Source organism: Papio anubis, chromosome 8 (assembly GCF_008728515.1).
Source record: "Papio anubis isolate 15944 chromosome 8, Panubis1.0, whole genome shotgun sequence".
Taxonomy (NCBI): domain Eukaryota; kingdom Metazoa; phylum Chordata; class Mammalia; order Primates; family Cercopithecidae; genus Papio; species Papio anubis.
Window position 1 is genome coordinate 124,814,468 of NC_044983.1, and position 284,093 is coordinate 125,098,560.

General features: G+C 40.0%; 1 long non-coding RNA gene and 1 pseudogene across 5 annotated transcripts; one reads left to right on the forward strand and one right to left on the reverse strand.

Annotated features, from left to right (window-relative positions):
- Nucleotides 1-36,721: 36,721 nt before the first annotated feature.
- Nucleotides 36,722-214,431, reverse strand: LOC103887133. 5 transcript variants are annotated; one of them, XR_002524015.2, is made up of 7 exons: nt 213,877-214,431; nt 210,092-210,213; nt 203,485-203,702; nt 113,691-113,827; nt 77,558-77,676; nt 37,319-39,865; nt 36,722-37,050 (listed from the first exon to the last, which is right to left on the reverse strand). It is a non-coding gene; the product is annotated as an uncharacterized LOC103887133 (long non-coding RNA). The 5 variants fall into 5 exon arrangements; XR_002524013.2 differs by having other exon boundaries at nt 213,733-214,430; XR_001905895.3 differs by having other exon boundaries at nt 36,723-37,050; nt 37,319-37,364; nt 213,733-214,403.
- Nucleotides 214,432-242,953: 28,522 nt separating this feature from the next.
- On the forward strand, nt 242,954-261,804 carry LOC101004003 (annotated as a pseudogene).
- The last annotated feature ends 22,289 nt before the right edge of the window (nt 261,805-284,093 follow it).

The window sequence follows — 284,093 nt, forward strand, 5'->3', positions numbered from 1 at the left end:
AAAGCCCAAATGTACTCTGTTTAAAATTCTGCCACTCACCAGGGGTGACCCTGAGCAGATTCCCTGGCAGCAGAAGGATGCTAGCTCCATGGGGGGCGGGGGGGGCAGTCATGTGCTGAGGGAGCCACATATGTTGACAAATACAACCAATAGCAAACATAAAGCAGAATTTAAAAAGCTGTCCCTACTCACCCCACAAACACAGACGCACACTTACTTGCACACACAACCAGCCAGCCACTCACATGTCTGAATTTCTACTGCATAACTACTCTGGGAAACCATCATTAAACCAGAGCTTTGAGTAGGTGCTGCTGAGCAGAAAACGACCTGCACGCTCTGTTCCTATCACTGTAAACATCTTGTCCTCTCTCTGCCTGTAACACACTGGACCGTGGACTATGTACTTTATTTCTCTGAGCCTGCTTCCTTGTCTGTGAATTGGGGGCTATGATATCTACTGTGTAATGTTGTTCTAAAGATGAAATCAAATATGTCTGAAGCAGTGCTCAACCTAGGTATGGCACATAGCATGGGCTCTAAATGTATGCAGCCTTAATCTCTCCTTTCCTCAGGTACAGATGGCACGGCAGGAGCACTAATAACTCATACCTCATTCAACCTCCTTCCTTGCTCACACCACATTTCAGCTCCATTCAGAAGCTTACTAATTATGGCAGAGAGACTGCTCTTGAATGTCTCTGTCTCCACTGTGCACGGAATCTCTGCTTCCTTCTACCCCTTGCAGGTGCCCTCACCCAGTCTGCTGGATGTGCAATCACCAGGGAGGGCTCACCACTGCACATGCTGTCTGCACCCCAGGCGAGAGTGGTGGTGTCCTCAGGGAGGGGGCTGCTTCTGAATGCTCCTGAAGCTGCCGGCATTCAAGGCACCAGAGAAAAGTTGCATTGCATGCACTAGTGGATCGCCAGGCCAAAAAATGCCTTTACCCTGCTCTGCTCACATTTCCTACCATTTATCAGGTGAAAGCTTCAGGCAGGTTACTTCATGTCTCCTACTTTTCCTAATTAAAATAGGGGTGAGAAAAAAATCCACTTCACTAAGCTGCAATGAGGAATAAAATGGGAAAATGTGTACAAATGCACATAGATGGTACCCATCTGGAACATACATGGTGCTCAATCTCTATCAACACTCCTTGCCACCATTACCTTCTTTTCCAAGAATGAACACGCAGGACATAAAGCAAAGATATTTGTGTACCTTCGTCTCAGAGCAATCCCTTCAGCTTCTTCCTGGTTGCTTGCTATGAAACGAATAATATCTCCCTCCCCCAAATTCATATGTTGAAGCTCTAACCCTCCATGTGATGGTATTTGGAGGCGGGACCTTTATGAGGTGATTAGGTCATGGGGTTGGAACACTCAAGAATGGGATTAGTACACTAGTAAGATGATACATATGAAAGATGATCTGTTTCTCAACCATCTGAGGCTATGGCAAGAATGTGGCCAAGTATAGACCAAGAAGAGGACTCTGACTATGCTGGCATGCTAATCTTGGACTTCCCAGCCTCCAGAACTGTGAGAAATAAATGGGTTTCTGTGAGAAAGCCATCAGCCTGTGGTATTCTGTTACAGCAGCCCAGGCAGACTTAACACAGTGCTTTTTCACGAGACTCAATATTGGGGCAGGGACTGATTCCTGCAGTGGACACCAAGCCATCTTCTCACACCAGGCCTCCCACAATTATCTAGGGTATGTGTGACACACACACACGTACACACACTATCTTCCTCTTTCTAGTCTACAAAAAGAACAAAGAAAAACAAGAGTCTAAAATAAACAAAACAAAGCAAACATTGTGCTGTTTCTTTTCTGTTTGCACATTAGGCATGCCCAGAGTTTCTGATTCTTAGTCCGGCTCAAGAATGCCTGTTGCAAAATGAGCCTTCTTCCCACTCCCTATGACTAAAACCATCAAGCCAGATCCAGGCTGTTTATCTGTGGTTCTCTGAGGTCATTATACATTAAAGTAAAGCTGGATCCCACTATATACCAGGCCAGATGACTCACATAATCAGACCTTCGTTCAACTGGGAATTCTGCAGACTGTTAACACCCATCCTTCACATTGGATTCTTGTAAACCTAGTACATGGGTTGCTGTTACTTGTTAAAGATGAGAAAATGTTGATGACTAGAAATAGTAGCACTAGTTACAAACACAGGCCCCAAAGCCCATGGTCTTAACTCTTAGAAAGAAGAGAGGAGTCTAAGGAGAAAATTTAGAGAATTTTTATACTTAGGTGGGAAAATAACTACATCTTCATTTCATTCACCTCTAACTGAAATTTAGCATTTCTTCAAAGTTTGAATGTAAGCAAAAAACCAAGGTACTATTAACAGTAACTGTATCATTGATGGAAATCACAGGTATTTTTATATCACATGACAGTGATTACAAACACCACAAAATAATGTCATTTAAACTTATTGCCACTTCAAAATTATAATAATTACTAAACTTGTTGCTAGTCTTGTTTGATTCATTAATAACGATGTCCACATATTACTGTAACATGAATTCTTTTTAAAATATTTTGGACCAGGCACAGTGGTCTGTAATCCCAGCACTTTGGGAGGCCAAGGTGGGTGGATCACTTGAGGCCAGGATTTTGAGACCAGCCTGGACAACATGGCAAAACCTCGTCTCTACAAAAAATACAAAAATTTGCTGGGTGTGGTGGCAGGGGCCTGTAATCCCAGCTACTTGGAAGGTTGAGGCAGAAAAATCACTTGAACCTGGGAATCAGAGGTTTCAGTGAGCCAAGACGACCCCACTGCACTTCAGCCTGGGTGACAAAGTGAGACTTCCCTCCTGTACCTCAAAAAAAACATATAGATAGATAGATAGATAGATAGATAGATAGATAGACAGATACCTATGCTAAAATATAATTGGTTTATGTTGAATTTCATAATGTATATGTGTTATGATACATATTATATTAAATATCATTTCACATTTATTATAATAGGTATTATTTGATATTAGATATGATTTGATTTTTAGATAATATATATTATTTGATAAGAATATTATTCTTAAAAAAGGACCCATGGGCTTCATTTGACTACCAAAAAGGTCCAGAGAACAAAAGTGGGTCAGAATGCAAGAAAGGCATTGGAGAAAAGCACAGAAAAGTTGGATGAAGTTGGGTGAGGTGTTTGTTTGTATGTAGGTAGCAGCAACGAATGGCAGGTTTCTATGGGTTAGTATTAACGGTCTTCAAATTCTTGGATAGATCCTGATATTAAGATAATACAAAATATATCCCTTCCCTATGCTCCCTTGCCCTCACCTCCCTTCACCTCCCTTTCTCTTCTCTTCCCTTCCCTTCCCTTGGGTCCAAGCTTAGATGGAGTGGGCTACCCAGCACCTAGTCAGCAATCTGCAGCTGCTGTTTAGAATTCTAAATAAAACATTTACAAAACTCATCCTTCAGCTTAGCCCATTTTAGCCTCCAGGTGAAAAGTAGGCTTCCCTCCTACTGTTCCCTCCTATATCTGTGACCCCACCCCCATGCTTTATAATTGTCTAGTCCTCTAAAGTCATTGGTATCTTAACTGAGGTCTTCAAGTACCTTAAAGTAGGGGTCAAAAACTCAAACTTCCTCATGGACTAAGCAGATTATGTTAATGAGTGAACATTAAACCAGTTGACTTGGGATCCTTCTGGTATACTGCAATACCTTCTGGGGTCACCAAATCCTTGCTACATTCTCCCATTTTTTCCAGACACTGAGTCTGTGTATTGCTATACTGCAATAATAGCAAGTGTTTGAAACACAATCTTCAATAAAAACAGAATTCAGAGGCAAGATGGCGAATGGAACAGCTCAGTCTCCAACTCCAGCCAGCGTGAAGACCCGGTGATTTGCATTTTCAACTGAAATTACTGGGTTCATCTCACTGGGGAGTGCGGACTGATCGGTGCTGGTCAGCCTGCAGCCAGCCAGGCTGGGCAGGCGAGGCATCGCCTCACCTGGGAAGGCGCAGGGGAAGGAGATCCCTTTTTCCTAGCCAGGGGAACTGAGACACACAGCACCCACGGAAAATCCGGGTAGCTCCCACCCCAATGTGCACTTTAGCAAACAGGCACACCAGGAGATCATATCCACACACCTGGCGGGAGGGTCCCCGCATACAGGCCTCCCTCATTGCTAGCACAGCAGTCTGTGATCACCATAGGAGCAGCAGTGAGGCTGGGAGGAAGGCATGCAGCCATTGCAGGCTTGGTAGGTAAACAAAGCTGCTGGGAAGCACACAACTAGGTGGAGCTGCAGCAGCTCAAGAAACTACCCTGTCTCTGTGGAGCTCACCTCTGGGGACAGAGCACAGCTACTGGCAACAACAACAGCAACAAAGCAGCAGAAAACTCTGCAGGCTATGGCAGGCTCTGTCTGACAGCTTTGAAGAGAGCAGTGGATCTCCCAACAGGAGGTTGAGGTCTAGAGAGGGACAGACTCCCTGCTCAGAGTGGGTCCCTGACCCCTGGTAGCCTAACTGGAGACATCCCCACTAGAGAACTTGATCCCTGACACCCCAACACCTCACAGGGTGGAGTGCACCCTGAGAGGAAGCTTCAAAGCAAGAATCGGGGCCGGTACCGCTGTTCACCAATGTTCTTCTGCAGCCTCTTGCTGATGCCAAACAGGGTCTGGAGTGGACCTCAAGCAATCTCCAACAGACCTACAGCTGAGGGTCCTGGCTGTTAGAAGGAAAACTATCAAACAGGAAGGCACCTACACAGAAGCGTAAATGCGTCACCATCAAAGAGACAAAGGAAGATAAAACCACAAAGATGGGAAAAGCAGGGCAGAAAGCTGGAAATTCAAAATAAGAGCACATCTCCCGGGCGAGGGCGCAGCTCATGTAACAGCAGTTCTGGATGGAGAATGACTTTGTGAGATGAGAGAAGAGGCTTCAGTCCATCAAACTTCTCAGAGCTAAAAGAATTACATTGCCAAGCATAAAGAAACTAAAAATCTTGAAAGAAAAAAAATGGAAGAATTGATAGCTAAGAGTAATTAATGCAGAGGAAGGTCATAAAGCGAGAATGAAAGATGAAAACATAACCACGAGAAATCGTGACCAATGCAGCTTCAATTGCGACTTCGATCAACTGGAAGAAAAATTATCGCGATTGAGGATCAAATGAATGAAAAGAAAACAAAAGAAAAAAGAAAAAAGAAATAAGAACAAAACAGAAAAGTATGGATTATGTAAAAGACAAATCTCGTCTGATTAGGGTGCCACAGTGAGGAGAAAATGGAACAGAAGTTGGAAAACATCTTCAGGATATCATCAGGAGAACTTCCACAACCTAGTAGGGCGAATGGCATTCAAATCCAGGAAATGAAGAAGCGCCACAAAGGTACTCTCGAGAAGAACAACTCAAGACACATAATTGCCAAGATTCACAAAGTTGAAATGAAGAGGAAAAATCTTAAGGAGCAGCCAGAGAAAGGTCGGGTTACCCACAAAGGGAAGCCCATCAGACTCACAGCAGATCTCGGCAGAAACTCTACAAACCAGAAGAGAGTGGGGGAGCCAATATTCAACATTCTTAAAAGAATTTTAAGCCAGAATTTCATATCCAGCAAACTAAGTTTCATAAGTGAAGGAGAAATAAAATCCTTTACAGATAAGCAAATGCTTAGAGATTTTGTCTACTAGGCCTGCCTTACAAGAGACCCTGAAGGAAGCACTCAACATGGAAAGGAACAACGGTACCAGCCATTGCAAAACATGCCATGACCATCGAGGCTAGGAAAACTGCATGCTTCGCGAGAAAAATAACCAGTTAATATATCATAATGGCAGGATCAAGTTCACACATAACAATCTTAACCTTAAATGTAGAAATGGACTAAATGCTCCAATGAAAAGACACAGACTGGCAAACTGGATAAAAGAGTCCAAGACCATCAGTCTGCTGTTGGGAAGACCTGAAGAGAGACATACATGAAGCTCAAAATAAAAGGGATGGAGGAAGATTTACAAGCAAATGGGAACAAAAAACACAGGGGTTGCAATACTAGTCTCTGATAAAACAGACTTTAAACCATCAAAGATCAAAGAGAGACAAAGAAGGCCATTACATAATGGTCAAGGGATCAATTCAACAGGAAAAGAGCTAACTATCCTAAATATATATGCACCCAATACAGGAGCACCAGATTCACCAAAAGCAAGTCCTTAGAGACTTACAAAGAGACTTAGACTCCCATACAATAATAATGGAGACTTCAACTACCTCACCTGTCAGCATTAGACAGATCAGCGAGACAGAAAGTTAACAAGGATGTCCAGGAATTGAACGCTCAGCTCTGCAACAAGCAGACCTAATAGACATCTAAACTCTCCACCCCAAATCAACAGAATATACATTCTTCTCAGCACCACATCATACTTACTCAAAATTGACCATATAATTGGAAGTAAGCACTCCTCAGCAAATGTACAAGAACAGAAATTATAACAAACTGTCTCTCAGACCACGGGTACGTCAGCTGAGAACTCAGGACTAAGAAACTCAATCAAAACAGCTCAACTACATGAAGCGAACAACCTGCTCCTGAATGACTACTGGGTACATAACTTGAAATGAAGGCAGAAATAAAGATGTTCTTTGAAACCAATGAGAACAAAAGATATAGCATACAGAATCTAGGACACATTTAAAAGCAGTGTGCAGAGGGAAATTTAGCACTAAATGCCCACAAGAGAAAGCAGGAAAGATCAAAAATTGACACTCTAACGCCATGAATTAAAAGAACTAGAGAAGCAAGAGCAAACACATTCAGCTAGCAGAGCAAAGTAACTAAGATCAGAACAGAACTGAAGGGGTGAGACACAAAAACCCTCAAAAAGTCAATGAATCCAGGAGTTGGTTTTAAGAAAAAGATCTTCAAAATTGACAGACCACTATAAGACAATAAAAGAAGAAAGAGAAGAATCAAAAATCAATATGAGTAAAATGATAAGGGAATCACCACACAAGAAATACAATCAGAGGAGAAATGCTATAAACACGCAGATAAACTGGAAAACCACAGAAGAATGGATGAATTTCTGGACATACACTCTTCAAGACTAAAACCGGGGAAGAAGTTGAATCCCTGAATAGACAATAGTAGGCTCTGAAATTGAGGCAATACCAACAAAGTCAGGGCCAGATGGATTCTGGCTGGGTCTGGAGGTATAAGGGTACCATTCCTTCTGAAGCGGCTTCAATCAATAGAAAAGTCACCCTAACTTTCATTTTATGGGAGCCAACATCATCCTGATACAAAGCCTGGCAGAGACACAACAAAAAAGAGAATTTTTAGACCAATATCCCTGATGAACATCGATGCAAAAATCCTCAATAAAATACTGGCAAACCCAGTTCAACAACACATCAAAAGCTTATCCACCATGGTCATTGACTGTCCTAGGATGCAAGGCTGTAGTTCAACATTAAGCAAATCAATAAACATAATCCAGCATATAAACAGAACCAAAGACAAGAACCACATGATTATCTCAATAGATGCAGAAAGGCTTTTGACAAAATTCAACAGCCCTTCATGCTAAAAAGCGCTCAATAAATTGGTATTGATGGAGCGATACCTCAAAATAAGAGCTATTTATGACAAACCCAGCCAATATCGGCATACTGAATGGGCCAAAACTGGAAAAATTCCTTTGAAAACTGGCACAAGACAGGGATGCCCTCTCTCACCACTCCTATTCAACATAGTGTTGGAAGTTCTGGCTAGGGCAATTAAGATGAGAAAATCAGGGGTATTCAGTTAGGAAAAAGAAGAAGTCAAATTGTCACATTTTGCAGATGACATGATTGTATATTTAGAAAACCCCATTGTCTCAGCCACAAAATCTCCTTAAGCTGATAAGCAACTGTAAAGTTTCAGGATACAAAATTAATGTGCAAAATCACAAGCATTCTTATACACCAATAACAGACAACACAGACCAAATCATGAATGAACTTCCATTCTGAATTGCTTCAAAGAATCAAATACCTAGGAATCCAACTTACAAGGGATGGGACCTCTTCAAAGGAGAACTACAAACCACTGCTCAGTGAAATAAAAGAGGACACAAACAAATGGAAGAAACATATAATGCTCATGGATAGGAAGAATCCATGCTCGTGAAAATGGCATACTGCCAAGAGTAATTTATAGATTCAATGCATCCCCATCAAGCTACAATGACTTTCTTCACGAGTGGAAAAAACTGCTTTAAAGGACATATGGAACCAAAAGAGCCAGCATCTCCAAAGACAATCCTAAGTCAAAGAACAAAGCTGGAGCATCCGCACTGACTGGAAAACTATACTACAAGGCTGCAGCAAAACTGTATGGTACTAGTACCAAAACAGAGATATGAACCCAATGGGAGACAGAACAGAGTCCTCAGAAATAATACCACACATCTGCAGCCATCTGATCTTTGACAAACAAGAAATGGGAAAAGTAAACCCTATTTAATAAATAGTGCTGCAGAAGGAAAATTGGCTGTAGCCATCAGTAGAAAGCTGAAACTGGATCCTTACTTCTCCATATCACGAAAATGAATTCAAAGATGGATTAGAGACTTAAATGTTAGACCTATTACCATAAAAATCCTAGAGGAAAACCTGAGTAGTACCATTCAGGACATGAGGCATGGGCAAAGACTTCATGTCTAAAAACACAAAAGCTGTGACAGCAAAAATAGAATTGACAAATGGGATCTAATTAGGCTAAGAGCTTCTGCACAGCAAAAGAAACTACCATCCAAGTGAACAGGCAACCTACAGAATGGGAGAAAATTTTTTGCAATCTACTCATCGACAAAGGGCCTAATATCCAGAACTTCGCAAAGAGCTCCAACAAATTTTAAGGAAAAAACAAACAACCCATCAAAAAAGTGGGCAAAAGGATATGAACAGACATTTTAAAAGGGACATTCATACAGCCAACAGACATATGAAAAAAATGCTCACATCATCCACTGGCCATCAGAAATGCAAGTCAAAACCACAATGAGATGCCATCTCCCCACACCAGTTAGAATGGCGATCGTCAAAAGTCGGGAAACAACAGGTGCTGGAAGGATGTGGAGAAATAAGCCTTTTTACACTCATTGGTGGGATTGTAAATAGTTCAACCATTATATGGAGAGGAAGAACAAGTATGGCGATTCCTCAAGGATCTAGAACTAGATGTACCATATGACCCAACCATCCCATTACTGAGGGATTATACCAAAGTTATAAATTATGCTGCTATAAAGAGACACACCGCATGTTTTATTGCAGCACTATTCCCCTAATAGCAAGGCAGGTCAGCAAATGTCCATCAGTGACAAGATTGGATTAAAGAAAATGTGGCACATATACACCATGGAATACTATGCAGCCATAAAAGGATGAGTTTCTGCGTCCTTTGTAGGGACATGGATGCAGCGACTTCATACATACATCATTCTTAGCAAACTATCAGAAGAACAAGAAAACCAAACACACATGTTCTCCTCATAGGTGGGAACTGAACAGAGATCACTTGGACTCAGGAAGGGAACATCACACACGGGGGCCTATCATGGGAGGAGGGGGAGGGATTGCATTGTTAGGAGTTATACCTGATGTAAATAGCCGAGTTGATGGGTGCAGCAGATAACATGGCACAAGTATACATATCATAACAAACCTGCATGTTATGCACATGTACCCTACAACTTAAAAGTATAATAATAATAAATAAATTTAAAAAAAAACAAATTCCAAATATTATGTGATATATATTCAATTTTTTTTTTTTTTTTGAGGCTAGAGTCTCGGCTCATCGCCCAGGCTGGAGTGCAGCGGCGCATCTCTGCTTACTGCAAGCTCCGCCTCTGGGTTCATGCCATTCTCCTGCCTCAGCCTCCCCAGTAGCTGGGACTCCAAAGCCACGCCACCACAACTGGATTTTGCATTTTTAGTAGAGACAGGGGTTTCACTGTATTGTAGGATGGTCTTGATCTCTGACCTTGCTTGTGATCCACCCGCCTCAGTCTCCCAAAGTGCTGGGATTACCTGCATGAGCCACCGTGCCCAGCCGATATATTCCAATTTTTAAATGCTATGAGTCAAATTTAGCCAGTAGCTCAGCTAATAACCTCTGGCTTAATAATTCTAATATAATAAGGAAATTTCTAACACCAAGGGAGGATTGTTTTGATGGTGGCCTCCCCAGGACCTTCTTGGGTACCTCAGAACAGCATTTGACAAGGTTTTTCACATACATGATTATGTTTGCCCCTAAAGAGCTGGGGCAGGCATTAGGGACACCATTCTACACGTTAGAAACTGAGACTCAGAGAGGTTGCCTGACAAGCCCAACATCACACAGCTAGACTGGAACTGAGCTGTGCTATATTTCATTCACAGATGGCCTCACACTGCAGTGCTTTGCCTTAAACACTCCTGGGCAGTCAGTTAAGAGCCAGCCCTGGTTTAAGCTGGCTACCCCTGGCCTCCAACTCTCTCTCTGGGATACATTTAAATAGCTTTAAAACAGAAGCTTGGAAACATATCATTTTGGTATCTGGTCCAACTGCTCTGACTACCTCTAGTATTTTATGTTCTAATCAACTGACTTCATGTTTTTTAAATCCTCATATACATACTGGCGTGCAGTGATCTGACGGGCATCATGGAACAACTTTGATTTTTCCATTTGCTCCAGGATTTTAACAGGTTGATCACATCAGCAGTAAGCTGTGGATCCCTCCCCCTTCTCCTCCTTCACAGAAATATTACCACGACTTGCTAGTTCTTCTGGAAATAGCCACTTGCCATAGCGATAAATCTTAGGTTCACTATATAACCCCTGATGCATTTCACATTTTCCCACCAAATTCCACTGTCCAAATTTGGAGTCCCAACTTGACCACAAGCAGATACAATTTCACTTTGTGGGATTTTCCCAGCTTTTCCTTGCATTAGGATTGCAAAGCTTGTAACACCAGCTGTGTCTGAGCCAGCCCTCCAAAAAAGGCAATTGTGTTCCCTGATGGAATCGCTGCACATGAGAGCTGCTGCCAGCTCTGCTCCTTGAGCGGCCTTTTCAGGATTCTGGGGCTGCTTCCAGCCCCTCCTCCCCACTCACCCGTTAATGATGTGGACTCCTCAAACAGCCCATGGTCCTTTAAAAGGCGTAGGAAAAGAAAGGGAAAAATAATGCAGACTCTTTCTCTCTCACTCCCTGGGACTCCATTTTTCTTTTCTTCATCACCAATATTCTCATCAATCTTTGATTTATTTCATCAATACACATTTATAAATTACCAACCTTGTCCTTGGCACTTATGTTAGGGGTTGGGGAAAATAAGCTTAAACAAGGCAGGTGCTATTTCTATGAGGACTCATAAAACAACAGGGAACCAGAAATGGGATGATGATGATGATGATGATAATACCAGTCCACAGTCCCTTATCCAAAATCTTTGAGGCCAGAGAAGTTTTAGAGTTCAGACATTCTCAGACCTTGGAGACATGACATGATATATATACATTGTATGTTTCACAGAATCTCATTATCAAATTTAACTTATATAAGACAAGTAGCCTCATGTCACCTCAGGTCAGATTTTGCCCCCAAAATTCATTTTGACATCCAACTTTCTATTTTGGATTTTGGATTGGAACTGCAGAGATGGGATTTGGACCCTGAATGGTTTTCATTTATTGAGTGTCTACTATATTCCAGGCAATTGACATGTCTTAGCCCCTTTTATCCTCCAAAAAGCCCTTCAAAATAAACTATTATTTTGACTGTTACTAAACACCCTATCTGCTAAACTTTTTATCACACAGACTACCTTTCATGAGCATCACTAACATTGCAGCAGGATATTGTTCTCTCTATTTTAAGGAAAGGAAGCAGAGGTTCATGGAGGTTAAGGAACTCTCAGAAGGTTGTGGAGAATGTGAGTGGTAGGCTGGGAGCTGCGTCTGCTGGTGCTACCGGAAGCTCTACTGTTTCCATGATGTAAAACAGCTGCCTTTCTTGGGAGCCACTTTGATTCCAGTGAACGCCCTTCCTACCCTTTCCGCTTTTGGTTCCAAAGCCCTCCCTAGTTTCCGTGAGAGGTTCTACAACATGAAGATAAGTCCCACCTCACAGATTTGTTCCACGTAACGTACCCCTACTGATGGTCATTGAGTTCTCTCTTTAATTGCAAAATAATTTCAGAATCAGACTTTTCTGGGGTTGAATCTTATTCCTGACCCTGACATGAGCTTGGAAAAGTCACTTTACCTTTCTGAGAGTGTTTTCCCATACTTGAAATTGGGGGGAAAGATAAAGTCCATAATCACTGGCATTATTACGGGGATAAAATAAGCTAATTTGTGTAAAATGTTTAATGTGATGCCTGGAAAAGCATACGTGCTTGATAAAGAGTAGCTATTACTGGGGCAAGTGTTATGACTTGTTATCATTGTTATTGAAAACTTATTGCTTAAGCACAATCTGGCCTAAGTAGGAAACTAAGTGAATGCGATGCAGTAGCCTATTATGTTGTCACTACCTGGCAAGCCCAGTCTTTTCTGAAGAAAGCTGATCATATGATCCACAACACCGAACAAAACCCAGTGCCCCAAGAATAGGAACTTGACCCATAAACTGTCACCTAAGGTGGCTTCTGGCTTCTGAGTTCTCTTGGCACAAAGTGCTTGCCCACAAAAAATAATAGTTGTTTACTGAGTCTATATAAAAGTCTTCTTATTTGTTTCTTTTCTTTTTTCAACTTTTATTTTAGACTCAGGGGACATGTTTACAGTTTTGCCATCTGAGTATATTGCATGCTGAGGTTTGGGGTATGAATAATCCCATCACCCAGGTACTGGGCATTGTACCCAATGGTTAGTTTTTCAATCCTTGTCCCCCACCCTCTTGCCTCTAGTAGTCCCCACTGTCTACTGTTGCCATCTCTATGTCCATGAGCATGCAATGTTTTACTCCCACTTATAAGTAAGGACATACGGTATTTTGTTTTCTGTTTCTCCATTAACTCGCTTAGGAGAATGGCCTCCAGTTGCACCCATGTGACTGTAAAGGACATGATTTTGTTGTTTTTTATGGCTGCATAGTATTTCATGGTATACTATGTACCATGAAATATGTACCACATTTTCAAGAAACTCTTTTTAAAGGGGGATTGGATGTGAAATACATAAAAGACCAGAAAGATCAGTTGGCCACAAGAGGGTAGAGAATAGACATAAGGGGAGGAGGAGGAGGAGGAGGAGGAGGAGGAAGAGGAAGAGGAAGAAAAAGAAGAAGAAGAAGGAGGAGGAGGAGGAGGAGGAAGGGGAGGGGAAGGGGGAAGAAGAAGAAGAATAAAGGGGAAGGGGTAAGCAGGAAGGGAAGGGGGAAGTGGGAAGGAGGAAGAGGGAAGGGGGAAGGGGGAAGAGAAAAGGGAGAAGGGAGAAAGGGAGCATTTATAGAAGCATGGGCAATAGTTGCAGAAAGAGAAAGAACTCCGGTCAGATCATCAAAATACCAGAGCAGAGAATTGAACTCCAAAGTCTGTGCTTTTGATCTCTACAATAAGGGCCACAGATCCTCATGCCTCTGGGGTCAGTAGAGTAATAGAGATGAGAGGTGGGTGCCTGAGGAAGCCTATGTCAAAGTGGAGCGTGCACACCCTTTCAAAAGGGGGCGGCCACTAGTTTATTTTGATAAATGGTACTCTGTGGGAACATGAGCCAAATTTATCAGGTCTTCTGACTTTTCAAGAGAAGACAGGAATTCAGATATTCATGGGAAAAGTCCAGTGTTTTAATGTTTAAAACTAATTTGGTCTTTTTTAATCACTGTGCAGGCAAAAATACACACACACACACACACACACACACATCATTTTTGGGTTAGATTTAGTCTACAGACCTTCAGTTTGAGAATACTGCCTTATACTATCAGCTGTAAGACAAGAGAGATGTTTGGTGCAATGTCCAAACTCCCCTCTCTAACATATGGAAATAAGAAAGGATAAGATGTGCTATCAGCCCAATGAGAAAATGTCTCAGAGTTCCAGTTGAAGGCAATTTCTGAGAGAAGAATCCAAAGGAGATGTTTCAGCAAATAGCCCGAGCCATTTCATAAATCCAAAAGGAGAGCAGATGTGTGTTTCTGGTCAAGATACAGAAATAGAGACTAGATTTACCTTCCCCTTGAAACAACTAAAAAGCCAGCATTTAAAACACATGAAACATTTTTTGAGACATTTAACCTAAGTCTCACCTCATTCATTTACTTTCTCTTACAGATCACTGTCCGATGCAGAAAAGTGATCGTTAAGAGAAGGTAAATGAATGAGGTGAGCCCTCTGACTGCCCCAGCTGACAGCACAGAGAGTTTCCAGGCCACAGCACAGGGAGAGGAACCCCCATGGAGCTGGGTGGTCCCACTGAGTTGAGGTGATGGATCTGAGAATGCAGGAAACCACAATGGCTGAAGTTTGAAGACCAGAGCAGTACTGCAGAGAGAGCCATCTAACAGAGAACACCAGAGATTCTACAGAGTCCTCCTTGAGTCTTCAGCTGAGCACTGATCAGCACACGGTGCAGAGAGACTTTATGAGACGAGGGTGGGGGAAGCACCAACAAGGATTAGAGAAAACATCCCCTGCCACGACACTGGCACCAGGAATAATTCTTTTTTCCAGTAACCTAAGTGGAAAACTCATACTTCATGGAGTATTGGGTAAAATGTTCAGAATAGTTTTGCTAAGTAATGAAAAATAGATAAAATGACATTCTATCTTGCCTTTAAAAAGTTTAAAAGCAAAACTCAAAAGTATCAGACAATTTATTGACAATTGTATACCACTGTGAAACCATCACCACAATCAAGATAACGGGCAAAACCATCAACCCAAAAGGTTCCTCCCACCTTCCTCCCCTCCTTCCCATTTTTGGACTCTCCTCCTGCCCTTCCCCTTTCCCCAGGAAAACAATGATCTGGTTTATCCTCACTATATAAAATAGTTTGCATTTTTCAGAACTTTGTTGAAAGGGAATTAAACAGTATGTGCTCTTTTGTTATCTGCTTCTTTCACTCAGCCTGGTGATTTTCAGATTTATCTATGCTGTTGCCCGTGCCCATTGTTCATCCCCCTTTATTGTTCTCTAGTACTGCAGAGAGTGAGAGTATTCCCATGGCTTAGCAGATTTGCCCTCTGAGTGCGTGGGTGTGTAAGGACAGCAGTGACTCTCCAAAGGAAAGGAGCATTCTACTTCCTCAAAGCTGAAAGTCAGAGAGCATGATGTGCAGAAAGCCAGGAGGGCACAAGAGGAGTACAAAGCAGTCGTGGCTATCCAGAAACAAATGCCAAAGGCTGAAGCGGCCTTCCAAGGACTGGGATGGAAGAATTTGGAACAAATGTTTACCACTGTGTGTAGGGGTTGATCAAGAAGCAAGAATAAGGAAATTTGTTTTTGACCTTTGGGAAATGAAAATTAGAGTTTATTGTTTGGAACACTCCAGGTAAATAATAGTTACTCAATCTCTGACCCAGTTGCAAGAAAATTTCACCTGCTGTCTCTGACTGTATTTTATATATATATGTAATAGATTACATATGTATATATTGTACGTTATTATATGTTATTATATATATTTATGTATAACATAATAAATGTATATATCATATATGTAGTATATATACATATAGTATGTATATGTTTATCATATTATATATGTATATATACATATATGGATATACATGTATGTGCACATATACATATGTATTATATGTAATACTATACATATTATATGCATAATATAGTATACATTATATGTGTATTCTATATTGTATGTATTTAATGCTAAATGTAATATATCATATTATGTTATATAATATATTGATACTATATATCAATATATAGTGTATAAATATATACCACATATTATATATACTATATAGTACTATATATATAACATAACTGGAGAATTGGTTAAGAATGATTCTGAGTTTGCACAGAGATTGACAGGACAGTATTTTAGCAGTGGCTGTCATAGGCAGGAGATAAGAGAATGAACACCACAGGTGTTCCATTGTTGCCATTCCTGCTCAAAGGTTTCTCCAGTTGGAGACCCGAATTCATTATTTCATTTCAGAAAAAGACCTCTCTTTGATCCTCCTTTTTTTTTTTTTTCAGACGGAGTCTCGCACTGTCACCCAGGCTGGAGTACGGTGGCTCAATCTTGGCTCACTACAAGCTCCCCCTCCCGCGTTCACGCCATTCTCCTGCCTCGGCCTCCCGAGTAGCTGGGACTACGGCGCCCACCACCACGCCCAGCTAATTTTTTGTAATTTTTAGTACAGACGGGGTTTCACCATGTGAGCCAGGATGGTCTTGGTCTCCTGACCTCAGGATCCGCCCGCCTCGGCCTCCCAAATTGGATACTCTTCTCCTTAATCCCTCTCTCATTCCAGGAGACACAGAGCTTCCTCTAACAATAAGGCAACTGGATGTGGAGCTTCTCAGTATGACTGGAGCTTCCTTCATGCCATTTCATCTAATTGGGCCTCAGTTTCCTCATCTACTCCATAGACCCATGTTAAAATAGATGATCTAAACTTAATAGTAAAATAAGTAATTACATTATAATAAATAAACACAATTATTTTTGTCCAATATGATGTTTCCCTATTGCAGACTTCTTATGGGCTTTTTAAAAATCAGAAATTTAATCAATTCACACTTCAGATTGACCAGTTACTTTCCTTGTTCACTTACTCCTCATCTGTATGCATTCCATTCTCTACAGGGTGATTAAGCATTTTGCAAGGATAAGAAAAACTGTTTTTGACCTTTGGGGAACTAAATTTAGAGTTTATTGTTTGGAACACTCCAGGTAAATAATAGTTTATACAGTAATAAATTGTGTAATTGCATTTAATCTGTGCCTAGAGGCCAGGAAGCACTGCGAATCAGTACATTCCAAATAAGGCTCTCTGATTCTGGGAGGCAGTGGGAACCAGCCCCAGTAAGGACATCTGTTGATGCAGCACATATTTCTCCAGTGCGAAACCATGCAGAGGCCTCGGGTTTGGTCCAGTTTCAATCATTGCAATTCAAGCGATGAGGAGGTCTATGACAAATTATTAGAGGTAGGAAACACTGGTCCTAGGACAGAAAATCAAACGATTCTGAACTGTAACCAAAAGCAGACTAAGGGCTAGCTTTGGAAATGTGTTTCCAAGCCCAGGCAACAGAATGGGTTGAAAAAAAGCCATAGAGCAAGAGGAATGAGGTAATTCATTGAGGTTTTAGTCTGCAACCTGCAGTCACAGGTGTGACTTGAATAATGCGTTCCTCCTTTCTTGGCTGGAGGTAGGAAAATATAGTGATTGAGATATGTGTACCAGAGTCAGATTGCCTGGGTTTGAATCCAAGCTCTGGCACATCCTCTTCCTGACCCTGAGCTCTCTAACCCTTAGCTTCTTTGTCTGTAATATGGGACCAGTCAGACACCTTCCTCATAGGACTGTGTGAAATTAATGAAGAGATAACCAGGAAGCACCATGTTGGCAATAATAATAATGCTCCATTTACACCAGGAATGAGGTCTTCAGCATAAATGTGGTGTTCAGACAACTGCAATGTCATCTTTTCTCTTAGCAATATTTTTTTGTTTTTATGAAAACATTGTAAAACATACCATAAACTTTCCCACATACTAAAACAGGGTATAAGAAAAGAACATAATGTTTGGAGTAAGAAAATATGGGCTTTGGTCTGGCTTTGCCACTTCATAGCTGGGGGACCCTGAGGTATGGGTGTCTCTGAGCAGCAGTTTGCAGCCATTTGAAATGATGCTTGCACGTCATGGAGCTGACAGAGGAGATATAGGTGATAAATGCTTTGCACACTCATTTGCCAAAAAAAAAAAAACCCCACTGTTTGTTTTCCTCGATCATTTAAGACCATTGTTATGAACATGGATTGGTATATTACAGCATGATTATGTTTTTACCTCATGGAAGAAAATATAAAAAAGCACCATGTGTTCACATCATGAGACTACCATCCTCTCGGGACACCAGGCGTCCATAGCAACTGACACAGTACTGTTCCTATCTCACTGCCTGGGAAATATTGTGAAACAGATAAAATAATCATGTTTTCTTAAAATAGTGCCTTTAGCTTTTCTTTTAAAAGAAATTATGTGCTGAGTATCAAAAATACAAGTCATACTGACCTACATATAAAGAAGTTAGTTTTAAAAAAAAAAAATCACCCAGCATCACATCACCTAAAAATAAGCATTGCCAGCCTTTGGTGAAGATCAATTCAGTTACCACTCTATTATACATAGAAACAGAAAGGATAGTTCACAGACACACAAATACATTGATAGAAAGTATTAAACACAACAATGGGGTTATAAGTGTTATTTCCAATAAAAATATTATATTTAAGTTCATTTAAATGTAATATAGTAAAAAAGAAACTAAGGAAAAATTGAAATAAACTGCTAAATGGAATGTTTCTTACCAGAAAGATTTGTTAATTTGTGACAGATACCTCTAAAGTTCAAGAAATAAAAGATTACAAAGTATATTGTAAGAAGTAATTTAAAGTCCAACATTCAACATTTTGTTGTACCCTTGGTTTCACAGAGGATCAGCATAATTACTTAGTTTCTCACCTCTCCTTTCCCTTCCTCCCACATTTATTAGCTATATTACTATTTTTAATTTGTCAGTGTTTAGAGAATTTGCGTTTTACTCTAAAATGATGATTATAACTATATACCATTTAAACTGTATTTTTAAATGTATACAATCAATATCTATTGAACATCTATTATGTGCCAGGTGCTATTTAACATGTTGAGTATACAGTGGTGAATAAAACAGAGCAAATAAAACAGAGTCCCTGCTCTCATGGAACTTATGGTGAGAAACAAGCAATAAAAAATAATATTCTGTCTATACACATACACGTACACATAAAATATGTCAGGCAATGATGGATCCTATCAATAAAAATAAAGCAGATGAAGAAGGAAGAGAGAAGAGTATTTGAGTGGGGAATATTTACACAGGGTGGTCCAGTGATCTTAAAACTTTCTAGGAAATAAGAAAAGTATAAGAGCCAGGCTTTTTACAGTGGCTTCTTTCCTCCTAGGGCCTTTAGTTTGGTTGGGTTTTTATCAAGAAACAAACACTTGAATGAATTTTTTTAAGTACTCATTGATGCTGTATTCCAAAAGTTCCCAAACGCCAGAGATGTCTCCCTTTTGCCTTATTACTTAGAAAGCAAATTGGCAGATTATAAACTTCTTGGCTCAAGATCTTCTCCTTAGAACTTTATTGACTTTACTCCACTGTCTTCTGGCATTGACTGTTGCCGTAGCAACATCTCAGAAGAAAGCAGACTAGAAGTCCAAGTGCCTGGAGATGCGGAAATGGGTAAATAACTATAACACTATCCCTGATGAGAGGGAGTGAATGTGAAACTAGGGCAGTAGAAAGGGGAACAGGGAAAGGGTCAGAAGTGTTGTGAGATGTGAGATCACTTAACTTCTCTGTGTGTGTTTTTGTTTTGTTTTGTTTTGTTTTTGTCAGCATGATGTAGGATGAGCATGTAGAACTGGATCCCAGCTTTGGAATCTAAGAAATCTATGTTCCAACCCAATATCTGTCCCAATATCTGCAGTAATACCTTAAGATGGTCCCTTTGCCTCTCCGATCCTCAGTTCATATATCTATAAAATGGGAATAAGAATTACTTTGGAAAGGTCTATAAGCATTAGAAGCGATATAAGTGAAGTTTTTGAGTTACTGCCAAGTGCCAATCAAGTTATTTATGCTACATAACAAAAGCTATGATTTCTATTGTGCCAACCTTGGGTACATATCTGTTAAGGGCCAAATAATGAATATAAACATAATAAGAGAGATAAAAATACATGTATGTATATGTTAGAAAAATATGCATACAAGATAAAATGTACATACAAAAGAATGGCACCAGAATACTTAGACTCCTGAAAAATGCTGCATTCAATTTTGATATAATGTTTATAGATGATGTGTGTGTGTGTGTGTGTGTGTGTGTCAGAGCCCTTCTCTGTAAATGTCAACTTAACCCACACTTGAGTTCAAGGAACTTAAATATTATTTGCTTTTACTACTTATGAAAAACTACTTGCAAAACAGTAACATCAGCCAGGTTCAGTGGCTTATGACTGTAATCCCAGCACTTTGGGAGGCCAAGGTGGGTGGATCACCTGAGGTCAGGAGTTCGAGACCAGCCTGGCCAACATGGCAAAACTCCATCTCTACTAAAATTACAAAAATTAGCCAGATGTGGTGGCACATGCCTGTAATCCCAGCTACTCGGGAAGCTGAGGCAGAAGAATTATTTGAACCCAGTAGGCGGAGGTTACAGTGAGCCGAGGTCATGCCACTGCACTCCAGCCTGGGTGACGGAACGAGACTCCATCTCAAAAAACAAACAAACAACAACAACAATAAAAAACCCAGTAACCATCAAAGTGCAGATTTCTTCTTCAGATCTAACATTCATGTAGTTGGTCAAAGCGAAGGGATTGACTAAACTGGTGAAAACTGACTAAACAGTTAACCAACCTGTTGATTCATCAAAATCTGGCCCTATCATCCCCAGAACCATCCCTTCTCCTATCACAGCTGGTATAGATGTCTCTTCCTGGACTATTTTTGTCTTATCTTTCCTATACTAATAAACCAAGTATCAACTCTGAACAAGCAGGGAAACTGGGAAGAATCTGATAAGTTTATATCAAACTGACAAATTCTTTGGTCCCAGCATCTACCTCTATTTTCATTTCCTCTGTCTTTCAAACTTTATTTCATTTTATTTTATATTATTTATTTTTCTATCAGAAGATTCTGGGCTCCTCAAAGTATACATGAGTCTTCTGTGGTGTCAGAATGGTATAGCTGCGGAAAAGTACCCCTAATAGAAATATAACACTTCTTACCTGGTTCATACCAATCTAGGTTTCCTGGAAACTTCAGCCCTGCAACATTAACCATGTTGAATCACCAGTTAACAGATTGATAGCAACTATTACATCAGGAAAATCCTCAGCTTTCAGGGCACCTGGATCTTCAAGTTTAGGGCAACAGCAACACACAGCTAGAAATCTGATAGGCCACACACTTTGAGTGAATGGGATCCGAGTGAGAGAGACTGATGTGGGGTTCCCAGAGCAGGAAAACAGACAAATACTTTTGAACTGGAAGAATCCTGAGTAATCATCTAGGCTAAGAGGTGAACCTCAAACTTCAGAATACATCAGAATCACTTGGAAGCTGTCTTAAACACAAGTTGCTGAGCCCCACCTCAGAGTTTCTGAACCAATGGATCTGAAAAGGGGCATGAGATTTTGCATTTATAATGAGTTCATAAGGTGATCCTGATGCTACTGGCTGGGGGAACATACTTTGAGAACAACTGTATTAGAGCAGTGGTTCTCAATCTTTGCTGCATATTAGAATCACCTACACAGATTTTTTTAAATGCCAATGCCCAAGTCAATTAAATCAGAATTTCTATGGGTGGAACCTAGTATTCAATAATATTTAAAGTTTCCCAGATGACTCCAATGTACAGCCAATTTTGACAATCTAATTTCCAGTTGAGGAAACAAAGACTACCTTGTTTGCCAGGACAATATCTAAATCTTGAGTCTTCTGTCTCCCACTGAGGACTGTTTCTGCGTCATGTAGAACACTGACTCAGAAAGAATGAATGTACATAGTAGACTGGATTAGGTAACGGTTTTAACAAGAAACCCCTATTACTATGCCCATTATAAGCATTAAAATATATGTCTAGTTATCCATTGCTGCATAACAAATTATTTGAAGTCTTAGTGGCTTAAAACAACAGTTATTGTCTCAATTTCTGTGGATCAAAAGTCACGCCCAGGCTTCAGTCATCTCAAGGATTGACTGGAGGAGGCTCCACTTCCAAGCTCATTCTCATGGCTGTTAGCAACAACATCAGTTCCTAATCATGTGGGCCTCTCCTTAGGGCAGCTCACACCATGACACCTGGCTTCCTGCAGGAGGAGCCTGTGAGCAAGATAAAGAGGGGATCAAGCAAGATGGAAACCAGAGTCTTCCCATAACCTCATCTTAGAAGTGATACACAATGAGATACCATCTCACAAAAGTTAGAATGGAGATTATTAAAAGTCAGGAAACAACAGATGCTGGAGAGGATGCGGAGAAATAGGAATGCTTTTACACTGTTGGGGGGAGTGTGAATTAGTTCAACCAGTGTGGAAGAGAGTGTGGCAATTCCTCAAGGATCTAGAACCAGAAATACCATTTGACCCACCAATCCCATTACTGGGTATATACCCAAAAGATTATAAATCATTCCACTATAAAGACACATGCACATGTGTGTTTATTGCAGCACTATTTACAATAGCAAAGACTTGGAACCACCCCAAATGTCCATCAATGATAGACTGGAAAAAGAAAATGTGGTACACATACACCATGGAATACGATGCAGTCATAAAAAAGAATGAGTTCATGTCTTTTGCAGGGACATGGTTGAAGCTGGAAGCCATCATTCTCAGCAAACACACACAGGAATAGAAAACCAAACACCACATGTTCTCACTCATAAGTAGGAGTTGAACAACAAAAGTACATGGACACAGGGAGGGAAACATCATACACCAGCACCTGTCAGGAGGTCAGGGGAAAGGGGAGGGATAGCATTAGGACGAATACCTAATACCTGCGAGAATTAAAACCTAGATGATGGGTTGATAGGTGCAGCAAACCACCATGGCACATGTATACCTATGTAACAAACCTGCACGTTCTGCACATGTATCCCAGAACTTAAAGTAAAATTAAAAAAAAAAAAAGAAGTGACATCTAATTTCTTTTGTTCACACTCAAGGGGAGAGGACTATACAAGGGCATGAAAAACAAATGGCACAAATAATTGGGGGACAATCTTAGTGGCTATCTACCACGATACAACTGCAGAAATTTAAAATAAATAAAACACTAATAATATACCACAATATTCTCAGCATACAGAATATAAGAATATTAAAGGCAATTTGAGGCTTCTGAGACATGAGTTCTCCCTTGGATGTCTGTGGGAGGGGAGGACAAAGGGCAACCAGAAAGGAAAAAGGGAGAGAGCAATGCAAAAAAAGTAAACAAGGAAAACAGTTTTTCCTCCAAATTTCCCAGGACTATAAAGGAAAAGAACTTCTGAAAATTATGAAAGTCAGGGGAGTTAGAACATGAAGCTTTATGGGAAATGAAAGAAACTAGTATAATATCTGATAAACTATGCTATCCATATTAAAGTCATTGGGAAAAATACGTAAGTATTTTATTTCATCCAGGTATCTAGGATGGCTAAATGAATGGAATAAATATAAATTAAATCTTAAATCTTGATGAAATTCTATTCTACCTCAGGATTTAAATAATAGGCTACACAGAAACAAAGACACCATTTTCATACAAGTAAATAACTCAGTAGGTCTGTGGCAAACTCAAAACTACAACTTGAGTCTCCTGGCTCAACACTTTCCTAACTCCACTCATAACCCAATAATGCACATTCAACTCCTTAGTAGATCACCAACACTTCAGACTATGGACTGTCCCTGTTTTAACCAAATCTCATGATAGCACAGCCACTTGCAAAGATGGGAAGCAAATAGTGAGTGTGCTCATGCTGAAGGTGACTTTTTTATGCCCAGGTTGTCTATATGGGCAAATGGGAGGATTACAATAGATTTTTTAAAAAGCAGTAGAATATGCCCAGGTCAATTCTATTTTGTTTCTGTACTGAATAAACATTAACTAATAGATATGTGCCAAGCACTGCACTGGGTAAAGAGGTTGCAAGGCCAGAAAGGATGCACCACCCACTCTTGAGGAGCTCTGAGGCCAACAAAGGAGACAGAGAGGTAACTCGGTAATTACTGTACAATGGAAATAGTAATTACAGTACAATGGAGAGGTAAGTCAGTAATTACAGTATACTGCCTCACTGGGAACATGGATTTGAGGAATTGAAGTCAGATTGGGTTTAGAATTTAAAATGAAGTGATATTTACTTAGATAAAAATAGAGAAAGCCTTCAATAGAAGTGATTTTATGCATAAAAGAATGAAGACTTAAGGCTGGGGATGTTGGCTGACACCTGTAATCCCAGCACTTTGGGAGGCAGAGAGGGAGGGTCACTTGAAGCCAGGAATTCGAGACCAGCCTGGGCAACCAAATGAGACCCCATCTCTAAAAAAAAAAAAAAAAAAAAAACCCAAGAATGAAGACTTAAAAGAGCATTATGCATTATGCTCTTAAAAGAGCATTTCACATAATGAAATACAAAAGAAATTCACTGTGAATACAAAAGAAATTCACTGTGGCTAGACTGATTTATGGAAGAAAGGACCAAAAGCTAAGAGCAAAAAGGACTGTACTAGTTTCCTATTGCTGCTATAACAAATTACCTCAAACTTAGAATCTTAAAAATATAAAAACTCACTCTCTAACAGTTCTGGAAACCAGAAGTCCAAAATGAGTCTTACAGGGCTAAAATCAAGGTGTGAGTAGAGCTGGTTTCTCCTGGAGGATCCAGGATAGAGTCCACTTCTTGTTTCTTCTGGCTTCTAAGGATGCTGGTGTTCCTTGGCACCATCACTCCAATCCCTGCTTTCTGTCATCACATTGCCTTCTCTTTTTCTACAGTCAAATCTCCCTCTGACTCCCTATTATATGGACACTTGTTATTGCATTTAGGGCCCACCTGTATAATCTAAGATCCTCTCTCCGTCTCAAGATCCTAACTTAATCACACTCTCATAGCTTTTTCTGCCATATAACATTCAAAGGTTCCAAGGGTTCAGTGTAGATCTCTTTGGGGGTTATTTTTCCACTTACCGTGAGACCTCTATGAGTTACAATAAGAATTTTCGCTTTAAAATACATGGAAAGCCATGATAAAGTCTTTAGCAAGAAAGTGATGAAGCAGATTAGGGGAAGCTCATCCCAGCAATCCCTTTGTAGAAGATGAATCAAGGGGCTGGGAAGGGAGGTGAGCAGCCAAGTTGTTACTAATTCGAGTAAAAAGTGATGAGGACTTTAAGTAAGGAAAGGAAGTAGAGAGGAGGAATTAATAAGATAGATTTCACATCTAAATCAGGAAGACCTGAAGACTTATAAGCTAGGGAATGAAGGGAAGGAGACATCTGAGAAGACTCAGATTTCTAATTCAAGTAACTGGTTAATATTAATGGTATTCACATTGATTTGATATACAAGAGGTTACAAAGTTTGTGGCTTAGTTATTGGAGTATTGGAGGAGACAAGGGAGCTGAGGATGAGGAGTTCACTCATGAACCAGTTGGGTTTTAGATGTCTAGAAAATATCTCATGAAGATAACCAGCTATCTAGTAGGAAGTTGATGATGTAATTCTGAAGTTTAGCAAGGAGGTCTGTCTAGAGAACTTGATTCAAATATGTCAGCATATAAACTAGTATTGAAGCCACATAAAAGTATATAAGTAATATGACCATTGATATACATACATATATGTATATATATGGAATAAGAAGAAAGAGTTATAAATGAAGACCTGTGAGATGCCAATGTGCAAAGGTGAAGGAGCCCACAAGGGGTTCTTGGAAAAAGAGACCGATATTGGAACAGGAAATTTAAAAGAGAATGGGCTTCAGATGATGAGGAAAAGGAAGGATCCAAGGAAGGATTTGTTACTGTGAGGAAAACGTACTGCTTGGGAATTCATGTAGCAGAGGAGGATCTAATTTCCCTGAAGATCTTCTGCAAACTAATGGGGAAAATATTAACAACCTAATAGACACATACAAAAAAGATACATATATTTAACAGAAAAAAATACAAATGGCAGTTAAACATACGAAAAAAAAGTTTCATCTGTCTCATAAAATAAAGGAAAATTAAAAGTACCCTGAGATGTAATGTCTGCCTGTCAAATGAGCAAAATTAAAAATTTTGCTAACACTGTATTAGCAACAGTGAGAAGCAATAGGTACTCCTAAATTGCTGGTTGGTTGCATTATAAACTGGACAATGTCCTTGAAATGTTTCTTAAATATCTATTAAAATTACTGATGTATATAATCTTTCATCAAGTGTATAGTGGTAAGTTAATGAATGTTTACTTCTGTTTTTAAGAAGCCAGGAAGATATATGTGAAACTGTATATGCACATAGGTGCATATATTTATAAGTATGTGTGTTTGCTCATGCATATAAAAACTACTGATGAAACTGATAGAACTGGGATATCTCCAGGAATGAAAAACAAATGAGGACAAGGATCGTAAAAAGAATTTTTCATTGTCTTCCCTTGTAGCACTTTTGAGCATTTAACTATGTGAATTTATTACCTATTCATAAGTTAATTAATTTAATTAATTAATTAAGCAAATATATTTCCACATGATACAGAAAGTTAAAGACAAAAAAGAATCAAATGTTTGGGGATCAATACTAATGTCACATGTTCTTATAAAGACTGGTTCAGTGATATGGTAGAAATAGAAGCCAAATTATAGTTGGTAAATCCACAGACAGAAAGTTAAAAAAGAAAAAGAAGATGACCTTAAGTGTGGGCTGATTTGTCAAGAAATTGGCTAAGAGAGGAAAATAAGAACATAAATAGTCTTGAGAAGGTAAATTTTGGGGTTGTCTGTTGGCTTGTTAATTTTTTAATATGTGCACCTTGCTATTTGGAAGGAAAAGAGAGTCATAAAATACAAACCAAAAAAAGTGGTATTTGACACAAAGTATGAGATTTCTAAGGAAGTAGGAGGGCTTAAGATCAGGTATATATTTTCATGGAATACTTGAATCTGAAGGAGTTACATCACATGCACTGAGATAGGAAAGATGAGAAGAGAATATAGACATACACAAAGAGATGAATATATGACTGTCAGAAAATTAAACTGCTGAAAATCTCACCTTTGGCCTTCATTTCTTGTCAGTTGAGTGTGCAATCAGCTGCTGAGAATAATAACAGTGGTGGTAAGTCTGAGGTTTGAACAAAGAAGTGAAAATTTTAAATAGCTGCTAAAGGAATGAAAGATGGTACTAACCGTGGAGAAATGCAGAAGAATTGGCCTATGGCCCCAAGGCCAGATGAGACCCCAAATGTGAAATGATACCAAATATCCATGGTAGCTCAGTATATTCATCCATTTTCAAACTGCTATAAAGAGTACCTGAGACTGGGTAACAGAAAAAGGTTTAACTGACTCAGTTCCACATGGCTGGGGATGCCTCAGAAACTTACAACCATGGCAGAAGGGGAAGCAGGCATCTTCTTCATAATGTGGCAGGAGAGAAAAGAATGAAGGAGAAACTTCTAAACACATATAAAGCCATAAGATCTCATGAGAACTCACTCAGTATCACAAGAACAGCACGGGGGAAACTGTCCCCATGATCCAATCACCTCCCTTACTCCACACATAGGGATTACAGGTCCCTCCCTCAACACATGGGGATTACAACACGAGATTAGATTTGGATGGCAATGCAGAGCCAAACCATATGACATGATTTCCCTATCAGAATTCAACTGTCTAGATATTGAAATGAGACACTGAGAGGTTAAATTGGTACAGGGTAGGGCTTTACAATAAAGACAAGGGAGCAATGAAAGGCTATTTATGAAAACATTAGTGAAATGGTGGGTCACAATAACTCTATTGAGCTAAGCTGGATAGCAAGGAATGTGAAGCACATAGCAGGGTGATAACTAAAAAACAATAGAAGATCCAAGAACTTGGAGGTTTAAAGGATAGGTAGAGGGCAAGGGAGAGAGGAGATAAAACTAAAAGTAAAGGATGGAAAGTGGGATGTGGAGTTCCAGATTTAAGGAGACTTTGGCCATGACAATGACCAAGAGAGAACATGGACAAGGTAAAGATCCCTGGAGATTAGTAAGTCAAAACACTACCTCATGCTTCCTTTATCCTGGGCTCCATGCTTATAACCACTGGGTCTTCAGAAGCAGAGTGTGCCACTAACAGGAAGACTTCATGGAAACAGCTCACTTCAAATGTTCCACAAAAGTACAGGTAATGGTGAAATGAAGAGTATTCATCTAATAGATTGTATAATATATGATCTTTCAAGACCATAATATGTCAGCCCTTTCAACTTGTAAAATTTACTACAGAGAAACTGCTTCCCCTGGGAATGTGTCCAGGGATGGTGATGCATTTTACCCTGGTCTGACCCTCTGCAATTGTCTATATTTGGATATTTGGTTACTGCTGAAATTCACTGGTTTCACATTAATACTAACTTAGAAAATGTTTGTCATATTTCTAAATGTTGAAGACCTTATAAGTGTAAATGTCTACAGAAGAGGAGAGAGCACTACAAAATAATTTTGCATTAGGCCATTGTATTTGTCAAAGACTTCTAAGTGTTGTTTATGAAATGTGGAAGAAGCTCTGCAACTTTGACAGAAAAGAAGTCCTCCACATTCTCTGGATGGAACTATGACATCTGTCAGACCTCTGGAAGTCAAGATATCAGAAATTTGGGGTGACTCATTCATCCACTAAAAAAAATGTATTACCTGCTTTCATGGTGCTATTAATGAATTGGGTGATTTTAGACAAGTCATTTAAACTCATTGAGCCAAGGGATGTTTGTCTGTAAGGTAAGCCTATAAAACCTGACTTACTGATATTACTGAAAATAAAAGGATAATAAAACTATAAAACAGTCATTCCCCTCCAAAGAAGCCTAAATCCTTGAGTCTAGAAGTTGAACCTCATCATAGTAATTTCTTTTCCTTGCCTTATGCATGCTGCCACACAATACATAAATCATGCCTCCACCCTATGGAAATATACACAGGAATTTAGTCCATTAATTAATCATCATCATGTCTTTGTCCTCTCTTATCAATTTCTCCCTCTTCATCCACTAGTCTCTGTCAGCTTGCTCTCAGGCCACCTAGCCAAGCATGATTAAGGTAAAAGTACTTTAACCAATGCATTGAAGAAACGGGATGCATTGTTTGCCATCTCTTTCCACTGCCTCATCAAATCATCTCTGGCCCACAACTATAATGGAATCTAGGGGATATCCCCCCCAAATTTTATCATCACTCTTAAATAATAAAAATATTTTAGGGAGGTATGGAGGAGGCTTGGTAGAGATTCAGAACTTTCACCACTGTCCAGCAGTAATGAGAAACTTCCCCTCTTCGACTGTCAATAGAGGCCACATGGAAATCCGGACTTCTATCTCTACCTGGAAGTTATGAGGTGGCTAGAGCAGTATAAAAGGAATCCAGATGTTATAAATGCTCATGTCTCCCCATAAATTCGTATGTTGAAACCTTAACCTCTAATGTAATGATATTACGAGATGGGTCTTTGAGAGGTAATTAGGGCTAGATGAAACCATGAGGGTAGATTCCTTATGAATGGAATTAGTGTCCTTATAAAAGTACTGAAAGGGCTTTCTTCTTCAACTGCCAAGTAAGGACCCAGCAAGAAGATGGCCATCAATGAGCCAGGAGATGGGCCTTCACCATACACCAAATGTGCCAGAGCCTTTATCTAGGGCTTCCCAGCCTTCAGAACTATGAGAAATAAATTTTTACAGTATCTTTGTTGTAGCAGTCCAAGCTAAAATACCAGCTAAAACAGAAGCTTTAAATAATACTAAAGACTCATAATATAACTGCCAAATATGCCCAGGTTTTAAACAAAAATCACTTATCACACCAAAAACCAGGAAGATTTCAAGCTGAATAAAAGAAAAACATAGTCAATAGATGCAAACACCAAGATTACAGAGAGGTTCAATTATCTGACAAAGCTTTTAGAGCAGATCATCATTAAAAAATGGTTCAAGTAGAAATTAAAAACATGCTTAAATAGTGAAAAATATAAATATTAAGCAAACAAATAGAAGATATAAAGAAGAACCAAGTGGAAATTCTAGAACTAAAAAATATAATAACTGAAATAAAAAATACAATAAATGGAATCGATGAAATAATAGTGTGTACAGAAGAAAAAACCAGTAAACTTAAACACAAAACAACAGAAATTACCTAATCTGAATAATAGACAAAATATATAATGTGTATTTTTTTAAAAAGATCAGAACCTGGAGGACCTGTATGGCTATAACAAAAGATTTAACATTCACGTCATTAGAGTTCTGAAAGAAAAGGAAAAAGAGGGCGTGTCCAAAAAAGTTCAAAGAAATAATGACCTCATACCAAATTTGTTAAAATGCATAAATCTACAGATTCAAGAAAATAAGTGAATTGCAAACAAAATAAACACAGAAAAATACATGCCAAGAGCCATCACAGTAAAGCTTCTGAAAGTATAAAACAGAGAAAAATAATGAAATCAGGGTGATAAGGATGACATCTTACCCATGGGGGAGAATTTGAATGACAGTGTATTTCTTATCAGAAACTATGGAAATCAGAAGGAAATGTAACAATATTTGTCAAGTGAAATAAAATAATTGTTAAACCACATCATATATCTAAGGAAAATACACTTCAAAAGTGAAGGGGAACTCAAGACATTCTGATGTAGAAAAACTGAGAATTTGTCAGCAACAGACATGTCATAAAAGAATAGCTAAAGAAAGTTCTCTAAACAGAAAGAAAATAATTAAACAATCAATCTTAGAACATCAAGAAAGAGGCTGGGCACAGTGGCTCACACCTGTAATCCCAGCACTTTGGGAGGCTGAGATAGATGGATCCCGAGGTCAGGAGTTTGAGACCAGCCTAGCCAACATGGTGAGACTCTGTCTCTACTAAAAATACAAAAATTAGCCAGGTGTGGGGGTGCATACCTGTAGTCCCAACTGCTATGGAGGCTGAGGGAGGAGAATCACTTGAACCTGGGAGGCAGAAGTTATAGTGAGTCAAAATCACACCACTGCCCTCCAGCCTGGGCAACAGAGTGAGACCCCGTCTCAAAAATATTTTCCTTTTTTAAGAAAGAAAAAAGAACACAGTAGGCAAAAATATGGGTAAATACAATGGACTGTCACTTCACTCTGGAGTTCTCTAAAGTTATGCTATGTAGTAGAAGCAAAAATTATAAAGCTCTCTGATATAGGTCTCAATATATGTGGAAGAAATGTTTATAATATAATATACCTAGAGTAACCACTTAAAAAGCTACATAGGCCATGCGTGGTGGCTCACACCTGTAATCCCAGCATTTTGGGAGGATGAGGTGGGCAGATCATGAGGTCAGGAGTTCCAGACCAGCCTGGACAACATGATATAACCCCGTCTCTACTAAAAATAGAAAAATTAGCAGGGTGTTGTCGTGGGTGCCTGTAATCCCAGCTACTCAGGAGGCTGAGGCAGGAGAATCATTTGAACTCAAGAGGCAGAGGTTGCAGTGAGCCGAGATCATGCCATTGCACTCCAGCCTGGGTGACAAGGCGAGACCCTGTCTCAAAACAACAACAACAACAACAACAACAAAATAAAGCTATATAAACACTCAAAAATACTATACATCAAAATAGAATTCTAAAAAGTATTTAAGTAACTATAGAAAAGCAAGAAGCAAGGATAAACTTGAAAAACTGATGTAAAAAAACAGAAAAAAAATTCCAGTAATAAGCACTACAATATAAATGATTACAAAATGTAAATTATAGGCCAGCTGTGGTGGCTCACATCTGCAATCCCACCACTTTGGGAGGCTGAGGTGGATATACAACCTGAGATCAGGAGTTTGAGACCAGCCTGGCTAACATAGTGAAACCTCGTCTCTACTAAAAATACAAAATTAGCCTGGCATGGTGGCAGGCACCTGTATTCCCAGCTACTTGGGAGGCTGAGGCAAGAGAATCACTTGAACCTGGGAAGGTGAGATTGCAGTGACTCAAGTTCAGGCTGTTGCACTCCAGCCTGGGCAGCAAGAGTGAAACTTTGTCTCTAAATAAATAAATAAATAAATGAATGTAAATTACATTAAATACATCAATTCAAAGAGATTGGCAGAGTGGGTTAAAAACATAACTCATTTATATGCTGTTTACAAGAAACTCACTTCAGATATAAATACTAAAAGAATAAAAAAATCTACAAACTAAGCAAAAAAAAGACTTAAGTGACTATATCAATATTGGATAAAGTAGATAAACTTTAGAGCAAAGCAAATTATCGTAGACACAGAGGGACATTATATGATGAAAAGGTCAATTCAGCAAGAAGACATAGCAATCCTAAAGTATATGGACAACAGAACCACAAATTATGTGAAGTCAAAGCTAATAAAATTGAAAAGAAATAATTGTAAAAATATAGTTGAATAATTTAATACCTCTCTCTCAACAATTGATACAATCCGACAGAAAATTATCAAAGTATAGTAGATTCAAAAACACAATCAAATGACAGAATCTAATTGACCTTTACAGAACACTCCACCCAACTGAAGCATAATAAGCAATATTTTTCAGTTGCCATAGAACACATACCAAAATAGATCACATCCTGGGCCATAAAACAAATTGAGAAGAATTGAGATCATACAGAATGTATTCTCCAGCCACAATGGAATACAACAGAAATCAATAACAGAAGGTAACCAGAAAATACCCAAGGAACAAAATGGAGGTAATGTTTCTACACATTACTAAAACTGGTAAAGTGATGGTATCAGCAGACTGTGATAAATTATAGAAAAAGATAGATAGATGATAGATAGATAATGGATGGACAGATAGATAAACATACAGATAAACAATATACTTCTAAATAAGCCATGAGTCAAAAAGGAAATCTAAGGGAAAATTTAAAAATTCATTAACCTGAATAAAAATTAAAATACTACATACCAAAACTTGTTGTAGACAGATAAAGCAATGCTGAGAAAAAAATATATAGCATTAAGTGCATACATTTAAAAAGAAAAGCCATATGTAACAGACCCACAGCTAATATCATACTGAATGGGGAAAAACTGAAAGACTTTCCTCTGAAATCTGGAATATGACAAGGATGTCTATTATCACCACTGTGATTTAAAACAATACTAAAAGTCCTAGTCAGAACAAAAAGACAAGAGGAAGAAATAAAGGACATTCAAACTGAAAAGAAGTAAGTCAAATTATCCTTCTTTGCAGATGATATGATCTTATGTTTGAAAAAAATCTAAAGACGCCACAAAAATACTATTAGAACTGATAAACAAATCCAATAAAGTTTCAGGTCACAAAATCAATGTACAAAAATTAGTAGCATTTTTATATGCCAACAGCAATCTGAAAAAAAATCAAGATGGTAATCCCATTTACAAGAGCTACAAATAAAATTAAATACCTAGGGATTAACTTAACCAAGGAAATGAAAGATCTCTCTAACAGAGATTATAAAACATATATGTAAGAAATTGAAGAGGGCACAAAAATTTGAAAGATATTCTATGTTCATGGATTGGAATAATCAATATTGTTAAAATGTCTATACTACCCAAAGCAATCTAAAGACAATGCAATCTCTATTGAAATACCAAGGATATTCTTCACAGAAATAGAAACAACAGTTCTAAGATTTATATGGAAACACAAAAGATCCAGAATAACCAAAGCTTTTCTAAGCAAAAAGAACAAAACTAGAAGAATCACATTACCTGACTTCAAATTATACTACAGAGCTATAGTAAACAAAACAGCATAGTACTTGCATAAAAACAGACAAATAGATCAGTGGAACAGAATAGATAACCCAAAAATAAATCCATACATCTACAGAGTACTCATTTTTAAACAAAGTTTCCAAGAGCATACACTGGGGAAAAGATAATCTCTTCAATAAACGGTGCTGGGAAAACCAGATATCCATATGCAGAAGAAAGAAACTAAAACCCTGTCTTTCACCATATACAAAAATCAAATCAAAATGGATAAAAACTTCAATCTAAGATCTCAAACTATGAAAATGCTAAAAGAAAACATTGGGGAAACTATCCAGGACACTGGAATTGGCAAAGACTTTTTGAGTAATACCCCACAGATACAGGCAATAAAGGAAAGATGGGCAAATGGGATTACATCAAGTTAAAAAGCCTCTGCACAGCAAAGAAAACAATAGAAAAGCAAAAAGACAACATACGGAATAGGAGAAAATACTGGCAAACTACTCATCTGACAAGGGATTAATAACCAGAATATACAAGGAGTTCAAACAACTGTATAGGAAAAAAACTAATAATCTGATTTTTAAAATGGACTGAAGATCTGTATAGACATTTCTGAAAAGAAGACATACAAATGGCAAATAGATATATGAAAAGGTCCACAAAATCATTGATCATTAGAGAAATACAAATCAAAACTACAATGAGATATCATCTTACCCCAGTTAAATTGGCTTTTATATTAAAGACAGGCAATAACAAATGCTGGCAAGGATGTAGAGAAAAGGGAACCCTCGTATACTGTGGGTGGGAATGTGAATTACCACAAACACTATGGAGAACAATTTGGAAGGTCCTGAAAAAACTAAAAATAGAGCTACCATAAGATACAGCAATCCCACTCCTAGGTATATACCCAAAATAAAGAAAGTCGGTATATCAAAGAGAGATCTACACTTCATCTTTATTGCATCACTATTTACAATAGCCAAGATTTGGAAGCAACCTAAGTGTCTGTCGGCAGACAAACGGATAAAGAAAATGTGGTGCACATACACAATGGAATACTATTCAGCTACTAAAAAAAGAATGAGATCTTGTCATTTGCAACAATATGGATGGAAGTGGAGGTTATTATGTTAAACAAAATAAGCCAGGCACAGAAAGACAAATATCACAGGTTCTCACTTATCCGTGGGAGCTAAAAATCAAAACAATTGTGCTCATGGAGATAAGAGAGTAGAGGAATGGTTACCAGAGGCTGGGAAGGGTAGTTGTGGGAGAGAAGGGGTAAAGTCAGGATGGTTAAGAAGTACAAAAATATAGTTAGAAAGAATGAACAAGACCTAATATTTCCTAGCATAACAGGGTGACTATAGAAAAAAAAATCCTCCATTTAAAATAATTAAAAGACCGAAAACTATTGAAAAAAATTTTAGTAAGTGAAAGAGCATAACTGAATTGTTAAAACACAAAGGATAAATGCTTGAGGGGATGGATACCCCATTTACCCTGATGTGATTATCATGCATTGTGTGCCTGTATTAAAATATCTCATGTAACACATAAATATATACATCCACTTTGTACCCACAAGATTTAAAATTTAAAATTTAAGAAATAGAAAGAATAAAAGTCTTAAATTAATGGCTAAGCGCCCATCTCAATAACTTAGGAAAAGAGGAACAATATAAATGCAAAGCAAGAAGGAAAGAAATAACAGTAAAAACAGAAACCAATTATACTGAAGGCATAAAACCAATAGGGAAAATTAATGAAACAAAGAGCTGCTTTTTTAAAAAAGATATATAAAGTGACAAAACGTTGGCAAAATTGACAAAAAAAAAAAAAAGAAGATACAAATTACCAATATCCAGAATAAAACAGAAATATTACAATGAGCTTTGCAGGCTTCAAAAGGATAAGAGAGTACTAAGAACATTTCTTCACATTTAAGTTTAAAAGCTTGGATGAAGTGGACCAGTTAGTTAAAAAACACAAAATACCACGAATCACTCAATATTAAATAGATTAGTTGAAAGGCCCTATAACTATTAAGGAAATTAAATTTGTAATTTAAAAACTGAAACTTCTTCCATATGTTCAGAAATTGTTAGGAATATTAATAGAATATTAATAGAAAGAATTAGCTCACTGATCTACAACATAAAGCCTGATACAGAGCTAACATTCAGTCCCTGTCATAATACACAAATATATACATGAATAACAAGTTTAATATTGATCTTATAGAAATATTAGGCAAGTCACTTGTTCAATTCTCATGTATTTTAGGCAATATAGAATTCTACCCAATGAAGACCTGAGAAAGTGTCAGCATTCACTTGGTACTGGGCATTTGTAAAATGCTAAAAGTATATTCATTTATCATTCATTTATTCATTCAGTTTTTTTTTTGTTTTTTTTTTTTTTTTTTTGAGATGGAGTCTCATTTTATCGCCCAGGCTAGAGTGCAGTGGTGCGATCTCCACTCACTGCAAGCTCCACCTCCCAGGTTCACGCCATTCTCCTGCCTCAGTCTCCCGAGTAGCTGGGACTACAGGTGCCCATCACTACTCCCGGCTAATTTCTTGTACTTTTTAGTAGAGATGGGGTTTCCACCGTGTTAGCTAGGATGGTCTCGATCTCCTGACCTTGTGATCCACCCGCCTCGGCCTCCCAGAGTGCTGGGATTACAGGCATGAGCCACTGCACCCGGCCGTTTGTTTTGATTTTTGGGGTTTTTTTTTGAGATGGAATTTCACTCTTGTTGCCCAGGCGGAATGCAATGGCGTGATGTCAGCTCACCGCAAATTTTACCTCCCGGGTTCAAGCAATTCTCCTGCCTCAGCCTCCTGAGTAGCTGGGATTACAGGCATGTGCCACCATGCCTGGCTAATTTTGTATTTTTAGTAGAGATAGGGTTTCTCCATGTTGGTCAGCCTAGCCTTGAACTCCCGACCTCAGGTGATCGCCGGCCTCCCAAAGTGCTGGGATTACAGGTGTGAGCCACCACGCCTGGCCTCATTCAGTATATTTTATATGTCAAGCATCATGCTAAATTCTAAGGAGGTAAATATAATGTTATCCTCGACCTCAAGAAACTAACAGTCTATTAAACAAAATTTAATATGGACCCATTTGGCCAAAAGTCAGAAAAACTGAGCTCCAAGCCCTGACCTTGACTCTCTGTAGCTTTCTTCTTAACCCAGTAGAACTCTTCTTCCCCAAGAGTATCTTGACTCACTGACCTTGTCACCATCCCACCAACATAGCCTGAAATTCAGAAGAAATCAGACAGGTAAAGAACACTGAATTTATCCAAAAAGTGTATTTTCAGATTACTCTTAGAGCCATAATGTGAATGCCAAAGAACAAGACTCATGGATGAGCAAGGCACAAAATACATAATTTAAACCACATTTCTCATGGATTCTGAGACACTTCACCTGCCCTTTATGATAGTACATAAATGTGCTAATCAATAGAAAAGGTTATGTAGACAATGTCCAGTTTCAAGACAAATACAGATAAACGTTACTACCTATATGCATATGAAAATCTTGAATATTTTATTCCTTCTCTTCATCCTGAGAAAAGAGGAAGAGAGAGGGAGAGAAAAAAGAAAGAGAGAAAGAACAAGACAAATCATTATTTAATAGATACAGCAGATTTTTTCACTTTTTCCCTCCTTAGCAGATTTGTTTTTCCTATCGTTGCAAGCTTAGCAATTGCTCTTGGGAGACACAATGGCATTTCTCAGCAAATCCTGCACTTTGGATTTGGCTTCATCTGTGTCTAATGAGTCTTCATCTAATTCAGATCATCATGGATCAGTACACTCACATCATTTATTCAATCCATTTTAAAAACAACCTCACTAACACCTCACACTTAGAATGCTTCGTTAATTTATTGTAACCAGGACATCTGAAAACAAACACTGTTTGATGTTTTAGTCTCATCTTAAAATGCTTAAACGCTGATTTTATAATTTTATATAATTTTGAAAACACTCAAAAGAAGAAAAAAGTAAAAGCAACCACGAAGTCTCACACCAGAAAATATTCGGCTATGTTTTCTGTGTAAATCATTCTAATCTTGCACACATATACATATATGTGTGTGTGTGTGTGTGTATATATATATATATTTTTGTTTTGATTCTTAGCTTTTTTGCATGGTGATAATATTCCATATTCTATATCTGTCCCTATATTTTAATATTCTATATCTGTCTCTTTCTTGCCTATTATTACAACTGAGCATTTTCCAAATTATTGATAAATTACTTCTTATTTTTAAGGACTTCATAGGTTTATATCAACTGAGTATTCTATGGTTTATAGCCATTCACTGGGTATCGTTTCCACATTCCAACTATTGTAAATAAGCTGTGATTACATCTTTGCTCATAAACTATTCCTCTGTATGCCCCTTTCAGAGTGTACAACCAAGTTAGTTACATGTCTAGTTACATGTCTGCTACTTGTCTATTCACTCTGCACTATGAATCTGGAGGACAGGGATTGTGTTTTCCACCTCTGATCCTCCAGTACTCAGCACAGAGCCTTTGCTTATAGTAAGGAAGCAACAAAAGCTTGTGAGGACAAAATCGCTGATCACTTAGGCACCTATACAGTACCCTACAGAAACTGAGAATTACCAAAAAAAAAAAATAGTGTTCATGCTAAGGACTTAGAGCAAAACAATTATCAAAAAAAAATAGTGTTCATGCTAAGGACTTAGAGCAAAGCATACCAGTGGTTATTAGGGAGCCCAAGGATGCCAGATTACTGACGGCAGTCTTCTCAGCAGTAGATGAACTGACCCAGAAAAACACCTGCTCACCTGCCGTTGGCAATGTGTTGGTGCCTATTTCCAAGTAACTGGCCTATTATAGGAATTCCTTTTCTGAGTACAGCTTCGTCAGGTAGAGTTGAGGTTCTTATTGCTATCTCTGACTCAAGTTCCTTTGAACCAACAAACAGGACTTGCTAAAATACCCACAAGTCTCCTGGGTTTATGTATGGCTCTGGAGATTTGTTTACATACCTGTCTTTTTGCCTCCCTGTTCCATTTCCTACCCCTCATTGTGAACTCTCTGAAGGAGAAATCAAATCTTACCTATCTTGCTTTACCTAGTCCCTAGCATTTAGAATAGAACACATGGAATTCAAATTTGAACTCAGCCTATATGATTCTGAACCCTGGGATCTTTTATTTATTCAACAAATATTTATTGAGAGTCTGCTATGTACATGGTTATACGCCACCTGCTAGAGACAGAGAGGTCAACACAGAAGGGGCAACTGGGTGATAGCCACCACAGTCCTCCAGGTACGTAAACAAAATCCTGGCTGAATCTAGCCCAACGATAATGTTGAAACAAAATTGAACTTAGACTTCCTTTAACTGGAAAATTAGAGTGTCTGAATCTTCAACAAAATGTCTAGAATAAACGGTTCAGTTATCGGATATCTTTAAAGGGCCTGAATAATTTGGTGGCAGTGAGAACACAAGTCCTACTCCTTTGTCTTACCTGGAGCATTTTGAGTTACAACTTCCATTGACCAGAAATTAGTAGTTACGATGCTGACCTACTCTGAGGACCCTGGAAAGATTAAGCTATAGTCACTGATTGCTGTGATTAATTGGAGATGGTGCTCTCAGGTTTACACTGTTTTCCTTCAGGCTGGCTTCCTGTGCAAATCAGTCATATTTGAATAAATGGCTCATATTCTCTTTAACACAGAGAATCCCCGGAAACATGGAAAAGGGTCAATTTCTGACCTAGGAAGGGGAAAATTCTCAAAGCGAAAGACAATACTCAGGATCAGGTTGGGTTTAATCAGCCATGTTGAGAGAAACAAAAATGATTAAAGCTATCCACTCCTTAGGGCACTAGTTCTTTCAGGAGACATCCCTTGCCTCTTCATCTACCCAACTCTTCAATGTTTCTGCTTGTCCTAGTTTCTCAGCGTCTTTTTCATCGAAGAGCCTGCATCCAGGGGCTCTCAAAGTCTCTGTTCCAACCCAGGCTTTGTCATATATGTGTTATATTACTTCGACTGAGCCTCAGTTTCGGCATCTAAAAAACAGAGATTAAAATGCCAATTTATTAGCTTCCTAGGGTCTCTTTAACCAAGAACCGCAAACTGAGTGGCTTAAATAACAAAAATTTATTATCTCACAGTTCTAGAGGCTAGAAGTTCAAGATCAAGGTATTAGACAGTGTCTTATTCTGTCACCTGAGCTGGAGTACAGTGGCGTGATCATAGCTCACTGCAGCCTCCAACTTCTGGGCTCAAGCAATCCTCCTTCCTCAGTCTCTTGAGTAGCTGAGATTATACACACATGCCATCCTGCCCAGCTAATTGTTTGTATTCTTTCTGGAGGTGTGGCCTCACTGTGTTGCCCAGGCTGGTCATTAACTCCTAGCCTCAAGTGATCCTTCCACTTCTGCCTTCCAGTGCACTGGGATTACAGGCATGAGCCACCATGCCCAGCCAAGGATTGGTTCTTTGTAAGCACAGTGGGGAATAATCTCCTCCAGGCCTTCTCCTAGCTTCTAGTAGCCTCAGGCATCCTTTGGCTTATAGGTGGTGTTAGTCTTGTGTCTTCATACTGCCCTCCGTCTGTGCATGTCTGTCTCCAGACTTCCCTTTTTATAAGGAGACAATCACATTGGATTGAAGACCACCTTAATGACATCATTTTAACTTGATGGTTTCTACAGAGACCCTATTTCCAAATGAAGTCACATTCTACAGTACTGGGAGGTTAGGGCTTCAACATAATGTTTGAGATGACAAGATTCATCCCATAATAGCCAACTTCATAGCATCTTTATAACAATTAAATGTTCTGAAGTGTGAAAAATGGCAAGTGCCTAGTAGGTGCTCAAAAAAACCTACACGCTTACACCCTTTCCTTCATTTTCCTTTCAGCTTTGCTTTTTAGCCTTACATGAAACATTTTTTTCTCTTGATACCCTAAAATAAGCTTTTCTCCCAAAACACATTTTTTGTTCACTGCTTTCTTCAATCTAGCCTTTGCAAGAATACTAGGATCTAACCGAACATAGTGCTGTGTGCTTACTAGGTGCTCAGTAAACATTTTATAGGGAAAAGTTTCACTTTTTATTTAACTACCATGATACTTAGGTTTCTCAAGAATATATTTTCAGTGGAATGAGTGAGAATGTAATAGTATAATGTTAAATATGAATTAATTAAAAGCACATTTAGCTTTGAATCTGTGTATTGGATATATAAAGCGCTATGGTGTTTAGGTGCACAAAATGTTAAAAGTCACATTCATTTCATTATTTTGAGAGAATAAAATGAGATCATGTCTGTAGAGAGTTTGACACTAGTAGGCACTCAGTAAACAGGATTTATATTCATTGTTTTTGTTGCGAAGTCATGGACACTGCCCTCTAGGAGCTCTCTGTCAAATGAGATAGTGTAACCAGAATAGCCAACCTGCTTCAAAGATAAATAGCCTCTCCCTTTGTTTTCTTCAATATCTAAACATATGCTTATTTGAGAATTCCAGGGGCTAATCTTGAAATGACCTAGGCATGAAGTTCAGATCACAGAATCTTTCCTTCCCAGAAAAATTGTTGGGCAGTAGTTAACTTATAACCTGAGAACAGTCAAGATGGTGCCAGCCAGACTTCCAGATGGTCCATTACCCAAGAAAGCCATCAGAATCAGACATGCAGACCTGCACCCTGCACCACTCTTGCACATAGTTTCCATGCCACCTTCTCCCTTAAAATCACTTTGACTACCCTGAACATTTGCAGTGGTCTTTGAGACATTAGACATTAGTTCACCATCTCCTCAGGTTGTCAGCTGGATATATTCAAATAAACCTGTTTTTCCTTCCACCAACTCTTGTCTCTTGAATCTAACTTTCAAGCAGTGAACAGCAGAACCTGAGTTTACAATAGTAAAAGCTACCACAGAAACACTGAGGAAGGAGGAATGCCTCTAGGCCTGGGAACATTTCTAGGAGTCAAAGACTTTATCAGCTCAACCTGCAGAGGAAGGGAAGCTCAAGACAGTCAGTAATAGCATGTACAAAGCCAGAAAGACGGGGGCAAACACTACATGTTCTGAAACTTATCTGTCAACTCACCTCTGCTGGAGCATGAAGTACCTATTTCACGTATGTGGACAATCAGTTGGAGAGTTCAGCAGGACTGATCAGTCATGGAAGTCTACATGTAAGACTTGTATAAGGGGTCAGGAGTTTGTCCCAAAAATGATGGGGAAATCACCAAAGATTTATAAGTATGAACTAGCTACATTTATCCATTCACTCAATAATTCATTCATGTAACAAACACTGCTATTTGTATACTAAGTTTTGTGCTAGTTTTTGGGTCATAAAAGATGAAAAAGACATAGACCCTATCCTGGTTAGGTTTGGAATTGCATTTATAATATGGACTTTTCTGTTATTCCAAGTGGAATATTCCTAATTCCCTAGGCTTTGGATTTTTTCCTTTGTAACATGGCAATATTAGACAAAATTGCTAAGGGTCATGCCTGGGAAAGTTTTACAAATTCCAGAGAATAAAGGTAGAGTTTGCTTTACACTGCAGGCTTTATAATACAGTGCTTAGAAGTAAGGGCTGTAAAGTTAGACAGACTGTGGTTCAAAGTCAAGCTTCATTGCTAATCATTTACCACTAATTATATTTCACCAAATTACTTAACTTTTCTAAACTTCAGTAACCTCATCTACAAAGCAAGACTGTCAATACACAACTTGAGGGGATGTTATAAGCATTCAATACGAAAATAATGTGAGCCACTTAGAGAAAAGCCTAGCACATATAAATACTCAATGCATAAATGGCAGACATAGAACTCATATAAATGTTCACTCATGTATATACTATATATATATTCTATATATGTAAATCCTATACGTGTACCATTTATATACATATATAGGGATATATCGTATGTGTGTATATATGCTACATACATATAGTTCATCACATATGTATATGAACATTCAGATATATTAACCAGTATTTGGGTTAGATTATTGTGTTAGTTCATTTTCACACTGCTGATAAAGACATACCCGAGACTGGAAAGAAAAAGAGATTTAATGGACTTATAGTTCCACATGGCAAGGGAGGCCTCAAAATCATGGTGGAAGGTGAAAAGCACTTCTTACATGGCAGCAGCAAGAGAGAGAAGTGAAAGCAGAAACCCCTTATATATCTTGTGAGACTTATTCACTACCACAAGAACATGGGGGAAACTGCCCCCATGATTCAATTACCTCCCACTGGGCCCCTCCCACAACACATGGGAATTATGGGAGTACAATTCAAGATGAGATTTGGGTGGGGACACAGAGCCAAAACATTATCAATTATTAATGTTTATTTTTTAAAAAGCAATGCTTATATTGGTAATTACATCTTCTAGTACTTCTGATATGCACCAAGAAACCAAAATCACCTTCAGAAAGTATAACTTGTTTTCCTCAAAGGGTATCTTTGTCCTGTCTGGCTATATATAAAGAAATGGCTTGTAATAATTTATAAGTGTCTGATTACTCAACAAACACATTGCAAATATTCCACAGTTGGGAACTGGATTTGCTCAACGTATGCTTAAATTAATATTTTAACATAATTTAATGTAAACGGTAATCTAATAAATATGAATCCAAGCCCAACATTAACTAATATATGCAACTTGACTTGCTGAAAAGAAGAAATGGCTTGTGATTGCTTAGTACATACGAAATATTTATGTATCATGCTACCTGGAGAAATTAAAGTATTCTGTGCTTCTGGCCTGTCCCTTCAACTAAAGATGTACTAATAACATTGTATATGTTGAAGAGACTAGAGAAGAGATATGTCAAATAATCTATCTTGTACTCCCTGCCACTTGGTCACAAATGCCCCCCACCAACCTAGCCAATATGAGCCCTAACTTCAAATCACATCAGCAACCACTCTTTGATGTTTGCTCCAGACACTAGGTCGTCTTGTTGCAGGAAATCAGAATAGCCAGGGCTTTCTTATGATCTTAACATACCAAGCAGAAAACAAAGAGGACTCTTGTACGTACTGATAATGAAGTAGGCTTTACTATACAGCATGATTTCATGCATATTTATTACTTGAATGGGTTTGCCTATAGCAAAAACTTATTAGACAATGATTACACTTTTGGGCAAGGCACTATACCAAAAATGTGAGATATAAATGATTCAATAATGAAGTCAAACTGGCATCATGTGCCTGTAACGTGCAAGGCAATGAAAATACAGGCTGGGAAGTTGCTTCTGCAATGCAGCCTTAATTCATGAGTGTAAATGATGCGATCTGAAGACCTAAAATTCAACAGAAGGTGGAAATGTGCTACAAACATAATTGGAGATTAAAACTTAGTCCAGTGTTGACTTAGGAACCACAGAAGCAACCCCTGACTCATGCCCCCGATTGGCAAGAGATCCTGCAATAGGAGAATTCCTTCAATAGGAGAATTCCTTCAATTGGAGGAACACATTATTGATATTTGGCTCATCACTGGGTTTTTTACTTCGCTGAATGGGGTGAGAGATGACTTGCAAAAAAATAAAAATAAAAGTGATGGTTTTATTTACTGGTTATAAAGGAAAGGAAAAGCACAGTCACTAAGGAAAAAACTGGGAAAAAAAGAATTCTCAGGTAGATATTTTGACAAGATTTTGCCGCATGTCGTGATGAAATCAAAAAAAATCTTCAGTAAATCTTACCTTACTTCATGATCCTTCTTTTTGTAAACATTAGTGCTAACAACTGATATATATCCAGTCCTCCTCTTTTTTTCAGGTGAAGAAAGTCCAAATATTTTATCTCAGAATATATTTATTTGGTATATTTTGAAATAGTTGCCACAGAGCCAGCAGACTGCAGTGGCCCCACAAAGCTGTCTTTTGTGGGGGCAATTTACATCTGTAGAGAATCATCACCAATACAGCCAGGGCTTTCTTTTCCAGGCTTTTTCCTGATCTGAGAAATATTAACTGAGAGTCTGGCACCTTTAAAGTTCTGAAAACGAACATTTACCATCTATTCTCTCTGAGAGCTGCTACCTGTAAGGTTCATCTACATAACAAGACCCCCTTTCTAGCCAAGCCTCTTTCTCTCTCCCAAAACCCTTCCTGCCCCTAAAACCTGTTATTGCCCATGCTCTGAGACCACAATCTTTCTATAACTTCAAGATGGCATGTAAGTTTCTGTACCTTCTTGGGAGTTTGGGTCTTCATTCTAAAGGCTCTCATGAATTGATGTTAAATAAATTTGTATGCGTTTTCTCCTATTAATCAATATGCCTCATGTCAGTGATTGTTCAGTGAGCTTTTAGAGGGCCTTGGCCCCCAAACAGGCATATTGAGGACTAAATTTGCTGACCTCTTTGTGGTTGGCTAAGACCATGTATTAGTTTCCTAGGGCTGCTGTACCACAAACTGGGTGTCTTAAAACAACAGACATGTTTGGTCTCCCAGTTCTGGGGGCTATATATAATTAAGGTGCCTGCAGGCTGTGTTCCCTCTGGAACATTTGGGGGAGAATGCTTTCTTGCCTCTTCCTAGCTTCTGGTATTTGAATGGCATTGGAATGCCTGTGACTGGTACTGGAATGCAAGGAATCCTTGGCTTGCAGCTGCAGCTCTGCAATCTGTTCCTCTATCATCATATGGCATTCTTTCCTCATGTGTCTGTGCTTGGGTTTTCTCCTCTTCTTATAAGAGCCCCATTCATATTGGAGTAGGGCCTACTCATCTTAACTTGATTACACCTGCAAAGACCCTACCTCCATATAAGATCAAATTTATAGGTACTAGGGGTTAGAAAAGCCACATATCATTTAGGTAAACACAATTCAACTCATAACAAACCACATATATGGTTCTGGCCAATAAATGTGAGCAGAAGTAACATGCGTCTTTTCCGGGCTATAGCACTCGAATACTGGTAGAAGACCTGATGCGGTGTTCTCTATGCTTGTTTTCTTCCAACATTCCCAGTGGTGACTATTTTGTCAGCATGGGTTGTGTAGTGAAAACAGCATGGAGCTAATTTCTAGTAGACATACAGTATGAGTAAATCATATATCTCTACTGTCTTAAGTCATTGCAATTTGGAGGTTGTTACTATGGCATAATTTGGCCTATCCTGACTGATATACTTCTAGTGTAGGAGTCTTGGCTTGAGGAGGAAATGAAGTGATAGCAAAACCTGCCCAGAGAAGACTGGAGACATTCAGGTTAATCTAATTAAAAGGCACTAAAATTTGAACAGGGGAAATGCAAGCAGAAGAATCCCTGGGGAAATTTCAAGTTAAAGACCTGAGCGGAATTAGTAAAACAGCCAGTTCACTGTGAGATTCAGTTTCTGTTTTGTTTTGTTTTTAACAAAAATAAGACCCTTGCATTGAGTTTATACAGTGAGTTGAGCTCATTTAATCCTCACAATAACCCCATGAAGCAAGCACTTTTTATAGATACTGATATAGGAGTTAAGAAGGAATTACTTAGGCAGATAGCAAGGGCATGGGAATCCTCCATAAGGCTTTTCTTTTTAACGAGAAGCAGCCCCAAATCATTTTCTAACAAAGAGCAATCTGCAAGCTGGGAGCTCGCATGGGTGAATGCCAGCAGGAACTAAGGACTAGACATTTTCAAAATGGTGGATCCATCTTCCCTTCTCTGCCAGCCATGTGTATTAGAAGGAGCAGACAAGATGGCACTAATCAACTGGAAAGCCATTTGCCTGATAATATTAGGGTAGGGAGACTAGCCTTTTTCACATGCTATGTAAACATCATACCTAATGGAACCAATCTATGAGCCCTGTGTAAATCAAACACTCAAACTGGACTATAAAACTCGGTGCATTCACCACCAGCCAATCTTCTGTTCGGAGACCCCTTCCTCTTTCGAGGAAGCTGTTTCTCTTTCTCTTCTCTTCTACCTATTAAACCTCTGCTTCTAAACCCCTTGTGTGTGTCCATGTTCTAAATTTTCCTGGCACATGACAACGAACCCCAGGTTTATATCCCAGACAACTTAGCTACTTCAATACAACTCTTCCAACCTTGATCCTGATAGACAGAGTTTCTGCATCCTAGGAATTTATCAAGAGCAGACATATGGTCAGGTAATTCAAACAGTAGAAAGAGTGTGAAAGAACTAAGAAAGGGACAAAAAGGACCACAGGATAGTAGAGAAAAAGGAGACTAATCTCAGCAGGAATGGCGGTGGGAAATCTGGTATATCATCCAAAAAGGACAAGATGTGCACAGAAGCTTTAAGCATAGATAGGATTTTTACAAATGGTGAAGAAATGGTGCCAAAGGAATTCAGGGAGGAAGAATTGACATAGCAAAAAAAAAAAAAAATATGATAGTGAGAAAACACAGGCAATATATCAGCATCAAAGAATATCTAGGTATTTTTAGTTATTATTATAAAGCTTTCATCACACATCGAATCACATTAGAGACGCTTTATTGGAAGAAGAGAGACTAGTTTGGTTCTGTGAGAGTTTAGATACACTTGGGGAGGGGCAGAGCAAAATGGCACAATAGAAGGCTCCACTGATTGTTCCCCCAACAAGGACACCAATTTAACAACTATCAAACATAATAAAAGGCATGGAAGAGGTAGGAAAAACAATCTTAAATCACCAGTGCCACTCCTCTCCCATCCCCTGGCAGCAGCAGCAGCATGGTGCAAAAAGCATTTCACTGTTCTGGGGAGAGAGAATGAGCACAGAAATCGTGAGGTGTTGAACTCGGTACTGACCTATTACAGTAGAAAACAAAACAAAACCAAAATCAGTTGATACTCGCCTACAGAGGGAGCAGTTAAGCCAGCCCCAGCCAGAGGTGAATCATCTATCTCAGTGGTCTATACTTGAGTTCCTGCAAGCCTCACCATCATGGGATAAAGTACTCTGGGACTCTACATAAAATTGAAAGGCAGTCTAGGCCTCAAGGACTGTAACTCCTAGGTGACTCCTGGTGCTGAACTGGGCTGAGAGTCAGTAGACTAGGAGGTCACACACCTTACTGAAACACTAGCTGAGACAGAAAAGGAAGTGTTGGCATTACCCCTCCCCTAAACCCAGGCAGCACAGTTCATGGCTCCCAAAGACAGCCCTTCCCTCTACTTGAAGAGAAGAGAGAGAAGAGTAGGGAGGACTTTGTCTTGCATCTTGGATATGAGCTCAGCCACAGGACGTACCAGTCAGAGTCATGAGGCCTCCTTTCCAAGCCTTAGCTCCCAGATGACAGTTCTAGACACATCCTTGGCCATAAAGGAACCCACTGTCTTCAACGGAAGGACCTAGTCCTGGAAGGATTCATCACCTACTAACTGAAGACCCCTTAGTCCCTGAATAACCAGAAGCAGTGGCACCCAGGTACCATGTCAAAGGCCTTAATTGAGATACTGAGATTTGCTGGCTTCAGGTATCAGCTGGTTACAGGGAAGAAGAGCACCACGTAGGCTCTTGTTTCCTCAATACCAGGACTTGGCTCTTGAGTGGCATTTCTGGACCTGCCCTGGACCAGGGTCCACTGCCTTTATGGGTGAGTCCCAAGCCAGGCAGCATTCACCACAAGCTGACTGAAGAGCACAGGGCCTTAAGGGAACATCAGCAATAGTCTGGCAGTACTGTTCATGGGTCTGTGGTGGTGGTGACCACAGGTGAAAGTCCTCTGCTTTTGGAAAGGGAGAGAAAAGTAGGAAGAAAAGTGACTTGTGCTTTGAGTGCCAGCTCAGCTTCAGTAAAATAGAATAACAGGTAGGCGTCTAAGGTTTTGACTCTCATCCCTTGGTCCTGGATGGTACCTCTGGAACTGTCTGGCTTCTGGGAGAATTCACCACATTAAATGAAAGGACACAGGCCTTTCATTAACCACTTAGTTATGCATCTTAAAGAATTAGAAAAGCAAGAGCAAAGCACACCGAAAATCAGCTTTGCCGCCAGCTGACTGTAAAGCCCCAGGGTTTAACAAACACAGACAGTAGCCAGGGAGTGGGTACAACAGGGGTGAAATCGAAATCTGTACTGGCATCCAGCACCGTCCTAGTGGTAGTAGCCACAGGGGTGCTTGTGTCACTAAACACCCAAGACCTACTGGCTCATAAAAGAGAGAGAGAGAGACTCCACTTATCTGGGAGGAAGTAAGGAAGGATAATAAGAGTCTCTGCCTGGTAATACAGAGAATTCTTCCAGATTGTGTTTAAGACCATCAAGGTGGTACATCCGTGAGTCTGCAAGAACCACCGTGTTTCTGAGGTTGGGATGCCTACTAAAAGAGAAACAGCTTAGATCACTACTCCCAAGTTCACTGGAAAATCTGGAAAGCCTTCCCAAGAAGGACAGGTACAGACAAGGGTTGGGGTGCCTGCTAAAAGAGATACAACTTAGATCACAGCACCCAAGTCCACTGGAAAATTTGGGACAGGTACAAACAAGTCCAGATTGAGAAGACTACAATACATACCTAACTCTTCAATACCCGACACAAAGAACACCAACAAGCATCAAGACCACCCAGGAAAACACAACCTCATCAAATGAACTTTAAATAAGGCACCAGGCACCAGTCCCGGAGAAACAGAGATATGTGACCTTTCAGACAGAGAATTCAACATAGTTATTTGTTTCTCTGAACTCAAAAGAAATTCAAGATTACACAGAGAAGGAAATCAGAATTATATTGGCTAAATTTAACGAAGAGATTTAAATAAGTTTCAAAAAACAAAGAGAAATTCTGGAGCTGAAAAATGCAATTGGTACATAAGCAGAATACATATCAAAAAATAATGAATAAATTTTAAAAATACATTTTAAACATGTTTGTAAATGCAGTTGGCATAATGAAGAATGCCACAGCATCTCTTAATACCAGAATTGATCAGGCAGAAGAAAGAATCAGTGAGTTCGAAGACAGCCTATTTGAAAATACACAGAGAAGACTAAAAATAAAAAAGAGTTAGGCATGTCTACAAGATTTAGAAAATAGCCACAAAAGGGCAAATCTAAGAGCTACGGGCCTTAAAGAAGAGGTAGAGAAAGAGATAGGCATAGAAAATTTATTCAAAGAAATGACAGAGAACTTCTCAAACCTACAGAAAGATATCAATATCCAAGTACAAGAAGGTTACAGAACACCAAGCAGATTTAACAAAGAAGACTACCTTAAGACATTTAATAATCAAACAGCCAAACATCAAGGTAAAAAAGGATTCTAAAAGCAGCAAGAGAAAAGAAACAAATATACAATGGAGCTCATCCAATATATCTGGTAGCAAATTTTTCTGTGGAAATCTTGCAGGCCAGGAAAAAGTGGTACGACACATTTAAAGTACTGAGAGGAAAAAAAACTTTTACTCTAGAATAGTATATCCCAGGAAAATATTCTTCAAACATGAAGGAGGAATGGATTTTCCCAGACAAACAAAAGCTGAGGGACTTCCCAGACAACCAACACCAGACTTACCTTACAAGAAATGCTAAAGGGAGCCCTTCAACCATAAAGAAAAGAATTTTAATGAGCAATGACAAATCATTTGAAGGTACAAAAGTCATTGGTAATAGTAAGCACACAGAAAAACCTAGATTATTATAACACTATAACTGTGGTCTTAAGTAGAAACACTAAATGATGAACCAATCAAAAACAGTAACTACAACAATTTATCAAAACAGAGTAAAATAAGATATAAATAGAACAACAAAAAGTTAAAAAGTATGGGAACAAAGTTAAAGCATAGAATCTTGATTAGTTTTATTTTTGCTTGTTTATCCAAACAGTGTTAAGTTGTCATTAGTTTAAAATAATGGGTTATAAGATAGCATTTGCAAACCTCATGATAACCTCAAATTTAAAAATATACAATGGACATGCCAAAAATAAAAAGCAAGAAACTAAACCATGTCACAAGGGAAAATCACCTTCACTAAAAGGAAGACAGGAAGAAAGAAAAGAAGGAAAGGAATGTCACAACGCAACCAGAAAACAAATAACAAAATGGCAGGAGTAGGTTCTTACTTATCAATAACAACATTAAATGTAAATGGACTAAATTATTTCAAAAGATACAGAGTGGCTGAATGGGTTGATAAAACAAGACCCAATTATCTGTTGCCTACAAGAAACACACTTCACTTACAAAAGATACATGTAGACTGAAAGTAAAGTAATGTAAAAAGATATGCCATGCCAATGGAAACCAAAAAATACCAGGAGTTGCTATACTTATATTAGACAAAATAGACTTCAAGACAAAAATTCTAAGAAAAGACAAAAAAAAAGTTACTATATAATGATAAACGGGCCAATTCAGCAAGATGATATAAAAATTGTAAACATATGGACACCCAATAATGAAGCAATCAGATATATAAAGCAAATATTATTAGAGAGGAATATGCCCAAGTATAACAACAGCTGGAGACTTCAACAACCTACTTTCAGCATTGGACAGATCTTCCAGACAGAAAATAAACAAAGAAAAATTGGACTTCATCTGCACTACAGACCAAATAGAACTAATAGATATTTACAGAACATTGGATCATTCTCAAGGATAGATGACATGTTATATTGCAAAACATCTTTAAACATTCAAAACATTTAAACAATATCAACCATATTCTCTGACTGCAATGGAATAAAACTACAAATCAAGAACAAGAGAAATCTTGGAAACTATACAAATACACAGAAGTTAAACAATATGCTTCTAAATGACCAGTAGGTCAATGAAGAAATTAAGAAGGAAATTTAAAAAATTCTTGAAACAAATTGTAATGGAAACACATTATAACAAAACCTATGGGATACAGCAAAAGCAGTACTAAGAGGGAAGTTTATAGCTGTAAGTACCTACATTTAAAAAGACTTTAAATAACTTAATTATGCATCTTAAAGACTTAGAAAAGCAAGAGCAGAGCAAACCCAAAAGTAGTAGAAGAAAATAAATAATAAAAATCAGAGAAGAAATAAATGAAATTGAAATAAAGAAAACAATACAAAGGATCAATGAAAAAAAAAAGCCTTTTGAAAACATAAACAAAATTGACAAATAGCTAGGCTAACTAAGAAAATAAGAGAAAAAAATCTAAATAAGTAAAATCAGGAATGAAAAAGGAGACATTACAACTAATACCACAAAAATTCACAGGATCATTACTGATTACTATGAGAAACCTTATGCCAATAAATGTGAAGATGTAGAAGAAATGAAATATAACCTACCAAGATTGAACCAGGAAGAAATCCAAAACCTGAACAGGCTAATAATAAGCAACAAGATTGAAGCTATAATAAAAAGTCTCCCAGTAAAAAAAACCCAGAACCCAACTTCACTGCTGAATTCCACCATTTAAAGAAGAAGTAATAGCAATTCTACTCAAACTCTTTCAAAAGATAGAAGACGAGGAAGTACATTCAAACTCATTCAATAAGACTAGTATTACCCCAATACCAAAAGGAGACAAAGAACACCAAAAAAATAAATAAAACTACAGGCAAATATTTCTGATGAATAGTTATGCAATAATCCTCAACAAAATACTTGCAAACTGAATTCAACAATACATGTAAAAGATCATTCATCACAAATGACCAAGTGAGATTTATCCCTAGGATGCAAGGGTGGTTCAATATGCACAAATCAACCAATGTGATATACTATAACAACAGAATGAAGGACAAAAACCATATGAACATTTCAATTGATGCAGAAAAGACATTTGATAATATTTAACATCCTTTCATAGTAAAAACACTCAAATATACCTCAACATAATAAAAACCATATATGACAAACCCACAGCTAGTATCATACTAAATGGAAAAAATCTGAAAGCCTTTCTTTTAATATCTGGAACATGACAAGGATGCCCACATTCACCACTGTTAATCAACATAGTATGGGAAGTCCTAGCTAGTGCAATCAGACAAGAGAAAGAAATAGAGGACATCCAAATTGGAAAGGAAGAAGTCAAATTATCCTTGTTTGCAGATGATATGACCTTATATTTGGAATATCCTAAAAAACTGTAGCAAAAACCTATTAGAAATCATAAATTAGAAAAGTTGCAAGATACAAAATCAATACACAAAAATCAATAACATTTTCATATGCCAACAGTGAATACTCTGAGAAAGAAATAAAAAAGTAATCCCATTTACAAAAACCACAAAAAATTAAATACCTAAAAATTAACTAAAGTGGTAAAAGATCTGTATAATGAAGATTATAAAATGTTGATGAAAGAAATCAAAGAAGAGACCAAAAAATGAAAAGCTATTCCATGTTTATGCATTGGAAGAATCAATATTGTTGAAAATATCCATACTACTCAAAGTCATCTACAGATTCAATGCAATCCCTATCAAAATACCAAAGACATTCCTCACATCAATTAAGAAAAGCAATCCTAAAATTCATGTGGAATCATGAAAGTCCCTGAATAGCCCAGGCTATCTTAAAGAACGAAACCAGAGGAATCACATTACTTGACTTCAAATTGTACTACAGAGTTATAGTAATCAAAACAGCATAGTACTGGCATAAAAACAGACACACAGACCAATGAAACAGAATAGAGAATCAAAAACTAAATCCACACAGCTATGGTGAACTCATTTTTAACAAAGAGGCCAAGAACATACACTGGGGAAAAGACATTCTCTTTAGGAAATGGTGCTGGGTAAAGTGGATATCCATATGCAGAAGAATGAAAGTAAACCCTTACCTATTGCCATATGTAAAAATCAAATAAAAATGCAATAAAGATTTAAATCTAAGACCTCAAAATATTAAACGACTACAGGAAAACTTCGAGGAAATGCTCCAGGACCTTGGAGTTGGCAAAGACTTCTTGAGTAGCACCCAACAAGCACAGGCAACCAAAGAAAATATGGACAAATTGAATCATATCAAGTTAAAAAGCTTCTGCATAGCAAAGGAAACAATCAAAAAACTGAAAAGACAATCAACAGAATGGGAGAAAATATTTGCAAACTATCCATCTGACAACAGATGAATACCCAGAATATATAAGGAGCTTTAACAACCCTATAGGAAAAAAATGTAATATTCCATTTTTAAAATGGGCAAAAGATTTGAATAGATATTTCTCAAAAGAAGACATACAAATGGCAAACAGTCATATAAAAAGGTACTCAACATTATTGATTGTCAGAGAAATACAAATCAAAACTACAATGAGATATCATCTTACGCCAGTTAAAATGTCTTCTATCCAAAAGACAGGCAATAAAAAATGCCAGTGAGGATGTGAGCAAAGGGAACCCTCATATACTATTAGTGGGAATGTAAATTAGTACAACCACCATGGAAAACCGTTTCAAGCTTCCTTAAAAAACTTGAAATACAGTTACCATATGATCCAGCATTCTCACTTCTGGGTTTATATCCAAAAGAAAGAACATCAACATATCAAAGAGATATCTGCATTCTCACAGTTGTTGCAATACTGTCCACAATATCCAAAATTTGGAAGCAACCTAAGTGTCCATCAACAGATACATGGACAAAGAAAAATGTTCTACTTATATACAATGGAGTACTATTCAGCCACAAAAAAAATGAGATCCTATCATTTGTACAAACATGGATAGAACCAGGGCTCATTATGCTAAGTGAAATAAACCAGAGGGAAACAGAAAGACAAATATCACATGTTCTCACTTATCTATAGGAGTTAAAATTTAAAACTACTGAACTCATGGAGATAGAGAGTAGAAGAATGGTTACCAGAGGCTAAGAAGAGTAAGTTTGGGGATGGGGGGAAGTGGGGATGTTTAGTATGCACACACAAAAAAAGAAAGAATGAATAAGACCTGGTATTTGATAGCACACCAGGGTTACTATAGTCACTAATAATTTAATTGTACATTTTTAAATAACTAAGAGAATAGTTGGATTGTTTTAACATAAAGGATAAATGCTTGACGCAATGGATACCCTATTTTATCCAATGTATCAAAACATCTAATGTACCCCATAAATATATATACCTACTATACGCTCACAAAAAATAAATTTAAAACATTTAAAAAATATTAAAACAAAAATTTTTTGAATGTGCATTTGATGTAGATTTATGAGAGACAGACTGAGATGTATAATAGCATTAGAATTTATCATGAATGCATGGAGGAATTTTGAGAGAGGGGTGACCCTATAAAGTCAGGACATTAGAAAATCTGTAAAGTATAACAGTAGTTAACCAGTATAGTGTGGACTCTGACTACATGAATTTGAATAGTGACTGGGGTAGGCAGCCTCTGTGATAGTCCCAGTGAGCCCCACCCTTTTAGAATTTATGCCTTTGTCCTCTCTTTCCGTCAAATAGAATGCAGCTAAGATGATAGGATGTCACTAGTGAGATTAGGTTACAAAAAGATTATGGTTTCTATCTTAGGTGTTATCTCTCTTTCTTTTTCTCTCTCTCACCTCTACTCCTCATGTGTGCACCTGCACGTCATAGTTTCTATTGCTCCTACCATCTTTTGCTCACTCTCTCTCAGATTACTAGCCCTGGGAAAAACTACTTGTAATCTCATGAGACTACACTGTAGAGACAGCCACATGTTCAGGAGCCAAGGTCCACTAAAAACCACATGAGAAAGCTTAGAATTGAATTCCCCAACTCCCACAGTCTAGCTTCCAGATGAAACTGCAGCGCAGCACAATAACTTCACTGCAACTGATGAAAGACCTTGAACCAAAAGCACCAGCCAAGCTGTGCCCAGATTCTTCACCCACACATATAGTGTGATTATTAATGTTTGCTGTTTTAAGCTGCTAGATTTGGGGGTAATCTGTCATGTAGCCATGTATAAGTAATATATCTGCTATTCCATATTAGCCAGGTGGCCTTGGTCAAATTATTTAACTTTCTGGGCTTCAGTTTTGTCGTCTGTAAAATAAGTCCTTAAAAATATCTAACTCATAAGATTACCATGAATTATAAATGAGAAAATACATATAAACTATTAGAATAGTGCAGAGAACACATAAGTCTTCACTAAATATTAGCTATTGCCTTTATGATAAGTATTATAACAGACATAGCATATGGTAGATAAGGTGACAACTAAGATAGGAGCTTACTTGGGAACTGAAGAGTTGCACATGTAAAAGAATACCTAACTCAAAATGAATTAATAAATAAAGTAAATTGTCAAGTTAACAAAACTGAGGTCCAGATAGGGAACTTAAGGACAATTATTAAGGCCTCTAAATCCTTTTCCCTGCAATTTTCCAGACTCCTCCCTCTCTTGTCTTTCAGCTTGATCCTTAGACTGGCTTCCAACATACAGTCAAGCAAACTACAGTAATCTTAGTCTTCATGCACTCATAACACAAATCCAACAGAGCTTCTCTTCGCCCAGGGAATCCAGTGTTTCACAGTGAGTGGGCCAACTTAGGTTGTAAAACTATACATGGACCTATCAATTTGACCATAAGAAAGTACATCATTCCTTGGATTAAATGTGTTTCTTGCAATCCATCACAATGTGAAGATGTTAAGGATATGGTATTATATCCCATGAGGTATCACTGTTGGAAATGTGAGTGTGGCCAGTCTCATTATAACACATGGTTACTGCTAATGGAGGAAAAATAGAATGGGTTACTATGGAGGAAATAATAATGTCACACACAAGAAGGTATTTCAGTAGTCCAACTATGAGCTCAGATGACTTGCACTAGGGAAATCAGTAGCAACGGGGGCAAAATAATCAATATGGCTAAGTGTCAGAGTTGAGAAGGAAGGTTTTAGAAACACAATAGAATTTGGTACCCAAATGAATGGGGTAGCTGAGGGAGAAAAGAGATTTGAAGAATTCTAAGACCAGGAAAATGACAAGGAATTACACTTATGGAGCTAAAAGTCTCAGAAGGACATGCAGATTAAAATAAAGAGTAATGCCACCAAGATGGAAAAATAGGAGTTCTCTGGCTGGACACTGTGGTTCATGCCTGTAATCCCAGCACTTTGGGATGCCTAGATGGGCAAATCACTTGAGGTCAGGAGTTCAAGACCGTCCTGGCCAACATGGTGAAACTTCGTCTCTGCTAAAAATACAAAAATTAGCTGAGCATGGTGGCAGGCGCCTGTAATCCCAGCTACCTGGGAGGCTGAGGCAAGGGAATTGCTTAAACTCAGGAGGTAGAGGTTGCAGTGAGCCAAGATTGTGCAACGGCACTCCAGCCTGGGTGACAGAGCAAGACTCCATCTCAAAAAAATAAACAAATAAATAAATAAAATAAGAGTTATCTGGCTTCATTCCCCCACACAGAAGTTCAACTAACAACTATCCATGGGCAAAAATACCACCATGAATATCTCAGAAATTGGGACTAAGGTTGAGATATCCTCTTCGACCACAGAACCAAGAAAATCCATGATTGGACAGTAAGAGAAACAGTCCTCCTTGACCATGCTGCCCCTCCCCTAAGGTGTCACAGCACCACACAGAGAATTCCTTCCAAACCATGGTTTCTATAGGAGGAAAAGTGAGTTAGAAGTAGGCATTCAGCTTCCTCACCATTTTGGGACCCTTCTGGGACCTTTCTCAGGAGGCTCACTCCTGAAATGTTTCATGGGAAACATTGGGAGTACTGGCAGGGCTAGATCACCTGAGATCAGTTAGAAACAAAAAGCATGGGTGGCACTCACAGTACCCAGTGTACAAGTCTTGGTGGTTGCTCTGCATTCCAGCCAATGAAAGTGCCACACCAGAAAAGCTAGCGAACAGCATCACCCTGCAAGAAACATAGTCCATGGGTCTCCCAGGCACAAATCCTCAGCCAGCTTTCTCATACAGCCTAGGTGCTCTCTTTAAGTCTTCCCCAGATTGAAAGACAACTGCAAGTCAGCAATTACCTGTGGAGATAACATCAGGCCCTGCCCAACTGTGGTGGCAAAGAGGTGATCCAATTAAATTTCAGTATTCACATTAAGTATTCCCCAAATCAGGAGGCAACTTCAGGGCAGCAATTACTCATGGGAGGAGCCCAACTCTAACAGTGGAGAAGTGATCCAACTAAGCTTTTTCCCTGTTAAAATAAATAAAAAGGCAAAGCGTAATAATAGATTTTCTAGTACCTAAAACCACAATCTTGAGCAATTTCGAGCCTCCTGTATTTTCACTTCCTTTGGAAAGCACTTTCTCTTCTACTTGTTTTGTTTCCTTCTGAATTTTGATCCTGTTTTGATCCCAACTACTGTCTCCATTTGACAGAGAAGGATAACCCTAGTATAGAGAAGAAATAGGACTTTATAGAAGATGTGCAAGAGTTCTGTTCTTCAACCCACTTCTAAATGGAGAAGAGATTCCTGTGCATGTTGATAGAAGTCTTTTATTTTATCTATTATTCACCCCTAATCTAGAGGAGGATTTGAAAAACTAGTGGCCTGTGAGTACTTTCCATATGACAATGACGTATAATGCAAAGTGGAAGGCATTTCTAGGTGGGACTCAGGGGGTCTGAATTGTCTCACAAAATTGTCTTCTGAAATAGACATGAATATATTCACATGTGACAAAAATGGAAACTGATGTTCAGCGATGTAAAATCACTTCCCACGTTTAAGACGGTAGTAACTGTTGGAATTATCTTCCTAATTCTGGTCTTTCTGATTTCAACGTCGACATTCTCCTGTTAAACCTTGCAGCATGGGAATAACATACATGGCTATTCACTCCTTCATTCTCTTAATCCATCTGATACTGACACAAAAAGTTTTACCAACCTCAGGTACAATTATGACTGCTTGATCCCCCCACCTTGCCAGATTACCAAAAAGTCATTTCTTTTGAGATTCTAATTTTCCACTAAATTGCACTAAAACACAAAGTGTACACTGTCAAAAAGTGTCATTCTTTCAAAATTACATTAGAGCAGGCAGAGTACTAACTTCCAACCTGCAGCTACTGGCATGACTTATCATTCTAGGTTGTTGTAATGGAATACAGGTCATCATGGCAATATTGTCTCATTAGTCAAGCTCCTTGCTCAGAGCACTACTATTCTTCAAAAGGGAATAATCTCACAACATAAGCCAAAAGAATTCCAGGCTGAGACTGGTGTTCAGTTTCACCATCACATTAAGCTACTGTTCCCCGGAGTACAGCACTGTGTTGAGGTGGCTGGAAATGGAAGCAATTCTGACAGCACTCAAAGTAGGAGGCAACCAGTCCACCTCCAAGGAAATCTAGATCCAGCCTATCAGCCTAGACTCTCTCATACCGAAGAATAATTTTATTTAAAGGTCTCATTGCCTTTGTCTGCACCTGGGTCATCAGTCATTCCACCCAGCTTCACTCTGATAATTCTCTCTTAATTACAATCTCAGGAGAAAAGACAGTTTGTTGTCCCTTCTCTTTTAAAAAACCGCAAGATCCTCATGTAAATGTATTCACCTCTTCTGCAGAGATTAACATTGCATACCATTGATCTAGAGAGTGACACTCTTAATGAAGTTATAAAAGTTTGCTATACACTATCTCAACACAATGGCTATTTTACTCTTGCTATATATTTGCATAATTAAGTGGCCCACTCAAATTACTCACAAGAAAGTCAGCTACTTTTGATTAAGATTTTAAAACAAACAAAAACCAACACTTTACTTTGATCAATAAACATTTAAATGATACCTATGGAACTTTACTTAGTATCAGACATTGAATACAATGACCTGGTCTTGGCTTTCAGATCTCACAGAGTATTAAGTGGGTGAATAACTAGATCTCAGTGTAAGAAAACATAGTAAATGCTAGAAGAGAATAGTATGTGAAATTCTATAGGATCACCCAAGAGAAAACAATTCATTTTATATTGGGAAAGGAGGGTAGGGGCAGTGGACAGAGAAGAGGCAACACTTAAACCAAGAGTTGAACATTTCACCAAGTGTAGAAATCAGGACAAATATCTATTTTTTGCAAGGGCACGATAAGTTCAAGTCCAATTGTAATGATCTTTTGGATATATCAATTTGGCTAGCCTACATTCCTCCATTATTAAGTAAAACACTAATCTATGTGTTGCTGTGAAAGCATTTTGTAGATGTGATTAAAAACTGTAAGCAGTTGCCTTTAAGTAAGGAGATGATTTTAGATAATCTGGGTGGGCATAATTCAATTGGTTGAATGAAAATCAGTGTTCCGGCTTCCTTAAGAGAAAGAAAAATTCCACCTATGGACAGAAGCTTCAGACTACGTCCAAAAGTTCCAGTCTTTCTTTTCTGATGACTTGCCCTACGGATTTCGGACTTGCCTAGCCAGTCCCTACAATCACATGATCTAATTCATTGCAAAAAATCTTTTAATATTTATGTCCTACTGGTTCTGCTTCTCTGGTTGACCTGATTGGTTTACTGATACAAATTCTGTTACCTAGAAGTAGGATGCTGGTATAACAAATACTTAGAAATGCCTTTGGAATTGGACAATGGGCAGAAGCTGGAAAAATTTTGAGGAGCACGACAGAAAAAGCCTAGATTGCCTTGAAGGGACTATTAGTAGAAATATGCACATTAAAGACTCTTCTAGTGATGGCTCAGAGGGAAATGAAGACCATTGTAGGAAGGCAATGTCTCAAGAGGTCAGGAAACTAAATATACAAGTGAATAAGCCATTGCAAAATAGAGCAGAGTTTTGTCAATGCTAAGATATTGAGGAATCCAAAAGTTGAAGGTCAAAACCTGCTTGGAGGAAAGCCCAAGTGAACACCCAGGCTCTGAGTTAGTACCTCTGGAGGGCTACACCCAGGAGTGGGGGCAAATACAAGTTCAGATATAGCCATGCAAACATTGCAACCCAGCCTTGAATAAACTCCATTCTTGATTATGATGATTTGTTCCTGCCTTAGATGCCTATTAGAGAAAAGGATAAACCCTCTATGAAGGAAAAGAGCATCTCCTAGAGCCTCTACAATTTTTAACATACAATGTCAGGTCTTCAATATAAAAAGAAGCATAACAAAAACCAAGATGAACAGAAAAAGATATTGAAATAGATCTACAAATGACTGGTCTTCAATATAGCAAGTACCTATAATAGACTATCACAAACTTGGAGACTTAAAACAATATTCATTCATTATCTCAGTTTCTGAAGTTTTGAAGTCCATGCACAGTATACTGGGTCCTTTGTTCAGGATTTCACAAGGCTGAAAGCAGTGAGGCTGCTTTCTTACTTAGCTTAGGGTCCTCTTCCAAACTCATTCAGGTTGTTGGAAGAATTCAGTTCCTTGCGGTTGTTGATATAAGGGCCCCACTTTCTTCCTGACTTTACTAATCATGTGGTCCTCTCACAAGTTGGAAGCTTACTTCTTCAAAGCCAGAGGGAGAACTTTTCTTCAGTCTGCTCTGAAGGAGTCTTATCAGAAGAGTGACAAGCTCATACATCTCTGTTACATAATCTAGTCTAATCAGAGTGTGAGTGCTACCAGTAAATTTCATAAGATAGCACTCTGATAGGATCATACATGGAACATGTACACTAAGTGGGAAGTGTGAGAAACATCTTGGGGGCCATTTTATAATTCTTCCTACTATATGACTCAAATATTGGTTTTATCTGTAACCAATATGTAAAATCAAATATATAGCAAATGGGTAATTTCACCAAAGAAATTGAATAAATTAAAAATGTGAATAGAAATATTAGAACTAAAACATGCAGTAAGTTAAATTTAAAACTTGATAGGTGGATTTAACAGAAAATTAGATGTAGCAAAAGAAAGGATTAGTCAAATGGAGTATAGATCAGTAGAAAATATACTAACTCAAACAAGAAGAGCAAAAAATACGGAAAATATAGAAAGAGGGTAAGATAGACATATATATATATATATATATTTTTTTTTACTAATGTACATGTAATTGAAGTCCTAGAAGAAGATTAAAAAGAGAATAAGGCATAAAGAATATTTGAAGAGAAAAAATATATCAAGCAACCCAAGTGAGATAAATTCAAAGGAAACTACAGATAAACATATCGTGGTCAAATGTCTGAAATCCAAAAAGAATAAAATTAAAACAGACAGAAAAAAATACATTAACTTCAAAAGAGAAATAAGACTTAAGGCTGATTTCTTAATAGAAATAATAGGAGCCAGAGAATAATGAAAGAATGTCTTTAAAGGGCTGAGAAAAATAACAATAAACACAAATGTAGACCTTCAAAGTGAAGATAAGTACAGATTTCTGGACAAGAAAAAATTGAGGCAATTCATATCCAACAGATCTATGTATACACAAAAATAACAAGAGAAATTTTCAGACAGAAGGAAAATTATCCCAGATAGAAACCCAGAAATAGAGGCAGAAATGAAGAATAATAGAAATGGTAAATATGTTGGTAACTTAATAGAAACACAAAAAATTAAAGTTTTATAGATTTAAAGTATATGGAAAATTATAATGAATATTTTATTTTATTTATTTATTTATTTATTTTGAGACAGAGTTTTGCTCTTGTTGCCCAGGCTGGAATACAGTGGCACGACCTCAGCTCACTGCAACCTCCGCTCCCTGGGGTTCAAGTGATTCTCCTGCCTCAGCCTCCCAAGTAGCTGGGATGACAGGCACCTGCCACCACACCCTGCTAATTTTTTTGTATTTTTAGTAGAGACAGGGTTTCGCCATGTTGCCAGGCTGGTCTCAAACTCCTGACCTCAGGTGATCCACCTGCCTCAGCCTCCCAAAGTGTTGGGATTACAGTGTGAGCCACCGCGCCCGAACTTATAATGAATATTTTAAAAAGCAAAAGAGGGTAAATGAATTTTAAGTGTTTAAAGATCTAGCATTGTTGGAGAAATGGCAGAAATATTAATTGTGTTAAATTTAATAAATTTGGAATTATCTTGTAATGTTCAGGATAACCACTTGAAGTATAAGAATATAAAGCTAAAATTCTAATTAAGAAGAGAAATGGAATTTAGAAATATTTGCATATTTTTAAATGAAGCAAGAAAGAAGATAAATATTAAAAAGTGAGTCAAACAGAAAATACATATGTTTTAAAAGCACAAATTTATCAGGAATTATATTTAATGCTAATACACTAAATACTCCAATTAAAAGACACACATTGTCAGATTAGAAAAAACCTATATGCTGCTTACATGTTATATACCTTAAATACAAGGACACAGAAAGGTTAAAACTAAAAGGATTTAAAAAGATAAACTACGCAAAAACTCAACAAAAGAGATGTAGTATAACCATACCAATATCATCCAATATGGACTTTAACATAAGCAGCATTACTAGAGATAAGAGGCATATTTCATGATAAAGAGTCAATTCGTCAGATGTAATAATTCTAAATTTGCATGTACCTAATAACATCAAATGTATAAAGCAAAACTTTCCAGGAACAAGACAAAGAGAAATATAATTACAATAGGAAATGAACATGGCATAGAAAGCCCCTCTGATCTGAGGCCAGTCACTAACTCCCCTACTTCTCTATTTCCTGGTAGAATTCTAGAATTCATTTTTTCCCCACCTACACATTTAGGTTTTTGGCTTTCCTTTGCTTTTATTATGCCACTACCCCATTCCTTCCATCTCCTTCAATTGATCACTGAATACCCTTATCCTACATAATCTCCAAGGCCCAGCACAAAAATCACGTTCTTGGCAGGGCACATGGTTCACGCCTATAATCCTGGAACTCTGGGAGGCCAAGGCAGGCAGATCACTTGAGGTCAGGAGTTGGAGACCAGCCTAGCCAACAGAGTGAAAAGCCATCTCTACCAAAACTACAAAAATTAGCAGGGTGTGGTAGTACACATCTATAATCCCAGCTGCTTGAGAGGCTGAGGCAGGAGAATTGTTTGAACCTGGGAGGCGGAGTTTGCAGTGAGCAGAGATCACGACACTGCACTCCAGCCTGGGTGACAGAGTGAGACTCCGTCTCAAAAAAAATAAAAATAAATAAATTACCTTTTCCATTAAGCTTTCCCACATTTCCCTTTTTGGGAGTATGGAATTTCTCCCACCTCAAAATTCAGAAATCTGTTCACATTTCTTGGCATTTTCTACCTTGCATTCCAATTATTTTTGCAAATGTATTAATTTCTTCTTTTATTAAGGCGGGGCTTCCATGGGCTTCCATTTTGCATGGATTATACCTGACAGAAGTGAATCCAAACCATAATGGGAGTTCACTAAATATCTGTTAAATAAATGAATGCTGAATCTTCCCAGAACCTTTCTCCCAAAAGTGCCAGCCAACCCTAAACTGTGTGTGTGAGAGAGAGAATTAGAAATTAGAATTAGATATCTGGCTTTGGAGAAAACGAGCCCCAGATCAGAGCAGAGTTTCCCAAGCCAGAAAACTTCTCTAACTTTTCTAGTCGACCATGTCATGCTAAACGGGCTCCCTGGAAGCTGTGACAGAATTTCACTGACACATAAAAGCCTGTCTTGCCAACTGCTTGAGGCACTGGTCATCCGCTCAAGCAACAGCAGACCTCACTGGCCAGAGTCAACCACTCTGTCTTATATCATATTCAAATAATTCATTACAGCTATCATATTGCTATTTACCTCACCCTTTATTTTCTTCTGCCTGAGCAAAACAGTAAGAAGAGGGAAAAGTAACTGAGATCTCAGAATTACATGAGCATGTCTTGGCCACCCAGCTCTGCCAAAATAACTGCTTGACTTGGATTGGATGCCTCAAAGTCATTTTTATAACGGAAATAATAACACTACTTATTTTGTAGGTTGTTATGAGAATTAAATGGGAAAATCCATATGAGGCCACCCAATAATGCCTGTTTTAAAAGATTAGCTTCTTCCCTTCTCCACCTTCCCACCTCTTAAGAGACCAGCAGATCATTTCCCTTATTCAGTCAGAATAAGCTTTGGCGGGAGACAGGAGATGACAAATTCACATCCACCATCTCCCTGGATAAGAAAAGAGATTCATGCTGGCTGGCTGGCATTTCCAGAGCCTTGCAGCCATTCCGAGGATTCCATGTGCACTGGATAAAACTGGATTTCCAATAAAGTATTTCATGCCTGGGCATCGCCCTGCCAGAAGCACTGACTCTTGCCCAAAATTAAGCTGAGTTTGCCATCTAGAGGACATCAGCAGACAGGCAGGGCCCGATACAGCAATGACTCACTGGGCACCCGGAACAGAGATGAAGCTTCATTCCTTCACTGACAAACGTTAGTTGAGGATCTGCTATAAACCAGGCACTGTAGGAACAGGGCATGACGCAGCTTCTGTCCTCAGTGAGCTCACAATCTAGTGGAGAGTTCACACTAAATTGATTTCATTGTCCAAAATGAGACCTGGTTTCTGAAAGGAGGAAGTGTTCCTCCTCTAACAGTGCAAAATGAATTTGGTCACTGATAAATCAGACAGCCAGTAAGTAGAATAGCTGAGTTGTGTCTTGGCCCTCAGGGATTGGGTTCCAATTTTCTAGACACTCAAGCTGAGTTGGATATTAGAGGACCCACCTCTTCATTTTGCAGGCAAAGAGAGGTAAAGTGAGCCGATCAGGGCCACGCAGCTAGAAAGTAGCACAGCCACTCTTGCAATGTCCATGTTTCTTCCAAGGGACTGAATTATGCCTGAAGCAGCCAGACACCAGAGCAGAGTGGACAGAGACAGGTGTGCACAGAGCTTTCTCAACTGAGTGTTCGTCAAGGGCAGGTTTGCAGAAGTCAGGAGTTTTTATATCTTGTTGAGGCCCTCACTTGCCAGCGATGGAATAAATGAGGAACTTTGGCCTCTGGCCTAGATTCACATAGTTCTTCTCACCCTATAAATCCGATTCATTTAAAGAAAGTCCCTCTGACATTCATGGGTGTTCCTTCAGTTGCCAGGAATGTCTGTGTATTTGGAATTGCGCTTATAGTCTAAGAATCTCTTAGATTTTGAAAGGTGGCAATGTGGCTACACGTAATTCAGGACATTTAAACTGGAAGGGAAATCTCTTTTCCAGAAGCAGGAATGTACTTCAGGATACTAAACATTGCACCAACATTATATGCTTTTCAGACCTCATTATTGCACTGGTGGCCAGTTTTGGCTTATCCACATAGTCATTAAGCAAGCATGCATTCTGTGCTTCCTATGTGCCAGGCACTGTACTAAACAAAGCACTGAGGATACAGTGATGAACAAGACAGTTATTTCCACTGCCTTCATGGAGCTTACAAGTCATTACCCAGATAATTACATCAAGTTATGATGAGTCCATACAAAAGAAAACAGAAGGCTCCTCTGAGTAAATGCCAAAGACTACTTAACTGCAGAATGAAACTGGATATGTAATAAGCTTTTCTACTCACTCCCTGTTTGTCCAGATTATCCTGTACATATTTTCTTAACTTTCTCCTCAACATCTTTTGGGGGTTTTGTTTGTTTACTTGTTTGTTTGTTTGTTTTGATTTTTCTTACAGTTGATAGTGTATTTATTGCCCACAAGATTCTCAGCTTCTTGAGGTCGGGGAAAAATTCTTATTTATTCCAAGATCTTCCATGTCTACTAAATAATAGGTGCTGATAGTATTATTTTAATAAATAAGTGAATTAAATTGATTTTATCAGTCTGTCAATTTCAAATATGACTGATAAAACCACATTTATAAAGTCTTTATATGTGATGCATGAGACTGAGATATAGTCAATGACAATAGGTGAAATTTTTAAAGTTATGTTTCTATCTAAGTGTATCATTGCAAGTCATCCACCATTTATTACCCACCCAATCTGTCAGATATGATGCCGGATGCTGTCTAGAACAGGAGATGAGCACTTGCATACATAAACATAAAATGTTCAAGGGTTTTCAGAGGGGAGCACACCTGACACTAGCAGGAATGATCAATGTTACGGAAATACAAATAACTGCTAATCACTGCTGAAGTCCAAACAAACCTAAAATCTAACCATAATAATTGGAAATAGCTGCCTCCATGAAGTGCTGTGTCCCAGGAGTGAGGTGCAGGTTGTGAATATGTCCAAAGATTGTGTCACAAGTGAACAGAAACTTGCCAGAGTACACTCAGTGTCTACACACATAAATATGAAACATTGAGTAATCACTGATGGTACTCTCCAGCTTGGTTTTAAATGAAGCCAGTTTTAGATAAAGAGCCAAAATATCTCTTCTCGCTGCATCATATCCTTCAGACCCCATCCACCTGGAGCACTTTTACTCATTATTTAAGTCTTTGGTCAAGTCAAACTTTGACTCTCACAGCTCTCCACAACCCTTGAAAAGTTAGCCCCCAAAGGATAGTGTACATACTTCTAGTCCTAAGTTTTCAACAGCAAAGACTGGTTAGTACCCAAAAAAAGCTATGATTTCATGAGCCTCTACTATGTGCTGAGCTAGGCACTTTCTCAGAATGATCTCTTTTATTTAGCATAAAACACTACATGGTAAGTGCTATTAACTTCAGTGTATACATTTTTTTTTTAAATGATGTTGAGAGAGGTGAGGTCACTAACAAGAACCCAGCTAATTAACAGTAGAACTAGAATATTCATCCAGGCCCATCTCCTCCAAATCCCACTTTCTTCCCTCTTAGGAATGTTTCTCAAAATATTAAATATGAAATATAGATACTGTTTTCTCTACTTTGCTAATTTTTATGCTTTATCTTTCATTGATGGCAAGTGGTACTGCTTTTCAAATTATGGTGGGTATGTGAAGTTTCCTATTTAAAGAGATTAAAATTACTTTTTGGATGAGAGTTTTAAAGAAATCTGTTATGTAAGTAATAGCACAATTGATGTGTGGCTATATCAAAAGCCACGCATGTGGCACATCACTGACTGATGTCTGGGAAACACTGCTTTGCCTGGTAAGTGCTTCTCCACTTCCTTCATTTCTCACGTTATTTCTTGATCTCGTTACCTTTATGCCAGAGCCTCTCACCTCTGGGTGCACATAGAATTATGCAAGAATACTGATGTCCAAGTCCCCTTCTCAGCCAATTAATTAAGAATTTCTGGTAGTGGGCCGGGCGTGGTGGCTCACACCTGTAATCCCAGCACTTTGGGAGGCCGAGGCGGGTGGATCACAAGGTCAGGAGATCAAGACCATCCTGGCTAACACAGTGAAACCCCATCTCTACTAAAAATACAAAAAATTAGCCAGGCATGGTGGTGGGCACCTGTAGTCTCAGCTACTCAGGAGGCTGAGGCAGGAGAATGGCCTGAACCCGGGAGGCAGAGCTTGCAGTGAGCCAAGATTGAGCCACTGCACTCCAGCCTGGGTGACAGAGCAAGACTCCGTCTAAAAAAAAAAAAAAAGAATTTCTGGGAGTAAGACCTAAACACTGCTATTTTTTCAAAGTTCCCCAAATAATTCTAGTAGCAGTCAGAGTTAAGAACTACTGCTACAAACTATGAACCCCTTTGGGTATGCCCAGTGCACAGCACACTGCCTGACACATAGTAGGAGATCAACAATGTTTGTTAAATAAGAAATGATGTTATCCTGGATTCTACCAAGTCTAGGGTTCTTTAATGAATCACTGGGGCCCATATTTCAGATCCTATCTCTCCAATATGTTCAGGAGTATGTGATGTGAGGCCTCTGTATAGGCAATCAGTCAGTTACAGGGTGAGACTATATTGCGACCAAGCCAACATTTCATTAAATAATTCCCAATTCCTCATTTCCATCAGGGTGTTGACTTTGCTCCTACTCTGTTTGCAGAAGGATTTGAGGTCATTTAACCCATCCATAAGCAGGAGGCAGCCATGCCGTGAGCAACCCTGTACCTAGAGGTGGTCTCAGCAGAGCTACTTCCTCATTGCGTGCCTGGTACCCTTGAACTCCTCAGAGCTACCTACTTGTGAACTTAAGCAAAACAGATAAGGCCTAGCTCCCAGCTAAGGATCTATGAGGTAGAGGGGGAAAAAATGATGGACTTTAGGAACAAACAGATCCAACATTAAATTTCATATCCATCACCTTAGATAAATCACTTCCCCTCTGTGAGCACCCACTTCCTCATGTTTAAAAAAAAATTATTAATTAGGTTTTACAGTATTGTTAAGGATTAGAGATACTGAATGGAAGCTTCCCACAAGTGTTTAGCACATGGCAGGTGCTCCACAGAGGTATATACGGCTTTTCCATGGTTGAAGGAAGGAATGAATGAGGAGATATATAAAGCTGTACAAGCTAAATATAAAGCTATTACAAATACAAGAGTTCATACATTTCCCTCTTTTCCTTCTTTTCAAAGTCCTCTGTTTTAAGAAAACATAGCACTTTTACCACACTTGACCAGTTCCTTTAGCTGTTCTTCCTTCCCCAAAGAAAGATTAACTCAACAAGAAGATTCTTCAAGGCTTAGAAATGTATGTCACTTTATTGACATAGCTTTAGGTAACAAATAGACTTTTACAATAATTCTATTATTGTACTTTAGTTGAAAAGGACACAAATGTTGAAAATTAAAGAGACTTTGTTTTGTTTGTGTTTGAAACACAAAGCCTGAGGAAGAGCTAATTTGTGTGGTAAAATCTAGGGTTTAAAATATTTCCCAAAGGACAAACGAAAATAACTCCTTGGACCCTTATTTTACTAAGAGCAAAACACATCTCCAACAGAGAAGCATTGCTTCCAAATCTTTCAAACAGCCAGACTTAAATCTCAGGACTGTGTTTTCATTATCTACATACAAGGGAAATCCTCCCTCCTGCTTATCGAGCAAATTCTCCTTGAGTTCCTGCTAGGTGCAATGCACCATTTCAACCAAACTTTTTTTTGAGATGGAGTTTCGCTCATCGCCCAGGCTGGAGTGCAATGGCGCGATCTTGGCTCACTGCAACCTCTGCCTCCTGGGTTCAAGTGATTCTCCTGCCTCACCTCCCGAGTAGCTGGGACTACAGGTCCGCGCCATCTTGCCTAGCTAATTTTTGTACTTTTAGTAGAGATGGGGTTTCACCATGTTGAGCAGGCTGGTCTTGAGCTCCTGACCTCAGGTGACCCACCCGCCTCGGCCTCCCAAAGTGCTGGGATTATAGGTATGAGCCACGGCGCCCAGCCCAACAATATTTTTTAATACTCACCATGCAAATGCAACTATTTTAAATGTCTTATCTTTTAATCCTCTTTCTTTTATCTTATGGCAAACTATTTGCATCAAGTTATAGCATTATTATCATCATCATGACTACCATCACCACTATCATAATTACCAGTTACTATGTAAACTCTGCTAAAGTGTTTTACAGACATCATATTAGCTCCAATCCTTTCAACAGCCTTAAGACATACACGTCCTTAATACCTAGTTTATAGAGTAAGAAGCCAAAGCTTAGAGAAAAATACTTTGATTAAGGTCACATAGCAAATAAGTGATGAAGGTGGGACTAGAAATTATGCCTATTTTTGCCTAAAACCAAAGTCTGTGCTTAGCCCAGGTGAACTCAGAGACCATAGAAGTCACTGCTGAGATGAAGTTTGTCATGGTGCATAGAGTGTCAGAGCAATGACAAATAAAGGGATTTAGTGGCAGATTTTTATTTGGATATTCAACTCATTGCTTTGGCCTGTTTCAGCATTAACAGGTCTTTCCACAAAGGTCCTTTTCTTTTCCTGTCTTGAAAACACAATTTATAGGGAATTATCATGGTAGGATCCTTAAAGATCATCTAATCCAATCCCTCCTCATGCCAAGACAAGGAAGTAAGGTCTAGAGATCGTAGTTGCTTTGCTTAGGATCACACAGCAAGTCATCAATACAGCTCTGACCAGGGGTCTGGACTCCTGACTCCCATTTCAGTGTTCTTTCTGATATGTTTCCTTCTGTATAAACAATGCTATTTTCATCTTACATCTGATGTTTAGAGTTGTCTTAGCTGGTCTGATTATAATAAATTATGTGAAATAAAACATTTAACAAATTATGTGATTGGCCCTAGATAAACTCAAATGGAGAAAGAAGAGGAGAGGAAAAGACACTTCTAGCTAAGAAAATATCAAAAACAATGACAGAGTCATGAAAGAAATCTAGCTTAGTGTGTTCAAAAAAGGGAATTCATCTGGTATAACTTGAACAGACACAGCAAGGGGAGTAAAGAGAGTGAATAAATTATTCTTCCCCTGAAGCCCATTCTAGGACCCCGGAAATACAAAAGTGACCATAACATGGTCCCAGTCTTCAGAAAACTTATAGACTAAGGGCTTATATCAAAAAAGAAGTAGGTATTTACAATACTATATAAGTGCTGTGATAGATGTAAGTCCAAGTTGCTACAGAAGCACAGAGTAGGAGCTTACAATCCAGATTTAGTGGGGGGTTCCTGGAAGAAGTGGCACTAAGCAAAGTCCTAAGGGGATGAGTAAGGCTGGTAGAGGACAAGGTCAATGAACCATCCATGAAAAAAAAAAGAATCACCTTAAAGGCATAATGGCTTGTCTTCAGCACAGCCCAGAGTTCAATATGGCAGGTCATAGAGTGAAGAAGACATTGTGAAAAGCCGGTGTAGAGAAAAGGCAAAGACCAGGATGCACTGGACCTTATACATTGTGCTTGTTATTTGTGATATTATCCTAAGGACAAAGGGGACCATTGAGAATATTTAAGCAACTGGTTGACATGATTAAATGCATTCTTTAGACAGATCATTATGACTGCTGACTGGTGGATGGAATGAAAGAGGGCAAGACTGTAAGCAGAGAGACTGGTCAGCTAGCCACAGCAATATTCTAGACAAGGAATAGCAAGGGAATGAGCTATAAGCTTAGGAGAAGTAGGGTGCAATTAAGCAATACGAATAAAGCGAAATCTTCATGTCTTAGAGATTGATTAGATGTTGAGAAGGAGGAGTCAGGAATAACTCCCAACTTTCCAAAGGGGGTCATTGGAGACATAAAGGGATGTTTAGCAAGATAAGGTATGTCTCACTGCCTAACATATGTCCCTGAAAACATGAAGGCCTGAAGTTCAGAACAGTGTTTTTGTTGACACTATGTGAACAACTTCTAAAAGGAAAATGTTTTTGAAATTTCCACTGCACAAGATATCTGAGCCTAATGGAAAGACTCAATTGAATAGATAGAATAGGTTGTAATGCCAGTCATTTTAGAGAGTGAAGGGAATAGATCTAGCCAAGTTTATATCTTGTCATATGATTTGGCTTTCATGACCTAAATACAAATCAAGATGTACTAGATTCAAACGTCATTTAATCTTGCCCAACTATGTAAAGAGAAGAGATTGTGAAAGCAAAACATTCACAATATTTCAGCAGGAATCATTAGATATCTTGGACACTTTACACAAAACACAATCCTAATGAGTGAATCATGAATTAGTAGACCCTGAGAGCGAGGACTTCTCCTACCCCGATGTCAAGACAATTTAAACTTCATGCAGAACGTGTCTGGCTACAAGAGTTCCAGCTTTTGCCAAACCTCATAGAATGAATTGGAACCATTTTACAGACCTCTACATTCTCATTGGGCTCCCCACCCTGAGCTCCGGCCCCTCTAATGCTGTGTTTCTGTGGGGATGATAGCTCTTGGGGCCTCGGGTTTTATTCAGAGCATGCCAGGACTTGGAGACATTTTAAACAAGTTAGAATCCATGTGTTGCCCTCAATTAAAGGTTTTGTAAGGCAAAGGGACAACAAGTCAGCCACCAAATATTTGGGTCTGGGGAAGTTTCTTCAACCTTTCTGACAGGCCAAGTGTGATGTGGCAAGCCAGGCTCCTGTCAAAAGCAATGAATAAGACAGAAATGAACATTGTAAAAATTAGGCTTGTCACCAACCTAAGCCACCGAACATTCAAATGCATGGCATGCAAAGTGTGGTTTGAACATTATGGCCTGGAAAGCAATAAGAATTCTGGGTAGGATTTGGGTAATTATGAGAAATGCTTGAAAAAAAAAAATCAACCTCAAAGTAAAAATGAATAATTAGAAAAATATCTATGGTCAGATAGAGGGTAGGAATCGGTAAAGAATATAAAATTTCTATGTAGACTCAGTATTGGTTTGCTTATCAAATTCGTTCATTCTGTGAGTATTTACCTAGCCTGAACTTTGAGTGTGTTTGGAAGTACTATGGAGGCTATAAAAGACTTAGATGTAAAGAAAGCTTTGAGTGAAGAGAGTGCTCCAAAAACTCTAATACAAGTGAAAAGTCATAAATTTCCTAAAAAATATCTATTTTTAAGGTCATTACTAGGTAAAGAGTATGGGGCTTGGGAGGTCCAGTATCTGACAGTCTTGGCTCTCCTATTTACATAATATGTAACCTTGGATATTACAGTAAAGGCTGACATACAGTGCCTGGCATATTGCAGATATTCAATACCTTCTCAATGAATGGATGAATGAATTAGCAGTGCTTCTTTTTTATTAGACAGGGTCTTACTCTGTCATCCAGGCTGGACTGCAGTGGCATGATCACCACTCACTGCAGCCTCAACTTCCTGGGCTCAGATGATCCTCCCACCTCAACCTCTCAAGTAGCTGGGACTACAGATGCATGCCAGAACACCAGGCTAATTTTTGTATTTTTGGTAGAGACGGAGTTTCTCCATGTTGCTCAGGCTGGTCTTGAATTCCTGGGCTCAAGCAATTCTCCTGCTATGGCCTCCCAAAGTGCTGGGATTCCAGCGGCCATTGCACGTGGCCATGAGTGCTTCTTATGGGCCACACAAAGTTCTAAGTGTATGCACACTCCCTCATGAATGGCAAACACCCTATGAGGCAGGTACTACTATTGTTCCTACTTTACAAATGAGAAAATTGGAGTTTAGAGAGTTTACGTACCTTGCATATGGTCGCACAGCTAGTGAGTAGGCAAGCCAAAACTCAAATCCAGCCTTTCTCATTCCAGAAACAGAATCTCAAATCTCTGTCTTAGAATAAATTGTTCTTATATGGAATAGGAATAGAAAAAAATCCCAGGAGAAACCGAGAAAATCAGTTTTACCTGAATCACCATCAAGCCTACCAGTTTCTACTCAACTGAGCTAGTTCACACAAGGTAAACAGCCACATGGACCCTTGAAGTTGACTTTATGGTGAGAAAGGGTCCTTAGTGCTCAGCAAGACTATGAGCCAGGGACTGAGCAAGGAGCTTTCATACTTATTACCTTAGTGAACTCTCCCTACAACCCAGGAAAGCAGGCATTGGTGCTCCCATTTTACAGAAGCAATAGAGGCACGGTTTGAGCTCAGGCTTATCTAGATTATATCATAATACAAGTTCCATCCAACCCCAGGTAAAAATTAAAGGACTTGCTGGCCCAGATGATACTTTCCTCTCTTCTTCTTGTTGAAGATCATGACCTTTTAGGGAAAGGAACTTTCGCTAAGTGTGGACCTGCTATCGAAATGATACTGGTAACTGGGTTTTGCAGTGCAGATCACTGCTAATCGTGTCAGAACAATAGGTTCCTGGAAGGGGAAGTCACCATCTCATCAATGACAAGGACAACAGCTGGGCAGGCAAACTGATGAAGTAGACTTCAAATCAAAATTTTAGAAAAAGGATGCCGGGCACAGTGACTCAGGCTTGTAATCCCAGCATTTTGGGAGGCCGAGGTGGGTGGATCACTTAAGGTCAGGAGTTTGAAACCAGCCTGGCCAACATGACGGAACCCCATCTCTACTAAAAATACAAAAATCAGCCAGCATGGTGGCAGGTGCCTGTAATCCCAGCTACTTGGGAGGCTGAGGCAGGAGAATTGCTTGAACCTGTGAGGCAGAGGCTGCATTGAGCCAAGATCACACCACTGCACTCCAGCCTGGGTGACAGAGCAAGACTCCATCTCAATAATAATAATAATTATCATTATTATTATTATTATTATTTAAAGGAAGGGGCAAAAGTGATCCTGTACAACTGAAAACTAGAAAGAACTAAAAACATGAAAGACTCTGGAGGCACACAGGAAAAGAAATAAAGTCAGCAGCATTGCCAAGAAGAAACAAGAAAGAAAACACAGCAAACAATTCTAAGGCCTCTAGATGCTTCCACCCAACAAACACATTGGTTAGAAATGTAGAACTAAATTAAATCCAAGAGTTTCTATCAGGTATCATGTTGTAATATGAGGTATGAGCACAGAAAAAAACCATGATACAGATACCATCATAGGTAAGAGCAGTGGCTCTAAGTCAGACTTGACTTCACGTCTCATCTACCATTTCTAGGTAAATAATTTGGGCAAGTGGCTTAACCTTTCTGAGCCTCAATTGCCCTAACTGTAAAAGAAGGCCAATAACAGTGCCTCATTGGGTTACTGTGATGATTAATTTTTTAAGTGTGAAATGCTCAGCACATAATAAAATGCTCAATAAATATTGAACATAGTATATTATCATTGAGAATATTACAAAGGATTAAGGAAGCAGATCAGAGACAGTTCCTGAAACAAGATGTTTTAACTATGTCTTGAGGGAGTGTAAAAGTTCATGAGGTAGAGACTTTCTGGGGTGGGTGAAGTAGCAATTAATGGTTGGGGGGGTGAGGTGAGTGTGACAAGGTAGGCTGGTCTGTTTGCCTCCAGCATTGCCCAACCCCATTCACTCTCCATTCTATCTCCATTCATTTTCCATTCTATCTCTAAGTACAAACCCAATCCTGCCACTATCCCTGCTTAAAACCTGTAAATGACTGTGTCTGGATTCAGGGTAACATTTGAACTCTTAGCATGCAGCCTATAAGTGATGTGCTCATTCCATGTCTATTTATTTAGCATCTACTATATGTCAGGACCTGTTTCATAAAGAATAATAAATGAGCCTTGACTATGAAAAATTCACAGAGCAGCTGAGAGAAAGATGAAGGACAAACAGGTTCAGTATATTACAGTCAGAGCTATGATAGTTTTATGCCTACAACACTGTGATGAAGAAAAAGACTCACACCTCTTTTAGATTTTGGTAGTCTCATGGAAAACTTACAGTAGAGATATGGTTGAGCTGAGTTTTCAAAACTAAATAGGAGAAAAATAGGAGAATATCTAGAAGAAAAGATAGGAAACAGCATACAGAAAAGGACAGAGGCAACACAAACTGCATATCAGTGGTATTCTTAAGAGTCCAGTGTTGCTGGAGCTTAGAGAGGTGAACATGTCAGGCTGCAAGAGACAAGGGAGACCAGTAGCCAGCCAGAGACTAGATCAGTGTTCTAGGATGCCATGCGAAGGAACTGGCCCTTTATCTTGTGAATAACAGAGAACCAGAGAAAGGTCATGCTCAGTGCTGCGAATATGGTCTGAACAGGGGCCAGAAGAGAGGGAGAGGGATCACTGAGGGGCTCTTGCAATAATCCAGGCTATCCAGGATGAATGAATGAACACACAAATGAATGAATGATCATATAGATGAATGGTTCTGATAAGTTTTGCTGGAGTTTCTACTCACATGAGAAAAGGAAGTGGCTTTCACATGCTTTTCAACTGCTATCCCTTCCCCCAACCCCGGCACTCATGAATGGTTTCTCTCTTTTGCACGCATGTGTGTCTCTTCCTCATATACTGATTCCAGAGCTGCAGCCTAAGCGTCTTGTATTGTGCTGGTTATATTTAAACAATTCACTGTGTGAGGCAAGTGCCCAAACCAATTAAATAGAAATCTTCAAGAGTCCCAGGCAGAGAATAGAAATCAACAGTCAAGATATAGTTTGGACCAAAATGGTCATCAATTAGAGCTATTCTAAGATTGCTCTAACCATAGAAGAGCAAAAATGAGGGTGCTGAGAACAGGCAAAGGTCTGAAAAGTGGGCACAAATGGTTAACATTTTAAGAGGATAACACTGCTCTCAGATATGCCACAGAAATGCAGAGGCCAAGGCTAGTTGTCTTTGATTCATTGATTTACTAGTATTAACATACAAAATTATATGTGTGCCATAGAGTGAATAGTAGATGCAAAGATGAGTAAGGCACAATGTATACCTTCAGGAAGCTCCCAGTTTAGTGGAGCTGAATAGGAAGCCAGTTAAACATACTATGTTGTAATAGCTGCTGAGACATATGAAAAATAAGGGAGCACTTCATTCTACCTTAGAGTAAAGACAGTCTTGACATGAAAGTCAAGCAGGATCTAGAAGGGTGAGTTAGGCTTTGTAAAATCAGGGAAACAGCTCATACAAAGACATAAAGGTGTGAAAATGAGGTAGGACTTGGAGAACTAGAAGAAGAACTTGGCCAAGTCTGAACACTTAAAGCTGAGATCCTTAGTTGATGATCTCTTTGTCATTCCCTCTTGTACTCATGACAATGGTTTCAAAAGGCAGCTCCCTACTCTTGGCAGCAGAAAGGCTGAGGATCAAACACTGTCTTCAGATAGAAAAGAGATACTGCTAATCAGCACATCAGGAGACCTATGACCCAACCATTGTTAAAAATGAAAGCAATTAGATACGGTCCTTTACAGGGAACTTCCTAAAATACATGTCTGAGATTATGAGCCTGGTCAGTTGCATGAGAAACAACAGTGAAAGCTAAATTTCTTTCCCAAGTCTGGCACTTACTTAGTTGAATGACCTTAGAAACGTAAGAAACTCCCTGAATCTCTGTTTCTTAATCCATGAAGAGTGATGAGTATGTGTGTGATAATTCCCATTCCATAGAATTACTGCAAGAATTAAATATGACATATATAAGATGATCATCACAGAGCCTGACACACGTAATGAACAAATGTGAGCCCCCTTACCTTCCTCCTGTCCCCTTCAGTCCTGGATTGAGTTCAGTGCACACATCTTGCACAGAATAGATGCTCATATATTCTTGGTTTCAGTGCCTATCAACCTCCACGTAATTCCACTGGATCTACTGAAAGATGGTAGAAGACAGACAGTCATAGTGTTTACTATGGGCCAAATCCTTTGCCCATATTTGCTCAATTTTCTTAATTTTCACAATTCAGTGAAGTAGCTCAGTGAAGTAGCTCAGTGAAGTGCCCCACTTTGCAGTCGACAAGCTCTAAAGCTCAGAGTTGAAGTGACATCCGAGGTCATTCATCTAGTGACATGGTAGAGTTCCGTGCCCACCATGATATTCAGACTCTCCAAAGGTGGCCACTTCCTGAGATGAGGCTGAGGTGATCTCAGTCACCTATGCAAACCAAATCTGGATATGATTATGACTTGCACCAGAGTGTCATTGTCTTGAACCTTGCTCAATTACATCTGCCAGTATCGCCTGCGCATCAGATCCAACACCCGCATGACTTGCTCTGTTCAAGGTGGTATTTCTGGAACTTTTTTATTACTGATAAACAACAAGAAGAATTCTCATGATACTGAAAGAATCTGTGAGGAAGTGGCCTAAGCAATAATCTATAGGCTTTCTTAATATCCTACATGAGTACAAAAAAAAATCAAAAAACAAACAAACAAACAACAGAACAGAAAATCACCCAAATGAGTGAGATTTGGCACAGTTAAAAATGTGCAAAATGTCCTTTGTTTCTCAGTATCAGTCATTTTGGGGCCACTTTGGGGAGGTTTTGTGCCTTTTTTTAAACTTCCAGATTTCATACTTTCTGTTCAGCTTTTGCAACTTCCCATGAGTACAGTTATAAAGAAAATAGAAAAAAACAGAACCTCAGCCCTCTTGTATCACTTTTAAGAAAGTGCCTCTTGCCAAAGAAAATTTGGACCATAAAAAGCCCTTACAGGTTTGCTTTAGCTCTCCCCTTCAAGAGCATTATTTTTCTTCTTTTTTTTTTTTTTTTTTTTTTTTTTCTGTTAAGTAAGTAGTCTTCGGATGATTGGCGTTGCATATCTTTGGAAAAAATTCATGCCAGACTAGTCAAATCGTAACGGCTGCTATCATCAGTTTGCAATGGTTTCCAAGTTAGTCTCCAACACAGAAACCACACATACACACAACTACATAAGTCTCCTCTAATTTTGACGTTGGAAATATCCATTTCAAAGTTTTTAGGTTAAAAATGAATGCAATCACAAAATAGCATCTGATCATCACAAATCTAAAATAGAATCCAGACCATGCAGTGTACAATGCTCATTGGCTATCGCATTCCCATTTCTTAGCACATAAAGAAATAAACTCTGGATGTCTGCATGGCATACTACTTATCGTGGCCTATCTACTGTAAACCACTGGCAGCTCTGTTCACTCGACCTCAATCTCCCAAGCAAAAGGACTGTAGTGTTCCAAAAAAAAAAGTGCCTTCTCGTTGTTTTGCCACTGACTATCTGAGAAACATTGTGTTAATCCCCCACACTGGGCAACTATCTCTTTAGCTTTCATTTGAAAATTTTTCTAACATGCATTATTATACAACACTTTATCTTCTTGAACAAAGCATGCTAAATATTGTCTTTTCTGAAAAAGGAAAAGTCAACATTTCATTTAATTCAACAATTAGTATATTCAAGTATATTCAATTTAGTACATTTGAGGGCTACTGAATGATGTCAAGCACTAGGGGTGTAGAAGCGAAAGACATTGCCCCTTATTGTGTAGTTTTATGGCACTATCTAATATGGTGCTTCCTAACCAACATGTTAGGACCCATGGCACAGCTGTGCCAAGATGTTGATCCACTTAGTACTCAGGGAGACTGGAGCTGAGCTGGCCAGAGCCCAGGGATAGTGAACTCTGCAGAGAGCAACCTCTTCTATTTATCCTAGTGTACTAAACAAACAGCCACGCTTCCATGAGTGCTGTACTGTGAAAAAGGTTAGGAGGAACTTTACTAAGATTATTGGCATATCCAGGGTTATTGGCCCCAACCTTGAATAACCCAATTTTCATGCTTTTGAAATCTTATGTCTACTTTTTATAGTTTTTATGTTTCTGTTTCCTTCCAGTTAATTGCCACATCTTGCTGTCATGAGTGTTCTTCCCTTCTTGGTGGCTGTTTCTAGTCTCCTCTTAGACAAAAACACAAAGAGGTGAAGCAAAGATCTCATTACATTCAACAAACACTTCCTGAGCACCTACTATATGTTAGGCACTCCAGGCTCTTGCAGAAGAAGGGAAAGTGTAGGTGGAGAAGGTACACAGTTGCATTTTTTAGTGAGATCACAACCTAAAATTATAAATAAAATATAGGTCACTAGGCCCTAGAAGAGTAATAACTAGGCCCCCAAATTCTAGGGCTAATATTTGAGACCATTGCAAAGTGCTTCATGAGTTTTAAAGAAAAGCCCAATTAGAAGGTTCCAAAATCTGAGCTGAGAAGTAAGCTTTATTTGTGCATATATAAGCAGACCACAGAAGCACAGAGCACACAAACTCTGAAAAGACCTGAATTCACCAACTTGGCTCCATCATCCATCAGTTATTCATCAAGTAAGACTTGCAATTTCAAGTTGCTTAATGTCCCTCAGTCTCAGGTTCCACTCTTGGAATGTGTAGAAAATAATACTTTAGAGTTATGATAAAAATTAGAGATAATATGTACAGCATGGTCTTGACTCAGTTAATGTTTCACGGATGGTAACATTTTTAAGAAATAAAAAGGTCTGCATTCTATATTTGGAAATTCACCTGTTGTTGTTAAGAAAAGAAAGTGTTCCAAGTACATATATTTAAATATCTATTACTGAAATGCCTGGAGAGTGTGGAGGATATCATCAAGTATAGTTTCATTAACCAACAGCTCCTATTCAGTCAATCTGTTTCTGAAGTGCTTCTAAAATGGCATTACTTCGCTGACTTGTCTCAGTATAATGAACACATATGCATCTTGTTTTGTTACACATGCACTAAAATCTTTGTTTGGAACGCTAGTACCCTCTGCAATGTTATGTACACAGTATGCCTTCACAGTTTTCTAAGAAAGTAAAGATTAAGATTGAACACAAGTTGGTTTTTATTGTTGTTGTTTTTTGGTTTTGTTTTTGTTTGTTTTTGTTTTTGTTTTACATGGGCACGGGAGCTTGTGCAAAGTCAGCTCTGGCTGGCTTCCTTTCTTTGATCACATCTTGAGATAAGCCTGTTTGTTTATGAATGGTCTCTGGCTCCTAAAAGTGGAATCATAACTATGGTGATGTGGACAAAACCATTGTTCTAATCCACTGTATTCCACTGTGACAGGAGACAACTCTAGTTACTCTCTGAACTCTGATATTTTTGTCCATAAGATAATAATACTTACCTCATAAACTTGTGTGGATTCAAAAAGGAAATACATATAAGAAGCCTAGCATTGTGCCTGCCACACAGTTGATATTCAATTGGTGTTGCCTTCCTACCTGTCCTTTTTGTCTGTGGTAATCTTAGGCTAATAATTTAATCATTCTGAACCTCAATTTCCCATCAGTATAAAAAAGGATGATAACATCTACCTTGAAACATGCAGGGAAGAGTTAACAAGGTAGCATATGGGAAGTATCTAGCATAAGGTCTATTGCATGGTATAGACCTCAAACATTGCTACTTTCCCTTCGCCCTACAAAACTGTGTTTATAAATTCTGATTTATTAGAAATTCTAATCACCGAGGAGTGTGTGTGTGTGTGTGTGTGTGTGTGTGTGTGTGTGTGAATTTCATTTACCAAAAAGTCACTGGATATTTAAAAACCAAAAGAAAAGCCCACTGTAACCTAAATGCCCCCTGGAACCATTTCCCACGTCAGAAGGGTTGCGGCCCATGTAGCTATGCTCATTCTGAGTGGCTGAATATCCAGGGCAAAGCTGAGAATCTGCAGAATGCTAAACAGTCAGTCACCCACTGGGAAAGAAGCCGTACAACCCTGAGTCATGTGGGAGATGTGCAAATTCTGGCCAGCAGAAATAGCAGCATCAGATAATGCCCCAAGGCTTGCTCTACAATGGAGTTTATTATTATTCATGTGAACGAAGTGGGAGAAGTACTGTCATCTCTTCCTGTGGTTTACTGAATTTTCATTGACAAAAAAATAAGAACACTTTTGTTTGCCAACACACTGCCCTTTGCCGGCCAGCTATGGCCTAGCCATGTGAAGTTGCACTTCATGTTTCAATGCAGCAAATCTCCCCAATGAGAGAAAAGGTCACTTCCTCCATCATACTCCCCTGACCACTACCTCTGCCAGATCCTGTCATGTGCTAGAGAGAGAAGACAAGGCAAAAACAGACCAGCCAGCAGAAAAACCACTTCTCAATCCTACCAGCTTCCGAATCCAGAATGCAAAACCAGAGTCCAATGGTGTCACCAGCCTCTGTGGTCAAGCCCTACCTCTGGTTATGATTCATGAACAGGGTCAGCGTGAGAAGTCTTCTTACACGAGGTCATGAAACAGCCATGTTGGAGGTACAGCAGTGGTGTCTCGGTGGCATTATCTCAAAGCCTATCTATCTGTAAACATTCTTTCTTCAAATAACAAGCGCAGTAGTAAAATTACAGCTTTCCTTAATTACAATCACATTCTTAGCTTATCCCCTGATCACCTCAATTGAATTTGGACTCCCTCCTCCAAATGAGAAGATTGAGGTCCACAGGGGTCGGTGATCTTCCTGGTATCACCCAGTTAAGAAATGCTGAAGCCATATCTACAACCAAGAGGAAAAAAGCCTAGTCTGGAAATATGGATTTTAAAACACTGTTGAACTGAAATGCATAGGGAATGTCAAGCACAAAGCAGGGCTTAGAGTAGCCATGCAAAAATTATTTCCTTTCCTCCTGTAGCAAAGTAAAACACCCTGGCTAACATGATTCTACATGTTCTAACTGTGGTGATTCTAGTAAACTAGTACAGCCACTTAGGAAAACAGTGTGGAGGTTCCTTAAAGAACTAAAAGTAGAACTACCATTTGATCCAGCAATCCCACTACTGGCTATCTACACAGAGGAAAAGAAGTCTTTATACAAAAAAGATACTTGCACATGCATGTTTATAGCAGCACAATCCACAATTGCAAAATCGTGGAACCAACACAAATGCCCATTAATCAATGAGTGGCTAAAGAAACTATGATATACATATATATATATATATGAATGATGGAATACAACTCAGCTATAAAAATGAATGAATTAACAGCATTTGCAGCAACCTGGATGAGATTGGAGTCTATTATCCTAAGTGAAGTAACTCAGAAATGGAAAACCAAACATCGTATGTTCTCACTGATATGCGGGAGCTAAGCTATGAGGACACAAAGCCATAAGAATGATACAATGGACTTTGGGGACTTGGGGGGAAGGATGGGAGGGGGCGAGGGATAAAAGACTACAAATAGGGTGGGTGCAGTATATACTGCTCGGGTGATGGGTGCACCAAAATCTCACAAATCACCACTAAAGAATTTACTCATTTAACCAAATACCACCTTTAACCCAAAAACTTATGGAAAAATTAAATAAAATATTTAACAAAAATAATAGCAGTAGTGATTCTACACCAAGGCCCTTTTTTCAGCAAAATTCTTTATCCCCCATACAAGATGATGATAACCATAACAACAATAATACTACTGCTACAATAATAATGCTTATCACTCTTTATAGAACTGCCAGAGAATGACATCTGCCCAGATGTCATCTCTCCACCCACACTGACAACCAGAAACACAGTGAACGAGTATCCCCCAAGCTGGGGCCAGATCCCATGTGACAAGGGTAGGGTGACCACATAATTTGTCACTGAAACCAGGACAGAACAAATCTTTCAGAATAAAAGTGGGTGCTGTGAATTTCTCTGGGATGATGTAGATACATCAAGACTGTCAAGTTCTCACCGTGCTAGAGTCTTATCTTTATGTGACTTCCTTTTACAGACAAGGAAAGGTCATTCAGGGAGATGTTATAATTTGCCTGGAGGACTCAAGCCCAGGACAACTATGACTTGATTCTAGAATCCCGCTCTTTTTATCAATAGAAATGTGGACCCCAGGGACCCCATTGTGGATCTCAGTCCCCTTCCCACTGGCTGTACTTGTCTTTAATAAGATGAGAGTAGCATCCATCTAAGAGGGAGGGCTTTCCCTGACCTCACGTCTCATTCTGAGAGGTACCTAACTCCATTGACTTAAATATTTAATAGCAAGCCTTAAGTAAAGAATTGATCCTTATTTCATACCAAGCCTAGAAAAAAAAAAATGCCCATTTCCTTCTCCGCTATCACACGAGCCTCTGAGTATCTCCACTGAATTTCCTCTTGCTTTATTTGTACAAGCTTTTTTTCTACTGGTTAGTTTCTTCTTGTTGGGAAATGCGGGGAGGAGATTACCACCTACCCCTGGGACTGCCAAGCCGGAAGAGCCTTCCCAGTGGGTGTCTCTCAGAGGAAAGAAGAACAGATGTGTGACCTGAAATGAACTGGGTTTGGGGTGAAAGCCTCAGGTGTCGCTGGCACCTGCTGCCTGCAAACAGTACCTGTGAGCTGCTGTTGCCCAGTGAACAGATGTCACAGGGAGATTCTGTAGGTCACTAAATGTTCATAGACTGATCAGATTAGGAGACATCCTGTAAGGTATCTCACCTGACTTGAGGTGGTCAAGACCCTGAGATGCCCTAGAAATGAAAGACAGTAGTCCATGAGCTGTGTTCCATATTTCCAAAAGCTAAAGATTTTATTTCCTCTTAGTGCATTTGTTTATTTTGCAACTGTTTCCCCAATTATTGTGTGTAACTTTCATGATTACATTTGTTTACAATTATTAATCAAAATAAAATCCTATTTTTATGCATGATAAGACATGATAAGCTAATTAAAATGTCTTGTTCGTTAATAATTTGTGGAGCAAAATGAGAATTCAATGCTCATAGAAGAAGATGCACAAACCCATTCTCTAACACAAATCAGGTTATGATACTCCACTGTATCAAACTACAATGAATTCTCATGCCACTTAGAATAAAATTCTAATGCCTCAGCATTCGCCTAAAAGGCCCAACATAATCTAGCCCCCACCAACCTTTTTGATTGCACTTTCTGCCATGAACCTCCTGACCCACCACGGTTGGTTTCTAGAATATGCCTCAGGGCCTTTGCACAGTTGTTCCCTCTGCCTGGAACACTCTGCCCTCCTGTCTGCACAGGGCCATTTCCTTTATCCACCCAAATCTCAGCTCAAATGCAACCTCCTCAGTGAGGCCTTCACCGACCACCTGATCCAAATTAGCACTTTCCCCACACTCCCACTGTTGATCTCTAGCACAACATCCATCTTGTCCTCTTGGTGATATATATTACTACCTGAAATAACTTTGCTCTTTTATTTGTTCCAAACTGTTAAGGGGTACATTCTCTTAAAAGATACAGTGGCTTGTGCCTGTAATCCCAGCATTTCGGGAGGCCGAGGCAGACTTGGGCAGCTCCTGGGCTCAAGCAGATGGATCGCTTGAGCCCAGGAATTCAAGACCTGCCCGGGCAACAAAGCAAAACCCTGTCTCTACAAAAAATAAAAAATTAGCTGTGCATAGTGGTGCATGTCCATAATTTCAGCAACTTGGGAGGCTGAGGTGGGAGGATTGCTTGAGCCCAGTAAGTTGAGGCTGCAGTGAGCCATGATCGTGCACTCCAGTCTGGGTGACAGAGTGAGATCCTGTCTCAAATAAATAAATAAATAAATATATATATATATATATATATAAAAGAGCTATAGTTATGACCCTCATGCACATATAAGATGAATATATATCAAAGATTTTTTTAAATAACTCACCACAAAAAGGAGAACTATGTGAGCTAATGCATTTGTTAATTAGCTAGATTTAACTATTCCACTATATATATGTATCATATATATGATATATAGTGTGTGCACATGTATTTCAGCACATCATGTTGTACACGATACATACATACAATTTTATCTGTCAATTTAAATTTAATTTCATAAATAAATAACTTCATAAAAGATTTTATTAGCTCGATCATTAATGAGGTAGCCAGTGAGATGTTACAACCAGTGCCATACGTGGATATTCAGATGAACAATGTTAAAATAAATTTACAAACCCATGCAAACTGGCAAAAATGTTCAATATCCACAAGGTGATAATCAATTGCATTCTACCAGGTGCAGTGTGCCTTTCTATGGATAGGAATTAATTGCCTTATTACCAGTTTTCTACAAGTTAACTTTTATCTCAACAGCTATAAAATAGCCAAGTGGAAGGCAAAGACTCACATCCCTATAGTACCAGATAATCTCCAGCTGCTCCAGATTCACTGACAGAATATTCAGTAATCTCTTTTGCTCATTTCAAAATCATCCACGATTGTTTACATATTACTGTCTGAAAGTATCTTGTTCCTTTACCTACTCCTTTCCTAATAGCCCTGTTCTGGAATGTAAGCTTCATGAAAGCAGAGACTGCCTGCCTTATTCACCAGTTTCTCCAAAGCCCAAAACTATGACCAATTTCTACTAGATGCTTGGGAATATTTGCTGAATAAGTTGGTGACCAATAACAGCATGAAAGAAAAAAAAAGTCACACTCACAATAAAAATGCAAAATAAAATAAGACAGCCACATCTTTCTTTTCATATTGCCAAAGGGTCATAAAAGGCCCCATCAAGTTCTGCTGAGTGTACAAAGGACATCTCCAGGGTTGTCAGTTATCAGCTCAGCACGATCACCCCTCACTTCTAAGGCAGGAACTGCATTTCCCAGAATCCCCTGCCTGTGTGACTCAGAGTTAGAGTTTGCCAATGGGAATAACTCACAGGAGATTTGGAAGGCAGAAGCGATGCGAAGCCAGAGATCCTAGTGGCGAGAGACAGTGGCATTTTAGACCTTTCCATGCATTCCAACTTTACAATCATGTTGACCCCTCGTGACAGCTTCTCAGATGTCTCTGCCAGCTCCAACTCTACCAGCTCCAGTGTTCTAGGCTGAAGTGCTTCTGGATAAAGCCTTCTGGACCTTCATTTCCCTACTCTTCCCATACTTATGTAAAGCCCTAATTTCTGTATTAAACTGTTTTCCCTAAAAAACTTGTAGTGGTTCTATTTTCTTCACCAAACTCAAACTAATACAGAAGAGATTTCATACACTGCTGGGATAAAAGCCTTCCCATTTCAATCAGCTTTCAACAACTATTAAGTAGTTACACGTCTTGGAGAGCAATTTGATAATAGTCAGGCAAGAGTTTACAATCTTTGACCCAGTAACCCACTTCTAAGAATTAGTCTGTTCTAAGGAAGTAATGATTTATCCAGACAAAGATCCAAGTTTATGAAAAAGGATGTTAATAAAAGCAAAAGTAATACTTTCTTTCCAGGGAGGTAGTTTAAAAGTTAATGCATATCCATAAGATATAACATTATGTAGTTTATATGAATCATGTTGTTTTTTTAAATTATTTTATGATATGGCAAAATTACCACTATTAAAGTTGAGTGAAAGTACAAGATATCAAATCATATATAAAATAATTTAATTTGCCAAAATAAAATAAAATGCACACTATGCTCCACTGTATATTACCTGTGTGACTTTGTAGATGTCAGTTAACTTTTGAACATCACTTTCTACAGCTGTCAAATAGAGATCATAATACTTGCCATGCCTTTCCTAAAGAGTCAAATGAGATAAGTTCTTTATCTGAAGCACCAGACTAATGTAAAAGGATCTTACAAACTTCATTCTCATTACCAGCAGGGAGTGCCTTATAGTGATTAGAAGCAAGCCCTCTGGAGCCAGCTGTTACAGTTCAAATCCTGGCTTGGCCACTTACTAAGAGTAACACATTAGGGAAGGCACTTAGCCTATCTCTGCCTCAGTTTCTCCATCTGAAAAATACACATAAAGCTATTATTAGTTCATATTATTATTGTTATTATAAGAACTAAATTAGTGCCATGTTTAGGACTTAGTACATGGTAAGAGTTAAATTAATGATATATTTTCCTCCAAATTACTCAACATATTCATTCTATAATTATTTATGGAGCATTCATTGTGTGTTTTAGACTGGGAGGTTGCAGAAACATTTAATAAAGGATCCCTTACTCTCAGAATTCACCATCAAGAGGGAGAAGGGCTAAGTACATGATCATTACAATAGAATAAGGACAACAATCTGCATCATAGAGCTGCTTCTAGGATTCACAGGTGAAAATACATGTAAAGTATCATATCTGAGATCAAGTAGAAAAGAATAGTACCCCTTTGATGAGATAATTGTATTTCCACAAGACTAAGTTGTCCAGCATCACCCAGTTAATTTGCATTTTACATACTTGATCTCCTTAGATCTTTACATCAACACTATATAGTAAACATTATCATCCCAACTTTACCACTCAAGTAAAGTTTACTTTACTAAAGCTCACTAACGTTATAATTTTCCCAGGGGCACACGGCTAGAAAATGGAGGAGTAGGAACTTTAACCAAGGTCAGGCTAACTCCTCCTAGAACATTTTCTATTGGACCATAAGCCATACAAATGTTTAATTTCACCTTTGGTAACATTGCGATTCACTGCACTATCCCTGACCTTCACATCCTGAGATCTTTTCCCCCTACACTTCAGGGACAAACTCTTAAGCATTATTTCTGTATCACCCAGTACCTGGTATAGTGTCTACCTACTAAGGAACCCCAATAAATCAGTGTCAAATGAATGAAGAAAATGCATGTAAGTACAGGTCAATGAAGGAAAGATAGAACCATTGTCTCCTATCAAGGATTTATTTAAACAGAAAGAATAAAAGTTCAGATAACTAGCCATGAAAACAGTAACCACTCAGCTTCCAGCAAACTGCTCCCTGATGAGTCTCCCATCAACTTCGGTCAACAGTGCAATCCCACGGCACATTAAGTGGAGAATTTGATCCAAAAGAAACACTGTCAGTAGGCACATATGCAATTGTTCTGATTAAATACAGCCTGCCAGAATTAAAACACCATAGGCTGTTTGCAGAACTCCTTAGTTTTAACGAGATAAATCCCATTTTAGTAGCAAAGATACAATGTATTCATCAGGCCCCATGAAGTGACAAATGTAAGTGACAAATGTAACTAGTCTATGATATAGTGTGCTAATCTGAACTTAGTTGTGGAAATTACAAGATGATCAATTAACGCTGCCCAACTTAATTCCTTGAAGCATCACTTGGTGGACTGAGGTAGGCAGCTACCGTGTCAGCCTTTAGAGACCAATTTATCTCACCAACATTCCAACTAAAAGGAAACTAACATTTGTTAGCTGCTGATTATGCGTCAGGCTCTAAGCACAAGCATTTGCATCAACCATCTCCCACTCTCCCACTAGTGACCATATTACCCCAGAATTGTACAGATGTGCAAATCGAGGCTCAGAGATGCTAAACAACTTGCTGTAACACACATCTGTTATGTAGCAAAGCTTGGATTTGAACCCGGACTTGTCTGGTTTCAAAGGCATTGGTGTTGGTGCGACAAGAAGAGGTAGGCCTGTCTGCGTTCAAATCCTGGCTCCTACACATATTAGGATGTACCTTTGGCAAATGTCTTAAATTTCCCCATCCTTAGTTTCATCTGCCAAATGGATACCATATTTGTACCAATTTCATAAAATGAGTGTGAAAACTAAGTGAGACTGCAGACAGAACAAAGGGGAGTTGTTAATTGTTCACTCACAGAATGTTGCACATACCTCTGCAGGGTCAAAAGAAATGAGCGAGGACAGTCCAGAGGGTTCCACGTGTTTAGATGAGGTCACGCAGATAGTAAGTGCCAGGCTAGGACTGAACACATCGCAGGATCTGTTAAACATTCAACCAAATGCCCACATACTTCCATGTTATCTTCACTGATCCTCATAACTAACCAGGTAGGTAGGGAGCCTAGGTAGAATGCCCTAAGTTGGGAGGCTGAGCTCAGAGTAGCGAGGCACTCACCCATTGAAACAAAGGCAAGCATAATCTTCCCTCACCTCACAATGTCTGTGGCACTAGAGCTCGTGAATCATCTTCTTAGTTAAGATAATTTGGGTCCAAACCCCAGCCTGCAGCTTATTAACTGTAAGACCGAGGTCCCTCATCTGTAAGACAGGGACAGCAATAGTTCCTACCTCATGGTGGTGTTATTTAAGTGTTAGGACTGGGTCTGTCATTCTTTAACCTTTCTATGGCCAAGTTTTATTATCTCTATATCAGAATAACAACTATCCCCACCTTCTATAATTGTTGTGAATGTTAAATTATTTAATCCATACAAAGTGTTCAGTGTGGTGCCAGGATGTATGTTGAAAGCACTCAGTAAATGTCATTTGTCTTCATTTAGTAGTGGTAGTGATGGTAGTTGAGGTAGTAAACTATCAAGGTACAAATACCTTGGTAAAAATAATCCTCCCTAAATAGCTAATGCATGCAGGGCTTAATATCTAGGTGGTGGGCTGATAGGTACAGTAAACCACCATGGCACCATTTACCTGTATAACAAACCTGCACATCCTGCACATGTATCCCAGAACTTAAAATAAAATTTTTTAAATTCTCCCTAGATTGTTATCAGACCTTCACACCTTAACCTGAATGGATTTTTTATTTGGTTGGTTGGTTGGTTGGATTTCTTTCCTAAGAAATTTACTTGTTTATTCCCAGAAAGTAGAATAAAGTCATAATTCTACTAATTACCCCCAATAATGGAGAGGGTCTATCTTGCTAAGGCTGTAGAAAGGCAAATTTAAGCTGCTCAGAGCTGCTGAGAATGAAATGGAATGATGCATGAAAAGATCATGGTGGTGGTTGGGATGCACCACTGCTTCCTGGCACTACACAGACTAACCAAGTGTTCTAGGAGATTCCGTCAGGTGACATGAAGGTTTTCCCACTCTTAACACTCTTCATGTGAAACACCGTTTGTCTGCATGTTCGTTCGTACCTTGATTTTAAGTGGTGGTTTAAAAGCAGCAATTCTTGGACAGCAGTGCCCCCTAATGATCCCATTTAATTTAAGACATTAGGGGTCCAAATGATGCTCAAATAACTCACCCACAGTTAACTCGGATATACTTTAGTGCGTTTCAGCTCTGTAGCCAGCTATGTTCTAGGTGCTGCTGGGAAAGCAACAGTTCAGAAAATTTACGATAAGGCTTAAATGTGCCTTCCAAAGTTCATGTGTTGGAAACTTAATCCCCAGTGCAGCAGTGTTGACAGGTAGAACCCTTAAGAGATGATTAGCTCATTAGGGCTCTGCCCTTACAAATGGATTAATGGTGTTATCGTGGGAGAGTGTTATCAATAGAATGGGTTCTAATAAAATGATGATTTTCTCTTTTCCTTTCTCTCACATGCACATGCTCTCTTGCCCTTCCACCTTTCTCCCTGGGATGACACAGCACAAAGGCCCTCACCAGATGCCAGGGTTATGTTCATGGATTTCCAAGCCTGAACCATGAGCAAAGGGACTCTCATTGTTTGTAAATTACCCAGTCTATGATATTCTGTCAGAGCAGCAAAAAACATACTAGGACAATCTACCTCCTGGGAGCTGTTTAAAGAGCTAACTCCCGCCTGCATCTTTAGCAGCAGCACATATACCTCTCATTCTGACTCTCTGTGCTCTGCCGCATTGACCTGCTTTTTGTCACTTGCAACAACCTCTCCCCTGACTCCAGAGTCTGCAGATTTTGTTCCTCTTCCTGATTGGCTCTCTTGCCTCTCTCCCCCACCCTTTACTACTTACCTCACTATTGCCACTCATCTTTCAGGTCTTGGCACAAATGTCACACAGAAATGTCTTACCCTACTCCCCACGGAAGGACACAGTCTCCTGTTATATGAGTTTATCTCACCCTTCATTGTTTCTTGCAGGCCCTATCACAACTACAACAAAACTATTATATGGGCCATTGGGTGTATCATGCCTATCTCAGCACTCACCTAACTGCAAGCTCCATGAGGACAAACTCACCTCTGTATCCCTAGCACCTAACACAGCACTGGAATGTGGTTGCCACTCATTAAAAATGGGTTTACTTAATTCAGAAATTACAGAGGGGTGTGACATATTGGGGTGTGGCTGAGTTCACTTTTGTTTTTGTTTTATTTCTTAGAAGAGGAATAGTGGTAGATTAAATTCCTTAAGGCAACCTGGCATTTAAAAAATCAAAATGCCCGTTTACTTTTTTAAAAATAAATACATTTGACGTTTACAACATGATGTTATGGGATACATATAGGTAGGAAAATTGTTACTACAGTGAAGCAAATTAGCATATCTATCAACTCAGATCATTACTTTCTTGCGACAAGAGCGGCTAAAATCTAATTATTTAGCAAATATCATCAGTAATACAACTTTGTTACTATAGTCCTCATGTTATACAATGACATCTCTAGACTTGTTGATCCTACATGACTGCTTTGTATTTATTTTTAAAATATCTTTTTAAAATAAATTTATTCCTTCACTTTGAATCTTTTTAAGGTAGCCAATACTGCATAGAAATAAAATGCTTACAGGTTTAGCAAAGTTACAATTGACTTTCTCTTTGACCCATTAATTCTACCCTACAGAAACATTTGCAAAAGCATGAAATGACAAATGCTTAAGGTCATTAATTATAGCATTATTTGTAAATCAAAACATTAAAAACAACTGAAGTGTTCAGCAGTGGGGAAGAGTTAAACTGTGACACGCTCACACAACGGAGTAACATGCAGCTATTCAAAAGAATGAGGACAATATCTACGTAGTAAAATGGAAAGTTCACCTGAGTGTATTGCAAAGTGAAAACAGGACAGTGTAGAAGAGTTATAATATGCTACCTTTTGTGTGAGGGAAGAAAATATGAACCTTTATATGTTTCATATATCTGCAAAAACAGGAAGATGAAAAACATAGAAAAATACAAACAAGAAACTAATAAAAGTAGTTACCTTATAGGAAATGCATTGGGAATATATGGGGAAAGAGATGGAAATAAAACTTCCTTGCCTATACCTTTCTATACCATCATACTCTTTGAATAATGTGGGTTCATTATTCATTAAAAGTAAAGCTAATTTTTAAAAATATTTCTAAAATTAAAAATAAACCAAGACAAATAAATATAACCATATATCAATTTAGAAATATTATCACACAGAGAAACAATTACTTTTTCCCCAAGATGTTTGAGAACACAGCACTTTGTACGTTCTTAGTGGGATACATTTCATGGACAAAAGAACACATCAAATTTTAAACTAAACCTGACTATTTTATGTTCACATTCATATTGTTATTTTGAAACTATTCTCTTTGTATTATTCAAGAAAGCAAATGAGGAAGTCTATTAATGATGTTCTAAGTAAACAAAAGTCAATCATGAAATCAAAAATTAAGCATAAAGCTAATGTTAAAATTGAAGTGATGACAGTTAAATGAAGTTTTTGTTTTATTAATTACATATTTTCTATCTTAGTTCATTGAAATGGCCTAGCAGCCGTGTCATCCAGTATCAGTAATCACACCTGGCACCAGATTCTGCTTTGTAAAATCAAGAGTTCTTGTAGAACTGGCTGCTTTCAGGACTGAATTAAGGAAGGTACAAAATACGTGTAGAACATATTGTTATGTTCAAAAGCAAAGAAGCTTTCAAAGAGTAATCGGGCATATCAAAAGAACACAAGAACCAGGTGGAAGGAGCTCTTGCTGACCCAAATTGTGATGATTGAAACACTAAAAAGAGTAGTGATTATAGCACATTAAAATATACTGAATATACTAGAGCCATGAGTCCATAATGACTCAAAAAAGAGAAAGCCAGAAACAAAACCTCATTTGTCACCATTTGTAATGATTCTTAAAAACAATTTCTCCCTTTCCAAATTGGTAATTAAAAAGAAGTAGTTAAGTGTTTATTTTGCCTTTTCAGTAGAAACTATATTCCAGGGCAAATAGACCCACTTATGACAGAAAGTTCTGTTTCACATCAAGCAGTAAAGATAAAAGGAATATTAGAATTATGAAGTCAACCCTTTACCACTCCTAATAAGAATCTTGTTTCAAGCATAGAAGGCTGTGCTGTTCACACAAAAGAGTAAATAATTAAGTGCAGTCTGGGGAGGATTCGAGAAAGCTTCCAGGGAGAGGCAGTTTGGGCTGAGGCTCGAAGATGAACAAAATCAGCCACGACATGAATACAGGGGGACTTGTCAGATGGAGGGACATGATGAGGGCCTGAAAAAGCTTGAGGAACTGCACCTATATTGGAGGAGACTATTATCCACTTAAGACACCCAGAGTCAGCACAAAACTGAACATTGCAAAGAGTAAAATGTGTCCTTAAAAAGTCCCTTTGAAGGAGCTTTCTTGTGGCCCAATACACTGTCTCTCAGTAAGCCCATCACAGCCTGTTTCTCCGTAGAGTTGTGATCAGATCACTATTTGAGAAATATGAAGTAGTTAATAATTGGAGATGATGTGGTTTCAAAGACAGCACGTTCTGAGACGCTCCCACTCTGGGGGGCATGTGGGGACTGACACCAATGAAGGGGAAGAACAAGAGTCATAGCTGTCCTCTCTGGCTTCCTAGGGGCCTATGGCACGAAGAGTGGACCAGCTGCCCAGGTCGACATTGCTCGGAGTGTTCATTGTTCTCTCACTCTCTGTAGTCAGTCAGTATTGCTGAGTATACATGATGCAAAGGTGCAGGGAAAGGGACTAGGGGAACCTAGTTCCTAGAGGGCCCTCTGGGAAATAAAGGGAGAATTGGGAAGGAGTCACATTAGGAAGGGGCTATTTTGCTACATTGGCCAGTTTAGGCTTTGGAATAAAGAGAAGCCATGGATGGAGTTTCAAGCAAGGTATAGCATGATAGGACCTAGGCTTTGGAAAGATTACTCTGGCTTCATTGTGAAGAATGGCCTGGCAGCTGTGGGGATTCAAGGAATGGGGAGAATGCAGACAAGCGAGGAGACTATCGCCATTACTGTCTTTATATCTGGCTTCTTTTTCAGGTCCTTCTTGAGAGGCCAAGCATCACATGAACTGGACATGAAGGCAAAGTTTTTGATCTGAAGGAGGAAAGGATGCCATGTTTAGAACTCTGCACACAAAGGCGAGGCTATTTAGGGATCTAGATTCTCCAACCACAGAAAGTTGGTGGGTGAGAAGTGGCTGCTTCCCACTGAACTCCCCAGGGCAAATGAAGGGACTCACATGGCGTTTCTTCCCAACAACTTACCACAGAAGTGGAAATTATAAATGGGGCCAGGAAGTGGTCATTTCATGTCAACCCATCTGCGATACATTCAAAATAGCTGCCACTTGCCCAAAGAGACCTCCAAATTCTAAACAGTCTGCCTAGCACATATCCATTTATACAGCAAACCTTATTATTGAGCAACTATTATGGTAGGGACTGCACTATAGTTTAGTTAATAAAAGTTAGAAATTAGCCCTCTGGGAGATAAAGACCTGATAAATAAGACAGACAGGGTTCCTGTTCTTGAACAGGAGATTCAGGACAGTGTGATGAGGGTGAGCCCAGGAGAAAGATCTTTCACCAAGCCAAGTAAAGGCTACTGACTTCACTGACCCTGGGACATAACACCTGAGGGTAATTGAATGGTAACAAGCTTCTTATTATAATCAAAATATTATTAGCCTGAGCATGACAAATAAAAGAATTCTAGTGTATTTCATTTCCAACTTAACATCCATCAAATATGTTGCTGGTTTCCAGCCTCATTGCTAAAAATATTCTTAAGGTGAACAAGATGCTATCCTGGTTACCAGCTATAGTAGAATGAATGAAATTAAATTGTTCTAATCATTATTAAATAACAAAAAGAATTTTATTTCAGGAATTTGAGAACTACAGTTGAAATTGAATCATTTACTCTAGAATGCTAACATAAACAGTAATAATAGATAGATGGGTGGATAGATAGATGATAGATAGAGACTGCTAGATATAGCATAGAATATTCTATAGTCCTCATATGGTCTTTGCCACATGTTTATTTGCTTCTTTCAAAATATTTAATCAAAGAATAAGAAATCTCAGTTGATATAAAAATTCTAGTGAGTCATGACCTAGAAATGCACAACAATGTTATGCAAAACTGTACATCTAAAGGTCATCAACTGATGAGTACATATACAAAATGTGGCATATCCATATATAGGAACACTACTCAGCAATTAAAAGCAACAAATACCAGTTAATACTACAACACAGATGAGCTCAAAAATACTAAGCTAAGCCACACGCAGAAGACTACATATATTATTTACATGAAATTCTCTAGAAAGACTAAGTATTTCACTTATACAAAACATCTGTAAAAGGCAAATTTGTAGAGACAGAAAGCAAACTAAGTTTGCTTATGACTGGGAGTAGGAGCAGGAATTAACAGCAAATGAGCACAAGGAAGTTTTGGGGGGTGATGGGAATGTTCTAAACCTGGACTACAGTATGATGAGTATGTAGAGTACCAACTCTAGAAATTTACCAAATTAATTAAATCGAACAATTACAATGAGTAAATTTTGTTAGGAAATTATAGCTCAATAAAGCATTCAAAACAAACACACACACAGGCATAAACATATTTCATGTATTTTTAATCCAGGTGCATATGAAAGTGTTTGACAATAATGCCATGTAGCTGCTTTATACTGAGCATCCCCTTAAGAACCAGCTACTTTTATGTCTGTTCCTGAAAGCCACCTTCAGAGAGAAATCATATTAACCCAGGGACAGAACACAATTGGGCCCACCTCTAAATCCTATACACAGTTCATTTCATCATATCCCCCGAAATAGAAAGAATCCATTGCCCCAGATTCACATGGTGTAGTCAAAGTAACAAACTAGATTCACCCTGCACCTGTTGATCTTTCTTGCTGCTGTCAGACCCTGCTACCCTGATCTCCTGGCCACCATCTTGGGATGATCCTGCAAATCAAAGTTGATCATGTCATTCCTGTACTCAGAAGGGTGCCCTGGTGCTGAAACCTTGGCTTTGGCCCTTCACAACCTGGCCCCAGGTCCCAGCATCTAGGACATCCTTGCTCACTGTTTCCCCACACCACTGTGCACTGCTTTTCTCTGAACTTCTCACCAGTCTTTGAAGCTGATGGCCATTTTCACATTTCTTTGTCTTTGTCCATGAGGTTCCTCTCACCTGAAATGCTTGACCTTTCCTTGTCCCTGCCACGTATCAGCAAACCCCTGCTTTTATTTTAACATCATGAATACCTATCATTCTTAGTGAGCCTTCTACTGCTTCTCCGAGAGAAGTTAATTGTTCCAAGCAGGTTCTACACACTATGCTTATTTTCTTCATTCTCTTTAATAGCATTTTAAAACATGTTCCCAGTTTAAGTTTAGTGCATTTGTCATATTTTCTTCATAACCATAGCATATACCATTAAAGGATTACTTGGATTCAGTTCTGATCTTCAGATTCCATAATTTACTAGCTCTGTGACCTTGGAAAAGTTTATGTAAACTCTTGACATCAGTTTTCCCAACTGTGAAATGAGACCAATGAAAGCACATACCTCAAAGATACTTGTAAGAATTAAACAAGATAATAATCATTAATGAAAAAGCATATTTTCTGGTCCATCAAAAGTGTTTAATAAATGTTAAATAATAATACTAATTTTTACCAGTATAGCAAAGGCTCGTTAAATGTGAATCACATAAGGGAGAGAGAGAAGATACAGGAAAGAAGTAAAGAAGGGAAGGAGAAGAAGAAGTTCCTTGACAAAATGGATAAGAGCTTATGATTTAGCATCAGGTAATGTTGAATCTTTGCCTTGCTATTGTAGATTGGGTAATCTTGGACAAGTTATTTGAACTCCATGTGTTTCAACATGAAGGTAAGTATACCACTGGATAACACATATAAAGCACTTAGCACAGTATCTCGCTTGCAGTAAGTCAAAGAAGAAAAAGTAACAAAAGTTTGTGGAAAAGAAAAATCCTCTTGCTTAATCTTTTTTATTCATCTTTGGCAAAGGTCACCTAAATAATTTCTTAACCATTCTGACTGTATACGCTGCTTAGATACTGCCTAGAAATCCAGGATTTCAAGGTGGTTGAGAGAAGTGGGTTATGAAAAATTATGATACAGTCTCACTTTCACCTCCACCTGATATAGAAAATTCCCTTCCAACATGGTCAACTCCAGTGAATCTTCACTATTTTGATCTTCAGCTACTTTCTCATGAGAATATTATTAAAAGCAGAGAGGAAATAACTAAATGGAAAAAGATTAGCCAAGAAGCAACGAAGAAATTCTCAACAAAATATTCGCAAGCCATATAAAAAGGATTAAACACCTTGGCAAAGTGAGATTTGTCACAGGAATGTAATGTGGTTTTGACATCAAAAATCAAAAAAATACATAATCATCTCAATAGACACAGGAAACACATTCAACAAAATCCAGCGTGCATTCATGATTTCAAAACTTGGAATAGAAGGAAAATTTCTCATCACGATAAAGGGCATCTACAAAAAATTTACAGCTAACACCATACTTAATGATAAAAGACTATATGCTTTCCCCCATAAGATTCAGAATAAAGCAAGGATATCTGCTTCGGCACTTCTATTCAACATTGTATTACAGAATCTAGCCAGTGAAATCAGGCAAGCATATAAAGTAATGAGCACCCAAGCTAGCAAGGAAGAAGACAACAGGATTTGAATCTAGAAAATCCAAAGGATCCATTAAAAATACTAGAAATAATAAGTTTAGCAAGGTCACATGATAGAAGATAATTTCACAAAAATCAATTGTATTTGTATAAGCAATGAACAATCTGAAAATGAAATTAAGAAAAAATTCAGTTCACAATGACATCAAAAGAATAAAATGGAAAATATTTTAACAAATGATGAACAAGACTTCTACACTTAAAATCACAAAACATTCTTGAAAGAAAGAATATCTAAATATATGAAAACATGTCCCATGTCCATGTATTGAAGACCTGATAGTGTCGAGATGACGATTCTACCCAAATAGATCTATAGATTCAATGAAATCCCTATCAAATTCCCAGCTGGGCTTTTGGCAGAAATTGACAAACTTATCTTAAAATTCACATGGAAATGCCAGGGAGTCAGAATAGCCAATTTTCAAAAATAAAAACAAAATTAGAGGACTTACACGTCTCAATTTGAATATTTCCTATAAAGCTAAACTAATCAAGAAAATGTGGTGCTGGTATAAGCATAGATACATAGATCAATGGATAAACCCTTACAGACAACAGACTTTCAACAAAGGTGTCAAGAAAACTAAATGGGAAAGAAGTTTATTTTTCACCAGATAATTCTGGAACAGTTGAACATTCACATGCAAAATGATTAATTAGGACACCTACTTCATACCATACACAAAAATATCCTCAAAATTGACTAAAGGCCTACATGTAGGTGCTCAAAACTATAAAACACTTGGAAGAAAACACAAGAGAAAAGTCTTCATGACTTGAGGTTAGGCATATTTCTTAGATACAACACACAAAACAAGCAATAAAAGAAAAAAAGTGGATGAATTAGATTCAATCAAAATTAATATTTTTGTTGCTTCAAAAGACACCATCAAGAGAGAACTCACAGCTTGGAAGAACGTATTTGCAAATCATTTATCTGATAAGGGATTTGTATCTAGAATATATTTTAAAAATTCTTACAACTCAATAGTACATATTTTAGAACACAGTTTTAAAATGGGTAAAGAATTTAGATAGGCATTTTTCCAAATGATCAGTAAGCACACGAAAAGATGCTCAACATTATTAGTCATTAGGAAACGTGAATCAAAGCAGCAAGACCTCACTTCACACTCAAGAGGATGGTTAAATCTAAAAGTCAGATAATTAGAGTTGGCAAGGATGTGAAAAACTTGGAACCCTCATTCATTGCTGGTGAAAATGTAAAATGGTACAACCATGTTGGAAAATAGTTTGACAGTTTCTTAAAAGGTAGACATTGACTTACCATGTAACCTAGCAATTCCACTTCTAGATTTCTGTCCAAAAGAAATGAAAGCATATGTCTACAAAAACAAAAAACTCATATACATAAATGTTCACAGCAGTATTATTCATAATAACCAAGAAGTTAAAAAATCTATGTCTCTGCACACTTTATATATGGATTTGTTAATCCAGCTAATTTGAAGTCAATTTCTCTTGTGTTTTACATTTGACTTTGAACACTTGAAATAGTCAACATTTTCTATCCTAAAGATTAGACTTTCTTTTTATTGACTTTGTTATTTTTGCAGACTTATGCTCTGCCTCATCCCTGTATCTCTCCACCCTTGCCTCTGCCATAGTCCTTAAGCAAAACTCATCTGCCAATGCTAGGAAATAGTAGTAGCAAACTGTCCCAGATCTGGCCTACAAATTGTTTGATAGTTTTCAGGGAATTCAGACAATTGATTCCTTTGGCAAAATTATTTTCACTGAATAGGTTTTCAGGGAATTTTTGTTTTTGTGAATTGCCTTTTGACAATGGATTATCAGCAAATTGACCGACAGCCAGTAAACAACTCCCTAACTCTCTCCTGTCCTCTCTGCCTCCTCACAGCTTCCCTTCACTCTCTGTTCACATAAAGGGGCCCATTGGCAGTCACGTGTTTGCATTGTTTGAGCCCCTCAGAGTCTTCTGGGCTTTGAGATCTAAAGCTTGTCAGTTCAGATATGTTGACCTGACTGTGGGTCACAACAAAGGTAAAGGGTGAACACTTTTTTAATAGCCATGAAATGTTTTCTTCAAAATTATTCAGAATAAAATATAAAGGAGATGAAAGTAGAGAAACTCTTGCTGCTATGGTGACCTGTAAGCCCACCTACCCCTAACATCTCCATGTGTACATCTATTTTTCCAGTACCCTCTGCCTTGGAAGGTGACCTGCCATTCCACATATCACAGTTTAGAAATCACTGACTTTATCTAGTCATTTCTTCTCATGAGTCAGAAAACTGAGATGCAGGCCGGGAGCGGTTGCTCACGCCTGTAATCCCAGCACTTTGGGAGGCTGAGGCAGGCAGATCACCTGAGGTCAGGAGCTCAAGACAAGCCTGGTCAACATGGTGAGACCCCGTCTCTACTAAAAATACAAAAATTAGCCGGGTGTAGTGGTGGGCGCCTGTAATCCCAGCTACTCAGGAGGCTGGGGCAGGAGAATTGCTTGAACTCAGGAGGCGGAGGCTGCAGTGAGCCGAGATTGTGTCACTGCACTCCAGCCTGGGCGACAGAGCAAGACTCCAACTCAAAAAAAAAAAAAGGAAAAGAAAAGAAAAAAGAAAGAAAACTGAGGCCCGGAAAGTCCCAGTGACTTTTTAGTCTAATTCAATGGGGAGAATTAAAAAATGACAATAGAATATTAACTCCCTCCCCCATCAACAAATGTAAATAATTATTAGTTGAACCCCACTACTTGGTACAGAAATCTTCTCTAGTGTCCAAATGGCTTTTCCCAAACTAACAATGGGAAAGGACGTGGATTTCTACTCTAAACAAGTATCAGGTCAAATTCCGTTTCTATTTCTTCCTATCTCTGTAAATTTAGACTGTCTCTTAACCTGAGCCTCAGTGTTCTCATCTGTAATGAATGGAGAAATATATCTACGTTCTCAGATCACTGTGATGATAAAATGAGCTAATATATGTAAAATGTATCAACATCTGCACCATCATAAATACACAGAACTGTTCATTCCTTTCCCTTCTCCTTGCTTCCTACCTTTCACTCCGCTGTACCCAGGACCTAAGGGTTTGAGTGTTGTGTCTGTCTTTCTAATGCAATCCTCTCCAAAAGAGCTGCCAACACTCAAAATAATCTGTGGCCACAAGTCCAAAAAAAGGGTCACAGTGATCAGTCAATTAAAAACCACAAAGCAAATAAATACTATAGGGAGCTGCAAATACAGCTGAAAATAGCTAAAACCCATATAAATTTGCACCAGAAATATCACTTCTCTTCAACATCTCTCAAATATCTATCAACCTCTCTTTCCACAGTTTTGTTTTTCCTAAAATTCTAGTGGAAATTTACAACGCACTTGTAGAAGCTACATGAACCAAAAACATGTCTAGAGGTTCCACATCAGGCTGCTCACCCCTGTGCAGGCTTTCAGGGGAAATAATGCTAAAGGCCTGTCTGGTGACTACATTGGCTAATCCCTAAATCAAGGTATTCCTGGACAGCTAAGTAATCTACCAGAGGAAGGTCAGCTTCCACAGAAGATTTGGAGTATGAAACTCTCAGGGTTTACCTGGAATTCATATGAAGGCGTCAGTTGGAGGAAAGAGGGAAGCAGGGGTAGGAAGAAAAATGTGAAGATTAAAACATTGGCAAGCAAAAGAAAAGAAAGAATTCCCCTAAAACTAAATGGCCCAGTGAGATATCACATGTTGGCAACAGAATGAGCTTGGAGGTGGAAACAGCCCAAGTTGTTTCACCATACTCATTCTCACAGATGACTTTTATTGACAGTCTTTTATGTAACAGGCACTAAGCAAGAAGCTTTATGTACATTATTGCATTTGAACTTCAGAACCTATCTAGGACTTCTTCATTCTTATTTTTTGAAGTAAGGAGGGAATATTAAACTTTGACCCCCCAGAAATGAAAATTTTATCCCAATATTAAAACTCAAAAGTTCTGCATTAGGATCACTCTGATTTCCCTTAAGTATCTCTGCAATGCCTTTTCTTAAAACTCACCACTGGTTCACTATCTCTACCTTTTTTAAAGCTGGTAGCAATGTATGCCTTTTTTGACAGATAAAATGTTAGGTCTTTACCATGTACAACATGGATGAGCCTGGAGGACGTTAAGTTAAGTGAAATTAGCCAGGCACAGGAAGACAAAGACTACATGAGCTCACTCATCTCAAAAAAAAAAAAATCACATAGAAGTAGATGACAATGGAATGGTGGTTACCATGGGCTGGGTTGATTGATGGGGGTGGTAGGAAGATATTGGTTAAAGAATACTGAAGTTCAGTTACATAGGAGGAATAAATTCAGGGGATCTATTGTACAACATGATGACCGTAGTTAACAATATATTGCATTCTTTGAACAGCGAATGCTAAGAGAGTGAATATAAAGTATTCTTACCACAAAAATGATAACTATGTGAGGCAATGCATGTGTTAATGAGCCAGATTAACTCATTCCACAGTGCACATATACTCCAAAACAATATGTTGTACATGGTTCACCACTTCTTTTAGACTATAAACCAAACTCCTTACCTGGCCAAAAAGCCCAGAGTGATTTGATTCCCACCTCATGTTTTCTGCCACTCCCTCCTTTAATATGGTGTGCTCCAGATATACTTAATTATATGTTTTCTCTCCCTCTCCCATTTTCTCTTCCTCACTCTCTCATATATTCTCTCTCTCTCTGTCTCTGTCTCTGTCTCTCTCTCACTTTCCCTTTTTTTTCCTCTCTCCCTCTCATTGGGCTCCCTTTCCCCTCACCCTTTAACTTACATAACTGATCCTCATAATTTCTGACCTCAGCTTTGGCATCACCTTCCTTGGGAAGTCTATCCAGCCACCCCAAGACTATAGTAGATAACCCCCTAAGTCTCTGCAGTTGCCTGATTATGGGCCAGTAGCACTGTAGTGTAATATTTTACTTGCTCTGTCTCTTATGTGACTCTAAGCCCAGTGAAGGAAGAGGTCACACCTGTTTTGCTCATCACTTGCGATATCTCAAGTGCACAAGAAAAGAAGGAAAACCACAGAAGCAGGGGCAGTCGGAAAGAAGGGAATAAAGACAAGAAGAAAGCAAAGAAGGGAGGGAACTAATTATAAAGAAGATGAGGCTTCTTCGCACCAGAAGCTTCCATTTCTGCCTCCTTTATTAATGTTTTTATACCTAAAATCCCACTGATTGTGCAATAAGTAGCCCACAAACCAGCAGGAGGAACATGGAGAAGGGAGTTGCAATTCTGGTTCTGCCACCAACTCACTGTGTGGCCTTCATTGCCAGACACTTGCTCTTCTTGCCTCTTAATCTCCTTCTCTGTAAAATGAGAATGTAAGACTAGTTCATTCCTAAGGTCATCTCTATCTCTTGCAAGGTCTAATTCTCATATGGGACATGGGTTGGGTTGGATTCATGACAAACAAAGCTTGAAGGAGACATGAGACACTGCCACCCTCTGCCTTCTCAAGGACCCTTGAACCAGTGTGTCGTAGACTATCAGAGTTGGAGACCCTCATTCCAACCTTCTCAGGGTATTGCCTAGGAAATGGAGCCCTCAAAGGATATTACTGAAGTGACAGAGGCAGGAAATGAGTTATAACTTCTTAATAATGTCACCGAAACAAGCTTATTAGGTTATGATAACCTATGACCCTATCACCCAGGTTTTAATCCAATTCTGCCTCAAAGAAGCGTTTGGGCCTGACTTTTGTGTCCTTGCTTTTCTCCCAGTCACACACATACACACACACACACACATACACACACATTTTCTCGTTTACTCCATCACACCACTTCATTTATTGCATGGGAAAGTTGCTGATGAAATATTTCTCACCAAGTCATGCATAATTGGTTTAATGTCTCAGTCTTCCAAGAGCATTTGCATTTTAATAGGGGACAATATTTTATTAGCATTAATGTTAATTATTAAGTAAAATAGCTTTCATTTTTATAGCACTGTAGAGTTTACAAGGCACATTTACATATAACATCAAATTTATACTCACAAAGGTGAAGAGAGAAGGATGTTTTTATTAAAAGAAAAAAGTTACCTTGAATTACATTTTCTTCCTGTGGTGTGACTCTGCCATTTACTTGGGGAAGGGGAGATTTTTAAATTGAAATATTACATGTTAACATGAAACAATTATAAATTCTAGATGATCTGCACAATTAGAGGAGATTATAAAGTATTTCTATATTTTAATAGAAAATGTTTATTTATTATTAAAAATTAATGCTTATAATAAAATGTTAAATGAAACTTTGCCTCAAAATTCTTGATATGAATTTTTATATTGTTTATAAACACAATATATTTTTATTATTTATAAATATATTTTTATTATTTATAAAAATATATTGTTTAATCAGAAAGCATTATACAAGGGTGGAGTTCCATTCATTATTGTATGGAAAAAATAAAGCTGGATGTTAGGACTTTGCCCAGTTTCTAATATTTTTTTCTTTATTTCTCCATTGTTACACATGAAGATTCATTGGGAAGGAAAATATGGTGTTTCTTTTTTTGTGGGATCTTAGTTCTCTGCATTAAGTCATTGGAGGCTTTGAACATAAGTAGTGATGCAACCAGAAGGGAATTTTGCCAATCTTAATCTAAATGGCTATGGCAAAATTGCAATAAATTGAGAGGTTGGAAGTATGAAATATCAGCCAGGAATCCAGATGAGATATAGTTAAGGTCCAATCCAGATAAGCAAGCAGTGAAGATGGACAAAAGGTGAAATGTGTGGGAGTAACATAAATGTACCTCTCTAATCTCCAGTATTGATTGAGGTGTCATCTTCCTGCAGTGATTCCACATCCCCAAGTCCATTATTAACTTTGACAAGTTATTCAGGGAAAAGGAGAAGCCAATCTCAACATGCAATAGGAACCTATACATTTTGTTGCACAAAATGTCCAGCATTCATTCAATAATTACTAGGAAGAATAAGAAACAGAACTGAGGGGGAAAAAAGAATCTGGCAATAGGAATGAATACAAAGATGATCCATTTATTGAATTTAATAGACACAGACCTTTTAAAAATTGTGTTAAAGCATTCAAGAGCAAAGGTGACATTACAGAACATTCTTGCAGGATGCAGAACATTATCAGAGAACTGAAACCTGTAAGAAAGAATCAAATGGAGATCCCAGAACTAAAAACAAATTGTAACTAACATTGTAACAAATAATACAATAGATTCAATACAGCTCATAAAACTCATATACCCAATGGTATATCAGTAGAAAATACCCACATTGAAGCACAGAGGAGGAAAAGTATTGAAATCCAGAAACGAATTGAGAAAAAAAAAATTCACCATGGATAATAACTAGAGGATAGATGTTGTAGATATACTAGTATTAAACTAAGTATTCTTTTAGGCAATAATCCATTTTAGAGATGAGAGATACTGTATAATGATTAAAAAAAATTAATCTACCAGGAAAATATAATCATTGTAAATGTGCATGCATTTTCTAATATATATAAACTATATATCATCTAAAATATCATATATATCATATCAAAGAAGTTATATATCATAGTTTCAGAATATATAAGTTGAAAATTGATGCAACTATTAAAAGACATAGACAAAATTGCAACCATACTCGAAAATTTTAATACACCTCTGACTGAAACTGATGGAAAAATAAGTAAAGATATATTAGAGACCAGGAGAATATACTGATTTAATTATAATTAATTTGTTAGTGAACATTAATTAGCTGATTCTAAAATTTATAGAACATAAAAAGGGCTGGGAAGAACCAAAACAATTAAAAAGAATACTTAGAGGACTTACATTATCAGATATCAAGATTGATTATAGAGTTACAGTTAATTAAGTCAGTGTAAAAATAAACAAACCAATAAAACTAAAAGTAATATACAGAAACAGATATATATGTGATTACTCAGTACATAACAAAGGCAACACTAGTTCAATAGAGAATGAATGGTCTTTTTAGTAAATGGTGCCATGAAAATCCTGACTCTCTATTTTATAATAGATACAAAAATTCCCAATGTACCATAAATCTAGATGAAAATAGCAAAACATAGTAGAGCTCCTACAAGAAAGCCTAGAAAAATATCTTGATACTTTAAGTAGACAAAAATTTCTGAAACAGAACATACCTGCAAAAAACTACCCATATAGAAAAAGAATGACAGATTACAATTTAAAATACTTGTATCAAAAGAAACCATGAAGAGCATGAAGGTGAGCCACTGTGTGGGAGATGTTTGCAATTCATGTATCTGACGAATGTCTAAACTTCAGATTATATAAATAACTACCTCAGTGATAAGAAAAGAAAACAAGCAATAATAGACAGAGAGCCAAATCATGACTGAACTCCCATTCACAATTGCTACAAAGAGAATAAACTATCTAGGACTATAATTTACAAGGGATGTGAAGGACCTCTTCAAGGAGAACTAGAAACCACTGCTCAAGGAAATAAGAGAGGACACAAACAAGTGGAAAAACATTCCATGCTCATGGATAGGAAGAATCAATATTATGAAAATGGCCATACTTCCCAAAGTAATTTATAGATTCAGTGCTATCCCCATCAAGCTACCATTGTCTTTCTTCACAGAATTAGAAAAAACTACTTTAAACTTCATATAGAACCAAAAAAAGAGCCCATATAGCCAAGACAATCCTAAGCAAAAAGAACAAGCTGGAGGCATCATGCTACCTGACTTCAAACTATACTACAAGGCCACAGTAACTGAAACAGCATGGTACTGCTACCAAAACAGATATATAGACCAATGGAACAGAACAGAAGCCTCAGAAATTATGCCAGACATCTACAACCATCTGATCTTTGACAAACCTGACAAAAACGAGCAATGGGGAAAGGGTTCTCTATTAATAAATGTTGTTGGGAAAACTGGCAAGCCATATGCAGAAAACTAAAACTGGACCCCTTCCTTACACTTTACACAAAAATTAACTCAAGATGGATTAAAGACTTAAATGTCAGACCTAAAACTATAGAAACCCTAGAAGAAAACCTAGGCAATACCCGTCAGGACATAGGCATGGGCAAAGACTACATAACTAAAACACCAAAAGCAATGGCAACAAAAGCCAAAATTGACAAATGGGATCCAATTAAACTAAAGAGCTTCTGCACAGCAAAAGAAACTATCATCAGAGTGAACAGGCAACCTACAGAATGGGAGAAAAATTTTGCAATCTATCCATCTGACAAAAGGCTAATATCCAGAATCTATAAGGAACTTATTTACAAGGAAAAAAAAAAAACAAGCAACCCCATCAAAAAGTGGGCAAAGGATGTGAATAGACACCTCTCAAAATAAGACATTTATGTGACCAACAAACATATGAAAAGAAGCTCATTATCACTGATCATTAGAGAAATGCAAATCAAAACCACAATGAGATACCATCTCACGCCAGTTAGAATGGTGATCATTAAAAAGTCAGGAAACAACAGATGCTGGAGAGGATGTGGAGAAATAGAAACACTTTTACACTGTTTGTGGGAGTATAAATTAGTTCAATCATTGTAGAAGACAGTGTGGAGATTCCTCAAGGATCTAGAAGCAGAAATACCATTTGACCCAGCAATTCCATTACTGGGTATATACCTAAAGGATTATAAATCATTCTCCTATAAAGACACGTGTACATGTATGTTTATTACAGCACTATTCACAATAGCAAAGACTTGGAACCAACCCAAATGCCCATCAATGACAGACTGAATAAAGAAAATGTGGCACATTTATACCCTGGAGTACTATGCAGCCATAAAAAAGGATGAGTTCATGTCCTTTGCAGGGACATGGATGAAGCTGGAAACCATCATTCTCAGCAAACTAACACAGGAACAGAAAACCAAACACCGCATGTTCTCACTTATAAGTGGGAGTTAAACAATGAGAACACATGGACATAGGGAGGGGAACATCACACACCGGGGCCTGTTGTGGGGTGGGGAGTTAGGGGAGGGATAGCATTAGGAGAAATACCTAATGTAGATGACAGGTTGATGGGTGCAGCAAACCACCATGACACTTGTATACTTATGTAGCAAACCTGCACATTCTGCACATGTATCCCAGAACTTAAAGTATAATAAAAAAAAAAAGAAGAAGAAGAAGATATGTTACACAAGTACTCCACAAAAATCGATATGCAATGGGTGGGCACAGAAAAAAGGTGTTCAAACTCATTAGTCAGCAAGATAATGTAAATTAAAACTACAGTGTGATACCACTACATGCCCACTAGAAAATCTAAAATTGAAATACCACCAGTGCTACCTAGCATTAATGAGGATACGGAACCATCAGAACATTCCTGCTCTGCTAGCAGGACAGTATATTGATACAACTTTAGAAAACCTATTGGCAGTGTCTCCCCAAATGGAACACACATGTACCCTCTGATACAGGATTTCCACTCTTAGATATATATCAAACTGTATACCAAATGATATGCCAAACAGGAATGAGTATAATTGTCCTAAGGGCATAAAGGGGAATGTCCTTAATTATCATTGTGAAAAATTGGAAACAAATATCAATAGTAGACTAAGTAAACAAGATGTTGCATACTCAGGTAATGAAATAATTTACAGTAAGGAGGGTGGACAAATCATTGCTACACACAATCAAAAGGCTAATATTACTAACATAATGTTGAGCAAAATAAGCCAGACACAAAATAGTATATGTTCTATGATTCCACTTATATAAAGTTCAAGAACAAGCGAAAATTAGAAGTCAAGGCGGTGTTTCCATCCTTTGGGAGATGTAGTGATGGGAGAGAAGCATGGGGGAACATCTGGAGCTTTAGTAACTGCTTTTTCGGGATCAAGGTGCTAGATACTGGGATGTGTTTCCTTTTGAAAATTCATCAGGTAGTACTTTTATGATTTGTGTACTTTTCTGACTTTGTTTCATAAAAAATGTATTCAATAACACGTTTACTTATAAACAAATTTGTGTAGCATCCCAAAATCTTGCCAAATCTACTCTTTAGTCTCTGGGACTATTTAATATTTAACCCATTTTTTAATATTCTTATTCAAGACATTTCCCCTAAGTAAACACCTGATATGGTTTTATTGGACTATTAAAGAGGAGAAAGGTGTTTTTTTTACTTTCTTAAAAGAAAGGTGCTGTGTCCACCCAATATTAAATATCTTGTATTTAATATTTTATATTTATAGTAACTATAATAGTAATACTAATATTAAACATACTGAATTAAATATAAATCTAATTCAATATCTCAAATACCATGTATGTTTAAAAGATTACAATGTGGGGAGCAATATTATTTATTAAAAAGCTAAGATTAAATAAAAGGACTGTAACTAATAATAAAAACATTAGAAAATTAAGATCAATACATGGAAAATTTTGAGATTACAGAACTGCTTTTCCACGCTGGGGATCTGCAGATTCAACTCTCCTGATTAAACTCAAGAACTGGCTGAAAATTTAAATATAAAAAGAAAAGACAGTAAAGTCAGGAAATCATCTCTTCTGCTTTTTAACTGGTGAATTCTCGCTTACAAATTGCTCGGTCCTGAACAAGTTCTGCACAGGAGCCAACTAGCATGCATATGAAAGCATCAGCTATTGCCAGCACCTAAGTCACAACATGAGCACCATTTTCCTCCCATCTGAAATCCTGCCACAGCCTCTACCCCAGTGGGCAGCCCTAAACACAGCTGTCTGATGTCCCAGGCAGCTGTGGTACATGGAAACTCAGTGGGGACATGATTCCAAATACATGGGCTGCCTTCAAATCCTGGCCCCCAAGACTACATCCTTACAGCAGAACCCTGTCTGGAAATGAGACAATTATTTCTTTCTAGTGGGGGTTGCGGAGAGTAGAGGATGAGAGTTGGAAAGGAGAAGGAGAGTTAGGGGATGGGAAACCAACAAAATGTGGTTCATTTTCAGGAAGCTGCTAGGCTGGATCTTTCAGAACAGCTCATATTTTTTTCAAGATGCATTTTTTGAGGTCCCCCACTCCGGATACCCCAGTGCCCTCCTTTCAGCCTTGGCCCTTGCATCACTACCAGCCAGGGGAAGGAGCCGTGGCATGGCAGTGGTCACAGTTCTCTTGGATAAGCTTTACCGTAATCTTCATAAACCTCAATGCTCAAGGTGCAGAGGGAGATTGGAGGAAACTTGTTTTTCCGTTGGTTTTTCTCTGACTTCTGCGGCTAATCATTCCTGGAACAGGAAGCTGGAGAAATGTAGGTAGGAGACACTCTTCTGACCAGTCAGGTTGCCTCACCCTTCCAGAGCACAACTGATTAGGAAAAGCTTCAGGGTTACATAATCTCCTTCCTTTATGGTGGTTTTCCATCAAAAGGTGAATGGGCTCAGCCCTGAGAACTGCCCACCCCTAAGAAGCAGAGCAGGAATCTCTTGGTTGTATTTTAGTATTGCTGCCTCCTTCGTCACAATGCCCCAGTGCACAAGTAAGAGCAGGAAAATGGGATCCATCAATTTATTCCATGAACCTTTATTGAGTGTCCATTCTTCTTTGTATTTGAAATACATCAGTAAAGGAAATGAACTCTACCCTGATAGATTCATATCCTAGTGGAGGGATGCAGAGTAAACCACAATACATAAGTAATTTACACTGTAGGTTAGAAGTTGGTGAATGAAATCAAGAAAAGGAGAGCAGGGACAGAGGGATAGGTGGTTGGGAGGGCAAAGACGTGGATTGAAATTTTTAACAGAGCACAAGGTAAGACTCCTTGAAAAGACGACATTTGAGCAAAGACTTGAAGGAGATGAGGGTGTGAGTTACGTGACTATATGAAGGAATAGCAAAGGCCTAAGGCAGGAGTGTTTCCAGAGTTGTTGTCAGGGTGGGAGGAGTACAGTGAGCAAGGAAGAAAAAAGTAAGAGATGATGTATATGATTGGTTGGGGGGCAGGTGTCAGATCCAGTGGCACTTTGCAAATGATTAAGGACTTTGTGCTCTTAGAGTAAATAAAATGGCAGCTATCATTGTTCTGAGAAGTGTAACAGAACCAGCACATTCACCCTCGTGCTCACTCTGGGTGAGAGCAAACACAGAAAGGGTCATCAAATATCATTAACAGCTGTCTGTACTGGAGGTCCCTTTAGGCTTCTGGGTCAAGTTAAATAACCTACAGACCCACCTATCCTCATGGCTGGGGTGGGGGTGGGCCAGAAGAGTGACAGCCTATGTGTTTAAGAACATGATGTAAATCATTCAACTGACCCACTGAGAGCTGTGAAAGCAACTTTGAATTTCTTTTCCTGCAGAAGGAATGGCTTTACCTTAAGTCACTCCCTTCCTCAATCTTCCTTGTGACCAGAGAGGCAGATTCCAAAGACTGCCAGCTAAGTACAATCTACACCCTCCAAATATAGCAGAGCTAACTGGCTATACCAGGCCCTGGTGCCATTAGCTCATGCTCCAGCTCCCTGTGCTGGCCACCCATACTGCTTTATGGAATGCAATCTCTTTTTAAAAATAATGACACAGTAAGTGCGCTATGACTTCAGTGATATAGTAAGTTAGGCGAATTCTTTGAAAGCTATCAGTTCATTTTGAGCACGGCCACCAGTCTCTGGTAGAGAGAAGTTTGTTGATCTGAAGGCATGAAACCAAGGGGTAAAGGACATATTGAACCAGACGATAAACACCGTCACGGTGAGTGTCCCTCCCGCCCCCAAATTCCAACAAATCATAGCAAGAAGATGAGGTTAGATAACAGAAATGCATGGAAATAAGCCTGATCAGAACCATCGACCTTTGAATTTTAGAGCAAAACAGTCATTTAGAGATTGGTCAGTCTTCATGTCAATCTGTTCAACCTTTCAACACAGATTCAAATCCAGTTGGCAGATATGTTTTGTTTAAACTGTATAGCATTAAAAAAAAATTATGTAGCTGCCAATATTTATAATAAATCAGGATATCTCACATGCACAGAATTGTATTTCTTGCTTCTCTTTAAAAATATGAATATCTGTCAATACCACATCTGCATTCCAGCATAGCTGGAGCTAAATGCAGCTGTCCCTGTGGACTGGACAGGTGGTCACCATATCACCCCAACTCCTGCCATTCACTATTACTTATTTCTGGCCCATTTCACTTATTGTAGCTCTAAAGTTGTCAAGCCCTCGCCTGATCTAATATCCTTTTATACAAAAGGTAGAAAACTGAGGCCTAAATGAAGGGAAATAATAGAATCGTCAGTCAAAGACCAGTCACCCCCAGAAATGTATGAACCTAAAAATAAAAATCTCACAGGAATTAAATTTGCATAGGCCAGTCCCTCCTCCTAACATAACCTGGTGGCCAAGCCTCCATAATACTCTGGGGCCAGGCTCTTGGTTATGTTTTAGAATTATTTTTAATATAACTTTTGTTCTTGTTCACTCAGTGTCCCACAGTAAACTGCACTGGGGACTAAAGGCTTGAAAAAGCAAACAGAGTTAGGGGCCCTAAGCTTCTTCTCAAGAGTTCAGATGGAAACCATAAAACCACCGCACCAGGTTCCAGATGAGTTCCACTGGAAGCTGGTAAAAACCTCCTGTCCAGCCTGGTTAATGGCACTTAAGCACTGGACTGTTTGGCTGCCACTCTCCCTTACTGGGATTGTTAAAAATACTCTCTCACTCTCTCTCTCTCTCTCTCTCTCTCTCCCCCTTCCTCCCCCCTTTTTTTTTTCTTTCTTTGAGACAGAATTTCACAGTTACCCAGGCTGGAGTGCAGCAGCACAATCTCGGCTCACTGCAACCTCCACCTCCCAGGTTCAAGCAATTCTTCTGCCTCAGCCTCCCAAGTAGCTGGGATTACAGGTGCCCACCACCATGCCCAGCCAGAACAACCACTCTTTAGGACCTGGACATACCTGCCACTCTCTGTGCCCTTTCCACTTGGTAAATGCCACTATCCCCCTCTCAGACATGCAAAGATCCAGGCTATTCTGTTACTTGCCCGTCCTCACCCTCCTCAGCAAAGCTCTTTCTCTTATTGCATCATTGTTTTCTGCCTTTCCCAAGGGAAGTTCCAACATTAGGCTTCGTCATAACAGGGGAAGAGTTCCATGAATGAACAAGAAGGTAAGAAAATGATTTAGAAGATCAGAATGCTTTCCTACCCTTTTATTCATTCATTCATTGTTTCAGTATTGAGCACCTGCTGGGTTGGGTGTTTAGAAGATCTAAATGTAACTAACGTACCTGCTCTGCTCTCGGGGAGCTCACAAAGTCAAATCCTGATTATGCAGTGTAACACAAGTGATGATTGAAGGGACTTTCTTGAGCCTCAGGTTCCTCATTTGTAATAGAAGAACCCCACTTACTTCCACATAGTCTGGCTGTGAAGAACAAATGAGAAAAATTGATGTTAGCAATCTTTATAAATGACAAAGCACAATGTTAGCACCTGATCACAATCTCATATTACACGCGCTCAAGGATTTGAACCATTGTGGACAGGTCCTTTAAGTAAATAAATGTGGAAGTAGGGAAATCTCCTCCTTACAGCAAAAAGCTAACTAACTAATGTGGAAAGGATGATGGAAATAGAAAACAACAATTTGGCAACCTTCAAAACAGTAATCAATTCAGGATAAGAATCATCAATGACGATAAAACCAGTGGCTTAAAGTATGAGAAGTAACAGAATGTTCACATATTAAAGCACCTCTTAACAAGATACTTATTAATTACAAAGCGAAAGTTTGGAAAATGCCTTTACCGCAGCATTTACTGTAACTGGCAGACACCATCTTAATCAAATAAAGTCAACGTCACTAATAATGAGTGAAATTGACATCGTGTGCCTCCTGATATAATGAATGAAAAAGGACACAACTTCACTTCAATGATATTCCAGCTGAAAATGCATGACCTGAATCTAATCATGAGGAGATACTGGAGAATCTCAGATTAAGAAACATTTTGCAAAAATCTCACCTGTACTTTTCTAAAATGTCATTGCCATAAAAGACAGAAAACTGTTCCAGATTTAAAAAGATGAGACATGAATAAATTCAATGTGTGATCCAGTGTTTTCTTTTACCATATGGCATAAAACTGGAACAACTGGTGAAATTCAAGTGAGGTCTATAGATGAGGTAATAGCTTTGTATTAATGTTAATTTCCTAGTTTTGATGATTAACAATAGTGCTTATGTAACAAAATGCATTTTCAGAAAGTACACATGGAAGTCTTTAGGGATAAAGAACATTATGTCTGTAACTTTCAAATAAGTCCGAAAAAAATATGGCATTATATGAAAATACATGGTATCATTTAAAAATACATGGCATATATAATAGATGGTACATATATATTAAATTTAGTAAAGTTGGTAAATTATTAACATGAGGGAAACTCCTTGTACTATTCTGTCAATGTTTTTAAAAGTCTGAAATTATGTCAAAATAAAAAGTTTAAAGCAGTAGCAAGAAAGAGGTACAACGTTGATACCTTCAATCAGCCCAGAACCAACACAAAGCATAACGGAGAGACTTGGCTGCACTTTCCAGAAACTCCAGATGCCAAACACGTTTCACCCATTTTTATTTTATCCCTGTCTTCCAGGCTTCTGATATTCATGACAAGATGGGAGATGATACTAAATGGGCCTATTTCTTCAGTGATGGTTTCCCACAACTAAGCAGTGTCGTTAGAACCACCTATATTATTGCTGAGCCAGCTGGAGTCTTCAAAGTTTATTTCCTAGAACCCATAGTCCACATAATCTCTTTCATTACTGCTGGAAGGCAGCAGGGTACCTCTCCTGCAGTGCCTCATGCCACCACAAATAGATCATGCAGAAATCAGGTGGCAATGGGGTCTCTCCTGCTATTTGCACCATATGATGGCTGTTTGTGCTGGACTCTTCATTTGCCACTTGAGCCATTGTGGTCAGTTCCTATCTGCCCTGGGGAAAAAAAAAAAAACTGGCAAAGTCAACTGGACCAGGATGCTTTGCATTTTGGGGAATCATGAAATGGCCAGTCCCAGCTAATGGATACAAGGTAACTCACTATCCCCACAGTGACCCAAGGACTATACTGGACAATAGAGACAAAAATGCATCCCCTCCTCCCAACTGGTGAAGACAATCTAGAGACAGTGCAAGAGTGCTCCCTTCTGCCCAGAGCTCAAATTGCCCTAAGTTCACATAGTTTAGCCTCAAGAGAGTTTGAAATGAACCCTTCTGCTTCCGGAGCACACATCTTTTTTTTTTTTTTTGAGACGGAGTCTCGCTCTGTCACCCAGGCTGGAGTGCAGTGGCCGGATCTCAGCTCACTGCAAGCTCCACCTCCCGGGTTTACGCCATTCTCCTGCCTCAGCCTCCCGAGTAGCTGGGACTACAGGCGCCCGCCACCTCGCCCGGCTAAGTTTTCGTATTTTTTAGTAGAGACGGGGTTTCACCGTGTCAGCCAGGATGGTCTCGATCTCCTGACCTCGTGATCCGCCCGTCTCGGCCTCCCAAAGTGCTGGGATTACAGGCTTGAGCCACCGCGCCCGGCCAACGGAGCACACATCTTAAATGCTATGCCATAGTCGTCCCTTAAGCCTGCACCTAAGATTTCACCTTTATGATCTCGTTTCATCTCTTCAACAACCTCAATAGCTAAGTAGAGCAGAGATCATCACACCCTCTAACCGGTAATTTGAAACAGGTGCTTCAATAGTAAAGTACTTACCCAAGGTCAGGAAGACTCCCCACAGAAAGCCTCACCTCCATATTTAAAATTCAGTGGCTGCAAAGAATGGCTTTAAATTCTCCTGCACCCCTAAAAGTATAGGTGAGATTCTGCAATTCTGGGTCATCCTCAGTATGCAGGGGCTGGGGAGGAATGGAAAACTGGCAGAGGGACTAACTACGGTCATTATAATTCGGTACAGCCTTTATTAGTTTTCCTGTTGAGATCTGACCTACCTAGAGCTATATTCTTGGTTTCTCATGAATCTACTGTTCTTCACTCCCTCCCCTCAGTAGGAGCTGCCAGAATGGAAATGACTATCAAATCTGAAGAGAAAACAGACTAGACTTGTGCCACAGAAAGCATCGATCCACGACTACGGAGTTCAAGGCTCTCAGCTCACTCAGACAATGGGGGTAGGGAAGAGGAGGGGAGGACAGGTGCTTCTTCAGGGACAAGTGAATTTCCTATCCCTGGAGTTTACAAGCAGAAGTAAGCATAGTAATCCCACCTCTCAATGTGCACACTTGAGAAACACACACACATTTGTTTGCACAAGGAGCCACATACTACATTTTATAGTAGGAGAAAAAAAGAGATGACAACAATTGATCAATAGAGGAATGGTGAAATAAACCATGACATATATCCATTAATCAATACTAAGAATCAGTTAAAAGAATGAGGTATATTTGTACATAATTTCAAGAAAAAGTCCAAGTGATATAATAATGAGATGAAATTATTTGATTTATGTTAAAACATATACATACCAAGGTACCCAAACATGTATATAAAGACGTAGATAAAGCTTTAAAAAGCTGTGCACCAAAATGTTAACAGTGGTTTCCTCTGAGAAAACTTCAGGGGTTTGGAGAAAACAGCCTGAAGGAGACTTAGGCCTTACTTGTGATATTTTACGATATCACCTTATAAGAAGGTATTTACATATTAGGAATGCAACTAAACATTATTTTTTTCTTAAAATTCAGGCCCTTTCTACTGGACATTTCAAATTTCAACTGGGGCATGGAGACAGTTTCTGTTTTTCCCAGACCAACCACTGTCAAAAGGTACCAAAATAGAGCAATTCAAACAGTTGATAGAATTTTAGGAAGATAGACCTAAATAGTCAGAGCATTGGACTGGAAAATGACAATGAAGTCCCGCTAGTCCAAAGATTTAATAGTGCTCTATGTGTATCAATGCACCATGCATTGATTCAAGGCCTGATGGAAACTAATATAGAAGCACATTCATAAAGGTATGGTTCTTCCCAAAGACAGACTTCTCCGTTAGTGGGAAAGAGAATGGCTTTTATGGCTAACTAGGCAAGCAAACTGAGTCCTTGGTGAGTTTTAGCTGCTTTATCTATCTCCTGGGTACATGCAAGATACATTCAGTACAGCAATCCAGCTGTCTGAATTACCTGCGCCTAGCTGATGATGGCTAAAATCGATGTTCCTTTTCCAGAATGTCAACAGATTATGGTTTTGTTGGGGGTGAATTGCTGAGAGAAACAGAAAAACCTGAAAGATCAAACTGGGACCCTCCGGTAGCTGGACTCCATGATAAAAGGAGAGCGGGTGGCTTCACTTCCACCCACTGAAGTCTAGAGACTGTTTTGTATCAAATTGTACTTAGCAGTCATGGAAGGAAGTTTGCACAAACTTAATGTTCTTCAATGGCTGTGCTCACTTAAAGTTAATTTTATTGTGGTGGTTGTTGTCTTGAAAGTTTAGAATAAAGAGACTCCAGGAGGTCTTTTCATAACAGATAATGATCCTGGAACGCAGAAATGTTTTGCTGAATAGTTTGGAGGGATAAATTAATTAATTATTTGGGCTAAAAAAAAATGAGCTGGAAAGAAATGGAGAAAATACTACACTTGGAACTAGAAGACCAAGGTTCAACACTCGGCTGCCATACTCACTAGTTGTATGACCTAGAGCAATACAGCAAACCTCTCGGAGCCACATTGTCATCTGTAAAATGGGTATAATGCTAATATGCAACTAGTCACAAGGTTGTCATACAGTACTAACAAAATAGTTATCATTAGCTTCAGTTTACTGATGAGGAAACTAAGACTCAAAGGCTTAAGTGAATTTCCCAAGGATGCATAGCTAGTGAGTGGCAGAGCCCAGTTTAAAACCCAGGTACATGTGGCTGCAATGTCTCAATTCTTCCATGCCACCTTTTCCTTCAAATACGTTGGGTTTAATATTGGTTATTTGAACTCCATTCATCTCTAGATCCCATCCTCCAGCACCTGGCAAAGAAATTAGTGCATATTAGGTGTTCATTATGTATTTGTTGAATAAACCAACCCATAAATCAATCAATGAGTAAGCTAACAATTTTTTGATTCATTTACAAATACTATTAAATAGTTATATGCATAACACATGAGTGATGATTGTTTCATGTTCATAATGTCATAAATATATTTCTCCAAATTTGTTTGTATATACGCTTGCATCTGCAACGCGTGTGTGTGTGTGTGTGTGTGTGTGTGTGTGTGTGTGTGTGTGTGTGTCCAAAAGTGAGGGAACATGAGAATAAGACAAAAACAAAAGCAATTGTATTCTGTGAACAGCCTCTTTGGTATAAGATAGATGCCGGCACCTGTCTTTGGAAATTCTGGAAGCTCTCTGGGTAGTATCTCCTTCCACACCTCAGCTGACAGTCTTTACTTTGAATTGCACAGAGAATTGTCTTTGAGGAGCAATTCTAGCTCCTTTCTCCATCAGCATTTGGTACATAGAAAAGGTCAGACTTGCAATTGGATCTGTTTTCTGCATTCCCAAGGTTCTGGCTCAAAGTGAAACATCAGGGAGCTTTGTGATCAAATAACCAATGTGATCAGATAACCTTTCATTACACAATAAAGGCCACCGGCGCCTGCTTCCACCTTGCCATGCTGGGCAAAGGTGGTCTGTGGAATGCTGAACTTCCATGTCTGGCTCAAAAATGCAGTTCAGGCCTCCAAGACAACACCCAGCTGCCTTTTCCACTTGCAGTATATGTTTTCAAAACCTCAATTCTCCTTTTCCCCTTGGCTGTAGATTTCAGACCGGTCTGGAATCTTTGTGACTTCATAGGCTCATAGATAACTAGGAGTCACAACTCTCGTTCTTATTTCACCTCTTAATAACTATGTTATTTGGGGAAGTTCCTTGACCCCTCTGAGCCTCAAGTTTCTCCTCTGTGAGATGGGAGTACTGATACTTCGAGGTTCAAATGAGTGGCACATATTGAAGTGTGGAATGCTTATCAACGGGAAGGGTTCATTAAGCCAAAGCAGGAAAATGCTAGCATATGTAAAAGATAAAAATATAATTTTTGACTATGTAAAGGTTTCCCAGTTGAATTTGAATTTCAAATAAACAAATAATTTTATAGCAGATATATGTCCCATGCAATACTTAGGATAGACATACACTAAAAATACACTTGTCATTTATCTGAAATTTGAATTTAACCGTGTGTCCTAGATTTTTTTTTTCAGAATATGGCAGTTCTACTTCTAGCCTTAGCCCCTCAGCCACAGTCACCGGGCTGAACTCAGAGCTTGGCAGGTATAGAATGTGGGCCAGGTTGGGGGATTTCTGAAGAGAGTTGCCCCACGTACCTGAGGAAAAGGTGTCCAGAAAGGTGTGATGAGGAGAAGCACAGGAGGGAGGGAAAGAACAATACTTTGTTGCCAGAGACAGAATCCCATTGAGAGGCTGCCACTGCCATCTCAAGACTCCATAAAGCTCCAGTAATAATTACCAGTCTCACAGCAGCCATCACAATGATCAAATGAGATAACGCACATTTAGGGCTAAGACCTGGCATTTCGCAAACTCTCCAAAATAGCCTTTATTATTATTTTTTGAGGGACTGAGAAGTAGCATGTATTGGACATATTGATATCCCTAGCCCCAAAATGAGTATCGTATAGATATCATCTCAGGTAAACATCGTAACAATTTTCCAGGGTAGTTCCTGTTATTGATTGCAGTTTACTAAGGTACAGAGAAGTTGACACCTCCCCAAGTCCTCTTGGTACTTGATAGTAAGTGGTGGAGACAAGATTTGAATCCAAGCCTGCTTGTGGTTAAATCTATCTTTCTGCACTGCATCAAGCTGCTTGGAAGAATCCTTTCGGGGTCCTCATGTTTTGGTAACCCATTTGCTGCTGACACCACTAGGAGACTTGAAGCCATTGCTGAATGACTTCAAGCTGCTTCTTTCTGAAACAGCCTCCTGTTACCCATCTTAGAGACGGCACATGGGGACAGGAAGCAACTGTCCCAGGTTGCCTCTTAAGAGATTAAGTGCAAGAAGCTCCAAGCTGAAATGGGGACATCAGGACAGGGTCCTGACCGCCTTCCGGGCCCCCCTTACTGACCAGTCCCTGAGAGCAGGACTGCACTTCTGGCTGGTGACCTCTGCTAGTGTTACAGGGCCCACTCTTTGCTCCATCTCTCTTGGCCCAGAGCCAGGGGTGGGCTGTGGAAAGACACAAGGGTGGATAAGTCTGAATGGACCCCCCCTCCAATGGTCACACCCCCCAGCCCCAATTCAGTTAAAGATTGCAGGAAGTGGTTTGTCCGTTTAGAAGTCTTCACAGCTCTGAGGCCCTTCTGAGAAATTAACTTGCAGTTCTCTAAAGATAGATTGCGCAAAACGGGAGGGGGCAGCCCCCAAGGACCCTCCAACTGCAATTCTCCTGAGGACTTCCAGAGACTTCTGCCAGTGCCCCCACCCCCACCCCACCCCCTTGAGCAGCTGCCTGTCCCTGGATGGACCAAATCAACACCCGACTCTTGTGCAAGGCTCGGGTTTCATGTCCCCAGTGAACAAATTCTGTTCTGAAGAGGCGGTGGGGTGGGGAGGCTGAGGCGGGGAGGGGACATCAAAAACAGGGGTAGGGGAGGGGAGGATGGTGGGGGTGGGGTTTTCAGCTGCTCATGTCATTTATTTTCCATGGAATCTTAACTGTAATTTCAAACTGCATCTGGGTTTTCTGAAACTATGTGATTTGACATGAGGTTCACAGAGAGTTTAGGCCTTGCTCCAAACTTCAGCGCTTTCACGCCTAGAAAAACAGGTGGCAGGATCCAGGAAGGCAAAGTGATGTGAAGAAGGAGATACTGCTGTCCCCTGATGGAGGGACATGTAAAGAATTAAATAAGCAATTGGTTTAGCCAGAGTAGAGAGTAGGGACATGGATGCCACTCAAACATTGAAATTTCCTAGCAATCAGACAGAGCTGGCCTTGGGAGGAACAAGTCTGTACTTCTTTTGTTTTTTGTTTTTTTGTTTTTTTGTTTTTTGTTTTACTTTGGACAGAGTTTTTAAGCAACTGGTTTTGGAAAAAGAAAGTAGTTCTACCAAGAAAGGCTAAAATGGACTTGAAGCTCATATATACCACCAACCTATATCCCCAACCAGCACCCTGACCAGAATTGCTCCTTCATTTACACAGTCCTTAAGATTTATTCCAGTTTTTTGTGGATCTCCTCTCTGGAGTATTGGGGATATAGAGACTGAGACACAGTGAGCTTGGGAGCTAGTGAGAGAGGGGGAAAAGACATAGAGGAAGAGAACCCTGTGGTTCCATACAACAGCATGAGTATTGCAAAGCATAGCTGTGCAGAGAAGGGAGCAACACCCTGAGGGCGATGGGAGCTGTAGGCGGAGACCATCATAGGAGCCTCCTGGAGAGGCTGGCAGTGAGCTGTGTTTGAAAGATGAATTCACCAGGCAGACAGGTAGCCAAGCCCCATTCTGGCATGAGCAAATATCATGTGCATGGAGACATAAAATAGCCTGGACAATGTGGGTCTGTAATTAGTCAGAGGAAAGGATGTGGGTCACAGTGGAATTGAAGCCCCAGCCCCCTGAAGCACTGGGCCATGAAGTCCCAGGGAAAGAGGATCTGCTCTAAGCTCTGAGTAGCTTATTACCCAATCTAGAACTCTAGGAAAGAGGGTACACTGGGGCTTGGACTCCCGCATTCAAGAGCCTCCAGCCACACAGGACTTAAACATCATCACTTCCCCTCCCAAGGCCCAGTCCACTGTGATAGACTTGCCTGCTAGAGATCTCTACCATGTCCATCCCAAAGGCTGACCCCAGAAAGCCACTTGGAGCCTTAGGACAAACTGCGAATCCCAGCCACCTTTCATCTCTGTCATGTGTGTTTGCCTCCAAAGTCACCAGCCCTCTCAGCCACGGGGCTTCTGTTCTTTCACTCCCTACCAGTTTGCACTATGAGATGATTTGTCTCCTCTGCGCACTCAATGTTCTCACTTTTGCACATTTCCACTATGTCCCCAGAAACTATTTCCCTTAAACCTCAACCTTTCCATCAAATTATAATTCTTTCTTTTCCACCTTCGTAACTTAGATTTGACCTGGCAGCACTAGAGGGAGCTGCCTCCCCTCCTCCCATGGGACCCTTGGAACTGGAAGCTGCCCATTCTCCAGGCCCACATACCTCAAGATAGGAGGTGGAGACAGGAAACCCACCAGAATCAGTGTTTCCACCACCCATTCCTGCATTCCTGCAACCTGGCAAAATCCCAAACCTGAATTAAACTCACAGTCGCCTTCTTTGATCTTCTATTGGGGTGACTGGGCACAGCTGGCGAAAATTCCAGAAGCAGAGAAGCAACACGACATCTCCATCACTCCACAGCAAAAGTCTGTTCAAACATCCAGTCTCTTGGTATCAAGGTTACTGGTCAATTCTTTTTCTTCTGCTAGTTTAGTAGCCTTGTCATTTACTTCCAAGAACTTTTCCTTTCAACTTCCTTAGCTTATCCCTATTATCCTAAAACATAACCTGGCTTTCTGATCCAAAATAAAGTTGAGACCATTAGGTATCCACAACTTAAATTCCTGTCCACCTCTGTCAAAATTAACTATTCCTGTGTCTTCTCCCCTTCTAGTATCAGAAGATGTATTAATTTCGTATTGCTGTTGTGACAAATTACCCCAAACGCAGTGACTTAAAATGACACAAATGTATTCGCTTACATTTCTAGATGTCAGAAGTCCAAAATGAGTTTCACAAGGCTAAAAATCGAAGTGGTCTGCCAACAACAATCAGGCAGACCTGGGTCCTTCAGAAGAGAATCAGTTTCCTGCCTCTTTTGGCTTCAAATGGCTTCCAACATTCCTTGGCTTATGGCTGCATCGCGCCAGTCTCTGCTCTCATGGTCACATTGCCTGCTCTTCTTCTATAGCCAAATCCCTCTTTGCCTCCCTCTTAGAAGGACAACTTGTGATTATGTTAAAGTCCCACCCAAATAATCCAGAATAATCTCACTATCTTAAGATCCTTAATTTAATCACATCTGCAAAGTTCCTGTTGCATATAAGGTAGCATTCACAGGTTCTGGGGATGGCGATATGTGCATCTTTGAGGGGCCATTATTCAGCCTCTCACAAATGATGCAGTGTGACTGCATCTTCGTGGCCACACCTCCACCTATTCCCCTCAAGATCTCTGCTCCTCCCCCTTTCTAGCCTCTAACGTGGTCTTCCATTCCCTATGAGTTCACTCCCATGAGCCTATAAACATGATCAACTGTTCCATATTAAAATATAAACACTGTCTGGATCTAACATTTTCCTCCAACCTCTCTTTCTACTCTACTTTTTCTTCTAGAACATTCTGGAAAGCATCCTCTTCACTTGCTGTCTCCACTTCTCACCTCCCCCTCCCTAGCCAGATCACTACTATCTCCCTTTTCTCCCACTGCTCCACCAGAACTGCTCTGACAAGTCTCCAGTGACCATGATATTGACAAAACAACGAACATGTTTCCGTCCTATTCTAACTGAAGTCTCCACGCGTTGGACTGTGGACTACTCACAGATTTTCATTTTTGAAACTCTCTTTTGCTTGCTTATGTTCTTCATCTTCTGCTAATCATTTCTTTTCATTATTACTCATAAGTTCCCTCTCCTTTTTCCACTTTTTGAATACTAGAATTGGGTTCTCCCCATAGACAAGATACCCTCCTTGGGTAATCTAATCTACTCTCCTTGTTTTAACAACCACCTGTATGCTGGTGTCTTTTACTTATTTATTTATTTTTGAGATGGGGTCTCACTCTCATTGCCCATGATGGAGTGCAATGGCGTGATCTCAGCTCACCACAACCTCTGCCTCCCGGGTTCAAGTAATTCTCCTGCCTCAGCCTCCGGAGTAGCTGGGATTACAGGTGCACAACACCATGACTGGCTAATTTTGTATTTTTAGTAGAGACGGGGTTTCTCCATGTTCATCAGGCTGGTTTCGAACTCCCGACCTCAGGTGACCCACCTGCCTCGGCCTCCCAAAGTGCTGGGATTACAGGTGTGAGCCACCGTGACCAGCCTGCAGGCGTCTTCTAGACTGCATTTCCAGCTCCACCATCTCCTCTAAGTCCTTTCTTCAATTGCCCACTTGATACCTCCAGCTTGATACTCCACAGGCTCCTCAGGATCGTAAAACTTGTCCATTCTCCTATGTTTCCAATCTTCATCAAAGTCATCATCAGCTACCCAGTCATCACTTTTCTCCCAATCACCAAATCTTAATGATTTCACTTTTCTAAATGTTTGTTTTCCCTTTTATCTACTGATCTACTGACTTAGTTTAGGATGTTGTACAAAAGCCCCACAGCTGTTCTTACACCAATCTGCTCACCTCTGCCCAGAGCAGATCCATCCTACATGCAGCCTTCAGAGCTGTTTGTCTATTTGATCTCTCTGCTTGAAACATTTTGATTGTCCCACATCACTTTCACAATAAAACCAGAGTAAATACTCTTTATAGTGGAATCTCAACCCTCTCTGACCTTGCCCCCGTGTCTCTTTCCTGCCTCTTATAGTTGTTCTTTAGTTTGTTAACACCAAGATTCTTTTAATTCCCGCAAATGTCAGGATGTTTCTTACCTTTCACCGTTGCTTATGCTACTTTTTTACACTTCTTTGATGGCAAACCCAATCTTTAAGTATGGGCTTAGATCACACCTCTTATGAGAAACCATCTGTAAATCCCCAGGCCTTCCTGTGAACTCACCTACTGCCCTCTACGTTTCTCTGCCAGCACTTAGCACATTACTGAACTGAGGAAATAGAAGCATTTAGATGAGAAAGTCTACATATTCTCTTCTCTTTCCAGCTTCTGTCCCTTTTTTCTCTTTCCCTTACAGCAAACCACAAAAGAGGAGTCTAGTTCACTGCATTGTTTGAAACTCTTCAATCAAGTGGTGCTCTCCATCACTTCCAGAATAAAGCCAGGAAATACTTCCTACACTGTAATAGAAAGCTCTCAGGTCAGATCTACCTCTTGGAATCTCTCCTACCTCACTGGCCATTTCTATTCTGCCCCTTTGCTGATCTGTCTCGTCACCACAAACTTTATTTCTCTATAACAGTTTTATTTCTCTATAACAGTTTTATTGAGACATAATTCTCTATAACAGTTTTATTGAGACATAATTCACACACTGCACAATTCACCTATTTGACGTGTACAATTCAGTGATGTTTAGTATACTCACAGATATGCACAACCATGAGCACAGCCAATTTTAGAATACTTTCACCAATTCAAAAGGACATCCCATGCCCTTTAGCTATTACCCTCTTATCTCCCTACTCCCCCTAGCCCTAAGCAAGCACTAATCAGCTTTCTGTCTCTATAGATTTGCCTATTCTTTCCATTTCACACAAATTGAATCATTTAAGATGTAGTCTTTTTGTGACTGGCTTCTTTCATTTAGCATAATGTTTTCAATGTTCGTAATGTTGTGGCATGTATCAATACATGATTCCTTTTCATGGCTAAATAGTATCCCATTTTATGGGCATACCATATTTTGTTTATCCATTTTTCAGTTGATTAGGACTTCCTTGTTTGGGCTGTTATAAATAATACTGCTATGAACGTTTGTGTACAGGTCTTCCTGCAGGCATATGTTTTCATTTATCTTGGGTATATAGCTAGGAGTGGAATTGCTGGGTCACATAGTAACTCTGTGTTTAACCATTTGAGAAACTGCCAGACTATTTTTCAAAGTGACTGCACCATTTCACATTCCTGACAGCAGTACACAAAGCTTCCAATTCCTCCATATTCTCACCAACACTTGAAATTGTTTGTTTAAATTTTAGTCTTTCTAGTGGATATGAATGCATATCTCATTGTGGTTTTAATTTACATTTCCCTGATGACTAATGATGTCAAGCACCTTTTCATGTGCTTACAAGCCATTTGTATACCTTATTTGGAGAAATGTCTTCCTAGATCCTTTGCCCATTTTTAATTATATTATTTGGCTCTTTATTATTGAGTTTAAGAGTTCTTTATATAGTCTAGATACAAGTTCTTTGTCAAATTTATGACTTGCAAATATTTTCTTCCATTCTTGTCTTTGCACTTTCTTGATTGTGTCCTTTAGAGCATAGCAATTTTTAATTTTGTTGAAGATCCATTTATCTCATTTTTCTTTTCTTGCTCATGCTTTTGGTGTTGTATCTAAGAATTCATTGCCAAATTAGAGGTCATGATGATATATTTGTACATATCTACAGCTCACATCTTCTAAGAGCTGTATAGTTTTAGCTCTTATGCTTAGGTCCTCAATCCACTTTGAGTTAACTTTTTATAGTGAGATAAGGACCAAATTTTACTCTTTTGAGCAGGGATATCCAGTATTCCTATGAAAGACTACTCTTTCTCCTATTGAATGATCTGGGCATCTTTGTTGAAAACCAGTTGATAACAGATACATGGATTTATTTCTGGACTCTCAATTTTATTTCATTTGATCTACATGTTTGTACTTATACTGGTGCCACACTCTCTTGACTACTGATGCTTTGTTTTAAGTTTTGAAATCAGTAAGTGTGAATCCTTCAACTTTGTTTTTATTTTTCAAGATTGTTTTCATAATTCAAGATCCCTTGAAATTCCATATGAATTTCTGGATAAGCTTGTCAATTTCTACAAAGAAGCCAGCTGGGATTCTGATAAGGATTCCACTGAATCTCTAGATCAATTTGGGGAGTATTGCCATCTTAACAATACTCTTACATGCCACAAATATAAAATATTTTTTATTTATTTTAATCTTTAAACTCTAAAAAATTTAAAAATTTTTGTAGTTTTCAGAGCATAAGTTTTGTGCTTCTTTTGTTAAATATATTACTAAAGGTTTTATTCCACTTTATTATCAACTTTTAAGTTCCAGGGTAAATGTGCAGGATGTGTAGATTTGTTACATAGGCAAATGTGCGCCATGGTGGTTTGCTGCACAGATCAGCCCATCACCCAGGTATTAAACCCAGCACCCATTAGCTGTTCTTCCTGATGCTCTTCCTCCCCAACCCCAACAGGCCCCAGTGTGTGTTGTTCCCCGGTATGTGTCCATGTGTTCTTATTGTTCAGCTCCCACTCATAAGTCAGAACATGTGGTGTTTGGTTTTCTGTTCCTGCACTGGCGTGCTGAGTATAACAGCTTCCATGTCCCTGCAAAGGACATGATCTCATTCCTTTTTATGGCTGCATAGTATTCCATGGTGTATGTGTACCACATTTTCTTTATCCAGTCTACTGTTGATGGGCACTTGGATTGATTACATTTCTTTGCTATCGGGAATAGTACTGCAATGAACATACACATGCATGTATACTTATAATAGAGTGATTTATATTGCTTTGGGTATATACCCAGTAATGGGATTGCTGGGTCAAATGGTATTTCTGTTTCTAGATCTTTGAGGAATCACCACACTGTCTTCCACAATGATTGAATTTACATTCCCACCAACAGTATAGAAGCATTCTTTTTTCTCTACAACCTTGCCAGCATCTGTTTCTTGACTTTTTATAATAGCCATTCTGACTGGTGTGAGATAGTGTCTCATTGTGGTTTAGATTTGCATTTTTCTAATGATCAGTGATGTTGAGCTTTTTTTCATATGTTTGTTGGCTACATGAATGTCTTCTTTTAGAAGTATCTGTTCATGTCCGTTGCCCACTTTCTTTTTATATATATATATTTCCATGGGTTTGGGGGGAACAAGTGGCATTTGGTTACATGAGTAAGTTCTTTTTTTATATTATACTTTAAGTTCTAGGATACATGTGCACAACGTGCAGGTTTGTTAAATAGGTATACCTGTGCCATGTTGGTTTGCTGCACCCATCAACTCGTCATTTACATTAGGTATTTCTCCTAATGCTATCCCTCCCCCAGCCCCTCACTCCGACAGGCTCAGGTGTGTGATGTTCCCCGCCCTGTGTCCATGTGCCCTCATTGTTCAACTCCCACCTATGAGTGAGAACATGCGGTGTTTGGTTTTCTGTCCTTGTGATAGTTTGCTTAGAATGAAGATTTCCAGCTTCATCCATGTCCCTGCAAAGGACATGAACTCATCCTTTTTTATGCCTTTGCCCACTTCCTAGTGGCATTGTTTGTTTTTTTTCTTGTAAATTTGTTTAAGTTCCTTGTAGAGTCTGGATATTACACCTTTCTCAGATGAATAGATTGCAAAAATTTTCTCCCATTCTGTAAGTTGTCTGTTCACTCGGATAATCATTTCTTTTGCTGTGCAGAAGCTCTTTAGTTTAATTAGATCTCACGCATCAATTTTTGCCTTTGTTGGAGTTGCTTTTGGCATTTTCGTCATGAAATCTTTGCCTGTGCCCATATCCTGAATGGTATCACCTATATTTTTTTGTAGAGTTTTTGTAGTTTTGGGTTTTATGTTTAAGTCTTTAATCCATCTTGAGTTAATTTTTGGATAAGGTACAAGGAAGGGGTCCAGTTTCAATTTTCTGTGTATGGCTAGCCAGTTCTCCCAGCACTGTTTATTAGATAGGGAATCCTTTCCCCATTACTTGTTTTTGTCAGGTTTCTCAAAGATCAAATGGATGTGGGTGTACAGTCTTATTTCTGAGTCTTCTATTCTATTCCATTGTTCTATGTGCCTGTTTTTGTACCAGTACCATGCTGTTTTGGTTTCTGTAGCCTTGCAGTACAGTTTGAAGTTGGGTAGTGTGATGCCTCCAGCTCTGTTCTTTTTGCTTAGGATTGTCTTGGCTATATGGGCTCTTTTTCGGTTCCACGTGGATTTTAAAATCGTTTTTTTCCTAATTCTGTGAAGAATATCAATGGTAGCTTAATGGAAATAGCATTGAATCTGTAAATTACTTTGGGCAGTATGGCCATTTTCACAATATTCTTTTTGGTACTTTTTTCTTTCCTTCCTTCTTTTTTCTTTCTTTCTTTCTTTTTTTTTTTTTTTTTTTTTAGATAGGGTCTCACTTTGTCACCCAGGCTGAAGTGCAGTGGGGCAGTGTCAGCTCACTGCACATCCTGAGCTTAAACAATCCTCCCATGTCAGCCTCATAAGTAGCTGGAACTACAGCCCTGCACCACCATGCCTGGCTAATCTTTTGTATTTTTTGTAGAGACACGGTTTTGCCATGTGCCCAGGCTGGTCTCAAACTCCTGAACTCCAGCGATCTGCCTACCTTGGTCTCCTAATGTGCCAGGATCACAGGCATGAGCCACTGAGTCCGGCCTTGTATTTTTAGTAGAAATGGGGTCTCACCATGTTGTCCAGGCTGGTCTCAAACTCCTGGCCTCAAGCGATACACCCACCTTAGCCTCCCAAAGTGCTGGGATTACAGGTGTGAGCCACTACACCAGCCTATTCTTTTTGATACTATTATAAGTGAAATCGCTTTATAACTTTCCATTTCAAATTGTTTATTGCAAGTGTTTTAAAATATAACTTGTGTATATTTATCTTGTATCTTGCAACCTTAGTAAACTCATTTATTGGTTCTCATAGTACTGTCCTTAAGATTATATATATACAAGGTCATGCCATTTGAAAATAGAGACAATTCTACTTTCTCCTTTTCTATCTGGATGTCTTCTATTTTTCTTCTTGACCAGTAATTATGGTTAGAACCTCTAGTACAATGTTGAATAGATTTTTCAAAAGCAGATATTGTTTCCTTGTTTCCAACCTTAAAGAGAAAGATTTCAGCCTTTCACTATTAAGTATAACATTAGCTATGTGTTTTTTATAAATGGGCTTTATCAAGTTGAGAAACTGTACTTCTAGTCCTAGTTTGTCAAATATTTTTATCATGAAAGGGTGTTTGAATTTGTCACATGTTTTTCTGTATCTGCTGTGATATCATATGGTTTTTGCTTTGTATTTTATTGATATGGTGTATTACATAAACTAATTTTCATATGTTAAACCAACTTTGCATTCCCAGGATAAATCCCACTTTGTCATGGTGCATAATTCTCTTGAAATGTTTTGTGAAATAGTTTGTGAATAGGTTGTTGAGAATTTTTGCATCCATCTTCAAAAGAGATATTGGTCTGTATTTTTCTTTTTTGTGATATCTTTGTCTGGTTCTAGGATCACGGTAATACTGGCCTCATAGAATCAATTTGGGAGTGTTCCTTCCTCTTATAATTTTTAGAGGAGTTTGTAAAGAATTGGCATTAATTATTCTTTAAATGCTTAGTAGAACTTACCAGTGAAGGCAACCAAATCTGGGCTTTTCCTTGGGTGTGGTTTCTTAAATGGTTTATTGAAATAAAATTTACATAATATAAAGTTATCTTAATTTTGTTAGGATGAATAAATTCAGTGACATTTAGAATGTTAACAATGTTGTGCAACCACCATCTCTATCTAATTTCAAAATATTTCCATCATTCCAAAATAGAACTTCTTAACCATAAAGCAGTTTCTCTACAGTCCCAGGAAACCATCAATCTACATTCCATGTCTAATGACTTATCTATTATATATATTTCATATAAGTGGAATGAAACAATATGTAGACTTTTGTGTCCAGCTTCTTCACTTAGCATAAAGCTTTCAAGGTTCATCCATGTTGTAGTAAAAATCAGAATTCCATTTCTTTTCATAGCTAAATAATATTCTACTGTACATATATACCACAATTTGTTTATCCATTCTTCTGTTGAGGATTATTTGGGCTATTTCTGCCTTTGGCTATTGTGAATAGTGCTGCTATAAACATGCATGTACACGTATTTTTTTGAGCATGTGTTTTCAATTCTATTGGGTATACACATAGGAGTAGAATTCCAGGGTCATGTGGTAATTCCATGTTTAACTTTTTGAGGAACCACCAAGTTGTTTCCATGGTGGTCAAAACATTTTATTTTTCCACCTGCAGTATATGAGGGATCCAATTTCTTCACTGTCTCACCAACATTTATTATTTGCAGGAGGTGGAGTGTTTGTTTTTATTACAGTTATCCTAGTGGGAGTGAAGTACTACCTCATTGTTTTTATTTGCATTTTTATAATGAATAATGTATTAGTCCGTTTTCACACTGCTATAAAGAACTGCCCAAGACTGGGTAACTTATAAAGGAAAGAGGTTTAATTGACTCATAGTTCCACATGGCTGGGGAGACCTCAGGAAACTTACAATCATGGCAGAAGGGGAAGCAAACATGTACTTCTTCACAAGGTAGCAGGAAAGAGGAGTGCCAAGCAAGAGGGAAAAACCTGTTATAAAATCATCAGATCTCATGATAACTCACTATCATGAGAACAGCATCATGGGGGTAACAACCCCCATGATTCAATTACCTCCCCCTGGGTTCTTCCTACAGCACGAGGGGATTACGGGAACTACAATTCAAGATGAGATTTGGGTAGGGACACAGCCAAACCATATCATTCCACCCCAGCCCCTCCCAAATCTCATGTTCTCACATTTCAAAACACAATCATGCCTTTCCAATAGTCTCCCAAAGTCGTAACTCATTCCAACATTAACTCAAAAGTCCAAGTCCAGGGTCCTATCTGACACAAGGCAAGTCCCTTCTGCCTATGAGCCTGTAAAATCAAAAGCAAGTTAGTTACTTCCTAGATACAATGGGGGTACAGACATCGGGTAAATACACCCATTCTAAATAGGAGAAATTGGCCAAAACAAAGAAGCTAAAGGCCTCGTGCAAGTCCAAAACTGAGGACAGCAGTCATTTAACCTTAAAGTTCCAAAATGACTTCCTTTGACTCCATGTCTCACATCCAGGTCGCATTTATGCAAAAGGTGGGCTCCCATGGCCTTGGGCAGCTCGGTCCCTGTGGGTTAGCAGGGTACAGCCCTGTTCCCAGCTGCTTTCATGGCTGACGTTGGGTGTTGGTGGCTTTTCCAGGTGCACAGTGCAAGCTGTCAATGGATCTACCATTCTGAGGTCTGGAGGATGGTGGCCCTCTTCTCACAGCTCTACTAGGCAGTGTCCCAGTGGGGACTCTGTGTGGGGGCTCCAACCTCACATCCACACTGCCTTAGCAAAGGTACTCCATGAGGGCTCCACCACTGCAGCAGACTTCTGCCTGGACATCCAGGCATTTCCATACATCTTCTGACATCTAGGAGGAGGTTCCCAAACCTCAGTTCTTGACTTCTGTGCACCCACAGGCTCGACACCACATGGAAGCCACCAAGGCTTGGGCTTGCACCCTCTGAAGTAATGGCCCAAACTGTACGTTGGCTCCTTTTAGCCACAGCTGGAGGTGAAGCAGATGGGATGCAGGATACCACGCCCCAAGGCTGCATAGAGCAGGGTGGCCCTGGGAATGGCCCAGTAAAGCATTTTTCCCTCCTTTTCCCTGTAATGGGAGGGGATGCTGTGAAGGTCTCTGACATGTCCTGGAGACATTTTCCCCATTGTCTTGGTGATTAACATTGGTTCCTCATTACCTATGCAAATATCCTCAGCTGGCTTGAATTTCTCCCCAGAAAATCTGGTTTTCTTTTCTGTCACATTATCAGGCTGCAAATTTTCCAGACTTTTATGCTCTGCTTCCTCTTGAATGCTTTGCAACTTAGAAATTTCTTCCTCCAGATACCCTAAATCATCTGTATCAAGTTCAAAGTTCCACAGATCTCTAGGGCAAGGTCAAAACACCTCCAGTCTCTTTTCTAAAGCATAACAAGAGTCACCTTTATTCCAGTCCCCAACAAGTTTCTCATCTCCATCTCAGCCCAAGCTGAGATGGAGATGAGATGAGGAACTTGTTGGGAACTGAGACCATCTCAGCCTGGGCTTCATTGTCCATATCACTATCAGCATTTTGGTCAAAGCCATTCAACAAGTCTCTAGGAAGTTTCGAACTTTTCCACATTTTCCTGTCTTCTTCTGAGCCCTCCAAACTGTTCCAACCTCTGCCTGTTACCCAGTTTCAAAGTTGCTTCCACATTTTCAGGTATCTTTACAGCAGTGCCCCTTTACTCCTGGTACCAATTTAGTGTATTAGTCCATTCTCACACTGCTATAAATAACTGCCCAAGACTGGGTAATTTGTAAAGGAAAGAAGTTTAATTGACTCACAGTTCAGCATGGTTGGGGAGGCCTCAGGAAACTTACCATCATAGCAGAGGGGGAAGCAAACACATCCCTGTTCATAAGGCAGCAGGGGAGAGAAGAGTCAAGCAAAGGGGAAAAGCCGCTTATAAAACCACCAGATCTCGGGTTAACTCACTCACTATCATGAGAACAGCAGCATAGAGGTTAACTGCCCCCCTTGTTCAATTACCTCCATGAGGTCCCTCCCACGACATGCATGTGGGGATTATGGAAGATACAATTTAAGATGAGATTTGGGTGGCACACAGCCAAATCATATCAAATAACAATATTAAACATCTTTTCATGTGTTTATTGGTCATTTGTAAATCTTTTTAAAGAAATGTCTATTCAAGTCCTTCGCTTATTTTTTTAATAGAGTGTTTAGGCTTTTTTGTTTTATCTATATCCTCTTGGGTCAGTTTCAGTAGTTTCTGACTTTCTAGGAATTTGTCCATTTCATGCAAGTTGTATAATTTATTGGAAAACAATATTTTTTTATTTCTAGAAGGTCAAAAGTAGTATCTCCTCTTTTATTTCTAATTCTAGTAATTTGAATTTTCACTAATTTTTTGGTCAATTTAGCTTAATATTTCTTAATTTTGTTAATGTGTTTAAAGAACTAGCCACTCTGTTGTTTAGTTTCCATAAATTTGTGAGTTTCTCAAATATAAGAAAATTCTTTCTTTTATTGATTTCTAATTTCATTTCATTACAGTTAAGGAAGACAGTTTTTATTATTTCTATACTTTCAAATTTATTGAGGTTTGTGTTATGGCCTGGCATAGGATGTGTCCTTCACTTGAAAGGAAGATATATTCTGCTGTTGTTAGGTGGTGTGCTCTACAGGGTTCTGTTTGGTCTAGCTGGTTTATTGTGTTGTTAAATTCTTCTCTTTCCTTCTTGATCTTCTGCTACTTGTTCAATCCATTACCAAAAGTGTGATATGGAAGTCCCCAGCTACTGTTTTTTATTATCTATTTCTTCTTTATTTCTGTCAGATTATACTTCATGTATTTTGCTGCTTTCTTGTTAGATACATATATGTTTATAATGGTTACATCTTTCTGATGAATTGAACTTTTTATTATCATAAAATATGCCTCTATATCTCCAGTAAACTTTGTTGTTTTAAGGTCTATTTTGTCTGATGAACATGCTAGCTTTCTTGTCATCACTGTGTACATGATATATCTTTCCATTTACTTTCAATGTATTTTATTTATTGTTTTGATTTTTCAGAAAGGGCCTTGTTCTGTTGCCCAGGCTGAAGTGCAATGGTGTGATCTTGGCTCTATGCAGCCTCAACCTCCTGGGCTCAAGCAATCCTCCCACCTCACCGCCTGAGTAGCTGGGACTACAACCAAGTGTGCCACCATGCCTAGCACGTTTTTTTTAGAGACAGGGTCATCCTATGTTGCCCAGCTGATCTTAAACTCCTAGATTCAAACAATCCTCTTGCCCAGCCTCCCAAAGTGTTGGGATTATCGGCACAAGACACTGCATCCAACCGTCAATTTATTCTTGTCTTTAAATCTAAAGCATATCTCCTATAGACAGCATAACTGAGAACTTTTTTTATCCAGTCTGATAGTGTTTACTTTTGATTGGATTGTTTAATTTATTCACCTTTTACGATACTAATGTAGTTGGATTTATGTCTGCCATTTTACTTTCTCTTTTCTATATGTCTCATGTCTTTGTTGTTTCTCTATTCCTCCTTTACTGCTTCCTTTTGCACTAAGTTAATATTTTCTAATATAGCATTTTCATTTCTTTAATTATATTTTCTACTGTTTTTACTGGTTGCTCTAGGGCTTACCATATATATACTTTAACTTACCAAAACAACTTCAGATTTATACTAATTTAATTCCAACAAGATACAGAACTATTACTCCTATATGGCTTTATTACCTTCTTCTCCTTTGTGCATTTTTATTATGCATATTACATATATAAACATTACCAACTCAGCAATACATTGTAATAATTATATTATTACTTCATATAATTTCATGTCTTTTAAAGACATTTCCTTTTAAATTTATTTGCAAGAATATTAAATTTCTATGCGTTATAGGCACAAAAAGCATTATATTCAGATTGTTTCATATGGTTTTATAAAACATTAGTTACAAGAAGAAAGGCATAAGTTGCATTCTTAGGCTAATCAAATCAAATTCAGGCTCCTTTGAAGGTATAGTTCTGAATGTCAGTGTTTAAGGTTTGTTCTGACCACAGGAGGGTTCTTCCCAGCTATTTCTTCCCTGTTTCCCTCTCTGGGAAATTAGCCAGCCTACAGTTGAGCCTATAACACCCATGAATCTATTAATCTCCCAATTACCTTTCACTGCAACTTTCACTATTTTTGAAAGTGCCCTTGGGCTTGAACTTCTCTGCACTCTGTTGCAAATGAAGCAAGTTCCTTCAGTCAGAGATTTGGAACTCTCTGCATCTATAGCTTGTTTTCCCCCTGGTATAACTTTCTGAGCCAAGCCCTGGTACTAGGGATGGGGATGATGGTGTGCTTCTCTCTGAGTAACAGCTCCACTTTAGGAGCTGAGTGCTGAGTGAGTTGGGGAGGGGCCATCAGCTCCAGATCCCTTTGGCTTGCCCTTCTCCACATGGAATCCTTGCCCCCAGTTTTGAGCAAGGGGCCCAAGTTTTCTCAACAGCACTACTCCCAAGGTAAAGCCTCCATTCCATAGTTGAGGCTGGATGGAAGAAGGGAACCCCCCAGCTCCCAGCTGTACTTGCCCAGAACCTGGCCTCAGCAACAGGTAGCTGGGAGCAGAATGAGAAATGCTTATATCCTATCTTCCCAAAGGAATATAGTCCTCCAACTTGGAATTAGCAGGAGAGAGGGCTCTGGGTTTTAGGCTATACCAGTCTGGAGTATAGTCCTCCAACTTGGAATTAGGAGAGAGGGTCCTGGGTTTTAGGCTATACCAGTCTGGAGTATATGGTACATCTTGCTGAGCTGGAACTGGGGAGACAGAATGCAGGTCTTGGCTCAACTAGCACAGACTCTCATAGTTCTTATTGAGTTTAGTATATTTTCTTAAATAAATGTTTTTTTCATTTACTATATGTTCTTAGAGCCATTTCCAGAGACTTTAAATGCTTGGGAGAATCTTAAGTAATTTTCAACAAGTTTTGCTGGGGATAAGGTCTATGGAGGTGGTCACATCATTATGGAGAAACCTCAGCACAAACTTCAAAAGATAAAGTGCCCTGGAGCTCATTCTCTAGACACATTCTCATTTTCTGTATCTAGACACACTCCCTTGATTATTTCATCCAGTTGTGTGGCTTGATATATTATCTATATGTAGACCTAAATTGCAAGCCTGGTTGTCACCCCTGAATTACAGATTCTCATACCAACTGCCTGCTCGACTAGGATGTTAATAAGCATTTCAAACTTAAATCCAAATTTGAACTTCTCCTATCTCTCCTAAATCTGCTGCTCCCACAGCCTTCTTTATTCCATTAAATTATTTCCATTTCTCAGGCCATGAAGTCAACTTTGGCTCTTCTCCACCTCTGAGATTTCACATTTATTCTACTAGGAAATCATGTAGCTCCACCTTCAAAATAAATCCAGAATCTGCCCATTTTTGACCACCTCCATTATTATCACCTTATTTGAAACCATTATTAGCTCTCAACCAGATTGTTTAAATAACCTTCTATTTAATAGTATAGGCTGTTTCTACCCTTGTTCTCCTCCAGTTCATTCACCACAACGCAACCGGAGCAATTCTATTATAAAAATAAGTCCATTTATATCACTTCTTTTCTTAGAACCCTCCAACAGTTTTCCATGTCACTTAAGGTTTAAAAAAAAAGTCATTTTAATAGTCTATAAGGCTTTCCACAGTCTATCCTTGACCCCCAATACTTCTCTGATCTTAACTACTCCTACTTCCACACTCTGCCCCAGCTCTGCTGACCTCCTTACTCTTTCTGCAATATGGCATTCATACTTGCCACTCAAGAATCTGGTCTTGCTGTTTCCTCTGCCTATAATGTTCCTCACCTCTTCCTCCTCACCTCCCTCATGTCTTTAGACAACTATTACCCCTCCCTTATGCCTGGATTCCCTATTCAAAATTGTAACACTAAAGGGAAATTTTGGGGTGTTAACATGAAAAGGAAACTGTGTCTGAATATTGGAGCATATGAGGCTTGAAAGTCCAAAGGAGCACCAAAACTTAATCTTAACCCTAATGGCCAGGCATTTGGATTTTATGCAAATGTAGGGATAAAAGATATGGCCTTGGACACATGTAAGGTAAGGACCAAACAGAAATTGAGACCTATGCATGAAGTCAGAACATTAAAAAAAAAAAAAAGCACCAGTCCACAGAAGCAGAAAGATGCTACTATACAGGCAGTTTGTCAATGAACCAGAGAAGGCAGGGAATTGATATGATTATTGAGGAAATTTAAGCATCTAGGAGTGAGTTGGACTAGAAGATATTACATCCAGAAAATACCATGATCTGGTTTATCGTTAGACCTGGCTTTGCTCCTTACCATTTATGTGATCTTGTATATATCTTTTACACTTTCTGAACCTCAGTTTACTTATTTGCAGTATGAAAGAAAAAATCCTGTTATGTGGATCTCACACTTTATTTTTGAGGCAGAACATGAAATTGTTATGTAAAGTGAAAATATTATAGAAAGAGTAATTGAGATGTTCCTTAGAATCTCTGAGATGTAAGTTAATCCTAACTCACCTCCTCTACCCCTCCCATATTTACATATATTTGAATCAAATCTCTTCCTTATGGTTTCCCCAAATCTCACTTCTCATTTCCATGCCTACCATATTAATTATGCTCTCTGTCAATTTCCAAGATCAAAAGAATTCACTTAAACCAAACATCTGGTGATTTTAGAAACTACACTGAAGATTTGGGGGTTCATAGCAGAGGAATATTATTTCTCACCTCACAGAACTCTGCCATCTTGTCAGACCTGTACTTCCTGCTGTCCTCTTCCAAAGCCTGTGTTCCCAATATATGACTCTGTTTGCCACACACAGCCTCATGGGAAATGCACCTATTTATCCAGGTCCCACCACTTCTCTCCTGGATTACTACAGTGCAACATTTCTTCCACCCCATCATGTATATAATACCACAGTTTCACAACTGACAAAGTTTCACAACTTGACAAAGGTCAAGGGAGACTGTGCATTTTTCCTAAGAGTACAGATGCAAAAGCACAAAACACCAGAGCTGAGAGCATGTTGATAAAAGAAAAAAAACTATATATATATACACACACACACAAACACACACAATCACATACATCATTTATTCTTTTGTAGTAATGTAACTTCAAGAAATGATATACCATACCCAAAAGTGCTAGACATTGTATGAGGTCAACTGAGGCATAGGTGCTTCACATGCCATCACATCATTCATTCCTAGGTAACATTTCACCACAGATCACTGCATTCATGTAAGTCATTCATTCTAGATTAAGAATCTATGTGGTATAACCATGTGTTATAAAAAATCTTCAACTAACTTTTCAACAAATGCTTTACAATGCAACCTCATTAAAGAGCACTAAAAGAATTGCAAAACAGACAATTTGTATTTTCACAATATTTGGCATGTAGCAGGACTTAATTTGCTGCTACAAAAACAGAAATATTCTTTTTTTTCTTTGGAGACAGGGTCTCACTCTGTCACCCAGGTTAGAGTGCAGCGACATGGTCATGGTTCACTGCAGCCTCCTCTTAGGCTCAGGTGATTCTCCCACCTCAGCCTCCAAAGTAGCTGGAACTACAGATACGCACCAACATGCCTGGCAAATTTTTGTATTTTTGTAGAGATGGGGTTTCACCATGTTGCCCAGGCTGGTCTTGAATCCCTGGGCTCAAGCAATCTACCCTCCTTGACCTTCCAAAGTGCTAGGATTGCAGGCGTGAGCCAATGCTTTTGCCCAGAAACATTTTTATAACGCTGCTGATGTTACTATTCGGCCACATCACTCCTAATTACTACTGCTGTTAACCTGGATCATCAATGACTTGTACCCAACTAAGAGATTTTTCATTACCTCATTTAATCCTCATAGCTCCCATGTCTCAAAGGTACTATTGTTTTCACTTTACAGATAAGCAAACTGAACTTTAGCAAAGGGATATCTCTTGCCAAGATCTCCCAACTAGTGAGTGGCAGGCCCGATAGTTGAATTCAGAGTGTTCCTGACTCAGACATCTATATTCTAACAGGCACCCCATGGCACTCTTCTGATTTTCAATATATTACGCTTTTAGCAGGCATGATGTATAACTAATCCTTATGGGGACAGAAAAGAAAGACTGCAAAGTAAAGGCTCAAACTTTTGAAAGTGATTTTGCTTCCCCTGCCTGAGATAACCCATCTGTAGGACAGGAAGATATACTTTAGCCAGGAAAAAAGTATATTTTATTTCCAACTCCCTACTTCCTTCTAAGAAGGCTGTTATATGGTCAAAGGTGGTGAGGATGCAAATTGTAGCTAAGATGGAAGAAAAAGGACTAACATTAATGAACCTGGAGAGATATGGTGTGGGGGGAAGATGATTGATACTGAAGGGGAAGAGAAACCTAGAGAGTATGTAGCCAGGGGAAGAGATTTTATGGAAAAGAGCATGGTCAAGTGAAAGTGTTTATGAAGTATTTTGGGTGATGTGTGATATAACCTAACTTTCCCCTCCATCTCCATTATAAAATATTCAACTGAAAAATTTAAAACTCACTAAGGATGGAGTTGATGTGGCAAGGGAGAGAGGTGAAGTGAAGAGAGTTGCTGAGCCCTGTTTAGGTGATGCAGACACAAGATTAGAAGTAGGGATGAGAATAGAAACAGCATCTATGGAGCCACAGTCACATCCAGGTAACATAAAAATGAAGGAAGGAGCTACAGAACTGTCACCCTGTCTTCCAGCACTATGGCTAGATCAGCCCTCAATAGGTGGTGAGCTGTGCTGCCTCAGTCTGGGGAGTCTCAGGCTAAGTTCAGGCTGGACCCTGGAAGAGTTTCAAGGAAGGAGTCAGGATTCAGAAAAGAGCGACCCATGATCTCCATAGAAAAGGGAAGTGTTTTGTGCATTTCTATAACTTCCATACTTAAAGTGTCTGATTAATTGCCTGGACTCAATGAGCTTTCGGTGAAGAAATTAATAAATGAATGAAATGAACACATGAGTTAATTGTTTAAACAAAAGTAGCCTACCTGTCCATTGGCTTCAGAATGGTTTCATGGAGATGGACAGTAACCCAGAATTCTCAGAACTGCAGCCAGTGTGCCTGCCTACATCACCTCTTTGGTTTTGGAAAGTTTATCCTTCCTAACTCTCAAGAGTTTGATTTTACATTCCCTGCACACATATGGGGAGGTGGTACATAAACATACTGATCAACTAAGCTAAGCACCTAAGATTCAGAAGGGGTTTATTGTCCCAGAAGCTCAAACATGTAATTGAGAGCTCTCATCCCATCCTAGGCAGCTTTTCTAAGGATCAGATAACATCCCACACAATTTGTAGAGCTTCTTCCTTAAGTCTCCTGTGAATCTCACCACACATGCCACTAGCTATAAGACTATGGGTAGGTTACTTCTCTTCATCATGCCTCAGTTTTCTGAAGCAATGTCCCCCATTGTTCTAGTAGTCTATGGTTCTACGAAACTTCATTGGGTTCTTTCTGCTGCACTAAACTACAGAATCTAATCTGTGGTCCAAAGTTTCCAGCCCCAGGAATAGATGTCACTTTTTAACCATAAAATCACTGTGCTTCCATAAAATCGTTTCATACACTGATATTCAGAAGAACAAGTGTCTGTTTGGAAAGGGTTGTCAACCATAAATGAGGAAAACCGACAAAGAAGGTAATTTGTATTTACTAAGTACTTTCAGCCAAGCACTCTGTCAGGCAATCTGTACACATCATTTCACTTAATCTTTCCTAATAGCTCTGCAAGGTTGGCTTGATTGTTTCCATTTTACAAATTGGAGAAACTGAGGCAGGCAGCAGGCAAGAAGCTCGTCTGAAGTCATTACAGGTGAAAAGTGACAAAGTCACTTTCAAGCCAACTTCACTTGGCACAAAGACAATGTTCTCGTAACTACAGCAAGGAAAATGTGTAAAAATAAAGTTTTTCAGAATGTGATTAGCAATGTGATAAGCAGCATCCTGTGAGTACACAGACTGTATCCCATTATTCTCCTACCCTCACTCAGTTCCACGAGAGGACAGTCGGCCTCCTTTAGTGTGACCACAGAAATAGAAAAGGCCATATATCCTAATATTTGTGTTAGGACCTGATGATAAGTGATTACGCAACCAATAACACATCGATCTTACCTCACATGTCTTGATTTATCTTGTAATTTGGTTAAAATAAGAGATGGTTCAGGAATATTTCTAAAAATATCAATAAGCCCCGATGTTCTGACTAATAATCAAAAAACCTTATAAGATGAGTTTAGGATCAAATAAATACTTTGCACTACTTTCCAAGAATTTCAGGATTAAATCTTCTTGCAGGAGTACCATCGGTAGTTCCAAAAAAAATTTTTGGCTTGAATAAAGCCAGTAAAGGAAAGTTTTCAAAAATAAAAACCGCTGGCATGGGTACATGATTCTGCAGTTTACAAAGTCTTATCATGCTGATTATCTCATTGGAGTCCCTCCAAACTATCTAAATCTGTCAATCTAAACCATCTGTTAAAAGTACAGGAATTAATGACCCCTGCTATATTTGAATTCAGTGAGCAATATTAATTGAGAGCCTGGTATGTGCCAAGTTCTTTGGTAAGGGCTGTAGACACAGTAATGAACTAAACACACACAGTCCCTGTTCCCACAGGGCTTCCAGTCTAGTCATTACACAAACATTACACACAGTCATTACACAAATAAATATATGAATGAGAGCCAGCATATTATGAAACTCATCCAGTAGAAAAAGCTGACAACCCCCAGTAAGCAAACCTCCAGTCTTCTGTCTTCAAGATTACTAATGTTACTTACATGGTCATTTCATTTATCAGAGTCTTGATTTTTCACATTTGTACAACAGTGTGATGTTGGTTCCTACCTTATCTGGTCATGGTGAGGATTAAAGAAGATAACACATGTGAACATTCGGCAAACAGTAGAGGTTCAATAAATGTTTGTTCTCTTCTCCTCCCTGACCTTCCCTTTTCCTTCCAAGGCTCAACTTTGGTGAGAGGACTTCCCTGCCTACCCCATCCCTCACCTACTGAGATATCTTCTCTCTGAACTGCAATAGATCTCGATGTTTACTTCACTCCTTTAAGAATTAAAAAATAATTTATTTTCATATTTTTCTTATTATAAAAGCAATATGCCCTCATTGCAAAAAAAAAAAAATGATACTATAGATACGTCAAAAAAGGAAGACAGAAAAATGAAGCAATTGCCTTCAAATCAGAGATAACCACTCTATTTGTATTTTATGTATTAATACAACCTAATATATTTCTAAGCATATTTTCATTAAAAATGTTTTCATAACTATTTTATAATATGCTTTTCTGCTACCTACTATATCATAAACATCTTTCCACTGAAATAAATACGTTTTTGCATTATTTATGCTATTCCATTGCATGGATGGGGCTATCATTTTCTTAATCAATCTTAGTATTTGCATGTTTAGGTTGCGTACAACTAATGTTGCACTGAATATTTATTCTCATACCTGCTTTTTGTTATATATTCTGAATTCTTTACCTTAGTATTCACTCAGCTTTTTTTGACACAAAGCATTGCCCTGATCATAAATTCCATTAATTTGTAGTCCATCTATGTTTTGTACTGCTTAAATTCTTCCTAGCACCCAGAATGATTCCTCGAAAATTAAAATTTGTCAGGTTCAGATTGATGAACCTGAATATCCCATAGACTTTCTCTTTAAAGAGCTAAAGCTGTGCTGTCCCATATGCTAGCCACTAGCCATGCGTGTGACTATTTAAATTTTTAAAATTTGAAATTACATAACACCGAAGATCTAGTTCTTTGGCCACACACCTGTCACATTTTGAATGCTCAATGACCATATGTAGGGATGTGCCACATTGGACAGTGCAGCCGTAGAACATTTCCATCATCCCAGAAAGTGCTGCTGGATAGCGCTGTTCCACGGGGATAGTGGTTATAAATTTGCTTTGAAAAACGCATTAAAGCAGTCACTCCTGCTCCCCTACCCAATTCTCTTTAAGGCAGGGCCACAATGACTCTAAAACCTAGATCCAGCCCTCTGTGATCTCTGTTTATAACTCCTCTGTGGGATAAAACCCATGCTCTTCCTCTTGCCTTTCCCATCAGCTGAATTTCCTTGTCTCCCTCCTCTCCTTCTCCTCCACCACATTGAACAACTCCCCTCACACTTCTGTGCTTAAGCAAATCATGCTATCTGCCCGGAAGACCCTTCCTTTCTGTCTGTGATTGGCTAAATTCCATTTGTCCTTTAAGACTTGGCTTAAGCAAATGCTTTCTCTGGCGAGTCTCTCTGGACACTTCCAGACCGTGTTAAGTTCCCTTCCACTGCCGTCCACAGCAACGAAGACATATTTACATTACGTTAAAGAAGTTTAAGCCTTAGGCCCCTTCCATGTTTCTGGCAGAAGCTCTAACAGTGCATTCGCATACTTGTATATTTTTTGTAAAATGGGTAAAAATAAGATATTTTAACTGGAATCCTTTAGAAAACCCTTCCCTCTTATTATATTTCCCTTCATGTCAATGGCATTGCTATAGCTGCAGCATTTGCAGGATAACTTTGGGGAAGGTGAGTTGGTAATGTGTCACTTTATCTGCAAATGGAGAGACATTTCGTGTCAATTAAATAAGTAAGAAATGACAGAGTCCTGATGATAATATATATATAAAGGTACCTTTGTCATTTTTTAATTTAGATATTAAATAATGGATAGAAAGTTCAGATAAAAACTTGAATATGAAATAAAAGCAATTCAGACGAGTGATAAGAATTGGTAAAAATTATTCTGACCTCAAGAAGTAAATTGCCAGAAAAAAAAAAATCAGACCATACCTAAGGTAGTAAATTCACTAAGAAAATATTTCTAATACAGTAATCAATAGGCTGTCAGATAGTTTGGTAGTCCAATTAACAAAGAGGAGTGAATCCTATAAACACTTTGGAAAAATATTTACATTCCCTCCTGGCTTAACTGACATTGACAAAGATAGCAATAAATTCATAATACACCACTAAACAAGACATCAAGGAGAAACTTGTTAATAAGTGTCATCAATGAAAAGAGCGTGGTAGGCTAAATTGGCTCCCCCAAAAAGGTGCTCATTTTGTAATGCTCAGAATCTGTGAATATGTTCTCTTACATCACCAAAACACCCTTGCAAATATTATTAAGGTTATAGCCTTAAAATGGGGAGATTATCCTGGATTATCTGGATGGACCTAATCTAATCAATGAGTCTTAAGAATGGAAAACAGAGACAGAAGAGTGGGTCATGAAAGGAGACAGAGGAATGGGATCCCTAGCCAAAGAATGTGGGCAGCCTCTAGAAGCTGGGAAAGGCAAAGAAGTGGATTCTCCTCTAGAGCTTCCAGAAAGGAATGCAGCCCTGCTAGAACACTGATTTCCCTCCAGTAATATCTGTGTTAGATTTCTGACCCACAGGACTAAAAGGTAATAAATGTGCATGGTTTTAAGTCATTCCATTTATGGTAATTTGCTAAAGCAACAGTAGAAAGCTATTAAAAAGAGAGTTCAGAATCTGTCAGTACATAGAAGTGCCCTGAAACCTGATTGCTCACATAAAAAGAAAACTTGAGAAATTTTTCAAAATTTGATAACAATTCTAAACATTTACAAGACTTATTAATGGGCTCTGAGGCTTAAACTTTTCCAAGCTATTAGTTATTTAAAATAAAAATACTTGTGCATTAACTTAGAGGAAGGACTGAATTATCTTTCCATTCTCTCTAAATAAAATATTACAAAACCATTACATATAGAAACAATCAGAGAATATATAGTCAAAAATAAAGAAAAAAATTATAAATGTGGGTAAAGCATTTAACTGATAAAAATACTGTTTGATATGGTTTGGCTTTGTCCCCACCCAAATCTCAACTTGAATGGTAGATCCCAGAATTCCCACGTGTTGTCAGAGGGACACAGGGGAAGGTAAATTGAATCATGGGGGCCAGTCTTTCCTGTGCTATTCTCGTGATAGTAAGTAAGTCTCACAAGATCCGATGAGTTTATCAGGGGTTTCCACTTTTTCTTCTTTCTCATTTTCTCTTGCTGCCACCATGTAAGAGGTGCCTTTCACCTCCTGCCATGACTGAGGCCTCCCCAGCCATGTGGAACTGTAAGTCCAATTAAACCTCTTTTTCTTCCCAGTCTTGGGTATGTCTTTATCAGCAGCATGAAAATGGACTTATACACAGTTTCTGTCTTCATCTGGGAGATTTTAGGGATATCCCTATATATTAGGTTGAGTTTCCCCAGAAGCAAATCCTGAGACAGGGAGAATACAAACAATTTGAGACAGGATACCAGCACCAAGAACGGCTCCACAGATAAGCAACCTATGCAGTTGCCCAAGGCCTGTGCTCAGAAGGGTTTTGCATTTAGTTTAATGCTCTGCTATTACCATTTTGAAATTCTTAATAATTTTTCAACAAGGGGCCTCACAATTTTAATTTGCACTGGATCCTGAAAATTCTGTAGCTAGTCCTGACCACGAAGTACTAGCAGGAGGGTGAGAAAATGAAAGCAAAGAAGTATCTGGAGCCCAATCGCATGGGGAAGTCTAGGAGTTTGCGTGGGAAATGTTTGACAGTTGTCCCATGCAACAGGATATTTTATTATCCTCCAACAAAATATTCATCCTTCACCACCTAGGGGTGGCAAGCTCCCAGAGGCATTACTTCCCCCCAACTTCCATCCCGCTACCTTCAAACATTGGGAGGAGAAGTGCAAGAGCTTGTAGTAGGAACCTGAGGCATTTACTGGAAAACTGAGTGTCAAGCAAATGTGGCTAGGTTCTCACATTGAGAGCTTCTGTTGACTTTTTATAATTTTTAATTTGTTGTAATATCTATTCTTATACCAAATAAATACTCAGTTTTATAAATAATTTTGTATTTCTAATTGTCTTTTTTCTTTTAAAATACCCATTATGTATATAAGCTTCAGGCCCCATGAAACTGAATCCATCTATACCTTCATGATAACAATTATCAGTCCAATTAGAATTATTTCCTTTGCCATCGACTTCATTGGGCCAAAATATTCCTCTAGAAGTCCTTAGCTCTGAGAAGATCATGTTTCCAGCCATCACCTCCCCCACTTACAATTCAATATAAAATAACATCAGTCAAAATTAGTACCTTCAAAGCCTCTGGTAGGACGTCAGGGTATGGATTTGGAAGTTGTACATTGCACAATTCTAGGGCTCACCATTTGTATCTTAGTTTCTTTGAAGAGTACCTTCTGGAATTGTACAGTACACAATATGCATGATGGTCCTGCAGACTTCTGATACATAATGTGGCCATCAAAGTCCACTTTATTTTCTGACATTAAATACTCGTCCATTTTTTTTTTGTTCCAAATATTTCCATCTCTCCCTCCACTGAGCTCTCATCGCTTTTGCGCTTCCTAGAGTGTTTACTATCCTATAAGATTTAATCAGTGATTTTCCCAGATAGACTGAACTTCTGGAAAATATGGGATTTTCTGCCATTAATCTTTACATCTATAATGCTGCAGTGTCTAGTATAGTTGCCTATCTTATCTTACTCATCGTTGCATTACGCCTGAATCATAGTAAGTATTCAATAAATATTAATATCCAACAAATACTAGTTCACAGCATACAATAATGAGTGAATGAACAAATGAATTTGTACATTCTATGTGTCTGTATCATTTTACCCTGTTTTCCTACCTAGCACTTCTGACCATGTTTATTTAGTTATTTATTTTTTCTCTATACCCAAAATTCATGTTCCGTGAGGGTAGGGAAATTTAATGTTTTGTTTATTTATGTAATCTTATAACAGTTTGGTGCCTGGCACACTAGAAGGTGCTTGAAAAAAAAAAGTTTGTATTAAATCAATGAATGAGGAAACAGATTACACAATAAACTATAATTATTCCCATTTTATGGACAAGGAATGAGATTCTTGGAGTTAAGCAGCTAGTAATTGTCAGCACCCTTATTCAATCTCAAGTTGGTTTGACCCCAAAATGCATCCTCTTTCCATCACTACATCCTCCCTCTCATTACAGTAAGAGTCCTCTTAACTGTACTCTCTTATTTAAGATGAACTTGGTCACTCTTAACTTGTGCACACATGTTGGCTGAGGCCCACAAACCTGAGAGCTCTAGCTAATAAGCTACATGCTATTAAATCACATACTTCTGGACTCATCCATCGGGTTACATGTTCATCACAAGTTATCTGTACATTTCTATCGAGCCAGTTCCCATCATTTTCTCCTCTGGGGAATGGGGGTAATCATATCATTGTCCTTACAGGCTAGTTGTGACAAATAATAACTGAATTTAGGTTAAACACTGAAAACAGTATAAGCCCTCAGAGTTAGCTAATATTGCATGTATGTATTTAATAAAATAATCTGTAAAGTGTGGAATCCGAGTATTAAAAAGGAAATTATAGTTTCTATGAAAACTAAGTTGAATTCATTGAAAATTGTTGATAAAGGCAAGTTGATTTTTTAAATACTTTGCTAAATAATTGTTGGTGAAACAACTATAAAATATTAGAGGAAAAAAATTATGAATAGAAGTCTAAAGTCAAATAACTTCAAAAGTATCTTTAAGCTCCTGATCCACTTAAAGAAAACTAGAACTAGAAACACAGATGATGTATTATGGGTGTTTTTTGTTGTTCGCCTGTTCGTTTTTGGAAAAAAAGACTAAAACCAATAAACAACCTTGGCCTTGTATCAGAATATGGGTGAGCAAATATGCAGACATAAGTTTTAAGTTAAAAAAAGTGGGTGTACATATGTACTTTTATTAAATGCTTATTTCCTTTTCAAAAAAAACCTCTTTTTTATTAACTTACCAAATACAGATCCTGTTCATGATAAATACAGGACTTCTAATATGGATGGATGCTCAAACAATCAAGTGAGTGAATAAATGAATGGTTATGCCTAAACGAATGATAAAATGAAGGTCTAAATAAATTGGTCAGTTCTCTTAACAAATGGCCTATTTTATATCCCACAGTGCTAATCAAGGATGAAAACTTCTGCTCTTTGGCATTCACACAGCTTGTTGGAGCTTATAAGTAAACAAGTGTGGGGACAGCTTCTTTTGGTTTTCTCTTTCTTTTCAAGTTCCTAAAGCTCTTCTCTTCTCTGCTATCATTTTCCCTTTCTTCACCTGCTTCTACAGATGAAAGAAACTTAGTGAAATAAAAAGCTCAATGAGGTGAAAATACATCTCATAAAAACCCCCATTAAAGAGTTTACTGAAAGGGCTTACACTCACCTCACTTAAATGGCCATATTTTATTCCTCCCAAGGAAATTGGACACTCTTAATCCAAAAAGAATGTAATAAGAATCAAAGAGCAAGAGGCAGGATCAGGTCGAAATCCTTTATTTTTGAAAGAGTGTTCAGGGGAAGGGATGGGAAGAAATTTATAACTAGCTATTCTAGAGACTTGTGAATGCCAAAGTTAAATCATTCTAACTTCTGCCTGACTTCCTTGACCTCAGCTTGATGAACAAAGCAAGATTCTCTGTTGAAGGGGAAACCTGTGTAGGATTGAAAATGAAAGGACTGAGGTATAAACAATGAATTTAGAATATAGCTTTACAAATAATAAGTATGTTGCATTAATGGATTTTTCTTAATTGGATGAAGCAATGTAGAGAAGGAGAAAGAACATGAGACTGGGGATTGAACAGAACTGGGTCCAAATCCTGGCTAAGTCATCTAGTGATCTGGTGTTCCTAGGCAGGTTATTTAGTCTCTTTGAGACTCAGTTTTCTCATTTGTTAAATTAGGATAATAATACCTGTTTAGAAAGGCTATAGTGAGGACGGGATTATATAAAATATTGAATATAAATTATATAGTATGAGGCCAGTCTCAAAATAGGTCCTGTTTCTTGGGAAGTCAGTATTCCTTGACTTTTTTTCTGTAATTTTAATTTTTATTTTAGATTTGAGGGTACATGTGCAGGTTTGTTACCTGGGTATACTACACGATGCTGAGATTTGGGGTATAATTGATTCCGTCACCTAGGTATTGAGCATAGTGCCCAATAGTTTTTCAACCCATTCCTTGCTTCTTCCCTCCCCTCTCTAGTAGTCCCCAGTGTCTGTTGTTGCCATCTTTATGACCATGAGTACACAGCGCTTAGTTCCCACTTGTGAGTGAGGACATATGGTAGTTGGTTTTCTGTTTCCACATTAATTCGCTTAGGATTATGGCCTTCAACTACATCCACGTTGCTGCAAAGGACTATGGCTGCATAGTATTCCATGATATATATGTATCACATCTTCTTTATCCAATCTACCATTGATGAGCACCTAGGTTTATTCCATGTCTTTGCTATTGTGAATAGTGCTGCAATGAATATACGAATGCATGTGTCTATTTGGTATAACAACTTATTTTCTTTTGGCTATATATCCAGTAATGGGACTTCTGGGTCAAATGGTAGTTCTGTTTTAAGTTATTTGAACATCTCCAAACTGCTTTTCACAGTGGCTAAATCAATTTACATTCCCACCAATGGTGTACAAGTGTTCCCTTTTCTCCGCAGCCTCCCAAGCATCTGGGTTTGTTCGTTTTGTTTTTGTTTTTTGGTCTTTTTAATAATAGCCATTCTGACTAGTGTGAGATGGTCACGCATTATGGTTTTAATTTGCATTTCTCCAATGACTAGTGATGTTGGGCATTTTTTCATGTTCTTGGCCATTTGTAAGTCTTCTTTTGAGAAGTATGTGTTCATGTCCTTCGCCCACTTTTTAATGGGGTTGTTTTTCACTTGTTCAATTGTTTAAGTTCCTTATGTATTCTAAATATTAGACCTTTGTCAGATGTTAAGTTTGTGAATATTTTCTCCTATTCTGTAGGTTGCCTGCTTACTCTGTTGATAGTTTTTTGGTTTTTGTTTGTTTGTTTTTGTTTTTGTTTTTGCTATAAAGAAGCTTTTTAGTTTAATTAGGCCTCATTCATCAACTCTTGTTTTTGTTGCAATGGCTTTTGAGGACTTAGTCTTAAATTCTTTCCCAAGGCTGATGCCCAGCATGGTGTTTTCTAAGCTTTCCTTTAGGATTCTTACAGTTCAAGGTCTTACATTTAAATCTTTAATTTGTCTTTTGTTACATTTTATATATGGTGAAAGGGGGAGTCCTTTCAGTCCTTTCCCCATTGCTTATTTTTGCCAATTTTGCTGAAGGTGAGATGGCTGTAGGTGTACAGATTTATTTCTGGCTTGTCTATTCGGATCCATTGGTCTATGTGTCTGTTTTTATACCAGTACTGTGCTGCTTTGGTTACTGTTGCCTTTACCATAGTTTGAAGTGGGATAATGTGATGCCCTCAACTTTATTCTTTTTGCTTAGGATTGCTTTGACTATTCAGGCTGTTTTTTGGTTCATATGAACTTTATAATAGTTTGTTCTAATTCTGTGAAAAATGACGTTGGTAGTTTGATAGAAATAGTGTTGAATCCGTAGACTGCTTTGGGCAGTATAGCCATTTTAATGATAGTGAGTCTAACAATGTTTTTCCATTTGTTTCTGTCATCTATAATTTCTTTCATCAGTGTTATGTAGTTCTTCTTGTAGAGACCTTTCACTTTCTTGGCTAAATGTATTTCTAATTTTTTTTTTGCAGCTATTTTAAATGGGATTGCATTCTTGATTTGGCACTCAGCTTGAAAGTAATTGATATATAGAAACGCTACTGATTTTTGTACATTAATTTTGTATCCCAAAACTTTGCTGAAGTTGTTTATCAATTCCAGGAGCTTTTTGGCAGAGTCTTCAGGGTTTTTTCTAGGTATTGTATCATATGATAAGTAGAGACAGCTCAACTTCTTCTTTTCCTATTTGGATACCTTTTATTTCTTTTTCTTGCCTGATTGCTCTGGCTAGGACTTCCACATTCACTGATTAAGATTTTAATTTCATCCTGGATCCAAAATCTTACCCATGTTGATAACTTTAGGAGTATTGAGGAGTATTGGTAATTTTAAGTAGGCAAGTCTTTGCCCTTGCAAAATGCATTTAATCTGTTCTTTATATGGGTATATATGACCCATATATAACAACATTATGAAGAATCTGAGGTTTAGGGTAGTTAATTAACCTGCCTAAGACCACAGCCAATAAGAGACAGAATTAGAAACTGAATGCATATCTGTTTCACTTCCCTATACTTCTATACTTTTCTGGATTCCCCAATATTATATTATTTATCAAAGAAGTTGTATTTGCAAATACAAGCAAAAGAACACAGTCTTTCTTTTTCTTCTTCTTTTTTTTTTTTTTTTTTTTGAGTCAGAGTCTCACTCTGTTGCCCAGGCTGCAGTGCCTTGGTACGATCTCAGCTCACTGCAACTTCCACCTCCCAGGTTCAAGTGATTCTCCTGCCTCAGCTTCCCGAGTAGCTGGGATTACAGACACATGCCACAATGCCCAGCTAATTTTTGTATTTTTAATAGAGACGGGGTTTCACCATGTTGGCCTGGCTGGTCTTGAACTCCTGACCTCAGGTGATCCACCCACCTCGGCCTCCCAAAGTGCTGGGATTACAGGTATGACCCACTGCACCCAGCCCAGTCTTTCTTTTTCTCATCTGTCTAATCTTGGCAGTCAAGCTGCAAGCAGCGGCTGCAGTCATCTGACAGCTCAACTAGGTCTGGAAGATCCTCTTCCAAGGTTCACTCACATGGAAGGCAGTTGGTGCTTGTTGTCAGCCAGGTTAGCTGAGTTTTCCCCCATGTCAGCTCTTATCCGCCTGGGCCTTCTGCTGCATTTGGCCTCTCCTTCAGAACAACCTGGACTTCTTTATATGGCAACTGTATTCCAATAGAGTAAGAGCTAGACAACTTATCAACATGTGAGAAAGAGCACCCAAGAGAGAGGCCACAGTCTTTTTATAACCCAATATTGGAAGTGAGATCCCATCACTTTTGCAGTGCTGAACTCATTGCAAGTGAGTCAGTAAGTCCATCCCACACTCAAGAGGAGGAGATTACATAAGATGGTGAATATCACAAGGCGAAGATTACTTGGCACTTTCCTCAAGGCTGTCTACCAGAAATATATAATTACAAATCAACAAAAATCAGATATAAAATTTAACAAAAAACAAGACAAGAAAGATGCAGATGCTTTAGAGAAGAATAAATTGGAATGGTTAATACACATGAAACAGTACCTAACCTCACTCATGCTTAAAGAAATGCACATTAAAACATTAAGATGCCAGTTTTCCCTTATAATATCAGCAAATATTAAAAAGTCTGATAATATCCAGTATTGATCAGCATGTGAGGAAACAGCTATTTGCTCTAGAGGCCATTTACTGACAGAAGACGATTTGGTAATATCGCTCAAAAATAATAATGTACGTACCATTTAACCAATAAATACTGCTTCCTGAAATATACTATACAGATATGTTTGCAAATAAATACACATAATAATATTCACTCATGCAAATTTTAATAGACAATTACTGAAAACAAAAGAAGCTTGGTGAAATACATTACAGAAAGCTATGTAGCTGTTTAGAAGGGAGAGTCAGATTCTTACAGACGGATAATAAAGAGCTCTTTGTTACTTTATTAAAAGAAGCATAAGGGACAGAGGAGAATTTATAATATGATTTATTTTGAAAAGAAAAAACATATGGACATTTATATATACAGAAATATTTCTGAAGGATATGTAAGAAAAATGTAATAGCACTTCATTCTGGAGAAAAGAATAATCATTTTTACATAGGCTAATTTTTTAACAGGATGAATTTAATTATTTTATAATTTAAAATACTAACTGGAAAATCGAAGTCTTAACTATAGTCCATATACTAAAAAAAAAAAACCAGCAGGCTGACAATGAACCTGATTTGACAGACAAGCATCAGGCGAGGCTTAGGGAAAGGGAAAGAAAGGAAAAGAATACTGATTTATTCATCACCCACTAAGCTCCAGGCACTTTTGTTTATGTCATCTCACACCACCTACAGTATGCTCTAACCACAGAGAATGACACACTGGCCTCTGAACCACCCTGCAAAATTCCCTTCCCTGAAAAAGTTGAGTCCTCCGTCTAGACTAGCCTTCCTTACTCTTTTACATACTGAAGTCAAAGAAGATGCTATAAATGTCTACCTGGAGATTACAACTTGGAGTTTCTCCTCTTTCAGAAAAAATTGGATTTCTAGTTTGTAATTTTAAAAAGCACTCCGTGAATTCCAAACCAGCCTAGGGGAACCCCTGCTCAGGCATCTCTGTTCCCAAAGGACACTCTGAGAGCCTTGGCTCTCCACGGATGGAAAGCAGGACTCATGAGTTCAGCTGACCTCAGTCTCTCGGGGCTATGGTCTTACTTACAGGTATGCAGGTCCTTGTCCGGTTGACAGTGATGGGCACATAGCGTGCCTTCAGTAAATGCTTGTTGTAAGATAACGGGACTGAGCTGGTTTGAAAATTACCACCTCTGCATGGATTCTATCCAAACCAACATCATCAGCCAGCATAGAAGCACAGGAGGACCAATGACGGGAACAGGATCATCATTTCCAAGAAACTCCTTGGAAGGAGCCATTAGTTTCTCCCTCTGCAATCCTCATCAGCCCCCACCCCAATTCTTTGCTATGGACAAGTGTAGGGTGGTGTGAACAGATTTATGATAAATCCCCTGGTTCCTCGATCCTCTTTTCACTAAGGTGGATGCCTTCCTTGAATCCTTTCCATGATGAAAACTCAGGAGCTACTTCCGACGCAGGGGATCAAGACACCAGGATCCATTTTGTACATGTTGAATCTGAGGTGCCTGTTGGACAGGCCAAGGAAGAGTAGAAAAAGGATAATTCTTCCAGGCAGGGGCAAAGGCATGGTTCAAGCATGAACCAGAGCCGTGATGGTGACCCCAGAGAAATGGCTGGGAGCAGCATCTGGACATGAGGCTGGGACAGCGACCCTGACCTCCATTTGTAACAGCAAGAGCAGCAGCAAGAACCTCCCTGGTGCAGCAGCCACGAGAAGGCGGCCAGCCGGCAACGGAAGGCGCCCCTCCCACCTTCCCCACCGCAGGACAAAGGGCCATTTTGATTTGGGGCCTCACTATTTTAACACCAAAGATTTTCATTTGGCAGTCACTGTTCATACAACGCACACTCTCTTTCCTCTGACATAAATTCTTTCTTTAAGAAGAAAAAGAAGAAAGGCCCCATCATCACAGCCTGCGGTGCCAGACAATGGCCGGAGCGTGGCTGCCAGCGCCCATGAAGGGGCCAGTGTGCTCGCAGCAGCCTCCTTATCTCCTACCTCCTGCCCGTGCCACAGCTCTTGCTTTTCCTGGGTGTTTTGACCACTTCTTTCCTTCAGCTGCTTTGACAGAATTTGCCGGCTGCCGGCTGACGCAAAACAACCCCCTTCTTGTGTCTGGGCCGCTCTGTCTTCACTCCAGGCCGCAGGGGAGAAAACGTGTCTTTGTGGCTTCCCTTCAATAGCTCTCTGAGTCCAAACCCCTCGTGGGCTCTGGCAGGCCAAGCCGAAGACCCTGTGAATAGATGCTGTTGTTTGCTTCTCTTTGCAAAGCCGGCCTCTGGGCATCCAGAAATGCGTCCACAGCCCAGGCTTGGTAGTTTGGGGACAGATTCATGGGCAAGCTGGCAGATGCCCCGGCCCATGAAGAATGATGATCGCTCGTGTGTGCAGCTCATTCAGGTCCATCCACAAAATGCTTTCAGGCTGCTGCTGATTCAATTAACATTTACAGTGGACCTACTCTGTGCCCAGCACAGCCCTTACTGTTTATCATCTCCTCAAGCCCGAAGATTACTCTCCGCCACGGGTATTGTTCTAGTCTCTTCATTTTACAGTGGAGGAAACTGAGTCTCAAAATGGTCTAGTGATTTGCACGTGGCCACATAGCTAAAAAGTTACAGAGATCCACAGAGCGGCACCGATAGCTTCAGAGACGTTCAGAATCCCCTAAAAGACATGGTATTCCCTTTTAAGGCACAGAGAAGGAATATAACTTCCACGGACCTAGATGCAAGTGCCACGCCCCGTCATCTAGGGAAAAGGGAGAAAATAATCAACTCCCCTTTTTCTCCCTTCAAGTCCTTCCTTCCCACACTCAACATTGAAAAACTGCTCCAAATAGAAGTGGAGTTTGTCATAAGACTGACAGGTCAAGTTGACCCAAGCCTGGCCCTCTATACTACACCATTCTGAACCTAAGCATCTCCAGAGTGTTCAACTTGGCCTCCACTGGACCATGTCAGGAGGCCGAGGAAACTCCCCAGGCTCAAGTAGCAAGGCTCAAGGTGAGAATGCTCTGGTACTGTGAGCCACATGGCCATAGTAAGCCACTCCTCTGTGCCTCAGCTTTTCTCTAGCAAAATAGGATGCTGAAAATACCGCTCAGGGTGTTGGAAGGATTAAATGAAAGAAAAAAAAATAGCTTTCAGGGGACAAAACAGCACATAATGCTTCCAGCAGAGCAGCAAAAGCCACAGTGCATAAATGCTAGTAGCAGAAGCAGGAGCCATGGTACTAGCAGCAATCTTACCAACAGCCCTGGCAGCTGGAAGTCATCCTTTGTTCTATTAGTCATACAACAATCATTTCAGGTGTGTTTACTAGGAACACTGCCTTATTCCAAAAGCCCTCTGCAAAATTTTTGGTGGTGACAGCAGAGTGGCAAAAGGTGGCCTCATTGATGGCTACCAGCTAGTGAAGAATATGCAATCTGGCTGCCAACAAGGTAGACTGATCCAATCGATGTGTTTCATTTGGCACAGAGTTTTGTTTTGTTTTAAAGGAGCCAGGATTTTTAAATTGGAAGTCTGACAATACTGAGCCTGTATTTCTACAAGGCAGTGATCAGCTAGAGGTGAATAGAGGTGTCCTTTTACATGGCAGGCATGCTGTAGTTCACCGCAGGCCCCACCACTCCCTATTGCCTCATCAACACTGCAGTCAGTATCAGTTCCATTCGTTACGGTGATTATATTGTTGTTGTCCTTACAGTAAATAGTTTGTCCATGGGTATTAGTTAGGGGAACACAATTAGTAAAAGCAATTCCTCACATATCTCCAAACCTTAATGCAATAAGGGTTTCTGTTATAGTCTTGCAGCAGTTGGTGGTGGCTTTCCTCCACATGAACACTCAGGGACCCACGCTCTTTCCATCTTGTAGTTGTGTGATTTCCTTGGGTTTAAATATTTTGACTTCAACCAAAGAATGGGGAAAGGGAGAGTAGAAAATCCCCATCTGTTTCTTAAGAGCCCTGAGCCAGACGGGACTGTATTTGTCTATTTTCACACTGCTGATAAAGACATACCCAAGACTGGGCAATTTACAAAAGAAAGAGGTTTATTGGACTCACAGTTCTATATGGCTGGGGAGACCTCACAATCATGGTGGAAGGCAAGGAGGAATAAGTTACATCTTACGTGGATGGCAGCAGGCAAAGAGAGGGCTTGTGCAGAGAAATTCCCGTTTTTAAAACCATCAGATCTCATAGCACCCATTCACTGTCACAAGAACAGGACGGGAAAGACCCACCCCCATGATGCAGTCATCTCCCACCAGGACCTTCCCACAACATGTGGGAATTATGGGAGCTACAAGATGAGATTTGGGTGGAGACACAGAGTCAAACCATATCAGGGACATACATCATTTCCTTTCACACTTCATTGGTAGGAACTAGTCACAAGGCCATGCTAGATACAAGGTGGACAGAGAAATATAAATTCCAAACAGATAGCCACCCTTGACAGTAACTCTAGTGTATGAAAGGGAGAGCACTTATTTTTGTTGCAATCTATCTCTGAAAAATTATAGTTCTATAAAAAGCTGGGGAAAATAAATTATAGACTAAGAGCTATATGATTTTTTCATACACTCACCTATTGTACTCATTTATATTCTATCCCTTGTGTGTACCTTCATTTTGAGTGTCTGCACTGCAAGCCCAGCAACAGAGAAGGTTCTGATTCTATAGCTCTGAGGTCGAGCCTGAGATTCTGCATTGATAACAAGTTCCCAGGTGATGCCAGTAATGCTAGTCTGTGGTCCATACTTTCAGGAACAAAACCCAAGAATTCTAGCCTTCTTAGACTACCTGCCTCTTCTCCCAAACTTTAACCCCCTCCTATCTGTGCTCCTGTAGGCCTCTTTACTATCCCTGTCATGCTCCAATGAAACTATGTCTATTAATCAGAGGTTACGTCTTTTAGTCTGTCTTCCCCAGTAGGTTGTGAGCTCCTCAAGGGCAAAGACTATTATTCACGCTCAATACATGTATGCTGAAAGAATGCATGAACGTTTGCTAAGAATCTAGCTATATTCTAGGCATGTGATGCTGTATAATCCAGGATACATCCCAGGATACAATGAACAGCCTCTGAAGTGTTTCCTTGTTCCCATAATGGTGAAGCATGAGCTCAGAGCTACAAATGTGGCCAAAACATGCTGGCCTCAAAAGACATTAAATCTAGTTGGGGAAGTGAGACTTAAGATGGGACTTAAGCCAGATAAAATCTGGGATGCAGGGGACAGCCAAGTACCACTTGCCTGTGGCTCACTCAGAGAATTTGGAGAAGGGAAGACACAGAACTACATGTTCTTCTATATGCAGAATTTTCACGGGTGCCAACCAGGCTCCATCTGTGTTATGGGCTGAATTGTGTCTCTCCAAAATTCAAATGTTGAAGCCCTCCCTATCCTCAATACCTCAGAATGTGACTTTATTTGGAGATAGATCCACTAAAGAGGTAATTATGTTAAAATGAGGTCATTAGGGTGGCCCTTAATCCAGTATTATTAGTGTCATTATAAGGGAAGGCCGGGTGTGGTGGCTTACCCAGAACTTTGGGGAGCTGAGGCAAGAGGATCACTTGAGCCCAGGAGTTTGAGAATCTGGCAAGATGAGGTCTTGCTATGTTGCCCAGGCTGGCAACATAGCAAGACCTCATCTCTGCAAATAACTTAAAAATTAACCAGTCATGGTGGTGCATGCCTGTGGTCCCAGCTATTTGAGAGACTGAGGCAGGAGGATCACTTGGGCCTGGGAGGTTGAGGTTGCAGTGAGCTGTGATCATGCCACTGTGCTCCAGTCTGGGTGACAGAATGAAATCTCATCTCAATGAAAAAAGAAGAGGAGATTAGAACACAGACAGACACACACAGCGGCAAGGCCATGTGAAGACACAGGAAAAGACAGCCATCTACAAGCCAAGGAGAAAAGACTTAGAAGAAACCAATCCTGCAAATACCTCAATCTTAGCTTTCAAGCCTACAGAACTATGAGAAAACAAAAAAGTCTGTTATTTAAGCCACTCATTTTGCAGTACCTTTGCTTGGGAAGTCCAAGCAAACTAATACAATTTGTCTATTAACTTACCTGCCACTCAGTGTGCTTGCCTTTCAAGGAAGACAGAGCAGAAGAAGGAAGAGAGAGGCAGCTATTTGTTAAGCACCTGGGGCGTGATTGTATTAGGCAACTCACCTTATCTTATTTAATCCCCATCACAAACATGTAAGCAAATAGCCTTATTAGTCCCACTTTCATATAGAGGACAGTCAGGTTCACAGAGATGAACTTTCCCTATATCACAAAGATAGGAGTCGAGGAAGCGAGGTTTGTAACTTGGATCCATTTACCACAAATCCCTAACCTCCAAGGCTACCCCTTGTTCTTCCCTCAAAGTCAGCCAGTGGGCCTACTAAGAAAGTCAAAAAGTAGACTGTGAGAAGTTGCCACGGAAAATGTTTTTAAATGTTTAATGTATATGTGAGCAGGATTGCAGTCACTAAAACAAATGTGATGCTATCCCTGAACAAAGAGAGTGCAAGAAAACGCAGTGAAAAAGGGGGCTCCAGCCTCGATACCCACATTCCTAACCTTTTAATGCCAAACAGCCTACAAGGATATCAAATTTTACCCATGTTCCTGCTCTTTCCACTCAAGTTGGCTTTGTGAGTTGCTGGTTTTATCAAAATTGAGTGAGAGTGTGTTCAATACAATGTTGGATTCATTGGGGGAGAAAAAAGCCAAAGAAAAACCTTGCTTCTTCAATGCCAGGAGCTTACAAAGACATATAAACCATGAGGAATTCCAAGGACTTGCTCAGAAGCCGTTCTGCAAATGCATTTCTGGAACAAAGGGCCAATGTTCCTTTCAGGGAAGAGCGCGGGACTGGTTTCCGGCATTTTTCTTTAAATCATTAGTACCATGCCAGCAAACAAACATATACAGCTCCTGGGAGAAAGAATCTCATTCAACACAGCTTACAAGAGTTTGATTATTGGGGAGGGGTGCTTCATGGCACGTGCCTCACCAGCCGGCCCCCAAATGTACAGATCTGTTTAAAGGGCTTTATTGATGGTGGCCACAGACAGATAGAGCTTGTGAGGAGAACTGGCATCCCATGGATACTAACATATCAGCATCATCCTGACCAGCACACAATCCAGTCAGAGACAGCTGAAAAGTCTGCCTCATTCCCTTGAAAATGTGCTTCTTAAAACAAATGAAATATAGAAATAAGAAATTCACCTCTAACAGGGTTTACATTTCCTTCACCCAGACAATTAAAGGGTTTTGGAGGACCTGGAATGAAATGATGATTGAATCTTTAGCCAGACACATATTTCAGCTTTTCATGAACTGGAAATATTATGGGTTGGGCCCTGAAAACAAATAAGCATTGGATTAAGACAAGCCATACTTCAAACTCCAGCCCTGCCACACGTTACCTATATGACTTTGATCACTTCTGTAAGCGTTAATATCCTTATCTCTAAAGCAAGGACAGTAACATTACCTCCTACAATCTATAGGAAGATAAAATTTGATTATATAAGAATGTGGCCGGGTGCGGTGACTCACACCTGTAATCTCAACACTTTGGGAGGCAGAAGTGGGTGGATTGTTTGAGTTCAGGAGTTTAAGACCAGCTCGACCAGCATGGTGAAACCTCATCTCTGCTAAAAATACAAAAGTTAGACAAGTCTGGTGGCACATGCTTGTAATCCCAGCCACTCAGGAGGCTGAGGTAGGAGAATTGCTTGAACCCAGGAGGCGGAGTTTGCAGTGAGCCAACATCGTGCCAGTGCACTCCAGCCTGGGCAACAGAGCAAGACTTCATCTCAAAAAAAGAAAAAAAAAAATCAGAGAGTACCTAGCATAAGGGTAAATCCTTAAAATGTGTTACCTATGTTTCCAATGCTTCTTCTCTTCCAAAGAAATCATTTCAAATATACAGCACGTTTAAAGTACACCTAAGATGAAAGCAATACCATTAGTAGTAGTAGTTAGTGAGGGATAGATTGCTCTACTCTAGCAATAGCAGCAGTTGGGAGCAAAGGACTTCTACTCTTCCATACATTCACCTCTAAATACATTCATTTATTCAAGCGATCTTTATTGAGCAACTGCTCTATACCAGCCACTAAATGGCCACATAGTGGCCAGTAGCTTAGTTGCTTTGGGCCTCATGATAGAGACTCTCTGTAGTCCAGGTAGCATCAGTCTGTCTACTTTATTACTAATTGCCTATTGGTCTCAGAGTGACTGAGTATGTAAGAGTGTTGATGAATCTGTTTGCACTCCTTACCACCCTTGACAAACTCACACAACAATAAACATGTCTACCACGGTCTGAGCATGGAGGTTGGTGCTAGAGCAGGGAGGGCCACTGAAATGCATAGAAAAGGGTTAACTTTAAGAGGTTAACAGATGTGAAAAAATCACCATATGACAGGCAGAAGAATGCAGAGTTATAATGGAAGAGTAAACATCATGCAAAGAGAAATCTGACTGGTGCTACCTGTAGACATTGGGAAGCGCTTCGAGGTAGGAACATTGGAGTTAACACTTGGAGAACTGAGAGATAACGACTTTTGGAGTAGAGGGAGAAAAATGGGAAGAGTCCTCCAAGCAAAAGAAAGGGTTCAAAAGAGGTAAAATTGTATGGCAATGTGGGAGAAAGGACAAGTGATCCATTTGTCTCCCCTAGGAAACCTCTCCAGCAGCACTAACTACCCCTCCTCCTATCTGAGTTCGGAGTTCAGTGCCTCTTTTGTGTAGTCTAATTTTACCTTATTATAGCACCAATCACACTGTATTACAGCATTGTCTTTACTGTTCTGCACCTTCTAAATACACACATATACAGACACACAATATGCAAGCAATCATGGGCTGGAAGCTTAACGAAGATTAGGACTTTGTTTTCTATGTTTTGTACATTAGCATTTACCACATTGCCTGATACTCAGGTAAGTACTCAAATTAAGGGAAAGAAAAGACTGTGAGATAAGTCCATCAGTAATGATCTCCAATCAATGAATTAATTTTTATTAGAAGACACAAGCTGCAGAGTGTTACTGTTACCTAAAATAGAGAATGCAAGAATAGAGTACCTTGATAGACAGATTCAGATGCAGAGGGCCATTGGGCACCCTCATGAATGGGATGCATGGTGCTCAAGAGACAGGCCTAGGCTGGAAGTACAGATCTGGGATCACCTAATAGAGATAGTCATTGAATTCAAGTGAGGTAAGCATCTAGGAAGAAAAGAAAATAATGAGAGCCAGTACAGGAGACAAAAGAACAGAATTTCTAGGAAAAGTTTACAAAGACTTCTCAGAGCACAAAGCTCCATCATTGTTGAGTCAGGGTATAAATAAGGAGGGAAAGGCTGATCAGCCACTGGTCAGGAAATGCCAATGGGAAAGGCACATGGTCCCTGGGCTCCTTAGCCCTCGTGGAAAATGTTATCTTTGTACAACCACACACTCCCAAGGGCCCTTCTCCACCCTGGTCCTTCCTCAGCTATTTGTGTTGGCACTGTGGTTTTCCTTTCTGACCCTTCTCATTGAAACCTTGGGAGAAAAGGGGAAGAAAGCCAGGATGTCACAGAGGGACTGGGGTTGGCAGTGGGTGAGGGCTTTGATCCTATGTGGTCTCTGGGGAGGCAGCATGAGGCCATTAGAAAACAATCAACTTTTTAGCCTCCCACTTCCTGGTGACCTCAGCATTTCCATAACTGTTCTGTGCTTCCTCATTCATCTATCAAGTGGATACACATACACACACATCACACACACACACATTTCACAGTGTCTCCTGGACAATGCAATGAGATTATGAACACGAAAACCTCTCATGTCATGCCTGATACATAATACATGCCAAATAAACAGGAGTTTCTTTTCTTTTGGACAAGTCTCATAACTGCCCAAAGTTAGAACGGCTTTCTGCATTCATTCTCTTAGGAGAGAGAAAGGATAAAACTGAGCCCTACATCTTTCACATGGACATTATGAGGATCAAGATAAAAGTTACTGGGTATTATATAACGTAGGGATCTCTCAATCCTGATATGCTTTTTCCTCACCTGGTTCTCCTACCAGATTGGAGAGCAAGATATGAGCAAAGAGCTGGGACACTAGTGTTATTGTGTACCTGAAAGACATTTTTCTTAAATAAGTACATGAATCAATTAATGATGGAAGGATGGAGGGTTGAGCGGGTGCATAGTGGGCCTGAGTTAACTCCTGCAGACACAGAATCTTCCATATTCCAGCTGCTTCAACCTCTGAGTGGCCTCCTGAAAAAAGGGAGGGATATAGAAATGGAGTCTCAGGGATCTGAAGACTATGAAAAGACTTTCTCCTTATTGTGTATACCCACAAACTAACCATTCTTCATCAAGTCTTGTTTAGAAATAGTTGTGCAGCCTGAGAAAATTGGGTTCGACTTGCCATGTAGAATTTTGTTAATGGAGTTGTATAAACATAGCTCTTTATTAATCTAAATTACTGGCCTTCAGGGTGAGTTTATTTTATTTGCACACATGATCTTCAGTCCCTGGGAACCCCAAAGGATAAGTGTGTTCCAATGAGACCAAGCCTTTTGTGAACCACTTAGAAATGGGCCCTTGGGAGGTGCTACATAAACAAAAAGTAATGAATTGTTCCCCCTGTCAAAAGTGAACAATTCATAATGTGCCCCTGAATGGAACCAACTGGTCCTCTTGTCAAACACTCTGTACTTTGATGTGCTTTTCATTGGTTAGAAAAAAGAAGAAAATAAAAGTCTTTTCAGTGATTTTTTTCAGAGTAAAAAGAGAGAGAGAAAAAGGTATCAACTACCAAGCCACAAACACCATGCTGAAGAAGCCCTTTGGATATCCTTAATTAGGCTTCCTTGACTAAGAAAAACTTGCATAATTCAATTAAAGTATTCTTTACTCGTGTTGGAAATTACAAAGTATTTTAAATGACAATATTCCTAAATGACCAGTTGGTGCAGTAAAAATAATAACAATAGTAATTACTAAACTTATTTCTCTCTTACTATGTACCAGGTATGGTGAATGCATGGTGAATGCATGCTTTATATATGCAATATTAAGCAACATAACCTAAACAACAGCCCTATAGGGTAGCTGCCATTATTATCCCCATTTTACAAGAGAGAAAACTGAGGCAGAAAGAGATTAAGTGACAGAGTCAAAATCAAACAGAAAAGTATGTGGTAAAACCAAGTGTTCAAACCGGGAGATTCTGGGCCTATGGACCATTCTTGAACCACTATGCCATTAAGAATACTACACTAGGAATGATGAAAGATGCTTTTAGTCTAGATCCTGCCATTAACTCACTGTATAACCTGGGGCAAGTTACAGAGAAACCACAGTTTTCCCATCTTTAAAACAAACAGTTCTCATGAGATGATCTCCATATCAGCTGGGGTTCTATGGCTTCAGTAAACAGAAATCCACTTTCATTAATTTCAACCACAGAAAAAGGAGCAGGAGGAAGAAGAAGAAAAGGAAGAAAAAGAAAAAGGAAGAGGAAGAAGAAAAGAAATGTATTGGTAAAATATTTAGGCAGATCAAGAATAGACAAATAGCTAAAGGCTGGAGAGCCAGGCTTGGAAACAGAACAGGCATCAGGACAGGAATCAGCATGGTATTGAGGGCCTGACTGAAAAGACTACTAAACCATCTCATTCAGGCACTGCTGTGGAAGTAAATGAGCCTCTAATATTTTTTTCCATTCTTATGTGTCTCTTTAACATTTAAAGTCCCCGTGGAGCATTCACTTTAGCCCACCACCCCCTTGCCAGTTGACTCAGGGCACGTGAGTTATAATCTCACCGATACTACACACAATGGAAATGGGTTCCCAAAGAGAATCTGGTCCTGCTAGAAAGGTATAGATTTTTTAAAATCCACTACTGCATCAAGATCACTTTCAAATGAATACATAGATTAAATAAAACATATGAAACGTTTGAATTGGGCCCAATTTACAATCCGAGTGCCATAAATCCTGGAAGTTATTATAGGAAGGTTGTGGTGGTAGCTACCACCACTGTGGCTTTTTCTACTGTTGTTTCATTCTCAACATAGAGATGGTCGGATTCTGTGAAGCAGCTAAGACTAGGTCGAGGGAATTTGTATCACCGAGTCACTGATCGTGTATCAATACCATTTCTATTGTAATGGGGTATTCCTGATTGTCAGATATATTGATCATATTAAACTGAGCCCTTTGATTTGATTTCTTCTGTTAGAGGTAATGTGGAGTATGAACCACGTGGACACGTTTTGCACTATTTCAGAAGAGAGATGATATACGTCAGAACCAGGTTAAAGATAACAGGAATGGAGAAGGCAAAGCACATTAAATAGAGATGAATTTGATAGGACTTAAAGACCTGGTAAATAAAAGAGGAAGGTTAAGAATGATCTTGAGGTTTCTGGTACAGACGATTCATTGAATGGAAAAGCCATTGACCGTGGAAATAACATGAGTAATTGCCAGTTTACAAGATAATGGACACAGTTTTGACCATATTGAATCTGAAGTCCTTGGGCATATTTCCAGAAGAGACATCTAGAAGTCAGCTGTATATAAGAATCCAAAGGCCAGCATGAAGTTTTAAAATGAAATTTGGCAAGAATTCACAGTAGCATTAGTTTAAGCTATAGGTTTGCTTAACCCCAGAAGAGTTTATGAGTTGAGAAGGGGTGGAAGACTTGAGGGTAGGCAGGAACTCGCATGGATCCCTGAGGTAAAAGGGGAAGAAGCATACAAAGGGGATGAAGAGGAAAAATCAGGGAGGTATGCAAAAAACAAGCAAAGAAGAGTCATGGCTGTCTAAGACGAAAAGAGAGTTATTGGCAGTAAGATCTGAAACAGAATACAAGGAAAGCAATCTCAACAATCCAGGTGGAAAAACTGCTCTTTCAAAGGCCCTTGAAGGAGAGAGCACCATATATTCTTCTACATAATCAGATGGTTCATGAACCTAAAGTGACCATAGCAAGATGAGGCCGGCAGGTGGGCAAGGCCCTGAGGCCCATGAAAAGGGTCTGGGATTTATACTTAAAACAGAGGAGAGTCATTGGAAGTTTCAAGCAAGAGGGTGATATGATCAGAATGAATTTTTTTATCATATATATTCAAGGATATAAGTTGTTTTGATATACATATACATAGTGAAATGATTACTGCAGTTAAGCAAATCATTCTATCCACCACCTAACATAGTTACCTTTTGTTATTACTGTAAGAGCACCTAAAATCTACTCTCTTAGTGCAGGAAGCAGGAGGAAGTAGGTAAAAGTAGGCCAAAGTGTACATACAGACTTTCAGTTACGTAGAATGAAGTCCAGAGGTGTAATGTACAGCATGAGGACTATAGCTAATAATAATATTGTGTTGTAGACAGAACAAGCTTTAAACAAGCTGCAGGGTGGAGACGTTTCCTAGAAGGTCAGGAGTGAATGCAGGGAAACCAGTTAGGAAACTTGCATTGATGTTGTGATAAAAGTGGGTCACAGCCCAAAGCATGAGCTCTGGAGTCAGTCTGCCTGAATTTGGTTCCTAATTTTGTCACAGGTTGTGGGCAAAAAAAAAAAATTAACTTCTTGGTGCCTCAGTTTCTATATCCGAAGATGGGTGTGCAAATACTTCTTATCTCTAAAGATGGTATTAGGATTAAGTGTGATCATATGTGGAAAGCACCCAAAACAGTGTCTGGTACATAGTAAACACCGAAAACATCTCCCATTATTGCGAGCATGCAGTGTGAAATAGAAGAAATTGGAACTGTGGCCTATAAAATGGAGAAAAGCAGATAGATTTAGGAGATTTTTTTTTTGAGATGGAGTCTCATTCTGTTACCAGGCTGGAGTGCAGTGGCACGATCTCAGCTCCCTGCAATCTTAGGAGATTCTTTTTAGTCGGCAAGAACTACAGAACTCCAGTGTCAGCTAAATTCATGGAATTTTGTTTACTTATAAGAAAATGGTAGAAAATAATATTGAAATGGTAGCTTATAAATGTATAGTATTTTGTGAATAGAGTATATTTTTAAATATTGTTACAAATTCTGATTTCGTATCATGGATCTGAAAGTGGAAGTCCAGATAAATAAACAGGCAATGTAAAGATTTGCATTTCTCAGAATGGATGTGAGAAGCAAATTGTAACCTCATCTGCAAATGGGCCCATTATGTGTGAAGCATTACCAATTGTTATGCCTGGCTTTTTGGAGAGATTTCCCACAACAACTGCTAGAGATGCCAGTGATGAAACAGAAAAGCTTGCAAAAGCAACAGCAATATCATATTCTTCTCTTGACATCGAGGTCCAAGAATCTGGGATGTTTTATTAGGGAGGATTAAAAAAATATATGTGAAAGCAGAAAGCACATAGCACAGTCGCTAGCTCATAGAAGCTGCTGGAAAAAATATTGTTCTCTCTCATTACGTGTGAGGGCAATAGTTACTTCTTTGTGAATCTGCTAACATTACAAACCACTAAGGTACAACATAGAACACGGAGAGCTATATTAGCTAAAAGTGCTCAAGGTATGTCACTTTGCTTGAGAAATAATAGCTCCTCATATGCTACATTCATTTTCATGCCCACATACTTGATTCAAGACAAAAATTCCATAAGTTGCATATTTGTTTTCAAACTTTTAAAAACTGTATACTCATTGATGCCACAAGATAAAAGTTATCATCAAAAACATGCTAAAAGTCACTACTCAAAGATTGCTCACTATTCATAACCCCCATGACCTATTCTTTTTTTCTTCTTCTTCTTCTTTTTTTGAGATGGAGTCTCGCTCTGTTGCCCAGGCTGGAGTGCAATAGCACCATCTCGGCTCACTGCCAATCTCTGCCTCCCGGGTTCAAGTGATTCTCCTGCCTCAGCTTCCTGAGTAGCTGGGACTACAGGCGTGCATCACCATGCCTGGTTAATTTTTGTATTTTTAGTAGAGACATGGTTTCACCATGTTGGTCAAGCTGGTCTTGAACTCCTGACCTCAGGTTATCCACCTGCCTCAGCCTCCCAAAGTGCTGGGATTACCTATTCTTATAGAGAGTGTAAACTGTTTTAGACAAAAGTAAGGAATAAATAGAAAAGGAGAAACAGAGAGAGGAGATTATCTGCTACCAAGATCTCCACACCCCAAGTGCTGTGCTAAGTGCTCTCATATGTATCTAATGTGATCCTCCCCACTGTCCTGTGCAGGAGGTACTGTTACAGAAAAAAACAATATAGTTCAAGGAGGTTAGAAATCAAGGTAGCAGAGCTACCAAATGGCAAAGCAGAGGTTCAAACTTAGTTCTATCTGACGATAAGTCTCATTCTCTTTCCATTGTACTGGTATTTCTATGTGACTCTTAATATATCTTCCTGAAAAAAAAAGAAAATAGCTTACTTTTAAAAAACCTAAATTCAATTAAATAAAAACATAGGCTTCCCTTTTCTAACAATGGTAGAATAGAAGATTCCCTGCATAAGGAAAAGTCTTTGCCACAGTGAAATTGAGAAACCATTTTGAAAAGATTGACGTTCTTCTGGTCATCAACCATGTATGTATTGAGGTGACCCCAGATGCACATGCAACTCAATGATCTTATTACTAATTTTGTGGACTCATAGGAGTAGAATGCAAGATAATCTTGCTAAGTCAAAGAAAGACAGTAATCATAAGTAGGGTAAAATCGTGACAAGCTGAGGACATTTAGACAAAGGAAATAGATAGGAAATAGAAACTGACTAGCAACACACAAAAAAAGCACAACGTTTTGGAGTTTAGGGAAGTGGCTGTGTTGAAAGACTTCTTTATTATTTTACCAGACATATTTCATGACTGTTAATTATTTATATGCCTCTTATTTCATTTTGAACTCCTTGGGCTTGGTGTGTTGTTCATCCTAGTGTCTAAAAATCTTGCACAGTGACTGGCATGTGGTAGATACTTAACATATGTTTTTTGATGGGATGAATGAGTAGACAAAAGAATGAAGAACAAAGAAGCATTAGAATAAAAGAATGAATGAATATGAATGAGTAAATTTATTAATTCATTTTCATTCGTAATATTTCTCTGAAAAATAAATGCTTCACAGTTAAGATTGTCAAAATTTTATCACCCTTTCTACCCTGTTAAAAAGCAGTAGGTCTAGACTTTTGGCTAGTGACAATGTGGACAGTAGTAGCAAATGGATTTCATAGAATGTGAAATACGGTAGTGAGGCTCCTCAAACACAAAGGAAGGCAGTAGGTCAAGCCAGTATTTTAATAGATTGCTGAGAATCGAAGGCCAAGAAGACGAAGCACAAACTTCACAGTGGACATTTGTTGGCTGCCTCCTTGCTGTCTACTCTCCTCCTTCCCAATTGTCTGACTTCTGTCTGCTCCCCAGGAACAGAGCTCATAACTTAGGCCATGCCTTAGGACAATTCTGTGACTTTAGTATATTCAGAATGAATCTCAATACTTATGCTGGAAATCTCAGGAAAGAAGTTTTTCATATCTGCTGGATGAGACCAAGGAGACATGTTTCTCCAAGAGCAGTTGATATGCGTCTTGGGTACAAAGACAGAAGGAGACTTAGTATGAAACCAGGCAGAAAATGAAAAGAGATCACGTCTTCGGCCACAGCACTATCTGAGGTCAAAGTTTTATCTCTGAACTGTTCAGTTTGTTTGCTTTCCTTGTTATTTTTAATACAATGCACCCTTACTGACACTAAAACCACTAATCAAATAAAATCATATGTGGGGCAACAGACGGGAGAGTGGTCCTGAGTAATTTCCTCACCTCCAGCTGGTGTTTACACTTGCCCTTCTAGGCCAGTGGATGTATGATGTACAATAGTATCCAATAGCTTAGAAGATCAAGAAGATCCAGTGAAAGTGAAGATGTAGGTCTGAGTGAATTTCCATGCTCACTAGCTTGTCCTGGTGCATCCTTGGAGAACCTGGCTAGATCAAATGCAGTTTACCCCTACAACCAGACTTTAGGGTTCACTGGAGAAGCTAATTGATCTCTCATCATGTTGCAGATCCAGATGACTCCCCTACTCTCCAGCTCTTTCCCAAAAATCACCCTATTGCTAAAGCAGGCCATGCAAGTTAGGTATCTTTCTCCCTAATTGCAGCGCAAGTTAAGTATCTTTCTCCCTAATTGCAGCTGCAACAAAGGCAATTTTGACAGAATGAAATAAAAATGAGAAATTTAGAAATTGTGGAAATGAGCAAAAACTTTGAAGTAGCTGTCATTTTTTAAATTTTTAATTTAAAAAATTCCAAAGCCTAACGGGGGGGGGGAAGGAGAAGATTGAGCAACAGCTGTCATCTGGAAATCTGATATAGGGTAATGTAATCAGGTTGGATTTGCAAAGTCCATTTGGTTTGCAACAGGAAATAGAACTTTTCAAGCCCACATCACTAAGTTCAGGAATATGTCATCTTCTGGATGGGAACCGAGGCTTCCAGCCACAATCACTTCATTCAGCGAGCTTTGACATAGATCTGATTATTTAGGGGGTTTATTTGGTGGGCCAGAGCAGGCAGGCCATTCTCCAAAGTAGACATTGACCCCCACATCCCTCAACTCCCAACTAGCCCATACCATGTAATCATGCTAGGAAAGTACAGGGATGATGCAATGAATTCCAACAGGATGGGGGAGGAACAAGAAAGAAAAACACGCAAACCCCAAATCTTTCCTAAGTCAGTACAGCAACTGGAGGATTTAACATGAAATTCCTATCCATGGGACCACGGCCAAACCAGGAGACAGCATAATTACAGGAGATAAGACTTGGAATAGAATAAATGAGAAGCATCATCACAAAGCTACAGATATTACAGGAAATGAAGATGACACACACAGTGGAGTTTCTATGATCAGGAGAATACATCAGGATTAAAGAATGTATACTTGTAAGGATCTTTAGTATATATATTTGTAAGGATCTTCATTACCATAATATTTAAATTTACATAAATGTATGTATATGAATTCATCTTCACTAGTTCTATTTAATTGAACAAACATGTAGATTGAGCCTACTATGTGCCAGGCATTGAGGTAGGCCCTGGGAATAGAACCAGGTTTTTCAACCTCAGCACTATTGACATTTTGAATCACATAATTCTTTCTTGGGGGCAGGGTAGGAGTGAACACTGTCCTGTGCATTATAGGATTTTTAGCAGAATCCCTGGCCTCAACACATTAAACAGCAACATTCCCCCCCAAGTTGGGACAACCAAAACTATCTACAGAAATTACTAAATGTCCCCCATAAGTGGGGGGCACAAAATCATCCCTGAGAACCTCTGCAGTAGAGAAGTAGTTAAGACAATTATAATACTTCAATGTGTTGGCTCGGGGATTAAATTATCTGTGCTTGCTTCCTGACTCTGCCACTTATTGGCTTTGTAACCCAGGGAAAGTCATTTAATATATTTCTAATTTCAGTATCCTCATATGTAAAATGGAAATAACATGACAGAAAGCTAAGTAGAATTGTTATGAGGATTAATGGGAAGATTAGCATGAGGGCCACCAGGGAATCGAGACCAATCTTTCTGTCTTTTGATACCATACCAGGGCCAGGTTAAGAATGCAATAAATGGTAGCTGCTATTTCCAATGAGCTTACAGTGTAATGCAAAACAATAACAGAAAGTGCACAATTAATTTTCTTTTTTTTATTTGTTATTATGCTTTAAGTTCTAAGGTACATGTGTACAACATGTAGGTTTGTTACATAGGTATACATGCGCCATGTTGGTGTGCTGCACCCATCAGCTTGTCATTTACATTACATTTCTCCTAATGCTATCCCTTCTCCAGCCCCCCACCCCCCAACAGGCCCTGGTGTGTGATGTTCCCCACCCTGTGTCCATGTGTTATTGTTGTTCAACTCCCACCTATGAGTGAGAACATGCAGTGTTTGGTTTTATGTCCTTGTGATAGTTTACTGAGAATGATGGCTTCCAGCTTCATCCATGTCCCTGCAAAGGACATGAACTCATCCTTTTTTGTGGCTGCATAGTATTCCATGGTGTATATGTGCCACGTTTTCTTTATCCAGTCTATCATTGATGGACATTTGAGTTGGTTCCAAGTTTTTGCTATTGTGAATAGTGCCACAATAAGCATACATGTGCATGTGTCTTTACAGTAGCATGATTTATAATCTTTTGGGTATATACCCAGTAATGGGATTGCTGAGTCAAATGATATTTCTGGTTCTAGATCCTTGAGGAATCTCCACACTGTCTTCCACAATGATTGAACTAATTTACACTCCCACCAACAGTGTAAAACCATTCCTATTTCTCCACATCCCCTCCAGCATCTGTTTTTTTCTGATTTTTTAATGCTTGCCATTCTACCTAGCATGAGATGGTATCTCATTGTGGTTTTGAGTTGCATTTCTCTGATGACCAGTGATGATGAGCATTTTTTCATATGTCTGTTGGCTGCATAAATGTCTTCACAGAATTGGAAAAAACTATTTTAAAGTTCATATGCAACCAAACAAGAGCCCACATAGACAAGACAATCCTAAGCAAAAAGAACAAAGCTGGAGACATCATGCTACCTGATTTCAAACTATACTACAAGGCTACAGTAACCAAAACAGCATGGTTCTGATATCAAAACAGATATATAGACCAATGGAACAGAACAGAGGCCTCAGAAATAGCACCACACATCTACAATCATCTGATCTTTGACAAACCTGACAAAAACAAGCAATGGGGAAAGGATTCCCTATTTAACAAATGGTGCTGGGAAAACTGGCTAGCCATATGTAGAAAGCTAAAACTGGATCCCTTCCTTACACTGTATACAAAAATTAACTCAAGATGGATTAAAGCCTTAAATGTAAGACCTAACACCATAAAAATCCTAGAAGAAAACCTAGGCAATACTATTCAGGACATAGGCATGGGCAAAGACTTCATGACTAAAACACCAAAAGCAATGGCAACAAAAGCCAAAATAGACAAATGGGATCTAATTAAATTAAAGAGCTTCTGCACAGCAAAAGAAACTATCAGCAGAGTGAATAGGCAACCTACAGAATGGGAGAAAATTTTCACAATCTACCCATCTGACAAAGGGCTAAGATTCAGAATCTACAAAGAACTTAAACAAGTGTACAAGAAAAAACAAACAACCCTATCAAAAAGTGGCAAAGGATATGAACAGACACTTCTCAAAAGCACAATTAATTTTCATAAGTTTACCTTATGAGTCATATTCAATATTTCTCCTATATTGCCAAAATCCCATTTCACCTCCAATTCATGTTTGTATTATTTTCCCCTCTAGACTCAATGTCCACAGCCATGGATCAGACTCAAGACTTTGTTCCAACACTGTTGTCTCAATTGTCCATTTCCAATGCATCCTCTATCCTGCTACCAAAGTTTATTTCCTGAAGGTCAACTCTGAAAACCATGTTGTTTCCTTTACTCCACCAACTCCACATAGCTTTATCTAGTATTCAAAGTCTTCTATGGTTTGAACTCACAACAGTTTTCCAGTTATTTGTCCCTTAAGAGTTAGTTCAACTCCAACCTCCTCCAAAAAGTTTTCACAGATCCTCTCAGGTAGAATGTATTTCCTCCACTGACACACTTGCCCCATACTTTCATACATCCATAAATTAACTCATAAAAATCTGCCTCCCCCAAGAGTTCCTTATGCCTGTCTGTCTCCTTCACTAGTATAAGAGTTACTAAGGAATCAAGACCAATCTTTTCATTATTCTGTATCTTCAATGCCAAGTCTACCACAGTAGAGTTACTACACACTCCACATAAAAGAAAATAAGGAGAACTTGCATGGCACAAGGAAAAAAATATTTTAGAAAAGAACCATCCAGATTAGACACCACTTGGTTAGCCAGTGCTTCTTGGCCTATTAGAATCAATCATCAATTAATTAGAATCTTTGCATGAGGACACCAAGCTCAGTATTTTTTAGTTTCCCAGGTGACTTCAGTGGCAGAAAACTACAGTTGCATGTAGTATCTGAGGACAGTTTCCTCACTCAGGATGTCCATGTTTCATTTTTTGGGCCAAGTCCAATTACTTGATAGTGGCTATCTGGAACACTGCCTTGAGAAGGATTTAGAGGCTCCCTTGGGTCTCAGCAGAAGAGAGAATAGAGATTGATTGGCAATGTCTGCCAAGAGCAAGGAATCAGGGAGCTGAAACCATCATGCTGCTAATTGGCATCTCTGTGATTGATGCATGAATGAAAAGAAACTCAGTGTACCTAATGACTATCATATACACACACACACACACACACACACACAAAGATACACATATATACACACATATTCATGACACTCATATTTAATTATCATTTCTATATCAACATATACAGGCATATATATTTATATATGTATGTTATATACAATAATAACTCACTTTCAGAGTGTCAGCTATATGCTGAACACTGAGTTAAGGACTGGCAATACTGTTAAACAATATTAATGTGGGCTCTGCTCTCAGGGAGCAGACAGTCTAAGGGAAACAGTATTTATAAAATAATCACACAAACAGTCAATTAAAAAGTGAGAAAGAAAATTAAAGGATGTACTAAAAATCTCCATGAAAGGGATACTGAACTAGTTTAGAGGAACAGAGAAGGTCCCCCTATGGAAGCGGCATTTTAGTTAAGATATAAGTGATGCATAGGATTTGGCAAGGGCAAGAGTGGAGGGAAGAGTTTTTCAGGCTAGAGGCCAACCCATGGGGGAAGGATGGGAACCCAGGCTCCCACACACAGAGCTCTGTGCTCTTGGCAAGTTACTTTAACTCTGTTTGGCTCATCTGTAAATGGGGGACTAATAAGCCACAGTGTGTGATATTGTTTCAAGGCTGCAGCCAGATACTTCACATTACATATGTGCTGCTGCCTATACCACCATGCAGCAGGGAGAAGTTGTTCCACGATGAAAAGTACAAACACTATGGAGCCTCAGATCAGACTTTGGCTCTATCATTTACTAGCTGTGTGGCTTGGTCAAATAATTTCACCACTCTGAGTCTCATTTTCCACATCTGTAAACTGAAGGTAGTTATTAGTTACAATGAGAAGACCACAGTGGTTAAGTGCCTGCCATCTGAAGTCAGACTGCCCGCATTCAAATTCTGGCTTCACCACTTTCTAGCTGTGTGGCTGGGGCAAATTAACCCCTGTGTGCCTCAATTTCCTCAACTATAAAATAGGGATAATAATTGAGTCATTGGTGAAGATTCAGTGAGGCAATGTATGTAAAGGACTTAACACGGTGCCTGTCACAAAGAATGTACTTGGCAAATATTTATTCTCTTGGTAATTTCTGACTTGGTAGAATTTACTCTGCATTAGTATTTACTCATAGGAATTAATTCTAATTATACCAAATGAAAGATACCAAAAGCTTTGAGTTTTCAAGAATTTTGAAGCTAAGAAGCCCACAGCAGAGCTGCCCATCTGTGAACAAGCAGAGCTGGTGCTGGCATGGATGATGCTGTGGGTTAACCTGGCATCTGCTTTCAGGACCCTCGCTGCACCACTGGAGGTTTTGAATTTCACTTTCCACAAAAGCAGAGGTGCACACAGCACCTACACTCTCTTGAATTGAATTAGCATCCTTATAAAAGAGGCCTGGGGGGGCTTGTTTGCCCCATCAACCATGTTAGGACACAGCTAGAAGGCACCATCTTTGAAGGAAAGAGCGAGCACTCACCAGCCACCCAATCAGTTGGTGTCTTGATCAGACTCCAGAACTATAAAAAATAAACTTCTGTTGTTTATAAATTACCCAGTGCAAGATATTTTGTCATAGCAGCTCAAACAGACTATGTCAAAGAGTTTTCTTCGAAAAAGCAGTAGGCAGGAAATAGCAGGAATTGTAATGATTTCTGCCCTAGGTCCATTCTCCAAAAGTAGTATTTTTCAACTTTGTTTCAGAAGCTAATTTTTTTGTTGTTGTTGAAAGGCATGAAGTCACAGAGTGTTGGTAGTCAGGCCATGAGACACAAGAGAAGGTACTAGAAGGGCAGCACTCTTTTGTAAACTCATGCCCCTCCCAGTGGCACCCCAGTCCCACTCCCAGCTCCCAGCTCCTCTCCTGAGATGTTGAATGGGTCACACTCCCGAGCAGGGGTCTCAGGAAAGGGAGAACGTGAAGACTCCAAAAGCAAATCCTAAGAAGGGAGTAGGGAAGCAGACTGATTATTGAGATGTGTTTTATCATGAGGATGTTTTTGGCTGCAAGTTATAGGGGGAAAAAAGCCAATGGCTCAAACACTAAGAGAAGGACCAAAGGAGGATTGTTAACAGGGATGGCTACTTCAGAGGCTCAATGACTTCATGATGGACCCAGGTTTACTTCCAACCTTCCATGCTGCCATGCTCAGCGTGTTCTCCTAAGTTTTGCAACTTTTATGGTCACCCAAACAAGAACTGCAGTTGCATTCATTATATGCAGGCACATCAGTATTCAGGAGCAACAACAGAGCACCCAACACTCCTTCCTGAAAATGAGGAAAACCTTTCCAGGAAGCCCCTGAGCAGATCTCCATTCATATCTCATTGGCCAAACTAAGTTCACATGCCAATGCCTAAACCAATCACTGTGAAGTGACTGGTTCCATGATTATTGGCTTAGACCAGTCAGGAGTCACTCCCTGAGCCTGGGGCAATTGCAGAGCCCAGCCTTTCTTGATAGTCACAGAGAACAGACACCTAAGCAAAATCAGACTTCTGTGAGCAAGCAAGAAAAGGCAGGCAACAGTGTCTGCAAAAGAGTGGCACAAAGCTGAAGCCCAGTGATAGGACCAGGGCCATGAGGCAGGAACTAGGACCCCAGGAATCAGAAACAAAGAAGAATCCCCATTATCATGGCTAAATTAAAGAGACATGATTACTAAAAAGGAATTATGAGGGGGGTAGAATGAGCACAGTATGCACACACACCTGCCCTGCCTTGCATGATGGAAGAAGAGGCAGAAGGGGCACTAAGCTAGGTGCATGGATAGGAAAATCAGTCAGCTGCCACCCTGAGCTATTGCCCGGAGCATAGGGTAAACCCCAAAAGCAGCCAGCCCAGGGTGATTGTCTCCATTCTTGAAGTGAGTACAAAGAATTTCACATAATGTCAAAAAACTCATGTCTCAGTGCCCATCTTAGCCACTTCCCGCACTGATGACACTTGGCAAGTTACCTCTGAGCCTTGATTTCTTCATCTGAAAAATATAAGTGATAAAAAGACCACTCTTTTCAAAGCCTCACAAGAATTACAGGAGATGCAAGGCTGGGCACTACGAAAACGCGACTAGCTAACAGTCATTTATAAGCTCTAACACCCCAGCTTGTGCAGCAATGTGCCTGCACCCATCATGTAACAGAAGATATTCTTTACCCCACACAACTCAAACTACCCAGGAATTCAATGAGCGAACTGCGGTGGATAGGGAGGGGCTGACAAGCATACCATGAGCCGCTCCAGTCTTCAACTCCCAGCCAGCGACACAGAAGACCGGTGGATTTCGGCATTTTCAACTGAGGTACTGGGTTCATCTCACTGGGAGCGCCGAAGATCGCAGTCAGCTGCTGCAGCCCCACCAGCGAGAAAGGAAGCAGGGCCAGGTACTTGCCTCTCACCTGGGAAGCTTAAAGGGGAAGGGAATCCCTTTCCCAGCCAGGGGAACTGAGACACACAACACCTGGAGAACTGCAACCCACCCCAATGCTTTGGAGCAAACAGGCAACACCAGGAGATCATATCCCACACCTGGCTGGGAGAGGGTCCCACACCCACGGAGCTCCCTCATTGCTATCACAGCAGTCTGTGATCTACCAGCAAGGCAGCAGCGCAGGCTGGGGAGGGCTCACCATTGCCTTGGTAGGCTTCTTAAGTAGGTAAACAAAGCTGCTGGGAAGCTCGCGGGAGCCTCAGCAGCTCAAGTGAAACCTGCCTGTCTCTGTAGACTCCACCCTGGGGTGGCAGGGCATTGCAACAATAACAGCAGCAGATACTCTGCAGACCCAAACGCACTCCAAGCACTGGATGGCTTCGGGAAGAGAGCAGTGGTCTCCCACCATCGAGGTTGATCTTGGTAGCATTGGCCTTGCTCATGGTCCCTGACCCTGAGTAGCTTAACTGTGGTCCCCCACTAGGGCAGTCTGACACCCCACACCCCACAGGTGTGGGGTGAGTACAATCTGAGAGGAAGCTTCTCCAAAGAAGAATCAGAGAGGTACACTTGCTGTTCAGAAAAATATTCATCTTCTGCAGTTCTGCCGGATACCCAGGCAAACAGGGTCTGAGTGACCAAGCACCTCCAAGCCAGACTCATGAGCTGAGGGTCCTGACTGTTAGAAGGCACCATCAAACAGGAAGGACACTCACACCAAAACCCCATCAGTACATCACCATCATCAAAGACCAGGAGATAAAAACCACAAAGATGGGAAAAGCAGGGCAGAAAAGCTGAAATTCAAAACAAGAGCCGATTCCACCGCAAAAGGAGCGCAGCCCACGCAGCAACGATCAAAGCTGGACGGAGGAACGAAATTTTGACGAGATGAGAGAAGAAGGCTTGGGGTCCATCAAATTTCAGAGCTAAAGGAGGAATTACGCACGAAAAGAAAAAGAAATCCAAAAATCTTGAAAAGTGTAATAAATCATCACCGCAGCAATTAATGCAGAGAAGGTCATAAACTAAAAATGAAAGAGATGAAAACCATGACACTTGGTGAAATACGCGGACAAAGTACGGCTTCAGCAACTCCACTGGACATCAACTGGAAGAGCGAGCATCAGCCGCATTGAGGATCAAAATGAATGAAATGAAGCGCAGAAGAGAAACCAAAAGAAAAAGAAGAAAAAGGAAACGCCTGCAAGAAGTATGATTATGCAGCATCAAATTCCACGGCCTGATTGTAGGGGTGCCGGTGCTGGTGGGGAAAATGGAACCAAGCTGGAAAACACTCTTCAGATATCAGGAGAACTTCCCCAACCCAGTAGGGTACGCTGTAATTCAAATCCAGGAAAAGTTTTATAAACCACAAAGATACCCTCCTCGGTAGCAACTCCAAGACATTATACCTGCTACAGATTCACCAAAGTTGAAAATGAAGGAAAAAATCTTAAGGGCAAAAGCCAGAGAGAAAGGTCGGTTACCCTAGCAAGCCCATCAGATCACACAGCAGATTCGCAGAAACTTCTACAAGCCGTGAAGAGAGTGGGGCCAATATTCAACATTCTTAAAGAAAAGAATTTAAACCTGGTGAATTCATACATCCAGCCAAACTAAGTTTCATAAGTGAAGGAGAAATAAAACTTTACAGATAAGCAAATGCTTAGAGATTTTGTCACCACTAGAATGCCTTTACAAGAGACCCCGGAGCGAAGTACTAAACATGAAAGGAACAACCGGTACCAGCCATCTCAAAAAACATAAAAATGTAAAGCATCATCGAGAAGAAGAAACTATATCAACTAACAGCAAAATAAATCAGTTAATATCGTATAAATGGCAGGATCAAGTTCACACATAACAATCTTAACCTTAAAATGTAAATGGACTAAATGCCCAATTAAGAGACACAGACTGGGCAACCGGATGTTATCAAGACTCATCAGTCTGCTGCGGCTCAGGAGACCCATCTCTCACACGCAGGAGAGACATACATAGGCCAAAATAAAGGGATGGAGGAAGGACGCACGCCAAGCAAAATGGAGAAAACAAAAAAGCGGGGTTGCAATACTAGTCTCTGATAAAAACAGACTTTAAACCATCAAAAATCAAAAGAGACAAAGAAGGCCATTAAGCACAATGGTAAAGGATCAATTCAACAGGAAGAGCTAACTATCTCTAAATATATATGTGCACCCAATACAGGAGCACCAGATTCATAAAGCAAGTCCTTAGAGACTTACAAAGACTTAGACTCCCATACACAATAATGGGAGATCTTCAACACTCCACCGTCAACATTAGACAGATCACCAGACAGAAAGTTAACAAGGATATCCAGGAATTGAAACTCATCTCTGGCAAGCGTAGACACCCTTTACCAGATACCCGTATAGAACTCTCCACCCCAAATCAACAGAATATACATTCTCAGCACTTTACATCGTGATTTATTCCAAAATTAACTTCACGAATTGGGAAATAAAAGCACTCCTCAGCAAAATGTGTACAAGAACAGAAATTATTTGCAAAACTGTCTCTCAGGACTCACAGTGCAATCATCAAACTAGAACTCAGGGAATTGGGCAAAACTCAATCAAAAACCACCAAATCACATGGAAACGTGAAACAAACCCGTTCTGAATGACTAATACAAAGGCACTTGGAAAATGAAAATAAAGATGTTCTTTGAAACCAATGAGAACAAAGATACAACATACCAGAATTTGGACACATTTAAAGCAGTGTGTAGAGGGAAATTTATAGCACTAAATGCCCACAAGAGAAAGCAGCAGGAAAGATCTTAAAATGAATATCAAAGAATTAAAAAAAAAGAATTAGAGAAGCAAGAGCAAACATCTCGGTAAAGGCAGAAGGCTAGAAATAACTAAGATCAGAGCAGAACTGAAGGAGATAGAGACACTGTAAAAAACCCTCTCCAAAAACTCAACAACCAGAGTTGGTTTTTTGAAAGATCAACAAAATTGACAGACCAATAGCAAGACTAATAAAGAAGAAAAAGAGAGAAGAATCAAATCGACGAAATTAAAAAAATGATAAAGGGATATCACCACCCACTCCACAGAAATACAAACCACCATCAGAGAATACTATAAACACCTCACGCGAAATAAACTGGAAAATCTAGAAGAAATGGATAATTTCCTCGGGACACTTACACCTTCCAAGACTAAACCAGGAAGAAGTTGAACTCTTGAAGACTCAATAGCAGGCTCTGAAATTGAGGCAACAATTAATAGCCTACCAAACCTAAAAAGCTTCAGGACCACATTCACAGCTGAATTCACCAGAGGTGCAAGGAGGAGTTGGTACCATTCCTTCTGAAACTATTCCAATCAATAGAAAAAGAGGAATCCCTAACTCATTTTATGAGGCCAACATCATCCTGATACCAAAGCCTGGCAGAGATATGCTGTCGAAAAAGAGAATTTTAATTAATATCCCCTGATGAACATCGATGCAAAATCCTCACAAAAATACTGGCAAACCGGATTCAGCAACACATCAAAAGCTTATCCACCATGATCAAGTGGGCTTCATCCTGGGATGCAAGGCTGGTTCAACATTCAAGTAAAACTACGTAAAACATAATCCAGCATATAAACAGAACCTGAAAGACAAGAACCACATGGTTATCTCAATAGATGCAGCGCTTTTGACAAAAATTCAACAGCCCTATGCTAAAAACGCCAATAAATTCGCATTGATGAACGCATCTCAAAAAATAAGAGCTATTTATGACAAACCTACAGCCAATATCATACTGAATGGGCAAAAACTGAAAAATTCCCTTGAAACTGGCACAAGACAGGATGCCCTCTCTACCAATTCCTATTCAACATAGTGTTGGAAGTTCTGGCTAGCAATTAGGCAAGAGAAAGAAAATCAGGGTATTCAGTTAGGAAAAGAAGAATAAATTGTCCCTCAAGGTTTGCAGATGAGACATGATTGTATATTTAGAAAACCCCATTGTCTCAGCCCAAAATCTCCTTGTTGATACAAGCAACTTCAGCAGTTCAGGATACAAAATTAATGTGCAAAATCACAAGCATTTTTATACACCAGTAACAGACAAACAGAGAGCCAAATCATGAATGAACTCATTCACAATTGTTTCAAAGAGAATCAAATACCTAGGAACTAACCCTGTTGGATGTAAAGGACCTCTCTTCAAGGAGAACTAAGCAAACCACTGCTCACTGAAATAAAAGAGGACACAAACAAATGGAAGAAACATACCATGCCTGCTGGATAGGAAGAATCAATATCGGCGGAAATGGCCATACTGCCCAAGGTAATTTATAGATTCAATGCCATCCCATCACGCTACCAATGAGTTTCTTCACAGAATTGAAAACTGCTTTAAAGTTCATATGGAACCAAAAAAAGAGCCCGCAGATCTCCAAGACAATCCTAAGTCAAAAGAACAAAGCTGAGGCATCACTTACCTGACTTCAAACCATACTCACAAGGCAGTAACCAAAAACAGCATGGTACTGGTAAAATTCAAAACAGAGATATAGACCAATGGAACAGAACAGAGTCCCCTGAAATAATACCACAATACCACAGCCATCTGATCTTTGACAAACCCGCGAGAACAGTAGAAAGGATTCCCATTTAATAAATGGTGCTGGGAAAATTGGCTAGCCATAAGTAGAAAGCTGAAACTGGATCCTTTCCTTACTCCTGGCACACGAAAATTAATTCAAGATGGATTAGAGACTTAAATGTTAGACCTAATACCATAAAAACCAGAGGAAAACCTCCATAGGGTAGTACCATTCAGGACATAGGCATGGGCAAAGTACTCTCATGTCTAAACACTGTGTTAAATCGCAGCAAAAGCCAAAATTGACAAATGGGATCTAATTAAACTGAAAGAGCTTCTGCACAGCAAAACTACCATCAGAGTGAACAGGTAACCTACAGAATGGGAGAAATTTTGCAATCTACTCATCTGACAAAGCTGGCCAATATCCAGAACCTACAAAGAACTCAAACAAATTTACAAGAAAAAAAACAAACAACCCCATCAAAAGTGGGCAAAGGATATGAATAGACATTTCTCAAAAAGAAGACATCATGCACAACAAACACATGAAAAAATGCTCATCATCACTGGCCATCAGGAGAAATGCAAATCAAAACCACAATGAGATACCATCTCACACCAGTTAGAATGGCGCACCACAAAAGTCAGGAAACAACAGGTGCTGAGAGGATGTGAGAAATAGAACACTTTTACACTGTTGGTGGGATTGTAAACTAGTTCAACCATTATGGAAAACAGTATGCATGACTCAAGGATCTAGAACTAGATGTAGCATATGACCCAGCCATCCCATTACTGGGTATATATACCAAAGGATTATAAATTATGCTGCTCTAAAGACACATGCACACGTGATAGCTTTATTGCAGCACTATTCACAATAGCAAAGACTTGAATCAACCCAAATGTCCATCAGTGACAGATTGGATTAAGAAAATGGGCACATATACACCACATGGAATTATGCAGCCACCAAAAGGATGAGTTTGTGTCCTTTAGGACATGGATGGCTGGAATCCATCATCATTCTTAGCAAACTATCACAAGAACAGAAAATCCAAATCGTGATGTTCTCACTCATAGGTGGGAACTGAACAATGAGATCACTTGACCGGGAAGGAACATCACACACCGGGCCTATCATGGGAGAGGGAGGGGAGGATTGTACTGGGAGTTATACCTGATGTAAATGACGAGTTGATGGGTGCAGCACACCAACAAGGCACAAGTATACATATGTAACAAACCTGCACGTTATGCACATGTACCCTAGAACTTACAGTATAATAATAATAAATAAATTAAAAAAAAAAAAAAAGAAAGGAATCGTGTCAACATATTTCTAGTCAAAATGAAGATCCTAGACTTTGGTGGCCTCAGACTGCAAGAACAAACAACTCCTTTCTATCTCTCATTTTTAAGGTTTCTTTCCATTTTTATATTCTTTCCAAAAACAGAACTAGTCTCTACATCATTCCATGTTCGAGCAGTAGTAACTATTCAGCATGTCAGCTCTCTGGTTTAAAATTATAGTTTTTCATTTCTGTTCCAAAGAAAACACCATCCAGAAATATAATCATAATATTCCAAAGGAAAGCATAGTCATTTTTCAAATCTCTCAGATGTGCATGACACTATCTCCCAATTTGTACGCACCCCAGATCCAGCTTTGGAAATAAAGAGGGACTTTGGTTACAGAACTCCTCTGATGGCACTTGATTTTAGTAGCAAGAGCAAACTGTTTCCATCTTAGCTTCGCTATTAGCTTACGGTGCAACCTTCACCAAGTCACTTCCCATCTCTGGGCCTCACTTTCTTCATCCAAATGAGGAATTGGACTAGTTGATTTCATGGATTCATTCGAGTATCCACCACTTAGTAAGAACTTACACTGTCTGAGAGATTTTTATCTCTAATTCTCATTGCAGAGAACTGAGTCTCTGCAAGGTTAAGTCTGGGTTCAAACCCCAGTCTGCATAACCATACGGTCCTTAAATAATTTACTATACTACCTTGAAACATCTGCTCTTTCCTATTTTACCACTTTTTGAATTTTTTCAATAAGTCACTTATTTCTCACCCTTTATAGATCTGGATTATGACCTCGAGACCACGTGACTGGTTTTGTTATCTACATGTCAGTTCACATAGCTCCCTACAAAAGATGGGGCAGAGTGGTAGGGATGTCCCAATGAGGCAGGGATGTCCCAAAGAAGCAGGGACCGGGGGCTAAACCTAAGACTGCTGGAATCCTGCACCTTGTCTCATCACCCCATTTTTGTGCCAGGCAGCTGTCTTCCAGCTAAGTGTGTCCTCTCCCCACCTAGTCATTAGAAGCAACCCAAGCCCCTCTGAGCACTGTGGGTGAGAAGGCCACCACCCGTTCCCAGGTCCACTTCCTTTCAATGACTTCACAAAGGCTCCCTCAGACACAGGGAATTATGTGGGATTCAGTCTTGGAGTTCAGGGGTTCCTGAGACTGGTCACCCCTCCTCTCTGGCCTTTCCCAAGCTTGTTGGGCAGCCACCTTCTCTCTTCCTGGTCTAATCATCTACAACAAAGAGTTTGATGAAGAGGGACTGTAAGAAGGGTGATATTTAAAGGGGGAAAAGATATCCATTCTAAATCCAGACAAAAGATGAGATCAAATGGTTCAGAGAATGGCCTCTCCAACTTGCTGAGAAGGCCTCTGTGAAATTAACATACTTCCCTAGCTGAGAAAGGCCCTCTCTCCAAATCCATATGCTTGAGAATGTCAACCCAGGAACCTGGTTTAAGATTTGCTTGATGTCAAGAAGAGAAATAACTGCAGGAAAGAACTGATCTGACACCTTCATCTTTCTCAGGTCAACTGTGGGGCTTTGCTTGGGGCATAGGTACTCAGCAAAGATGCTAATTTCCCCATTCTCACCAGCCTTAGAAATGGAAGCGATAATCTGAGAATCTGGATTCTAGCTTGGTGAGTTGCCACTAGAGAAGAAACGTCACTACTTGGCAGCTGTGTAGCCTTCAGCGAGTTACTTGACCTCTCCGACCCTCAGGTTCTCCATTGATATATCACTTATCCAGTTGTTGGAGAGATTAAAGAATGAGATAAAGTATGGAAAGTAATTGATTGGTAACAAGAGTGCTTGTTTTCTCTTTCCTTCCCTCCCACCTGTCTTCATTCCTATATTTTCTCCCTTCATTTCTACCTACCTTCCTTTCTTGTCTCATTCAAGGACTACACTTTTCAGTACCTGCTCTGGGTGAATTATTTTGCTAAGAGCTAAGATTACCAAGGTGAGTATCACACCACCCCTGCCTTCTTGTCTAAGGAGTAGACTATTTCAATTGCATGGTAAAAACAATTGAAATTATGCAAAGGATTTAATCCATAAACATTAAATACCTAGACCCTCAGAGTTTAGATGGTGCTTATGGGGCTTTTCTATCTAGTCCCTGGGTCGACAACTCACCAAGTTATTTATCAGTTTATATTACCCCTGCATGCTACTAGGGCAGATTTGGGACCAGGACTCAGGTCTGGAGGCCCCTGACTCAAGCTCTTTCAACATGAACCTGATGGCAAAGAACTAGAAGGTCATGAATGATGATTTTTAAATATGCCATTTAATTCATGCTCAGACAGAAACTGTTCTCCTTTTTTTTTATTTTTCTGTCTCAAAAAAAGAAATAATGATAACTTTTAAGGTGAGATCACTTTGGTGATAACGCAAGACTATAGAGCTACAAAATAATTCAGCTTTCAAAAATAGATGTAGAGCCAGAGGAAAAAAAGGTCACTGGGGAAGGGAAGCATCAGCTCTTACCCCACCCTTTTTGAAACCAAACCACACAAAACCGTGAGTGGGCTACTCAAATTCCAGCTGAGACTGTAGGCTGAGACAAATACTTGTTTTTAAAAAGTCACATGCACAGATGACCTTTGTAGTGTTGTTGATTATGTCTAGAAGGGTAATGTGGAAAGACCACTGGTCATGGCATCAAGAAAGGACTTCTGCAGATGCTGTCTTGGAGACCTGGGCTTGTCCCTCATCTCAGTGAGATGTACATTTCCTCGTGTGTAAGATACTGTAAGGAACCAGTGTGCCAGAATACAAAAAGCGTTTCAAAATTATAGAAGACTGCTGTCCAATCTAACCACTACTCATGTGCGCCTATCAAAATTTAAATTAATTACAGACCAGGCGTGGTGGCTGACGTCTGTAATCCCAGCACTTTGGGAGGCCAAGGCACTGGGTTGCTTGAGCCCAGGAGTTCAAGACCAGCCTGGGCAACATGGCAAAAGCCTGTTCATACAAAAAATACAAAAATTAGCTGGGCATGGTGGCACACTTATAGTCCCAGCTACTTTGGAGGCTGAGGTGGGAAGATCCCCTAAGCCTGGGAGGCATAGGTTGCAGTGAGTTGAGATCACAACACCGCATTCCAGCGTAGGTGACAGAGTGAGACCCTGTCTCAAAAAATAAATGAATAAAAAATTAAATTAAGTAAAATTTCAAAGTCAGTTCCTCAGTTAAACTAGCCACATTTCAAATGCTCAACAGCTACATGTGGCTAGCTCCTCCTGTATTAAACAGAGCTGAAACAGAACACTTCATCAATGCAGACAGTTCTATTGAATAGCACTGGTCTAGAGGAAATAGACCACCCTGATGATAATGGCTACCTCTGAGAAGAGTCTGGGTGTTGAGTGCCTGTGGCTTTTCCAGGTGCATGGTGCAAGCTGTTGTTGATCTAGCGTTCTGGGGTCTGGAAGATGGTGCCCCACTTCTCACAGCTCCACTAGGCAGTGCCCCAGTGGGGACTCTATGTGAGGGCTCCAGCCCCACATTTCCCCTCTGCACTGACCTAGTAGAGGTTCTCCATGAGGGTTCCTCCCCTGCAGCAGACTTCTGTCTGGACATCCAGGTGTTTCCATACATCCTGTGAGATCTAGGTGGAGGTTCCCAAACCTCAACTCTTGTCTTCTGCACATCCACAGGCCCAATACCACACGTAAGCCATCAAGGCTTGGGGCTTGCACCCTCTGAAGCCACTGCCTTGGCTGTACCTTGACTACTTTAGCCACAGCTGGGATGCAGGGTGCCATGACCCAAGGCTGCACAGAGTAGCAGAGCCCTGGGCCTGGCCCATGAAATCATTTTTTCCTCCTAGGACTCCAGGCTTGTGATGGAAGGGGCGGCCTCAAAGGTTTCTGACATGCCATGAAGACATTTTCTCCATTGTCTTGGCTATTAACATTCAACTCCTCTTTACTTATGCAAATTTCTGTAGCCAGTTTGAACTTCTCCCCAGAAAATGGGTTTTTCTTTTGTATCACATGTTCGTGCTGCAAATTTTCCAAACTAGTGTGCTCTGCTTCCCCTTTAAATGTAAGTTCCTATTTCAGACCATCTCTTTGTGAACGCATATGACTCTATGCTGTTAGAAGCAGTCAGGCACATATTGGAATGCTTTGCTATTTAGAAATTTCTTCCACCAGATACCCTAAATCATCTTTCTCAAGCTCAAAGTTTCACAGATCCCTAGAGCAGGGGCAGAATGCCCCTAGTCTCTTTGCAAAAGCATAGCAAGAGTGACCTTTGCTCCAATTCCCAATAAGTTCCTCATTCCATCTAAGACCCGCCTCGGCCTGGACTTCCACTGTCCATATCACCATCAGAATTTTGGTCACGACCATTCAACAACTGTCTATGAAATTCCAAACTTTCCCTCATCTTCCTGTTTTCTTCTGAGCCCTTCAAACTGTTCCAACCTCTGCCCATTACCCAGTTCCAATGCTGCATCCACATTTTCAGATATCTTTGTAGCAATGCTCCTCTTTCTTGGTACGAATTTTCTGTATTAGTTTGTTTTCAAACTGCTATAAACAACTACCTGAGAGTGGGTAATTTACGAAGAAAAGGGGTTTAATTGACTCACAGTTTTCTAAGCTTAACGGGGAGCATGATAGAGGCCTCAGGAAGCTTATAATCATGGCAGAAGGCAAAAGGAAAGAAGGGACCTTCTTCACATGGTGGCCGGTGAGAGAGAGAGAGAGAGTGCACAAAGAAGGAAGTGCCACACACTTTTAAACCATCAGATATCGTGAGAACTCACTATCATGAGAACAGCATGGGGGAAGTCTGTCCCCATCATCCAATCACCTCCTATACTAGGCCCCACCTTCAAAACTTGGAGATTATAATTCCACAGGAGATTTAGGTGGGAACACAGAGCCAAACCATATCATGCACTTTTTCATATGTGTGTTTTATTTTGCAATACATTCCTTTGGTTTTTTTTTTATACTTTAAGTTCTAGGGTACATGTGCACAACGTGCAGGTTTGTTACATATGTATACATGTGCCATGTTGGTGTGCTGCACCCATTAACTCGTCATTTACATTAGGTATATCTCCTAATGCTATCCCTCCCCACTACCCCCTCCCCACAATAGGACCCGGTATGTGTGATGATCCCCTTCCTGTGTCCAAGTGATCTCATTGTTCAATTCCCACCTATGAGTGAGAACATGCAGTCTTTGGTTTTCTGTTCTTGCGATAGTTTGCTGAGAATGATGGTTTCCAGCTGCATCCATGTCCCTACAAAGGACATGAACTCATCTTTTTTCATGGCTGCATAGTATTCCATGGTGTATATGTGCCACATTTTCTTAATCCAGTCTGTCACTGATGGACATTTGGGTTGATTCCAAGTCTTTGCTATTGTGAATAGTGCCACAATAAACATACGCATGCATGTGTCTTTATAGTAGCATGACTTATAATCTTTTGGGTATATCCCCAGTAATGGGATGGCTGGGTCAAATGGTATTTCTAGTTCTAGATCCTTGAAGAATCGTCACACTGTTTTCCACAATGGTTGAACTAGTTTACAGTCCCACCAACAGTGTAAAAGTGTTCCTATTTCTCCACATCCTCTCCAGCACCTGTTGTTTCCTGATTTTTTAATGATTGCCATTCTAACTGGGGTGAGATGGTATCCCATTATGGTTTTGATTTGCATTTCTCTGATGGTGAGTGATGATGAGCATTTTTTCATGTGTCTGTTGGCTGCATGAATGTCTTCTTTTGAGAAGTATCTGTTCATATCCTTTGCCCAATTTTTGATGGGGTTGTTTTTTTCTTGTAAATTTGATTGAGTTCTTTATAGGTTCTGGATATTAGCCCTTTGTCAGATGAGTAGATTGCAAAAATTTTCTCTTATTCTGCAGGTTGCCTGTTCACTCTGATGGTAGTTTCTTTTGCTGTGTAGAAGCTCTTTAGTTTAACTATATCCCATTTGTCAATTTCACCAATTTTGGTGTTTTAGACATGAAGTCCTTGCCCATGACTATGTCCTGAAAATTAATTAGATAATTAATTAATAAGACTTTTTTTAAATGGATAAATTGTTTGGTTGTCCTTCTCAATAATGAGGTGTTCTTTGCGCTAATAAGTGATTTCCAGTTTGTTGAAAAAGAAAAAGGGCTCGGTTGTCAGCTGCAACTTCTCCCTTTTAAGCTGCCCTTCATTGTAGCCCCCCAGATTATGTTTGCTTCTGCCAGGAATGCTCATGAGAAACCAGCAGAAGGCATCAGGTATACTGATAGAACTTATCTAGGAGGCGATTTGGTGATACATGCATAAATACATTTAAATATATATATTAACATGCATTATGCTTTGATACACCTATTTTAATTGGATTTTATCCTAATAAATTACCTGAACAAAGATGTAATTATTAATAGAAAGATGCTAATAAGATTTTCATAATATCTAGGGAAAATAATTGGAAAACAACTTCAATATCCAAAGCAACATATGAGCTAAATTCTGATATATCCAGACAACCAAATATTGAACATATTAAAAAGTCATAGTGTCAGAAAATGTGATGTGGAAATCCATTCATGCTATATTAGGAAAAGAAAAACAGCAGATTACAGAAAAGCAAATATAGAAATTTTTTGGTTGAGAAAAAGTTATACTAAAAACTACCTTTGCAAATACAGTCATGTATTGCTTAATGATGGGGTCATATTCTGAGAAATGTGTTGTTAGGTGATCTCATTTTTGTGCAAACATCATAGAGTGCACTTACAAAAACCTGCATGCTATAGCCCATTACATACCTAAGCTATATGGTATAGCCTATTGCTCTTATGCTACAAGCATGTTCCTGGATTGAATACTGCAAGCAACTGTAACACAATTGTAAGTACTTATGCACCCAAAAAATAGAAAAAAATATAGAAAAAATAGAGTATGAAAGATTTTGAAAGAGCACATCAGTATAGGGCACTTATCAGGAATGGAACTTGCAGGACTAGAAGTTGTTCTAGGTGAGTCAGTGAGTGAGAGCTGAGTAAACATGAAGGCCTAGGACTACTACACACTACTGTAGAGTTTTTGATTCTTGTGTAATAACACTTAGCTTAAAACACAAATACATTGTACGGCTGTACAAAAAATTCTTTATGTCCATATTCTATTTTTTCTATTTGAAAAATTGTTTTTTATCCTTTAAACTTTTTGTTAAAAACTAAGACACAAATGCACACATTAACCTAGACCTACACAGGATCAGTATTAGCAGCATCAATATCACTGTTCCACCTCCACATCCTGTTCCACTGGAAGGTCCTCAGAGGCAATAACACACATAGAGCTGTCATCTTCTAGGATGATAATGCCTTCTTCTGGATACCTCCTGAAGGACTTACTTAAGGATGTTTTACCATTAACTTTTGTATGCATAAGTAGAAGGAATACACTCTAAAATAATGACTAAAAATATAGTTTAGTAAATACATAAGCCTGTAACATAGTCATTTATTATCAAGTACTATATACTGTACATAATTGTATGTGTTATACTTTTATATGAGTGTCAGCACAGTAGGTTTGTTTACAGCAGCATCACAATGAACACGAGTAATGCATTGTGCTATGACACTACATTGGCTATGACGTTACCAGGTGATAAGAATTTTTCAGCTCCACTACAGTCTTATGGGACCACTGTTGTATATGTGGTCTGTCATTGACCAGAACATCATTATGTAGCACATGACTGTACTACTTTATACTTTTACATTTTATTCTCTAAATTCCCTAGAGTGAATATGCATTAATTTTGTAATCAGATAATAAATTTATTACATAATCAGAAGTTACTTAGGAACTTCTCTTCCACATTTCAAAGTGCTATGTGAATTCCAGGAGGAGTTTATCAGATAATTATAAAAGCAAGTCAATGCAATCATTTTACCAATTGGACATTAACTGCAGATGACCCAAGATGGGCCAATCAAAGTCTCAGTTGCTCCCCAGTGATGGAAAGTGGGACTCTAACACTACGTTCCTTTACCAGGTGGAAAATTCAGACTAAGGTAGGAGGTGATAAGACTGGTACACAGACAGGAGAAAGAACACAGTAGGAAAAGCAAACCTTGGTAATGCTTCCCTTACCTTTGGCCTGAATACGTGTTTCACTCCCCTCAGTCACATAAGCTATCCCCAAAACTCCCCTTGTAGCCTAAAATTGCTGAAGTTGGGTTTCTGTCACTTACAACCCAGAGTCTGGCCTTAGCTTTTACACAGAGAAGCTCCCTGACCAGATTCAAGCCCACGGGAAGTCAGTGGCACATTTACCTGGTTTTTAGCTAGTCATTCTCAAAGTGGATCAGATTAGTGATCAGTAAATGATAAGTTGAATTCTTGAAATGACAAAATAAGAGATGAATGATTAGTGGTTGCCAGGGGCTGGGGTGGTGGGGAGTGAGATACTTACAGGGATGGGACAGTTTTTTATCTTGATTGCAGGGGTAGTTACACAAATATACATGTGACAAATGATGCGAGACTATCCACCCACATTGCACCAGTGTCAAAGTCTTGGTTGGAATACTGTATTATAATCATGTAAGATGTAACCACTGAGAGAAACTGGATGAAGGGTGCATGGGGCCACTACCTTCACAACTTCCTATGAATCTGGAATTATTTCAAAATATAAAGTTAGGAAAAAAAGAAAGCAATAGCTGTAAGTCCAGCATGGCATCCTAGATTGGATCTCAAAGCAGAAAAAGGACATTATTGGGAAAAATGGTAAAATCCAAACAAACTCTGTAGTTAATAGTAAAAAAAAAAATGATATGTAGAACTGGACTGAAATAAAATGAATCAGATTTAATTGAATTGAAAAATTACAAGTAAGGTAAACATAGAAGGTATTAAATTAATATCATTTCATTTATTTTGTCTCCCCAAACAATAAAGACTAGACATCTCTTTGTATTACTATGAGGGTAGGAGATGAGATGTGAAATGTCCCAATTACTACATTATCCTCAGTGTCTACTATAGGACTTAGCACATACTTGCAACCCAATGACGAGAAAATAAATGAATATGTGTTCTCTTCTCTATCCATAGGTTACTAGAAATCTATTGTAACCAGTTATATGGGATGTGAACACCACCATGTCCCATGGCTTAATAAATTATGATTGAAGCTAACATAATAACTAACTGCTGACTGCGTAACTTTACTGATACTCCCTGTCAGCTGAATATGCAAAGTGAATGTAGCATGTTACCTGCAACTTCCTCCTTAAATGAAGGAATATTAAAGTCTCAAATGACTCTGTTAATGGAAATTGAATAGTACAATGGCTATTTAATTTTCTAAATAGCTGCTATTTCAGTGCCATGGATGCCTGCTATTAGGTAAAATCAGAAATACATTAGACTCATTGCATTCACTGAGAAATCCAGTGAGGGAAAGAAAAAAAAAAAAAGGAGTGTGAGTGACTAGATGTCACAGAGGATCAATTTAATACACAAGAGGGAAACCATTCTTACATCACAATAGAAAATTTTAGGCAAGATTCTTTCTGAAAAGTGGGAAACTCTATGTTTGAACACCCTGCCCTCTACATTATATTCTATTAGGTCCATGTGATTCCTTCAGTAGCATTTATTGATTACCTAATATGTGTCAAGTACTGTTTTCTCCAGGAAACCCTTCAATGACATTGTAAGTGAGAGACTATTATTATCTTTGTGTTACAGTTGAAGAAACTGAGGTACTGAGAAGATAAATGACTTGCCTGTGATCAAACAGATTGTCAGGAGTACACCTGAGATCTGAACCCAGGAACTACAATATATTGCCTCTTAATCATAAAACTTAAAACATCTTTCAGTAACTGTTTACCTATCAATGTCCTTCACGAAACTATAAGCTCTTAAAGAGCAGAGACTGTGCTCAGTTGATTATCCAGCACCTAGTGTCTCATGCAGAGTTTGTGCTCAGTGAATGATTGAAAATGTGAACTTCTTAATTTACAGATTTTTCTTGATTTTTTTATTCATAAGAAATCAATACAGTATTGAATGAGCTTAGAATTCAGAATTTTAAAATACAGACTGTTCATCTCTGTATCTTCAAGTTCTGGCACCGTATCTTCAAGTTTTTTGATGTGTTCTCAAACAAAAGAGACTGAAAGAAGAAGTTTTTTGAGTAGCCTTCATGTCCATGATCATAAGAGCACTTCAGTTAATACATAAAATCTGCAGTGAAAGACCCAGATGGAAATGAGTCTGTCTAATTGAGCCATGAGTGGCTAACCACACTAACACCCAAAGCCATCCCTCAAATTTCTCTCTACATAAGAAAAAACAAATTGAGGCCAGGCATAGTGGTTCACACCTGTAATCTCAACAGTTTGGGAGGCTGAGAAGGGAGGATCACATAAGGCCACGAGTTCAAGATGAGCCTGGTCAACATAACAAGATCCCATCTCTACAAAAAATATATATATTTTTAACTAGGTGTGGTGGGACATGTCTATAGTACTAGCTACTTGGGAAGTCAAGGTGGGAGGATCGCTTGAGCCCAGGCTGCAGTGGCTAAGATCCCACCACTACACTCCAGCCTGGGTGACAGAGCAAGACCCTGTTGCTAAAACATATATATGTTTTTTTAATTAGTGTACTTCTACTAATCAGAAATTTGCTTATCTTTCCCTCAAGTTACAATAAAATTTGATCTTTGTGTTACTAGTTTTTGAAATTTACTATATATTGCTCACTTACTTCAGAAAAAATAATTAATTAAAGTTTGAGTTATCAGAATAGGTGATATATAAACAAAGCGCGTTTAAAAATAAAATCATAGGGGACTGGAGGTTATATAAAGAAAAAAGGCTGACAATACTGTAGGCTTCTCTATTCAAACCTAAAAATAAACCTAACATGGTCATATCCCCTTCTTTAGATCTTCTTTGATGTTTGCATATCTTTTATGGTTCTTCTAACCTTCAACTGTTAGGTGTAGGAGGTGAATTCCTCAGAACTCTCCTGTAAGATCAGAAGTCTGCATGGTTGGGACTCTGTCTTGTTTGTCTCTGCATTCTCAAGCATGAAGCACTTGGCCTTGGGCATAATTAGCTAGTCAAGAATTTGAGGGCTGTTAAGCTCTTCTTGGATAGTTTCTATATTCCTGTAACATAGCACAATGCCTGCAACACAAAAGGTGCCTAATCAGTATCTGTTGGGTTAGTTGATTGAGTTGAACTGAATTGTCAAAATGTTGGTATCTATACTTTGACTTCATTGTACTCTGTTCCTTCAAGCTCCTTCATGAAAACTAAGTGTAGTCTTCCTCACATTCCTTATCTTGACTAGCCATCCAAAGTCAGTCAATGTTATCCCTAAAATGTTCACTGGAACTATGAAAGGTGGGTCCCAGTCTCTCCTTTTTCAAGATGAAAAGACAGAGGCAAAACAGGTTAACTGTGTTTTCCAAGCCCATACGGACACTAAGTGACACACACAGGTTTGGAACAATAATCTGTATGGACGTAGAACCTCATATTGTCCATTTTGCCTCACTATTTTCTCATTCCAGAACACACAAATGTACATATGCATGTGAACATACAAAAACCCAATTCCTTTTTGCCTGCAAGAAATAAGGGTCAAAAGACCTATGCTCTTAGAGTCAAAACCAGTCACAATGTCCTGTGTTCCTTCATTGACTAAGTTCAGTTGACAAATATTTATTCAGAACCACCATGTGCCCAGAACTTTATTAGGTGCTGGGGAATTGGCAGTGAACAAGACAGGTAAGTATTGGAGGGAGACAGAACAGGTGTCAGTAAATTTTTCTGTAAAGGGCTAGATACTAAATAATTTAGGCTTTGCAGTCCAGATGGTCTCTGTCACCATTATTCAGTAATGCCCTTAGATCCAAAGCAGCCATTGACAATGCATAAACAAACAGGCCAGGCCATGTTCCAATATAACTATTTACAAAACCAGGCAGGCTTGATTTGACCCACAGTAGTTTGCAAACCCCTGAAATAGAAAATAAACATGGAAATAAAAGGAAATAACAAAAGCATAGAGATATGCTTAGTTATGCGTATGCTTATATGCATAGGTCAGTTCTATGAAAAAAAAAAAAATAAAGCAGTGTAACAGGATAGAGACAGAATGAGAGGCAACTTTAGATAGGGTAGCAAGGCCGGAGATGATATTTGAGATGAGATCAGAAAACTGATGAACTGGCCAGGCCAGAATCCTGAGAAAGAGCTTTCCAAGTAGCAAGAAGACCTAGAACAAAGAGCCTAAGGCAAAGTGTGTTTGAGGAACAGAAGGAAGGCCAGCATGTCAGGAATAGGGGTGATAGGAGATTAAGTCAAAGGGTTGACAGAACCAGATCGCATCAGGTCTTGAAGACACAGGGAGGAGATGGGATCCTTAAGTGCAGCAGAAAGCATTTAAAGGTTTTTAGCAGCACAGTGGTATGCTTTAATTTGTAAGTTTGAAAGTGTTAATTCCAGCTCCTGTATGGTGAATGGGCACTAGAGACAGAAGAGTAAATTAAGAAAAACTGGAAGGGGACTTGCATGGAAAGGTAGCAGAGCCGAGAGTAAGAAGTGGTTGGATTCCAGAGAGGTTTTGGAGGTGCTGGTACCACCAAAAGTTTCTGGGGACTGCATGCAGAGTAAAGACAACGGAGGATTCCAGCATGGGTTCATTTGGTTTCACATACTGACACAGAACAATTGCTGGGCATTGGAGAGACTTAGGTCAAAGGGAAGTGGTGCGGGTGAAAAACACTATTGGGTTGGGTGCTCTGAAGGTTGACCCTAACTGACCTCAAGGTGGCTTTACTCAGCACAATCTGATAAGAGACCACTGCAGAGCCTACCAGGTAATGCCTATTGTATCATATAGGTTTCTGCAACATGCTAACCAGACAAGGAAGAACTATTTTAAAAGTATTCCCATTTCTTATCACCAAAACACCAAACTGGGGAAGCAAAAATACATGACCCCGCTCAGCAGGGACCGATCTGACGAAAGGACAAAACCTCAAATATTCTAGCGCCTTCTCCACCAGACATTCCTCTTTGGGCTCTGAAGGACCACATATTTAGATGTTAAAAGTGTTTCTGAGGAATGTGAATATCAACCATTCCCTAGGGGAGGGGGTGCAAAGAACCATGACTGGGGATACAGTCTGAGGCTTTCTGAGGAAATCAGTCAGTACTCTAACGCTCTAAACGGCTGAAGACCAGACTCATTCTCCTGCAAGAAGCTTAAAGCCTTTCTCTCGAAGACAGGCATACTTTCTGTTCTCCTCATTATCAGAAATGCTGTCAGGCACATAGTAAGAGTTATGTAATAGGAAGCAATACTTTCCGGCCATTTCTCCATCCTCCTGTTATATAATAGTCATGCCAAGATGAAGTGGCCAACGTCTAAGCCACAGAGATGCAACCCTGTCAAGTAAATTTATAGTTTATACTTCCTTTTCTTTTTTTTAGCAAGTACCCCCCCACTACCCCTCTTGGTTCCCCTTCCCTCATGCCTCCCCAAGATGCCAGTTCCCAAGCTGACTTTTTTTCTCATTAGGTAGACCTCTTCCATTCATGAAAAAAGAGAGAAAGGCTACTTTAATATATTCACTCACTTATTCATGCAGCCAATCAGTTGACAACTATTTAATAGCCTACCATGTAAAAGATTCTGCAACAAGGTGGAAAGATAATACACTCTAAATAATGGATTTGGACCTATCAGTGAGGTGACCTGGGACAAAAGACTCGACCTTTCTGAACTTTGTCTGTAACAGTCTAAGAAGACCAACCTAATGGGGTTTGGGGGAGCATTCAAGATAATGGAAGCAAAGCACCTCTCTATAGCTATTATTTTTCTTCTTAACATTATCAAGCATTTGGCACCAGGCTTACCAAAATGACAAAGACAAAGTCTCAGCTCTTAGAAAGCTCAAATCCAGTTAGGCAGATGCTAAGACAAAAAAAAAAGGAAAGCAATAGTTGTCATTTGGTGTAAAGGGTACATTGCTAAAAGAAGTGGGTGTCATGGAAGAAGTGAGAAGCAGTACCCAACTCAACCAGGTCACTCTTATACCACATGGCAGCATTTCATGTCTGGTATGCCATTGTAGGGTCCAAGAAATAATCAACCTTATAGCTGAATCAAAAAGAAGTCAGGGCCGGGCATGGTGGCTCACACTTGTAATCCCAGCACTTTGGGAGGCTGAGGCAGGTGGATCAGTTGAGGTCAGGAGTTCGAGACCAGCCTGGCTAACATGGTAAAACCTCATCTCTACTGAAAATACAAAAATTATCTGGGTGTGGTGGCACACACTTGTTTTCCCAGCTACTGAGGAGGCTCAGGCAGAAGAATTGCTTGAACACGGGAGGCAGAGGTTGCAGTGAGCCAAGATCATGCCACTACACTCCAGCCTGGGTGACAGACCAAGACTCTGTCTCAAAAAAAAAGAAAAGGGAAGTCAGGAACTCAGCTCAGCTTGGGAGGAATTTAATACAGGATGTACAAACTGTGACTCCCAGGAATTCAACTCCTTTGAAGTTCAAAATTAATTAATACAATTCACCATATCAACAGAATAAAGAGAAAAAACATGACCAACTCTACTGAGACAGAAAAAGCATTTGACAAATGTCAAAACCTCCTCATCATAAAAAAAAAGTCAACAAACTAGAAATAGAAGGAAATTCATCAAGCAGATAAAGAACATCTATGGAAAACCTACTCTAACATCATACATAATAAGACTAAGTGTTCACCTCTAAGTTTTTGGAACAAGGCAAAGATATATTCTTTTCAACAAATGGTACAAGCTAGATATTTATGTGGAAAAATAAAAATCCCTTAACATCTACCTAACACTATCCACAAAAATTAACTGTAAATGAATTATATTCCTAACTGTAACCACTAAAATTATAAAAACATAGGAGAGAGAATCTGTGGCATTGACTGGGTTAGGCAAAGATAGCTTATGCCCAAGAAAATGAAGCATAAAGAAAAAACTAATAAGTTAGATTACATTAACATTTTAAAACTTCTATCTTTCAAAGACATCATTGAGAAAATACCTGGAAAATCCTCGAAAATTCACAACACATATAGCTGATGATGAATTTGCATTCAGAATATAGAAAGAACTTGCAACTCAGTAATAAGCAAAATAGCTAAACCAAAAAAAGAACAAAACATTTGAATAAGCATTTCACAAAGTCTACAAAGTATTTTTTAATGCCCCAAAGTGTTAGTTATCATGGAAAAGCAAATTATGGTCACAATAAGATACTACTACACATCTTATATGGTTTGGCTGTGTCCCCACCCAAATCTTATCCTGAATTGGAGCTCCCATAATTCCCACATGTTGAGGGAAGGACCTGGTGGGAGATAATTCAGTCATGGGGGTGGCTCCCCCATACTGTTCTCATGTTAGTGAGTAAGTCTCATGAGATCTGATGTTTTTATAAGGGATTTCCCCTTTCACTTGGCTCTCACTCTCTCTCTTGCCTGCTGCCATGTAAGACGTGCCTTCTGCTTTCCACCATGATTGTGCGGCCTTCCCAGCCACATGGAACTGTGAGTCCATTAAAACTCTTTTTCTTTATAAACTGCCCAGATTCAGGTATGTCTTTATTAGCAGCATGAGAACAGACTAATACAGTAAATTGGTACCAGGTAGTAGGGCACTGTCATAAAGATACCCAAAAATGTGGAAGCAACTTTGGAACTGGGTAACAGGCAGAGGGGTTAGAACAGTCTTGAGGACTCAGAAGACAGGAAGAGGTGGGAAAGTTTGGAACTTCCTAGAGACTTGTATGGTTTTGACCAAAATGCTGATAACAATATGGACAATTAAATCCAGGCTGAGTTGGTCTCACATGGAGATGAGGAACTTGTTGGGAACTGGAATAAAGGTGACTCTTGCTATGTTTTAGCAGAGAGACTAGTGGACTTTTTCCCTGCCCTAGAGATTTGTGAAACTTTGAACTTGAGGGAGATGATTTAGAGTATCTGGCAGAAGAAATTTCTAAGCAGCAAAGCATTCAAGAGGTGACTTGGGTGCTGTTAAAAGCAACCAGTTTTAGAAGGGAAACAGAGCAGAAAGGTTAGGAAAATTCTCAGCCTGATGATGCAAAAGAAAAGAAAAAACTATTTTCTGAGGAGAAATTCAAGCCAGCTGCAGAAATTTGCATACATAACAAGGAGCCAAATGTTAATCACCAAGACAATGGAGAAAATATCTCCACAGCATGTCAGAGACCTTTGTGGAAGTCCCTCCCATTACAGGCCCGGCTAGGAGGAAAAAATGGTTTCATGGGTCAGGCCCAGGGTCCCCCTGCTGTGTGCAGCCCAGGGACTTGGTGCCCTGCATCCCAGCCACTCTAGCCATGGCTAAAAGGAGCCATGATACAGCTCAGGCCATGGCTTCAGATGGTGCAAGCCCCAAGCCTTGGCAGCTTCCATGTGGTGTTGAGACTGCAGGTGCACAGAAGTCAAGAATTGGGGTTTGGGAACCTCCACCTAGACTTCAGAGGATGTATGGAATTGCCTGGATGTCCAAGCAGAAGTTTGCTGCAGGGGCAGAGCCTTCATGGAGAACCTCTGCTAGGGCAATGTGGAATGGTAATGTGGAGTTGAAGCCCCCACACAGAGTGCCCAGTGGAGCTCTGAGAAGAGGGCCACAATCCTCCAGACCCCAGAATGGTAGATCCACTGACAGCTTGCAGCATGTGCTACTCAACACCAGCCCATGAAGGAAGCTGGGAAAGAGGCTGTATCCTGCAAAACCACAGGCATGGAGCTGCCCAATGATGTGAACACCCACCTCTTGCATCAGTGCGCCCTAGATGTGAGACATGGAGTCAAAGGAGATCATTTTGGAACTTTAAGATTTGACTGCCCTGCAGGATTTCAGACTTGCATGAGGGCTTTAGCCCTTTCATTTTGGCCCATTTCTCCCATTTGGAATGGATGTATTTATCCAATGCCTGTACCCTCCATTGTACTTGGGAAGTAACTAACTTGCTCTTCATTTTACAGGCTTATAGGTAGAAAGGACTTGTCTTGTCTTAGATGAGACTTTGGACTGTGGACTTCTGAGTTAATGCTGAAATGAGTTAAGACTTTGGGGGACTGATGGGAAGGCATGATTGGTTTTGAAATGTGAAGACATGCGATTTAGGTGGGGCCAGGGCAGAATGACATGGTTTGGCTCTGTGTCCCCACCCAAATCTCATCTTGAATTATAACTCCCATATTTCCCACATGTTGTGGGAGGGACCAGTTGGGAGATAACTGAATCATGGGGACAGTTCCTCCCTACTGTTCTTGTGGGAGGGAATAAGTCTCATGAGATCTGATGGTTTTATAAGAGATTTTCCTTTTCACTTGGCTGTCATTCTTTCTTGCCTGCTGCCATGTAAGACATGCCTTTTGCCTTCCACCAAGATTATGAAGTCTCCCCAGCCACATGGAACTATGAGTCCATTAAACCCCTTTTTCTTTATAGATTACCCAGTCTCGGGTATGTCTTTATCAGCAGCATGAAAACGGACTAATACAACATCCATTAGAATGTCTAAAATTGAGCTAAGCATGGTGCTGCAAGCCTGTAGTCCCAGCTTCTTGGGAGGCTGCAGTAGGAGTTCAAGGCTGCGGTGAGCTATGATTACTTCATTACACTCCAGCCTGGGTGACAGAGCAAGAATTCGTCTCTTTAAAAAAAAAAAAAATTGTCTAAAATTAACAAGACTGACAATATGAGTGCTGGCAAGGAAGTAACTGATATTCTTGCACATTGTTGGTGAGAATGTAAAATGATACAAACAGTTTGGAGAACTCCTTGGCACATTCTTGTAAAGCTAAACACACACTTATCATATAATCTAGCAGTTTCATTCTTAGATATTTACCTAAGAAAAATGAAAACATGTCCACACGACAACTTTTGCCTGAGTGTTAATATCACCTCTATTTATAATAGGCAAAAACTGAAAAGAACCCAAATGTCCATCAATACATGAATGAATCAACACATAGCAATAACAAGGAATAAACTATTGCAACAAAATGGAATAATCTCCAAAACAATATTCTAAGCAAGAAAAGCCAAACATGAAAGAATTTGTACTGTATGATTTTATTAATATGAATTGCCAACAAAGATAGATCTAATCTGCGGTGACATAAAACAGATCAGCCATTGCCTAGGGCTGGAATTGAGTAGGAAGGGGAATAAGGAAATATTTTACAGTAATGGAAATGTTCTATATCTCAGTTGTCACAATGGTTTCATGGGCATATATATTTTTCAAAACTCATTGAACTGTACCTTTTAAAATAGATGCGTTTTCTTGCCTTAAAACTTTCCCTCAATAAAGTCAATTTAAAATAAAGAGAAAGGAAAGAAAGCTAGGTTTGGTTAAGCACTGAGCACAGGGGCTACAAATTTCCAATCCCTTAGAGTTAGGGAGAATTGTAATATCAGCATTGAAGACCAAAACTGGTTGAAAGTTCAGCTACAAAAGAGGTCCTATAAACAGTTCCATGAATATAAACTGAGATGTAATACCAAGTCATATAATGTCTGTGCAATCCAGTCTATTGGATGGCATACTCAAAAGATAAATGGAAGAGAGTTTCATGGAAGAAGTGTTTATAAAGGTGTAACCAAAGTTAGGAGAACCAGAAAAGGATGGTGTAGAACCCAAGGACAAGCAGCAGTGGAGAGCCGTTGCCACAATGAGGCCTGAGCAGGGACAGTTACCAAACCTAGTGAAAGTAAAAGTCTGGGGGAGAACCTCCAACAGCAGCTACAGACTTAGGTGATGAAAAGAGCTCTGGCCAACCTGGCCCAGCAAGGAGTAGGCAAGTGGACCAGGTACCCTGACTTCTCTCTCCTTCTCTCATCCTCTGATCCACATGTTCCTTCCATTGGCCAAACCCAACTACAAACCAGACAACAAAAAAGCCCAGGCAATACAGGTGCTAGAGGTCAGTTTCATGGGGCAGAGGAGGTGGAGAAGGGTAGAAAATGGATCTGGAGGGCAAACCATGATTATCCAACACAAGATCCAAGTTGTGCTTCAGAATTCAGTGAATCAAGCACATGTTTATCATATTCTTGTTTTATACCTATCTTGGTACTTGGCTCTGCAGAAGATATTTTTAATGGAATAAAAGGATAATACTTTGTTATATCAAAATGCTTTTTGATCCCACATTTATTGGATTCTCACAAAAGCCTCATGAGAAAGGAAGAGCAGGGATTATTACAGATCAAGAAAGGAACTCTCACGGGGAGAAATGTTTTGCCCAAGGTAACAGTGCCAACAACTGATGGAGCTACATGTCCTGATGCCCGCAATGCTATCCAATCTTATCTACTGACTGAGCAGACCACAAGTGAAGAACTGAGTGTCCCTCTAGTCACTTTGCTGGTCCGTCTGCTTGAGAACTAAGGAGATATTCTGGAAAATGGACAGAATAGTCAAATATCTAAATATACTAATTCCACCCTCTGCACTGTGATGGCCAAAATGCTTATTCTAAAATGTAGGTCTGACTCCTTCACTCCCCTAACATCCTTCAATGTTCTCTTACCATTTCAGGCCTTCCATGACGTGACCTCTGCTATCATCTCCAGATTTATCTCCCATGCTCCCTGGAAGCCTAGCTGAAGCCGTAACTCACTCTTCAGATTGCTTATATCTCACAGCCCCTTTCTTGTCTTCAATCCCTTGTTGTTCTCTCCGCTTTCTCAGGCTCCAAAGACTCCAGACCCACAGAGCACTTCTGCTTTGCCTCTTGACAGCAGCTACCTTTTCAGACAGGAGTACAAGTAATACTTCATTAGTCTAATTTTATCAAGAAAGAGATATTTCTGATGAATGATTTCTTTCAAACTAAAATAAAAACTTTTAAGTATAATTAAATATCTTGGCTATTTTGGAAGGAAACGTGTCTTACCTCTCTTATCTTTGTAAATTGAGATATTAAGACATAATTTTAGTCCTATTCAGCGACCAAGGGTCATTATTACTTACACTGCAAAAGCCATGGGAATTACTGAGCTATCATACACTATTGTCCTTGCACAGAATGCCAGAAGGTTGGCACCTACTGAGTCTTCTCTACTTCTTGCTAGTTGTTCTCTGCCAGGCTCTCTGGATTTTATGCAGCTTGCCTGAGCAGAACCTTGCGGCCCCTTCGTCTTCACACTTTTTAAATTTTCTGTATCTAATCTGCTATGTCTTAGGAAACCAGATTGCCAAGTGAGGACTGTTTCTAAGAATAAATAAGTTCTGTTTCAAAGCCAGAAGCATGTTGCTTTATTCCATGGGGTTTTCTTTCCTCAGAGAAAGAATCTCCCTGTGTTGTTCAGGCTGGTCTTGAACTCCTGGGTTCAAGCGATCCTCCCATCTCAGCATCCTGAGTAGCTGGAATTACAGGCTTAAGCCACCACACACCTGGCCCTCCACTGACTTTTTGATACTGACACTGTCATCTCTAAGTCTTTTTTTTGCCCATTTCCTGGTTCTCCATATTTGTCACAAAGCTGATAAGTGGCCTTTGAATAAGGAATATCTTATCAACATCCCAGTACATTGCTGGGAGTGATCTCCAGTGCTGGCTCATTAAACTGTTCAGACTAATGTTCACATCTGGTCTCATACCTCAGGGGCACTTTCCAGAAGGTTACTCTCTCCTTTTCTGCCTTCTTAGCAAAACTGAATTATTTCAGGACAGAAATATGTTGAGGTAGGCACAATCTTGTCATTCTGCACAAAGGAGCCATTCTTAATCTGGGTCATCCCAGCTTCTGCAAGTTTCCAGGGTTTACTCTCATGGGCAACTCAAAAGGGGGACATCCATTGGTCTGCATCTCCCCACAGACCAGGGTGTGTATATGCTGAAGAACATAAAGGTGTCCTCCCTGGAAAAAGCATAATTGACCCTTCAGTAAAAATTATAAGGGGAATGTGTTTGGGACTAGTAACGATGAAGGGAGGGAGGAAATCAAATTTTTTCAGCATTCACTGTGTGTTAGACTCTCCAATCTCAGCTTCAGCTTCACTCTGAATCTTTCCTGAATGCAATCTGCAATTCTTCCATTTTCAATTAACTCTTTCTCTCATTTGCCCTCCCTGTCATCTGTAAACCCAAACCACTGGAATGCCTTCTTAAATTTATGTATTCAACACTCTGACTCTCCCACTAGTTTCTGAATGCCTTTGAAGGATAAGAATCGGATCTTGGTCATCATTGCATTCCCAGAACCAGCATAGTGCCAACATACATAGATGTTTAATTTATGTTTAAATTCTGGAATGAAGCATGCTTTCATAAAACTTAAGCTGCCTCCTTGTTTTGTTTACTTGGTCTAAGCAGCCTGGATGAGTTAGTAACTTGGGGCTCAGATCTTCTGGTTACTATTGTCTTCAAGCCCTTCTTCTATCTTCTGATTTTTAAGAAAATCTTTGCTGGAATGATTATCATGAGCTACTATATTTCAATGTCAATGAATTAGGTTTGAATGCCTGAAAGACTCTTGAAATTTTATGGGGGATAGAAAACAGAAGAACCTAACTTTTATTTCATCTCTTCTGTTTACAAGCCTTTTGACCTCAGACAAATAGCTTGAATTCTCAGAATCCTAGGGTTTGTTTCACTGTAAAATAGAGATAATTCTATCTTCCCTAACGTTACAGAATTGAGAGGATCATATTAGCTAACAAGTGCTAAAGCCATTTGCGATAACTAAAATTTTATATAGCTACAAGGGATTATCACTTTATAAATCATAGGTAAAGCTACAGAAATCAATAATTTGCCCAAGGGTGTGGAAAATGGCAAAATGAGATTCTTGAACCAAGTCTTTATCTCTGTCTATAATACTGCTCTCTCACCTACAGCCCCTGTTGGGGCGGAAGGGATTGAAAAGATGGTACACAGCAGAGAGGTTCTGAATCTGTTTTGCCTTGTCTCATAACTTTGCCCCCATCTGCCCCAATCTCCAGTTAACTTCTCAAAGAATCATGCCATGCAACCAAATGGACACAAAGTTACCATGCACAAGTACCATCTCTTCTTCCGGGATAATGGCCACCAGGCCAGGACGGAGAAACCAAAGCCAATGCATATTTGCATGGTCCATTCACCCTTCCTTAAGACGAACTCTTCTCTCAAGAGTCAAGATGTGAACATTCATCTTTTTGGTTTCTTCAACTATTAGTGCCTAGGACTGTCCACAGGTCATATATCATGGCACTGAAGACAGGAGGTACAGACAAAAGTTGTCACTTGTATTGATATGGTGTGAAGAGGATGATTAATGGAAGTCACACATGACCGCCCAGCTTCTGACTTACCCAAGCTCACTGGAAGTGCTGACTTCGTTATTCTTCATGAGCCATCTTTCCCATCCCGTTCCCCACTGCTGCTTTCAATAATAACATCAGCTTTTGGAGTCTTATTTTGATGGAAGGGAGGGAAAAAGTCGTCACCCAAATCATGCCAGTGTGTCTGAGAAGCCTGCATGTGTGACTTTCTATTCTCTGATTTCCGCGCCTTTTGTTGACTTTGAAATTCATTCACTCATTCAACAAATATTTAGGAGTTCCTACTCTCGGTGCTCGGGGATACAGCAATAAGTAAAACAGACAAAAATCCATGCCCTGGTGAACCTTACATTCTTGTAATAGAAGACAGGTGTGTCTAAGTAAATTGTAAAGTGTGCGACAGGGTGTCAAGTGTGATGGAGAACACAGAGCAGAGAATGGGGGAAGTACCAGGGTAAGGGATTTGTTGCCATTTTAATTAGAGCAGTCAAAGGAAGCCTCATTGGTCAGGTGATTTTGAGCAAAGCTTGAAAGAGGTAAAAGGATTAGCCGAGCAGCTATCTGAGGGAAGAAGAGAACTCGAAAGACTGGAAACGACCATTGCAAAAGCCTGAAGGTGGAAACAAGTCCAAATTGCTTGAAGAATAGCAACAAAGCAAGTGTGGCAGGAGAAGCAAGCCTGAGGGATGTAAAGGGGTGGATGAGGTCATAGAGGAAAAGAGAAGCTGGATCACAAAGGACCTTGTACATCATTATCATGTCATCAGCTTTTTTTCTTTATAACATGGGAAGTCATTGGAAGGTTTTAATCTCGTTTGTGCTTTAAAAGATCTACCCTGGCTGTCATTTGAGAATAGATGACAGATTGTAAGGGAGAGGCAGGGAGACCATGGCAGTCTTCCAGGTGAGCAATCGGGGTGACTTTGACCAGGTGTTAATTTGGAGGGCTGAGAAATGGCCAAATACTGGATGTGTCATATCTCACTGAAGCCAACATGCCTCTGTTTGTGGGCCACATCCCTAATTTGGAGATATTGTTATAAGAGGTGACATAATCTCTATCTTGGTATTGAGGAACTACGGTATTTCAAAGTTGAACTAAAGGGTTTGCTGGCAGAACAGAAGTGAGGGTGAGAGATAGGACGACTCACGGACGCCTCCAGAGTTTGAAATCTGAGCAACCGAGGATGGAGCTGCCCTCAGTTGGGATGGGGAAGTGCTGAGAGGAACCGATCAGAAAGGGTGGGCGAAGCTTAGGCCAGAGTACAGTTTAAGACAAGTTTCCATGTCTATTAAAAATATAAGTGAACAGGCTGGGCACAGTGGCTCACACCTGTAATCCCAACACTTTGGAAGGCCAAGGCGGGAGGATCACGAGGTCAGGAGATCAAGACCATCCTGGCTAACATGGTGAAACCCATCTCTACTAAAAACACAAAAAATTAGCTGGGTGTGGTGGAGAGCACCTGTAGTCCCAGCTACTCAGGAGGCTGAGGCAGGAGAATGGTGTGAACCCGGGAGGCGGAGCTTGCAGTGGGCCGAGATCACACCACTGTACTCCAGCCTGGGTGACAGAACAAGACTCCAATTCAAAAAAAAAAAAAAATATATATATATATATATATATATATATGTATGTGTGTGTGTATATATATATAAAAATAGATATGAGTGAACAAGCCCTACAGGTACTTGAATATGGGATTTCAAGAGAGAAGTTTGGGACAGAGATATAAATTTGAGAGTCATAAAATGCAAATAATAATTGAAGCTCAAAGACTGAATGAGGTCACCAAGGCAAGGAATTTAGATAAAGAAAAGAGAATGCAGTGTGGAGCCCTGTGTCTTCCCATGTAAGAGGTCTGAGGAGAAAAAAGAAACCAGCAAAGGAGACAGAGCAGAAGGAACAAGTGAGATAAGATAAAATAACACAAATAATTGAAAATGGCCAAGAGTTCTGGACTGGTTTGGAGAGAAGTAAAAACAACCTACTTACAAGCTTGTGAAATAAATATCATAAAAATGGCTCATCTCTATGCTCAGTAAATGACTGAGCAGCCAGAATGGGGTTAATGTGGAAATGACCATAACAAAGAGATGGTAAAGAGCGGAAAGAATTTAAGATAAAAAGATAAGGGGGACAGGGTGCAGTGGCTCATGCCTGTAATTCCAGAGCTTTAAGAGGCTGAGGTAGAAGGATTGCCTGAGGTCAGGAGTTTGAGGCCAGCTTGGGCAACATAGCAAGATCCCGTCTCTACAAAAAACATACAAAATATTAGCCAGGTCTGCTGGTGTGTGCCTGTAGTCCCAGATACTTGGGTAGCTGATGCTGGAGTATCACTTGAGCCCAGGAGTTAGAGGCTTCAGTGAGCTATGATTGCCACTGCACTCTATCCAGCCTGGGCGACAGAGTAAGACCCTGTTGCAAATAAAAAAAAAAAAAAATTAAAGATAAAGGAATCATATAAATGATTATACTATTTATTTCTTTATGTAATGTGTTTCTTTACAAGCTGCCTTGTTCTAGGAAATAGTTGAAGTGGTTTGTGAGAAATTGGCTTGCTTGCATCAAGTATTTTCAACTTTCCAAGGCAATTTTACCTTCCATTATAATGTACTCCCTATCACCCATTCGGCACTTTCTGTGCCACATTCATTTATTCATTCATTCATTTGTGCCACCAATACTTATTCACAGCACAGTAAGCCAGTGTTCCTGGCCAGGTGTCCTGGGCCAACTTGAAGACACATGGCTCCAACCCGCTTTTCAAGCTTGAAGCCAACCCAGGATACAAGACTAAGTATTTCACAACTAATTTATCAGGTACTCATGAACCCTATTTTCAAATCTGAAAAAAGCAGACACACAACGGATAGGTAGCCAGGCTAGCAGACTCCAAAACCTCCCATGCTAAATCAGGGTCCACACTGCCACTAACTCGCTTCTCCTTTCAGAAGTAGGCAGGGAAAGTAGGAAGTCACCCAACAGTAATGACAACCAACGTGTGCAATGCCTTTCAGGTTGAACTCCATGTTCTCATCTTGCCTTTACATTAAACAATACAGCGGTGTTGGTGGGTGAGCATAGCCAGTCTTGGATGAGGAAGCAGAGGCTCTAGGGAGGTGAGGTGACTTCCCCAGGGAATAGCCAGAAGGCGGCTCAGCTGGAACTCAAGCCCAGGTCTCCAAATCTTTACAGCCAGCAGTGGGTTGTGTGCTTAGGGGAAGCTCCAAACGGATAAACGGTAAAAGGCCTGACACGAAAATAAGAGCAACTATCACAGGAGAAAGCAGGCAATTGAGGGGGCCAGGAAACAGCTGGAAGGAGACAAGGCTCAGAGCAGTTCCAGAGAGCAGGCACTTGGAGACAGATAGGGAGGAGCATAGCAAGTCCCTAAGGGAGTTCGGCGGGGAGCCCAAACCATGTACTGCTGCCAAGAGAGGCGTCGAGGGAGCTTCTCTGTTTGCAGGGCACAGCAGAAAGAACCCAACAGACCTGGATACTAGGCTGGCCAAACTTCTCGGCTTACCCAGGACTGAAGTGGTTGCTGGGATAAGGAACTTTCCATCTTAAAACCAGCAAAGCCCCAGCCAAGCCAGGATGAGTTGATCACCCTAGTTAGAATTCCAGCCCTGTCACTTCCTAGCTATGTAAACCTTGGGCAAACTACCTCCCCTCTTCTGATCCTAACCACCACTAAAGTAGGGGTAACAATGTGGCCTTGGCAGGTTGATCATGAGATTTAAGTGAAATAAGTGAAAAAAAACTCTAACATACCATCCTGCACTTGCAAGGCAATCAGTACATGGCAGACATTATTATTACTACAAAGTTATTAAAATGAGACTTTCAACTGTACTTTTCTCACCATTCTTGGAGTTGAAATGCAGTCTTCGGCATTCTCCCAGAAATGATTCTCAGGAGTTGAGTTTGCTGCCAGCTGTTATGGATCTTCATAAACACCAGAAACTTGGAGAAGTTGAGGCAACACTGTACAAGGATTAAGTGAAAACCCAGCTGTGAGCTCCTGGGTCCTGTTGCTACTTCTGGGAAGTTTCTGTAATTTGTGAGATTGACATACCCCAGATAAACTTGGCTGCTGAGTTGGTGCGTGCATCACACCAAGTTGACCCGGAGAGTAACAGTGAAGCCTTTCCTCATGACCTTCCAGACACCAGGCACTAGGTGCACTTAACCTTCCCTGTTTATCCCAGGCTATGCCCACGCCCATTGCCCACCCAGCCCTCCCCATCACATTCCCCAAGGGGGCTGAAAGGAGTCATTGGCTAATCTGGTAACATCACAATAACTGACCCCAGCATACAAAATCTCAGTATCCCCTCTATGAACATCATTTTAATTTCCAGGTACTTGATGCATTAATCACAGCTTTATTATAAGCAGAAAATTCAGGGTCATGTTGTCTCTTGCTTGCACACTCTCTCTCTCTCTCTCTCTCTCTCTCTCTCTCTGTAAAAGTCCTTACTTTGAGACTCTACATTATACTGTAAGCTATTTGATCTTTGAGTATCAACTGTCATTGTACTTACTGCACCGTAGTGTCATAATCTGTCTATGTGTCCTGAACTCAACAGAACTCTTGAAAGACAAAAACCATGTGTTATCCATGGAAACAATATAGTATAGCTGTTAAGAATACCACGTCCCAACTGTTCATGGGTACAGGTTTATTTTGGGGGGATAAGGCATGTTATGAGACATGTTCTAAAATTGACTGTGATGTTTGCTCATCTCTGTCAAATATACCAAAAACCATTGAATTATACACTATAAATAGGCAAATTATGGAGTACATGACTTATAACTCAGTAAAGCTGTTTTGAAAAAGAAAAAGGATGCTACTGCCTCCCTTTAAATTCTGGCTTCACCACTTACTGTAGCAAGTTACATAATTTCTCTGTACCTCAGTTTCTTCATCTGTAAACTGGGTTAAAGCAATACCTACCTCAAAGGGCTATTAAGAGGAATTAAATCGGCAATTATTTTTAAACTCATTACAACAGTTTCTGGAACATATAGAGCAGTATGCAAGGATAGTTATTTATTTTTCACCTCTGTATTCTCAGAACATGGTTTAGTGCCTGACACATAGTGAGTAAATGATAAAGATTTTTGAAATGTACAACCCAGTAAGCACCTACAGGAACTCAAATATGGGGCATGTTAGTTGCTATGCCTTACTCAATAGAAAGAGGACAGAACTGAGTTGCCAAATGACTTGGGTTTGAGGCTGGGCACAGTGGTTCCCACCTGTAATCCCAGCACTTTAGGCCAAGGCAGGCAGATCACTTGAGGTCAGGAGTTCGAGATCAGCCCGGCCAACATAGTAAAACTCCGTTTCTACTAAAAATACAAAAATTAGCCAGGCATAGTGCCTGTAATCCCAGCTACTCAGGAGGCTGAGGCAGGAGAATTACTTGAACCCAGAAGACAGAGGCTGCAAGATCATACCACTGCACTCCAATCTGGGTGGCAGAGCAAGACTTTGTAAATAAATAAATAAATAAATGACTTGGGTTTGAGTTCTGATCACCACCTTAGAGCAGGCTAACTTTAAAAAATCACTTTCCCATTTACCCTGAGACATCCTCATCTACCGAAATTGACAATTTTGTTTCTACCAAACTCAAAGGGTAATTTCAAAGATGAAATGAATCGACGTGTATGAAAGCTCTTTTAAAACCATCATGCGCCAATATAAGTTCCTCCGAGAAATTGGTGTTGTCCTAAAGATGGCCCGGGTTGCTCTCTTACCCTAAAAGTCCTCTTATTCACTCCCAGCCCACCTCACTCATTCATCATTGCAGGAAAATGTGCCAAAGATCAAAAACAGGTGAGATCTGACCCCAGGGATAGAGCGAAGAAGTAACTGGACTGTAAGCACCAGCTGGTCCTGTTCTGCCCTGCCCTCGTAGCACTGTGAACAGCTAAGAAGTGCTGTTCCTTTAAACTTTGCCTCTTTGTGGCTCACAGATGAGTAGATTCAGGCAGCAGCTGTCAGCTCTGCAGGCAGCAGAGAAGCTTTCCAGGGCAGCATTCCCAGCAGTGTCAGGGTGGGAGGATGAAATTAGGTGAGCCAAGCGACCTGAAAGTCCTCATTCAAAAGCCTCTACTGCCATCTACTGGCTCGCTGGAGAACTCATTGGCAAAAAGCCAAGAAAAGACCAACGGAGGCAGGGTAGAGAGAAGCTTTAGCAATAGATTGAATTGTCTGCATCAATTAGCCCACTCCTCATTCTCCAGCTGGGGAAAATGAGACCCAAAGAGGTAAAGGGGCTTATCTGAAGTCACTCTTCTAGCCCATGGCAGCCCATCATCTCTTGGATACATATATTAGCTCTGTCCCACCCCACACTGTTTCTGTCTGAATATATAAACTATCAGTAAAGCTGGCCTAGAGCAAAGAGGTTGGTGTGGTGGTTGTGATTGAGACATAGTCTCACTATGTTGACCAGGCTGGTCTTGAACTCCTGGCCTCAAGTGATCCTCCAGCATCAGCCTCCCAAAATGTTGGAATGACAGGCACAAGACACCACGCCCAGCCAGAGGAAAGAGCTTCTGCCAGGTACCCTTTTCCTCTCCATTTTTGGTTCCACCTTCTCTGCTTTGCACCAGAAGCCCCAGACTGGACCTGTTTTATCCATCTAGAACCCAGTGGCTCATACTGTCCAGCAGTCCCTTTCAGGGAGAAAACATTGAGCCATTCACTTGAAAGCATTTGCTTTCTTTTTTTTTTTTTTTTTTTTTAAGAACATGAAGAGTAGAACAAATCCTGTTTAGTAGACACTCAACACCTCCATACTACAGAAAGGAAACTAAGGCTCAGGTACCTCAAAGAACTGGCTCCTAATGTGCCTGACATGAGGATCACCTGGGTATCTTTTACAACCTCCAAAGCTCAAGCCACACGCAGACCTATTGAATTAGAACCTCTGGGGTAGAAAACAGGCATCAATAGTTTTTGAAGTTCCCCCACACCCAGGTGATTCCACCGTGTAGGTAGGTTTGGGAACCACTGACTGACGTTCTCCTAATTAGTAGGTAAAATGGCAGGGACCGAAGTCTTTCAACTTCCAGGCCAGTGAAGAAAAGTGATGTCCATATTTTAGTTGTTGGCATCACCCTTTGAAGATTTTTGCCACTTCCACACACTAACTATATTAACATATTAAGTGACCCCGTTTTTTTTTTTTTACTTCAAGCAATGTATTTTTAAAAGAACACCGTTATTCTCAGGAATGGAAAAACAGTCTCCTGTCACAAAACAAAAATCCGCCTTTAAAGACATACACTAAAACCCAAAAGTTAAAGTGAAAATGTACATCCATGTATGAAATAAAGTTATCTCACTTTCTAATTTGGGGGAGCCATTGCAAAGAAAGGTACCCTCTCTGCTCCTGATTAGACTGAAAGAAATGCGGCAAAAACGCACTTTGGGGCAGAGAGTTTCTGTGTTCATTCACTCCACGCTTCTCCATGTGTACGCACCATTTTCTCCGTCATTCTCTCTCCAGCCTCGCTACTAAGCTCGGGAGGAACTCCCATCAGCATCCCCTGTGTTGTAAGACCTGAGCCCGGGACTGCGGGTTCTGGCCAAATTGTAATTGTGACAGCATCCTGCCCAGGGCTTACCCGACAGCTGGAGAACTGTCACTCATTACTAAGAGCAACAGACGTTCTTTCGGCATTGTCCTGGCCCTCTCCTGATAGGCTGGCCCGCCTGTTGGGGTGGAACCGTGGCACCACCAGCTCTGTGACCCCACCTGTGACTGCAGCCCAACTCCATGACCCCATTTCCGCTTCCTGCAGGTGAGTGTCATCGCGCTGTTTGCTCAGAACACAGCTGTTTGGCCAGGGCAAGCAGTAGATGTGGAGTCCGGGCCCCAACTGCGCTGGGCAATGTCCTTTTCAATGTCACAGACCCACTGGTGGCTGACTGGGGTTGTCTCCACTGACAAGAAGAAAAAAAGCGTTAGTTAACAATGACTCCTGAAAACATCATTGGTGCCTGTTTTTAAATTATATGGGAATGCGTCTTTTGAACAACCATTTGAAAGAAAGCTGGTTATTCCATTTTTTTCCCAATCACTTAGAATCATCACCTTTACTCCTTTAAGAGAAAGAACTTTGCCGGGCGCGGTGGCTCAAGCCTGTAATCCCAGCACTTTGGGAGGCCGAGACGGGCGGATCACGAGGTCAGGAGATCGAGACCATCCTGGCTAACCCGGTGAAACCCCGTCTCTACTAAAAAATACAAAAAATTAGCCGGGCGAGGCGGCGGGCGCCTGTAGTCCCAGCTACTCGGGAGGCTGAGGCAGGAGAATGGCGTAAACCCGGGAGGCGGAGCTTGCAGTGAGCTGAGATCCAGCCACTGCACTCCAGCCTGGGCGACAAAGTGAGACTCCGTCTCAAAAAAAGAAAAAAGAGAAAGAACTTTTTAAAACTGATTACCACATTAATATATGGTCAATTTAGATATTTAAGTAAAAGAAGAAAAGCAATAAGAAAAAACTTGAAAGGACTTGTAGTCCCACCACCTACAGAAGACCACTATTAACCATATGTGATCGTTCTTCTCTATTGTGTACTTTGTGCATTTTTTTACAAATTGAGTTCATACAAAACATACTACTTGTATCATTTGTCTAACATAGCAATATATTACTATCTTTCTATCATTCAATGTTGCTATATGACATCATTTATGAAGAATGTAGAATATTGTTTACAAATGACTAATATGAAGAGAGTGAATTAATGTATCGAGGACCCTAAATATTAGATATTATAATGCCCCTTTTAAAGATGTGAAAATAAAGGTAAGTGAGCAGCCAGTTAACCTTAGAACAGAGATGCCCACCAGGTCTACGTGGTTTCAGGCCTAAACTCCTTCTCCCATACTCATGTTTCCTCTGAATGCCTTGTCATAAGACTCACCTTGGAAATCTGCATTATCAACATGTAATACATTTTATTAAAAACTGAATTCCAATTGAGAACCTACAAAGAGTTACCTGAGGTCAGATCATGATTCAGAAGGAACAAGTTAACAAGATTGTGCCTCTGATGGAGACCAGACATGGTCAGATATGGTTTCTCACAACCTTACATGTCAAGAGGAAAGAACTCTAGACTAGATGTCAGGAGATCCGGGTTGTATTCTCACCTCCTCCAGTCACCAGCCACATCATTGAATGGCCACATTATTCAATTTATCTGAGCCTCAGTTTTCTAATCTATACATTGGGATAACACAACCTTTCCTTCCCTGTCAAACTGAATAGGTTCTAAATAGCAAAGGAAATAATGAAGCAATATACAAGCATAAGAGACCTTTATGAATCCTACTATGGATCCATCAGTGGTGAATTTTCCGGCCCTCTAAAACACGTCAAAGAATTGTAAACAGAGAAGGAAACTCTGAGCCCAACTAATTTTAGAGACAGAGAGACTGACTTCCTGGGAAGGAAGGCAGCTTGCCTACAGATCAGAGTGAGTTAGGAACCCAGCTAACACTAGAAGCCAGTGTCTGGATTCACACAGGAATATTCCTTTTATAAGACCACCTTTACGGTGATAAATGTCCCAGACGCGTTCACATAAACACGTTGACAGCAATTCAGTTTAGTTCCGTTTATTTCAGTTAAGTAAAGATAAGCTGAGCGTTTGTTTGCCACGTACAATGACCTCTTCAGTCAAGGAATTCCAGCTCTTGTTTTTGTCTTAGCTTCTTTCAACTTTGAGGGTTTCTTTGCATGCTCCTTACCTAACAAGACCAGCCTGAAAAGAGTAGGAAAAAAAAAAAAAACAAAGAAACTTGGGGTCTGAATTTTCCACATGCCGGGAGCTCTCACACCCAATTCCAGATACAGCACTCTCCTGAATGTGACCTGAAGTGGTTTCGCCAATTGATCACATCCCAGGAATTTGGAGAGCTTCCAGGGCAGGGAAAATTAGTTACAGAGTCACAGAGCGGTGCGGCCTGTCACATGAAAGTCACTTCCAGCTTGGAACGGATTGCACATTCCTGCCTTCTGAGTGGTGTTTCAGATGACTGGGATCTGGCCTGTCTGCGGACAGTTCCCAAAGCAGCAGAAGGAAGCCAGGGGGCAGGGGCATTCCAACACTGTGCCCGAGACCCACAGTCGCAGGAAAGGAGAACTTCCTGAGGCTCCTCCAAGCCTTGCCTCAACTTAATGGTATTTGAGCAAAAACATCAAGTTTCAATTTACCTCCATTTTGAAACCCTGAAAGCATTTGTTATTAAATAGTGTGATGACTCTCCTGCCTCAACTCGGAGCTTTGTCAAAGTGTTCACATGGCATAAACAAGGATGACAGGGTTTCCTACACATATATCAGAACTTCTAAATGCTTCTTATATGCCAAGTACCATTATATACCATGCCTTGACTCATCTGATCCTTACAGACAACCTCGGGAGAGAGGTGCTCTGTATCACTATCACAGCAAAGGAACCTGGGGCTCAGGATGGTTAAGTAACTTGTACAAGATCAAAAACTGGCAAACGACAATGCGCGAACTTGACACAGATCTGTCTGACTCCAAATCCCAGGTCTACACTGGCTGGATAAATATGAGGCAGAGGCCACACATAGTAGCTCATGCCTGTAATCAATCCCAGCACCTTGGAAGGCCGAGGTGGGTGGCTAACCTGAGGTCAGGAGTTCAAGACTAGCTTGGCCAACGTGGTGAAACCTCATCTTTACTAAAAATACAAAAATTAGCCAAATGTGGTGGTGCATGCCTGTAATCCCAGCTACTTGGGAGACTGAGACAGGAGAATCACTTGAACCCGGGAGGCGGAGGTTGCAGTGAGCCAGGATCGCGCCATTGCACTCTATCTAGCCTGGGCGACAAGATTGAAACTCCATCTCAGTAAAAAAATATGTATATATGAGGCAGAATGACCTTCAAATAATACACAAGGGTTTAAGAATCTGGCCTCTGTTTTGTTGATTGCAAGGCCCTATCATATTTCCAAGTCACTTATTGCCAGATTTCACAGCTTTAATGGTTTGAAAAGTCTTCCTTATGTCAAAATGTTTCATCAGGCTTCATTCCCGTCCTCTGCACCCCACAGTCCTCTTCCTTCCCAAACTCTCCTCTGAGAAGTCTGTCTCAGCCCCCATTCCCATGAAATACATCTGCTGACATCACAAAGGGATTCTTGTCTAACTTCCATCTCTCTAATTGAAGTTTAAGCAAAATGTTTCTTGCCCTAATCCAAGTAAAAGAGAATGATTGTCCTCTATTTCATGTTTTTCTCACAGTTACAATATGTGCTTACATCTGCTGGTGCAAAATATGATTAACTTTTTTTTCTAAAACCCTAGGACTAGGAGGAGCTTAGAAATTCTATCTTTTACTTCCCCTTGCCTTCAGACAGGACCCCTGTATGTCAACAAAGCATGAAAACACCCTGTGAAATCCATTAGTAGCCGCACTTTATATACTAGGAAATTGAGGCAGGGTGATGGATCCGAAGTTCCTCAAGCAGATTGTGACTACAGCAAGAAGGGAAACATGGACCTGAATCTCTCAGAGGAATCCCTGTCTTCCCATACAGCCTTTTTCCATAGCATCTATGCACTAACTATAAGCTACCGACCCTATAGAGGTCCACGGACATATGAGAACATTATCTTCTTCTAGGCATTCAGTTTCACTTATCTGACATTTCCTGCACTGTCCTAAAGATATAGAGGCAGGTAGATTAATTCACTACACCCTAGAAGTCCTGGTCAAGGTCTCAGAATCAAGAACCACCTCTATAACAGACAGACATTGAGCACCCTCTGTAGGCAAGGCAGAGTCTTGCAAGCTGGCCCCAATGACTGTCCTGCATCTGCCTGGTCCACATACTCCCTGGACCCTGGACATCTGTATGACAGGCCCTGTAGAAGACAAGCATAAAGCAGGCCTGAGGGTGAGTCCCAGCCCAGCTCTGCCACTCACCAGCGGTGTGGCCATGGGCAAGTTACCTCTATGGACTGGACCTGGGCTTTCTTATCTTTAAGTTGGTGTTAATAACAAGTTGGGTTAAATGCTGTCCCCCACACCAATATATAGGTTCACATCTTAATCCTTAGGACCTCTGAATGTGACCATATTTGATAAAAAAGAGTCTTGGCAGATGTAATTATGTAAAGGTTCCATCCCATTACTGGGGATATACCCAAAGGATTATAAATTATGCTGCTATAAAGACACATGCACACGTATGTTTATTGCAGCACTATTCACAATAGCAAAGACTTGGAATCAACCCAAATGTCCATCAGTGACAGATTGGATTAAGAAAATGTGGCATATATACACCATGGAATACTATGCAGCCATAAAAAAGGATGAGTTTGCGTCCTTTGTAGGGACATGGATGCAGCTGGAAACCATCATTCTTAGCAAACTATCGCAAGAACAGAAAACCAAACACCGCATGTTCTCACTCATAGGTGGGAACTGAACAATGAGATTACTTGGACTCAGGAAGGGGAACATCACACACCGGGGCCTATCATGGGGAGGGGGGAGGGGGGAGGGATTGCATTGGGAGTTATACCTGATGTAAATGACGAGTTGATGGGTGCAGCAGACCAACATGGCACAAGTATACATATGTAACAAACCTGCACGTTATGCACATGTACCCTACAACTTAAAGTATAATAATAATAAATAAATTTAAAAAAAAAAAAAAGGTTCTTGAAATGAGATCATCCTGTGTTATCCAAGCGGTCTCTAAATCCAGTGACAAATGTCCTTATGACACCAGAAAGAGAGGCACCGGGAGAAGAAAAGTCCATGCAAAGAAAGATGAAGGTAGAGGTAGGAGTTATCCAGCCACAAGCCACAGAATGCCTGGAACCTCCCTGAGCTGAAAGAGGCTAAGACAAAGTCCCCTCTAGAGCCATCAGAGTGAGTGTGGCCCTGCCAGCACCTTGAGTTTGTACTCTGGCCTCCAGGACTCTAAGCAAATAAATTTCTGGGGGATTTTTTTTTTTTTTTTTTTTGAGACAGAGTCTCGCTCTGTTGCCCAGGCTGGAGTGCAATGGCACAATCTCGGCTCACTGCAAGCTCCACCTCCTGGGTTCGCACCATTCTCCTGCCTCAGCCTCCTGAGTAGCTGGGACTGTAGGCGCCCGCCACCACGCCCGGCTAATTTTTTGTACTTTTAGTAGAGACGGGGTTTCACCATGTTAGCCAGGATGGTCTCGATCTCCTGACCTTGTGATCCACCTGCCTCAGGATTTTTTAAGCCATGAATCTTGTGGTCATTTGTTAAAACAGTCCTAGGAAACTAGTATCCACCTATTTCATGGCATGTTAAGCATGGAACCTATTCCAGAGTAAGTGCTTCATCATATCATTGGTGTTATTCTTGCCCTTGCCATGCTCCAAGTTAACTTAAGACCCTTTTCATTCTGCCGATACCTCCTGGAGACCACCCACCCATCCAAAGCTCCAGAATCGAGGTTTCAGTATTTTGATTTGGGGTTGCCTATTTGTTAGGAGGAGGGGATGCACATACCTATTTCCTATTTTTCAAAATAATAGCCCTAAATTTTGATTCAAGTGAAGCTGGATAGACCCTGAAGGATGTATTTGTTAAAAATTTCACAGCTCATTCTAATATGAAACTGGTACTGATATTCAACCAATGCACGTTGACCAGCATCCTCTGTGATTTGTCTGGGATTGGGTCCTCTGGTGAAATATTTGGCCTCTCTCCGCACACCAGCACTGCTCTCCCATCACCACTGACATGGGGAAAATCAGCCAAGCTGACTGGTAGGCCCAGAACACGAAGCTGTGGACAAAGCTAGTCCAGAGGGCGTAAAATGTGTTGGAGAAGGGCTGGGCGCGGTGGCTCACACCTGTAATCCCAGCACTTTGGGAGGCCAAAGCGGGCGAATCACAAGGTCAGGAGATCGAGAACATCCTGGCTAACACGGTAAAACCCCTCCTCTACTATAAATACAAAAAAATTAGCTGGGTGTGGTGGCAGGTGCCTGTAGTCCCAGCTACTAGGGAGGCTGAGGCAGGAGAATGGCGTGAACCCAGGAGGTGGAGCTTATAGTGAGCTGAGATCGCGCCACTGCACTCCAGCCTGGGCAACAGAGTGAGATTCCATGTGAGAAAAAAAAATGTGCTGGGGAAGCCAGCTTTGCATGGACATGTCCTGGGGAACAGAACAGGCATGGCAGCAGGGAATGACAGGAAGGACCTGGGCACAGGCCCCTGGTGGTCCAAACTCCTCCATACAGGACTGTTCTGTTTGTCTGTTGTATCAACTGGGAATATGCATATAATCCTTTTTGGAAAAAAAGTTTTAAAGCATACTGATGATTTTTTTAAAAAATTAAAAATTAAAAACCACTGATAGGACATACGTATTTTCTAGGCAAGAAACTGAGTTCCAAAGAGATTAAGCAACATGCCCAGGATCACACAGTGAGGAACTGATGGCCAAGATCAGAATCTTGAACTCTGGGTCTTGTCCAGGGCCCATCAGCTCCATCCCCAGCAGCCTTGGCCACCAGCCCCACCACTGAGGCCCCGAAGCACTGACCTCTCAGGCTGCAGTGCCTCTCTCTAGGTGCAGTAGCCCCCACTCCCTCAGAAGGTCCATGCCTGGCAGGGAAGAGGATGCCTGGGCAATGCTATCAGCCTCTCCTTTGGGAATGGCCTTGGTCTTGGTCTGCACCAAGGCAGCCCAGTTTCTAGGCCATTGCTGCCAGAGGCGGTGTCATTGCTTGGGAAATCTTCCTGCTGATCAGAACTTCCTCTCCACTGTACCTTTTCCCCTCCTTAGAGCCAACATCCAGGCCTTATCTCAGATGAGGAAATGTTTAGGGCACAGGACCGTTGAGATATTTCTCAGAACACAAATTACGAGGCACATGTTTTCACAGAGAAGAAAATAAAGAGAAGACACACAATGATCACCATGCTGGTTCTGAGAATAAGCCCTTATCTGCTCTGACCCAGCTCTGGACTCACAGGCTGGTGTCGGCCTCACAACTGGTCAATGAGGCAGCCAGGAAAAGTCCAAAGCTTTAGGTGGGGGAGTCCATCACCCAAAGGCAAAGGTGCAAAAAAATAAACACTTAAGAGAGAGCTGCAGCCTCAAAGCCCTGGGCTGCACCAGGCCGACGTACCACAGCAAAAAGTCAGTGGAGTCCTACAAAATGTAAGCACCTCACCAAGCTGCTAGCATGGTAGGATTGCACATTAAAACTCTGGTCATGTTACAAATATCTGTGCAGGGTCTTCCTGCCAGGAAACCCCAATGCGGTGGGGAGGATATTATGCATGTTTAAAAAGCTAAGCAGCCATGAGATTACGGTAATCACTCCAAGCAGGACAAAAAGAAAGAAAATATGAGGTGATGCAAAGTACTACATGGTCAGTGAATGACCAGATAAATGAGGGAATCAATAATTACTAGAAGAGTTCAGAGGGAAAAGTTCAGGTAGAAAGGAGTAGCAAGACTTAGCTTAATAATATCTATCATTCATTAAATACCTACGGTCTGCCAGAATTTGAGAATTTTTCTTTCAATGACTTCACAAGGTCTGTGTAAGTATCTCCACTTCACCAAGGGGAAGGCTGAAATATGGAGAAGCCAAATGACCTCCCACAGTAACTCAGCTGTAGGAACCAGGGTGAGTTTGGTTCGTTCTCCTGAGCAACTGCGTGAGTTTCCTTAGCAATAGAGGACAAGGAGAGCTGCGATAAAGCCAAATGGAAGGGAAGGGATCATTGCAGGCAAGTGAAAGGAGCAGCTGAAATCACAGAGGCACGAAAGTCAAAAGCACACGTGCGGCTGTTAACAGAGATGAATTTAGCTAGGATGGAGGTTTCCGGAATGGATAGAACTTATTGAGTACCTACTGTGCTCAGCAAAGTTCTAAGAACTTTACATAGATAATCTTATTTAACCCTCACAATAACCCTGTGAGGTACGGAGCATTATTGTTCCCAAAGTATGGATAAGGAAGTCAAGGCATAGAGAGGTTAAGTAACTTGCCCAAGATCACACAGCTTGAGGTAAGACAGCAGCAGAGGTAAGACTTGAACATAGTCAGGATTGAAAGTCCATGCCCTTAATCACTACAGTGTACTTGAAGGAGTTTTTCATAGAATGCTGGAAAAGCTGGATTCCCTGGGGGGTTGCCTTGAATGCCAAGTGTTTGTACTTAATCTTTCTGCAGAAAAAAAAAAAAAAAAAAAAGGAATTATAACGAAATAAGTGTTTCTATATAAACAAAGCAAAGCAAGAGCAGAGAAGCTCTCAAGACAAAGTCCAGCCAAATAAAAGGCTGCAGCCTCCTCACCCCTTGGGGTTCTCTGCATGTTTCACTTCCACAGCAATCATGTGATCAAAGCAGAAAGGTTCTTTTAGCTGTGGTGAGAAAGGTGGACTGGGAGGAGGAAAGAACAGTCAGATGCTAGCGCCAGAGGCAAAGCAGGAAGCGATGAAGGCATGCAGTATGTCGGAGCTACAGGAAGGCTGGAACAGTGGAGGTGGATGGGAGAGCAATGGAGAAGGAAGGATCAAAAGGCTTTGATGAACCATTAGAGAAAAGTAATTGTTACTGGTTGTGGCTTATGTTAACCTACCATGAACCCATTTTCTGACCCAAGAACCGGGCTGACAGGTCCCCAAAAGAATGAAGCAGAATGTCTGAAGCTATCTCTGCTCCAGAAAGCCAAGAACAGTCTGTCTTTGTGTTTGTGCCTGTCACCTTCTGCATACTTCTGGCAAAGGAGTTCCTTTTCCCAAGGAGCCCTCCAGGGGAAGGCCCGTCCAGAGACTTCGAACCAGGAGAAAGACAGGACACTGGGAGAGGCGCAGATCCTCCCAGAGATCAGCCTTAAGAGCCCCCAGACTCTCCCATGTAGAAATCTACATGGGATTGCCCTGGCATTTATGGAGGGCGTTTCCTATTATAAGGAGATTTCATATATATTACCATTCTTGATTCCATTCACCCCTTCCAAGAAAAAACAGAGCCATGGAGTGTGGGGCAAAGAATGAACATTTGTTAGAGGCTGACTCTGTTCCAGGTAGCATGCTCTGTACTCTCCCACAGCTGTTTTAGACCATCCTCACACTCTGTGGGACATGCTTTTACTTCCCCCACATTAAAAATGAGGATGAAATGACTTCTCACGATCATACAACTGAGAAGGAATAGGCTCGAGATGGACACTGCCTTTGCCTTTTCCCTGGGACAGGAAGGCAGACCTAACCTCACCATCTCACGGGTAAGGAAATAATCAAGGCCCCAAAAGACCATGCAGATCAATGCCAGAGCGAGACTAAAATCCAGAGCTCACAATTTCCAGTCCTGTGTTCGTTTTGCATTTCGTTATGTTATTTGAGCACATTTGTGTTTTGGCAAGTTCAGCTCCTTAAGGAAAGGGTCCAGGTCTTTACATCTTGACATCCCTGCAGTGGCCAACACCATGGATGGCCTCTGAAGACATGAAACATGTATCACTGATTTGTGGAATGAATCAACTGCTATAATCATTTCTTTGGTGCCAACGTCTCACTTCTTATAATTCATTCTTCATGCTACTTCTAGAAGTACGGAGCTAAAGCATTTCTCCTCTTCTTCAACAAATGTAATCCTTTTCCACCTTAAGACTCAGCTCCAATGCCATCCTCCCCATGAAGCCTTCTTCAATCTCACCAGATAATGCCCTGTCTCTGCCTCTCCCACACTACTTGGCTGGTCCCTCTGCTATGCACTCATGGGCAACTCCTCCATGACATCATCCATTCCTTGAGGAACTGTCAGTCATCTCTGCGCTCTGAACAAACGTTGATGAGCAAACGCATAAAGGAATGCATGAATGGATGGATGGACTCATTAATAAATAAAGACATAGAGAAATAACAGGGTGGAGAGGTGAAATATTGGGACTCAGTAGTTAAAAGCAGTGGACTTTATGTCAGAGCATGCAACCCTACACAGGGCTTTACTCCTGACTTGCTGTGGGATCTAGGTAAAGTCGCCTCCCCTCTCTTGGCCTCTTTTTGCTTATGTTTTAAAAGAAAGAGTTAGACTAGAATTGCTGCAACTCCCCATTCTCTAATTCTGTGAATGAAAAGCTCATCCTTGGACAAACCCCATTAACGGATGTTTTGTATCTCCTCCCTTGAAAACAACAATTATGCCTCTACCAGCATCTTATCTGAAGCAAACCTTCTCTGCCTCATCCCCACCAGGAGCTTTGCTATCTCTTAAGGGACCTCCTCAGGGTGTTTGTGAACAAAAGCAAGTGTCTTATCTGGTCACTCTCTCCTGCACTATCCTGCCCTTGGAAAATGTGAATGGATTTGCAGAAAATATAGCCTCTGATAGTCTTTCCACCCCAGCAATGGCTAGAAAGGCAGCCTCGGCTTTCTTGAAAAGACTGTGTAATTTCATGCTACTATCAGAGCTGACAAGGAGGCAACCCCTAGCCCTGGACCCTTCAGCTAAGTTCAACTCCAGGTCAAGTCAGGGGCCCCCAGCAGCTCAGGGGCACAGGATCCACAAGGAAGAAATTCCAGGATGTTGCCAGAAGCTAACAACAGTTCCCAGCTGTTCCCAGTCGCCTCTTGCCATTGAAGTAGTTTGGAGTGAGGGGTCTTCACACAGACACAGCAGAAGGAGGGTCAAATGAATGACTGTGCCTCTGGGCCAGGGTGGAAGACAGACCAGTGAGAACAGAAGTCCCTTTGTTATTGGCAGCTCCTGCACATGGCCCCTAGACCCGTGACGGAGACCTCCCTCTCCCCCAAACCTTGGGGACCTTGACATCGGTGGTATTGATGCAGCTCTCCTCATGTAATGACGGTAAACTGCTGCTTGCAGCTTGCCTAGGGCCTGGAGCCTCGCTCTGCAATTCCTTTTGGACCACAGGCTGTGAAACTCTTTTATTAAAAGGTAGTTCCAGAACTGATCTCCCTTGAGTGGAACAAAAACAACATCTACCTTAGAACTGATTTTGTGTGGAATGCCTGCTCCCTCCTCTCCACAGCTCCCCACCCACCCATATTCCCCCAGCCCTAGTCTTTGTCTGGCAAGCCCCTGCTCATCATTCAGGTCTCAGTTTTGATGTCCCTGCTCAGAAATGCCTCCCCTGCCCACCTTTCACAAACCAAATTATGCCCCTCCTCTTAACACATTCATCCATTTTGCCTGTTTTTTTTTTCCTTCCTAGAACTCCCTACAGCTTGTACTTGTGCATGTGTGTGTCTGTGCAATGATTATGTCCGCAACTAGTACTTCAATCTCCTGATGATAGAGGCTATGTTTGTTTTTTCATCACCAAGAACTCACATACCTGCCTGGTACACTGTAAGTGATCAACAAATAGTTGTTTTTTTAAAAAATGAATAGATATATGAATGAATGAATGAATGAATGAATGATTGATTTAATATAGAAGAGTATCATCTTCAGAATCCTAGAAGAGATGCTTTACATTTATCACGAGTTACAAAGCCCTTAATACACGGTATCTTAACTGTTTCTTTATTTTTATGTAAAAAAATATATATATATGAAGATGAGGAAGACACTTGATCCCCAAGGATTTCACAGGCTACGAGGGGGACCGGACATGTAATTTGTCAATTCCAGATGCTACATTCTCATTAAATCCCCACCTGTGGGGTAAGCATTATGATTTGCATTTGACAAGGAAACATTAAGATGCTCAGAATCATTAAGTTCTTTTCTCAAACCACAGAGCTAGTGAGTGCCAGACCTAGAAGCCAGGTCTCCCGAATCCTGGGACAACAGGTGTTCCACCAGCTGTCCTCCTGCCTTCTGGACTTGGCCTGTTTTTCAATTCTTGCATTTGAAAGCAGATAGGTCCAGAATTCTGGGAAAACACACTATTCACCAGGAGTGACTCTAGCAGGACCAGGAGGTGGTCTTGCTTCAGGAGCCTGACACCCTGCTCCCTGTTCCAAGCTAGGTACTAACTCATTCTGAGAAGCTTGGGCGACAGCTGTGAATGCCCATTCTCACCCCCACTGAGCTGGTTTTCATGTCTTTCCTGGCTCAAGGGATTTCAGAGGGCTTGTGCTGAAGAGGTTTCCCTTTGAATGTCAGCAACTATCTGAGGGGAGAATGTCAGCCATTAGCCAATAACTCCAGGTCTACTCTACTTGGTTATGTCAACACTCCAAAGAGAAGATATGTGCTGGATGGGCGCAGTGGCTCACACTTATAATTCCAGCACTTTGGGACGCTGAGGTGGATATGGGTGTTCAAGACCAGCCTGGGCAACATGACAAAACCCTGTCTCTACAAAACACATACAAAAAAAGTTAGCTGGGCACAGTGGTACATGCCTGTAGTCCCAGCTACTGGGGAGGCTGAGATGGGAGGATCACTTGAGCCTGGGGGGCAGAGGTTGCAGTGAACAGAGATCACACTAATTGCACACCAGCCTGGGTGATAGAGTAAGATCCTGTCTCACACGCAAAATATGTTCTGACTTAGAAACTGCTCTTGCAAGAGCCAACTTGATGAGCACCTGTGAGCAAGTTTTCTATACTGCAAAGCACAAACCTTTGGACTTGCAAAATTGTGTTATTTGGGGCAAGTTACTCAAATTCTTTGAACCTTACCTTCATAATCTGAAAAATAAATTCTGATGATACTTGTGAAGACTGAATTCGATGAATCATATGCTTGTATCATGTGATAGCTCTCACCATCATCCTCCGGTTTTTTAACCTTCATTTTCCTCCTCTATTTCTTACTCCATCTTTCTCTTGGTCCTTATTTCATTCTGTTATTTTCTGGACATTTCTCATATTGTGAAGGTCCTTTAAGTTCTGATCATGTCCTCTGGAGAGTGACTTCCCACCTCCCAGTGGTCAACACGCGGGAGAGTCCAAAATAAAGCACAATTAGAATTTCCTGGAAGAGTTGAGAACAGGGAATTTTTAACTCATTCTTGACAATAGAGTGGAAGGTTTCTGGTTTGAGGAACATGCAAGGGCTCTCTGAGCACAGTGTTTGGGGTGTCCCATCCACATAGTGGATCTTGAGAGCTAGGCAGAGGAAGATGAGACTCACAAAGTTTCACAGGGCCATCGTGGAAGCTCTAGATAGCACCTGGAATGCTCTCCCATGGCTATGGAAGGAGTTTAAGCACAAGAGTGAAATATCACATCTGTGATTGATGAAGGTGAATCCCATGCTGGCCACGGGAAGGATGGATAGGAGACAAGAGAAGCTAGAGACAAAGATACCAATTAGGAGGTGTTTAAAGTGAACCCTCACAACCATGGCAAGGCAGAGGGCCCAGACTAAGGCAAAAGACAATGAGGATAGAGATAAGGCAATGGATCAAGAGATACACCTAAAACGCCAACACCACACATGGGACTTGGCAATTGATTTATGCAAGAGGCAATAGAACGAGCATAAAAATGCTCCTGCGTTTCCAGCTTGGGAAGTGAGGTTTCCAGTGTCCCCTTTAAGAGAGATTTGGAATGCAAGAGAGACATGCACGATAGGCAGAAACAATGAATTTAGTTGGTGACATGTAGTGTGAGTTATTTATGGGACATCCAGGTGATATCCAAAAGGTGTGCAGCAAGTGGATCTGGAATGGAAACGAGACATCTGGATTGGAGATATAGTTTGGGAGCCATTTGGCATGAAGGTAATAAGAGAACTTGTGAGTGACTAAGAACACCATCAGGATAGAGTCCCTATTTTAAAAAATAAAAGTAAAAAAGCTGAAACACTGGCATTTAGAGAAAGACAAGCCAGCCAAGGAAAGCAGGAAGGAATGGACAGAGAGACAGGAGAAGTAGGAAGGACTAACAGGGCCGGGTGAGGGTAAAAGGAGGAAAGAAAGCAGCCATATGGCAGTTATGCAAATTCATATGTTGAAATTCATAGAACTGTACACCAAAATAAGTCAATTTTTTGTACAATAATATTTTTAAAATTAATAAAATACCAAAAGAAGTTCTTTATAAACCTATTTACCAGTGGAGGAAACCACTGTTAACACTTTGGCAGATTTCCTTCTAGTCTTTTCTATTACACACTTTTTGAAATGAAATTATATGTGCAATTAACAAGTACAAATGTTACCTTTCCCAATTTATATTAAATTGTTTTAAAATTCCATGTGCTACATAAATAAAGTGGCACCAATACAGGGAAAGAAGGAAGGAAGGAAGGAAGGAAGGAAGGAAGGAAGGAAGGAAGGATTGGAGGAAGGAAGGAAGGAAGGAAGGAGGGAGGGAGGGAGGGAGGGAGGGAGGGAGGGAAGGAAGGAAGGAGGAAGGAAGGAAGGAAAGAAAGAAGGAAGAAGGAGGGAGGAAGGAAGGAAGGAAGGAAGGAAGGAAGGAAGGAAGAAGGAAGGAAGGAAGGAAGGAAGGAAGGAAGGAAGGAGGAAGGAGGAAGGAAGGAAGGAAGGAAGGAAGGAAGGAAGGGAGGAGATGGGAGAGGAGGGAGAGAGAGAAAGAGGAGGAGGGAAGGACAGAAGGAGGGAAGGAAGGAGGGAGGGAAGGAAGGAGGGAGGGAAGGAAGGAGGGAGGGAAGGAGGAAGGAAGGGGGAAGGAAGGAATGACAGGGAATTTATGAATGGATGGATGGTGGAGACGATGAAAGGAAATGGAAATAGTGAAATAGTGGGGGACAGAAATGGAATGGACATGGAATGGACAACAGGAATCAATGGCAAACCTACATAAACCCACAAACAAGTGGAGGGCGAGGAGCCCCCTCAGTCCAGACCCATGTAGCAACTCTAACTTGGCTGCACTCTCTATCCCATCCCTCCCCTGGCTGGGGGGTCACCCACCATCCCTGTGAAGCAAAGAATTTAAATATTGAACTCTATTACCAGGGAATATTGCCCTGGAACCCCATGAAAGCAAGAGTGGTTGGATGCGGGATTTGGGGCCGGCATCTTGCGCAAAGTGGCGTTGGAAGTGTAATAAGCATTGATAGGAAATTATGGACTCCAAGTTCCAGGCCCAGCCCTGACGCTAGCATGGTGAGGCCCAGAGATCCTCCTTAACCAGATCATGGGCTTCGCCACCATTTATGAGATGGGGTCTACAGCACGGCAGTGTTCACCTATAGCCTTCATAGTAATGCTCCATCTGTTTCTTCATGTCCAACTGCCTGTCTCATCTTCCAAAGCCAATAACAGAGTAATGAAAAAGAGGTGTGATTAATTAGCATCTTCTCAAAGTTTCACCTCCCAGAGAGTGTCTGCTCAATAGCTAGTGTGGCCAGGCAAAGCTAATTAGGGTAAGAGGAGGGGGAATCTCCTTTGTGACTCACTGGAAGAAGCTGCTTGGAGGGATCCCGCTTTTCCCTCACCTGGCCCTGTGACCCCCTACATATGTGACCACAAACCTGCTTAAGATGTGCCATGGAAGCCCCATAGCATTTTAATTTTTGCCTTTAATTTGTGGCTCGATGAGGATCTTGTTTGCCCTTCTCTCATCATGTGAACACCACCGACAGCCCCAGGAATAAGATGAGGTTGTGAGATTCTTTCGAAGAGGAAAATGAGCTTAGAGCTCCAAATTCTGGGTTGCACGTGGGCACGACACTATATCTTGGGCCCAGCTGGCAAAACAGATGGGCCCAATGAGCCTCCAGGTAATTGAGAGGAGGCAGGAGAAGCGGACAAAGCAGCCACAAAAAGGCAAGGATGAGAGACAGAAGAGACAAGGGACCCTTGCTAATCCCACTGATTTGCAGAAGGGCCGTGTCCCAAACCCCAGCACCCTACCTGAGTCATGATCGATAATCCTCACACTAGCATCTCAGGAATGGATAGTAAAGCACCGGAACCACCATTGATGAAAGCCCAGGAAAGCTTGGACCTTTCAAATAATCTCGCTCTTTGCACTGGTTGTCATGGGCTTTTAATGGAGCAGAGATACAACTGAGTTGAGTATCACCAGGTAATTTTTGCTGCCTTGAAATGGGAATATTTTATCTGCAGATAATTCACAAGCGAAGGGAGAACTTCATTAATTCGATGCTGCCTCATTCCACACTGCAGAAATTTCGCAGTAGTAAAGAGAAGTGCGTTAATGTCCTGCTTATAGAGAGGTAAGGTGCCTGCTAGCTTTAATTCTTTGGATTGATCATCTTTTTCTTTTCTTTTTTTTTTTGAGACTTTGAGTCCGCTTCTTGCTTCCGCCTGAGGGCTGGAGTGCAGTGCCATCTCCACCACTCTGTAAGCTCCTGGGCCTCCCGGAGCCCCACGCATTCTCCTGCTCTCAGCCTCCCTAGAGTTGCACCATACAGGCGCCCACCACCACACCACCTGGCTACAATTTTTGTATTTTTAGTAGAGACGGGCTTCACCCTGAGTTAGTCAGGATGGTCTCGATCTCCTGACCTCGTGATCCACCCGTCTCGGCCTCCCAAAGTGCTGTGATTACAGGCATGAGCCACCGCGCCCGGCCTGGATTGATCATCTTTCTAACATACCTAATTAGCTTTATCTAGCTGCAAAAGGGCCTTACATGATCTAAGGCTCTCATCCTAGCCTAAGTGTCAAGGAAGAACAAGATGGAACCAATGGACTCAGAGGATGAACTCTTAGTGGAGAGTGGGCAGAGGCAGAGAGGTGCATCATGGGGCTGCTGGGGGAGAAAGAATAAAGGAAAGAGCTCATGGCAGAGGGCCTCAGGGATGTCCATACCCACATGAGAAGGAGAGCTCCCTCTCACCCTTCCTCTGTACTCTGTCTCCACGCGTGGTCATGAATAGTATGGTTTTCATCCTGGTAATGAAGTGCACTTTTCCATCTTTGCAAAGGTTACCAACAAAGCAAAGACACTGCCAGCATGCACATCATTTCATTTAATCCTCACAAGAACCTGTGGAGAGGGTTATGTCATTCTCATAATGTAGATGAGGATTGATGTCCAAGAACCAGTGCGTCCAAGGTAACCAGCTAGTCAGAGCCAGGATCCACACCAGGTCAGCCCAGCTCCAAAGCTCATGCTCTTTTCAGGCCTGGCCCCACCACTGCCACTGAACCTTGCAGCCCTCCCCACACCATCCCTCCCCCACCCAATAACATGGCCTCCAGAGTCAAAAGCATTTCCAGGGCCTCTTCCAACAAGGCCTGAGAAACCCTGGGTGGTCTAGAAACCTTGAAGTGAACATTGAGTTTTATCCTGGAACAAATGAAGAGCTGGAAATAAAAGGTCCTTCCCAAACTGGAAACAGCTGGGCCCAGCTGAGGAGTAGGCTCAAAATCACCTCTCCACGCTGCACCATGCTTCAGGAAGAGGCGTATCCATCACAGGGTCTTGGAAGTAGGCCAGGGGTGTCTGCTGAGAGAGGGTGCCACTGGTCTGCACAAGTGTGGGGAAGCGGGGGCTCAAGGATGCTGGGCAGCTGTTCAGGGGAAGCTATGTTTAACGGCAAGGACTGCAGAAATGCCCCTGCAGCTCTGTGGACAGCTGGAAACAAGGCCAATTTGCAAGCATCCAGGGTCATCCCTGCACACACATGGAGGCAGAAGGGAAAGAAAGGAACGGCTGTTCCTGGAGCACCTACGATGTGTTGTAGGCGCTAAGCCATGTGCTTTCACAGATGCTGTCTGAGACAGTCCCAGAGCTCTTCAGGGTCAAAAGCCCCTTCTTTCCCAGCCACCGCCAAGACTGAAGCACCCTCCACAGCAGCCTGTGCTTGAGCCAAAGTTCAGTTCTATCCTGTATTTTTTCTTTAAACCGAGCTGGACTACACCACCCAGAAGAGGCCTATTTTATCCTGAACCTCCTAGGTTCATATCTTTATGATCTTTTGTACACATAGGAATCCCGCCTTCCTAGGTCTAGGCAGGGGGCTGATGATCTTTAGTACACATAGGAATCTTTAGTACAAATCTTTAGTACACATAGGAATCTTTAGTACAAATCTTTAGTACACATAGGAATCTTTAGTACACATAGGAATCCCGCCTTCCTAGGTCTAGGCAGGGGGCTGATGATTGGCATGATTAACAAGTATCCCCAGGTGATGTGTTTAGGTAGGTTGTCCCCAGAGCACACTTTGAAAGCATTGCTTCTTTTCTAGGCGATTGTCTTAAAGCCCCTTTTTTGGGACCAACGCTAGCATGTGGCCCTACTGCCCTCTGCTCTCAGAATTCCCTGCTTCTGCCCTGATATCCAGGCCAGCTTCCAGCATCTTCATTTCAATAGCCCCTCAGTACAGCCTCCACGCACAGAAATTTGGGTTTTGTACCTCCCAGGTCACCTGACTATATTCCATCAGCCGAGCCATACACACTGACAGATCTGCCTGCAGGAGGACCCTTTATGAATTTGTCTTGCCCCTATGAATTTTTCTTTTTGGCCTTCTGGACCCCAGCTCTCCTCTCATCCCTCGGTACTTTTCCCCTAGCCCACCCCACGCCCTCCTACTCCACCCTTGGCCCCAAAGAACTCCATCATCTGAGCTGACTCCTTGTCCCCTAAGACTACATGGCAGGGGAGAGAGTCTTAAGGTCTCCAGAAGTTCTCAGGTGTCACACACATATGCAGTCTAGCAGGAAGGAGAAATTGAGCAAGTAAGTGCTTTTCAGAATTTACAAAGGAAGTAGGCCAAATGGCAATGATGATGGAAATCCGACATGGAAGCCGAAATTAGCCTTCTGGAAAAAGGATGCTCCTTTAAGTTTCCAGTCTTAGCTTAAAGTTTTCTATGGATCATGCATACTACTCCACGCTAGAGCTGTGTTAGCTTGAATGCGAAATGAATGTCTTAAATAGGTTATGGTTAAAGGGGAAAAATGAAGAAAACCTGTGCCTTTCTCTATGATATGCTTAATTCTAGAGGTTAGGTTTTTATACTCCGAGATGGAATAAAAGATCTCTAATCTATTTCTCAGAGCTGCCTAGGAAGAAGGAGGCAAGGTGAATTTGGTTGTAAAGAATAGAGAGGCAAGAGCCCAGTGCATGAAACGAGCCAGTGTTTCAGAGGCTCGGTGATGAACGTGGGTTTCAAAAGAAAAGGACATGAGAGGAAGCAAGGTGATATGGACAGCACGATCTGCCATCGCTGGTCCTGCTAATAACACAACACATCAAAGTGTTGTGTTATTCACTAATGATAATTAGCACAGAATAATATTAGTGCAGGAAAAAAATGATACCCCCCAAAAGAAAATCATCTTAGCCCCTCATTTTACAGATTGGAAAACTGAGGCCTAAAAAGAAGGAACCTGCTCAAAAACATTGGCCTGGCCAGTCATCTACAGCAAAGATGAGAACAGCTGCCCAGTGATCCCTGCTGCTCCCCAGCCCTGAGCATCTCCCTTAACAGTATCTGGCTTCTAATTCATCACGAGGCTTCAAGGGCTTCTGTGTTTGGCACAAAAGTGCAGCACTTTGACCTGCAATAAATCACTGCAGCTAATGATCTCCTTGCTCCTTGTGACTGTCTGTGGACAGCCTGTTCTCACTCACTCATGCAGTAAGACAGCTGAGGCCACTGCTTACCTTGAGGGAACCAGGAGAAAGGGGGCATTGAAAGGAGGAAGCTAGATTTATATTCTTTTCCCCTCTCCCTCACCTCCTGTTCCTTCCTTCCTTCCTTCCTTTCCTCCTTCCTGTCTTATTCCCTCCTCCCTTCCCTCTGTCCCTTTTTCCTTCTGCCCCTTCCTTCTTCCCTCCTTTTTTCCTGTGTCACACAAATATGACACTATAAACAAGCAATTTCTATGCTAAACCCCAATGCCACAACCTTGGTCATTTGGAATAGCACCCTAACATGGTCACTTCGAGGTTGGAGTCTTATGCAGTGTGGAAGCACTTGGAGGCAAGCTTGGCTGTTATCTCCTGCCACACAGGGGACTGCAAAGATGCCCATGTCCTGGTCCCCAGGCCCTCCAGGTTAGACAGTTTCTGCTGCTTCGGGGCCAAGTTTTGGTCACAGGAATCCTTTGCCAGGCTGCCTCAGATCCCATCTGTATTGATGACCACCCAGCACCCCTTCCTATGGCTCTTGCCTGGTATTCAGCTCCCTGAATCTTCACTGCTATGGAATCTACAGATTCTACTTGACTCCCCCAACCTGGGGGAATCTCATCCTGGCTTTAGGGTCTAAGTCAAGCACTTTCATTGCTTCCCATAGACATTTTATCCATTTGTGAGACATGGCTTCTTCTAAGGACTCAGGCCTAAACCATTTGCCTCTCTGTGCCTCAGTTTCCTCTTCTATAAAAATAAATACCCACTCATAAGATTATTGAAAGGATTAAATAACTTAGTACATGTAATTTATTTAGAACATTGGCTACCATATAGAAAGCACCATATAATCAATTACTATTATAATTAATGATGTGTTGCAGCTGCCAAAAAAAAGTAATTGTTCTTTAGGCTGCATTAATGGAAATATATAAGTATAATAGTGGAGGTGATAGTCCTTGTATAATCGCCACTAATGAGACCACACACAGTATATCTCAATTTCAGAGGAACTATTTTAAGAGAAATTTAAATAAACTGAAGGGTATTCAAAGGAGATGGACCCAAATGGTGTAGAAGAGTAACACCTTCTTATATGAAAGGGGGCTGTATTAGTTCGTTCTCATGCTGCTAATAAAGACATACCTGAGACTGGGTAATTTATAAAGGAAAGAGGTTTAATTGACTCACAGTTCAGCATGGCTGGGGAGGCCTCGGGAAACTTACAATCATGGCTGAAGGGGAAGCAAACACGTCCTTCACATGGCAGCAGCAAGGAGAAGTACCAAGCAAAAGAGGGAAAAGCCCCTTATAAAACCATCAGATCTCGTGAGAATTCACTCACTATCACGAGAAAAGCATGAGGGTAACCACCTCCATAACTAAATTGCCTCCCACTGGGTCCCTCCCATGACACGTGAGGATTATGGGAACTACAACTCAAGATGAGATTTGAGTGGGGACACAGCTAAACCATATCAAGGGCTGAAGATCAGAGATGGTTAATTGGATGCAGAGAAATATGGAGAGAAGGGGAGGAATAGAAGAGAGGGGCCATAGAATGTGTCTTCAAATATAGGAAAGGCTATTTTTCCATCTTCATCTTTGTGTCCCCAGGTCCTGGTAGGATGCTCGGCACTAAGGTCATGCTTAATAAATTTTATTGGTTCTACTTGGTTGAAAAGTCAATCAGGTAATCAATCAGTCAATATATTCATATGGATGAACAGTGACCTGATATTGGAAATTATAGGGAAATAATAGTAATTAGCATGAATAAATTTTGAAAATAATTTTTACAGATAGGAAGGGAATTCCCTTGCCCGTGGAAGGATGACTCCTAGCGTCTGTTCAGGAAGGTGATGCTGCTGGAGGAGGGGCTCAGTGTAGAGGAATTGAAACCGGATGATGTGGATGCTTTCCAGATTTTCTGTTTCTCAGACCAATACAAATTTTCTCCACCAAAAAAAATCAGAGGAATTACAGAGGGTTGCCAACTTTTTGCCAACAATGGATATTACAACTAATTCAATTATCATCCACTATTGCAGTCATTCTGTAAAAACAAAAACCAAAAAAAAGCACGTTTTAACAGAAGGGAAGAAAAGGAAAAACATGATCTCAGAAGAAAGGAAATGCTTTAAAGTCATAACCTTAGCTTTCTAAACATCACTCTCTTTTCCACACTCTTCTATAAAGCAGTGAAAACATGACTGAGCAGCACCAGTTTGAGGGCCATATGTGAGAACTACTGAACTCAATGACTTCAAAGTCCTTCCCTGGCCCAGATACTTGCCTTTCCCAGTCCAAAAATGGAGCCAGGCACCTAGCATGCACTCAGTGCATATCTGTGGAAGAAATGATGGAATCACTTGCAGGCATTTGATTTCAGGCAACATTCCTCATCCTCAAGATGCAAACCCCATGCTACAAGTACAGAAGCAACTCCCCAAAAAGTTCATGGAGGAAAAAGATCAGTTAAAACTCGTGAGGACAGGCTGGGCACAGTGGCTCATGCCTGTAATCCCAGCACTTTGGAAGGTCAAGACAGGAGGATCACGAGGTCAGGAGATCGAGACCATCCTGGCTAACATGGTGAAACCCCATCTCTACTAAAAACACAAAAAATTAGCCGGGCGTGGTGGCGGGCGCCTGTAGTCCCAGCTACTCAAGAGGCTGAGGTAGGAGAATGGCGGGAGCCCGGGAGGCGGAGCTTGCAGTGAGCCGAGATCCTGCCACTGTACTCCAGCCTCGGCCACAGAGTGAAAATCCGTCCCAAAAAAAAAAGAAAAAAAAAATCGTGAGGACAGAAGAGAGGCTACATTGCTCTGCTCCAGCTGACCTTTGGAAAGCCATCTTCTCTCTACCACATGTATTTCCCCCACCATTAATGAACACCCTACAATTTCCATAGTAATCAGCTGTTAATAGGGCACTTGTGTTCATCACATCATTTGTTCATTTATTAAATGTTTATGGAGCATTCACTGTGTACCAGGCACTGTGCTAGGTTCTGGAAAATAGAGAATATTAATAATAAAGTATTCTCTCTCCTCCAGACATGGTGGTACCCCCGTTCTGTGCTCCCCAGGCATCATTACCTGTCATGTCCCCTCAAGGTGCCATAAACTCCTCCAGAGCAGGGGTTGCATCTATTTCTCTCTGGATGCCCAGTGCCTGGAAGGATGCAGTGATCAGATAGAAAGAACCAAGACAAGCTCTGCCATATTCTCAGCCTGGATAGAAAAAAAAAAAAAAATGCCCAGATGAGTAATGTGGCTGGTGCTGATCGGGCAGCTAAAAAATATTTGATTGGATAAGCCCTGAATGCAAGGATGGCTGCACAATCTGCAGGGCCCAATAGGAAATGAAAATATAGAACTTCTTGTTCAAAATGCAGGGAAAACATGCCTTTACAGGAACTAAAATATAAAGCTTTTTTTTCTTCCTTTCATGGTTTCTTTTTCAGTTAGGCATGGTGAGGGTTTTGTATTTGTTACTCAGTATCATTCTAAGGAAAAAATCTAAGTACCATTAATTTTACTGTTCATCTTTATATTATTCCACGTTTTAAATGCAAATATAAGAGTGCTTAACTCAAATGCAGAATCACCAAAATTATATAATTCAAAATTGGTAGTCTGTATTTCATTCTTACCAGAACAATGGAAACAGCACAAAGCTATTCTTACCAGAACAATGGAAACAGCACAAATGTTTTTATTACATTTCTTGGTACACATATATTCTACCAATGCTTTCTACCTTTGGTTTACTGACGAGTAAGGAAGGACTTCAAGGAAAGAAAACTATGGCTTAACTTATCTTCGCTTTTCATCAACCATCATTCTTGGCATAAGTGGTTGACTAATACAAGGAAGTAGCACAAATAAAAATTCATGCTTTTTTGAATGCCATTGCCTTCCTTTTGCACTCAAAGTAAGCTCTAGTTCAAATGGCCTGTCTTGTATACACTTTAAATCATGCTGATCTCCCAGACATCCTGGGTCCACCAGAGTTCTGTGCTCATGGGCATCACGAATGCCCCAATGTGAATGGCATGGTGAAGTACTGTGGACACTCACACTGTGCATCTCTCCTCTGTTCAAGTGTGTGCTTCATTGTCCCATTGGACTCCACTTACAAAACATAAGTTCAAAGATAAAAAGACTAAGAATTTAAGACTGTGGCAGCAGAGCATTAAGCTCAGAATGAGTCATCGACAAGCTCATAAAGCCATCTCTGCTTAGAGGGGCCCCAGAGTTCACAGCCAAGGGAACAGTTCCTGAAGGCTGACTGAAATGCTGAGTCCAGAGCCCTGAAGACCCAGGTTAGTTAGGCCAGGTAAAGAGGGGAGACTGGTTGCTTATGGGAGCTGCCTTAGCAAAGAGAAAAGCACCCAGGCTCTGCAAAGAAAATGGCAAATGAGGGTCTGTCTCCCTGAAGGACTCAGAGAGGAGTTTGGGATGAGAAACAAAAGAAAGAAGTTACAGTCCTCTTACACTCAGCCTCAAGAAACCTCCTAGAACCCAGAAAGGGAAAAATAGCCAATACAACACTCTGATATTCACCAGGACTCTGAGGCCTGAGCAATTTCACTGCTAGCTACAGAAGGGCCATCTTTCACATTGCTGAGAGTTGTCATGGGAACGGAAGTCAGGGGCAGTGGATTCGGCACTGGCCATGCAGCCAAGTGAGTTTTCTCCTAGGACAGGACCTAGGACAGGACCCACTCCTGGCCTTTATTCAAGCCTTGCCAGATGGAAATTGGGAATGCCATCCTTAACTAACAGCAAACGAAACCGCTGAAATGCCTCTTCTAGCACCAAGTCTTCTTCAGCTGTGGGTGAACTCTCCGGTTTTCTCTCTGGTTCACCAGCCAGATGTTGAAAACCTTTCCAACTCTGGACAATGGTCCATGCCACCGTGCCAAGGTGTCCTTGGCTAGGTACCTTTATGGGCCTCAGTTTCCTCATCTGAAAATAGGGGAAATAATACCTGCCTCAAAGAGATGTTGTATAGGTTAAACAAGGTAACACATGAAGAAAGGAGTATTCTCTTTTTTTTCCTGACACATCCCCCTTCATTTTGTATATTCTACCTCCCTGTTCAGAAGCATTCCTGCTCTCTGTGTCCAAGAAGGTCCTGAACAAATCTTAACCCATCCATGGTGCTTCTATTTCCAGCTGTCACTGAATACTCCCTTCTTTTTTTTAATGTTTATCTATCCCACACATTAATTGGTTACATTCAGCGGGCTGACTGCTACTGTGAAAAAGCGATGAATGACATTGGATGAATTTCTAAACTCAGTGAGTCTCAGTATTGTTTGTTTATCATCAGAGTCCTTAGCACAATTCCTGACACACCAGAAGCACACAGTAGATTGAATTATGACAGTGTTCAGCTTCAAACTCTTTTAAAAAGTTTCCCTTTGGCCTCAAAAGGTAGATGATTGATAGATAGATGATAGATAGATAGATAGATAGATAGATAGATAGATAGATAGATAGATAGATATAGATAGATGCTAGATAGATAGATAATAGATGATAGACAGATGATAGATATAGATAGATGATAGACAGATAGTTGATAGAGATAGATATAGAGAGATAATAGATAGATAGTAGATGATAGATAGATGATAGATAGATAGATAGATAGATAGATAGATAGATAGATAGATGATAGATAGATAGATATGGAGATAGCTATGTATCTCCACACTTCCATCATGGCCTGCCAAGGCCCTCTGCATTATCTAGCCCTTCCCCATTCTGTCCTCATCTCTTGTCATCCTTCCCCTTCATCATTACTTTCCAACCCCACTAGCCTGTTTTCAAAATGTCTTCTCAAAAATGTCAATCTCTTTCCTATAATAAGGCTTCATGTAAGTTCTTCCCTCTGTCTGAAATGACCTTTCGCCACTGGTGGCAAAGCTAGTTCTTTCTCACCACAGAGGTCTCAGCTTTATTGTGGTGTTCTTTGATCATCTCATCTAAGGTGGTCTTCCAAGTTTCTGTGATGGCAGAAATTATGTCTTTGTTGTTCATCTCTGGGTACCAGCATTTAGCATTGTGCATGACACACAGTTGGTAATTAACAAATTGAATGAATGAATGAAGGCAAGCATACATAATAAATGAAGTAAATATTATTTTTTCTTCTCCTCATGCATGCATTTTTTTCTGGGTGCTTTGCAAATGCAAACAGTATCTTCCACTAGAATGCCAGCAGGGTGAGCATTATAGATTTCTTTTGTTTCCAATCTAGCATGCAGCACAGTACAGGGCTTGTATACGACACTCAAATTTTGAGGAATGAATGAATTATTGAATAAATGAGCAAATGGGCACGTACCCAAAACTTGCTGGACTGAACTGAATTAAGTAAACCTGCCGGTATAAAGGAAGTGCCACATCCTTGCACCGGCCAACATGTGTTCTGCATTTGTCAGTGATGCTTTCTTGTGTTTGGTGTGTTCACATGGTCGTCACCATCAGCCTGCTAATGGGATCATAAAGGAAGGGGAATCAGGGTCCTGGGCTTTTTCAGAGTCATCAGCTCAAAGCCCTTTTAATGTGAGTTCCTGATTCGATTGGGTGTGGAGAGAAGAGAAAAGGTGATGAATGGCCCAAATACAAGGAAAATTCAAATACCTGACTTTGTTCTTATCTCGGGAAGAATGTGACAGCCTGAAAGAGTCAGCAGCAGGCACACTGAGTCATGATGAACTAAGAAACTCAAGAATGTCCCTTGATAAATGTTTGCTGGATGAATGAATGCTTCTGTTGCTTATTACCTTTTAAGTGAATAGGGTCAAAGGTTGCTATTAACCCAAGGCTCATGGGGGAAAGATATTCTTTGTGACCTGGCAGGAATTATTACCAAGGGCAGACGAGGCCAGCAAGTTCACATGGCTAATGAAGACAGGGTCACAGGTTTGAGGTCCCCTAGAGACTAGTTATCTGCAGGCAGAGAGAAAATCTGCTTCACAGCCATATTACATGCCCTAATGCTGGGCAACCGTCTTGCAGATTCATGCATTCCTCCTGGACCATCTTGTCCAGGAGAGAAAGGTGTAGGACGGATGTGTTTGCTGAAACCCTTCATCAAAGGAAAACAACCAAATATTTGTTTACATTTGATTAGGACATCTTACTGGTGTTGGTGATGATGATGACAGTCGCATTTATTGAGTAGTTACTCTGTGACAGGTGGTATGCTAAGCTCTTCACATGAACTTTTTCACTTGATCTTTACATGCATGTACAATCATGCCACCTTACAAATGAGAAAACTGATATTAACAAAATTACTTCACATCCACTCTCTTATCCATGTCATCTAATTGAATTCACGGTAGGCTTGCAAGGTAGAGTTTATTCTCTTTCTTTTACAGATGGGAAAACTGAACGTGGAAGAGATTTTTTGATTTATCAAAAATCACTCATCTGGGAAGTGGCAGATCCTCCTACCAGATCCCGGTATTCCAAAAGTCAGGTCCATTCTCTTAGCTAGGACAACACAGAGACTGTTTTTTCTTGACAAGTAGATTAATAACATGGTCTTTACACATGAAGTGTGACAAGTTGAAGACCAAGGAAAGCAAAGCTGATCATTGCGAAGAATTACCATCTAAGGGGTGACCCAGCCCAAACCCAGGGGTTTCAAGGCTGATGAGGGGGCACAATGAGATATAAAGGGAGAGACCAAAGGGTCCTTCCTGCAAGTCCCAGCTGTGCCACTTACTGTGTGTGCTGGGCAAGTTACTTGACATCTCTGGGCCACTAGGCACTGTTCTAAATATTTTAAATTCATCAACTGATTCAGTCCTCATACTACCATTTGAAGTGATCATTAGTTAACCTCATTTTATGAATGAGATAACTAAAAAACAAACAGACCGAGCAGCTTATCCAAGGTACCCAACTAAAAACAGGCACAATTGGAATTTTGATCCAGGTAGTCCAGTTTTAGTGCCTGTGCTCTGAAGAGTCACTGCATGCTACTAGAAATAATAATAAAAGGGCAAAGGGCCTGGCATGATGGCACACATCCATAGTACCAGCTACTTGGGAGGCTGAGGCACAAGGATCACTTGAGCCCAGGAGTTTGAGGCCTGCCTGGGCACCATAGCAAGATCCTATCTCAAAAAATAAACAACTTAATTAATAAAGAATAATAATAACACCTAGTTCATAGGCTTTGGGGATGTAATGCACACAAAAATGCATAGTAAAGTGTCTAACATGTAGTAGTACTTATTCAATACATGGCATATTTTATCATTGAATACATTTCTACCTTAGGAGGTTTATTTTTCAATAGGCATACAGGAATATCATGATTAGCTGCAGTTAGATGATACAGACTGATGGATGGTCCAGGATGGTCTAAGACTTGAAATTAAACATTTCGTGCATGGGCCAAGCTACAATTCCCAGAAAAGCATCTAACTCAGCAGGCCAGTTCTGGTGCTAGGCCTATTTCCTAATGATGGGTTCTAGTTCAGGGTTACCAGCAGTCACAGGAATACAAAGCAGCAAGAAAACAGGGGTAAGTGGTACTCTATACAAGTCTGTATCTAGGAGTTCCATCATCAGCCAGCAAGACCCGAATCATTGGGCTGCAACTCCAGGACAAGGCTACAAATCCTGGGGAGGAAGATCCCATGAAGGCAATCCAGGGCTGAGACGTAGATATGTTATGAAAACAAGGGCTTGGGCACAGAGACTAAGGGAGAGATAGGTGGCTGGGATCAAGATAAAGTTTATCCCAGTTACCAGATAACTGGACAGATGATAAATATTAGGCAGGCAACCCAAGTGGGACCTGAAATTAAGTTTCATTTGACCCATCTAGAGTTTCTTAAAACTCTCCTGCCTTGGGACAGCAGGGAGGCTCAGAGCTTGGCATGAGGGGAGACAAAGATGAGGCTGAGAGGTTCCAGCTGGCAGTGAAGAGCTCACCAAGGCTAGGATCCAGGCAGGGTACAGCACATTCAGACTAAAGCTGGATGTGCACCTGTCAGGGATGTTGGGGTGAGGATGCTGGCCTCTGGTAAACGATGGGACCAGTGATCTTTGCTATTCCTTTAACTCTGCAATCCCTTGAATGCAACAGACTCACGCAGTTTTGCTCCTCACTCCTCCCTGGATCCTCATGAGCTCACTATGGACTAAACAGAAACATGCTAGAACTGCTTTACACGACAGCATTTCGTTCCAAATATGGAGACAGCACAATACTCCAAGAGCTGAACCTGACAGAGATGTCTCTGAGAACAATCTCCCTACAACAGCAAAGCCATCCTGAAACCTACAACTTCACAGCCATGCGTCTGTTTTCAAAGGTGATGCGACAGGCCATGGGGAGGCAGGAGCCCCAGGAGTGCTGCTGAGGCTCTCAAGGAGCAAGGAGGGGACAGTCCCAGTCATCAATGGAGCCTTGTGGCCTCAGTGGAAAGGGAGGAACGCCCTGTCTCAGGCATGCAACCTCCAGAGTGCAGAAGACAGCCACACTTTGCCATTATGAAACCCCAAACACTCTGGGTGTGGTGAGACTTTTAAAAGCCTATTCTGCTGTCACTGAGGAGCCTTGGAAATGTGGAGAGCATACCACCCAAGGCCATTAAATGCCCAGACAGCTCCGGACAGAGACAAGAACAAGGATCCAATGAGCTTGAGGCAGAGTGTCTCAAAGAAATAAACATGCGGTGAAGGTATTTCCATAGCCAGTAAATACTGTCTTTCAGGGGGTTCAGAAGGAGACCAAACAGCCTCCCCCCAACATCCACCAATAAAAGAGTGACACTGTGTATCTAAGGAGTGAGCGGCCAGGCACAGAAGCCAGATTTCCCAACCACCCTTTAATTTATAGGCCATAAATGATGGAGCCCATGATCTATTGCCCCTGACTCAGGGGGGATTTATTCTGACTAAGAGCACACACAGAGCCCACTGATATAACTAATGGCCTTGGGTGGAAAAAGGTCGGGCTCTCACTAAATGCTAAGTAAAGATGTTTGGAGCAGACAGTTATAATACTAAGGGATGATTCCAAACATCACAGGAAGCAGCAAACACTACCCATCTCAGCTGAGGTCAAGCTGCAGGGGAGAAAAACCCAGGATGCTGCAGACAGGGAGTGACAGCCTGAAGCAATTGGCAACAGAGCTTCATTTCTCACAACCTTTCCATTTTACATCTTTTCAAGTGTGCCGCTTACCCGAGCTTTCACCCATCAAAGCCCACTCTCAGGTAAAGGTTGCATCCACTCCTTCACACTGAGTTGCCAGGACTGGGAGAGCCTAAACCTCGTCTATCCCATGATTATTGCAGCTCCAGAGATAGTTCAGTGCCCACCACAGAATGCGGGCTTAGTAAATATTTATTCAATGAATAAAAAGACAGAAATAGTCTGTTTTTATTTATTAATTCATTCATTCCTCCATCCATCCATTCATCCAACCAGTGTTTCTTAAAGGGAACTTGTTACAAAGAGAGCTTCCTTCATGACCAGTGCCTGGGAGGCAAAAGAGACTTTAATAATGTTTTATTTTCACGGTGTATCTTATTGTTGTCATCTATCTATAGCAAGTGATACTGATTTTCCATTTATGGTAGTGATTTCAATTTTCATTTTGTCTAAATTTCTTCCTCCAAAATAAGAAGTCAATTTAAATTAAAAAATCTTCAGTAAATAACCACACAGATTTTATAATTATATGACCAAAATCTTCTGAAATAAAGACATTCTCAGATGAAAGATGGCTGAGAGGATTTGTCATCAGCAGATCTGCTTGAAAAAAAGGAAGTTCTTCAGGCTGAAGAGGAATTATATCAAAAGGAAGAAAACTTCAGAATTAAAAGAAGAGTGGCATAAATGTAAATAACTCGATAAATAGATTATTTTTCTTCTCTTAAATTCTTAAAAATATGTACAACTATTGAAAGCAAAAATTCTAACATTGTCTGGGAGGTCTCCAATGTAATAGACATAATATACATGTCAATTACAACACCAAGGATAAGGATAAAATGACCTGGATGATGGTAAGGCATCTATGCTTTACCTGAAGTGTTAAAATATTAACTCTAAATAGAATGTGAACATTTAGGTATGTATATTGTAATTCTCAGAGAAACCACTAAATTAATATAAATATTATGACACAGAGTCATAAACAGTGTCTCTTCCCCAAACTAGATGTGAAAGCCTTATGATTTTCTGGGCAGTAGATAGAATACTCAGAGGGTCTTCTTAACTCAGTAGTGGAAAATAATCAGTCCTAGACTAAACACTGTTCTGACCCAGCCTATAAAAAAGACATAAAAGCAATACTTCAAAAAATCTGTTTCCAAGTAACTTAACTGTGTCCCAGAACAAGACTCTATAATATAGGAACACAAAAATATCCAGCATCAAACAGGGTAATTAGAGTCCCTAAAGGAGGTGATAGGAGACAGAAAAAAAATTAGGGGAAATATTTCTCTAAAATGTCCAAATTTGATGAAATCTGTAAACCCACAGAATAAGAATCTCAAAACCCTGAGTACAAGTATTGAAAGAAAAACTATCAACCTAGAATTCTATGCCCAGCTTAAATGAGTTTCAAAATCAAACTAAAATAAAGTCAAAACAAAAAACTTTTACAGATATATGAAAACTAAACAAATGTATTCACCAGCAAAGCTGCATTACAAGAAATACAAAAAGACATCATCATTTAGGCAGAAGGAATAAGATATCAGATGGAAATGTGGCTCTACACAATTGAATTAATAGCCCTGGAAGTGGCAACTGCATGAGTAAACATATAAGATTTTTTATTATTTAAATGTCTTTAGGCAAACTAATCTGTTTAAGCAAAAATAATAACAATGTAGTACAGATTTTATAGCACAGGTACAAGTAGAATATATGTCAAAAATATCATAAGGTTGTAAGGAGAAAAATAGATTATGCTATTGTAAGTTTTTTATACTGTACATGAAGTAGTATAATATTACTTGAACCTAAAGCAACTTATAAAATAACAATACAGAGTTACAGCAAATAAGCCAACAAAAAAGATAAAAAGGAATTTAAAAAAATATATATGCATTCCAAAAGTAGGCAAGAAAAGGGAAACAACATATGGGCAACTTTTTAAAAAAGTGGCAAGATTATAGACTTAAACATGCCATATCAAGAATCCCATTAAATGTAAGTGGTCTAAATATCCCAATTAAAAGGCAGAGATTTTCAGAATGTGGGAAAAAGCAAGACACAAGTATATGCTTTCTACAAGAAATGTACTTTAAATATGAAGAGACAGATTAAAAACAAAAAGGTAAGAAAAGATATAATGTATTAATACCAATCAAAAGACAGATGCATTTGGTATTTCATTCTCTTTGTAGCAATTGTGAATGGGAGTTCATGCATGATTTGGCTCTCTGTTTGTTTGTTATTGGTGTATAGGAATGCTTGTGATTTTTGCACATTGATTTTGTATCCTGACACTTTGCTGAAGTTGCTTATCAACTTAAGGAGATTTTGGGCAAGATAATGGGGTTTTCTAAATATACAGTCATGTCATCTGCAAACAGAGACAACTTGACTTCCTCTCTTCCTATTCGAATACCCTTTATTTCTTTCTCTTGCCTGATTGCCCTGGCCAGAACTTCCAACACTATGCTGAATAGGAGTGGTGAGAGAGGGCATCCCTGTCTTGTGCCAGTATTCAAGGGAATGCTTCCAGCTTTTGCCTATTCGGTTTGAGATTGGCTGTGGGTTTGTCATAAACAGCTCTTACTATTTTGAGATGCATTCCATCAATACCAAATTTATTGAGTTTTTAGCATAAAGAGGTGTTGAATTTTATTGAAGGCATTTCTGCATCTGTTGACATAATCATGTGGTTTTTGTCATTGGTTCTGTTTATGCGATGGATTATATTTATTGATTTGCATATGTTGAACCAGCCTTGCATCCCAGGGATGAAGCCAACTTGATCGTGGTGGATAAGCTCTTTGATGTGCTGCTAAATGTGGTTTGCCAGTATTTTATTAAGGATTTTTGCATTGATGTTCATCAGGGATATTGGCCTGAAATTTTCTGTTGTTGTTGTGTCTCTGACAGGTTTTGGTATCAGAATAATGCAGGCCTCATAAAATGAGTTAGGGAGGAACCCCTCTTTTTCTATTCTTTGGAATAGTTTCAGAAGGAATGGCACCAGCTTATCTTTTACATCTCGTAGAATTTGGCTGTGAATCCTTCTGGTCCTGGGCTTTTTTTTTTTGGTTGGTAGGCTATTAATTACTGCCTCAATTTCAGAACTTGTTATTGGTCTATTCAGGGATCGGACTTCTTCCTCGTTTAGTCTTGGGAGGGTATATGTGTCCAGGAATTTATTCATTTCTTCTAGATTTTCTAGTTTATTTGCGCAGAGGTGTTCCTAGTATTTTCTGATGGTCATTTGTATTTCTGTGGGATCAGTGGTGATATGAAGGACCTCTTCCAGGAGAACTACAAACCACTGCTCAAGGAAATAACACAGTACACAAACAAATGGAAAAACATTCCATGCTCATGATAGGAAGAATTAATACTGTGAAAATGGCCATACTGCCCAAAGTAATTTAGAGATTCAATGCTATCCCCATCAAGCTACCATTGACTTTCCTCACAGAATTAGAAAAAAACTACTTTAAATTTCCTATGGAACCAAAAAAGAGCCCATATAGACAAGACAATCCTAAGAAAAAAAGAAAAAAGAAAAAGCTGGAGGCATCACGCTACCTGACTTCAAACTATACTACAAGGCTACAGTAACCCAAACAGTATAGTACTGGTACCAAAATATATAGAGAGAGAGACCAGTGGAACAGAAGAGAGGCCTCAGAAATAACAGCACACATCTGCAACAATCTGATCATTGACACACCTGACAAAAACAAGCAATAGGGAAAGAATTCCCTATTTAATAAACGGTGTTGGGAAAACTGGCTAGCCATATGCAGAAAACTGAAACTGGACTCCTTCCTTACACCTTATACAAAAATTCACTCAAGATGGATTAAAGACTTAAATGTTAGACCTAAAACCATAAAAATCCTAGAAGAAAACATAGTCAGTACTATTCAGGACATATGCATGGGCAAAGACTTCACGACTAAAACACCAAAAGCAATGGCAAAAAGCAGCCAAAATTGACAAATAGGATCTAATTAAACTAAAGAATTTATGCACAGCAAAAGAAACTATCAGTATAGTAAACAGGCAACCTACCAAATGGGAGAAAAATTTTGCAATCTATCCATCTGACAAAGAGCTAATATACAGAATCTACAAGGAATTTAAACAAATTTACCAAAAAAAATCAAATAACCACATCAAAAAGTGGGCAAAGGATATGAACAGACACTTCTCAAAATAAGACATTTATGTGGCCAACAAACATATGAAAAAAAGCTCATCATCTCATCACTGGTCATTAGAGAAATACAAATCAAAACCACAATTAGATACTACCATCTCATGCCAGGTAGAATGGTGATTATTAAAAAGTGAGGAAACAACAGATGCCAGACAGGATGTGGAGAAATAGTAATGCTTTTACACTGTTGGTGGGAGTGAAATTAGTTCAACCATTGTGGAAGACAGTGTGGAGATTCCTCAAGGATCTAGAACCAGAAATACCATTTGACCCAGCAATCCCATTACTAGGTATATGCCCAAAGGATTATAAATCATTTAAATCATTCTACTATAAAGACACATGCACACCTATGTTTATTGCAGCGCTATTCACAATAGCAAAGACTTGGAACCAACCCAAATGCCCATCAACAATAGACTGGATAAAGAAAATGTGGCACTTATATACCATGGAATAATATGCAGCCATAAAAAAGGATAAGTTCATGTCCTTTGCAGGGATATGAATGAAGCTAGAAACCATCACTCTCAGCAAACTAACACAGGAACAGAAAACAAAACACCACTTGTTCTCACTCATAAATGGGAGTTGAACAATGAGAACTCATGGACACAGGGACGGGAACATCACACACCAGGGCCTGTCGGGAGGTGGGGGGCGAGGGGAGGGATAGCATTAGTAGAAATACCTAATGTAGATGACGGGTTGATGGGTGCAGAAAACCACCGTGGCACATGTATACCTATGTAACAAACCTGCATGTTCTGCATATGTATCCCAGAGCTTAAAGTATAATTTTTTAAAAAAAACTTTAAAAAGAAAGATGCATTTGGCTATATTAAATTCAAACAAAATAGACTTCAGAAGACATAATATTACCACAGATAATAATGTTCATTTCATAATAAGAGACAAATTCAAGAAAACAACAATTTTGAATGTTTATACACCTAATAATAGAATTTCAAAATACATGAAGTAAAAGCTGATAAAACCAAAAAGAGATGTGAAAAATTGACAATTATGGTCTAAGATTTCAATATCACTAACTCAGTAATTAATCAAACAAATTGACAGAAGATTGGTAAGGAAACTGAAGACTTGATCAATACTGTCAACTAACTTGACCAAATTAACATTTATAGAATCCACCACTCTGTATAAGCATAATACACATTTTTTTCCAAGAGTACATGGAATACTTACTAAGGTAGATTATATTTTGGTCCATAAAATAACTCAATACATTTTTAAAAGATTCAAGTGGCCAGGCACGGTGGCTCACGCCTGTAATCCCAAAACTTTGGGAGGCTGAGGCAGGCAGACCACTTGAGGCCAGGAATTTGAGACAAGCCTGGCCAACATGGTGAAACCTTGTCTCTACTAAAAATACAAAGATTAGCTGGATGTGGTGGTGTGCATCTGTAATCCCATCTACTCAGGAGGCTGAGGCACAAGAATCGCTTGAAATCAGGAGGCAGAGGTTGCAGTGAGCCAATATCACTTCACTTCACTCCGCCCTGGGCAACAGAGCAAGACTCCATCTCTAAATAAATAAATAAATAAATAAATAAATATCAGCCAGGCGCGGTGGCTCACACCTGTAATCCCAGCACTTTGGGAGGCCAAGGCGGGCAAATCATGAAGTCAGGAGATCTAGACCATCCTGGCTAACACAGTGAAACCCCGTCTCTACTAAAAATACAAAAAATTAGCCGGGCGTGGTGACTGGCGCCTGTAGTCCCAGCTACTCGGGAGGCTGAGGCAGGAGAATGGTGTGAACCCGGGAGGCGGAGCTTGCAGTGAGCCGAGATCACTCCACTGCAGTCCGGCCTGGGCGACAGAGGGAGACTCTATCTCAAAAATATAAATAAATAAATAAATATCCAAGTCACATAACTACTCCAATAACAAGTATTCTCATCCATAAATGGGAACAATATCTACCCTTTAGGAGTCCCTATGAAAAAATAGAAACAATATGTAAAAGAATACGAACAGAAAAGACACTCAGTCATGTAACTATTATAATGTGCTCAAAAGAACCAAGCTAGAAAGTAGACAGGATCCAGAGTGGAAGCCCTAGTCTGCCAAATATCAAAGCCAATACTTCCCAATATACAAATCAGATACCCTCATAGTGTTTTGGTGAGAACAGATAGAATAGTGCTTGTGATCATCCTTTGTAGGCTAAAGACCACAAATTCACGTGTAGCAAATAATTACTATTATTATCAACATTCAAGATTATGAATTTGAGTATTTACAATACTGGTATCAGGACATATCAGAAAAATTCTTTTTTTGTCTGAATTCTCATTTAATAGAGTACATTTTAAAAGCCAATGACTTGATTGTCTCCTAAGTACTGTAATAAATATACACATATTCACACCCACATAAATATAACATGTAAGAATAATTCCACAGACATAAAATATTAATGTTATTCTATCTGTATATATACACATGCTTTATTACATATTACATGTTAATGCACATGTGTACATATACTATCTACATTTGCAATAATGTCACCTTAAACGCACACAAATATATAGTCAGTAACAGATTTGCATTAGTAATGTCAGCTTATGCTTACATGTTAATTTATAGTTTCCAAAGCAATTTCATATACATCATCTCATTGGTGTTTTCAATTGTCCTACTGTAGGTAGGCTAAAAATCATCACAGCAAAGCATAGTGGGAAAAGCATGCCTTCTAGAATCAGGAAGATTTGGTTTCAAATTCTAGCCAAGTCTGTTGCAGAAGCAGACTCAGAGATACAGTGAAAATAAAATGGGATAAGTGCAGTGGGAAACTGAAATAGACACTGGGAAGCCCAACCTCAGGTGCACAAGATGGACAGACAGAGAAGATAGGCTAGAAGAAGTTCTATCTGAACTCTCTTAAAGAAGTGACTGACATAAGAGTAGTGGATCCCAGGGGATCAAGGTCCCACAGGCAGAGGCACTGGGACAAGAAACCATTTTTGTTGGTTTCACATTTTCTTCTTGAATCCTAAACCTGGGTCTTCCAATGGCCCATTCTTCTTCCGTATTCATCATGTTCTCCCTTCATGATTTAACTGGCACATCATTTTTAATTATTGCCCCCCACTGTAGAAATGGTCTCTCTGCATTGACTCAGTCCCAAATTTTCAACTACTAGGTTAGATGGCCAGCTATCAGTAGCAACTCAACATGTCTACAGTAGATTTCACTCCCACCCCTTTGCCTTACTCCAAATCATTTTCCTGACTTCTTTGTTTCTATTAAGAACAGACAGCACCATCTTCTTAATCATCTGGCTAAAGCTGGCAAATCCTACTGCCTTACTCTTCTCTCCTTCATCTACCACATCTTTTTGTAATCCTTCCCAAAGGCATCCCCAATTTTAATTACTTTACAACTGTTAGTGTTAAAGCCTTGATACTGCTCAATATTCTAGTGTATTAGCCAAGGGTCTTCTTGTGGAAATGGTAGAAATTCCAACTCAAATCACCTCTAATAAAGATAATAATTTGTGGGAAAATGTAACTGAAAATTAGACTTCAGACAGGACTGGATCCAGGTCCTCATTATTACCAAATATCACTCTCCATATCACTGCTCTAGCTCTGTCTGACTTGACAGCAATCTCAGTCAGTTTTTCTTATGTAATAGCAAACAGAGCTTTGGGTTTGCATCCTACCAACTGGCAACCCCATTGGTAAAAGGAGGCCTCACTCATGGTTCCAGCAAACATTCTAGGAATGATTGTTGTGGTTTCGGAACAATTGTTGTGGTTTTGGAACAATGTGCTGTATGTTTTCTCCTCGGCCAGAGCTAGTTCACTAACCCCACCCCCAGAGTGGGGGTTAGGTTAGCCCCACCCAAATCACAATGACTAAGAGTGGAAAAGATGGTCCCCCAAAGCAGAATTGAAGAACTAAACTGAGAAAGGAGAGCTAGTTGGCCAAAAAAAAAAAAAAAAACATATAAAATATCCTTCCAGTATGCTTCTTAATTAATTTCGATTAATTCGAAATTAATTCCGATTTCATTCCACTTTACATCACTCTATTCCCTGTTTGCAAATTAATCTTAAAGATACATTTGATTATTTCTTCCCACTGTTCGTGAGTCTTCAATGACACCTCACTAGAAGCCCTACAGTGCTCTAGGGAATAGCAATTTCCAAGCATGTGTGAAAAAATTTCAGAGCTCTCCTTGAATGAGAGGGAGAGATTTTGAAAGACGTGAAGCTTTAACGAATAATCAATGTGGGTGAGTGAAGGTGTTACAGTTTTATTTCTGGTAGCCCAGTTGGACACCTTGGGTTGGTGTAGCTTATAAACAAGTCTGTTACATAAGAATTCACCTGTCATGGATGGGATTCACAGAAAAGCATCCAGAAAGGCAGAATTTGGCAGCTCTGAGTTTCCTGTGTAGCTGTCAAAATCCTTATTTCACCTGCTGGAGTACTTTGGCCCTTCTACTGCCCCAGGAGAGGTATGTGAGTTTTTCTCTCTTTCTCATATGTCATGAGCCCCACTAGAATGTAACACTATGAGGACAGCAAATGTGCCTATTTTATTGATGTCTATATTCCAATGCCTAACAGAGTGCCTGGAAAATGGTACCTTTAAATGAATGGCAAATGCCAAACAATATCTTTCTCACTTCAACAGCACTTAACCCAGGGTCCAAGACCACATATAGCATAGTCTTGCATACAGATGGATTTAACATTTTTCAAAACCCATTTTTAAAAAGGATTCTAGTCATATGTTTTTGTTTGGGGGCCAGTGCAAATTTTGAGAAGTAAGTTGATTTGAATGATCTATGTGCCAGAGTTCTAAAATTGAAAGCTGCTAATCACAAAACTGTAGAATGTTCACAAACAAGAGGGATATACTCATCACATTCTATTTTTCTGTGTCATTCCCATTTCAGTGTAAGCATCGCTGAAAGCAAACACCAAGAACATTTTCAAACAAATGTTATCTATTCTTAGATGTGAATCATGCTGCTGTTAGCTAACCATGCGTAAAACTACCATCGTGCATGTACATCCTTCCTCTCAACCTAGAAAAATTCTACACCCCCCCGCCAAGGTCTTCTGACCTTGACACTCATCCTCTGCACTGCTAGGTGGCCATACAGGCTCAGCATCTAGCAGTTTTCTTCTTTTCTTTTTTTTTTTTTTTTTTTTTTTTTTGAGATGGAGTCTCTCTCTGTCACCCAAGCTGGAGTGCAGTGGCGCAATCTCGGTTCACTGCAACCTCCGCTTCCTGGGTTCAAGTAATTGTCCTGCCTCAGCGTCCTGAGTAGCTGGGATTACAGGCACGCACCACCACGCCCGGCTATTTTTTTTTTCCCCCTGTATTTTTAGTAGACACAGGGTTTCACCATCCTGTCAAGCTGGTCTCGAACTCCTGATCTCGTGATCCGCCCGCCTGGGCCTCCCAAAACGCTGGGATTACAGGCATGAGCCACCACACTCGGCTGCATCTAGCAGTTTTTCTACTGCTTGGGAAACCCAGTGAATTTTAATGCTATTGAGCAACTCTGCTCAAACACTCCTGGTGTGAACTGAGCAAAGCCCTGGTTGCTAGGCAGCCATTCCAAAAGCACAATGATTTCCAAAATAAAAAGAGATCCAGAGCACACTTGAATCAAATACAATTGCACTGTTTATCTGCAACTGGTTGGATTGTACCCCTACCTTGGTTAGATGGTTTATTTCTCTATGAATGACTCTAGAAAATACTACTACTCTAGTCCTTCCAATTTTTAACTAAGCTGAAACTATTTTTACTTTTTCCAAACTCTCAGTGAGGAAAGAATGAGGGATGTTTCAATGCTGGAACTTCTAGCAAATAGTCGGTGTTCAATAACTACTTGTTGAATTAACTAATTAATGAATATGTGGGTACAAAAGCTTGCTTTTGCATCCTGAGGCAATCATGGCCTCTGGGGAAAGGTAGGCTTGCTGTATCCTGAGGCAATCACTCACTCTGAAGAAAGCCAACCTCCATGTTGTGAGGGTACTCAAGCCATCTATGGAGAGGCCACATGGTTAGGAACTAAGGCCTCCTGCTTATAGCCATGTGAGACAGCCATCTTCAAAACAGGTTCTCCAGCCTCACTTAAGCTTTCAGCTGACTCCAGCCTTTGCCAACATCCAACTGCAGTAAGACCCTAAGTCAGAACCAGCCAGGTAGGCCATTCCCAAATTCTTAACCAGCAGAAAGAGGAAAATACAAGTTAAATGTGTATTATTTTAAGCCATTATGTTTTGGGGGTGATTTGTTATGCAATAGATAATACAATCTATTTATTTATCAATAGATTGTGTTGATAACACAATAAATAATACAATAACAAATCGTTATGCAATAGATAATACAATCTTCTTTCACCTTGTGTGAGATGACAGCTTCTTAAAATACAAACTCCTGGAGGGCGAGTTTTCTGTCTTATTCACTCCTGTATTCCTGGTACCTTGTATGCATCCAACAAACAATGAGTAACAACTCACTTAATGACAAACTGGTTTCTGATTTTTTTTTTTTTATTGAGACGGACTCTCGCTCTGTTGCCCAGGCTGGAGTGCAGTGGCGTGATCTCGGCTCACTGCAAGCTCCGCCCCCCGGGTTCACGCCATTCTCCTGCCTCAGCTTCCCAAGTAGCTGGGACTACAGGCGCCCGCCACCAGGCCCGGGTAATTTTTTGTATTTTTAGTAGAGACGGGATTTCACCGTGTTAGTCAGGATGGTCTTGATCTCATGACCTCGTGATCCGCCCACCTCAGCCTCCCAAAGTGCTGGGATTACAGGCGTGAGCCACTGCACCCAGCCGGTTCCTGATTTTTTATAGAAATCTATATATGTTCACACACAGAAACAGAAGTAGAATTCTTCAATAAAATGATACTTTTAGCAAAAAAGCATCAGACAGCATAATTATCCAAAAAGGAACTATTGGAAATTATGGAAAAAAATGTTATTAGAATTCACATAATCCTCCTCCGTTACTGGGGTGGGAGGGAGCCACATGTAGAAGGAATGCAGGGCCTCGAAGTATTCAAAGAAAGAACAATTAACAAAGGGCATAGTTTGAGACGCCCAGCTTCTCCTGAGAAGAAAAAGGCATTGCAAGGTGGCACAGGGTACCAAGATCTCAAGCTCTACTTGGAGTTTTTCTTGAAGTGTTCCTGAAGCAATATCATAAAAGGAATTTGAGAATGCAAGGCCAGTTGAACAAGTTAACCCTTCAGCCCCTTTCTAACTTGAGCTGTTGTGGTTGCTCCTGTCCTCGGCTAGCCTGAGAAAGCTCAAGAGGAAGACCTTGGGGCCACCATTTTCCACGTTCACGTTCACACACACCCTCTCTCCATCAAGCATCTTATTAGACTATCTGTTTGAGCACAGGCTAAATAAGTGTCCTCAAATAAGAGATGGTGAATAATGGCAGCAAGTCCCTGTCTTGTTCCCTGATAATAAAGCCAGTAGAGATTAAAGGGAAGATTTGCCCTCCCTCGAACCTCAGGTAATGAGATGACTACCTGTATTCAAATCAAAGACAGACTCGTGCATTCCTTTCTTTCTAATGGCTCAGTTTCCAGAGTTGATATTGTGTACTCTGCTGCATGCTGTGAGGTATGTAAGAAAAGTGGCATGTGGCCTGGCATCTCAGTTACTTATCACCCCCCGCCCCCAGAGCCAGGGGGCAGTTTCAAATGTGTTCAATTGCCCAAGATCTAAAAATTAAAAATAGTAATTTAAATGTCCCAGATCAGAGAATCATATTTTCTTCTCTTCTTTCCATTTGTTGCTTTTGAGTCTTGCCACGACCACAATATCAGGCACACAGCAGGCCTCTAAAACTCAATATTGCTCTTGCTGTTAGTTCCATTCATTCAAGAAAAGCTTGTTGAGCATCAACTATGTGCTAGCGCTATACTAGGTTCTTCATATACACTATTTAATTTATGTCAATGGCAATCCAATGCAATGAGAAAAATGAAGCTCAAAGATTTTGAATTATTTACTGGAGGTTGCAGAGTTAGGGATCAGCCCAACTCCAAACCCAGGTTTTTTTGGTTAGCCCTGCCACCCTAATCAAAACAGTCTTTTAAATGAAGGCGACCTTTGTATCCACCAAGATAATGAAGCCCGAGATTCTCACCACCCCTGCTTTCTTATGTGTTAATCAAGATTCCAATGCTTTGAAAGAGTTTAATTGCCTGGCTGAATTTATTTAGAGATAATATTTCTCTGCTTCTGGAAAAATATTTGAAACTCCCAACCCAGGTCTTTGCTCAGCATGAGACAATCAGATTTATCACAGAATCCATAATGATCCTAGCATAAGCAGCTGACATTTTACCAAGGCATGGTTTTTCTGAAATATGGGAAATTGTTCTAAGTTCCTCGTCATTCTGGTCTTACCCCCCAGAGATTTTTAAGGGAGACATTTAATACAATCAACGTAGTGTTTTAAGGAGGTTCTATTCTGAGGATATTAATATAAAAGGAGACCAGTGTTAGGCCCCCTGTTGATGCCCCACTTCTCCCAGCCCACGCCATGTTAACCCAGCAAGGAGAAAGACATGGAAGAGGGGATGAAGAAGGGCGGGGCTGAGAGAGAGGAGATGGCCTTGAATTCAGTAGGTCCCAAAGCATATAAAGGAGAGTGGCAGGCAGCACCAAGCATCCTGCTGTTTGACAATGCTGCCACCTTCTGGCATATATTGGAAATTTACTAGAAGATATTACTAGTCACTGTCATTTTACAGATAACCCACAAAGATGTGATCTGATATACGAATAAAGTTTTTTAAAATTACCTCCAAGGTGTTCTTGGCATCTATTTAAACTGGAATTAAATACACTTACTTTCCAAGCTCCTGTCTTTTAAAGTATTCCATACTATGCCTGGACAATAAGAGAAACTTCCTTGATGTTGTACTTACCTCCATACAGGCTCCCTTCCAATCCAGTCCCTCCCCCCATCTACCCCCTACCTCTAGCAGCCAGAGTCTCCATGACTTAATTTCACTTGGAATAAATTCAAATGTGTTTCTCTGGCCCAGGAAGGATCCCAAACTGGTAGCCTGCAAGCCTAGTTACAGCAGCTCAGCTTTTATATATATATTCAGAATAGTGTTCTAAATGGCTGTAGTGGGATACCCCCATGTATCAGTCTTCCAACAACTTCCCACCCACACCCAATACACAAACACATACATATACACACACACACACACACACACACACACACACCCCTATTCACATACTTATTTACTCACGTGGCCCCTGAAGTCAAGAAAGTTTACTTGGAAGTTTACATTCATCCAGATCCTCAGAATGTGACCTTATTTGGAAATACAGCCCTTGCAGATGTATTTAGCTAAAAAGAGGTCATACTGGATTAGAGTGAGCCCTAAATCCATGACTTACAATGGACATATAAGGACATATGACTTATGTCCTTGTAAGAAAAGACAATCTTTTTCTCAAGGTGGTGGATTAAAGGCTTTTAGTGTGTGCTCAGCCACTTGGAAACAGCAAGGCAGTGCATAAGGATCAACTCTGTGAGCTCAATTCAAGAAGGAAAATGGGAATCCACCAGAATTGCGAAGGACATTCCAAATCCCGGGGAGGAGAACACCGGCCAACAGCCCCCATGACAGAGTACGGCTGATCAAAGTGAGCGAAGCCTCAGTACGTGAGAGAGGCAGAGAACCCCGCTCTGTAAGTCACCTTTCCATGGGGATCTGAGAAAGACAGGCCGAGGGAGAGCACTTTGTTTCTCTCAAGCCGTGGAACTAACTTGGGGAGAGGTTTGAAGCCACCGTGAAGGAATGTGAATGGGAAAAGTCACAGACATATTCCCAGACTCAGGACTGAGATCAGGATGCCATTTTTAATCTAGGTGCATGCTAAGTCACCCATCCTTTGCTGACCAGTAGCATGACTGCACAGGCATTTTAGTCTTGGGTAAGAGATTGGAGCACCTGCTCTGGAGTGGGGTAGGAGCCTCCACAGTCAGAACTGTGGAAAGTGCCTCAGCAGTAGGTGCTAGAATTGTGTTCTCCCCCATCACAGGTCTGGGGCAGGAGGAAAGCTGCTACAGCTGCAGTCTTATGTGGGCAGCAAGGCTTCAGCCAGGGCCATCTTGGCAACCTGGACCCGCCTGCATGTGCCATTGCTGGGTGCCCAGACTGCTCCTCTGAGATCGTGGTGTAGCAGGGCCCTCTCCACTCCACCCCAGACAGAAGTCCAGGCATTCAGAGCACACTCGGCCTGGACCAGCAGCCTAAGCTGCCCCATCCCTCCTGGACATAGACTATGGTGCAACGGGGTCCTCACTGCTCTACGCCCAGGCAGATCTCCAGGCATTCAGAGCACATGCTTGCCCAGATCAGCAGCCTGAGTCTCCTCACCCCTCTTGTGCAGAGATCTTGGTGCAGGGGGCCCTCTCTCCTCCACACTCAGGCAGATCTCCAGCCATTTGGAACACCCACTCAACTTGATAAGCACCCTGACCTGCCCCACTGTTTCTGTGCAGAGACCCTGGTGCAGAGGAGTCCTCTCCGCTACACACCCAGGCGGATCTCCAGGTATCTGGAACATCCACTCTCCTGGATTAGAGTTCAGGCTGCCCCCCATCACCATACAGAGAACAGGGGACTGAGGAAGTTTTCCAGCTCCACACCTAGGCACATCTCTGGGTGCTTGGTAGTCACCCACTGGATTCTCCCTCAGCACAGGTGCTTGTGCCTGCCATCACAGGACCTGTAGGTGTACCCCCAATGAGCACCACCTCCCCCCAGGGGCTGAGCAGGGCGCTCAGACCACTATGCATTCCACGAATCAGTTCATTTTCTAGGGCAACAGAGCTTCTGCCTGTAAACAAGGATCAAGTATATACCCAGCCACACTGGCTGCACCAGCTCTTACCTATAAGCACCATCTACTGGCTTGTAGATCAAACTGCACAGTGTGATATAAAACTTGCTGAGGGCACTGCCTGGTGGCTCTGGCCCCACAGGGGCCGTTGGCCCAGCCCCCCGGGCCCCTGAGCTGCGGTAGCCTGCTGCTGGAGAGGCTGTTCGCCTGGGGCGGGCCCTTGTAGACCTTTCTCAAGCGCCAGGCGGGGTCTGAAGCCCGTTTGAAGGTCAGGAGGCATGAGTTGTTGGCGGTGGTCAAGCTGCTGAACAAGAAGGAACAGGAGCTGCAGGAGACCGAGCACTTGCTGTATGATGAGGATGAAGATTTCAGGAAACTTGCAGAGAATGAAATAACTCTGTGTTATAAGAAGAAATAACCAGTTGAAGCTTCAGAAGAAACAGATGAAAATGATTTGATCCTGGAAGTAACTGCAGGAGTTGGAGGTCAGGAGGCAAAGTTGTTTACTTCAGAGATATTTGATACGTATCAGCCATATGCTGCATTTAAAGGATGGCATTTTGAAACCCTGGAATATTTTCCAAGTGAAATAGGTGGCCTCAGACATGCATCTGCCAGCATTGGGGATTCAGAAGCCTATAGGGACATGAAATTTGAAGGAGGTGTGCGCAGAGTACAAAGAGTGCCAAAGACAGAAAAGCAAGGCCTCATCCATACTAGTACCATGACTGTAAGCAGTATTGCCCCCGCCTACTGAGATTAATCGGGTGATTAATCTGAAAGATTTGAGAGTCTACACTAAGCAAGCCAGTGGAGCTTGGGGGCCAGCATGTAAATACCATGGACAGTGCTGTCCGGCTAGTTCATCTTCCAACAGGAAGAAGAAAAGGGATGAGAAGGAAAAGGAGTACTCCTTGAAAATAAGTAAAGAAGATTTTTCTATTAAAACTTTTTAATTCTTGTAACACTATTCAGGTGTTTCTGAATGTCAGCAAGAGAGATCTCAACTGAAAAATGAAGAGCTGACTATGAAAAAGTTACGTGTAAAACTATACAACATGTATCTAGAAGAAGAAATGAATAAAAAACACAGTGCTAGAAAAATTCAGATTGGAAGTAAAGGAAGATCAGAGAAAATAAGAACCTATAATTTTCCACAGAACCAGGTCTCAGATCACAGAATAAGCAAGTCACTGCATGATCTTGAAACTTTTATGCAAGGAGATTATCTACTGGATGAACTTGTTTGGTCATTAAAGGAATATGCTGATTATGAATCTTTAGTAGAAATTATTTCCCAAAAAGTTTAAGTTGATTTTTTATTCATACGCTTTTGTAGCTTAGAAAAATTCTACTGTAGCACATCCACATAGTGTAAAAATACCATTATTCTCTTAAAAAACATGAGTTAACACCGTTGGAGGTAATATGCATATTCTGAAGTCATAGATAATTTACACAGATCTCTTTCAATGCATTAGTAAAAACCATACAATATACAGATGGTCCTTGATTTGCATTGTGGTTAATTCCCAACAAACCCATCATAAGTCAAAAATACCTTTAACATTAGCAACACCGCAGTCTCCTACTTAATGACAGCTTGACTTAACAATTTTCCAACTTTACTGTGGTGTGAAAGAGGTATGATTCGTAAGTCCTAAGGAGCTCCTCAGCTTGAAATGGGTTTACATCCTGATAAACCCATCATAAAGTCAAAAAAAACCTAAAACCATCATAAGCTGGTGGCCGCCTGTTATCATGATATAGTGGTAAGTCTTGGACGCTTCTTTACAATAAGTAGACAAAGGAAAATCATCCTTTGTCCTGTTCTATGTAAATATTTAATGAATGATCCAAAATTCAGTTTAAATCTTTATTATGAAAAACTTTAAACCTAAAGTAGTAGAAATATGACAGTAAATATTATGTCCTAATATCCAGTCAGGAGACAGAAACCATACCATTAACTTGGACAGGGATAATTTTAATATAAAAAACTTTTAACTGATCATGGTATTAGCTATTAAGAGGGATAAAAGAGAGCTATAATGTCGCAGGACTGAGAGTACTCAAAGAAGGAACATCCTTGGAAGGGGCTCCCCTTCCCCATGGTGAAGTCAGACCTAATGGAAAGAGTGTGGCTACTCACTGCTCAGTGATAGGGAAGTTCCCTGCCTTGCCCTGGGCCAGAGCTGGTGGGCAGCTGGTGGCTCAGGTTTGGAAGCAAACAACCTCACACCCTCGGGACTGGTAAGCCAGAAGCCTCCTGCTAGGGTGTGAGCAAAACTTGGACAGGAACTCTCAGTAGATGTTTGTGTTTGTCAAGGTTCTCCAGAGAAACTCCCTTAAAAGGATTGGCTTGTGTGATTATTATTAAGTCTAACAAGTCCAAAAGCTGGAGTGTGAGGCAAGAGGCTTGAGACCCACGAAGGCTGATGGTGTAGGTCCAGTCCAAAGGTATCTGTTGGAGGATTGTCTTTTTCTTGGAAGAGGACAGTCTTTTTTTCTCTTCAGGCCTTCACCTGACTGGATCAAGCCCACTAACATCAAGGAGGACACACCAACAAAGCCTTGCTCACTGCTAGCACAGTAGTCTGAGATTGACCTGCGAGGCAGCAACCTGGCAGGGGAGGGGGGTGTGCACCATTGCTGAGGCTTGAGTAGGTAAACAAAGTGGCTGGGGAAGCTCGAACTGGGCAGATCCCACCACAGCTCAGCAAGGTCTGTTGCCTTTGCAGATTCCACCTCTGGGGGCAGGGCATAACTGAACAAAAGCCAGCAGAAACTTCTGCAGACTTAAACGTCCCTGTCTGACAGCTCTGAACAGAGCAGTGGTTCTCCCAGCACAGTATTTGAGCTCTGAGAATGGAGAGACTGCCTCCTCAAGTGGGTCCCTGAGCCCCGTGTAGCCTAACTGGGAGATACCTCACAGTAGGGGCCGACCGACACACCTCATACAGACGGATGCCCCCCTGGGATGAAGCTTCCAGAGGAAGGATCAGGCAGCAATATTTGCTGTTCTGCAGCCTCTGGTGGTGATAACCAGGCAAACAGGGTCTGTAGTGGACCTCCAGCAAACTCCAACAGACCTGCAGCTGAAGGACATGACTGCAAGAAGGAAAACTAACAAACAGAAAGGAATAGCATCAACATCAACAAAAAGCACATACACATCAAAACCCCATCTGTAGGTCACCAACATCAAAGACCAAAGGTAGATAAAACCACAAAGATGGGGAGAAACCAGAGCAGAAAAGTGGAATATTCTAAAAACCAGAGGGTCTTTTCTCCTCCAAAGGATCACAGCTCCTCACCAGCAACAGAACAAAGCTGGATGGAGAATGATTTCGATGAGCTGACAGAAGTAGACTTCAGAAGGTCAGTAATAACGAACTCCTCTGAGCTAAAGGAGGATGTTAGAACCCATTGTAAGGAAGCTAAAAACCTTGAAAAAAGATTAGATGAATGGCTACCTAGAATCAACAGTGTAGGAGTGTAGGAAAGACCTTAAATGACCTGATGGAGCTGAAAACTGTGGCACGAGAACTACATGATGCATGCACAAGCTTCAATACCCAATTTGATCAAGAGGAAGAAACGGTATCAGAGATTGAAGATCAAATTAATGAGATAAAGCGAGAAGAGGAGTTTAGAGAAAAAAGAGTAAAAAGGAACAAACAAAGCATCCAAGAAATATGGGACTAAGTGAAAAGACGTTTGATTGGTGTACCTGAAAGTGACGAGGAGAATGGAACCAAGTTGGAAAACACTCTTCAGGATAATATCCAGGAGAACTTCCCCAACCTAGCAAGGCAGGCCAACATTCAAATTCAGGAAATACAGAGAACACTACAAAGATACTCCTCGAGAACAGCAACCCCAAGACACATGATCGTCAGATTCACCAAGATTGAAATGAAGGAAAAAATGTTAAGGGCAGCCAGAGAGAAAGGTCGGGTTACCCACAAAAGGAAGCCCATCAGACTTACAGTGGATCTCTCAGCAGCAACTCTACAAGCCAGAAGAGGGTGGGGGCTAATATTCAACATTCTTAAAGAGATGAATTTTCAACCCAGAATTTCATATCCAGCCAAACTAAGATTCATAAGTGAAGGAGAAATAAAATCCTTTACGGACAAGCAAATGCTGAGAGATTTGTCACCACCAGGCCTGTCTTACAAGAGCTCCTGAAGGAAGCACTAAATATGGAAAGGAACAACAGGTATCAGCCACTGCAAAAACATGCCAAATTGTAAAGACCATTGAAGCTAGGAAGAAACTACATCAACTAACGGGAAAAATAACCAGCTAACATCATATGACATGATCTAATTCACACATAACGATAGTAACTTAAATGTAAATGGGCTAAATGCTCCAATTAAAAGACACAGACTGGCAAATTGAATAAAGAGTCAAGACCCATCAGTTTGCTGTATTCAGGAGACCCATCTCACATGCAGAGACAGGCTCAAATAGAGGGATGGAGGAAGATCTACCAAGCAAATGGAAAGCAAAAAAAAGCAGGGGTTGCAGTCCTAGTCTCTGATAAAACAGACTTTAAACCAACAAAGATCAAAAGAGACAAAGAAGGCCATTACATAATGGTAAAGGGATCAATTCAACAAGAAGAGCTAACCATCCTAAATATATATACACCCAATACAGGAGCACCCAGATTCATAAAGCAAGTCCTTAGAGACCTACAAAGAGACTTAGACTCCCACACAATAATAATGGGAGACTTTAACACTCCACTGTCAACATTAGACAGATTAATGACAGAAGGTTAACAAGAATATCCAGGACTTGAACTCAGCTCTGCACCAAGTGGACCTAATAGACATCTACAGAACTCTCCACCCCAAATCAACAGAATATACATTCTTCTCAGCACCACATTGCACTTATTCCAAAATTGACCACATAGTTGGAAGTAAAGCACTCCTCAGCAAATGTAAAAGAACAGAAATCACAACAAACTGTCTCTCAGACCACAGTGCAATCAAATTAGAACTCAGGATTAAGAAACACTCAAAACTGCACAACTACATGGAAATTGAACAACCTGCTCCTGAATGACTACTGGGTAAATAACGAAATGAAGGCAGAAATAAAGATGTTCTTTAATATCAATGAGAACAAAAATACAACGTACCAGAATCTCTGGGACACATTTAAAGCAGTGTGTAGAGGGAAATTTATAGCACTAAATGCCCACAAGGGAAAGAAGGCAAGATCTGAAATTGACACCCTAACATCACAATTAAAAGAACTAGAGAAAGCAAGAGCAAACACATTCAAAGGCTAGCAGAAGGCAAGAAATAACTAAAACCAGAGCGGAACTGAAGGAGATAGAGACACAAAAAACCCTTCAAAAAATCAATGAATCCAGGAGCTGGTTTTTTGAAAAGATCAACAAAATTGGTAGACTGCTAGCAAGACTAATAAAGTAGAAAAGAGAGAAGAATCAAACAGACGCAATAAAAAAATGATAAAGGGGATATCACCACCAATCCCACAGAAATACAAACTACCATCAGAGAATACTATAAACACCTCTATGCAAATAAACTAGAAAATCTAGAAGAAATGGATAAATTCCTGGACACATACACCCTACCAAGACTAAACCTGGAAGAAACTGAATTTTTGAATATACCAATAACAGGCTCTGAAATTGAGGCAATAATTAATAGCCTACCAACCAAAAAAAGTCCAGGACCATGTGGATTCACAGCCAAATTCTACCAGAGGTACAAAGAGGAGCTGGTACATTCCTTCTGAAACTATTCCAATCAATAGGAAAAGAAGGAATCCTCCCTAACTCATTTTATGAGGCCAGCATCATTCTGATACCAAAGCCTGGCAGAGTCACAACAAAAAAAGAGAATTTTAGACTAATATCCCTGACGAACATCGATGCGAAAATCCTCAATAAAATACTGGCAAACCAAATCCAGCAGCACATCAAAAAGCTTATCTACCATAATCAAGTTGGCTTCATCCCTGGGATGCAAGGCTGGTTCAACACATACAAATCAATAAACGTAATCCATCACATAAATAGAACCAAAGACAAAAACCACATGATTATCTCAATAGATGCAGAAAAGGCCTTCAACAAAATTCAACAGCCCTTCATGCTAATAACTCTCAATAAACTAGGTATTGATGGGACATATCTCAAAATAGTAAGAGCTGTTTATGACAAACCCACAGCCAATATCATACTGAATGGGCAAAAACTGGAAGCATTCCCTTTGAAAACTGGCACAAGACAGGAATGTCCTCTCTCACCACTCCTATTCAGCATAGTGTTGGAAGTTCTGGCCAGGGCAATCAGGCAAGAGAAAGAAATCAAGGCTATTCAATTACGAAAAGAGGAAGTCAAATTGTCCCTGTTTGCAGATGACATGATTGTATATTTAGAAAACCCCATCATCTCAGCCCAAAATATCCTTAAGCTGATAAGCAACTTCAGCAAAGTCTCAGGATACAAAATCAACGTGCAAAAATCACAAGCATTCGTATACACCAATAACAAACAGAGAGCCAAATCATGAGTGAACTCCCATTCACAATTGCTACAAAGAAAGTAAAATACCTAGGAATCCAACTTATGAGGGATATGAAGGACCTCTCAAGGAGAACTAAAAACCACTGCTCAACGAAATAAAAGAGGACACAAACAAGTGGAAGAACATTCCATGCTCATGCAAAGGAAGAATCAATATCGTGAAAATGGCCATACTGCCCAAGGTAATTTATAGATTCAATGCCATCTCCATCAAGCTACCAATGACTTTCTTCACAGAATTGGAAAAAACCACTTTGAAGTTCATATGGAACCAAAAAAGAGCCCACATTGCCAAGACAATTCTAAGCAAAAAGAACAAAGCTGGAGGCATCATGCTACCTGACTTCAAACTGTAGTACAAGGCTACAGGAACCAAAACAGTATGATACTGGTACCAAAACAGAGATATAGACCAATGGAACAGAACAGAGGCCTCAGAAATAACACCACACATCTACAACCATCTGATCTTTGACAAACCTGAAAAAAACAAGAAATAGGGAAAGAATTCCCTATTTAATAAATGGTGCTGGGAAAACTGGCTGGTCATATGCAGAGAACTGAAACTGGATCCCTTCCTTGCACCTTATATAAAAATTAATTCAAGATGGATTAAAGACTTAAATGTAAGACCTAAAACCATAAGAAATCCTAGAAGAAAACCTATGCAATACCATTCAGGACATAGGCATGGGCAAGGACTTCATGACTAAAACACCAAAAGCAACGGCAGCAAAAGCCGAAATACACAAATAGGATCTAATTAAACTAAAGAGTTATGCACAGCAAAAGAAACTACCATCAGAGTGAACAGGCAACCTACAGAATGGGAGAAAATTTTTGTAATCTATCCATCTAACAAAAGGCTAATATCCAGAATCTACAAAGAACTTAAACAAATTTACAAGAAAAAAACAAAAAACCCCATCAAAAAGTGGGCAAAGGATATGAACAGATACTTCTCAAAAGAAGACATTTATGCAACCAACAGACAGACATGCGAAAAAATGCTCATCAGAGAAATGCAAATCAAAACCACAATCAGATACCATCTCATACCAGTTAGAATGGCAATCGTTAAAATATCAGGAAACAATAGATGCTGGAGAGGATGTGGAGAAATAGGAACGCTTTTACGTTGTTGGTGGGAGTATAAACTAGTTCAACCATTGTGGAAGACAGTGTGGTGATTCCTCAAGGATCTAGAGCTAGAAATACCATTTGACCCAGCAATCCCATTACTGGATATATACCCAAAGGATTATAAACCATGCTATAAAGACACATGCACACGTACATTTATTGCGGCACTATTCACAATAGCAAAGACTTGGAGCCAACTCAAATGTTCATCAATGATAGACTGGATTAAGAAAATGTGGTACATACACCATGGAATACTATGCAGCCACAAAAAATGATGAGTTCATGTCCTTTGCAAGGACGTGGATGAAGGTAGAAACCATCATTCTGAGCAAACTATCACAAGGACAGAAAACCGAACACCGCATGTTCTCACTCATAGGCGGGAATTTAACAATGAGAACATTTGGACAGAGGGTGGGGAACATCACACACTGGGGCTTGTTGTGGGGTGGGGGGCAGGGGGAGGAATAGCATTAGGAGAAATACCTACTGTAAACAAAGAGTTAACAGGTGCAGCAAACCAACATGGCATATGTATACCTATGTAACAAACCTGCACGTTGTGCACATGTACCCTAGAACTTAAAGTATAATTTTTAAAAAAAAAGAAGGAAAAAAAACTTCTAAAGCAATCTAGGAAATGAAGGAAGAGATAAACATCTTAAGAAGAAATCAGTCAGAGTTTCTAGCTTTGAAAAACTCACTTAAGGCATTGCAAAAAAAAAAAAAATTGAAATATTTATCAATAGACTGGACCAAGCAGAAGAAAAAATCTCAGCAAGAGCTTTAGACCAGTTTTTTAACCAATCCAGTCCGACAAAAATAAAGAAAAAAGAGTTTTTACTTTTTTATTATACTTTAAATTCTGGAATTTGTTACATAGGTATACACTTTCGATGTTGGTTTGCTGAAGACCTGAAGGGAGTGGGTGGCAAGCCATGTGCATGTTCAGGGCAGGCCCTTCCAGGCAGAAGGAACAGCAGGTGAGAACGCCCTGAGATGGGACTGTGCCTGAGGGTTTAAGGAACAGCAAGTATGCCATGTGGCTGGAGGGCGCAGCTAAGGAAAACTTATGAAGCGATTGGGACAGAAGAAAGCAAGGGCAAATCCTGTGCACTATTAGGATTCTGCTTTTTACTTTGAAGTAGAAGGGAAATTATTAGAGCATTTTGAGTAGAAAAAAAATTCAGAAAATTTCATTTGTATCTCTCCTTTTGAGAAATGTCTGTTTGGATCCCTTGCCCATTTTTTAATCAGATTATTTGTTTTCTTGCTATTGAGTTCCTTATATGGTCATGCATCATATAAAGACATTTCTGTCAATGACACACCACATGTATGACGGTGGTCCCATAAGATTATAATGGAGCTGAAAAATCCTATCACCTGCTGACATTGTAGCCATCCTGATATCCTGGCAGAATGCATTCTTCACATGTATGTGGTGATGCTGCTGTCAACAAACCTACTGCACAGCCAGCCATATAAAAGTATAGCACACACAATTATGTATAATACAGAATACTTTCTAACAATCATAAATGACTGCATTACTGGCTCATGTGTTTACTATAGATTGTTATTTTAGAATGTACTCATTTGTCTTTTTTTTTAAGTTAATATAAAACAGACTCAGGCACGTCCTTCAGGATGCATTTCAGAAGAAAGCCTTGTTATCCTAGGAGATGACGGCTCCATGCATGTTATTGTCCCTGAAGACCTTCCAGTGGGACAAGGTGTGGAGGTGGAAGAAAGTAATATTGATTATCCTAACCCTGTGTAGGACTGGGCTCATGTGTGTGTGTTTGTGGCTTCATTTTTAACAAAAAGTTTACAAACTAAAACATAAAGAAAAAGAAATTTTACATAGAAAAAACCTTATAGAATAAGGATATAAGAAAATGTTTTGTACAGCTTTAGAATGTATTTTAAGCTAAGTAATATTACAAAAGAGTCAAAAAGTTTGCAAAAAAATAAAAAGTTTATAAAGTAAAAAGTCACAGTAAGCTAAGTTTATTGTTGAAGAAAGAAAAATATTTTTTGTAGGTTTAGTGTAACCTGCGTGCATAGTATTTATAAAGTCTACAGTAGTGTATAGCAATCCTAGGCCTTCACATTCACTCACCAGTCACTCACTGACTCACTCAGAGCAACTTTCAGTTCATGGTAAGCTATTTCTGCAAGCTCCGTTCGTGGTAAGGGCTTTATACAGGTGTACCATTTTTAACTTTTATACTTTATTTTTACTGTACCTTTACTACTTTAGATATGTTTAGATACACAAATTTTTATAATTGCATTACAGCTGTCTATAGTATTCAGTACATTAACATGCTGTAGAGATTAATAACCTTTGAGCAATAGGCCATACCATATAGCTTAGGTGTGCAGTAGACTATACTGTCTAGATTTGTGTAAGCACACTTTATGGGGTTCCCACAATTGAAATCACCTAATGATGCATTTATTAGAAAGTAGCTCCATCGTTAAGCAACTGATACATACACGACTATATGTTTTGGAAATTAGTTCCTTATCAGATGTACGGATTGCAAATATTTTCTCCTAATCCACAGCTGGTCTCTTCACTCTGTTAATGTCTTCCTTTACTGTACAGAAGCTTTTTAAGTTAATGGAATCCATTTGTCTATTTTTGCTAGTGTTGTCTGTGCTTTCAGAGTTCTACCCAATAAATCATTGCCCAGACCAGTGTCATGGAGCTTTTCCCTATGTTTTCTTCTGGTGGCTTGCTGTTTCAAGTCTTATGTTTAAGTCTTTTATCCATTTTGAATTGATTTTTTTATGGCATGAGTATAAAGGTCCAATTTTATTCTTCTGAATGTGGATATCCAGTTTTCCCAATACCATTTTATTGATATCTAGTTTTCCCAATACCACTTATTGAAGAGATTGTTCTTTCGCCATTATGCATTCTTGGCACTTTTGTTGAAAATCAATTGACCCTAAATACTTGGGTTTATTTCTGGGCTTTTTATCCTGTTCCATTGGCCAATTTGTCTGTTGTAATGCCAGTACTATGTTGTTTTGATTATAATAGCTTTATAATATAATTTAAAAATCAGAAACTGTGATGCCTCCAGCTTTGTTATTTTAACTCAAAATTACTTTGGTTATTCACAGTCTTTTCTGGTTGTATATGAATTTGGGGGTTTTTTTAATATTTCTGTGAAAATGATATTAGAATTTTGATAAGAATTGCATTGAATCTGTAGATTACTTTGGGTAATAGGGATATTTTAACAGTATCAGTTCTTCCAACCCATGAACATGGGATTTTTCTTCTTTAATTTTTGTCATCAATCCTCAATCATCAGGGAAATGTTCTAATCATCAGGAAAATGCAAGTTAAAATTGCAATGAGCTATTCTCTCACACCGGTTAGAATGGCTACTAGCAGATAAATGAAAGATAAGTGTTGGTGACGATGTGAAAAAAAGGAAAGCCTTGTAGGCTGTTGCTGGGAATGTAAATTAGTACAGCCATGATAGAAGACAGCATGGAGGTTCCTCAAAAAACTAAAAGCAACAGAACTACCATATGATTCAACAGTCCCACTTCTAGTTATATATCCACAAGAATCGAAATCAATGTTAGAGAAATATCTGCACTCCCATATTCATTGTCATATTATTTACAATAGCCAAGATATGAAACCAACCTAAGTGTTCATAAACAGATGAGCAAATAAAGAAAATGTAATATATATATATACATATATATACATGAAATAATATTCAGCCTTAAAAAAGAAGGATATTCTTTCATTTGTGACAACACAGATGAATGTGGAGGACATAATGCTAAGTGAAATAAGCCAGGCACAAAAGGAAAAATACCACATGATCTCACTTAAATGAATAATTTTTAAGTGAAACTCATAGAAATAGAGTGTAGAAAGGAAGCTACTAGATTCTAGGGCGGGACTGAGATGGGGGTTATTGAAGAGATGTTGGTCGAAGAGTACAAAGTTTCAATTAAACAAAGGAATACATTTTTGAGATCTATTGTACAACAGGGTGACCATAGTTAACCACTGAGAGTAAATTGCAAATGCCCCATCACGAAAAATGATGAGAAAGTGAAGTGACAGATATGTTAATGTGCTTGATTGAATCATCCCCTATTGTATACATATATCAAAATATCACATTGTGCCCCATAATATACCATTATGATTTGTCAAAATCATATTCATTTTAAAAACAAAAAATCTGTTCAATAATGTAATGATATCTCACTCAGTCAACACACAATTGCAAGCCATCCAACCATGATCATTTTACAGGTCTCTAGGGTTTTCTCTCTGTACAACTCTTTCTTCTGCCAGACCCAGTCAAGCTCTAGAAATTTTGCAGGCTACAGCTACCTGATAGCTTTTAAATCTATTATTTTGAAGACTTTATTCTATAGATGCACAAGTTAAGTATTTAGACCAAGACTCAAGGTACCCTATATAAATTACTGGATAATACTCCCTCTTTCCTAGAAGTCTGCCCTGAAAATGTTAGCTCCCTTGGCCTCCTCAACCTCCCATCTCTGTATTCTTAACTTAGAGAGACCACTCCACCTTATATAGGTTTCTCTTTCTGAGCTGTGGTTCAGAATGTGCTCCAGGCAGAAACCTGGGGCAATCTCAGGACTCCTATTTGTTTGCCTGTGCTTCCTATCATACAATATCTGAAAACAGTTGTTTAATATATTTTGGTGAAGTTTTTATTTATTTGCAGAAAGAGGGCAGATTCACTAAAAGTTATTTAATCAAGCTAAAAGTGAAAGCCTACTCCATATTTTAAGAAATATATCTGAAGGTTGAGGTCTGCTCTAGAGATGGAGGTTAGGTAATTATTTGAAAAATAGACAGCAAATGAAATAGTAACTATGGACAATATTGCCCAGGAAATGTATAACAGAATTGGGTTGAGAGGGAAGTAATACAGATCCAACATAATGGTAATTTCAACAAGAAATTGATTTTCTTTCATGCAGAAGTAAAAAGTAGGCAGTGTAGGGCTGACAGGGCAGCTGTGTTTTACAAAGTCCTCAGGAACTTAGTCTTCTTCCAACTCAATGCTCTGCCCTTCCATCCATATTCCAGCAGACAAATGAATAAAGGGACCAGTAAGAGACGAGGAAGGCACACGCTGTCTTTAAGAATGGTTTCTGGCTGGGCGCCGTGGCTCACGCCTGTAATCCCAGCACTTTGGGAGGCCGAGGTGGGCGGATCACAAGGTCAGGAGATCGAGACCATCCCGGCTAACATGGTGAAACCCCGTCTCTACTAAAAATAGAAAAATTAGCCAGGTGTGGTGGCAGGTACCTGTAGTCCCAGCTACTAGGGAGGCTGAGGCAGGAGAATGGCGTGGACCTGGGAGGCAGAGCTGGCAGTGAGCCAAGATCACGCCACCGTACTCCAGCCTGGGCAACAGAGCCAGACTCCATCTCAAAAAAAAAAAGAAAAGAAAGAAAAGAAAAGAGAATGGTTTCTGGATATTAACGCAGAAAACTACTACTTACATACCCGTGGTCATATGGCCAACCTAGCTGTATAGGAAACTAGAAAACATACTATTTCTTCTGAATGACCATGTGCTCATTTAACAATGCTATCATACTGGTAGCAGTGGAAAATGGATATTGGAAGTCAATGTTTTGTGTAGACACTTGTTTCTCTGCCACAAATGTATAAAGAAAATAGATGAGATCTGGAGAGGTCCAATGTTTAAGGATGAATAAGTATAAACACAGCCTATAAAGGATAATGGGTTGTCTACCCTGACAGTCTCTCACAGATTTCTTCCCATTCCCTCTTAAATCCATTCCAATCAAGAATTCATACTACAAACCCATGAAAATTGCTTTTGTCGAAGTTATCAATGACCTCAACGTAGCAAAATTCAATAGTCAATTCTCAGTTCTCATCTCAATCTATTAGCATCATTTGATCTGTTAGCACTGTTTATATCACACTTCAGGAAGTTTTTGAAACCTTTTCCATGTGACTTCCAAGTGTCACATTCTTTCCTAGTTTTCTCCTTACTTTACATTCCGTTGTCCTCATCTTCTTTGATGTTGCCTCCTCTTCACTCAACCGCTAAACAGTAGGGTTCCCTGGGGATTACTCTCTGGAACTATTTACTCTCTCATAGTGATTTTTCACTGCTTCCTAAGTTGTCTCATCCAGCGTCATGACTTTAATACATCTATAGTGTCTGTGCTCAAATGATTGTCTTCAACTCAGGCATCTTCCCAAATTATATGCTATAACCTACAACTGTCTACTTAATATCTCCACTTGGATAAATAATGACACTTGTCACTTTCTAATATACTGTATAATACATTTATTTTCTCTTTTTTCCACTGAAATATAAAATCAATGGGAAATGGAACTCCAGGTGCATAGAATAATGACTGGCACATACTAGGCCTTCAGTAAATAATGTTTAGTGAATAAAAAGAAATAGGTGATTAGGAAAACAAGAGCACTACTTCTTTGCAGCCACAAAAGGAGGAAATTTCAAGAAGGAATGAGTAGTTCATAGTGTATAATTCAATATTAAGTCTCCAATAAAACTAGGACTATGATTTTTCCATTGGTTTAAATGATTAGGAGGTCATGGTAACTATGATGACAGAAAATTCAATAAATGTGTCAGGTATGAAGACAGATTGCATTGGGCTGAAAAGTGACTATAAAGTGAGTTAATAAAGATAATAAGCATATTGTTTTACGAAATTTTGAGAAGTTTGGAAGAAAAAAGATTAAAAGACAAAAATTAATTTTAAAGGATTGGAAAAATGTAGACATTTTTCAGGCCAAAAAGAATCTGAACAGTTTTGAGGGAGAGACTGAGATTCAGAAGATGGAAGAGACAATTAAAAGAGAAGGTTACTCAAGCAGGGAGAATAGGTTCTGCTCAGTCTACAGCTGGCCTTGAACAGTGTTGGAGACAGGCTAACCTCTAAGGAGGAAAGCAAGCTTGTTTTGTATATGAATCTGTCAGTAGGGAATGTGAAATTGAGGTGTGTTGAGGGCATGAAGAAAGGCTCTAACATGTGGAGACAGGCGAAGATAGAAGCAAATATTTGGAATGTGTTTAGGGAGAGAGAGTGTTGGCCGAAATAATATAAAAGGGGCATCAGTTAAAGAATTTGGGTGACTGAAGCAAAGGGAGTCTCAAAGAGTTGTAAGGGCCAAAGCAAGATTGAAAGTTTAGCTTAAAGTGAAGACAAGAATCACAGAAAATGAAAGCCTTAGAAGTAGAATCCATCTAGTCAAAAACACTTCATTTTACAAAAAAGAAAGCCAAAATCAACACAAATAAAATAACTCATCCATATGCCTTATCTCTCCTGTATCTTCAACCTCTCTCTCTTTATTAATACTTCCTGTTCATTTTTAATCACGCTCAAATGAACAAAAAAAGTTTCTGCTCAACCCTCCAACCCCCTCGAGGAATTTGCTGCCTTATAGTTACCTTCTTTTCCTACCAACAAGAAGGGAACTTCCAAAGATGTCTGTACTTGCCATCTCCATTAACTGACCTCCCACTGTTCTCAATCCATGCCAACCAAATTTCAGGACTCATCACTCCAGACAATAGGTCTTGCTAACCTCTCCAAATTATATCTGTTTACCTAAACCTAATATGTAGGGTTAATTCTTTGTTTTTATTTCTTAGCAGCATTCAAATCTGCTGGCCATTTTCTCTCTCGGAAAACACTCTTCCTATCATGTTGATTATTCAACACACTTGGTTTTTTCTCCTACCTCTTGTTACCTGTATTAGTTTTCAATTGTTGCGTAAGGGGGGAAAAGCTCGGAAGCTTACAACACTCTATTGTTATTACTATTTCACATTCTGTAGGTCAGAATTCAAGGCAGGCTTGACTGGATTCTCTCCTGAGAGTCTCACAAGGCTGAAGTCAAGATACCCAGTCTGGTTGGGCTGTTTTCTGTAAGCTCTAGGAATAAGTTACTTGCAAGCTCATTTAGGTTGTTGGCAGAATCCAATTTCTTGTGATCATAGGACTGAGGTCCATTTTCTTACTGACTCCAGGAGTCTCACTCTCAGCCCCTTAAATCTCCCATATTCCTTCACACATGTACCACCCCCATCTTTAGTCAGCAGCGGCACACGGAACCCTTCTCATGTTTGGAATCTCTCTTAATTCTTCTGCCATCAGCTATAGAAACTTCTTTGCCTTTAAGGACTTATTTTATTAGATTAGACCCATGAAGATACTCCATTTTTTTAAATCAACACTGCTTTATAACCTACCACAATCACATGAGTGATGTCACATTCACAGATTCCAGGGATTAGGGCATGGAATATTGGGGACCATTCCTAAAGGTTCTGCCTACTATACCACCCCATTTTTATTTGCTGGATCAACCTCCTCTAACCACCTTTAAATGTTGGGGAGCCTCAGGCTTAGCCTTAGGTTCTCTTTTCTTCTGCCATGTATTGTCTCTGAAGCCAATCTTACTTATCTCTCCCCATGCCATCAGTTACCATCTGTAGAGCAATAACTCTCAAATTTACATCATCACCCCAACCTCTCAACTCCAAAACCATTACGTGAAACTACTTTCTTGAGACAGAGTCTCGCTCTGTTGCCCAGGCTGGAGTACAATGGTGTGATATTGGCTCACTGCAAGCTCCACCTCCCGGGTTCACGCCATTCTCCTGCCTCAGCCTCACGAGTAGCTGGGATTACAGGCACCCGCCACCACTCCCGGCTAATTTTTTGTATTTTTAGTAGAGACGAGGTTTCACCATGTTAGCCAGGATGGTCTCGATCTCCTGACCTCGTGATCTGCCCGCCTCAGCATCCCAAAGTGCTGGAATTACAGGCATGAGCCACCGCGCTCAGCCATGAAACTACTTATTCTACACCTTCATTTGGAGATCTCACAGACTTTTCTAATTCAGTATGTCTAAACATGAATGCAAGATCCTCCCTACCCAAGACTAATGCTCAGCCATTGCCCCTCAATGCACAGCACTACAAGCCACTCCGTTGCACAAGCTAGAAAACTAAACATCATCTTTGACCTACTGTTGCTCTAAATCATTCTGAATACTCATTTCATCATCAAATCCTGCACTTTTACCATCCAAATATTTATAAAATCCCTCCACTTTTCTATATTTCCATTCTTAGCACCCTAGTCCAAACTATCAGTCATCCCTCACCTGGCCTACTACAACTACCACCCCAGAGAGTACCCTGATAGCTACTACACCCCAACTAACTTATTCTCATCACCATCAGAATGTTCTTTTTAAACCCCATATTTTGCATATCATTGATATGCAAAAATTAACTCAAAATAATCATAGACCTAAACATAAAACCAACCTTTAAAATATAAGAAAACACATAAGAGAAATTTGTATGACCTTGAGTTAATCAAAGATTTTGTAGATACTACACAAAAGACACAATCCATAAAATAAATAAATGACAAATTGGATTTTATCCAAACTTCAACTGCTCTTTAAAAGACACTGTTAAGAGAATGAAAAGACAACTGACAGATTAGGAGAAAATATCTGCAAACATATATCTGATAAGAGACATAAAGAACACTGATGACTCACTAATAATAAGACAACCCAATTTTAAAATTACGAAGAATTTGAGTAGACATTTATCCAGAGAATATACACAAATGACCAATAAGCACATGAAAATATGTTATTAGCCAAAAGGAAAATGCAAATCAAAACCACAGTGAAATACCAAATCATATCCACTAAGATGGCTATATTCAAAAAGACAGATGTAACAAGTGTTCTTAAGGATGTGGAGAAACCTGAACCCTGTTACACTGCTGGGGGTAATGTAAAATGATACAGTTGGTTTGGAAAATGGTTTGACAGTTCACTAAGATGTTAAACACTGAGTAACCATAATACTTAGAAAATCCACGCCTAGCTATACAGTCAAGAGAAATGAAAGCATGTATCTAACATAAAAATGTGCACATGAATATCCATAGCAAAGTAATTCTTAATAACCAAAATGTAGAAATAATCCAAATGTCCATTGATCAATGAATGGATAAAATAAAATGTGGTATATCTGCACAATAGAATATTATTTAGACTTACAAAGAAAGGACATTCTAATAAAAACTACAACATGGGTGAACCTTGAAAACATTATGCTAAGTGAAGGAAACCAATTGCAAAAGACCACAAATCGTACGATTCCATTTACATGAAATGTCATTAAGCAAATCCATAATGCCAGATTAGTGGTTGCCTAGGATTGGGGAAAATGCTCAGTGGCTGAAAATGGGTGTGTGGGGTTTCCTTTTGGGATGATAAAAATGTTCTAACATTTACTGTGGTGATAGTTGCACAACTCTATGAACATATGAAAAAAACATTGAATCACACACTTTAGGGGAATTAGGTTGTATGTGAATTATATCTCAAAGTTGTTTTTAAAAATGTAAATTATGTACATTTTTAAATTTTATACATGTAAAATGCAAAAATGTAAATTAAAAAATGTAAATAAATAAAACATCTGATAAAAGACTGGTATCAAGAATATATAAAGAACTCTCAAAACACAATAAGAAAATAAACAACAAAAAAATTTTTTTGAGACAGTCTCTCTCTGCTGCCCAGGCTGGAGTGCAGCAGCATGATCAGAGCTCAATGAAGCTTCAAATTCTTGGGCTCAAGTCATCCCTTTGCCTCAGAGTCCTGAGTAGCTGGTTCTACAACACCTGGCTAATTTCCTTTTTTTTTTTTTTTTTTTTTTTGAGACGGAGTCTCACTCTATTGCCCAGGTTGGAGTGCAGTGGTGTGACCTGGGCTCACAACAAGCTCCATCTCCCGGGTTCATGCCATTCTCCTGCCTCAGCCTCCCAAGCAGCTGGGACCACAGGCAGCCGCCACCACACCCGGCTAATTTTTTTATGTTTTTGTAGAGACAGGGTTTCACCATGTTAGCCAGGATGGTCTCCATCTCCTGACCTTGTGATCCGCCCGCCTCAGCCTCCCAAAGTGCTGGGATTACAGATGTGAGCCACCGCGCCTGGCCAGACAAAATATTTGAATAAACATTTCGCCAAAGAACACATATGTATGGCAAAAACTGAAAATTAAAAGACATCATTAGTCATTAGGGAAATGAAAATCAAAGCCACAATGAGACACCACTATATAATTATCAGAATGGCTACAATCAAAATGCATGACAATGCTATTGAGACTGCTCTAGAGAGTACAGAGAAACTGGAACTCTACTGGGAATGCAAAATAATGCAGCCACCTTCAAAAAGAGTTGGCAATTTTCTATAAAGTTAAAGAGCACATACCATACAACCCAGCAATGCAATGATTAAGCGTTTAAAGTGAAATGAGAACTTATGTTCACAGAAAAACAAGCTCACAAATGTTTTTAGGGTCTTTATTCAAAATTGCTGAAAACTGGAAACAATCCAAATATTCTTCACTAATGAGTGGATCAAGAGACTGTATAAAATGGAATAACAAACTCAGAAATGAAAATGAACAGCTGATACACGCAACAAACATGGATGAATCTAAAGTGCTTTAGACTAAGAAGCCAAACTCACAAGGCTACCTCGAGTATGATTCCATTTCTGTGTTAGGACACAAAACCAATCAATGCTGATAATGGACTGAAGGTCAGAAGAGTGGCTAACTATAAAAACCCACAAGGGAAATTCAGGAGGGTGACAGTATTCTGTGTTTTGATTGTTGTGGTGGTTACATACTTGTATGCATTTGTTAAAACTACTAGAATTTTTAAGGGTGAATTTTATATTATGCCAATGATGCTCTATGAAAAAGGAAACCTTCTCTGACCCCCCATACCAGAGGTGCTCCCCCATTTGGGTGCTGTCACACCATTATGCCATTTGTCCCTTGTGTTGAAATAACAATATTTTAGATATAATACAATCATGCCATTATGAGCATTAATTTTACTGGTTTCATGTTTACTGTTTTAATAAGGCTGCTGGGAAAGTTAAGATTTTATATGTGGCTGCATTATATTTCTGTTGGACAGCTTTGCCTTAGCACCTGCCTAAATTGGTAGAAGAGGAGACCCTTGGACCTTTAACCCTCACCAGTTAGAAAAAGAAATAGTTTGGCTATATTCTTTTCAAATCCATCCTTTGGTATTCTCACTATAAGTTCTATGCTGAACTAGACTCAATATAGATGTCTAACTTTTCCTCGTCCTTTTCCATTCAGTAGAAAATCAGCAGATCATCTTCCCGTCCCAGCTGATGCATGCTCCCCTTTCCATGTCCATTCACCTTGAGAAAGTTTCTCCACACTTGCACAATATGCCTGTAAGTCAGTCACGTAGTTAGACAACAAGGAACCTGAACTGCAAAGCTTCCTCCAAAGGACACCCCTTTGTACAGTACAGGCTTAACAAAGTCAGTATTTATTTTTGTCTTTTGGAAACACTTGTGTGATGTGAGCCAATTCCTCTAATAACTCTCTTCATAGATATATGGTTCTGTCTTTCTGGAGAACCCTAACTTGATATTTCTATTATTCTTACTTTTTTTTCCCATTCCCTAGAGAAGAATGGGCTCAATCAACGTATGTCAGAATGGGACAGCAAGGAAGGCAGACGTCAGCTTCAGGAGCAGGGACAAATCCAAGGGCCAGGACCCTGGGAAGCACCTCTGAAATGCCTGGCTGTAGGAGTCTGGACATCTGTACAAGCGGAATTAATGTTTTTAACACCTCCTTTCTGTCAAGCACCTTGCATATATTGTATAATCCAATCTTACAACAATATCCTAAAGATAAAGCAAAAGGACAAAAAAAAATCTTGCCCCAAACCCATTCCCTTTCCATTTACTCCCTGTAGGCTTACAGGAAGAAGTGAAGTGCCTGATGGCGGAGAAACTGTGTTAACAGGATTGCCACACCTATAACTTCTGAGTAACATCCCAGAACTGACACACAAAATAGTCCCATTCCTTTCCATTGATAGTATTCACAATGCATTTATTTTACTTTTGCCTCCTCTAATATTCATAAAAGTCCCATGCCCTCCCTTCTCAGTCTTAGGAATCTGATATGCAGCCCATTGAGAACGTAGCTTAGAGCTGTACTTTCTGCATATCACCACCAGACAAGATTTACCAAAATGGAGTCTTACTTCCTATCATTTACATTGTAAAAACTACGGACTTGAAATATGAAATCTTAAGTACATATGCCACTCCTCCATGCACCAACATGCTGAGGGTCCTGCTTCAGGTAAGGTTCCTTGATTGACGATATTCTGTATACCTAGATGTGCCAAGAGGGTGAGCTGTCCCTGAGGACATGGGAGTTTCACATTTATGTTCATTTGCTTCACCATAGTAACTGATATGGTTTGGCTGTGTCCCCACCCAAATCTCATCTTGAATCGTAGCTCCTATAATTCCCAAGTGTTATGGGAGGTACTGGGTGGGAGATAATGAATCAAGCGGGCAGTTTCTCCCATACTGTTCTCATGGTAGTGAATAGTGGTAGTGAATAAATCTCATGAGATCTGATGGTTTTATAAGAGGTTTCAAGGGACAAATGAAAAGATTTCCCTTTTCATTTGGTTCTCATTCCCTCTTCGCCTGCCTCTTTTTTCTTTATAAATTACTCAGTCTCGGGTATGTCTTTATCAGCAGCATGAAACCGGACTAATACATTTTACTATTTATATGCATGCCATAATATCATTTCCTATACCTTAAATATACAAAATAAAATATATTTTAAAAAAAAACAAATTTCACATATCAGAACCTCCTAGACCTCACCCTATGCAACTCTACCTTTTGCTGATTGATTTGCATCCTTTTGCTATAATAAAATGTAAATGCAAGTATGACACTTTCAATGAGTTCTGTGAGTTGTGTCAGTGAATTATTGAACCTGAAGATGTAGTGAGAAACACCAAGTTTCTAGCCAGCTGGTCAAAAGTGAAGATGTCCTGGGAACTCCCAAATTTGTAGCTGGTGTCTGAAGTGAGGGCAGTGCCCTGCATCTGCAAAATTCAGTCTGACTCCAGGTAGTTATTGTCAAAAGTCATTTTTCTGATCTCACAAAAGTGGTATTGACTACAGTGACCCGGACTCACTGAAACATGTGCTTTGGGAAGAGAAAGAATGAGAGGGTAAGAGATGAATACTCATTGATTCCTGAATGGCTACCTAGTCCCTAGTGACTTGTGATACAAAACTGCACCTGTGCAGTGACCAGTTATGATAGAAGTTGAGGATCTCTGTTTTCTGATTGCTAACTCTGATCTTAACTGATAAGAGTTAAGCAATGGAATTTTTCTTTTTTTGAGACAGAGTCTTGCTCTGTCACCCAGGTTGGAGTGCAGTGGCACGATCTTGGCTCACTGCAGCCTCCATGTCCCGGGTTCAAGCGATTCTTCTGCCTCAGCCTCTAGAGTAGCTGGGACTACAGGTGCACGCCACCACTTCCGGCTAATGTTTGTAATTTTAGTAGAGACAGCTTCACTATGTTGGCCAGGCTGGTCCCAAACTCCTGACCTCAAGTGATTCACCCGCCTCAGACTCCCAAAGCACTGGGATTACAGACATGAGCCACTGAGCTGGGCCAGCAATGGAATTTAAGAAAGAGAGATCCAACTCCTAAGGGGGCTGCCTCATTGTAATGCATCAGGAAATGCAAAGTAACAAGAAAGAGCAAAACATACAATTCCTTGCTTATTGTGACCCATGGTTAAAATGGAAGAAATAGACAAGTCAAGCTTAGATTCTGGCTGGCCTGACTACAGCCTCAGGACTCAGGATCGTCATGGAAAGAATGTGCTGGGGCAGATCCTGATGCTGGATCAAGTTCAGATGCTGGCCCACTGGAGATATAGCCACTAGCCTCAAAGCCATTTCCAAAGGGAAAGGTTATGCTGAAACCTGGACAGTGAAGACGACTGGTGTAGTTCCTAAGAGAAGGGGGAAAAATGAAGAGGGTGAAATAAAGGAGAAAGAGAAAGGATGTCAGGCATCTCATCCCCGCAGGGTGGAAATCTTTAAATGCCTATAAAGAAATGGAGTGAATAAAGCAGATGTTCATGGGCCAAAAAAAGCTCTTAATTCCACAGTCTTAGGATTTGGGATGGGAGCCCGTGCTGTTCCTCCAACAATGAAGAGTCTGCTTCATTCACCCTAGTTTGAAGGAATTAAGAAATCTGACCTCAGATCACCTGCCATGATGATCCCACAATCTAATCAGTACAAGGATTGACAAAAGGACCTGAGTTCCTTGAATGAATTCAGGGAGTTCACGTCAGAAGTCATTTCCAAAAGGGCAAAATCCCTTGATGAGGTGAGGGAACTCAGGCACAGAGAATCTTTAAAATTGTAGAAGGAGAGAGAGAGGCCGGGGCAATCATCCAAGACTGCCCAGACCTCCAGGTGAGCCCTCCTTCCCTTCCACATGCCATGACCTTAAGCACTGGAAAACACAGGTTTTAATCCAAAGTTTGCAGAGGAACAGAAACCATCTCATTTCATTTATAAGAGAGTTGAGAAAAACTCATTTACCCTATTGTCTTTGTGTAAATAGAGTTTGGACAGAGCTGCTCATGCTGAGGATGAGCTTTACATGGCAGGGGAAGGTAGAGGGTGACAAGAGATTCCATACAAACACACTACAGGAAAAGAAGCGAGTAGAGGAATCAATTCAGGTAGAAAACATAGCTCAAGAAAAAGAATTGTTTTATGCCATGGAAGAATTTAAGATAAATACTTTAATAAGGCAAAACCTCAAACTGCAAAGATAAAACAACAGAAATATGTGAAGAGAGATTGCAAAGCTAAGGAAAGGAACTGAGATCACAACACAATATCTGAACTGATAAACTGGAAAGAATTATAGTTGACAGTTGAGTTATAGACATACAGCAAAGACCTGCCGTGATCTCAGAGAATGCAGACGAAAAAAAATCAAAGATGCAGGAATTAGAAAAAATAATATATGAGAGTCCTACAGGACAATTGGTACCTGTGAGGTAGAGAATCTAACAAATAGAATATGAAAGATATTTAATTATTATAAGAGGAAAAACTCCTAAAAGAATTGAATCTGCAGCTCAGAAGGCACAGTGTCCCAGGAAAAGTGACACAGAGTGACTGAGACACGGGTATTGCCTGATTAAAGTGCTTAACTTCAAGGATGAAGAAATAATTCCTCAGGCATACATTTAGATGTATATGCAAAGAGTTTGGGAAAATTTGACTAGCCTTGATCTTCTTCAAGGCATAAAGAAGTCAACAGGAGACCTTTGCATGGCTACAAAAGACTGAGGGCAAGAAGGTGTTACCTAAAAATATAATCTCTCCCCAAGGAGTTCTTCAAGAATAAAGGCAACAGGCAAAGTTTCTCAAATATGAAGGGACTTGGGGAGTGAAGCACTACTGAAAAAATTATTTGATCACAGCCATTCAAGGAATAAAATAAAATGACTAGTAGTTAGCAATGAACAAATTTAAATAGACTGGAAATGGTGGCTCACACCTGTAATCCCAGCACTTTGGGAGGCCGAAGCAGGCAGATCAGTTGAGGCCAGGAGTTCAAGACCAGCCTGGCCAACATGGTGAAACTCCGTCTGTACAAAAAACAAATACAAAAACTAGCCGAGTGTGGTGGTGCATGCCTGTAATCCCAGCTATTCAGGAAGATGAGGCACAAGAATCACTTGAACCTGGGAGGTGGAGGTTGCAGTGAGCTGAGACCATGCCACTGCATTCCAGCCTTAGTGACAGAGCGAGACTCTGTCTCAAAAAAAATAAAGAATTAACACTAAACAGACATGAGGAATATGGTTACACTCCTTGGCAATTTACAAATAATAAAATAATTGGAGATAGGAGATGATAGAAGAGCAAGATGGGAGAAGAACTCATTTTCTTGCCTTTTTTAGCAAAAAATAAGTAAACACTGTCTAAAAGTGAAGACATGATGTGAGCAATAAGGATTACTGGAATACACTGGAGTGAACTAGTGATAAGGCACTTGATTATTGTCATGTGGAAATGCGGGCCAAGGTGATTCTGATGAGACACCATATTTAAAATCTTGGTTGATGATTCTAGATGACAGGGAGCCTCTAAAGGATTTTAGGCAGAGGAGTGACATATAAAGGTTGCATTTTTTTAAATTATTCCCCATGCCTGCTGTGATAAGAGCCTCCAGGATTCAAGGAGAATTTGAAGAGA